The following is a 273635-nucleotide window of genomic DNA, read 5'->3' as shown; positions in this document are numbered from 1 at the left end:
TTCTATCTGGATGCTCCTGATGGAGAACAGGCTTGGCAAAGAACTAAACACACACACACACACACACAACTGAGTATATGCAAAACTGGTGAAATCTGAATAAACTCCATGGATTGTACCAGTGTCAATTTTCTGATTGCATTATTGTACTATAATTATGCAAGATGTTACTACTTTTGAGGGAAACTGGATGAAGAGTATACAGGATGTCTCTGTATTATTTCTTATAACTGTATATGAATCAACAATTATCTCAAAATAAATTTATTTTGAAAGCATAAACATTTCTCACTAAAATCCTATATCCAATGAGTTTGGCTAAAGTAACTGTCAGCCTCCTTTCTCTGCATGTATGATTGGGGTACAGATGTTTAATTTAATAATGTCCAAAGATATAGCTAAAATTTTTTTGACTATTAGAGCACTTAGTTTCTAAGCACCTTATAGGTACTAACTCATTTAATCCTCACAACAAAACTAGCAAATAGATATCTCATTTTATGAGGAAACTATGGCACAAAGAGGGTCGGTAACTTGTTTAAATTTGCTTGGCCAGCAGTTGATGAAGTTGAAATTTGAACCCGGCTTCTGAGCCTATACCCTGCTCTGTACTTTCTCTCAATAAATATTGCTCTGATTCCAGTCTTTTGCATATTATCTGATGGGCAATCCATGTTGCATTTAGAGAGGCTATGGATTTTTATTTATGTGATCTGTAATTTCTAGTACTATTCCAGAAGAAAATGTCCAGTTGAATAGGATTAGGACCAGGTTATCCCTGTTCAATCTCAGGCTAATATTTGCTTTTCAGCCTGTCACAGATCTTGTATTTGTATTTTATTCACTGCCCCTTCTCACTTTATCCCAGCTGGGTCCTTGCAAGCTTAATAAGCAGCCCCTAAAACACTGATCAGCAAGCCACACCCCACACACCAAATCCTGCCCACTGCCTGTTTTGTCTTAGCTATGAACTAAGAGTGGTTATTACACCTTAAAAAATGGTTGAAAGAGTCAAAAGAGGAATATATTGGGACACCTGAAAATGGTATGGATTCAGATTTCACTGTCCATAAACAAAGCCATGCGCATTCATTCACATAGTGTTTATGGTTACTTGTATTCTACAAAAGCAGAATTGATTATTAGTTGCAGCAGAGACCAGATGGCCTACAATCATATGATATTTGCTATCTGATCCTTTACAGAAAAATTGGCAGCCCCTGTTGTATAGTACCCAGGAGAGGGGAAGGGGCAAAGGGCAGGCTTTTCTGAGAGCAAGAGTGGCATTTCTTCCATGATTTATAAGAGATAATAAGTTTATATGATGGTTTTTAGGAATGTGATGAAAGGTATTAGAGAAAGTGACACAAAAGAAGAACCATGAGTCCACATAGAAATACAATGTGGCAGTTTTTAACATGCTCATTCTCCTAACCAAGAAAAGCTGAGGTTGGTTCCCCTCTCCACTTCCTTCCCCAGACTATTTTCCCCTGTTCTTAGGACTTAATTCTCCCTTTCTTTTTTTTTTTTTTTTTTTGCTTTTTTAGCATCTTTATTGAAGTATAACTGACATACAATAAACTGCATGTATTTAAGATGTACAGTCTTAAGTTTTGACATATTATACCCTTGTGAAACTGTCACCACAATCAAGTCATGAACATACCCATCACCCCCCAAAATTTCTTCAGGCACTGACTGTTGAAAAGACAACCCTTTCTCCACTGAATTGCCTGCAAAGGCAATTTTTATCTTTATCTAAGGAATATCTATTCCTTTATCTAAGGAATATCTAAATAAATATATTCCGATAACCTTTAGATGAGGTTTTTAGTTTAAGGAAGCCCCTCAAACTTCTGTGAAAAAACATTTACTGACACTTCCTTTAGATCTGGAAAATGCAAGTAAATTGCTAACGTATCTGAAATTCAAACTGGCTGTCAAGTATTGGTTGTGATAAACAATTGGAAAGATGAAATAGAGATAAAAAAAATCACATTGTGCATTCAAGGGGTGGAGCAAGATGGCGGAGGAGTAGGAGACCTAGATTTCGTCTGGTCTCAGGAATTCAGCTGAATAGGGATCAAACCATCTGAACACCTACGAACTCAACAGGAGATCGAAGAGGAGAGTAGCAACAACTCTCTGAACAGAGAAGCGACCACTTACTGGAAGGTAGGACGTGCGGAGAAGTGAATCCGAGGCGATATTCGGGAGGATAGACGGCGGGGGAGTGGCCTCCGCCGGCCGCCTCTGGCAAGTGCTAGAGCGCCGAGCACAAAATCGGACCTTTTAGAAGTTGGCTCCGCTGAGGGACGTTGCTCCAGTGGCTAAGCGGGGGGTGGAATCCTCCCGGGACAGTGTGGTCTCAGGACCCTCGGGATCACAGAAGGACCGGGGGTGCCTGAGTGCGGCAGAGCTCCCAGGTATGGGAGCAGGGAAGCCGGCTGCAGAGATGGAGCCAAGGCGTGGGCTCTCAGCTCGGGGTGGCCATAAACTGTGATCCGCGGCCCGATCAGGCCACTGCTCCTCCAGCAGGGACCCAACAAGCAGCAGAGCCGGGGAGACTCCCCTTCCTCCCCTGGGAGGAGTGGCGCGGGAGCGCACCTCAGGGATCTGCTGGGTTTGGAGACTCCACACGGGGTCGGGTGCCAGAGATAGAAACGCTCGGTCACAGGCCGGGTGAGCACGGAGTGCGGCCAGAGACCAGGGAGATGGGAGTGACTGCTTTTCTCTGGGGGCGCACTGAGGAGCGGGGCCCCAAGTTCTCAGCTCCTCTGGGTGGAGATTGGAAGCCACCATTTTCGCCCTGGTCCTCCAAAGCTGTACCGAGAGCTTGCAGGGAACAAAAGCTCCTGAGATCAAACCCGAGCAGCTTGCTTAGCCCGGACCGACAAGGGCGGGGCAATTCAGCCTCGCAAAGACATTTGGAAACCACAGCAACAGGCCCCTCCCCCAGAAGATCAGCACGAACAGCCAGCAAGCCAAGACCAAGTTTACCGATCAAGGAGAACGGGAGAACTCCAGCGCTAGGGGAATACTACACATAGAATTCATGGCTTTTTTTTTTACCATGATTCATTAGTTCATCAAAGTTAATTTTTTTAACTTTTTTTTTATTTTTCTTTTTCCCTTTTTCAACCAACATCTTATCAATCCCTTTTTTTAAAAAAAACATTTTTTATTTTTCATTTTTAGAGTCATATTTTATCCCTTCATAGTAGTTACCCTTATTTTGGGCATATATATATAAGTTGTTCTCTCTGTAAAATTTTGAGAGACAGTTTCTTCTAACAGATCAAAATATACCCTAAATCACTAGTGTATGGCTTTGTTCTAGTCTCCTGCCTGATCACATTCTCTCCCTTTTTTCTTTTTTTTTAATCCTCTTTCTTTTTTCAAACAACTTATCTTATCAATTCCTTTTATAAAATCTTTTATAATTTTCATCTTTACAGTCATCTTCCATCCCCTTCATTGTATCAACCCTTATTTTGTACATATATGTCTTTCTTCCTTTAAAATTTTAGGAGGCACTTTTTTCTAACAGACCAAAATATGCCCAAAATCTAGTGTGTGGCACTGATCTATGCACTAGCCTGATCATATTTGATCATATTCTGCTTTTTTGGTATTGTTCTGTTTTTGTTTTTATCTTTTTTTTTCTTTTTTTTTCTCTTTCTTTTTTCTTTCCTTCCCTTTCTTTTCCCCTGGTTTCAGGTCTTTTCTGATTTGTATACATTATATTTGCTGGGGACGTTGTTAACCTGTTAGCATTTTGTTCTCTCATTCATCTGTTCTCCTCTGCACAAAAAGACGAAAAAAATCACCTCAGCAAAAAGAACAAGAGGTAGTACTGTCAGCCAGGGACCTACTCAATATGGACATTAGTACGATGTTGGACCTAGAGTTCAGAATCATGACTTTAAAGATACTAGCTGGGCTTGAAAAAAGCGTGGAAGTTATTAGAGAAACCCTTTCTGGAGAAATAAAAGAACTAAAATCTAACCAAGTCGAAATCAAAAAGGCTATTGATGAGGTACAATCAAAAATAGGGGCACTAACTGCTAGGATAAATGAGGCAGAAGAGAGAATCAGCAATATAGGAGGCCAAATGATGGAAAATAAAGAGGCTGAGAAAAAGAGAGATAAACAACTACAGGATCACGAGGGCAGAATTTGAGAGATAAGTGATACGATAAGACAAAACAACATTAGAATAATTGGGATCACAGAAGAAGAAGAAAGAGAGAGAGGGGCAGAAAGTATATTGGAGCAAATAATAACAGAGAACTTCCCTAATGTGAGGAAGGAAACAGGCATCAAAATCCAGGAGGCACAGAGAACCCCTCTCAAAATCAATAATAATAGGTCAACACCCCGACATCTAATAGTAAAACTTACGAGTCTCAGAGACAAAGAGAAAATCCTGAAAGCAGCTCAGGAGAAGAGATATGTAACCTACAATGGTAGAAATATTAGATTGGCAACAGACCTATCCACAGAGACCTGGCAGGCCAGAAAGGACTGGCAAGATATCTTCAGAGCACTAAACGAGAAAAATATGCAGCCAAGAATACTATATCCAGCTAGGCTGTCATTGAAAATAGAAGGAGAGATAAAAAGCTTCCAGGACAAACAAAAACTAAAGGAATTTGCAAACACGAAACCAGCCCTCCAAGAAATATTGAAAGGGGTCCTCTAAGCAAAGAGAGAGCCTAAAAGCAGCATAGATCAGAAAGAAACACAGACAATATACAGTGACAGTCACCTTACAGGCAATACAATGGCACTAAATTCATACCTTTCAATAGTTACCCTGAATGTAAATGGGCTAAATGCCCAAGTCAAAAGACACAGGCTATCAGATTGGATAAAAAAAAACAAGACCCATCAATATGCTGTCCGCAAGAGACTCATTTTAGACCCAAAGACATCCCCAGATTGAAAGTGAGGGGGTGGAAAACCATTTACCATGCTAATGGACACCAGAAGAAAGCTGGGGTGGCAATCCTTATATCAGACAAATTAGATTTTAAACCAAAGACTGTAATAAGAGATGAGGAAGGACACTCTATCCTACTTAAAGGGTCTATCCAACAAGAAGATCTAACAATTGTAAATATCTATGCCCCGAACATGGGAGCAGCCAATTATATAAGGCAATTAATAACAAAAGCGAAGAAACACATTGACAACAATACAATAATAGTGGGGGACTTTAACACCCCCCTGACTGAAATGGACAGATCATCTAAGCAAAAGATCAACAAGGAAATAAAGACTTTAAATGACACACTGGGCCAAATGGACTTCACAGACATATTCAGAACATTCCATCCCAAAGCAACAGAATACACATTCTTCTCGAGTGCCCATGGAACGTTCTCCAGAATTGATCACATCCTAGGTCACAAATCAGGTCTCAACTGGTACCAAAAGATTGGGATTATTCCCTGCATATTTTCAGACCACAGTGCTTTGAAACTAGAACTCAATCACAAGAGGAAAGTCGGAAAGAACTGAAATACACGGAGGCTAAAGAGCATCCTAATAAAGAATGAATGGGTCAACCAGGAAATTAAAGAAGAATGAAAAAAATTCATGGAAACCAATGAAAATGAAAACACAACTGTCCAAAATCTTTGGGATACAGCAAAGGCAGTCCTGAGAGGAAAGTACATAGCAATACAAGCCTTTCTCAAGAAACAAGAAAGGTCTCAAATACACAACCTAACCCTACACCTAAAGGAGCTGGAGAAAGAACAGCAAATAAAGCCTAAACCCAGCAGGAGAAGAGAAATAATAAAGATCAGAGCAGAAATCAATGAACTAGAAACCAAAAGAACAGTAGAACAGATCAATGAAACTAGGAGCTGGTTCTTTGAAAGAATTAACAAGATTGATGAACCCCTGGCCAGACTTATCAAAAAGAAAAGAGAAAGGACCCAAATCAACAAAATCATGAATGAAAGAGGAGAGATCACAACCAACACCAAAGAAATACAAACAATTATAAGAACATATTATGAGCAACTCTACGCCAGCAAATTAGATAAGCTGGAAGAAATGGGTGCATTCCTAGAGATGTATCAACTACCAAAATTGAACCAGGAAGACATAGAAAACCTGAACAGACCTATAGCCACTAAGGAAATTGAAGCAGTCATCAAAAATCTCCCAAGAAACAAAAGCCCAGGGCCAGATGGCTTCCCAGGGGAATTCTATCAGACGTTTAAAGAAGAATTAATACCTATTCTCCTGAAACTGTTCCAAAAAACAGAAATGGAAGGAAAACTTCCAAACTCATTTTATGAGGCCAGCATTACCTTGATCCCAAAACCAGACAAAGACCCCATCAAAAAGAATTACAGACCAATATCCTTGATGAACATGGATGCAAAAATTCTCACCAAAATACTAGCCAATAGGATCTAACAGTACATTAAAAGGATTATTCACCACGACCAAGTGGGATTTATCCCTGGGCTGCAAGGATGGTTCAACATCCGCAAATCAATCAACGTGATACAATACATTAACAAAAGAAAGAACAAGAATTATATGATCCTCTCAATAGATGCAGAAAAAGCATTTGACAAAGTACAGCATCCTTTCTTGATCAAAACTCTCCAGAGTATAGGGATAGAGGGTACATACCTCAATATCATAAAAGCCATCTATGAAAAACTGACAGCGAATATCATTCTCAATGGGGAAAAGCTGAGAGCTTTCCCCCTAAGGTCAGGAACACGGCAGGGATGTCCACTATCACCACTGCTATTCAACATAGTATTAGAAGTCCTAGCCACAGCAATCAGACAACAAAAAGAAATCAAAGGCATCCAAATCGGCAAAGAGGAAGTCAAACTCTCACTCTTTGCAGATGATATGATACTGTATGTGGAAAACCCAAAAGACTCCACCCCAAAACTGCTAGAACTCATACAGGAATTCAGTAAAGTAGCAGGATATAAAATCAATGCACAGAACTCAGTGGCATTCCTATACACCAACAACAAGACAGAAGAGAGACAAATCAAGGAGTCGATCCCATTTTACAATTGCACCCAAAACGATAAGATACCTAGGAATAAATTTAACCAAAGAGGCAAAGGATCTGTACTCAGAAAACTATAAAATACTCAGGAAAGAAATTGAAGAAGACACAAAGAAATGGAAAAATGTTCCATGCTCATGGATTGGGAGAACCAACATTGTGAAGATGTCAATGCTACCTTGAGCAATCTACACATTCAATGCAATCCCCATCAAAATACCATCCACTTTTTTCAAAGAAATGGAACAAATAATCCTAAAATTTGTATGGAACCAGAAGAGACCCCGAATAGCCAGAGGAATGTTGAAAAAGAAAAGCAAAGCTGGCGGCATCACAATTCCAGACTTCCAGCTCTATTACAAAGCTGTCATCATCAAGACAGTATGGTACTGGCACAAAAACAGACACATAGATCAATGGAGCAGAATAGAGAGCCCAGAAATGGACCCTCAACTCTATGGTCAACTTATCTTTGACAAAGCAGGAAAGAATGTCCAATGGCAAAAAGACAGTCTCTTCCACAAATGATGTTGGGAAAATTGGACAGCCACATGCAGAAGAATGAAACTGGACCATTTCCTTACACCACACACAAAAATAGACTCCAAATGGTTGAAAGACCTAAACGTGAGACAGGAGTCCATCCAAATCCTAAAGGAGAACACAGGTAGCAACCTCTTCGACCTCAGCCCGCAGCAACTTCTTCCTAGAAACATCGCCAAAGGCAAGGGAAGCAAGGGCAAAAATGAACTATTGGGATTTCATCAAGATAAAAAGCTTTTGCACAGCAAAAGAAACAGTCCACAAAACCAAAAGACAACCGACAGAATGTGAGAAAATATTTGCAAATGACATATCAGATAAAGGGCTAGTATCCAAAATCTATAAAGAACTTATCAAACTCAACACCCAAAGAACAAATGATCCAATCAAGAAATGGGCAGAAGACATGAACAGACATTTTTCCAAAGAAGACATCCAAATGGCCAACAGACACATGAAAAAGTGCTCAACATCGCTCGGCATCAGGGAAATCCAAATCAAAATCTCAATGAGATACCACCTCACACCCGTCAGAATGGCTAAAATTAACAAGTCAGGAAACGACAGATGTTGGCGGGGATGCGGAGAAAGGGGAACCCTCCTACACTGTTGGTGGGAATGCAAGCTGGTGCAACCCCTCTGGAAAACAGTATGGAGGTTCCTCAAACAGTTGAAAATAGAGCTACCATACGATCCAGGAATTGCACTCCTGGGTATTTACCCCAAAGATACAAATGTAGGGATCCGAAGGGGTACGTGCACCCCAATGTTTATAGCAGCAATGTCCACAATAGCCAAACTGTGGAAAGAGCCAAGATGTCCATCGACAGATGAATGGATAAAGAAGATGTGGTAGATATACACAATGGAATATTATGCAGCCATCAAAAGGAATGAGATCTTGCCATTTGCAACGACGTGGATGGAACTGGAGGGTGTTATGCTGAATGAAATAAGTCAATCAGAGAAAGACATGTATCATATGACCTCACTGATATGAGGAATTCTTAATCTCAGGAAACAAACTGAGTGTTGCTGGAATGGTGGGGGGTGGGAGGGATGGGGTGGCTGGGTGATAGACATTGGGGAGGGTATGTGCTATGGTGAGCGCTGTGAATTGTGCAAGACTGTTGAATCACAGATCTGTACTTCTGAAACAAATAATGCAACATATGTTAAGAAAAAAGAAAAAGAAGAAGATAGCAGGAAGGGAAGAATGAAGGGGAGTAAGTCGGAGGGGGAGACGAACCATGAGATACGATGGACTCTGAAAAACAAACTGAGGGTTCTAGAGGGGAGGGGGTGGGGGGATGGGTTAGCCTGGTGATGGGTATTAAAGAGGGCACATTCTGCATGGAGCACTGGGTGTTATGCACAGACAATGAATCATGGAACACTACATCAAAAACTAATGATGTAATATATGGTGATTAACATAACAATAAAAAAATTTTAAAAATCACATTGTGTCTAGATCTCAAATACATTTGTTCATTGGACTTCTCTACTGTGAACCTCATCAGGTCTGTTCATTTTTCAGGGAAAACTTTTTTATGGATTCTTTTATTATAATGCTGTTCAGCAATGCAAAGTGTAACTAACCACTTATGGAGTTTTAATATCTAATCAAATAGAAAATATGCTAATCAAAAAATACTTATACTTACTGTTATTTTATTAGAGTTTAGAGTATCAGTAATGGTAACACCAAATACTGAAATAAAGAGAGTCCAATAATGTTACTTGGGGTCCAGAGCTTTTATTAATTTTGTTTCCATTAGAAGAATGCTTTATTTGCCATTTTTGTTCATGTTTTTTGTTTGTTTGTTCTTTGTTTTATATAGTATTCAAAAATATTCTTTCAAACAAGATTTAGGTATTACAGACAGTCAGTAACTGGTAATTAATAAATATAGTCCTGTGTATGCCTGTACATAAGCAGTGGTTAATGGCTTGGAAGTCATGCAGTGTATTCAAGTTAAATGTATGGCCCTCTAGTTCATTAACAATATCCAGCATCCCAGAACAATTTATCAGAGTGAATACAATCTGACTTGCTCAATCCCCTGGTCCTCTTTGGAAGCTATTTTAACTCTCTCAGACAGTGGGATGATTTGGCAGTAAAGCCACCATTTGAAGGAACATGCTAGCAGGCTTAAGTAAGTACTCTGAGAGAATGTGGCTTATGATTTATCTCTGGACATTCCCACCATTTCAAGTAAACAAATGGTCAATAGTCAAGAAAAACGTGGGTTGTTTTTAATTCCAAGATGTGAGTTAGCTCAGAGGTTGGATTTATTTTCTTTTTATTTCCAGGCCACTGGCGACTTTTCCGATGAACTTAGACCCACTCCTATGCAAGTGCATGCTTATCAAACCTTCAATCAACTCTTTCTTCTTTAGGAAAGGTGTTCTTAGTTGCTGAGAATATGTACCTGGAGGTAGAGAAAAAGAACTCATTATTAGAGCACCAAATTATTCTCAGGTTAATTAAATATCAATACATTGGGTTTAAAAGAAAGTTTGTTGGGGCACCTGGGTGGCTAGGTCATTTGAGCATCTGACTCTTGGTTTTGGCTCAGGTCATGATCTCATGGGTCATGGGATCAAGCCCCACCTCAGGCTCCGTGCTCAGAGCCCTATTAAAGCAACTTCAATAGGGCGCCTAGGGTGGCTCAGTCGTTGAGCGTCTGCCTTTGGCTCAGGTCATGATCCCAGGGTCCTGGGATCGAGTCCCACATAGGGCTCCTTCCTTGGGGGGAGGCCTTCTTCTCCCTCTCCCACTCCCCCTGCTTGTGTTCCTGCTCTCGCTGTCTCTGTCTCTGTCAAATAAATAAAATCTTAAAAAAAGTTAAAAAAATAAAATAACTTCAATAAGTAAAATATTCCCTCCTGCTACATAGCCACTCTGGCTAAAGTTTGCAGAGGGAAGTCTGCTCGAAGATTCTCTCCCTCTGCCCCTCCCCCCATTCTCTCCCTCTCTCTCTCTCTCCCCCTCTCTCTCTCCAATAAATCTTTAAAAATAAAAAATAAAGTTTGTTGTTTCTGTCACTATCAAAGTCTCTATAAACTTATTGCAGGAGCGTATATGTAAATCTGTTTATGTGTCCTTTGCAGTTTAGTTAAAATAAATTATAATAAATACATTTCCTTGTTAATTAATATATGTATTAAGATGTTTTTTCTGATTAAAAAGGTGAAAATGATCATTATATAATTTTTTATATTAAAGTTTTATGCATACACACTTTATGCCATAATTTAGTCAACCATTACATTTAAACAATTTCCAAGTTTTCTGCTATTATAAGCAGTATTGCAGTGAAACTTTGTACTACATTGTTGGCCACATCTCTGAATGTTTCCTTAGGATAGATTTCTAGATGAGTAATTTCTGAAGATGTTCCTAGGAAATTCTTGGAATAAGTAAGGTAAAAAATCAAGCATTTGTGAAACTAATTATATATATATTCTTGAAGCATTGTTTTCTCTAATGCTTGGTGTTGAAAAAATAAATACTAACATTTGCCAGCTAGTTAGACACCAACTGCAAATGTCATCAAATTATAAATCTAAGTTTTAATTTTCTCATCATGAAGGAATGCAAAGACTCACAATTTTTCTAGAATATTAAACTGCCAGTCTCAGGCAGGCAGGCTTTTCTGTTTCTCTCACTGGCAGAGCAAGGTTAGTTGAAAGAAAAGGCCGTTATTTTTTGACGAAAACAAGGATATACTTCAAAATCCCTTATCAGCATATTCTTTTCCTAAATCAATTAATAACTCTCTCTTTCTCTCTGCCTTGACATAATGCATCATAATTTAGTGGTTAAGCTGGGTTACACCCTCTTCACACCTTCTGGATATTTCAGCATTCAGTTATTGACTCATATCTTTCTAGACTAAATAACAATGATCTTTTGAGTCTTTCCCCAAGTGATGATATCTCTAGCCCTCGGAATTTTTGGAATTCTCATTTCTGGATGCCCTCTGTTCCTGCCGAGTATTGTTATAAACAACTAAAGTATCCAGGTCATCACCCAGCTCAATAAGCTGTCTTTGGGGTCAAGCTCTTCCAGACTCTATCCCTAGTTAAATACATGCCTTTCATAAATTCCTTTTTTATAGAATTGCAGAGCATTAGAATGGAGAATGTAAAGAGACTTTATGGGCCTTCTAATTCTTTCCACACCCCTCTTTTTCAGATGAAGAAACTGAGGGTTAAATAAGTTAATGAAGTTGACTGAAGTTACATAGCTATTTAATATCTCTTGTTTTCGTTTTTGTTGGCCCAGTATATATTAACCTACAAAATTATATAGGAGTTTTATGTTTAACAAAGCATGATTCATAGCAACATTTCTCAAGTGTGTTTAAACTATTTAAGTTTGAGGGGCGCCTGGGTGGCTCAGTGGGTTGGACGTCTGCCTTTGGCTCAGGTCATGATCGCAGGGTCCTGGAATCGAGTCCCAAACAGGGCTCCCTGCTCAGCGGGAAGTCTGCTTCTCCCTCTCCCACTTCTGCTCCCCCTGCTTGTATTCTCTCTCTCTCTGTCAAATAAATAAATAAAATCTTAAAAAAATAAACTATTTAAATTTGAGGACATCAAAATAACAAAAACCTTTTCGCATATTATGTAAACACATTAGTTCTTTCCTTCTGCTCTGGTGATTTGATTTCCCCAAGAACTATAGAGACAAACACCTCTTCACCCTCACCCCCATCCCAACCTGGTAATCCCCCAAGGACAATAGAAAAAATTAGTGGAGAATCTGTGCAGGTACATCCAGAGCCCAGTTGAGCCACTAGAGATTTAATCAAACCTCTTGAGATGAAATCTCAATGTTCCAGCAACTATTTAACTTTTAGCCATGGTGTCTCCTTGACCCAGGACCCTCTTTGACTGTGATTATACAATCCAAATGGAAAGTCTTGTTTCCTGATCTACAAACAATTGTTTATGTCAAACATTAAAGCAACTTCAATAGGGCGCCTAGGGTGGCTCAGTCGTTGAGCGTCTGCCTTTGGCTCAGGTCATGATCCCAGGGTCCTGGGATCGAGTCCCACATAGGGCTCCTTCCTTGGGGGGAGGCCTTCTTCTCCCTCTCCCACTCCCCCTGCTTGTGTTCCTGCTCTCGCTGTCTCTGTCTCTGTCAAATAAATAAAATCTTAAAAAAAGTTAAAAAAATAAAATAACTTCAATAAGTAAAATATTCCCTCCTGCTACATAGCCACTCTGGCTAAAGTTTGCAGACCAGCTGGGTCAACAGCAACTCTGTAGCAAGAGAAAAGAAGTGGTTCCCAAAGCTGAAGATAAATTTACTACTTTTGAAAAAAAAAAAGAAGAAGAAGATAGAAATGCTATGTTGAAATATGCTCAAAAAATTACATGTAGCTTCAGACTGTTCTGATAGCAACATTGCAAGCAAGTAAACTGAAAGCTATTTTAGAGAAAGACCTTGTGTGCGTATATAATTATTTTCATGTTCGCCTGAACACAAATATTATTTTCATTTATTCTATAGTTACTTTAGTAATTTAAAGTGAGTGTAAAATACAAAAAAAAAAAACCAATAAATATTGGTGGTAATGAGTATGACAACTAAATATGATAAGAATGGAAAAAGGAGTCCTAGGCTACAAATGAAGAAAATACCCAATTCTATGGATGTTGATGTCTGAACAGCCTCTGTTTAAAATGGTTTTTAAATATTGATAACCAACATTGAAAGACATTTTTTTATTTCTTTAGTGGCTAAGCTGTGGTAAAAGAATATTTCCTCTAAAAATGGAAATTGGTTTAAGTTACAATAACGCTTGCCAAAATAATAAATTTATCTATAAAGTACAGCAGTGGATTATCTGGTTTAATGGATCAGCAAATCATGAGGATTTTAGTTAGTGAGGTTAAAACAAACTAGATATATAAAGGCTCTACAATATCTTGGGAAAGGATTAATATAGAACTATTACTGTTAAGTGCTATTCTAAGAGAGAAATTATAGGGATATATAACAATTCTTGCAATAAAATATACAAATGTAAAAATTAGTTATGCCTCAGTTTTGCACTAGTGGATAAGTAATTCTAAGAGTTACTACCACCCAAACAGATTTTGCTGCAAGGATTGGAAGCTCATTGGTTGAAACAACATTAAAAAAAAGAACAAAAACAATATGAATAGGGCTAAGTTATCTATTTCTCAGCTTACTCACAGGGGCTCATTTGCTCTAATCCTAATTCTATAAAGGATATTTCTTTTAGTGCCCCCAGAGAAGACTGTTTTTGAATATAATATTTGCACCAGTGAGAATCTCTAAATTTGCCGGAAATTCCAAATTACTAAAAATTAATCACTCTGCTTGCTGGAAGTTAATTACATATTTGAGATTTGTTCAAAAAGCAACAAGGAGTGAATTTGCAAGCCAGCCAGATTTCCCGCCCTTCACTTCACCAACTAAGTACATTGCAAGGAGCCCCTCCATTTACATGGAAGCCATTTTTTTTCTATTTACAAGGGGTGAGAGCTTGTGTGTTGTGAATATTCCCCAGACTTACATTCAAATCTTCCCAAATCCATAGCATGTAAAGACAGGTTATGACTGCTAATATTCAGGCTAATCACTTTATACTTTTGTGTTGTATTTTGGGAATCATGCTTCTCCTTCCTTGTCTTTTTACTCTTCCTTGCTGTTGTTCACATGAAGTATGAGAATGAGGACAATATGTTGATATAAACAGCTCCCATGAAATACAAAAGGAAGTGCTATCTTCCTATCACTTGTGTGCTTTTGTGTGCTCTTGGGTTCACTCCTCAGAGTGCAATGAATCCCCCTAAAGCCATTTCCCCCTTCCTCACAATTGAGCACATTCATACTTGATTGACCCTTTTGAAAGACATGGGACCTAGAGTTGACCACCTTGTTTTCTCCCTGTGTGCTGTGGATGCACTGCCGAAATTTTCTCTTCCTTCCCAGTCAATTGCCTCCTTCCTAAGCCATGGTTCCTGGAGAGGACACAGTCCACATAGATGTCCCAGAAGAGTTGGGCCAGATCCCAAAACAGTGCCCCATGCTTCAAGTTCTCAGATGACTTCAGGTAGATCATAAAATCCCAGAAACCTGAAACAGTGTTAGAAATTCGAGGCTTCTGCATTTCCAGGAGGAGCACTGAAGAAGATTCCCAGCACTGAGGATCAGCTTGGTTAAGAGCCAGCAGGTCTGTCTGGCTATGGCAGAAGAAAGGAGACACACAGCACATTCCCACAATGAGCAGGGAGCAGATAAGGGTCAGGGGGCAGTAGATCCCTCTTCTGTTCCCAGGATCGGCCATGGCACTGAAACTGCATAGAATGGAAATATCTTACAAATCCTTGCTTGAACTCCACTCAGTAATGAAAATAATTATGCCTTTAAAAACCTTGGTTCCAGCAAAGAAAATACACCATTGTCCTTAGGAAAAGTCTTATCATTCCTCCCATAAGTCCCATTCTATCTAAAATGACTCATTGCCAAGCCAGGTAGTATAAAACCAAGATATTTAGATTAGGAAGTGTTTATTCCTAAGACATGTTCCTTTATGAGATGAATAAGTGAACTTGTTTTTCCCTAGGACAGAGGAACATAATTTAAAAAACTATTAAGTAAAAATTTAAAATCTTGCTGCATGGCTTTAATTGTTCTATAATATCATAGTTTAGCCTACCTATTCTAATCCAGGACTCCCATGCAATTAAGAATTCTAATATATTTTATCCTTAGGTGTTTTCCTATTTGGGGTGACTTTCAATTTTTAAAAAGCGTTAAGAATTGTAAAATGTTCTAAATAAAAATGAACATAAGGTAGTGTGCTAAAAGTATGGGAACGAAGGGGTATATATTCAATCCACTAGAGTAGAATCAATTGACATTTTATCAACACCTAAAAATGCTCTACGATTCTGATATAACTTTCATAATGTTTTATCATTTTTTTCTTTTTGCTATGAATCTCAAGAATTTTAATGAAAGCATTTGCCTCTCATTCAACTTTTCTGGCTCTCAAAGCCTGCTGCAATAAAATTAAACTATATAGGGGCCCCTGGGTGGCTCAGTCGGTTGGTTGGGCCTAGGACTCTTTGTTTCGGCTCAGGTCATGATCTCATGAGTGGTGGGGTCAAGCCCTGCCCTTCACCCCCATCCCCTCCACACTTAGTAGAGAATCTGCTTGAAGATTCTCTCCCTCTGCCCCATCCTCCCCACTCTCTTTCTAATAAATAAATAAATCTTTAAAAAATTAAAGTATATAGCACTTTGAAATTATTGTTACACTTCAGACTTCAGACAAGTGTAATGAGATATAATGTCCCTAAAATAAGGGACAAATAATCTTATCTGACTCTTTAAGACTACCCAAAATGTGTATCACACTTAAACAACTCTAACATAAAGGAAAAACAGGAAGACATATACAGCTCACTTTCAGTTTTATCTTATATTTCCCAAACCTTTTAGATGTGTCAAGAAGGCAAGCAAGGCACAGCTCATGGGAATACGTCTATACTGGAACATTTAAGTATAACACCATAAGAATGAATCTTTCTCTTCTACACAGCAGCAGAACATACTGAGGCACCCTTAAATCAGTATTTCGGGAATGCCTTTGAACATGCACATTCGTATTTGGAAGAGGCATGTTGAGATACAAGGTTATTCAAAAATATTTCAGATCACTTACACAGGATCTCTCCCTGAACAAAATTATATTCAATATGTCCTCTTCTGAACTAAAATATCAAAGTCGAGTTGCCCCAAAGGCTATTTATTCTTAGGGAATATGTCCAAGTGTCAGTGCTAAATTACTGGAAGACCGAGGGCGGGACGCTGTCCAGTGTGCTGAAGTTAGTGTAGTCCGGGACTCCCTGTCTGCTCCCACCACAGCACTCATATCGGCTCCTTTAGGTTCCCTTCTCAGGACAGTCTTCCCCGAGGCTGGAAGTTCCTCAGCCCCGGGGTCCTTCGTGCGCCCCGCTACAAGCCCCGCGCTGGGCTCGCTGCGTCCCGATCCCACACTTGGTTCAATGGCCTCACCCTCTTTAGGGCGGAGCTGCCAAGGACCCACTGTGTCCTTTGTGCCCCATTATTTTCTTTACACGGAGGCTCAACTCCCAGGTCGCAGGAGGGCACCCCTTCGCACTTACCGGCTCAACCCTCCCTGGATTCCCTGGAGTGTGTGAAGAGGAAAAGCTCAGGCTGCTTCCCGAGAGAGTGACGGTCCCCAGCCCCGGCGTCCTGAAGGCTACTGTGCCTCTTAAGCAGTGGGAGTGTTCGGCGCCTCTCCAAGTCTACGTCAAAGCGCCGGGAACTGCTGCCACCTCTCGCCCCCAAGTCCATCTCCGGAACCCTCTTCCTCCCTCCCTCCCCTGGAGATCTCACTTCAGGTAACAAGCAGGCTTAGCCGCACACACCCTCACTGACCCTGACGCACACCTACCCTCCACCCAGTGAAACTGAGTCTTTATGCGGTTTGGCTTCCCAGTCTTACCTCGGAAGGCGCGACGCTCCTGGCAGGAACTGGAAAGTTGGGACCCAGCTCCACCACAGATTAGGAGCGAGTGGGGCTCCCCAGATTCCCAGCCTTCAGGGGAGCCTTGTTTGAGAATAAAGAGATGCGGGACTCTTCGGGTCGGAGAAGGCACGTGGGCACTGGGACAGCGGTGGGAAAGAGCTCAGAGGAAATGGGGCACCTCTTAAAGACATCTGGGTGTGAATTTCTCCTGCCTGCCTGCAGTCCTTGGCGGGGAGGAGAAAAACGCACCTGGGGCAAAGTCGGAGGGAGGGAGGGACATGGCGTCGCTGGCAGCTCCCCGCTGTCTGGGGACAAGGAGACCCCTTTTGCCTCCAGTTCTGTGGCCTGGATCCCCTCAGGAGCCCGGGTTGTTGCTGGCAACAAGTGTGTCAGCCCACCGCTCCAGATTCACAGCCCCGGCCCTGCTTTCCGCCTGGGACTCCTTTTTGGTGCTCCACTCACAGCTAGTTAATATCTTAGTGTGGGGCTAAGCCCTGTCAAGTGTCCAGGGCTCTGCTGAGCATTAGTGTCCACCTCAACTGAAACACACCCAGCCTGGAGGCCTGAGGCAAAAGTCCTACCTTTGCAAGTGTTTCCAGGGTTTGCCCCTCACCTCAAAACCCTCTAAGTGTCCTAAAATCCACTTGTAGTCTCCATTAACTGAAGGCTTTTGTGCCCCCTCAATAGTATCCATGGTTACTTTCCAGAGGGGCACAGGGAGGAACCCAGGCTTGTAGCAAGGTTTACTAAAGACAAGAACTGACCAGCTACCCAAGGGATAGAAATAGAACTCCAAAAAGGATTCCTAAGGGGTTCTGGGCTTTTTCTTCAGCTCTGAAACTGGATGGAGTGTACTTCAGTTTCTCAATCTGTGACCCGAGCATGCTAATGTCTGCTTCTAATTACACCCTAAAGATGGAGGGGAGGAGATAATGGGTGAGGTCTTGAACTTGCTTCCTGTACTTCAAGATGCTCTCAGCCTTTTGGAGAAGGTCACGAGAGAAACACAAGTGTGTGAGCACAGGGAGAACCCTGTGGAAAGGAAAGGGAAGAGCAGGTATCTTTGAGGAAGTGATGGATGAACTTCTTGAAGAAGGAGTTATATAGGTGTCCTGGGGCCAAAAGGAGAAGGGATAGTCTCCTCCAGGCAATGAAATCAGAATGAGCGAAGACATGGAGGGAGCAATCAGGAGTTCTGTGTTTCTAGGGAGAAAAGGAAAGGAAAGGAGTATAGAGAGAGAAGGGAGAACAGAAGTAGGGTTGTGAGGATTTAATTCTGGTTTGGAGCATGTTGACATTACCTTTGAAAACATTGGTATATAAATACGTAATGCTTACTTTATTTTTCAGTGCCTATGTGCCAGGTACTATTCTAGATGCTATGTATGTATCAAAACCCAGCACAGAGCCCAATGGCCAAGTCCGAGCTTGATCTCAAGACCGTGAGATTATGACCTGAGCAGAAACCAAGAGTCTGGCGCTTAACCAACTGAGCCACCCAGGGGACCCTAACACCTGACTCTTGATTTCAGCTCAGCTCTGGTCTCAGGTTCTCAGGTTGAGCCCCATTTAGGGCTTCATGTTCAGTGGGGAGTCTGCTTCTCTCTCTCTTTCTCCCTTCCTCTCCCTCTGCCCCTCCCTGCCCCGCTTGTGCTTCTCTCTCTTTCTAAAATAAGTGGATGAATCTTTTAAAAAATTACATATATTTATAATGATTTGTGTTTCCAGTTCCTGTGTTGAACATTGAGTTTACAGCTATATATCAAAAACACATAACTAGCTAATTAAATAAACAAATAGTGCCACGTATGAGTCAATAATGAGAGTCTATCATTCTGAAGCCCCCCCAAAATATATGTGTAATGTGTCAGATATGATAAGAAAAAGCAAAAGATCATCACGAAAAAGTAAAGCAGGATTGAAAAAAAGATGTGGAGAAGAGCTATTCTATATGGAATACTGAGAAGCTCTTCCTGGTGAGGAAATACTGAGTAAATTCTATTAAGGTGAAAGAGTGAGTCATATGTAAACACAGGAACGAATGCTCCAAGTAGGGTACAAGGGAAGCATGGACCAAGTGCATTGTGAGAAGTGTTTTCTGGGTATAGCGGTAGGAAGTGAGGCCCAAGGGGTGGTCAGAAACCCATCCTGGCTGCTCAATAAAGAACTGACTGGACAGGGCAGGGCAGAGGCAGGGAATACAGTTGGGAGCTGCTACAAAAATTCAGATCAGATATGGAGAGTTCAATAAAGGTGTAGCAGTGGAGTAGCTGAGAGTAAGTGGATTCTGAATATGTTTTGAGGATAGAAAAAATGGGACTTATTGATGACATGAAAGCGGACTGCAAGAAAAAGAGAGAAATTGAAGATGACTTCAAGTTTTGGGAGCTAAACAACTGGAAGTTTGGAATTACCAGCAGCCAAGAGAGGAAGTGTTTTGAGGAACAAGTTTGAGAAAGAAACATCAAGAATTTGGTTTTCAAGATGTCAAGTTTGAGACGACTGTCATCCAAATGGAGATGCTGAATAGGCAAGGCAAAGTTGCGGACTAATGATAAACACTTGAGATACAGCATTCAAGAAAGAAGTCTAGACTTGGGATTTACGTTTACCCGTAGGCAATAGTTAAAACACTCACAGAAAAGTATGTAAAGTGGGTAAAATAGTAGCCAGAGGATAGAAACTAGGATGTGGCCAACATTTAAGTGATTAAGAAACCGAGTTAAAAGGAACCAGAAATGTGTGGTGCCTTAGAAGCCAATGAGATAGAGATTTTTCACAAAGAAGGAAGAAATCAACCATATCACACCGATTCAGAAAGGGGGTCAATAAAATGAAGACAAAGAATTTTCCATTGAGTCTGAAAAATAGAAGGCTGCCAAGTTGCTCATTAAGAGAAAATTTCAACTGAGTGTTCGGGGAGGAGTGGTGGGCTGAGGAGAAACGGAAAGTGAAGAAACTTGGACAGCCCCCATGAAGCACTTTCTATGAAGTTTAGAAAAGAAGAGGAGGAAGGATTGGAACAGAAGATTAGGGGTTAGATCTTTATTATAGTCACAGGCTGAGGGACAGAAACCACTAGAGAGAGAGAAGTTGAAGTTCAGAAGAGAAGGACGACTAACAATCTCAGAGGAAACAAGAAGCAAGGGGAATACGAATTAAGAACAAACAAACAAACGCAGTGGTTAACAGAAGGGGGCATAGCTTGCTCTATGAACAAGGAAGAAGGGGGGCTATCTCTGGATGTGGATATGTCTGTAGGTAGTACGGTGGGAAGGGGTGCAAGAGTTGAGAGAGATGGTGAGAGATGGTCTCAATTATCTTAAGGAGTTAAGATGCATAGTCATCCACAAGAAATGAATGAGGGGAGATGTTAAGGAGTGAATTGAAGAGTGAAAAGACTTTGGGATAATTATTGAAGAGAAGAGAGGAGATAAGAGAGACTAAAGAAAGTACTAAAAGCTCAGGCAAAGTTTGAGAGCATAAATTTGTAACAAACCATTTTGCATGCCTCCCTGGTTTTTATGAGGCAAAATAACTTAACAATGAAGACTTTTATGCTCTGTATCCAAACTGCCTGGGTTTACACCACATCTTTCTCACTTGCCATATTTCATTGATTCTTAGAGGCATTTTTTTTTCCACATTTAAAAGCACTGAAATCAGAATGTCTCTATCAGCTGATGGTACCTTGCAATTAGAATTGCAACATTCTTTTGCTTCTTCAAAATAATGGGATGTCTACAGTTGATTGCATCTTTGATTTGATGTAATGTTTTGGGCAGATTGGCCTCTGTGAAACAGTTTTCCTGCCTGTAAATGGGCAAAAATTTCTCTTATGGCTAGTGAAAGTAAAATTAGATCATACACGGAAAATACTTAAAATGGGGCTGCATGTAGCAAGTACTTGAAAAATGCAGGTTCTTACTTTTCTCCTGCAGTGTCCATCCAACTTAACATAGGAGAAAAAGAATGGTCATTATTACATTGACCTAGTGTTAGAGTTTGGTTGAGTAGATACTGATGAAGAAGGATGCAAAGGACTGAAGGTCATAAAACCAAATTAGACAAAGAGATGAGGCTGGGGTGGAGGAGGAAAGAAGGAAGTAGAGGAAACTGGAGGTCTCGGTGAGGGAGGGAAAAGGGCAGCTGTGAGAGGAATAAAGAAAGAAGGTTCTAGTCAGGGAGAGGGACATTTATGTTTCACACTTTAGTGGTGGAACAGCTCTGAATTCTGAGCATGACCACTGAAATGAGTGACTGAGATGGAGTGAAGGTAGAGACCACTGTAGATGAGCTCCTCCTTCCCTGTAGTCTGAAGATAATGAACTGAAATGGTTGCCCCTATTCATAGAAGCTGAGGCTGTGTGACACTGCTGTCCCAACGAGATGGCCTACAACATCTCCGGCCAATGGGAGTAAAGGCTTTAAACATATATTTTTTAGAAGTCTAGCTCGTGCTTATTCATATACTTTTTTTTTTTTTCAATAATTACTTGGGACTGGAAGTTTTGACCTTTGGTAAAACTTCTACAGTACCACCCTGGAAAATAATGCCCTGATGAAACATTTCTCATAAACACAACTTACCACCTTCACTTGAAAATTAAATAGTCATCTTATTGCTTATTTTTATTTAGAAAGGAATTCTAATGACTATATACTCTGTTGTAATGTATATTTAGTACTCCGTGGTTAACAGAGAAATCTGGAGAGATTCTTGGGAAGAAATATATGTCTTTCGTCTGAACTTTATAATAATTGCAGGAGAAAAATAGCAGACTAGTTCTTGAATTTAGATAAAACGAAAGCTGCCACCAAATGATTTGAATGAAACACATAATACTCTGTTTAACATATAAAAATGTTTGGTTTGATATCTTACTCTTGTGGCTTCCTTTACATAAACTAAACTCCCTAACAATGCCGACTTCTAGTCAGCAGTATTTTACAAAACATCGTTTTCATATACTTGGTTTCATGTGACCCTAAGGAAAACATGTTTTATCCCCCTCTTTCCCCGTTTGCTGTTAAGGTAAGCGATTTCCCTTGGGTGACATAGCTGATAAGAGTTAGAACATGGTCTGTTCCAAAACTTAGCTTTATTCATTGTCATTTATTTGTCCTAAATAGTGTACTTGTACAAACACACGTACTATCTGCCAGTGTCTGTTCTCTTCACTGTACATTCTGTCTTCATTCCCCTACTCGCTCCCCAGTACCAAGCTCGGTAGTGTATGGCAGGTCCAACTTAGAGAATAATTTTAATAAGCTTACATCTGGAACCAATCCATCACATCATCATTCTAACTTGTTAAAAATATGCAGGAAATGAATGGGTCATGTAAAATTACATGATGCCGCAAAAGCTGGTTTAACTGGCATCTGTCATCCAAAGAGTTGTTTCAGTTCGATGCAGTTGCAGCCTAGGGCAAAAGAATGACTAGTTGAGAAGTAAATCGCAATTAGCTGAATGTGCCCCATGCGTAGATTTCCTGATTTTTGCCACTTGAAGCAATTCTCAAAGACATTAAAAGGGACTTCCGATTAATTTTAATGAAATTTGAGCGCAGTTATATAGATAGTTTGCATCTTCAGCAGTACACTAATTTGCAAATGATGGGGACGGCCTTTAAGAATTGGGTGCTTCTTTAACATTTAGGACCAGAGAGTAAAAATAATTACTTTCTCTCATTCTTTTATGCTTTTCCATAATTTGAAGATGGCAATAAACAAGGACAATTTCCTGGAATGCCCATTGGGGTAAGTGGATGAGTCATTCTTTAAGTGTTATCAAATTCATAAGGACACATTGCAGTGAAGTAGTCAGATGATACTGGACATTGATTCTAAAATGTGCAGAAAAGGAAAGTTACTCGGGGATACAGGAATAGTTCATTCATGTTTTTCGTACTTGTACAAGTAAAGATACTGTAGTTGTGATCATAGGCATAGTGGTGGTTTTTTGCAAAGATACTTCTCAAAACGCATCTATCCTTTGCCCATTCTTTCCAGCAGGTTGCAAAACCCATAGGGACTCTTATGGCTTTGTCAAGAGTAGAGTTTTCTCTTGCAATAATCCCAGTCATTCAAAAGTGACCCTAGTAAGTCCTGTCTTTTGGACTCTCATTTCCAAAGGAGGCTACGATACCAGTGATTTGTTTTCAATTTGGTTTATCTACCAAAGCAGTAATAACAAAGGTCTAAGGTTTTAGTGATAGTAAGTTTCTTTTTCTAAGGCTTCAATTATGATAGAGTAGCAAAAAACAACATAAAAGCTCTACTTCAACACATGTAGGAGGAGTACAGGGGTTCACAGCCAGAAAGTCAGGGGTCCAGGAACAATCATGGATTTTTGCCAAGAAGAAAACATCTGTGAGAAGGTCAGATAAGGACACAGGCCCGTATGTTGAAGGCATAGAACTTCTCACTCTCACAGTATGAGCAGGGCTCCTGGGATGAGGAACTTTTCCTTGACTCATGTGCCTCTAAGGGAGTTAGTTTTTCTCTGCATCAGATTTTGTTCATACTTTGTTCTGCCACAATTTTTTTCATACTTTCATTATGCACTTACTGTATTTTAATTGACATACATGCTTATCTGTTTCTCCTCACCTTCCTACTCGTACCCCAACCATTCCTTCAGAATGGGAATCATGTCTGACTACTCTCAGCTTCAGAGCCGAACACACACATAATAACTTCTTAATCAATGTGGGTTGAATTTATTTATGAAAACAGTCTCATTTTGAACCTGAGACTGGAGTAGTGAGTGTCATTAATCAACTTTGTATTGGTCAAATTTCTTATGGCTGGAGAAAGAAATTAAAATGTCAGTCAGCATTTAGTTCTTTTTTTCTTTATCCAGGGCCCCAAGTTTCTTATCATGCTTTTGCTGAATGGAGTTATTACTTTGATATGATTATGAATATAGCCTCTGAAATGAAGCTTTTGCTTGAAAGACTATAATCGAAAAGTAGATGCTAAGGATGAAAGTATAAAATCATTTTCCCTGAGGAAAAAAACATGTCCCATTCAATGATAAGATTTTAATTTTCAGTCATTGGAAAATGAGAAACATTCTAAATCTAGTTTGAGATCATTTTTGTAACATGTTGTATTAGCTAGAAATGCGTTTAACTACAAGTAACAGAAAGCCCGACTACAGTAACTTTAATAAAAAGGGATTTATTTTTCTTACCCAATAAGAAGTCTAGAGACGAGTAGGTGCTGATATTAGTTCAGTGGCCAAAAATATCAGGCCCTACATTTCTTATTCCCTTAACCTTCCTTCCCTTGGACTCTCAGGTTAGCTGCCACAGCTCCGGGCATCAAATCTACATTCAAGGCAGGAAGTTGATAGAAGGATTGTTCCAGCCTAGCCACTTCTATTATTTTTTAATCATGAAAATGAAAACATTTCTAAAGCCCTTATCAATGGCCTTAGACTTAAATTCATGGGCTACACGTAGGTCACATGGTCACTTAGGGAGGCAGGTAAGTTTGGGAGAAAGAGCGCCAATGGAAGAGGGTAAAGTGCTTTGTCCAGGGAGCTGGGAATGGCTTTCGGGGAAGCAATCAGCAGAGTCAGCCCCAGAAGGCAACACGAGCTGATGGAAAACCATGCAAACTTAACCCTAAAGTGGGATAACTCTTTGGCTGCTTATCTTTTATTTTCTTAGGTCTGAACTTCTTTATCTTAAAAATGGAAGTCTTAATATTATTCACTAACATTATGTATTTGAGAAATAGAAGATGCTAGTAAGAAGGCAGTGATGGCTGCATAAACTACTTGGGGATGTATCTGAAAGCCCTTTGTTTCTAGGACTTTGAGCTAAGCATTTCAACTTTCCTATGCATCAATGTTTTCTGTTAATTATATAAGTCCAATTAGATAATCCCAAAATTCTTTCCTGCTTTATCAATCTATTACCTATGATTTGTGGCAATAATCCACTGATTAAATAAATATCTAGAAATCCTGGAGTTTAGAAAATTATTGAAATTAAGAATTAGAAGTGGTATAATCATTGTAGAAAGGAGTTAAACATTGCTATACCCCAGGAGTAAGTATCTACTTCTCAATGTAAACACCAGAGAAATGCTTGCACTTGTACACTAATAAATATGTATAAGAATGTTCACAGAGATACTCTTCATGTACCAAGTGCCCAGAAACAACTCAAATGTCCAAAGAGTAGGGAATAAATAAATTGTAGTACTACTTCAATTACTACTTCACAGTAGTTAAAACGAATGAAGTACATCTAGTTGGAACACCATGGATGGTTTTATAAATATAATATTGAGGATGAAAACATAAGTCCCAAAAGATTATATACAAAATATCAATACCATATTTATAAAGTTAAGACAACTAAAACCAAACTACACATTTATTAGGAATATGTAAAAGAATATGACTATGTGCTTCAAATGGCAATGAAATTATTATTATAGGAATCAAGGTGGTAATTACAATTAGGAGAGAGGAGTTCAATGGACAAGATGGAGGAGTTTCACACAAACAATGTTAATTAATTATCACATTGAATAGTAGATTCATGGATATTTATTATAGGATTTTAGATAGATAAGTAGGTAAGTAAATAAATACATACATGCATATGAAAGTCCAGTGGACTAATGATAGAGTATATCAAGAATTGATTCTGATTATCTATATTTCAAATAAAAAAAATTTTTAAGTCCCTATCACCTATGGGAGGTCTTTAAGATAAAGACCTTATTAAGCTATGTTCTTCCTTCCTCGTATAAAACAAATGATGTAGAATTTCATTCACCAAAACTGGAATTTCTTGGTTATTTAGAATATTTTCTATTAGAGCACCTACTCATTTAACTAGTGCTAATAAAACAAGGTGGGAAATGAGAAACATATCATAACAACCTGCCCTGAACTCTAGTCTCTCTTAGGATGACCGCATTCTATTTTCTTTGACCACCAGTCCCATCCCTGTGCTTCTTCAAGAGGGGAAGTCAAGGCAGTGAAATGTGAGGGTCTATCCACAGCATCTTCCTGAGCAGAAAGCAGATTGTTGAGATGACCAAATATTTGTTGTTTCAAAACATGTCCTCTACTGGGTGCAATGAGAGGTCATCAAGATATGCTTTAAACCACTCATAAATCCACAAGCTAATGGGGAATACAGTAGATGAGGCAAAGGACAAGGTATTGAAATATACTAACACATATACCCAAACCAAAGCAATTCATTGTTCAATATTACACACACACACACACACACACACACACACACACACACACTGCCATTCACTGTTATGGACATGGGAGATATATATATCAATGAACAGGATAAGCAGAATCTTTGCTTTTGTGGAAATTCCATTCTACTGGAAAACACTAACAATATTTAAGTAAACACATAAACAAGATAATTTAAGAACAAGAGTGAAATGAAGGAAATGAAATCACGTTTTATAATAGAGACTGAGAAGAAAAACATGGCTTTAATGCACAATTGACTTCAGTCCTCTAACTTTTTTAGGTCTTCAATCCATGGAAGCTTTGAGATTGCATTAGTACTCATTACAACAAAATCACAGCCCCTTATGCTTGTAAAATTGACTAGTATCAACCAAATTCAAGTGTCATTAGGCATACACATGTGAAACTACTTAAACCTACCAAGATATGTGGAGAGCACATGCCTCTATCAGTCAGCCACTCTGCAATCAGGCTTCTGTTTAACCCTTCCCCTACCTCATCCTTGAAAACCTTCCACATGATAGGAGAACTACCCCTTCCGTAATGACCGGCAGTTCCTGAAGAAAAGTAAATTTCTTTTAACAGGCCCCATGCTTCTGACATATCTAAGGGTTATATTCTAAGGGAATTTAAATTTGTGCATAATTTATATAGGCACAGATTTGGAAAAGCATGTTACATATTCAAATAGATATATGTATATATAGGTGTTTGTTTATATGTGTGTATATGTATACATACACCCACCCCATCTTGGGATTCCCTATTCAGATGAATACCTGACACCTTGGGACACCCATTAATACATGGTTTTGAATTAGTACCCTTGCAGAAAACTTCTAGACTCTAACAAAGGTGTGACATCAGCCAAGGCATCAATTAAATCTTAGTGAGAAGTTTACCAATTCTTGCGCATATGTTTGTGATTGTTTTCAACTTGTAAACCTGATCCAGAGTTGCTATCAGAAAACTGACCACCTCTGCTATCAAACATGACATCTACTTTTGATATCTAACATAACTTGTCATCCCCAGCTGAAAATTCTGATATTGGAACAAATTTCTCGAGCTTTTAATTCAACACCTCTTGCTCACAAGGTAACAAGAGTGAAAAAATTTTCCAGAAGATCTATTATACAACCATTGCATTGATCCATGTCAAGACCAGAAAGATGTCAGGCAACAACCCACATACCAGAAGCATTTGTATCAAACATTTCATCAAATGCCTGGCAGTTTTTGAAACACTCTGGTGAGCTGCTGGTCGTAAAGACTATTGAACCAGGGTGCCTGGGTGGCTCAGTTAGTTAAGCAGCTGCCTCTTGATTTTGGCTCAGGTCATGATCTCAGGGTTGTGAGATTGAGCCCCACATTGGGGTATGTGCTGGGTGTGGAGCCAGATTCTCTCTCTCCTTCTCCCTCTGCCCCTCCCCTCTCTTAAAAAACAAAAACAAACACAACCCATTGAACCATTTCTTTACCTACCTCAGATGTAAATGTTTCAGACATAAAAAACAGCAAAATAGAGGGGAAATCAAAACAACAAACAAAATAAAGTTAAAGCCATGCTCATCTGCTAATAGACTCATGCCCTGTCTCTCTGGCCATTTTTGAAAAGTCTTACTTACAAATATGGCCCACCTCATTTCTAAATCACCATAGTTCAACCATACTCTGTCCAGAACCATGATCCCAACAGAGTGCTGACACTACACGTCTCCCTTTTTCTAAAATGGTTCCCAGGACAAGGGTTAACCCCATAACACATCCTATATAATAGCCTCTCTCACACTGAATAGGGAGGTGGAGACATTCTCAGGCTCTCATAAAATCTAGACGGGGGAGAAGAGTAGTAGGAGGGGTTGGGACTTTCTGTTAGGGGTGCTTCCAGACTTTAATTTTTCTGTGATGGGAAAAAAAATATCTCGTTTCAAAAGCAAGATGTCGACATTATTTTTAGCTGTCAATCACATTTTTGTGCAAGGAACTCAATTTTAGATATCGATCACTTTTTGTGCAAGGAATTCAAAATTTATCTTCCTCTTGTAAATATACACAAAGTGTTCCAACCAAACTAATAACAGAGCTATTTAACTAACCTTCAAAATAAGGTTTTGCCAAACAAAGAGATGATCTATGTTAGAGCCAAACAAAGGGAAAGTCAGCCAAACAAAGAGATGATCTATGTTATAAAATATTTGTAATAGTCCATCAATATAAGTGATATGTGAAATGTGGATATATGAATTGTTTGCCTTTCCGGGCAACTAACTGGAAATTGTACAAACTTTGATAGTCAAAGGACTTCTTCCAGGGACATTCTTCTGTAATTCATTCATCTGTAAAAAGCAAAAGGCTTTTTATTTTATATGGACAGCTACCTACTCGGTATCTATATCCTGAGAACAAAGCCAAAATGGACTGAATTGACTACATTTTCCTTCTTTCATCTGAGTGTTTGGTCTCATATAAGTATTTGAGTACAAGGCCTTCTCAGAGTTTTTTAACTTTAATAAAGAAAAATTTATTTCTTCATTTCTAACCATAGCTAATGAAATGTGGCTCTGGGCAATACATCACCAGGAAAAGAGAGGTTATACAACTTTCTGAGAACTCGATGAAATACAGAGCCATTTTGATTACCTGTAACCACGACTTCCTCTTTGGATCAGCTTCTTTTATTTCTTTTGTTCAAATCGCATTTCTCAAAATGCCTGGTGAAATGTCTTAAGCATCTTACCTCTCCTTTGTGCGGTACTGAGAATGTAATTTGAAGACTCAAGAACAATTACCACCTTTGTTGTGTTCTACCTTATACCACTCATCTGCACTTAAATCATTGTGGCCCAGGAGTAATACTTTTCTATGGAAAGCCATCATGGTATTATTAATAAACAACTACTCTGCTGATAAATCAATATATGGCTTCTAATAAGTAGGGGAGTGTCATTCTCATCTCTTGTTCCTGAAATACCAAATGTTCATAATTTCCACTTGGACTAAAGAAAGTATAAATACGGTTACAGTAATGGAAGTAAAAGGATTTTTTTAAAATCCATTCTTTTGCTACACGGTGGTATTGTCAAAAGTTCCTTCAAGTTTGGACATCCCAGTTTAAATATATCCTAGTGAGGGATTTTAAATATATTGAAATATAACCTAGTGAAGCTCCCAGGATTTGAGGAAGTTGAATGTTGCCCTTTATGGGAAGCCATTATTGATTTCATATCAGTTGGAATCATGGCCACAGCAGGAAGACTGGATTCACCCTTGCTTGCTAAGTTCTGTCTTGGGACCAACCGAATTCAGTTCTGCTGCCAGTAGAATCTTTGAGCACATAGTGCCAATCTCATGGAAGTAATATTCTTCCTCTGCTACATTTATTCCCTATTTTCGCCCAGTCTCATCAGCTCTCTGTCCCCCCCATTCTCTCCCTTTCCCTTTCTGTGGTACCACTTCGAGAATTTGCCTCTCATTATATGGCTTAAATTATTACGTCCAAAGATGGTTCTCAAGTAAATATTTCCATCCTAACCCTTCCAAGGTGTTCTATATCTATATCTTCAGTAACATGCTGGACATCTTCACCTGATTTCTATCAAGCCCCTCAAATCCAACAGATCTAAAATGGAATACATCTTTGCCCCCTAAATCAGGATCTCCTCCACACTGTCCCCATCGTCCCAACTACTAGGTATCAAACCTGGCCTTCATCTTTTACCCTTCCCTCTCTCTTGCTTCCCACAACCAGCTGCACACTTCTATTGACCCCACCTGTGTGATCTGTTCCTTCTACTCCTTTTTGCCTTGCAAGAGCCCTATTTCAATTCCTCCTTATCCCGGATCTGTGGTATATGGGCCTGGCATCCTAACTGGTTTGGATACTACCTCCTGGCTCTCCGCCCCACACTCCATCTTATATCCTACTGCCAGATAGCTTCCATTACTCTGATCCTCAGAAACCTGCTTCCTGCAGTTGCCTAAGAATCAAGTCCACACACCACAGTTTGTAATTGACAACTTTACCCAAAGCTATAGGTCATTCCTCACTTCCTTCCCTTCTTCTTTATACCCTGTGCTCTAATAAAACCAAGCTGCGTGGCCAGCGTCACAGATGGGGTTCCCTGGGATGCAGACTCTGAGGCAGAGAGTAGGGAGAAGCTATTTACTAGAGAGGGAAGGAAGTAGGATTGGGCAGAAGGAGACGAGTTTCCTCACAGGCCCAGTGGAGGAAGGAGGAGGTTTTGGAGCTGGTCTGGCCCTGAGAGCTGTCCTGGGTCAGGGCCAGAGGCCTGGGCCTTGATAAGCCCACACTGATCCACCACTGGATGGGGCCCACCTCAGCAAGGGCAGTTTTCTTCAGTCAAGGCAAACCCCAAAATGGCCAACAGCTGATGCCCATCTTCTTGTGGCACTGCCAGAAGATAAAGGAATAAATCCTTTCTACTCCCTTTATTCCTCAAAGTGGATCTGAGCAGCACATCACGCACCCACCCAGGGGTCCTCATCCATCCTCACGATTCCCCACGGTCACTTTCCTATAAGCTCCGCGGCAAACTGCTAGCTGTCTCTCAATGTTCCCCTCTAACCTGTTTCTTTAGTAATAATCTGCCCCACCCATTACATTCGCCAGTCTCCTTTGTAACGAGGTCTGGCTATGTGACTAAGTTCTAAGCAGTGCCTGTGATGAAAAGCAATACACGCAACTGCCGAGTTGGAATCCAGAGGAACTGGTAGTCCCTCCATGTTTCCTTCTTCCTTCCTGCTCCTGGAAGGCAGACAGGGTGGTGGACACCGGCACCGAGCACTTGTTCCATGGGACGGAAGCTATGTACGAAGGATGGCTCGGCAGGAAGATGGCGGGTGTGTGGAGTCACCATTACCAGCTCTGGACTGCTCATGGAAGAAAAAAAAAAACAAAAACAACAACTCCCATCTTGTTTAAGCCACTGGTATTTTTGGTCTTTGTTATTTTCGCTGAACTTGTACATCCTATCTAGTTCAAGCTGTAACACTTTCCTCCCCATTTCCCTATGTCCATAGTGCACCAATTTTTCGATACCAGTTCAAGTGCTACCTTACCCCGAGAAGTTCGTGGATCTCCTTCCTTCACCTCTGTAGCAGGAAGTAGCATTTTCCTCTGCTGATCTTCCATAGTTTAGCTGTATTTCCTTTACCTAGTGTGACACTTTCCATCATAAATCGTCATTCTTTCCCTAGTTCTCAGCTCCTCTACTAAACTCTGCTATCCTGCAGAGCAACATCTGGGCATCAGAATTCCCAATCCACCAAAATTAGCCAAAGGTCTTTCATTAGTAGATGTTCACAGTACTCATTGACTCAGCGGAGTTCTTTTTCATATGGAATTGAACATGGCATTCCTGTAATCTTTCACTCACCAGTTTTGTAACAGGAAACTCTTTCACTTGTCAGAGGTAACAACAACAAAAATCCCATTTCTTTTTTCACTCAACGCCCTACACATTCTTCGAGCTGGTTTACATGTTCCCTCTTAGGTGGAGTGCCACAGGAATCCGTTTTCAGGCTCTTCCTTCAGTCCCGCTATCCCTCTCTCTAGTTCTAGCAAGAGACTAACATTTACATTTAGAAAGGGAAGACTTTACCACACAGGTTCTCTGAGCTGGGACACTCCCTGTCTCCCAGCGCTGGCAGCAAGTAGTGGTTCCAGGAGCTGTCCTGGTTGACTCAGCCCACGGAGGTAGGCAGCAAGTGATTCTCTCTGGGGACCTACTGTTAACACCCTCCTGCTCCTTTTCTTGGGTTACAGGTGCTATATTCCATGCTCTCCTGAGTTCAAGAAAAGATCCAGAATTGGACGGCCTGTGTCCTGAGTCTGGCCTTGCCACTTATTGAAATGATGATCTTAAGGAAGGTGTTTAACTTCTTCAACATTGAAAGGGTTTTTTTTTTTAACTGAAAAATGGCGATAAAAGAGGGGCAATAAAATGACTAGTGGCTAGACCGTGGACTCCGAAGTGTAAAGTACCTGGAGTTTCATTCCAGCTCCACCACTAACTGGAGCCCCCATCTCTGTGCATACCTAGAAAGCAGTGGAAGGACCAGGAAAGACTTCATGAAGAAGGTAACATTTGAGGCGACACATGGGGATGCATAGGAATTTGACTGGGGCTGCAGGAGAGGAAGGAGAAGTCTTCTCAGCAGAAGAAACAGCCTGAGCCAAGGCTAAGAGATTAGAAGTATTACTTTGCCCTAATGATCTGACTGTCTCATCTGTTTCTGGAGCCAGTAGAACACAGAACATGGTACTAGCAGGTGCGCGCATGTGCGTGCGTGCGCACACGCGCACACACGCACGCATGCACACGAGCGGGAGAACGAAAACACATATCCTCAGAGAGACCCACTTGCTGCCCATCTTTGTGGGCTGATTCTGTAGCGGTGAGAGAAAACAAAAGGAAGAGTCAAGAAATTAACAGAATATTTGATGGAGGTTTTATCTTGCTGATTAGATTAAGACTATTTTTCTCTAAATTTTTGTTTGTTTCTCAGTTTTTCTGCACTAGACATGTAGATTTTCATAATTAATCAGAAAAAAATTTAAGTTGTTCCTTCCTGCTGAATTTTTCAGCTTCTGCATTTCTTTGCTCAAAAATCTTTTTCTTGGGACACCTCAGTGGTTCAGTTAGGCGTCTGCCTTCGGCTCAGGTCATGATGCCAGGGTCCTGGGATAGGCCTCGAATAGGGCTCCCTGCTCAGCAGAGAGTCTGCTTCTCCCTCTCCCTCTGCTCCTCCCCTCTGCTAGGGCTCTCTCCCTCTCTCCCTCCCTCCTTCCATCTCTCTTTCTCTCTTTCAAATAAATAAAAATCTTTTTAAAAATCCTCTTAAAAATCATTTTCTTATTTTTCCCTGGATCCAGAAAATTACATAGGACCTCTGAATTAGCTCAATTGGCTGATTCACCCCTATATCCAATTGGTTTCGAGAGTCAAAAACTGAAAGAAACACTGTCTTAAGATTTGTATGGATCTAGCCGGCTACTTCTGGTTGCCAGGTAGCAGACATTCATAATCAACCACATCGCTCTAACAGATGGCAGACATGGCTTAGGATCCAGGCAGCCACTGAGCTGCCTTAGTGATCATTGAGACAAAGCCTATTTGCCAGTGCATTATTAGTTCATCGCTCACCAACGAGCACATCTGAATAAGCTTAGCACGCAAAACACCATCCAAAGGAAGTACCTCTGGGCAGGCTGCTTTCTGTGGCTTGCCTCATCCACACAAAACAACAGTTACGTCAACATTGTAAGTGGCAACTCATGTGAACACCTGCCTGATTCTCCACTTGACAACCTGCAGCCCTGATTGGGAGCAAGGCCATGTCTGGGTACTCACTGGAGCGATCAGAAGATTTCAGGAGGCCACATGTGAGAATGTCTCACTAATGTAGGGAGAAAGTACATACTAGGGGCTAACAGGCTCAATCCTACACGAAGACAGGTTCTGTCTGCACCACCTTGATCCACTCAGTGTTTTTAAAATATGAATTGGCTGCACCATGTAAAAAATAGGCAATTTTGTTTACAAATCTGGATTTCTTGCTCCTCTGGAAAAATAAATGGAAAGGGCAATAAGGAACCAATTTTCCACCTGGTGACAACTGGCTGGAGTTGAGGAGAGACAGGGCCTGTGCTCTCCAGTCCAGCTCACTTTCCCCACCCACTCTGGTCTCCTAGACTGCACCGTTCTGCTCATTTGGGTAATTTGCCACCCTTGTTTTATGGCCCTTTCACCTCCATAGGAAAACCTACTGCATACAGTCCATTTGCTATCTCTGTGGGATTTGCAATGGCCCCATAATGCCATGTCTGCTGTTGCAGACTAGAGGCGTCTCTGATGTTATTTACAATCCAAGTTACCTTCTTGTGTCTTCACCTTGAGGCCTGGGCCTGAAGAAGCTGGGAGCTCTGCTGCAAGCTCATTTACCCCCTGAAGACTGGAAGCTATTTCAAGCTCCAAAGAGATCTGAAGAACCCTTGACATACTCCTGATCGTTCAGGACGAAGATTTTTGTTCTGTTTTGTTTTATTTTGCCTTGCTTTGTTTTGCCTTGTTTTTGTAGGACCGATCGATTGACTCAGCTAATTTGGCTTTCAATGAGCATCACAGTCAGATAAATGTTTTCATAAGGGTAGACTCTGTGGGGTCACAAGTGCAGTCTTTGCAGCCACACCAGGGCCAGTGTGTATGTATGCACGCAATCAGCCGGCAAAGGAGCATCAGCAGATCCCAGCAGGACAATTATTTTCAGTTAATGAGGGATCATGGCATTTGCTTTCTCTCCAGAAGTCACGACTGTGGCCAAGAACTTGTTTTGTCAAGGAGCCAGACCTGCTGACAGGTTTCAGAAAAGCTCAAGGAATGGTAACCTTCTCTCCAAGGCAGAAAAAACAGATAAACATCAACTTTAGTGGACTGGAAGTGCAATTGCAGGTGGAAAATGATTTTGACCCTTCATTAATCAAAGGACCCACTAAATGATGCTTTAAAAGCATTTGTGGTTTTTATTCACCCCCTCACTCCAGACTGAAATTAAGCCAGGGATCTTTATGCAAAGAAAATATTAGAAGTTTACAGGTCAGGTCAAAAAGCCCTCGTTGTCATTACTGACAGCCCCAAACGTTTAAGACTGAACCATGATGAGCACATCCACGGGAAAATATTTAATGAATACAAGGTTCTGGCGGAGAATCTGATAATAATCATCTCCACACAATCTAGAAGAACTCAGATATCTGAAAGTTAGACTCGACGTTACAGGCTGTTCTTCTTCAAGGTATTTATGAGCGGACTTCCACCAACCAAAATAAGTCCTGGTTAACCTTACAATGAGTTATCACGGCAATTAGGTCCAGTGGCACAGATTTTTTTTTCTCAAATGCCACCTCCCCTGTGAAGCCCTTTTTGATCTCAAGGGCAGCAATAGTCACCCTCCTCTCTTCTTCTGAAATACCTAATACTTATGTCCACTAGGATACTTATGATGCATCTTATTTCCAAGATTTGAGAGCTCATCCTTGCATCCCTGTGACCTGGCACAACACTGCAGGATTTTTATAGATCGTTTGTGAAAGGTAGGAGGAAAAGAAGGAAGGGAAGAGGGAGGGAGAAGGAATGGGAGGAAACATGGACACTTAGCATTCCTTAACCGAGGGTCTGAGCCGCTCTTCCTGGGTCTTGGCACATTGCTTCCTGTGCCTTGAGTGTGCTTCCCACTTTCTTAGACTAGTGCACTCTTGTCATCTCTCCAGATAGTTCAAAACTCACTTCTTTCAGGAAGCCTTCGTGCGTCCCTCCCCCACCTGCCCCACATGAGTTCTCATCTCTCCCATTCATGATGTTGTCTGTCATGGTGATCATGTATCTCCCTGCTAAATTGTGGGCAACTTTAGACCAAGGATTTCCTTCCGTTCCTTCAATTTCCACTAGGAGTTCCTGGCATAGGGGCTTAATAAATATTTGTTAAATGAGTAAATTGATAAATGGAAGTCCCTAACCCTTGCACATTAACCAAAAGGGTGCCTATCTTAAATTCCAAAAGTGACTTAAGAATTCCATTGTGAGGGGCACCTGGGTGGCTCAGTCGGTTAAGCGTCTGCCTTCCGCTCAGGTGATGACCCCGGGGTCCTGGGATCCAGCCCCAGGTGGGGGGGTCCCTGCTCAGTGGAGAATCTGCCCCTGCGCCTCCCTCTCCCACTCCCCTCCCTCAGCCCCTCCCCCTGCTCGTGTGCTCTCAAATAAATAAAATCTTTAAAAAAAAAAGAATTCCATTGTGAGCATATGGATTATCTACTTAATTATTCACATCCAAGTTTTAACTGTAGGGCTGCTGTTCTGTGTCTAGGGAGTTTCTGGTTTCAGACCACCTTTCTCAGTCAGTATCCAAGGGAGCATGGGGGAGAAATCAGTTCAATGTCAACCTCAAAAACAGAATGACTTAAAGGAAAACGCATCAAAAAAATCAGATAATTCTTTTAAAGTCAAACTTAAATGATACTCTTACGTGCTTTCTGGTTTAAAGTATGATATTTCTGCTATTTTAAAGTGTTTCTGTATTTCTTTTTTTACAAGAAATGACATAGAAACAAATGAATTATGGTGAATGGACATAAAATTTCCGTAAGATTATTCAGCTTGGATAGAAGAGGCTCTTGGAGGGGAATCTTAAGGGGACTGAGAAGATAAGCTGATGATGGCTGGAAAAATAAGCAAGGGTGACACTATGAAAGGCAGGGAGAAGTTTCAGCCACACTATTAAGTTTGAACTTCATCCTAGAGGAGATGAAGAGCCCCTGTGAACTTCCAGCAGAAGAACGATGTGTTCAGATCAACCTCTTTGCATGTCAGCGTGCCAGATGTACGTGAGTTACCTGTGTCTGCTGAGGCCAAACCAAGGATGGAGGAGACAGACCGAAAGACATTTGTAAAGAAGGAGTATCATTTGGTGACCAATCCCATATGAGGTGTGAGGAAACTCCTTCCTTCGAATGTTTTTGATAAAACGATTTGTATAACCAAATACTTCTATTTTCTTTATAGCTTGATTGTAAATTTGGTACCAGGTCAAAAGTGTGGATCTTATTACTAGCCATCCCCTTTAGATGCAGAAGAGAGACACTAAAGAAAAAAAAACTGATAATGGTATGATCCTAAGGTGGGTTTTTTCCCCCCTGATTTATAAGAGGCAGAGCATTTCCAATAAATCTAATGAAACTGAATTCTAATCAGGAATAGGTTTCTCATGAATCAGAGATTTTATTTTGCTCCATTGACTGCTTAAATTTTCCGTGAGCCTTTGATTGAGAAGCCAGTGCTAAAACTCTTGACATCGGGCACATGGCCATTGATTCAACACAAGATAACACAAAAAAGGGGGCCAAAGAAAATTGATCAAAGTGTAAAGCTACAACAGTCTACATTAAGAAAGATTTTAATACACACTTGACCAAAAGATGCATACAATGACTACTGAATCTCCATTCATAGGCAGCCAACGAAATTATGAATGAATTTATTAACTTCAAACAAAACTTCAGGTTGTACACTTAAAAAATTACAAACCATTTAAAAATGAAAATTAACAATGGAAGCAACAATGACTATAAAATATGATGGGGTGACTTGAAAGAAAGGTTCAAGTATTGTTTGTAAAGTTCTTCAGACACTGGAGTCTTTGAGAAGTTTGTGCATTTCCCATCTTTGCATAGTAAAAACAAAAACGAAAACAAAAAACATACTACTTGGTAAAACTCCACAGCTCTATGTGATTCATGTTTCATAACATGCACCTATGTGTACTGCTCATTTATCTAATAGGAGTAGCACTAATTCAGTGGGCTCATGCAGTATCCCAGGTGAGCAATGAAGTTAGCGCACACCTCCTCATCCAGGTGTCGTTAATTAATGCAGCAAAGAAGAGCAGATGAAATGGGAACTTGTCACCACTTAACACTAACTCTTGTTGGGTAACAGTGAGACGGCAATACGCTTATGCTTTGAGCTCAAATTAATAAAAAGGACTACTCTCACCACAAAAATCAGCAAACGAACGGCATGTGCAAGAGAAAAGACAGCAAAGAGTTCAGAAAGACATAACCGAGTACCACCAAAAATAATTATAATCCATTGTTTACGGTTGGTATGGGTGCATTATCTTTCATCTTCATACACAGGCAGCTTAAAGCTTGTGTATTTTACATATACACACAGATAATTTAACATTGGAACATAGGTTCAGTTACCTAGGAGACTGCCAGTGTAACAAACAGTTACACCGACATTTGCCATTATGTACATAATATTTGGGGACCACTGTGGTCTGATTTAAAACGTAACATCGCACACTTACAATGTTGTCTGTGAAATGCTCGAAAGTTAATAATGGAGATTTAAGTTGTTTTGTAACCACCATGGTTTTGGTTCTGTGAAGTCACCCGTGGTGCCTCCGGAAGAGCAGGGAAATGTGTGTGGTGCACTCAGGAACAGGTGGAGCAGGATCTAGCAACAAAGACAATACAGTGACAGGAAGAGATGCCAAGTAATCTGAGTTTCCTCTAGGCTGAAAGGGCCGTTGCCACTAGGTGGAGGGGTACAGCCTGTGTCTCATGAAGCCAAGAATAAGGCTGATAAACCTTGTAGATAGCCCTGTTGTTACAATATAAATATACAGCTAGTTCTAGAGAAAGACTGCGGACCTGGGTAGCACCTAGTACTCAGAGAGCAGTAACAGGATTAAGATGTTAGGTGAGTTCAGCATACTGAAATTAAGGTTTCTGCTCTATGACTGTGATACTGCCGCAATTAAATATACCCGGGGGGAGAAAAAAACCCACAGTTTTAAGCAGTACACTTTTAGCACATTATCGCAAAAACTGTGAGACTGGTGTCATGAATCTTGCTGGAAAGGGACTGAAAGCCAAATCTAGCAACTCATTTGGTTGTCATGAAGTGAACAGTAGGATGGCGTGTCCCGTTCCTGAAAAGGGGACGTTAGAGAAGTGCAGGTTCTCAGGGTGGGGGCTTCAGGAAAGCTCATCTCTAAGTGGGTGCTGACTGAAGGACTCACGTACAAGTTTCTACATTCAAAACCAAGTCAGGACCAGATTTCTTTATTCATGTATATACTGAACACTTGAACGGAAGCTATCTTGATCCTAAATGGAAGAAGAAAGCGGTGCCGGTGAAGGAAACTCGGAGGGACGTGGGAACCCAGATTACATCTGCACATCTGCCTGGAGGCAAAATTAGATCACGAATTTGTGAGTAGTAGAATCCCATCACACTCCAGAACATCCCACAGACCAGTCACACACTACGGGCCCCCAACAAGATTTGTGGAAAATGCAACACACAGATGTAAAGCCCACGAGAGCCACGCTCACGGGAAAGCAGCCACGGCTTCTGCGTCCATTAGCAGCTTGCCGCTGGGGCTCCACCACCTGTATCTCGAGGCGGGAAGATGAGGCATGAATGAGATATTGACAATAATCGATGTGAATAAAATGAAAAGCCTAACTTCCCCCCCACACCCAGTTTTTTAACATTGAAAAGTTATTTTTTAATTTAAGGCTTTAAGTTTATCCTCCTTTCACATTAAAGACAGGGAAAGAAAACTGTCAAAAACCAAAAACGCAAATCATGAGCTTGGCACTTTTGTGATTCATACGAGAGGGTGTCTACTTTCTTACATTATATACATACATTTATAATGACATCAAAAAATGTTAGACTTGTCAGTACATATATCTGCATTTACATAATTTTTGTGTTTTTAATATGGGTTATTTAGTTGTTTGTGTCCCCCCTGCCCCGCTTTTGCATATTTTTGGTTTCAAGCATTTCATTTCGTTCAAGCATTTCCTTGTTAACTTGCACCTGTTTTGTGCCCAAACTCCCTGCATCTGTGGCTACATCTGTCTTTTTGAAGCAAGCCTCCAAATCACTGAACAACGCATTATCAGAGAAGAGAGAGAGAAAACAGTGAAAAGAACCCAAAAGATGGGGAGCAAACAATAAACTCAAATCTACAGAGAACCTTTACAAGAAAAATATTCCGGTACAGACAAGTGAAAATGATGTGTCAAAATCTCTTATTTCCATATTTACATTTATAAAAGAACTATACAATAGCATCATTGTTCAAATTCCAGCTCCCATTTCCAAAGGATGCTTGGTCCAGGCAAACACACGAGGGGAAAGGGACTCAACAAGAGCAGGGGTCCGTGGAGTCTCTCGTGGCCCGGTATAGATGAGGGGGTGAGGGCCAGGCAACCTCCGCGTGTTCCTGGGCCATCTTCACCTTGGGAATTCAGCTGCAGGTTTTGCTGTGGATTGGCTTGCTAGCTGCTTGTTGCAGATATGCCATGCGGATTTTACCCTTTTGAAAATTAGATCTTCATGCCACTGGAGTGTGTCATTGGTAGGAAAAGAAAAAAAAATCATGCCAAATCATTTAGAAGATATTATGTGCCAGCAGGCTGAGGAAAGGAAAAAAATCATTTGCTATTTTTTAATGGTTCTTTTATTGCACTTAATTTTTTGTTGTTCCTTCTTCCTTTAGTTAGAAAAAAAAAAAGGTTCTGAAATAGTTCTTTTTATAACATTGTCTTTTATCCCCTTTTCTTGACAGGTGGTGAGAGGGGTTCTTTGAAATTATTTCCCCAAAGCACAGTTTCCTTTTACCCCATCCCTGTCCCCCAACTTCAGTCCTGTGGTCATTAACCACCCGGCGGTCTTGCTTACAGACTTAACAGTTCCAGCAAGGGTGCAGCGGGTAAGTCTCACCCAGAATCCAACAGTGTGAGGCACCGCTCACCCGCTGCCACGGCCTCAGATGGGGCCTTGCTGAGTGGGATCGAACCTCCTCTTCTTGACATTTCTTCCAGAGATGCAGGCAGAGAGGGAAAAATCCACACTATTAATCAGATCATGATGAGAGGAGGGTGATGATAATGACAACAACACTAGTTCCAGAGCAAAGTAATCAACTCACACGGGGGCAGACTTCCCAAAATAACTGGAGGTACAGAACAGCTCACACGTTTGAATGTCTTTACAACATCTCCACTAGAGTACAGCCATTTGTAAAGACCAAAAGAAGCTTCGAGTTGTGCATTTTAAATCCCTGAAAGCCTCCGCAGTCCAACTGGTCTCTTATTTCGGAAGTAAAGGACATGGGCTAATTTTAACCAGACGAACATGACAGGAAGGGTTCTTCCGACATTCCAGGGGGCTACTAGGGGAGCTCCGCAAAACTCTGAAGGGCTCCTAGCTGCCTCCTTCCACCACTTGAGAGTTCTTTATCAGTGGATCGGCCTTCGCCATGAGGGCAAAGAGCTATGTTCTACCCAGTTATCTTGCTGCCTTGATGTGTGAGCTCTTACTCCACCATGGAACAAGCATTTTTCATATCTAACAAGTTGAAAACCAGAGTGCACGGTAAGACGGTACACTCCAAGGAGAATGGACACAGGCTCGGGTTAGTTAAGCAAATGCAGCAGTTAAGCTTAGTGGAAATAAGCAAGTTAAAATGCCTTGCTCACAGTGTCCAGTCTCCTAAAAAGTGGTTCCTATGTTGAGAAAGAGAAAAAGAAAAGAACCAGCAAGACATTACAAGGCAACAACAGAAGTTGGTTGCAACCTCCCCATGGTCTGGCTTCATGTGGGGCATCAAGCAAGGGGGCTCATGCATTTAGTCTGCGCACTGGGCGGGTGCAACGCTGCCACCAGGCATCATGCAAGACTGGAGCCCGAGGAGTCCCCGAGATCCCTCTCTCCCCTGCCCACTCAGGGCCGGCTGGACACCCTTTCAGCCCTAAGTGCCAAAAAATTATAGTGTGTTCCTCCCCTCCACCATGTAATTCAAAATAAAAACAATACCAAAGCTCAAAATATGTATAAAGGCATCCCGCAAAAGTTCTCATTTCTCCCAAGATGACCACATTGATACTTCTCTTTTGAAAGAACAAAAATTGAAAAAAAAAATAAATCTTTAAAGAAAATCTCTTTTCTTTTAAAAGGTTTCATTAAAAATGGCTTCATTAATGGCCTAAGCCTGTGGTTTGTTGGCCTAGCAGATAATCCATTGATGCAAACACTATTTGCAACAGGGCTACTTCCTTTTTTCCCCAGCCCCTGTCACCTCCAACCACCCTCTTTTGAAAGCAGGCATTATGGCTGCTTTGGGATCCAAAGGGGACATCTCCCATAATGCATCTGGCACAGAGTTCGTTTGCTTCAGAGCACAGCACCTGTGCCTACTACCCACACTCACAGCCCTTAAGGGTAAGTGTGTAAGAAACAACTCTCCTCGTGAGTCAGATGGCGAAAAACAAGGACTGCCTGACCTTGCCAAATGACCCTGAAGGACCAGGGACTCCAACCAATTTAGCTATCTATTGCTGGAACTGGAGAGAAATGCAAAACTAATGTCCCCTCAATTAAAAACGAATATAGAGGAAAGATCGAGCCAGCTAGGGCTGTGCATGTAAACGACTATATTGCTCACATCTAAATTCCCTTATTCAAATTCAGGGAATGGCAGATAAATAGCCATGTCCGAGGTCTTAACTGCAATCCAGTCCATTTTTAAATGGAGATAGGACTTTCCATTTCAGCCTGGAATACAGTCAACCTCCAGTGTCCAAAAGCTTGTGCTCCAAAGTCAGTGTTGGAAGTTTAGATTGCGTTATTTTAAAGAAAATCTATTTTACAGGGTGAATGCATTCCCAGGCCAGACCAGGAGGCCATGCCACCCTGTAGAACCCTGTATTTCTGCGGGAAAGTGGACTCTGAATAACAACAGGGCACTACATTTCCTCCACAGACATCCCAGCAGAAGGAAGGCAGGGCCCTGTGATAAGGACAGAGAGGGACCCTCCCGTGGCAGGCTGACTGGGAGGGCTCCTCACGTATCAACTGCAAAACTACCACAGTGACTTGCGAGAACTCACCATATACTGAGAACTGCCTGCCCTGAATTTTCTACAGGAAAAAAAATCTTTTCTTTCCATTTTAATGTGAAAGCGCAACTATCACAGGTAGATGTTCGCTGCCTCCCTTCCACAAGTGTTTCATGTGAATTCCCTCCGCTCACTAGAATTGGGAAGGCAACGATCTTTCTCATCATAACCCGTGAGGTATTTCTGGATCATTATACAATATTAGCATAACCCATAAGCTTTGCATTGACCCAGTTTTCATAAATCTTTATGTCTGAAAAACCTATACTTTTGTGTACAATATATGTTATATGTATATACATCTATACAAAATTAAAACAAAGCTCTTCAGGTAACAACAGGCATCTCCGGTTTATAAGGCCTTTAGTTCTTTCAAGGGTATATATTTACTCACTGCTATCACCTTCTTCTCTTTCCACAGTGAGTCGTCACTCACCCTCCCTCAACCCCTCCTAGGCCACCTTTGACAGCGTTCACTTCCCTAGAGGGCTGAGTCAGGGAGCTGACCTTGGGTCTTCCTGGCCAGCCTGCTAGGTCTGAGTGAGAAAGTGCCTAACCCAGGAGCTACAGGACTTAAGGGAATTAGGCTCCTGTTTCCCACTGGGATATGGTCATGGAATTCAGATAAGCAGCAGCTTGGTTTTCCTCATAGAAACACTAGCTACAGTTGATTCCACTTCCTAATTCTACAAAAATCAGAAACAAAAGACATTTACTCTTTTGAGAAAACATAATTAGCAATATTAAATTCCTTCCAAATTTCATCCAACTTGACATTCAAAATTGCAACTTTCCTTGTGATAAACCCAGATATGATCCTTTACATATCATTTATGTGAGTACCTTTTCTTTAGCATGTCCTCTGAAATGGAACACAGCAGGCCAAACAGAATTGCTTATGGTCAAAATCAGGCTCAGTAAGAACTTGTAACCCAAGTTAACTTCTCATAGAGAGGAAATCATGGTTACTATGCAGACTTATTAAAGTAACGCTTTTAATGTCAAGAGCAGCTCTGCCATGCGTATGACCACTGCTGCCACTGAATTACGTTGAGAACAAGTGGTGGGAAGTGGGACATGGTGATAGAACTCCATAGTCTGAGGCATGGAAACATGGCTGGAAGAGCTCAAGACTCATCCCCCAATCCAGTCAACAAACTATGTCACTGTTACCTTCAAGTTCTTTAACTATTATCACCTAGAATTTCTCTTTCTGACCACCAACGTTTATGGTGTTCACATACTTCATAGTCATGTAAAATAACTGCATTGCTCCCATCTCATTCCTATATTCACATTTAGGGAATGTCCAATAAAAAAAAAAAAAAAACCACGTCCAGGGTGGGACCCGCAATTCTGTTCATTTTCAAATGGAAACATGAAATCTTCTTTTCATGTATTTGTTACCTTTCCTAAGATTTAGAGATGATGCTACTAAAATGATCCTCCATCTACTTGATTTTGCTAATGTCTAGTAAAGCAACAGCCCTAAAAATCAAATCAAGCAGCATTACTGTTCAAAACTGAACAGAGGCTGTGAGTCTTCATGAGTCAACCAGGACCAAGGCTTGCAATACTCTGCAGCACACTCCCTAGCTTTACTCTGTGTGTGCAGGTGATGGAGAGGGCTTGTAAATGGATGCAGATTTGGGGGGAAAAGTTGGACAAATCAGTGTGCCAAGAACCTGTCTTCATTTTTCACAGGATTTCTCAGAGTACTAATGCTCCAAAGACTGGGAATCCATAAACTAACCACTTCTGGAGTATGGGATTAACTGGTTACCACACATTACCCCATGTATCAGACTATGTTCAGTGAAATAACCTACCAAATAAAGCATTTCTTTTTCTTCTCGGGAGTTCTACAACATTGCTTATGGAAGTCTTGTTTGCATTAAGCAAAGCTTGCAGACTCTGTTATTCTGCTAGAAAGATGTCATCTAGACTTATATTGTTTTTTATCACAATTATCTTGACCAAACTTCATTATCACTTATTCACAAGGTGCACACAGTCACACACACGCATGCACACTCACAAAAACTCATGCTTTTTACCACCTATTTCAGAGGAAATATGGCTTAAGAAAAAAATCTATGGAGAATGGCAGACACTGTCAGGGGTCAGAGCATAGCTGTTTGCTCATTTATACTTGAACGGGTCATGTATGGTATGACACTTCTTCCACACTTAAATAACTCGCAGTGTTCCACCCCAAGAAATGTGACTTTAGGAAAAAGCAATACTTCCCATGAGCAGTTAGTAAGTTTTTCTTTAACCTAAAAGGTTATGGACCCTCCAAATCCTCAGGCGACTTTGCTACTTGCTTTGCTTTTCTCTTCTAGTAAAACACAGTTCCAGGAAGGATTTCCAATGACAGTATTTAGAGCAATCTCTTTTACAAACTATTTTCTACTTCTGATCCTAAATGACTCTCTTTTGTATTTACATTGAACTCAATGAAAAACTCAGAGACTTTCAGTTCAATTAGCAAATAACTTCTAGACCAATAGTCTCCAAAACCGCCCAAGTGGGGGGGAACCTAACCTGCATCATTGGGCACCCAAAGCCTTTTTTTGCAAAGTAGAAGTAGTTATTTGACGTTTAATATAAACCACATGGCTACTCTTAAAATCTAAAGCAAATTCAGATCCTCAGAGAGCAACCAATAGTCATCACGAAGAGCAGTGGATCCTCCAAGTTTAAACTCCTAACATTCAAGAATTATTCTGTGCTTTAGGCCATAAGTATACTTCACATTATTATGTGCTTCCCTACAACATCTTCCTCTGCCGTAACCGTTAGGGTCACAGGGCATGGGAAGGGGCATTGGCTTAGCACAGCAGTACGCATGTCTACACAGTAGTCCCCACTCAGCAGTCACCAGAGGCTGTTTCTCACCTCACTAGGTGTCCATCTCCCCTTCCTCTTCTCTGTTCTTCTGATGATTAGACATGTCTCTCAGATATAAATAATCTGCACAGGGCCTAATCCACTTACATACACAGGGATAAAAGTTTTTCCATTTTTCCCCAAAGAAACATGCAATTCAAGCTGTGCGCTAGGCCAGGCCACTGTTTTGAGGTCCTGCTACAGAACAGTGCTCTTGTCTCCAAAGGCCAAGATGGTCACAATTTGGCATTGTGTGTGGCTGGATAGCAGAAGATGCACAGGACTGTTTTCCAGGCCTTGAAACGGAGGCTTCCTGATGCCAAGAAGGCTTAAGCTTGTGCACAAGCCAAATTTATTTTTCTTGAAGCATATTGATGAAAAAGTTCAAGGGAGCATTATGAAATAATAACAGATCATGGAACTACCATAATGCGCAATGACTTTTTTACAGTAATATGGCATTAAGAAAAATTTTTGCTTGAATTAGGCCAGCCGAAACCAAACAACAACAACAACAATATATATGTCTTTTGTTGTTGTTGTTGTTGTTAGGTACCCTGAGTGACTCATTATCCGGGCAATGGTTTGTTAAAACCACAGTCAGAAATTCAAATTTGAGTTGCCCATTTTGTGTGTGTTTTTGAAAACATAATGATGCCAAAACTACTGTTTCAGCAAACAAGTTCAAGGTTACAAATATCTCTGTAGAAAGGAAGTACCGTCTGATAACAACTTTCCAAGTTGAAGCCACTCAACAATATGTAGGCTTACTCATTAAATCTTAATATGGTAACAAAATTAGCAGAAAATGTTGAATGTATTTAAATCATCGTGTGGTTTGTTTTTCCTTCATAATCAGTTTCTAATAACATTTTATCTGGTTTCAATATTTTGAATTCGGGATTCAAAATGTAAAATAGCATAAAGTTCATAATGAATGCAATTATTCAGATAATCCAAGTAAAAAACTTCCTCTATTGAGTAACCAGATGGAGGCAAAGTGGGCTTTGAATTTAGGTAATGGTCTTATTTCCCACTTAAATTTGTTTCTATAGATCTGGTTGGAACTTAATTTATCACAGGGAGTATTTGTCAAAGGAAGTCTTATCTACAAATCATAATAATCAAGCCACCACAGTATGAAAAGATATAAAAATTAATTATCCAATGAATCTGAGCTATGAAAACACCTAAACCTGATAAGTTAGCTTTACAAATTTTGATCATAATTAAGGTTGATTTGTGAATATCTGCCATGTGTATTTGAACAAACTTAGTTCAGTGATCAATGCAAGGTCCAAACTAAAATGTCACTATGGAAACATACCAGTTAATTTGCAGTTAATTAGAAAATATTTAAGTATCACAAAGCCACAGATCTCAAATTCCAATGTGAAACCAATTCAACTAGTTAGGGAATTAATAAAATTTTTTAAATCTATTTTTTATAAAATAATGAAGCTTTTCAAATCACAAAGCTACGTATAATGTGTTATGTGTGAAAAATAATGAACAAATAGTTACTTAGGTTGTGCAAACCTCAACATGTCAGTGGAACATAAACCAATTTTAAACAGATACAAAGGATTTATAGCCACTTATTTCCAACTATCTCTTTTCCCAATTATCCTGTATAAAAAACATTATCTCAGGATGTTTGCTCCTAAAAGCTGGAGTGTCTTCTCCTGAAGAACCTCTACTTTGTTCTCCTGAAGCTCGGGCACGTGAAAGACTTCTACATTTCCTGTTCTCCCACTAGCCTGAAGATGACATTTGAGGTTCCAGGTTTCTTCTTTCCTAACCCATTTCTCAATAAAAATAGTTACTTGTAGCAGTTCACCGTTAAACCTTGCAATCTTGTAGCAGGAACTCAAAACTTGGTTATGTAAGCAGAAAAGAGAAGTGCCAGAGCCACTGAGAAGCAGACATGCGCCGTTGCTTACTTAAATCCCCATCCTGTGCCCCCAAGGACAATAGCTGCTACCAGGATGGCACCAGCGATGGAGCCTATTATGAGATTGGTGGCACTAGGACCTGTGACAAAGGATCATGGGAAGAAAGTCATATGAGCCAACGACTGTCGTTACCACAAGGGAAAGGCAGTTAAGCGGTTTTAGGAAGTAAATACCCTGCATTAAAAAAAAAATTGCTAAACACTTCAATCGCCTTTATTGACTTAGCTTAATTGCACTTCTGATGCTACTGCTTGGAGAGGAATTGCCTCTACGTCTAAAGCTTCTGCACCACTGACAATTAAGTTCCTTTAAATTCAACTTCCACAGAGTTCGAAGTGAATGCGCCCCAACGGCCGGCACTGCCCATCTTTCTTCTCCTCCTCCTTCCCAATATCATGAATCAAACAAGCAAAAGAGCACATCAAGAACACAGACGCATTAGAATTAGCTCTACCTGACTGGCCAATGAGGGCAGGAAAAGAGGGGGAAATATTCTAATCAAGTGCTCTTTCAAGCCCCACACCAAGTGTTTTTGTTTTTTTTTTTTTTTAATCTCCCACGTGGAAACAGTACACATTTAAAAGTCAGAAGGAGGTTACTAATAAAGATCTGCTCTTGAAGCTTCGCTCTCAGAGATGCATTTCTTCACTGTACGGATCCATACAGTGTTGAAACAATGGCAGGCAGTTTCCAAAGGCAAGAGAGGGAGGAAGCATAAAATTCATCTGGGGAATTCTGTGGGAAATGGAAAAAAGATTCTGCAGGTTCAATTGAGACTATCTTTCAAGTTCCCATTTGCAAGTTGAGGCTTAGAGATAGATTTTAAAAAGGGAGCAGAAAGGACAGCAAGACAGAAAACACAAGGTGGAGTTTCCATCTATTGTTTGAGTCACAGGTGATACACACAGGACAGCACATCCTCTTCACTCACACGGGAAAATGCCTTAGCTCTCGAGTTTTCAGTGTAAGCAACATTGACTTTAGTACAAGAATTATTTTAAATATCACATCCCTCAGGATGCTAATACATAGGTACAGGGCTCCTAACAGCAAAATACTTCCAGTCCTAACTGAATGTCCTGTTCCGGAAGTCAAAAAGCCACTTTTGGTATTTTCCCTAAACCCCTCGACTTTGTGAATATATTCATTTCTCTGTAAAAAATTCTCTTTTCTGCTCACATTGGTCCCCTGAACTGTGTACATAAATGGATGCCACTTTGAGCCCCTCTAAAATTGTGTGTATCACATGTTTTTAACTCGGAGACCACCCAGTGCTTGTGAGGGTGAGTAGAAAGGTGGGGGACAGCTGCAGTGGGAGTTGGGGAAGTGGTCTCTTCAGGCTTGTGGGCTCGTGACACGTTCTTAAGACTAACCACTGAGGTCCTACGGAACACACATCTCAGTGGCCTTCAAAAATGCACAAATAATAACAACTAGTAATGAGAGCAAGAAAAGCAGGCTGGCTACTCTGCATTGAGCACTTACTATGTGCCAGGTGTGGTTTGAAGCACGTGACAAATATTAGCTCACTGGATCCTCACAAAAACCATACGAGGTAGGAATTATGACTATCTCTGTTTAAGAGAAGAAACAGTGGCTTCTAGAATGTAGTGACAGAGGCAAGGTTTGAAGACTGATTTGTCTTTGAAGCTTATGCTATAAATCAAGGGTCAAGAAGCTATAGCCCACTGGCCAAATCTGGCCCCACTTCCTGTTTTTGCGAAGAAATTTGATTGGAAGACAGCCACACTCGTCAGTGTGCATGTTGTTTACAAGTTGCTTTTGTGCTAAGACAGCAGAGTCACAAGGTTGTGGCAAACATCCTGTGACCTGCAAAGTCAAAACTATTTACCTACTGGCCCCTTACAGAAAGTTTGCAAACCCCTGCTCCTAATGAAACATTCCATTTATATGTATTTCCTTTCCACACTTTAATAAGGAAACACATTTTGAAACAAACACTGAGAAAATATTTATATTTCCGTGTACATTATGCTTTAGGCATGATTTGCACTTTACTAGCTCAGAAAACAGGCTGGGATTAGAATCAATACATAATTCATGAGAAATGATTCCTGATTTACCATTATAAACTAAGGAGTAGAAATAAAAGCCCCCACTCCCACCCCCCCAAAAATCCCAAACACACAAAAAAACCCAAACCTTCTGTTCATGGAATCCTTAGTGACTAGATGAACATGACACTATCAGCTAAGCTAGGAAGTATTAAAACCATTTGTATTGTGCTATTGTGGATTTTTAAAAAATTATATTTATGATTTAGCAATTATGGCAAAATTTAGAAATCGAAGGAAAACAATCAGCTAATAAACAAAAATAGTGCATCAAGCAAGGATAATAAATAACAAATCCATTTTTAGGAAAAAAATACACTTATAGGGACTTACCTGTCACAACCAGAAATAGGCACAAACCAAGGGAAGGGAGGGTGAGAACAAAGCCTGGTACCAAGGACCATGCTTTACAACGAATGCCTTGGGGTTTGCCTATGTCTAAGGCTCAAAGGGAAAATTATTAAAATTCATCCCTTAGTTGGTACACTGCAGCACATCACAATTATGGTCAATAAATAATCTAAAAAACACCATTGGAATGATTTTTTTTTTTTTTTTTTTTTAGAAAACTACCTTTCTTCAAGGAGGACTTTCATATAAATGTATATGTAAAATTTCCCCTGGAAAAGGAATGTTACTTCTATATATAATCCAGTCAGCAGATCCAAGGTGAGATTTTACAAGACAGAGTTTGTTTTTTCTAAAGATGTTACCTCTACCATACTATTTTTTTTTCTAACAAGTAAAGAAAAACAGAATAGCTTTTCCAGTGTTTCTAGCTGCCCTGAGTTAACTAGCTTCACAGTCCCTACCAGTGGGATGTTGAGTGAGCAGATGCAAGTCTAGTCAAAGTCCTCCAAACCAAGGGAGAGAAGGTTCAGGTAATCTTCAACACAGAGCAGGACCTTCAGGCCTGCATCCCTCTTAACTGCTGTTTTAGTGCCTGGGTCTCCCAGGCCCCGAATGGAAGAGCATCCATGGGCTGTAATTACTGGGACTAAGGAGGAATGTGTGTAATAGGATCAACATGCCCATAGTTTGGACCAGTTGAGTAGAGGGTATTCGGTGATGCTAGTACTCCATCCCTGGGCCACTGGGAAGTGTTACCACCACCCCCGTGAACACAAAGATAGCACATGAAGGGTATTTCTGTCGTCTATAAATGTTCTCTGGAATTAGAGAGAGAGGGGAAAATCGCAATACTCTTTTGGTCTACAGATTTGCAACCTCATGAAAGCAATATCCTGTGGAGAACTGACAGCTATTCTGAGGATGTGAATCAAGGATAGAGCAACCTAAATAGAGGTGCAAGAAGAGTTTATATTTCTGTGAAGGATCAACAGGCAAGAGATGCAGAATTTACTTATTAATGCACTGGCTATTTTTAAGACAAACCACCAGACAATTTGCCACTATTCACTGAAGGTTTTGCAGGTTTGGATAAATATCGCTTTCTTCTTCATACTGTTAGGTCCCAAATATTTATGTAAACTTCTAATTTGAATTATCTATTTTATGTGAAAAAAAAAAGGCAATATCCTACATATCTTCTTTAAAAAAATTAAGCCAAAGCTTCCCCTATCACTTTGAGTGGAAAAGATATTAGTGACTATCATTCAGATTATCTTAAAAAAAAGCTACAACTGTTGATAATTCCTAGTTGGATATGCGGATCTATTTGGTGAAGATCATATTCATTAAAGGAATCCTAAAGAAACACTCATATAAAAGCTTTTTTTTGCCAATAAAAAATAATGAAAATAAAAGGTCTGTATCTTAAAATGACTTTTACAAGCAGAGGAGCAATGGAAGCTTTTGGACCATCGTCTTAATTGTGAAGATATCATAAGCACCCCAGTATTATTTTATGCCCCACATTGTTCCAGACAGGAGAAGGTTCTTCACTGCACGAGAAAAACCACACGACACAAACACATCCAAATCACACCACAAGTTGCACTAGCATGGAAAATACATCAACAAGACAACACATGGTAGGGGCCAGGTACCAAGGGTCAGCTCACACACCAGGAACCAAACAGAAACACTCTGAAACTCACAAAGATGCTTACTCTATTCCCCACCCTGTGCCTCCAAAAATCACCCCCAGGGCCAGAATGGTGCCTGCCACAGCACCTATTAGCCTGCTTGTGGCCATGTTCACTGTGTGGAGGGAAAACGGAGATTTTTTTTAACATAGGATATCAATTACACACTGATTTTGCTAACACACAAAATAATCTATGTAGGAAATGCTTTGAGAGTCAGTTAAATACTGACATATTTCCTTTAAGATTTGAAATGAAGGTCTACATATATGCTAAGGATATTATACCTGAGGATAATTTTGATAATTTTGAGGATAATTAAACTTCAAACTCCACAAACCCTTCTTAAAAACATCATCTCTTATCAATACTCTTCAACACATAAATAATCTAATTGGAGTTAGAGTTCCTACAAGGAAGGAGTTGGAATTAAAATGTCACTTAAATTGCATAACAGCAAGTCTGGATTTTAATTACAAAGTAACAAACCATTAGTATACTTTATAAACTTCTCAAACTGCAAAATATGCCTCAGACGCTACGTGTTTTTAAAATTCCGAACTTTTTATCCAATTTTGTGAAAATTCTTAAAATTTAAAACATAGTATCTTTAAAATTAAGTGTATTTTCACCTGGAAGAGTGTATTTCACATAACTCTGCAATGTTTGGGCTTCTGTCCTGGTAGTTGGGCATTTAGGTGTTTTTTGTTTACAGTTTCCAGGGCATAAACTATTCACTGAGAGAGAGTTAGGGTCGCCCGGAAACTCTGGACCGCCCAGTGGTAGATTACTGAGTGGAGACACTCCATCCCCGCACCTCACCCCTTTCATGCAGAGCTTTCGGATACTGCAAAAAGGGCCTGCAGTGAGCAGAGGTCCCCAAGCTGCTCTCCACACAGGCAAGATGAAGTGTAGTGTTGAAGCAGGAAGGCAGATTATTTAAGATTGAGTGTGTGTGTGTTGGGGGGGGTGCAAGCGTGGGGACCTATACACACTTTACCTCATCTCCATGCAAACCAAAAGTTCTGGTTTCAGATCACTTTACTAATGAAAAGAGTCACTTTGATAAGGCTGCATCACACAGACTGTGTGCTATGAGACAGTGAAGCAAAACGAAGAACCACAATTTGAACTCACAATTTTTTAAGGCTTAATACTGGGTTCATTGACCTTTTTGTCTAACTACTCTCCCACAGAAGAGAGAGAACCTTGGATCTCCAATCCTGGTGAGCAGCTGTACTGCATTTTATCATAGTGCAAACAATATGAGTGAGAGATTCTAGTTTTATCATTAGGTAGGCACAACCTGAGTTGTTCTTAAAAAGAAAAACAAAAGGATGGGAAACACAACAGAAAACAGAGAAAGTCTACTGAAGGCATTGAGGGGAATGGAAAGAAGACCAACATATAAGGTGGTGGTGATGTTTTCCAAATATGACAATACATTATAATCCAAAATAACTTAAACTATATCTCAGATTTCCAAATTGTGGAGGCTAATACTGGAATGAAAGGTATTATAGATATAAATACTCATTTTTTTAAGATCTTAGAAAATCACTGCCTTCAGAATACTAAATTAACAAGGATATATTATTTTGTGTTTTTTTTTTCTTAAGATTTGGGCTTTGGGGGGCAGCTGAGTGGCTCAGTCGTTAAGCATCTGCCTTTGGCTCAGGTCATGATCACGGTCCTGGGATCGAGCCTCACATCGGGCTCCCTGCTCAGCGGGAAGCCTGCTTCTCCCTCTCTCTCGCTCCCCCTGCTTGTGTTCCCTCTCTCGCTGTGTCCCTCTCTCTCAAATAAATAAATAAGATCTTTAAAAAAAAAAAAGATTTGGGCATTGGCCCTCAGAGCCAAAATGCATGAAAATCCTACTACCTCTTCAATTTTTTATATAAGCTACAATAGTTTCTAATGCTAAATTGTAGGGAACACACACACACCGGTAAAATGTGGTGCTGAATGAGTATTTGTTAACTTTTAAAAACTGTAACTGCATGAATGATGAATAAAATAGCAATTTAAAGAGGATTTCGTGTTTGCTACGGACATAATTTTTCACTGTAGAATCAAGAAAATTAGGCAATTTGTCATGTGGGTTTTAGAAACCAACCAGAGGAGCAAAGCATTGCTACATTGCTTCAAATACACATTCCAGATAAACAGATACAGTCTATCATCTCTGCTGAGCAAGAATAATAATGTCCAAATTCTTAACTGATAACCACTCTTAACAGCAAAGCAAGATAAAATAAGTGGGCAAAGAGCTTTTTCAAAAGTACCCCCCCCCCCCGTTTGCCCACCTTTCCTCCCGCTACCTTTAATTCTGGTACACTGAAAATGTATGTAAAGTACACTTGACTCTTTATCACTGATACTTAACAGGGCTATCTCTTCCAGTGGATCATGACTCAACCTGCTTTTAAACTGACATGAATTAATCAAGTGGCTCGCAAGTGGGTGGATTTTTATAGGGGACAAATTCGAAAACCGAGAGTTCAGCTGCTCCTCACAGCTACAAAGGATTTATCTTCTTGTTAAAAAAAAAACAAAAAACAAAAAAACCCAAACCAACCCTTGGACCTTTGGGGGCCTGTGCTGTCGTTTTCCTTCTGTACTAATTTATTAATGACGTCATGTCATTGTTCATTCATTCACTCGTTCATTTGTTATCTACTAACTGTCTTTTTTTGTTCCAGGAACTATGCCAGGCACATGATGACACACCTTAGTTTTCTTCACATCCCACCAAACCTGGAGATGGAACTTGTAAAGACTCTAGTTCCCTAACTCTTTAACGTACTTACCTTCCCATTATAACTTGTTTGTGGAAATTCTTTAATACCTAGCAGTATGTCTTCATTTTTGTTTTCTCATTAATTTCTTTTGTTTGTTGGTTTATTGTTATCATTGTTTTTTGTTTGGGTTCCCTGCTATCTAGGATCACACATGCTAAAAAGGCAGAACTTTTTAATAAGCATGCAATATTAAGATACAAACTATAACTTTCCTCCTTTTCGTAAGACTTTCTACTTTACATGTAGAATTCTTCCACAGACAAGTCATGCTTCAGATAGCGTGAAATTGTGCTTTTGAAACTGAGTAGTTGGGTTTTTTTTTTCAAACTTTTAGAGAGTTTCTGAAACAAAATGGTGCATTATTTCATCCATGTGATTCTAATGAGCCAAAGGGACTATAATCCTGCATCTCTTAATACTTCAAAGGCAGGAAGCATCAAAGCCATCGTTTGTACTCTATAAGCCAAAGTTCTTTCTGCAGGGATTTATGATTTTGCTAAAATTTAAGATTAGAAATAAATACTAAATATACTCTTTAGAGTATAATACTGGCACAGCTCCATATTTCAATGTTAGACACACAATCAGATCTCCTTACTCTTTTCCATGAAATTAAAAAATAAATTCAAGTTCATTTTCAGATACATTGGGACAAATGTCTAAAAAAGATGAGAAACAAGTTATTTCATATAAGAATACTATTTCAGTCAGTTTACACTGTCAATGAAAATATCATGGAGTTTTTCTGAACTCAAACAAAATAAACTCAGTTACTAAAAAAATTTTAAACCTGGTAAGTCCTTAAGTTATTAATGAGGCCATTATTAAAAGGAGAAAAATATGTAGGTGATACATAATTATACATGAGCATAAACATATATGGTAATCATAATATCTAATCATCTGAACTACAAAATCAAAGATTTGTGCATTCACAAAGGAAGTTATCAACAAGATAAACTACATGGAAACACTAAATAATATCCCTCAAGGTACTAAGGCTTAGAAATTATTGTTTTCAAAATATTAAGTGCTAATAATATAATACTCCCTTGGCAAGTAATGGGTCAGCTAACCAGCTTAATCATTACCTGATTACTGTTTCACCCTTGGTTTCACTGAGAACCAGCAGAATTACTGAATACTCAGCTTTAAATGAGGCAGTGCACAATAACAGAAAAAGCATTCGGCTCAAGATCAGGTGATCCGTTTGATTCTTGGCTCTGTCCCTATCTAGCAGTTAACCTGGATAATTAAGTTCGTTTTCTCATTTGCAGAGCAATGGGTCTGGACTGAATGGCCACTAAGGCCCTTCTATCTCTGATTTGATGACGATGGACATAATGAGAGGGGCTGACCAAAACTCCCAGAATAGTCTCTGCCCTTCCTTATCAATGTAAACATGTGATATGTTCCAGTTTCTTCTCTTCCCTCCTGTAATGGTGATGCACACCATCCAATGAGAGACGTTCCATTGTGTTGCATAATAAGCATGGTGCAAAGATGCCCACAAATTGTCAAAAATTACCAGAATTTCTACTGGCTCTTCCTGTAGCAGGTGGGAGTTCCAGGCCTTTTAAAGGGCGCAAACTTATTCTACCCCATGAGGATAAACCAAAGTAATTTCTCCCCATGAATTCAGTGGACACATGTTGGGAGAAGAGGGACCAGAAGAGTCTTCATATGTGAAATAAATGGCAACGTGGAGAACATGAGTGAAGTAATATGTAATAGAAAATCTTTTTTAAAAAAATCCCTGCTCACATGGCTTTTGCTTTGAAATATTATTTCCTGTCTTTTAATAATTTTGGTTTGAGAGGTTGGAGCAAATAAACCAATGTGCTTTAAAACTGTGGGTCAACAAGTGCACAGTGACTCCAATGGCAATATTTTTATGTGTGCTTTTTTTTTTTTTGTCCCTACCCAGATGGAGAGGTTGAATTTTTATTCTTCCAGAAACTTACTGTTAAATTAAAATTTCCAAACCACACTGGCTCATTTCTGATGCCCCCAAATCAACTGAACCAAAGTCACAGAGTTCTCCTTGATTCTTACTAATTAGGCTTTGAGCCAGAGGCCTGCAGTTGGATACAATTTATCTTTTATGCCCACGTTTGGAATAAAAAAAAAGGCAATATTTTCCGTTTTCTTTTTGAGTTTTTTTTCTCCCTAACAAGAAAGCACACTGAAATTAAATAAAACTAAGTATTTTTTAATATGCTGTCACTGTATCTACACAGAAAACATTCCTCTATGGATAGGACAGGCCAGATCATTTGGGTGTTGCCCATTATATATGGCAAGCAACTGAGAAGCACCCACTGTGATCGGTAAGGCCAGGGTCAACCAAACTAATTCGTTCAAGAGAAAGAATATATGGCAGTTAGAGGAAACCCGAGGCACCTCACAAGCAGCTGAACTTACAGTCAAGAAAGTACAGACTGTTTCAATGTCTGGAGTTCACGACCTGCTCCTCTTCAACAAGGCAATACAACAAATGATTACTGATAAACAAAATCAGCACTAACATGCACCATTTTATTTCCTTCACATGTTCCCAATGGGAAAGGATGTAACATTTATTAAGTGCCTACAGTATGCCAAGGATATGAGGTCATTTGATTGTAGACAGTCAATAAATATTTGCTATCTGGATAAAATTAGACATAAAGTCCAGAGTTTCGAGATAAAGTCCAGAGTTTCTCTCTTACCATTTTCTTTTAAGCAGAGTGTCAAAAATAAAATCACGAAACTCACTACAAGGCGTTAAACTTTGATTTCTGTTGTTTTCTCATTTTACTAGTGTATTAACAGAGTTTTCTATAGAGGCTGGAAAGATATTAATAACCATTATAGACAGAGCTATTATTTAGTCATACTAAAATTACTTGCCTTTTCTGGAAATCTAATAATTTACAATAATGACTGCTCTTCATTTGTAGTAATTAATGGCTTTTTCCAATTTAATCAAGATTACTGGAGTCACGAGGATTTTAACAATTTTAGAACCAGTGGGTACCTTTACTTTAGTGACTCCATTGTCTTTGTCAAAAATGAAAAAAGAAAACATGCAACAGAAAAGAAACATACCAGGATGTGTATATGGATTACCTCTGAGTTGTGGAATTAAGCATGATTTTTATTTCCTTTTTAATCTTTTCTGTATTTTCAAAATTCTCTACAATAACATGTATTACTTGAATGGTCATAAAAGTTATTTTTAAAAGATAATATAGAATAGCACCACGGGAACAAGGAAAATAAGACGGACGGCAGCCGCGAATCTCCTCTTCTCCAGAATGCAGCTGCTTATGCCTCCAACTAAGCTTTCTAGGCATGGGTGGGCGAGGGGATGGGGAACAGACAGAAGCAGACACCTGATAATCCCCCCCACCCCACCTAATGAAAAAGGACAGAGGCTAAGCCAAATTGAGCTCTGCTCATCTCTTCAGGCATCTTTATACATCACTTGAAGAGACAGCATGTAGATCTTTAGGAGAATGAAGAGAAACTAACATGCCATGGAGAGAAAATCTGGAAAGCGTGAATGTCTGCTTCCCTTGTAAGAGCTTTAAATCTGCTCTAAATCTAACTTCTGAAGGTGGATCCAAGAATTTTTTGTTCCAGTTTTAAGGTAACTAAAGACTAAATGTAAAAGTGGAACTGGTTCCTTTTTACAAATAGGAGAAGGAGAACAGAAATAGACTGTGAGGGCGTGACTATGATTCTTACAGAATTTAATTTCATGGCCATATTCCGCAAGTGTTAAACACACCCACCATTACTGAACATTACACAGGCACCCGGACCAGCTAATTCTCTTCAGGAATTGAGGACCATGGAGCTTCATACATTTTTGAAGTCGTATTTTCCCATATGGACAATGCTGGTTCAGAGATTTTAAATGAGCTTTCATGCAAAACAAAGCAGATCAAAATGATACTATTTCTGTATGTATTTTTCCTACCTGCAGGGAAAAAAAAACCATGGTAATTATTTATAAAATACCATTAGTGGTACCATGAAAAGGAAGAAGCTGATGTATGATGTCAGTGGGATCCACCCTTTGTTCTAGTAACTCCGGTTTCTCAGGTACAACGCTATATATAGATGCTATAGGAAGTCTATTGCAACTGATGCCTTTTTTAGATCTTTGAAAATTGTATGAGGGCTTGGGAATGGGGGGAATAATGAGAAAGTGATTACCGTGTTCATGATGCCAAAGACTACATTATAACCCAATGTAATGGAAGACAATGGGCCTGAGACTTGGCACTTGGGTCCTGGTCCCAGCCCTGTATCTGGTTACCTGGGTTACTAGAGGATGTCACCTGATTTCAAGGCCTGGGTGTTCTCATCTGCAAAACGAGGGTGGTTCTAGATGGCCATTGAGACTCCTTCTAATTCTAAAATTCTAGGGGTGCCTGGGTGGCTCAGTTGGCTGAGCATCTGACTCTTGATTCCAGCTCAGGTCATGATCTCAAGGTCATGGGATTGAGCCCTGAGTCGGGCTTCATGCTCAGCACAAAGTCTGCTTGAGAGTCTCTCTCCCCCTCTGCCCCTCCCTCTGCTCACTCTCCCTAAATTAAAAAAAAAAATACATAAATAAATACATAAATAAATAAAATCTTTTTTAAAAATAAAAAAATAAAATAAAATTCTAATTTCTCTCCATCTGATGGCTGATTAAAACAAAGTCCAGATCGTTCATGTTCTCTCTGAAGAATTAAAGTTCTGTGAAGATTTTCAACTTCTTCCTAATCAAAAGTGTGTTTAAACAGAGCATAGAAGACTGCCATCCCCCTCTGGCAGGACTCAAATATTGAGGAACGACTAGAGTCTCATGTCAGCCAAAAAGATTGTCTATTAGAAAACTGGCATAGCGTAGACAAACTATAAAATGATTAACATATGTGATTATGGAAAAAGAAAGTTTAAAGAAAAGAAAGGAAACTGGAAGGAAGGAAACTGGTGTATTTACTTCTTCCTAACCTCAGTTCCAAACTAAGGGGAAATTCAAACATTTTTCTTTCAATACGTCATTCTAGAATCCTTAATTCTGCAGTAACATGAATTATATATTTGAATGACAAAAAAAGATATTCTGATGTGTCTCCTTTCAAACCTATTAAGTTCTTATATTGGCAGCACTGAAAGAGTACCAACAAATTCAGTATGTAATGAATTGAAACTGAAATCACACAAACCCTTGGGTCCTTCATCCTTAGGGGGGTGAAGGTTCCTAACTGGATCCCGGATGCTGCAATCTGTCCCTGCCCAGGTGAAATCACAGATGCAGGTGGCTTCATTACTACACACCTGTGAAGAACAAAGAACAGAGATGGCACATTTTCACTGTGCTTTTCTGAATAATGGAGATAAATGTAAAAGAGACACGGGGCAGGGCGGAAACTTTTAAAAACCTCTTTGAATTTTTTAGGTCTCCCATGGTTGACAAGGAAAGACAATGATACATTAAATTGTTGGTGTTTTCTTGTTAATTAGAGAGAGAGATCCATTAAAAAAAGAAAATGTTTAATTAAATGTTCTTTATGTTGAAAAAATTACTTAAGTGCACAAATGTCTGACGATGTAGTTTTTTCAGAAGTAGTTGTTTCTAAGGAACATACTTTAGAAACATGCTTAATTTAAGAAATTAATAGATACTGGGCTCCAGTGGCAAGGCCAATGATTAAAGACCAGAAGACATAAATCACCAATGCACTCTTTTACCTCACCATGTCCAATATCACTTTTGTTTGGTAGCATTGTCCCAGACCAAAGAGCACCCCGCCCACCTCCCCTTCTCTTAGTTAGCCAGGCTAAAGACCCCCTAGCATGATGTTTCTCTCCTTTTGCTTGTCCTGGAGACCAAGCAGCATGATGGAAAGGGCTTGTAGTTTATATGAAATAAACCACCATCTGCAAACCAGAGACAGAGGTGTTTAAACTCTTATCTGCCTGTGAGATACATTCAGAGACCGATCATTAGAGATGATAAATTGAATACAAACTTATTGCTGCAAGAAGCTTTTTAATCTGAAATGTTATAATATCACGATTACGATTAACGACACTAAATTTGACCTTTTATTTAACAGGATGAAAAAGTGGGAGGGGTAGTAGGAATGAAGGTCCTTTGTAGGCGTTAAGTTTTATGATGTTTTCAGAGCAATAACTGAAAGGTCTGTCCGGTGTTTTTATTTTAACATAGTGATTATCGCACATTGACTGTGCTGAGTGCTTTATGTAAAGCATCTAACTTAATCCTCACACTAGCAGCCTGGTGGCTGAGAGAGGGTAAGTGACTTACCCAAAGTCACCAGGAGAGCAAGAAGCAGAGCCAGGACTCAAACCCATGGCTCTTTCTAGCCTCCAAATCCATGCTCTAAATCACTAAGCTATACTGGCTCCGCCTATAAGCCTAGGATTCAACCAAACCCAAAACTCTAAATAGTCACTGGGCATGTCTTTCTTACGCCTCTCTACCTTGTTCTACTCCACATCATCTGCTCGCTATATTCTGAATTAGGTTTACCTTCACTCCAGCATCCTCCTTTTACATTATCACTCTCAATTTCCCCATGTCTCTTTTTTTCCGTTTCTAAAGTCTGTATAAATTTTTGAAATATCTTTCCTTTAATAAGCCAATTTAAATAATTATTAAAATTTGTTTCTAGATATTAAGCCTAGGTTTGCCAGGAAGCGTCTGCCCAACCACTTCATAGAATTACAAATGTAATTCACTCAACTAGAAATGTAGTTCATAGAATTACAAATACATGCAGGTGTGAGTAGAGAAAGCAACTTCTCTTTAGCTGGCAATGGTTTGAGCATAACCATACGACTTGAAACATGTGAATTCTATCAGTGATCCAACCCCTAGTCTATGTGATCTGGCACATACGGATGCTCAGTATACATGCTGAGTAGCTAAAAGGGAATTACCGAGAGGACTAAAGTTATTTTGAATGGTACAAAGTAATGCACGGGGGGTTCTATAACTCTTTTAGGAACCATATCAATTTTCTTCCAACTCTTTAGATGTCAAGCTACAGACAACATGGTGGATACAATAGCCAGTGATAAAAGAAACAACAAAATAAAACCATACCAATACATATGGGTATTATCCTTAGCAGATAAGGATACTAAGGAAATCATCATAGTCAGGGCATAAATACTGGCAACACTCACAAAAGGAAAGGCTGGCATGAAAGTCTGACCACTGTGAACTTTGAGGATGCCAAACAATAAAGGTTTGAACCGGAACACAGATGCTTACTTACCCCATGGCCTGAACAGACTTTACCCTTGGAATCAAGTGGGCAGCTACTCATATTTAGGGCCTGAATCTGTAGGCACTTCCGATCTAAACACATCATGGATGGGCCACATGGCGTTCCATCTTCTACATAGCCCACATCTGTATCATCATCTAAAATCACATGAGCACCACTAAAAGGAGAAAGATATTCATACAACCATTAGCACCATAGTTAGAAAGAAAAGTCAACATGAATGAGGCTTGCTCTTCATGAAACTAAGAGGATGTCAGCGGACATGGATGGCTCGTAGCATTTCTCCACTTCTCCGTTCCTTTCCCTTTTCCCCACTTTCCCAAAATAAAAGAGCACATTGACAGGAAACACCTTTCATTGTCATTATTACATTGCATGCCATCAAGAAAAAAATGTCATTTATTCCAGGAAGGGTCTTCTTGTCTAAGACCAGTTAGAATTGTCTTCAGAACAATTTAAAAGAAAAACACAGGGGATCCTGGGTGGCTCAGTTGGTTAAGTGTCTGACTCTTGGTTTCAGCTCAGCTCATGATCTCATGGGTTGTGAGACTGAGCCTGGCATCAACTGGCTCCGTGCTCAGCGGGGAATCTGCTTGAAGATTCTCTCCCTCTGCCCCTCCCCCAATGTGCGTGCTCTCTATCTTTCAAATGAATAAATAAGTCTTTTTAAAAAAAATAAAAGAAAAATACAGCAATCATTTGACCAAGAGAACATTATTCAACTTGTTTACTCAATAAATTTCCTAAATTTTGTTCAAAAAATTTTTGCATGTTTCCAAATCTCATATTCACTCACATAAGATGAAGGTCTGCTACTCTAAGGATACTACAGATAAAAGTTTGCAGATGCTAATGGCAATTCTGTAAAAGAATCCCAGAAGTGTTTCGGGCAACAACAGTACCATTTGAATGAAAGCACAGCATCTTAGAATTATGACTACTTTGAAAGGAACAATACTTATTTGGAATATAACATGACTCCCTAGTTTAAAAAATAAGCCTCATAGTCTCTGTGCCTCGTACTCACAGATAATTGGACGCCAAATGCTTGCCTACAGTATAAATAATATTTTAATAAATACGTTCTGTATGTGATTGACTATTAAATCATCTTCTAAGCCAGAAATATGTGATAAAACGTAAAGCTTAAACTCTTTTTTTTTGGTCATAAAAAATAAAACACACAGTGTTCAAAGAGTAACCTATTCCAATGCTCATAGCTTTAATCATGGGTCAGAATGGATACTGTAAGCCTACTCAATGATCATCATTACAAAGAGTGTCCATTACAAATAAGTGGTCTGATTTTTGAGCAAATGTAATTTGCAAATCAATATACAATTTTTTTGTGTGTGTGTTTTTTCTTGTTTGTTTTGACAGAGAGAGACACAGCGAGAGAGGGAACACAAGCAGGGGGAGTGGGAGAGGGAGAAGCAGGCTTCCCGCTGAGCAGGGAGCCCGATGCGGGGCTCGATCCCAGGACCCTGGGATCATGACCTGAGCCGAAGGCAGACGCTTAACGACTGAGCCACCCAGGCGCCCCACAACTTTGTTTTTTTAAAATAACTCTAAACATGAAAGGAGATCATAAAATCAAAGTCAACATTCCTCTTGTGAGAAACAGAAAAATTTCGCTTGATTTTTCTGAATTTGTAGTTCTTGTGATTCATTAGATTTTCAAACATTTAATATATTACCTGCAGTCAATCACTCGGCCTTGATGATAGAAGGAAGTTGGGATGATCTCACCCTGGAGTTGACCAATACGTGGAGCTCGAGTAAGATTGGTACAGAGTAAAAACCCACAGAACACATCACTGAGCATGTTAAATAAAAACAGAAACAGAACAGGACAGGAGGAATCAAGCTCAGAATAGTCAAAACTATTCAGCCCACATATATTCAAAAATTGAAAATATTTTCTCTCCTTCTAAGTAAAAATGTGTGTTCAGATATTGTTGGTTGGCTATGACCCCCATCCTTCCTTGCTAACAGGATCACAGTTTTGTCTGGGTAGACCTAGCCCCGAGGGATTGATGATGACTGGTCGAAGCCAGTCATGGCACCCCCGGACCCCTATACCCACTTTCCTAGCCATCCCACTGTCCAGCCCTACTAGAGCTAAAAGTGGCCCCTGGATGTTGAGATGTGAGGAAAAGCCAGCTAGGAAGTTGCTGAGGAGAATGTGGCTTTCTGGACAAGAGGTTAGAGCCTGATGGGGAGAAAACCTTTTGTTCCAACTCCCACACTGCCTGCCTTTGAATGTGCGGCCTTGGCATCCACCTTGCCATAGTGAGCTCACCAGCAGAAGGATACACACTCATCATGCTAAGCATTCCAGAGCAGAGGGGAGAAATCATCTGGTCCTTAGTGACACTGTTAAATGACTCAGCCCCCATGAAAGCAGCTATCTCCAGCCTCTCTGTTAAGTAAACAACGAGCTCCCCCTTAAAAAAAAGGTCAAGGAATTGAAATGGCACAACAAAAAAAAGAGAGAGAGAGAGAGAAATCCATGTCCAATAAATGCATGAAAATGTTACTAAATTCCACTGGTAATCAGGGAAATGCAAATTAAAACCACAATAATATAGCAGTTTATACCCACCAGAATGGAGAGAAGTAAAAAGTCTGATAATACCAAGTGCTGGTTCAGTATGTGATTCCACAAAATTCCCATATGCATATTATTGATGGTTGGGTTTGCTAGCACACCCATTTTAGAAAATCGTGACATCATCTGGTGGCACTGAAAATACACATACCCTCTGACCTAGCAATTTTTCTTCTAGGTATAGGTCTTAGGAGAATGTCTACGAATGTGCACTAAGTTACATGTACAAGAATACCCACGGCAGCGTCGTTCCTAACAAGCCAACACACAGAAACAACCTAAATGAGGATTAACACGGAGTGGAGAGCTACATCATGGTATGTGAGCGTGAATACAAATGATAGTAAAACCAATGAACAATAAATATGAAGAGTGACACACACCATGTGAGATGCTTCAAATGCTGAACTTAAGAGGCAAAATATAAAATAATACATGAAGTATGATTCCCAAATGCTATACCGAACTTTTAGGCAAAATATATTGTTTAGGGAGGAAAACCAAGGCAGCCAAACTCTAAAAGGCAAGCAAGTAATTGTCACAAAAGTCAGGATGGTAGTACCTCCAGGAGCAAGATGAGAGCACCTTGTGGGGAAGGATACATTTTTCTGGGATGCTGCGAGTTCTGTTTCTTGATCCAGGTAGGGGGTGACATGGGAGCTCATGTAATAATTATTTGGCAAACTGTATATTTGTGTATTATTCACGTTTCTGCTTATATGTTGCACCTCCCAACTTTTGAACATTTCAGAAAACACGCATTAATTTTCTTTAACTCAGTGGTGGTTGAATATTCTGTTACTAGATAGTCAAAAGCTACCTTTTATACAATGATCCAATCTAATGCCTCCCAAACTTTTTGAAGGGACAAAGACAGAGAGAAATGATCAGGTTTGTCTAGGACATTAAGCTAATTAATGAAGCTAATGAAATCCAGGTGTCCGACCACATGGATTTTTAATACTTTAGGCCCCACTTCCTCCTGGTCTCTGTTACCTCAGACAGAGGATCAGTATTTTGGAACATCTGTGCCTCACTCGTGAGACATGAGGTGGGAAGATCTGTTCTATTATTTTGGTTTAATTTTAAAGAAACTATGGTCAAAGATTTGTTGCCTCGTCAGCCTCATCCACCATCAAAGGCTGCATGGAATAGCAAAGTTTCAGGAAACACAAGAAAAATGAAACTTCTTTAAATCCTTGCTCTGCTTCAGAATTGTGAGAATCCTCATTGTTATGGAAGGATAATGAAGGAAATTTGGCCCATAACTTGATGGGCCTATAGATCCATGTCATTGAGTTAACCTTAATAAACTATTAAATCACAATTTTAATGTTCCTTGACTAATCCAGGGAAAATATTACCAACGTACTCTGAAAATATCTCATTTCCTGAGTAAAGATGCCTCCAGAATGCACTTACCAGATGCTTTATAGAAAGGGAAAAAAATCTGATATGGACATGAGATGTTTAATTAAATCAAATGGTATTGCACTCACAGAAAAATCAAAAATATGTATTACTTCATTTTAATTGTCCCCCAAATATATAGTCTACATATTTTCCTTGTAGAGCTCTGTGTATACTAGGACATTCATAGGCCATATGTTCCAGCAAAAGTAGAAAATTAAGACCTAAGAGCATTTTATAATACCTTAGCAAAGTGTCTTTTCAAAACAAGCATCAAGTAAAATACAACATACGAGAAATGTTCTGAAGTTTACGAAATGGTGTGAGTCTATGCCACAGTTAACAGCTTGGTCCACAGCAATTTGCTTCTAGATATACTAACGTATTTTTTGAAATACATACTGTAAAATTTTAAATAGTTGAGTATTTATTAAAAATCAGTAACATTTATTTCGTGGTCAATTTACATTTGAATCAGGGCTTCCAAATCACTCATCGTGCCCCCAAAGCTGACCACTCACTGTTTGCTGCACTGGATCCATCGGTCTCCGTCCCTCCCGCAGTTTCCCTTCTCAGTGCCTTCTGTGTTCAGCTTCTCGTAACAGAACTTATCAGACCCGGAAGCCTCTTTTGGAGCAGAGCACAAGAAGACAATGTGTTTTAGTTGTCTTTGTTATGCACAACCAGCAGCACCAATGGTAAATGTTTAACAACTGGTTCTCCAGAAAAAGAAAAAAAAAAAAAAAAAATCCCTCTTAGCATTTGCCAATTTCCATGGTGTAAATACCATAGTGTCAATTTCCGCGGTGTAACACATGGCTAATTTCAAGCTATCAATGTGATGGCAACAGGCTTCTGAAGTTCCTCAAAACCTCACACTTGGCTCTTGCAAGCTACTCCAAGACAGCTCCCACGCGCTGCTGTTTTTAACTTGAGAAACAAACTGATTTCAATTCTTGTTGGTGGGTTTGAGGGAGGGAGGGAGGAAGGGGTCATCAGCAGGAATTAGGGAAGTGGCACTTAGAAAACGAAGAAAGATTCTTAGGCCTGTTTTACACGAGTATTAAAAGATATTATAAAGTCTTAGGCAATTAAGATTTTATGCCGACACTTGGATTTTGGTATTTAAACCTTTTAAAAGACAAATATGCCTCTATTATCTTTCCTCTTTCAAAACTGAAGCACTGAAAGTAAATCTTTCAGTTACATGATATTTGCCAAACACTGAAATCACTCCTGCAGGGGCTCTGTTATCTCGTGTGCTTTCTTTTCCTTTGGGGGTGACCCAGTCTCAGCCAGCAAGACAGACATTTCTGTCTGCTGTGGTCTGGCCCCCATGAACCGACGTTTACAGGACAGGCACTGTAAATGTCAGGAAGAGAATAAGTGCATTGGGGCGCCTGGGTGGCTCAGTCAGTTAAGCATCTGCCTTCAGCTCAGGTCATGATCCCGGGGTCCTGGGATAGAGCCCCTGGTCATCAAGGCTCCCTGCTCAGCAGGGAGTCTGCTTCTCCCTTCCCCCCCACCCCTGCTCATGCTCGCTTGCTCTCTCTCTCTCTCTCTCTCTCAAATAATTTTTTTTTTTTTAAATCTTAAAATCTTAAAAAAAAAAACATTTAGGGACTGTACCGAGAGCCAGGACCATGTACCCAAATCTCTGGGTCTGCACCTCAGGAAGGACCTGCATTTCTTCCTTTCAAATTGAGATGATAAAACTACAGAATTTTAAAAGTAAGTCTGGTACTTCCCTGAGGTAAAGGAACAAAAGGCTAACCTGAGGGATAGTGGTTAAACCCAAGGTACAGAGTGATTCACACAAGTGGCTGGATAATAATGTGACCGCCACACTGAACCCAATCTTTGCAGGTGCATGTGACATCCCCTCTCTGACAGCCCCATCACTGTGTGACACGGCTTGGTTCTGATGACAAGTCCCCAGCTTCAACAGCTGTTTGCTGTGGTTTTTGTGACTGAGATTCACAGCTCTCTTTAGTCTCACCCTTTTCTGGATTTTTTTAAAAAAACCATCACTCCAGGGGCGCCTGGGTGATGCAGTCGGTTAAAGCATCCAACTCTTGGTTTCGGCTCAAGTCGCAGTCTCGGGGTCGTGGGATCGAGTCCTGCATGGGGCTCCCTGCTCAGCATGGAGTCTGCTTGAGACCCTCTCTCCCTCTCTCTCTGCCCCTCCCCCTTTCTCTCTCTCTAAAATAAATAAATCTTTAAAAAAATACAATAAAATAAAAACATCACTCCAAGGGGTCCTTGTCTTCAGCAAGACTGGCAGAGCAGGATAAAACCCAGAAAAACCGTGTGCAATCACCAAGCAGGAAAACGCGACTTACTTGTCCCCCACACGTGCTGACATTGGTTGTCCCGGGTCTTGCACTCTCCATTGTAACAGCGGCCCTGGGGACAGGGACACACGTTAGGAGGCCCACGCAGCCAGCTCCCTTGCCCGCAGATTTGCACTGCAAGGTCTCCTTTTGTTGTTATTTGGATAAGTTGATTTGTTTTTTCACTCCATACCCAAATATTTTCACAGTGAAAATAAAAATCACAAACATCTTAAGGGAAGCACAACAGACAGTTAAATTCTAAAACTCAGAACAGACCTCAGAGTACAGCTCTTTAAGTCAACACTAATCCTCTGAAATTTTAAATTTTACGGAAAACAAACGTTGATACACTTCCTCGGGCGATTCCAAAATGATTTTTAGCTTCTTTGGGGTATGAATGTTACATCATAACACGGCTTCAGAAAAGACAAAACCCACATCATCACACACGATAGCACATTATAACAGTCATATTTTCCCATAAGAGGCTGATGTTATTGAAAGATGGTCACAACACAATAAATTAGATTCCTAATTCCTTAGTCATTATATTTTTTCTTTGCCCTCAATCTGGACAATTTGTCACCAGAGTTAAATATCATACTAGATTTAGTATTTAATATGCCACGAAGCAACACGGAATTAGAAGTCCATTGCAATAATGCATGGTTCTTTGAGTTGCGATTTCCCTTTGAAGATATATTCATCAGAAAGGAAAAAAAAAAACTCACAAACTAGTCCTTTTAAAATTACACTGAAAACTTATAGCCCAGCATACCTGATTTTGATTGCATGCATATCCATCTTGTTTATGAAGGTTTGGTGGGCACTGAAAAATACAATGTTTTTCATTAACGTTCAACATAAGTACCTTCGCCTTATGCGTACAACATATAAATATGAAAAAAAAAGCAAGCATGGTGAATATGTAATTGGGAATGTCTAGAAAAACATGAGTAACCCCTTAAGTAGTTATCCAAACTACTTCTTCTATTACTGGTAAAAATAATAAATTCATCCATGCAGTGAGTACTTTTTACTTCTCTGATTTCCATGAGGTAGACTAAAATAGGAACTTACATTCACTTGCGTACAGAGTCAAAAGTAGAAGGAATTAAAACGGACAACGAAGGGCATGAATCAGCTTGTTATGTAGGAGTGGACACATTTTGGGAACTAACTCACAGGACCTTTCTCAGCCCTGGGAAGTGTCAAATATGCATTCGACACCCCTGACACTCACCTCTAGGCCACATTATTGAAAAAGAAAAAAATAGTCTCTCAACTCAAGGTGAGTGCTGCATCTCCATTATGTCTCTGACCTCTCCAACTACAGACGTGCTACTAGAACAATTGTGATGGGATGGTCATTTCTTTTTCCAGGTCTGTTTATCAAGTCATTGTTTAAAGGTACACTTCATTTCCCCAAAAAGTTACTCTGAATGAACTAAAACTTTTACTCTCTATGCATTTTATTTGCCACATTTGAGAGAGTTGAAGACAGTTCAAGTCAAAGGCTCTAGTACAGTGTTCAAAGCAAATATGCAAAGAAGAATATATATACAAAATATATATACATAAAATATATATACAATATACAGGGAAAGCAAGTGAGTAAGAAACGGTCTTCGCCTTCTCAGTAAAGGACTGTTCCGCTTTTCCCATTGGTCAGGTCCCAAACCATGAAGTCATCCTCTGTCTCTGCTATTCTCACACCCTCCTTCCAGTCCGTCAACCAATCCTACCAGGCCTACCTTCAAACTAGAATCACAATCTGACCACTTTAGTCCATCTCCCCTGCCAACCCCCACTCCAATCCGCCATCATCCCTCACCTGAATTATGCAGCAGCCTCCAACTGATTGCCCTGCTTCCATCCCTGTTCAGCTACTGGAGTGTCCTTCTAAACACATAAATCACATCATGTTGCTCCTCTGCTTCCCAACGTCAGAGTTCAACATGGTCCTCACTTTGCCGTCCCCCCAACTCCATCCTCTCTCTGACCTCATCCCTGCTCTGCCATGCCTGAGCTGACTCTCTGCCAGCGTGCCAGGCACACTTCCCGCCCCATGGCTTTGCCCTTGCCCTTCCTTCGAGCTTCCCCCAGGTTTCTGCACGGTTTGCTCTCAAAAACTGTAAGCCCTCCGATGTTGGCGTTCTCCGTTCCCCATTTCCTGGTGTTTTCCTTCTCCATAGAACCTATCACCTTATACTCATATACGTTACTTATTCGTTTGTCTATTGTCCCCATTCCACACAGGCAGGGGTTGTATGCGTGGTTCCCTGCTGCCTCCCTCGCAGCTGGAACAAAACCGGGCTCAATTATTATTGAGTAAGTGCTCAATTACTATTGGTTAACTGGATAAATAAATGAATGACCCATGCAGACACAATTAAGTTACTCTGTTCTGGGGCGCCTGGGTGGCTCAGTTGGTTAAGCGTCTGCTTTCGGCTCAGGTCATGATCTCAGGTCCTGGGATGGAGCCCCCGCATTGGGCTCCCTGCTCAGCAGGGAGTCTGCTTCTCCTTCTCCCTGACCCTCCCCCGCCCCACTCGTGCTCTCTCTCAAATAAATAAAATCTTTTTAAAAAAAGTTACTCTGGTCTGCACATATCAAGCTGTTTATCAAGTTCACTACAGAAAGGTAATAGAACTAATTTAGAATTCGCAATTGCTAAGAAGCACTAATAAAAGGAACACATTGAGATAAAATGCTTTGGTTCTACATCTTTCTAAAGAATAACTGACTTTCATATAAGCCTTCATTCACTACAGCTTTTCAATCAATCTGATGGTGACTACTCAAAGGACATACATTATCAGCACCAAAACCTGGCCTACTTGGGCCAAGAGCATAGAAAGAGATCCTCGTGGGCTCCTTCATCCATCCACATCCACTCCAGATGCAATCGGTATCTTATTAATCAACTAACAGTAATTATTCACTTACTCCGAGATGAATACAATCACATCGAACAAAAATGCAAAAGAAATGTTGCTACTAGAACAGGTATATCAGGGTCTAAAATTAATTTATCACAGTTGACTTTTGTGATGTTTCAATAAAAAAATTTTCTGTATAAGTCTTTACTAATTAAAAAAAAAAAGCCCTGATTATAAACTGTTACAGCTACATGCAAGATTTCTAATCAATTTATTTTTAGTTTAGGCTAATAAAAGCAAGTTGCTTATCACTGAAATGTTTAACATGGGGAATTATGGAATGTCTTACATTCTCTGGGGACATTTAAAACAGAAGAACCATAAATCTGCGTGCTTTGTTCTACCTGTGAGTAGAGCTCTAGATTCGGTCTCTAAATGCCCTCCCAGCCCCCAGTTTCAGGCTGTGCAGGAAAGTTCACAGGAGGCAGCCTTCAACAGTGCGGTAGCATTTAAATGTGCTTATTTTTAATTGTGTTATGCCACCCATATAGACGGCATCTTTTATAGCGCTAACAAGATACATTTCCCACATCTTTCAAAAATACCTTTATTATATCATCCAGTATCGTTTGCCAAGGATTTCTCTCAGTGGCACAAGTATTATTTATTCCGTGATAAACTGTGATTTTAAAAAGTAGCTCAGAGGCATCAGTAAAGGCTAAGATCAAAATTAAACAAAGACATGAGATACGAGGCATAAAGTCATAATGTTGCCAATGAGGCTAATTCTCAGAGACGCAGAGATTCTCTGAGATCCCCTTTTTCCTAATCATAATTAGTATCAGTTAAATTCAAGGCTCACTGCCTGTTACAAAGCAAAAGAATTCTGGGGGATCCTAACTCCCTCTACTCCAATTATCTATTTAAGGCACATTCCGGTCATATAAGGAAATTATTGCTAAAAGAACATGCTATTCTAATATGCCACTTAGAAATTAATTTAACAGTGCAATCTTCCCCTTACATATATACATGAGGCAAAAGGAACATTTTAGGGCACCTGGGTGGTTCAGTCAGTTAAGCGTCTGACTCTTGATTTTGGCTCAGGTCATGGTCTCAGGACCCTGAGATCGAGCCCCGCATTGGGCTCCATGCTCAGTGCAGAGTCTGCTTGTCCCTTTCCCTCGCCCCCGCCCCCCTGCTTGCTCTTGCTCACTCGCACTCCCTCTCTCTCAAATAAATAAATAAAATTGTAAAAAAAGAATGTTTTAAAAACTTAGACACTAGAATATTAAGTTGAACATAGAGCCCTCATTATAAAAGCCTTACTTCCAGTAAATTCTATGGCAATTCAGGAATTAAAGGCTGAAATGAAAAAACTGTACTTCGAAAAGAGCTGAAACACAGAACCAAAACTATATATGATGGCTATAAGAATAGTAGTATTCTATAAAACTAAAAATATAACTCAGTGAAACAGCATACCAGGATTGTCACAAAACATAAAACTTGGCATAAAACACAAAACCCACAATTCTAACACTCTTTTACTGTATTCTAGGAAAATTGCAAAGAAACCCATTTACGTATATAAATAGAAGAAACAGATATGCATAAAAATCAATAAAGAATAGCCTGAACATATTTCACTGTATCATATCCTTAAAAGGGTCCCTTTGAATTGCATCTCAGATAAATCATACATCAAGAACTTCCAAAAAGGTTAGTTAGAAACCTTTGTCTCCCTCTCGTTTTTTCCCAATGAAGGGAACTCAGGGTCCCTCCAGCTATTCCGCTCCTACACTCCATGCCCCCTGAGGCAGGTAGAGTGACCGAATGACTGACAAACCTGGGAAGAATGACTGGCCCTTTGGCTCGGTTCTGCCATTCTTCTCTTGCCTACTCACATAAATCATACTACTCTCACTGCTCCTCCGAGACATACAAGACAACGGCCCATCTCTGCAAGGAGAAGTCGCTCCAGACCCACTTTTGTCAATAACCTGTTCCTACAGCCTGAATCTAGGACCTATAAAGAGGCTCATTTAGTTCTCACACTAAGTTATGGCTTTCAGCTTGGCCATATTCAATATGAAAAATAGTATTTTGACCTCCAACTGTACTCTATTTATGGGGAGTCCCTTAGAAACCTGGCAACAGATAACTCCATTATTTCTGGGCAATTTATCCTAAGGAGCGAATCCTGAACAAGAAATACTCTTGAAGATGCATAAAGAAAAGATGTTCACTGCCATATTAATTACAATAATGAAAAACCGCCAGCAACCTAAATATCCACCACTGGATAACAAATCACAAGTCAACTGATGAACCCACATGACTCTCGTGCAATTGTAAAAAGGGTATTTATAAAAACTGAGTAATAGTACAGGAACATGTTTTTGAAGTCATGTCAGAGAAAAAATAAAAGTAGAATGAAATCCAAAATTCTTACCTATTCCCTAACTGCCTTGATTCCTGACTTCCTCTTGATTTTTTCCCACTACTCTCCAGTAATCCCTGCTTTCATTCCATTTCTTGAAGAAGCCAAGCTTCCTTACTTACTGTTTTCTGACTAGCTCCTTCTGTGCCTTTCTACTTAAATGCCAACTCCTCCAGGAAAATATACCTGAGCACCCCACCTAAAGCCCCCCACACCCCATATCCCACATCACCTTACATTACACTTAGCACTTAGCACCACCGGATGTTTTTGTTGACTTATTTCTCCACCCGCAGAATGTAAGTTGCCTAAGTGCAAGGACTTGCCTATCTCGTTCCCTACCATATCCCAATATTTATAGCAGTGCTTGGCACACAGCAGGTGCTCAGTAAATGCCCATTTGAATGAAAAATGAAGACTTAAAATAATGTGATATAAATTTTTAAAACATAAAAATTATATAAAAAAGGAATCCTAGTAGATGGCATTAATTATGTTATAGTAATTTTTAACGTGAAGAAGACCACACCAAAGCATATGCGGCATGATGCTAGGACAATGTAAGTGGAGGAGAGTTGGAGACAGAACTGAGAGAGGTGGACACCTGCTCCCGATCCCTCTTCAATCAGAGCAATGTTCCTTGTTCTCTGCTATGGTGGGCATCCCACAAATTTTTTCTTAGAAGAAAGGGCTTGGTGGCTTAAAAATGTTTGAAAAACAGTACATTAATTCTTCATCAGTGTAAATATACTATTTTAGATGTGGGGACAGAAAGAAAAATCAATTTGTTGGGTAGAAACCATATAAAGGGAACTAATTAGGAAGGGGAAATTTGGAAGAAAAAAGAGATCTAGGTCCAGGAAACACAATAAATGTTCCTAAAAGAAAGGCATAGTGGAGATCTAGAAATTACTGGAAAACAAAGTAAAACAAAACCGAAAACAAAGAAACCAAATCATATTCATACATGTAACCCAATTGAAAGCTTTCCAATGTGTACAATATTTGCAAGTAAAATGTATTATTTAAAAACTCAGTTTGTCATACCTGGCCAGAGTCTCCAGTACAATATTCAGTAATATCACACCCATTCACAGCATCCCGACATTCATACCCTCGTGGCTGAAACTGCAAATCAAAATTCAATATTAGGAGCTCGTGTTAATTAGTATTTCACATAGCTAGCATTGTTATATTCACCAATAATTCAGACACTCTCTCATAACCATTACCAAACTCTTTTTATGAATTAGCAAGATAGTTGCAGAATAGAGACAAGGCCCAGATACCACTCTCTGTAGTAAATATGAATCATTAACCAAGGCATTAAATGTTCAGATTTCAAAACCCACGGTTTCAGAGTATTACTTTTGGAAAACAAGGTAATGGCAATTATGTAAAGAAGATAGAGTAGTATGGTTTAAAACAAAAGAGCAAATCACTAAAATATAAACATTTAAGATCTCTCTGAAGATTGATATACACACCCAACCTTCACTAAGTGTACCTATTAGCTTGGATCTTAATCTCGCTTTAGCTAAATATATACAATCAAATTTCAGTGAATTCATATGAACTCCTTTCAGTGACACCAATCACACTGAGGGGGTGGGTAAAAGATGAAGGAAAAAGACCACTGATGTCAAGCAATTTATAGTCTGGTGGGGAACATAAGGCAACTAAGCTAGAATTTCTTTAAAATACCATAATGCTTAATACTTCTTTGTACTGAATAAAATAATAAAATCATGTAACCCTATGGTTATAAGGAATATTAGAGGTTTAGTAAATGAGAAAAAGGAAGATTTAAAAAATGACTTTTCAAAAATTGACTGGAGATTCTACGGAGGGAAATGAACTGTGTCCATACACACATAAGATGTATATATACACATATAAATATACACACATAGATTACTTCTTTATCCAGCTTTCTTGCCTTTATAGGGGGATTTTAAACCCAAGCATAAAAAATGTGAGCACTAGGTTTTAGGTTCGTGGTCCAAAATAAATGTACATATACATAGTAATAAACTTAAAGAAAAATATTATAAGTAGGTCATATTATTAAATAGACCACAGAAATTGTCCCTCTTCTATTCAACCATTTAAAGTGGTTTTCATCTGCATTAGCAGGACAACTCTCAATGTCTATTTTGGAAGGAGTATATGTATATTTTCTTAAGGAGGCATTGAAAGATAGGATAGTTGATAGTGCATCATAGTAAAGGTAAATGCTTTGACCCACAGAATTTAGGTGGCTTTGTTGATTCTACAAAATTACAAGGCACATGGTCAATCAACAAATGTGTGGCAAGGTCTACAAATACTCTGTACGCATTGAGAGATGTAGCTAACATGTCGATGAAAAGGAAGGCGAAAGTGTCAGTTGACTCACGAGACATGAGGTATTGTTACAGCATGGCCCATCGCTGCAGTGGGCCCCGTTGGAGAGAGAGCATTTCTTACAGCACAATCCGTAGCATTCCTAGAGGAAACACTTCACGTGAGTAAGTGAGAAAGCTTACAGGCTAGTCATTCAGCCCTCTCTCCACATGTGACTTATAATCCACATGAGGAGACTTATACAATAACAAGCAAATATTTCAGGGAGTAATCACTTTAAACAATGATAAAATTCCTTCCTGCCATATTTTCCAGCAAAGTGTGATCTTCTGTGAGAGGGCTTCTCTACTAAAAAGTAAGCTTATTTCTTAGCAAGCACCTCACCTTCGGTTAGCTCCAATACCTTCTTAAGACTCTATCTAGTTTTGGATTTTTAAAAATATTTTATTTTTAAGATCTCTACACCCAACATGGGGCTTGAACTCACAATCCCAAGATTAAGAGTCCCGTGCTCTACTGACTGAGCCAGGCAGGGGCCCCAAGACTATCTAGTTTTATAAAGACAAAAATAATACACACCATGGAAAGACTATTTCATGATTTGGTAAAATTTGAATGGGCTGAATATGAGCTATGAATTTTTAAGAGGTAGGAGATTTGCTTAGAAGAACCCATTAGGTTTTTTTCAAACAAGGCCATAAGAACATGATTAATTCTAACATGTCTGAGCTGGGATTAAGCACTGATGAGAGAGACGAGAAAGAAAGGCAGTAAGACCACAGAGAAGGACTCCTGTAGGCTTCTCGCTATTCTTGTTTGCTCTGGGGAGGAGCTGTGTTGAAGGTAGGAAAGATCTCTTATACCTACCACGTGTAAACCACAGTCACATTCCTCTCCAGCCTCCACATATCCATTTCCACATTCTGTGGGCTCAAATAGCTAAAAGAGATTAGGAAGAGAAAGGAAAAATGTTTTAATTTATCACAGAAAATCAACACACCAATAGGGCCACATACATGGTCCTATAATCTGCTATCATGTGAAATTCTTCTGTGATCTGTTGTTAACGGCATCGTACAAATGATGTCTGTGTGGGTAACACTGTTCACTTATTAATAACACTTCTAAAAACCGTATTCCAAAGGGGGTACTATTTCTTGGAGGATTCTCTGGAGGTGGGCTCCAGAGATGACCTCTACCATTAGAATTACTTATTAATGGAAATAAACTGTCAAAAGGAATAGATCGTTTATCATATTTGCTAATGGAGCTAAGATGCAATGCTAAGACTCACAGATATCTAATTTACTGACTCATCTCCAGGCAGCTGAGAAAACACAAAAACTGTCAAAAAGATAAAAATGTTTCAGTCACAGCCAAATGTAACAAATACAATCAAGGAAATGCAAATAAGCGTAGAAAAGGTGCTGCTGGAAATCCATGCCCATCATTCGCATTGAAAATAAATCTGCACTGTTTAAGGCATATTAAATAAACGTGCAGACATATCCACGGATGTATAGAAATCTCTCAATCATTCCTGGAGCAATGGAAGAGTCAGATTTCTAGAATAATCCACTCTACTAGTGCTATGAACTTGCTTGCCAGACAAACTATATTGCAACCAACTGTGCCGGCAGTTGAGTGTTTATGAGAAATATTCCTATTTTCCCTCAGCTGGGGCAAGATCTCCCTTTGCATGCCCATCATTCTTGGGTGAAGACTGGAACAGCACATTCCAACCCAAATGCTCAAAGACAGGAATATGAGAGGGTAAGAGAGACTCCTCCTCCAGGGATCCCAAGGAAGGGTTGCCTTCCACCGAGTCCATCTGAGAAAGACCCGATTCTCCTTCCACTTCCAGTAAGGCAAAGCTCTTATTCAAAGCAAGAAAGTTTTCCAGCATATTGGGGTGAGACTCCTCCACAGGAAAGTCCAATAAGTGAAATCAACAGTCCTGATCTCTGTGGTATTTTGTCAGCAGGCCGGAGAAAGTGGAAATGGGAAGCTCAGACTGGAACATGGCTAGCACGCTCCTGTCAGGCCTCGCATGGAACCAGCTGCTAGATCTCACTCTTAGGAGCCTTCTTCCATCCAGCAACAGGTGGAAAACATAGCAGGTGGGAAGGGTCCCACAGCGCAGAAAAGAGGCATGCGGATAATGTGGAACATAACATGTAAACCACGTATGCATACATTCATTGACTAAAAGCACTTGGAAAAAAAAAAAGTCAGTTCTTTGATACATACATACAAACTATTCCACTAGAATCCATAGAGGCTTTTAAAGAAAAATCATTCTGCCATGTAGATTAAAAAAAGCCATATTTACTAACTTTTAAAATTGAAGATGTATCGTTATTTTCATTTAGTTTCCAAGTTATCAGAATAATTTTCTTTCTACTCACTGGCAATTTCAGAAATCTAATGATGGATCCTCCACACACACTAGAAACCTTAGGACTCAGTGTTGTGCTCTCAGGCACAATGCTTCTAATTGGCTGGTGAGACGCAAGGCAGGTGAAATTAGTCATGTATACTCCCATTCATAAATGTCAGCAGCTCACGTCAATCATTACTACTCAATTCCCCCACTTCGAACACTTTGAAGTTTTCAGCTTTCTGTTGCACTGAGATCAATGTCATGAAAGGCAGGCAGCTGAATTTAATGGTGCAAGGTCACTTTAAAATTCCCGTTTCTTTTTCTGCAGACTCACTGAGATTTTATACAGATGTCAGGCATCCAACTACCATCCCCTGACTACAGGGCTATCACTTAATTATGAGGCTAAGAGTAAATTATTCTGTCAGTTATCCACATTAGTCACTGATTTTTTTTCTGAAGGTTAACATGATTTCACTGCTCTCTCAATTCATAGAGCATTAAACATTTTGTATAGCAAATGGACTATATTTGACTTATGAAGTAGTATTTTCCAAAAGAAATATGAGATATGCAATGTTAGAGTTTCTATACCATCTGCTAATTAGCAGCAATCCTGTCTTTTTGTCTGTTGAGCGATTCATTTCTAAATACGCTATTAGAGGTCCACAGTCCCTTACGCAAAAGCTTTGTAGCCAGTGAGTTTGAAAATTCTGGCTTTGCTACATTTTAAAAAAATATGATACATTTACAGTGTTCCATGTAATAGCCCTAAGGGGCCTGGTGCACACCCTATAATCAAAAACATTTCTATTTCTGCAGTAATACTTATGAATATTTACACTACCAGGGGTAATAAAGGTTTTCAGTCCAAGACAAGTTTTACTGCCTGACGTGTTTTCTGCAAACTCATAAAAAAGACTTCAAATTTTCAGAGCTTTTTGAGTTAAGGAATTATGGATAAGGATTGTGATAATGTATATATGAATCTTGATGAAACGCCAGTCGACACCACGGACCTGCCCACATAAAGAGACTATATAATAAATAATAAATACAAAAATTTATGAGATCCATAAATACTTTGGGCTACTTTTGGCTAGCTGATATTAGTAATCCTTCCTGTCTAGGAGAATAGACCACTTAAAAAGAAAAAAAAAAGCCAGGAAACTAATTATACTCTTAGAATATCAATGGAAAATGGAATTTTTCTCAGAGAAACAGGTTAAAGCAATGTATCTTAATCTAACCCACAGTCTCTAAGCAGCAGGATGAAAACCCTAACATGTAAATTTCAAATATATTTTGACTGAAGCATGTTTGTTTCTTTGTTTGGAGAACAAAGTGGGAGGGGTACACATAGCACTGAAAAATCAGATTCAAAGCAGCAAAACTATAGTTTTATCATGCATTTAAGCAGGACCAGGGTTCAACATGATAATGGCTTTTATGACTAAATATTCATCTGATTGACAAATCCCCTCCTCCCCAAAAAGACCTGTTTTCCAAGACAAGTATCTGACATTTGGCAGTGTTCCGTTGTAAAAAGATATGTCTTTTTGCATCTCATTTTATTAAGTCACGGAGCTACTTTTCAACATTTCACAGAGTGAAATGCAAGAATGGCTTTTAAGTCTTTTCCCATAAGAGATTTGTGACTGGATTCTGAGCAGATCTGAGCTGTATATGATTTCAAACGCTATTGCTTTCATAAGTGTTATGTACATTAAACAAATGTCTTAGAAGCAAAAAAAAAATTAAAGAAATAATTACACTTTCTGAGTTACTAACCTTTGTCGGCCTGTTGAAAAGACAGGCTCCACCCCCTCTCTGTAAAAAGTCTCTATATTCCAAAATGCTGCACTTTGAGAACTTTCGGGAATGGGACACCCTGAGAAAATAAAGAATCAATTATGTAAATAATTTACCAAAAGCAGGCATCAGAGAAGAAAATTAAAACCCTTGAATTAGAACAACATGTTCACTCTGGATCTAGATGATTCCACACAGGTTATGACAAGGCATTTATGTTCAAATTGCCGAATAAGTATGTGTGGTAGAATCTGTAAAAATAGATAGTCAAAGAAAACCACAGATTGGGAGCCAGGTTATAACCTCCTCAGCAACCAAGCCCTTCTGTGCCTGGGCTTGGAAGAGTTTTGGAAAGCTTATCACAAAACTTCTCCACCTAAGCTATATTTTAAAGTGTGGTCATTTTTGTTTGCTCTGTCTCAGTAAAGGCAAGCATTTTTTGCCTCTGTCCTGAATAAAAGATGCAAAGGAACCTACTAGATTTTACTTTGGAGGAAGGAATTGTGAGGGTCAATCTATTAAAGATTATATAATGCAGACTTCAGCAACACCAATGAGGCAAACAAGGAAATCAAGGGAAGAGAAGTATTATACTACACTATATATGCATAGACACAAACATGTATATACATGACTATATATACATATATATGTATATATGTTTTTAGCACATATACACTCGGTAAAAACAGAATTAGAATTAGATAATAGCTTTTTAGGCTCAACCTCAAATATATTCATGACTTAGGAATATGATATGAGCCTCTTTGTGATTTAATTAATCCAATTACTATCTCTATGTCAGTACCTGGGGAGATATTATACACACGGTCAAAGTTAAACTGAATCACACACACTGATTCCTTGGGCATATTTGTTATAGTACTTGATTTGAGAGCGACAGGCCACGGATTCTAGGACGTAATCCTCAAGTTTCTTGTACCCTGATGCATGGGGGTAGTATATGGAAGTAGGAAAAGTTTTTGCCATTGTTGATAGTGATCTCTTAAAGGAACTATGTAGAAATGTATACTTGAGAAAATATATATATTAGCTTGAAATAGTTTTATTCTATCCTCTGGGTGGCCAGTCCAAAAATCCATTTAGAAATTGGGAGTTTTGGGGCACCTGGGTGGCTCAGGAGTTAAGCGTCTGCCTTCAGCTCAGGTCATGATCTCAGGGTCCTGGGATCAAGCCCCGCATCGGGCTCCCTGCTGTGCGGGAAGCCTGCTTCTCCCTCTCCCACTCCCCCTGCTTGTGTTCGCTCTCTCGCTGTGTCACTCTCTGTCAAATAAATAAATAAAATCTTTTTAAAAAAAAAAAGAAATTGGGAGTTTAGAAGACAGAAGGTGCCTCCCTATAGAAGCAATATTATAAATGGTGTTACCTTCCTATAGTAGTCCGCAAAAATGCTGTTTAAGCCGTAATGTTACTAAACTGTGGTAGAACAGTAACGGGAACATGAAGGTCTACAGTTTCAGGTTTAAACTACATTTCTAGAAACATGTTCTAAAGCAGCAGGTAGAATGGTTGACTCTCTCTGCAATCCCTCATGATCACACTCCTCTTTTCCGCCAGGAGCAGGACTCCTGGTGGGAGCGTAAAGAAGGGACTGTACAAGTAGGTCAGAGCCTCTGGCCACTGGGGCTCCTCAGGAGAGGCAGAGGACCAGAAACAGGCAATGTATTGAGCAGATCTCTGGCATGTGCAGAAGAAACAGGAGAGACGCTGAGTGAGACAGCCTCTTACGTCTAGTAGGAGTGGGCTCTAGCTTAGGGAGCCTTGGGTCAATGGCCCCCACAGGGGCAGGGGCTGGGGGGGTGGGGGGTGGGGCAATGTTTCCAGGCCTTGGTTCACAGACGCCAATAGCAGCTCCGGGGCAGTGACTCTAGTTCTCCAAGTATCCTCACAAGAAGAGAGGAGATAGTTGAGAAAATGTTCAAATGTCTACCAAGAGATGATACCTAATTTAGACACAATAAATCTGTCTTAATAAAAAAAAAAGCTGTATGGATCATATAAGCAGTGTAGTACAATTTTTACTAGAGCAAACATATCTATTTGTGAGTTCCTTAAAATATAAATTGATGACAAAATTGACTTTCACTGACTGCTTCAGGCAGACAACCAGCTCTTAGTCTAAGTGCACTAAAAAATTAATGTATCTACTAAACTTAGAAGCATTTAATAATGGGCTTCTTTTAAAGGTTAATAGAAATAGAAGTTGTTACTATATTTTACTCTTACCAACAACTTTATAAAAAATTAAAATATAAGGTGAATCAGTCCTTTCATTTTTAAAATATCAGATAATTAATGATTGAATTTATACTGAGGGCTGAGCCTAAAAGATCAGTACCTGAGAGACAGTGTATCTAATTATATGCAGCAATGTCAGTGAAAAGCATATATCAAAGGCACAAATAATGAAAATTTACCCTGTTTCCTCCATGATACAGCCACCCCAGGATTCTGTGCAGTCACATTCTAGTCCAATGAAATAATAAGAAGCAACAGAAGAAGAGAAAAACAACAAAAGTCACATCTTTAATTTGCACTGCAACTCTTGAGATAATTCCTTATTCCCAATTCCATGTCATGTAGATACAGAATGTGAAGTCTCACCAAACAAAATCTATTTCCATTCAATCAGTATTTCTTTATATCCTTTTGGAAGTACAGGTTGTTTCCTAAGACAACAGCTGGTGAGAAATAAAACTGTCACTCTCTTCATTTTTGTAACTCAGAAAACTCAATTGAGCTCCCAGTTCCAATGTTTAATGAAAAGTAGCCTGGTCTGGAAGTGAAAAGCCTGAGTTCTAGGCCAAGTTCTACCAGACAGGCAAGTCCTGCCGGCAAGTGACTTAGTATTTTTTGGGTCTCAGTGTTTCCACCTTGAAAATGGAGAACAGCCTCTCTGCCTGTCTCCCAGAGTGGTTCGGGGGCTCACACAAGATGAGCGCCAGCGTGCGCTCTGTGAGCAGTGATGCTCTTATCGCATACATGTCATGAGGCATCACTGAAGCCTCCCCAGCAGAGCACACTGGAATTTATAGGAGAGAATTCCATTTGCTAGATTCAAAGTGAGGTTCGGCCAGAGACTTGAAGAACACTACGCTCAAAGGTTTAGGAAAAGAGAGCATTCCAAAACAAAAGTGTAAGTCACTGAAACTAAACAACAATCACAAACTCAACCTAGATGCCAGAGACTGACATACTGATATTACGATGGGCTGTTCTTTTCATTTATTTTTTCCTCTTCTCTTTTCTATCACAGGCAGAGATATTTTTAAAGAAAGGCTTCCAAATGGATTTTTTAAAAGCCAAAGTTCAGAACTAAGGAACTATCTTCCTAAACAAACAATTCACAAAGGAATAAAACATTTTAGGAAGGAACCACTCCGGGCATCAGTCCTGAACCCCTACTTCTCACCCCACCCCCTCACCCAACTCCGTAACATCTCTCAGCTGACCCCAGCGCTGGCCTCTTCCAGGCCCCAGGGTTCTCAAACAAGGTCATAAACCTGGCCCTACTCCTTTCTGATACTAAGGCCATCTATCCCAGATGATGAGACCCAAAACACCTCCTTTAATGTGTACTATGCGTTTCCTTGGGAAAGCAAATACTCTGAGCAAGATATTAATAAACGAAAGTTTGTAGATATTTGCCAAATGCCACCAGACTTAATATACCCATCAACTGATAACTTAATACACCCATAAAGGGAATTGAGAAGCCCCTGGATACGTATTTTGTTTCAAGTTTCCATAACACTATGCATTAATGACAATTATTTGATAGTCGTCAAAAAGGTAGAAAATGTAGGATAATGTTACAGTAGATTTTTGTCCTTTTCTTCCTTGGGGAGCTGAGGTGGGCAGGGAGACCTTTACTTTTGGCGTCTGGTATTTTCACAGAGGGGAGCAGACTTCCACTTAAGAGAACAATTTGAGGGAATACCTCGGTCTTTCTTTCCACAGGATCGCATTATGACTTTTGTGGGTCCTCGGCACTTTTGCCTGATGCCACAAGAAATGTATTAGAAATTGCATTTTACTACTTTGTTGGTCTAAAGAGGAATATAATCCAGGTTGGACTTTATCCTGATTTTTAAAGAAACTGAACTTTTTCATGGACTCCTAAAACCACCGTGGGCTTTGCATACTTTGCCCCTGGAAGCTCAGCCCTGTGCTTCCAACTTCCCCCCCTCTGAGTAACGAAGAGAGTGACGCCAGCAGTCACTGGCTGCATTTTTCCCACTGAGTGGGGTCTGTGGTCCTGTTTGGGCTCCCTCTTGGCACTGCTGGCCCACGAGAGGGTTACCCTCTACCACCCGTCCCCAGGCTTAAAGGGCCCTTAGGGCAGGGCTACCTGTCGGGGAGGCTTCTTCTTGAGCCTTTCTGATGGGACCCTGTGGGTGAGTTCAGTTAGAGGTAGGTAGGTGGGGAAGTTTAATTAGAGTGGGAGCTCCTTTTTGACACTAGATCTAAGCTAGTTCCTGGTCCAGTTGTACTATTATTGACCCCCAGTGGAACTTTATTGACACCTAAGTGTCTACACTCCACTGCTTAGAACCCAGAGAGTGAATATTCACCCCCTCCCTTGAACCCCAACACTCTTGAGATGTGAGAAAGAGCTGCTCCTGTTTTGAGAAAGTGAGTGCGATTTTTATGAATTTTGAAGGGGAACTATCTACAACCCGAACAGATTAAGAATTACCTTAAGTTGCTCGTTTGATCATCTTTTTTAAGAGGAAGGAGGTATACTACAATTCAACTATCATGACTTAGGAATGAAAAATATTCATTTATTATTGACTGGACATGCATTATACAGACAGAATGGCACATGAAAGCGAGTAAGAAGGTCAGTGTACATACTTGGCTTTCTGCTAGAAGGTTCCCATTGGATTCCAAGGTTTTGAGCCAGGCTCTGCGATAATACTTGTGCCACTGCCATTGGAAGACCATACTGTTTTTCAGAGTTGAAAGTGTGTGGGAGACATTTGAGAGAGTGCACAAAGCTAGTTATTATTTCTTAATCATCACCACATATCATCTCAGTTCCCTAAGTAGAGCCTCACAGCATCAAAAGATGGCATATGCTCCTTCTCACTTCTTCCTTGCAACTGGGCCCAAGAAGCAGAAAGCCTCTCTTCCTATGTGGCATCTCTCAGAACTTGATGCTCTCACATGGAAACATAAAATACAAGCCATAAAAGGCTATGCCCTGATTCAACTCATACCAAACCAAGAATAAATTCAACTTACTACAAATATGCCAAGAGCAGTCTCGACTGAATGACGGCTATTGGGATAAGCTGGTATAATATATTCTGGCATCGATCAGGGTTTAGATATAGTTGGTTCGGCTTTTTGGGTGCTGTTGCCAACAGGCGTAAGGATTTCCTTGATATAAATGAAGGTACTGGAATCCAAACAATGAGACTAAGGAAATATTTGTTTCAATGAATTCTACAGAGATACAGGTAGAAGGCATAAAGATGAAAAATTTGCATAGGGAGAAAACAAAGATACTGCTTAAATATAATCATAAACTCTTTGATTTAAATGAGTTAAACCTAACATGCATAGGAGAGCATGATGGCTTAAAGTTATTGGGAAAGGAATAAGTTTATAAAAACTTATCCACAGAGGTGGAAAAAAAATCTCTGGACCAATCTTTGGCATGCATTTGCCTGACAAACATGAAAACCCATCATTATGAAATGAAGCAATACTTCTTTTCTGACACCAAAGACCACTTTGGGTTCCACTTACTAATATAAATCACTCATACCTTATTCTTATGTCATTGTCATTTTAAACAAGCCTGAGAGGGATGGAAGCTAGGCCACAGGGAAGAAAGAGGTCAAATGCAAAGATAAAACTCTACTTTAGGAAAATTGATCAAATTTACCTCATTCACACCAACGCCCCTTGTGCGAGAACAGACGCCTCCGAAGTAACTCAGACTGCTTCTCTTATAGTGGAATGTCATACGCCTAAAGAAAAAGGAAGCGCTATCAAGAAACCAACATAGTGACTATCATATATACTCTCCCAAGACACACCTAATCCCTCTTCTACAGTGAACTCCCCAAACTCATTCTTCCTCAAGAAATCAAAAACTACATTTTAAATACCTTTAGACTTAAAAAAAAAGAATACCTTCAGACTTATGTTGTCATAAATACCTTTAAATTTATGTTGTGTGAAACAATCTCAGTTGAACAAACATTAATCGCGCACCTACTAAGCACTGACCGATTATTATAAATTATTATACATTGCCGACTATAGACTGAGAGAAAAGGAAGTAAAGAGCTAAGGTGAGAGGCAAGGAAAGAGGAATCTGGTGGGTCTGATTCCAGGACAGAACCTTGGAGGACTGTCTGAAAACAGCTCTGCCATGAATGGAGAAGGAAACCACCTATTATATTGAAAGACCGTATGGTCATCCTCTTCCTCAACGATAAAATCTCAATTTTATTCAATGGTTCACCTCTAAAGACTATATTTCCTGGCCTCTCTTGCAACCCTCTCTATGGGTGGCATGTGATTAAGAGCCAGGAAATGATTTGTTGGTAAAATGGATATGTGAAAGCTTTCAGGAAATCTGCTTTAAACGAGCTAACTCAGCTGGAAGGAGGGCTCTTTTGAACTCCTCCGTGACTATATTCCTGGTGCCTGTAATAAAGGCTGGTGCACCAGCAGCCACCTTGAATCATGAGTTGACCCGGAGGATGGAAAGTGTGAAAGTAAGAACGTGCTCTGAAGGTAAGTCTTATGACCACGGAACCACCATCCCAGCACCAGACAACCTACCTCCCTGCTACTTACATAACCAGAGAGAAGAATCAATTCAAGATCAGTACACTTGACATATAACTTAATGGATACAATAAGGGGATAAAGATCAAAGACTGCAGGTACATACGAGATGAGGTGCACAGCATCGGCATGCTGTTTGATACGCTGCCGGTATTTGGAGAACTCATGGAGCATCTGCACAGGGTTGGTGGTGATGTCAATATGATCCTTCTCAGTCCAGGTCTCTACAGCCACCAGGACAACCCTGGTGTTGAGCTGCTCCTTGTAAATCTGAGGGTATACAACAGGACAGGTGCAGGAGGAAAACACTGGGTCAAACATGCACAATCAGTGATTCAGAGTCAGTGGAAGGACAGGAGGGGAGGTGAGAGGGGAACATGAGTTCACAATTAGCTCATTATAAAGAATCTTCTTTTCTTTCTCATTTCCAAGAACAAAAATAAAGAAAGGAAGAACAATCACACAATTCAGCCTCTCCTACAAGACTCTTTCAATCCCAAATCAGCACATTTATTGGCCAGGCATCTCACTAGGGGATGGACAGTAGGTATGTCAAGATTCTAAAGTCTGGACATAAATTCAAAACAGGGTTCAGTAAAATCACTCCCCCAAAGAGTGGCTGGAGCCTGACCTACTGGCTCGTAGTGCAGTACGACCAGTCAGCCCTGCAGGATTGAAACAGGTCACTAAGTCCTTGGACCAGCGCCCAACAACATGACTAACTTGTCCTTGGAGGCCCAGCGCCATGACACGTAAAAGAACACTGGGAGGGAATCCTAGATCTGGGCCAAAAGAAGGAAAAACAGATTCATATACTCACTTGCCCCTCACCATAGGGTGGCCTCACTCCCAGTACTTAAACTGTATCTTTCTCGACTTTTGTCCCAGATGCTAAACAATGCACACAATTAAGCAATTTCAAAGACGGCTGTCATTTTGTCCTATTTTCAGGCTAATTAAGAAAATAATGGGTGATCTTTGAACACACTGAAGAAAAGGAATATCAGCATGCCTAAATCAACCCGAAGCTATAATGATTTTACAACAAGCGAGTTAAATGTAATGTCTTTTAAAAATTAGTTAGCCAGCTTCAGAACCCAATTCCACTTTGCAAGATGTGGTTCTATTCAATCATGGTGGAATGACCAACACAGAGATGCTACCAAGTCAACAGCTTTGGCAACTTCTCTTTTCCATATTCACTTATAGTCTTCTTCTGAGAAGACTGGTGACAAGAGCTAAAATTACAGAAGATTAATAAACCAGGTGTAAACTGGCTTTCAGAATTTCAGTCCTAACTCTATATGGCATACTCTGCCCATCCACCTGTATTATACCATTACTCAGCTGTGCCTACAGGTATTATATATTGTGAGTATTTACGTGATGAAAGGTTTGGGGACTGTTTCGAAGGCAGTTCTTTGGAGGAAATAAGTATCATTTAGACAGTTGGCAATTCATAAAAAGTTTTTTTTCCCAGTTAAGAGGGAACATACCATAAATATCAGATAAAAATAGATTTAACTGAACAAAATAGCACTTGACATTAGAAAACAAAGTAGTATGCTATATTTAATCTATGACTAGCCAAACTGAACTATGTATTGGAACATAACAAATAATATTCACATCTATGTAATTCTACCTAAATCCGGAAAAAGGAAGAAAATCTTAACCATTATTCTCTGTAACTTACAAAATGAGAGGGAAAAAAATATCAATATGAACGATTTATAGAGCTAGAAGTCTTTGTAAGGAGATATATATCTTACTGTTTCAAATTAATTTTATTTGGGGGACTGCACTTAATTCTGTCATCTAGAAATAAAATCTGAAGCATTCACTACTTAGGAAATAAATGTGAGATCTTAAAAAAAAAAAAACATACTCCACCTCAATCAATTAGCTCTCTTGCAATATATTTAAGACAATAAGCTCAACTGGTCATCATTAACAAAGTCTCATTTGCCAAGTGTAATTTACACTCTTTTTAGCAGTTAATTTTCCCTAGTGTTTTTGTCCTTCTAGGCTGGGTGACAAAGAGGTCTAGACATCACTTAGCAGCAACACTAATGCATCTTTGGGATACCGAGAATGACCCAACTGCCCCCCAAACTCTGATAACACTACTTTTCATGGAAACAGACCATATATGTTTATCAGGCAAATATATGGAAATTTCTTAGCCAGATGAGCTTAAGGATGGTGTTTTTTATTAAACCATCCCGTCTTGGGAAAATAGGTTCAAGAAAACTGGGATACTCACAGAATCCACAAGGTTGACCACGGACTTTGCAAAGTTATTGGTGTGTGCATGAGAAGAGCGATATTTCTTATACTGAGGGGAGGGAAAAGGATAAACCAGTCACTGCCAAATCATCATTTAATGGCAAATTTCAAACTTCAGTAAAAGCAGACATTTCACAGTAACTGTACAAATAGGGTTTAAAATAGACAATTCCGCTTGCACCATGTTGGATACAGTGGTGTTTTTTGATTTCTCTATCAGGCAGCAAAGCTCCATCTAAAACACCTGTACCAGTTCCAAGTACGGACAGAACCTGTAGAAATCTGTGTGAGAAGCTTTACACCCGATAAGTGAGTAGTTCATTCAGTCTTAATGTCTACAAATGCAATCTTCTTGTGTTCACCGAAACAACCATTACAGTTTACGAAGGGCTTAGCCAAGAAATTTAGTCCCAACCGGACACCCTTCTCCCTTTAAACTCAAGACCAGACACTGGTCAAGAAAATTTCTCAGGCAGCACTCTAGATACTGGCCATGATATAGAACGCATTTTTTGTACATTTTAGTATATTCTTTCAGAAGAATGCCTCCTCGAAACGAAGCTTGGCTTTTGACTGTTCCAATTCAGAACAAAGGAGGGACAAAAAGTAAAAATGAAGTGCGTGGATAGTTTAAGATTGTTTATGGTTATTTATGATTATTTAAGAAAATAAGTAAAAATAAATTAATAGAATAATTCCATTACAACATCTGGAGGGCTACAGTTTTAGCAAAGAACACTGCACAGTATGTCTTTGAGAGGACATTTGAAAACTGGAGTCTACCACAGGGGGATCACGCCCTCTACTGAGGAAAAAGGAAAACATACTCAACACTACTGAATCAGATTTGCACCATAAATCTTTAAAATCTGTCTTTAATCATAACATATCTTTCATAAAGATTAAAAATGGTTCTACTCTGGAAATCCATGAAATTCTTTTTTTTTCCTCCTCTGCCCACTTTCATACTATAAATTTGTCAGGCTTTCTTCATTTCATTCTCTCTCTACCCTGGTATGATTTTCTTTTTAAGATTTTTTATTTATTTATTTGTCAGAGATAGAGAGCACAAGGAGGGGGAGTGGCAGGCAGAGGGAGAGGGAAAAGCAGGCTTCCTGCTGAGCGGTGAACCCGATGTGGGACTCGATCCCAGGACCCGGGGATCATGACCTGAGCCGAAGGCAATCGCTTAACCGACTGAGCCACCCAGGCGCCCCCTGGTATTACTTTTTTTTTAAACAAAGAATATATGTCTTCATCCTTACATACCTGATATTTATTTTTTATGATACTTTATACAACCCATGACAACCCATGACAAATGTACAATAAATCAGTACTGTGCTATTGGTAGCATTCACTAATTTATTACCATTTTGCATTTATAACACTTAACTATGATGTGAATGTTTATATCCCCCCAAATTCATATGTTGAAATCCTAACTCCCAAAATGATGGTATTAGGAGGTGGGGCCTTTGGGAGATGCTTTGGTCATGAGGCAGAACGCTAATGAATGGGATTAGTGCCTCGAAGGAAGCTCCAGAGAGCTCCCTTGCCCCTTGCCCCTTGCACCAGAGGAAGTGCGGACAGAGCGAGGTGCTGCCTATGAATTGGGAAGCAGGTCCTCACCACCTGCTGGCACCATGATCTTGGGCTTCTCAGCCCCTAGAATGGTGAGAAATAAATTTCTGTTATTCATAAGCCACCCAGTCTCTGGTGTTTTGTTAGATCAGCCCGAATGGACTTGGACTCGGAATGGACTCAGGCTTGATGTTACTGCTGCCACCATGCGTCATAACCTGACCCAAACTGTCTCCATGTGTTCTTTAAGAGTAAACATCAATCTGTGCATGTAACTGGGCCAAAAACATCATATTGATCTAAGAATCTTAAGGCACTTTAACAGGGTTTTCAAACCTGGCATAAAGAAGTTGCTGTAAATAGCTAAGCATTTTAAGTTGTCCAGCAAATTCCACGCGCTAAAAAATTTCAAAGATATTTTTTAAAGTAAAAGCAAAAGCCTCATTAAGTTCCTCTGGGGTGATGAAAATATTAGAAGTCTTGACATTAAGAAGCACATATTACAAAAAGAAATGAAAAATATTAACTGACACCTATTCTAAGGCAGTGGTGTTATATACCTACGACACTTAACTTTATTTTGCTTCTGAACATTAATTTGTCCATTTTGGAGACTTCTTTTTGTAGTATAATGATCATGGGAAAATATGACATGCAAGTTAAAAAATTAATGAGGTCTTTTTTGATGTTGCGATGTTTTTCACTTATTTCCTATTTTTAATCTCCAAGTCTCTGATTTCCTTTATAGAAAGCTCTCTCTGCTGTGGGGTAAGTGAATTAGAAAGGGTCAAGCATGGGAGCAAGAGTCCAGGTAAAAGATAATGAAGGCTGGACATCTGCAGAGAGAAGTGGGTGGACACACTATGAAGGTAGGCTTCCCAGGACTTACTGAAGTATAGGATGTGGAAAGTGAGGATAGAGAAGAATAAAGGATGACTCCCAGGTCTTGAATTGGAATAGCTGGGGGAATAGAGGTGACATTTAAAATAATGAGAAAGACTAGGTGAAGAGAAGCTTAGGACTCAGGGATCAAGAGTGCTGATTTAGAAATTTAAGAGATGCCTATTCAATACTGAAGCTGGCATGCAAGTAGACAGTTGATACATAAGTATGGACTCAGGAGGCTAGAGGCATAAAGTAGAGAGTGATGAATTTAAAGTCATGATATATATTTTTTAAGACTTTATTTATTTATTTTGAGGGGGGAGGGGCAGAGGCCGAGGGAAAGAGAAAATCTCCATCAGACTCCCTGCGGAGCTCGGAGCCCAATGTGGGGCTTGATCTCACGACCCTGAGATCATGACCTGGGCTGAAACCAAGAGTTGGATGCTCAACTGACTGAGCCACCCAGGCGCCCCTAAAGTCATGATATTAATTAAAGACTGAGACTGGAAGTGTTCACATTGGAAGAGTTATAGAGAGAAAAGAGAGCCCCAAACCAAGCTATGAGCACTCCCATAATCCCAGAGGCCAGATGCAAAAGACTAAGAAGGAAGGGCCAGTAAATTGGGAGAGCTGTTGTGTCAACAGAACCCGAAAGATGAAGAAAATGTTTCACAGAGGAGAGCATAATCAACCGTGTCCACTGCGGCTGCGAGCACGAAAGAGAACCGCTAGGGTGCCCACGCGATTTGTTCACTGGAAGTCCCACTTAATTGAGCAGCTAGGGTTTACCAGGATCTATAAGTGTTTCTCAACAAGTATTTGCTCCTCACAACTCTATGAGGTGGGTTTTATTAGACCATTTTAGAAATGTGGACAGTGAGGTTCAGAGAGGACAAAGAACTTATCCAAGGTCACACAGCTGGAATTCAATGTCTACTCTGGGTTGAGATAGGAGATAAACTTGTTCAGTGAACAATTATGATAAAATAGGTTAATGTATATTCCCAAGAAATCACAGTTCTTGATGAGAACTCGTAATTTGTTAATGTGCCCATAAAGTGTAGTGGTTTTCAAATAGGGTTCAAATTGAGGTTTAAATTGAGAAATATTTGAGCTATAACACACTTGCACTCGGACTTATACGTATGGATACAGCAAAAATGTAAGCAAAACATTTTTCGTGCACTTTAAAATATTTCAACCAATTTTCTATTAGAATAAGGCTTTTCATATTTATATTTAGCTCAAGTGGCTCAAAGAAATGTTTGTAGACCCTTATCAAGGCTATAATTGGCTTACAAATTAGGTTCCACCAGCTAGCTACCAAGATGCTTTCTACAAAATTGAGGGATTTTCCTTTCCTAATTGAAAGCCACCGATAACATGATGCTTGTTCAAAATAAGGTGTCTGCCTTTTTTCAGGAAGCCAATATTAGGTTACTCTGAATTAAAGAGATTAGCTTGAATGTGAATGTAGGCAAAATGTTTCTATTTCCTGCATGAATGAGAAATAATTTTGCATACAAAGAAAAATATGCAATCTCCATTTATGATAAAACTGACTTTCACATTTTGTGATCACTGAAAATAATTTACATTTCAAGTGCCAAATTTATTTTTCCTTCCTGAACAATTACAACCCTTAAAGAAATTTGCTTTTTGAAAAAAATTAAAATTAGAGCTTGATTTTCAATCTGAGGGTGACAGTTATCAAAACAACCGTGTTGCCTCATCTGGCACAAAGATCGTATGATGATGAGTCATTTCAAGGATGATCATTCTAAAAGCCAACAGTAAAGCTCCAGGTATTAAAAAAACAGATGTTAATTATTCTAGTTCAGTTTTACCTTCAAAAATGTGAATTTCAGGACTCTGACCCATGTTCTGACTTACTACTTCTTCGTGGCAATCAAATTCAAAAACAATCTTCATTTTCTTCATTTCATATAAAGCACACCTTAAAAAAACTTTTTTTCTCACCTCTCAAAAGAAAAAAAATCCTTATAAAATGACACACTTCTGTGGGCCTAGGATGTAACCTGGTCTCAAAGCAAAAGGAATATTCTGTCCCATTAAAGGCCAGATGTAAGGTTTATTCAAATAGTAGAAATCACTCAGGTAATTTCTTTCTACTTTAGGTATTATTACTACTCAGAAATAAAGCTTTCTTTTTATTTAATTTCTTACTATGTATTCCTTGCAAGATTATCAGTGAAAATTACAATTCTTTTAGTCTAGTTTCAAAGATAGATGAACATATCATGACTAGTTCTCTCTCAATTTTAATAACAATAATAATAAAATAATTACCAAGGTTTACCATTAACAAATTTGGTAGCATAAAGAAGGTAACTTTATCACAGAATATATGGTATAAAGTGCAGAAAATTTCCATATATGAAAATGATATTTTAAATGGGAGGGTGCTGTTTTATATTCATAAGACAGAGACAAGATTATTTGAATGCTTCCAGTTAAAAGGATTAAAATATAAATTCAAAGTAGACAATATTTTTTAAAAATTATTGTTTCCTATTTATACAGTTGCCGATACATACTCTGATTGATGATAGTTTTAGATTATGGTGGAACAGGAGATGTGGAGATAAGAGTCTTGGGTTGGAGAAGGGTTCTATGCATTCCCAGCTCTCTGTGAATGTACTTTGTGAATTTAGAGGCATTGCACGCATCACAATTATTCCTTCCACTACTTCAAAAGTATTTGCATAATGGATATTAGAAAAAGCGGAAATGTCTAACGCCATAGTTTCATGCCACAACGCTAAGGACTGAGAAGTACCTACAAAAACTTTCAATGTCCCAGTCAACAAAAATAGTTCAGATGAAAAATTATCTTGGGGTTTCAAGCAAATTAATGTCCTTCTGAAACGCTTAGTTTAGCCTTCATTATCTAAAATGGCTGTCTACACATTTGGTTTTCCTTCCGACCAGAGAGGATCTCGCCTCTGCTTCTTCTAACATATATCAAGCAATATATTTAAAAGCTACTGGTAAATAAAATAAATCTGCATATATAATTAACAGGTATTCCACTGAATAATACTCAACATAACTGAACCAGTACTTGGCAATTAGTAAAAAATGTCTGCTAATGTAGAGAGTCAAATAAAAGTTTAAAAAATAAGTCACCATATTTTTAAATTTATGGTTTCAAGGCTTTTTCTCAAGTAGGGTCTACTAACAGAATTTCACACTATCATTTTACCCTATCGTCTACTAATCTAATTTGGCCTCCTTAAAGTAAAACAAGGACTTAATGATAAATGCAAAGCAATCTGAATTTTTGTTGCAATCTTTTACAAGTTTGTCACCCATACCTGACTTTTGAGTATTTCTTGATATATTCTCATCTTTCCAGAAATATAACTCAGTTTTCATAAAAACAACTACTCTTTGTCTTAGTTTATACAATTTCTTAAATTAAATTATATAGTTACAACAAGAAGTACAACGAGCCTACACAGTCTGGGAGGTGCAGCAAAGGGGTGCTGGAGCCAGCTCCCAACAGTTCACAAGAGCGAACTGGATGCAACTTTTCCCAGCTCCTCATTTAGTGAGCTCACTCCAGTAGCTTGAAATCAGCCATGATGGGAGTATTTACATCACAGGTATCAGTAACCATTATAAATCAAGGCTTTTTTTCCCAGAGAGCTAGGTGTTAAACATTTAAGCATACCCCAAGTGTTGGTTATACTAGTTATACTAGCAAACACCCTACTGGACAAGACTCTTTAGAAAGCTCTAGGCTTCCGCCAACCTGTTTTACAAGGGACACGATTAAGTAAAACATGGTTAAGAAAGGTTTCTACTTGGGGTGCCTGGGTGGCTCAGTCGCTTAACCATCTGCCTTCAGCTCTGGTCATGATCCCCGGGGCCAGCCTTTAGCAGGGCTCCCTGCTAAGCGGGGAGCCTGCTTCTCCTTCTCCTTCTGCCCCTCTCCCTGGCTCATGCTTGCTTTCTCTCTCTCAAATAAATAAATGAAACCTTTAAAAAAAGAAAGTTTCCACTCTATTTTCAAGAACAGCCAGTGGAGGCAAAAATTATTTTCCATGTCTTTTAAGTGTTATTGAGATGACACACTAAATCACACTGTACTTTGACATAAGTAGCACAATATTATTCATCTTTCCAAAATTTAAAGAAGATAAATCATCAAAGAGTGTCTCTCTGGATATGCCTTTATTATACATCTTCACTTCCTATAATTACATTTGCCACAAGTCATAATAATTAGTAAGAAAAAAATGTTCTCAGAACAAAGACATGGAATAAAATTAGAAAGTAGTGGCCAAATACATAGAAGAAGAAAAGTAGAGAATAAGAATTTTAAATGAAGGTATGTAAAAGATGTCAAACAAATAGGTAAATCCATTCATCATAACCACTAAATATTCATCTATTTATTAGAGGTGTGAAAATTCTATAAAGCCCAGTGTTTCCGAACACCATGAAATAAATCAAGTCATTCAATAGTTCCAAAGAAATAAAGCATCTAAATACATTGGCCCTAATAAGTAAGAAATAATGATTCAATATAAAGTGAAATGTATTCTTTCTTAAGCAAGCTGCCAGGCCTAAAACTCACTGATTCTTTATATTCTTACCGTTTTGTGATCATTAACAATCATAAGTTCCAAGTATTTCATTTCTTCAAACACACCGCGAGATGGCTGTGGAAAATAAAAATATAGTCAGAATGGTGGTGGATATATCTCTGATGCTGACTATTAACTTGTAGATTGACTTTGAATTTCAAAAAGAACGCTTTGCTGCCTACTTTATAAAAAAACACCCTGGAACAAACTTGGTAAGCAAAATCGAAGACAGCGACTGTAAAGTCTGGATAAACATTCAAGTATTCAGAAAAGAACTGTATTTAATTATCATTAAAATAAGGGCACCTGGTGGCTCAGTTGTTAAGCGTCTGCCTGCAGCTCAGGTCATGATCCCAAGGTCCTGGGATGGAGCCCCGTTGGGCTCCCTGTTCAGCAGGAAGTCTGCTTCCCCCTCTCCCATTCCCACTGCTTGTGTTCCCTCTCTCACTGTCTCTCTCTCTCTGTCAAATAAATAAATAAAATCTTTAAAAAAAAAATACTCATCAAGATAGAGAAAACCCTGTGGTTTTTTTTTTAAGATTTTTTTAAAGTAATCTCTACTCCCAATATGGGGCTCGAACTCATGACTCCAAGATCAAGAGTCTCATGCTCCACCAACTGAGTCAGCCAGGCACCCCCAGCCCATGTTATTTTTATATGATTTTCATATGGAAAAATATCCTAGAGAAAAGTATACAGTATAATTCTGCTAAAATAAATAAATCTCAATTTCTTTGGCATTAAAATGTGGTTAAAAAAGATTCTTATCTACTTAAAACTTCAAAGGAAATCTACTTAAAGCTCATTTAACAAGAACAGCACAGTGTATGTGGAAAACAGTTATCAATATAGTCAAAAGAAACATTAAGTCACTGGAGTGAAATTTTAATAATAATGTACTAAATCTTAACCACACAACTTCTCAAAGGAACAAACATTGATAATTACTATTTTCTAAATGCTTCTAAATTTTTATTATTCCTAGATAATTTTAAGAGCAAGTACTAAGCATTTGAATTATCATTTGAGCTTTCTTTTTTCGTAGTTGAAAACCAATAATGGTAACTCTTTTTTTCTTTACGTACAAGGTCATTGATCAGTTTATATTTGATAGGGGTGGACTGTAGTGAAATGTCAGTAGCCTATATAAAACTTATTATTACCAACCACATCTTCAAGAGTAAGAAAAAAACTCTAAGCAAAAAAACAAAATTTGTATCTATAATCACCATAACATGAAGACAGGCTCATAAAGGAGAGGATGATTTAACCTGTAACTAAGTTTCTGATGACTGGTGGTCTAATTTTTTCACAAAAAAATACATTCAGCAAAACATTATCTAAAATGTGCAATTTTCAGTATAATTACTCATTAAGTTATCTAGTAAATTACCATGTAATCTATATGCTGTGGAATTAATTCTCAGTTACATAGTATTCACCATGTAATTACAAAACAGTCCCCATCATTACAAGCTTTCTAATCTATTATGAAAAAGACTAGGAACATAATTTCAGTTACAAAGCTCCTATACACTTATCAATACATGGGAGCTATCCTACAGTTGTTGATTATATAATTACATGATTCGTACTTGGTAACTGTCATGACACCAATGGTCAAAAAGATCCTCAAGAAAACATATCCAGCTTCAAATTTTGGTACAACAGAGCTTTCAATTTGAAAGAGCTACAAATAGGCATCATTAGCCAACATTTCAAAACCTAATACTACCCCTTACTTTTTTGGTGAACAAAAATGCTTCATAATGTTATATAAGCCATATAAAAAAAAGTCTGCTGTACTTTTAATAGAAAAAAATGCACTGTACTTTTCATAAGAAAATGCTTTGAAAATGAAGCTAAAATAATACATTTCTTATATGCCATCAGGGTTCATAGGACACTGTAACCAGTGTACATCAAATAGAAAAAGCTGAATAAAAAGCAATATGCCTATAAGACGCAAACCATAGGAGGAGTTTGGTTTGTTGTTTTGGTTTGTGAGAGGATATTGCCCAAATCTCAACTGCTTCAGATACACTCAGATACTATGTGATTTCAGGCACACAATTTAGCTGAGTGAAGTGGCCCCACCTATGGTTCAATGCCACACTCACATTCACTGCTCTCTTCCTTCTCCTTTTCAACCATTGTAATTCAGACAGAAAGGGCCACTGGTCACTGCTTTCCATACCTGTGTAAAAGAAAAAGGAATACAAAAGTTTATACTTGACTGCAGTTCAATAGGAGTATGTTTTTAAAATATGTGAAAGTACCAAAACTAAAGCAGGAAGAAATAGAAAATTTGAACAGACCAATTACCAGCATTGAAATTTAATCAGAAATCAAAAAACTCGCCCAAAATAAAAGTCCAGGACCAGATGGCTTCTCAGCCGAATTCTACCAAACATTTAAAGAAGAGGAAATACCTATTCTTCTCAAACTATTTAAAAAAAAAAAAAAAGAATCGGAAGGAAAACTTCCAAATTCATTCTATGAGGCCAGTATCACCCTGATTCTAAAAGCAAATAAAGACACCACAACAAGAGAACTACAGACCAATATTCCTGATGAACATAGATGCAAAAATCCCCAACTAAAATATTAGCAAACTGAATCCAATGATACATAAAAAAAAAAAGCATACACCACAATCAAGTGGGATTTCTTTCCAGGACACCAGTGTGGTTCGTTCAATATTCACAAAACAATCAACATGATATACCACGTCAATAAGAGAAAAGATAAAAACCATATGATCACTTCAACAGATGCAGAAAAAGCATTAGACAAAGTACAACATCCACTCATGAGAAAAGTCCTCTGCAAAGTACGGCTAAAGGGAACATACTTCAACATAATAAAAGCCTTATATGAAAAACCCACAGCCAACATCATACTCAAGAGGGAAACACTGAGAACTTCTCCCCTAAGGTCAGGAACAAGACAAGCATGTCCACTCTCACGACTTTTATTCAATATAGTACAGCAAGTCCTAGCCACAGCCATCAGACAACAAAAAGAAATAAAAGGCATCCATCTTGGTAGGGAAGTAGGAAAACTCTCACTATCTGCAGATGACATGATACTGTATATAGAAAACCTGAAAGACTCCACCAAAAAACTACTAGAACTGACAAATGAATTCAGTAAAGTCGCAGGATACACAATCAATGTACAGGAATCTGTTGCATTTCTATACACTAATAATGAAGCAGCAGAAAGTGAAATTAAGAAAATAATCCCATTTACAATTGCACCAAAAACAATAAAATATCTAGGAATAAACTTAACCAAAGAGGTGAGAGACCTGTACTCTGAAAACTATAAAACACTGATGAAAGAAATTGAAGATAACACAAAGAAACAGAAAGACAATCCACGCTCGTGGACTGGAAGGACATGTATTGTTAAAATGTCTACACTACCCAAAGTAATCTACAGACTTACTGCAATCCCTATCAAAATACCAAAGCATTTTCCACAGAACTAGAAACAACCAATCCTAAAATTTGTATTGGAGCCACAAAAGACCTCAAATACCCAAAGCAATCCTGAAAAAGAAAAACAAAACTCAAGGTATCACAATTCCAGACTTCAAGTTATATTACAAAGCGGTAGTGATTAAAACAGTATGTTCTGGCACAAAAACAGACACACAGATCAACGGAATTGAATAGAAAACCCAGAAATAAACCCACAATTATATGGTGAATTAATCTTCAACAAAAGAGGAATGAATATAAAATGGAAAAAGACAATCTCTTCAACAACAGCTTTGTGCAAAAGAATGAAACTGGACCACTTTCTTTGCACCACACACAAAAATAAACTTAAAATGGATTAAAGACCTAAACGTGAGGCCTAAAACCATAAAAATCCTTGAAGAGAGCACAGGCAGTAATTTCTCTGACATCAGCCATAGCAACATTTTTCTGGATATGTCTCCTGAGGCAAGGGAAACAAAAGCAAAAATAAACTATGGGGACTATCTCAAAATAAAATGTTTTTGCACAGCAAAGGAAACAATCACCAAAACTAAAAGGCAACCTACTGAATGGGGGAAAATATTTACAAATGACATATCCGATAAAGGGCTAGTATCCAAAATGTATAAAAAATGGTTACAACTCAATACCCAAAAACCAAATAATCCAATTAAAAAATGGACAGAAGAGGGACGCCTGGGTGGCTCAGTCAGTTAGGCATCCAGCTCTTGATTTTGGCTCAGCTCATGATCTCGGGGTTGTGGGACTGAGCCCTCATTGGGCTGCATGCTGGGCGTGGAGCCGGCTTGGGATTCTCTCTCCCTCTCCCACTGCCCCTCCTCTGCTGTACATGCAGAAAAAAAAAAAAAAAGATTATAAAAAAGGACAAAAGATATGAACACACATTTCTCCAAAGAAGATATCCAGATGCCCAAGAGACACATGAAAAGATGATCAATATCACTCATCATCAGGGAAATGCAAATCAAAACTATCACCTCACACCTGTCAGAATGGACAAAATCAAAAACACAAGAAACCACAAGTGTTGGTGAGACTGTGGAGAAAAAGGAGCCCTCCTACACTATTGATGGGAATGCAAACTGGTGCAGCCCCTCTGGAAAACAGTATAGAGGTTCCTCAAAAAGTTAAAAATAGAACTACCCTACAATCCAGCAATTGTACTACTAGGTATTTACCAAAAAAATACAAAAATGCTAATTCAAAGGGATACATACACCGCTGTGTTTATTGCAGCATTATTTACAATAGCCAAACTATGGAAGCAGCCCAAATGTCCATCAATAGATGAAAGGTTAAAGAAGATGTGGTACACACACACACACACACACACACACACACACACACACACACACACACACACACAGAGGAATATTACTCAGCCATAAAAAAGAATGAAATCTTGTGATTTGCAACAACAGAGATGGAGTTAGAGAGTATAATGCTAAGCGAAATAAGTCAGTCAGAGAAAAACAAAAACCATGTGATATCACTCCTAAATGGAATTTAAGAAACAAAACAAATGAGTAAAGGAAGAAAAAAAAAGAGACAAACCAGGAAAACTCTTAACTATAGTGAACAAACTGATGTCTACCATAACGGGGGGCGGGGGGAGAGGGGGATGGGGAAGACAGGTGATGGGAATTAAAGAGTATACTCAACCTGATGCAAAAAATAAAATAAAATAAAAGTATTATGTGAAGAAACAGCAACATTGATAGCATACATCATCTCAAAATCAAAATAAACTACGGTGGAAAAGGCATGCCGATCACTAAACATTTCACAGTCTCATGGTCACAAATCTAATTCTATTTGTAATGCACAAATTATAATTTATTATTCAAATATTATTTTCTTCCAAACATCATCAAAAATGTAATGAGATATTCAAGATTCATTAGAATATGCATATTTGACCTACAACCACCTGACCCTCAATATCTGAAAATTTAAGAGAATTTCACTGTGCTTAATTCATTTTAGATTTAAAAATAATGTATGGCATAAGACTTTGCATAAATTATTGAAGACTTTTGGCATTAATATACAGACGCAATATCACATATCCCAATAATCCAAAAGAAGCTTTTGTCAACATCAGTGTCCTTAGGATACCTCGGGACCAGAACATAAGAGTGAGACAATACAAATTGTCTAAAAAGCAGTAAACTGTCAGAGAAATTTAAGGATGAGCCTCATTGCAAATCACCATTAAATTTAGCCACACTGTCTGGTTCTAACAGAGGTTTACTCCTGGGCTGCTTCTTTCAGTATTTCCATCGGCAACGACTCTCCAGGCCTCATTCCACACCAGCCACAGTTCATGCCGCTGCCCACCCACACGGCTCACTGCAGAGCAATTTTACCTCCTGCATGTGCACTGAGTTCCCCCAAGGCACGGCTCCTATTACATAAAATAAAATGGCCATCTTAATTAGAACTTACTGAGATTCTTCATGTGCTTAGAATATTGTCCTGCCAAGGTTTTCTGGATTATATGTGGTCGACCTGTGCTTTTCTGAAACAAAAACAATTGCGGACCATTAAAAAGCAAGATGTGATCAAGCTTCCACGGAAGAGTGTTAGAACTTTCTCCAATATCCTTCTTAAAATGGGAACATTTATATGCTAATGTTTCAGCTATCAAAATGAAAAGTATGTCTTACTGAAACTTTAATTTTTTAAAAAATAGAGCACCATTCAATTGCTCCAGTGTAGATAAAAGCATAGTTTTATTAGCTACTCTGAAACCTTAGCTTTCTTCAAAGCCATGAATAGGAAATTTACAAGAAAGAAACATAAATGGTCAATGAACATATAAAAAAATGATGAATGCTTTAATACTCCTTCAAAGTGCAAATTAAAAAAAAAGATATACCAATTTTCCCCATCCAGTTGGCAAAGGTTTTAAAATTATGATAACCACAGTTAATTATGGTTTCAAGGTAAAAAGCACTCTCATACTCTGCTGATAGGAATAAATTGGGAGCATAGTTCAAAGAGAAATTTAGCAATGTCTATCAATGACCTTGAAAATATTTATATCCTTTGCCCTAGAAACTACACTTCTAGAAACATCTTATTTCCATTCCTATTATTTACTATCAGCTTCCATTACTGAGCACATACTATGTGCCAGACACTGTTAATGTACACATTACCTGATTTAATCCTCACAAGAACTCTATATAATGCATATTTTATCTTTATTTTACAAATAAAAATACTGCAACTCAGAGAGATCCATCATTGAGCTAAAATTCTATTACAGAATAATGATTCAATTTATTTTAAAAATATATAAGACCATATCATTGAAAAACTGGAAGAATGTATACTGAAAGGTGAAGAGAAGTTCTCTCTCCAGGATGGGATCACGGAAAATTACAATGTAGTTAAGTATTTGCTTATTTTGCTTTTCCAAATTTCCTATGATGTATTAGTTTCATAAGCAGAAAACTAGTTATTAAAAAAGTGTTCTTAATAGGTTACATATGAGACTCACAATAATTAAGAGTTTTGCTATTCACTGCTTGAGAGATAACATGAATTCTTATTAGAAATATCCCATCCACATTACTTGACTTACTGTAAAGTATACTAAAACCAGTAATAATAAGCTAAACATCAACAAATCTAAATTCAAGTTCAGTAAATTCTTAATTCTGGTAACAGGTGAAATGATACTCAGAGCAATGAAACTCACAACTGGATTAGAAACACAATTTTAAAAGCCCACTAAAGTTTCAAGCACTGTTCCTTTCCCTCTCCCCATGGTGAAGATGAAGACAGATTGTTACATGAACAAAAGGTAGGCAGTAAGGAAGAAAGCAAAAGAGAAAAGGGAGTAGGCATGGAACAGTCAGCCCCTGAAGAACTTGATTATGGGTATAACAATGTAAAACCAATGCTTTAAATACTATGACGATAACAGTTTGTACTTATAAATTTCTTCAACAGTTTTATTAAACATAGTCACATACATTTCTTAATTCATCAAACCTGCAAAACTGCCCTATTGGGGATGCACTGAAAAAAAACCACCTTATTTTACATATTTGAAAACTATGAGGCTTAGGGAGTCGTTATTTGGGGTTTTTGTTTGGTTCTTTGGGGTTTTTTTTTAGAGTAACAGGGCCATTAATCAGCACAAGAAATCAAAGTCAATTGTTTGTGTACCAAGTCAAATAATCTTGCTGTATACAAGTTATTTACCTACCAACAGAGTAGGGGAAAAACATTTTACTTAATCAAAATGACTTTACCTAAGGGTGGTTGTCTTCATTTCAACTTACTAGTTGAAAAATGATACAGGTTTAAGCAAACATTAAACATTTAAAGTTAAATGACCCTTCTGTCTCAAATTTGAAACTTATGCCATATTTATATATACATTGCCACAGCAAAAAATGTTTGTTCAACTGTGATGATCAATAGCCTAAATGGCTAGTACCTGGGTCAAAACTTATTTTATCTACAGGTGAAATCTCTGAAGATAAAAAAAAAGTTTTCTGCGCCCCATCAAATGATTGCAATATTCTGACTTGATCACTCTCAAAATACTATTTTCCCCTTTAGCAGTTCCTCTCACTGGTCTGATTTCCCTATTGCCACTTCTCAGAGCCTTCATCTCCTACCACTCTCCCCTTTGTCCACTCCTGTCCAACCTAGCTGGGCCCCTCAAAGTTCCTACAACACACACTCCTGCCTCAGGGCCTTTGCATTTGCTCTTCTCCTGGAATGCTCTTCCAGCTCCCTAATTTCTTGAAAGTCCTCCTTCAAAAGTACCATCTCATTTTGCTCTTCCTTATAATTCTACCTCCTTGGCTTCATTTTTTTTTTCTCCTTAGCACGCTAACAAACAGTATGTAATTACTTACTCAACCCATTTATCCCTGTCTGCCCCTGTAGACTATAAGCTCCATAAAGCTCAAGCTCTATGTTTGTCTTATTCACCACTTTATCCCCAGCACCTAAATTAGTACCCAGTATGTAGTAAGCCCTCATTACAATACCTAATGAATACAGATCAAATTTCAGATTTGTTTTCATTCTATTAGTGAGCAACACTAGTAGAGTACATGATTCCTTTTTTAGTCCAATTTTATTGGGATATAATAATATGTAACATTGTATAAGTTTAAGGTGTACAGTATAATGATCTATGTATATATTGCAAAATATATAAGTGTAGTTAATATCCATCACATCACAATTACAATTTTTCCTTGTGATGAGGACTTTTAAGATCTACTGTCTTAGCAACTTCCAAATATACAAAGATACTATAGTCACCAAGTTGTACATTACATCCCAGAATTTATCTATCTTATACCTGGAAGTTTGTACCTTTTGACCTCCTTCACGCATTTTCCCCACTGGCTTCTGGTAACCACTAATCTGTTCTCTGCTTCTGAGTTCAGTACTTTTAGATTCCACATATAAGCAAGATCATACAGTTTTTGTGTTCCTCTGTCTGACTTATCTCACTTAGCATCATGTCCTTACGGTTTCTCATCTAGGTTGCTGGCCTGTGCATGACTCTAAACATTATTTTCTTCCCTATCTCTAAAGAAAACTAAATGCTATCTAATATAATCATAGTTCAACTACAAATTTTCCCACTGAAGATTCTTAATAAAAGTTAAGTATATGCTTATAGGCATACAATTATCTAAAGAAGAAGTGAAAATAAAAGCTAGTTTAAAGGAAAAGAAGTGGGTCAGTACAAAACAAAATGTCCACTCTGCTCAATAGACTGAAAAGAACTGCCATCATTTCCAAAAACCTAGATTTGTTGCTTCTTATCATTCCTTACTGGTATGCGGCCTGGTGTGATGAGAAAAACAACTTGTATTTTTCTGAGTTGTTGCCTAGGCATTTTACAGCATGATAACCCTGCTCACACCCAGCATCTGGACATTTCGATGAGAACTTGAGTTTAGGGCAAAAATTAAGAAAACAGGAAACAACAAATGTTGGTGAGGATGTGGAGAAAGGGGAACCCTCTTACACTGCTGGTGGGACTACAAGTTGGTACAGCCACTCTGGAAAACAGTATGGAGGTTCCTCAGGATGTTAAGAATAGAGCTACCCTACGACCCAGCAATTGCACTACTAGGTATTTGCCCCAAAGATACAGATGGAGTGAAAAGAAGGGGCATGTGCACCCCAATGTTCATAGCAGCAATGTCCACAATAGCCAAACTGTGGAAGGAGCCGAGATGCCCTTCAACAGATGAATGGATAAAGAAGATGTGGTCCATATACACAATGGAATATTACTCAGCCATCAGAAACGATGAATACCCACCATGTGCACTGACATGGATGGAACTGGAGGGGATTATGTTAAGTGAAGTAAGTCAAACAGAGAAAGACAATTATATGGTTTCACTCATATGTGGAACATAAACAATATCACGGAGGACCATAGGGGAAGGGAGGGAAATCCAAAGGGGGAGAAATCAGAGAGGGAGATGAACCATGAGAGACTATGGACCCCAAGAAACAATCTGGGGGTTTCACAGGGGAGGCGGGTGGGGGGAGGGGGTAACAGGTGATGGGTATTGAGGAGGGCACGTGCTGTGATGAGCACTGGGTGTTATACTTGACTAATGAATTGTTGAACACTGCATCGAGGACTAATTATGTACTATAGAGTGGCCAACTGAACATAATAAAAAAAAAGAAATTGTAAAAAATCAGAAAAAAAATATTTGAAATAAAAAAAAAAAGAACTTGAGTTTAAGATTCCCACTCTAAGTTCCCGCTTTGCTTTTCCCGGGACATCTTTTAAAATAACCACTTAGAATTAAGCCCACTAAATGTAGTGATCCGAAGGGATATGTGCACCCCAATGTTTACAGCAGCAATGTCCACAACAGCCAAACCATGGGAATAGCCAAGATGTCCATCAACAGATGAATGGATAAAGAAGATGTGGTATATATATCACACACAGTGGAATATTATGCAGCCATCAGAGAAATGAAATCTTGCCATTTGCAATGATGTGGATGGAACTAGAGGGTATTATGCTGAGCGAAATGAGTCAATCAGAGAAAGACAAGTATCATATAATCTCACTGATATGAGGAATTTGAGAAACAAGATGGAAGATCATAGGGGAAGGGAGGAAAAAATGAAACAAGACAAAACCAGAGAGGGAGATAAACCATAAGAGACTCAGGAAACAAACTGAGAGTTGCTGGAGCAGTGGTGGGGGGTGGGAGGGATGGGGTGGCTGGGTGATGGACACTGGGGAGGGTATGTGCTATGGTGAGCGCTGTGAATTGTGCAAGACTGACGAATCAGAGACCTGTACCTCTGAAACAAATAATACATTATATGTTAAAAAGAAGAAAAAGAAGAAGAAGATAGTAGAAAGGGAAAAATGAAGGGGGCGAAATCGGAGGGGGAGATGAACCATGAGAGACTATGGACTCTGAGAAACAAACTGAGGGTTTTAGAGGGGAGGAGGGTGGGAGATGGGTTAGCCCTGTGATGGGTATTAAAGAGGGCACGTACTGCATGGAGCACTGGGTGTTATATGCAAACAATGAATCATGGAACACTACATCAAAAACTAATGATGTAATGTATGGTGACTAACATAACATAATAAAAAATAAAAGAATTAAGCCCACTAAAAGTTAGGGAACTCCACTCCAACCACCTTTCAAGTAACAGGTGCTTGCTACCCTGTTCTCTATCTCCTGCTCACTAGTGACCTGGGAAGGAGGACTGCCTTCCTCTGGCTTACTGCTCCCCACCCGAGATTCCGGAATCTGTAGGTAATAAATCCTGTGACTTTACTTCCCCTGTGGGTGTGTACTGAAACTGCACCTTCAATCAAAAGAACCATGGGTTTCACTTCCCCAACGTGGGAGCTTGGATGCTGACAGAGCCACCTGCCGAGCCCGTGTAGCTGGCTTATGTTCCCCAATGCAGCAGGTCATAACCTGCATATTTCTAAATTCAATACACCAGTACTACATATAAATGTACACTGACATCCACATTATGTTCTTTATGGCTCAAAGGCAAAGATGCTAAAAGAACAAAACACCATAAGGAAACTGAGGTCACAGACTTACCTCATCGTGAATCAGCTCCAGTGGTTCTATCATATATACAAAGGTATTATCTTCAAACATACCACTATGAGACAAGAAATCGCATGAGGAGGAAATTAACAAATACAGCAAACAGGAAGAACCAGCAAATGAGCTTCACATTGCATCTTTAAAAATGAACAGTGTATCTAAACAAATATCTTTATACTGCCCTAAACCTAATTCATATATCTGTATGGAATCCCACTGTGGTCTCAGCACTGTATTAGACAGAGATAAGCTACAAAAGGTGTTAAAGTGTATACCACGAGCATATAAATTATAAATGTTATAATTAATTTTTGAAACAAAATGGAAACATTAGAAGATGAATCTGGAACAGGACTATTCATACAGTTCCAGTATGTCACATTATAATTCCAAGACAATGTCCAACTAGTACAAATTTCTTCTTACACAAATCCAGTATCACCCATAAGAAAATAGGTATTTTGCTCGTTAGAATAATCTAAAACCATCTGATTCTGAAGAGGCAAACAGAAGCATATTTATGACTGCCAATTGTGAATTTCCATTAAGCAGTATGACTCTGTGTTGCATATAATTTTGAGAGATATAGGAAGATAAGATTTTCAATATCCTTTCTCATCACATGGCCACAACCAGATCTTTACATGGAGGGTTACTATTTGGGTCTAAAAGGTGCTTAGAGAGGTTTTTCTAGAGCCTGCCTTGAAGCCAATGTATGAGCTCCTCTCTTTGCACCCCCGACCCTGCCATCCTCCCGTGGCCAATACCACCTGACTGCTATGTCCTCTGGCATATACCTTTGGGAAACCTTTCTAGACTAGGTTTGGTCACCCTGTAAGTCCCTGATCCATCCCTTCACAGTTTCTACCAAAATCACAATTCAATATTAATCTCTGTAATCACTTGTTAAATCTCTGAATCTCCTGCAGACTCTAAATGTTAAGACGGCGGAGAATACGCCCTCCTTGTTTATGACTCCATATCCAGTCCCTAACGTGCAACTGGCACAGCAGAGTCCCTACAACAAACATTTGGGAAAGAAAAGATGGAAACCGCACGGCTGAAAGCAAGTTCACTCTCCCACATGAGACTCGCACATACTGAAGTCCATTGCAGGTCGACAGAGCTGCCCTGGAGTCCTTGACACCTCGGATGCTGCCGTGGTAGTAACAGTGCTCTCCACCCTACAACACAGAGGAAGGTTTCATTGATGAACGATGCTTTCTGGGTCATCATTCACTCTTACAGATGCTCCTATAAGCCAGAAAGAATTGCAAAGATGGTCCTACAAACTCCTCCTGGTTGATATGAAATCTCAAAGGGCACGAGGCCATTTTTCTGCTTTTCTATGAAGATGCTGTGTTGTTAAATTTAATAAAGGAGAAAAAGCTATTAACAGGAATAAGACACCAACGTAACTGGTACAACTTACATACCTTTCTTAAACATGTAAGGGAGTAGCTACTTACCAGATATTGCTATGGAATAAGGTCTTCTACCGAACTGAGGAGACCCCAGAGCTGTTGTTGTTAATAACTGTGTTTGATAGGGGCGCCTGGGTGGCACAGTCGGTTAAGCATCTGCTTTTGGCTCAGGTCATGATCCCAGTGTCCTGGATCCAGCCGTGGTTTGGGCTCCCTACAGAGCAGGGAGCCTGCTTCTCCCTCTCTTCCCCCCACTCATGCTCTCTCTTGTTCTCTCTCTCACATTAATAAAATCTTTAAAAAAAAATAATTGTGTTTGATAGAAAACCACATAAAATCTTATTATTTGCTTCCCTACCTTTTAAAATTTGTTTTAAAAATTTCTTAGAAGTATTATATGAACTTAGTTTTCAAAGTCAAGAAGTAACTATAAGGCCTATTTTAAAAACACAGGGGTGCCCGTGTGGCTCGGTCTGCGAAGCGTTCTCCTCTTATTTTCTGCTCAAGTCATGATCTCAGGGCTGTGAGATCCCCATGATGGGCTCCGCACTCAGCCGGGAGTCTGCTCAAGGATTCTCTCCCTCTCCTTTGCCCCTCTCCCTGCTCACGCACCAGTGAACATGCTCTCTCTCTCTCTCTCTCCTCACCTCCATGACAATCATTTTTAACTCTTTTATCTGTTTCCTTTGTTGTTTACCTATGTATTTCTGAATGGGATATTTCTACTGCTGCATCCTGGCTACACATACCAGGTCATTTGTCCCATGTATTTTATTCTGGGAGATAGCCCTCTTGTCCCCCTTTGACCTCCCACTGGGCCTGACACAGAGCCACCAGCCAGGAGTTCTGTCTGGGGTCATCCTGGGAACTCTTCTGCCTCCCTTCTACACAGAATCCTGGACCCCATATCTTCTCCATTCATGATCTCATCCTCCCCTTTTTTGAAGGTACACATCTTCTGGTACTTTCTTGAAAAAGTGACCATGGAAGATGAATTTGGTGAGAACTTGCATATATAAAAACTTATTTTTCTATCTTCACACTAGATCAACCATTTGGGTGGGTAAAGAATTCTAGATTAGAATTATTTTCTCTCGGCATTTCAGCACTACCGTGCACAGCTTCTAATGTTGCTGCTGAGAAACGGCTGCTATTCCGATGTTAGATATTTTCTATAAAATATAATTTTTCTCTTTCAAGAAGACTTTAGGGAATTTTATTCATCCCCATTTTCATGAAATCTCAAGACATGCCTTGGTGTGGGTCTTGGCTTATTCACTGTGCTGGGCACTTGGTCAAAACTTTTAATTAAGAAAATGCACACACATCAGTTCTAGGAAACTTTTATTATTTCTCTGATAATTCCCTCCTTTCCATTTTTCTCTATAAATGGAGCTCTTCTACCAGAGTAGAGAAGGGATGGCTGCCTGGCTATATGGGTTATGAAGTGCATCAGGGATGTAAGAGCCCTCCACGTAGACTTTGAACAACCTCTCTGTTTTCATGTACCCTCACTTCCTGGATCTTCAATCGGCTTGCTTCTTGGATTTCCCCAATGGAACTTAGCAGAACAGGAAAAGCTCAAACCTGACAGTTACCCCCCATCCGTTTGCTTTCTATCTCCTAAAATTTTATGAATACCTCTCACCTTATATCCTTTTTTATTCTTTGACTAGTATTTGACTAGGTTAGGTTATTGGGAGGGAAGAGAGATAAATATAAGCACTGAATCCACACTGTTTAACCAGAAGCTTCCTATTTGTTTTCTTAAATAGAATATACTGAACATACTTTGACTTTTCATTGATGATTTACAGTCATTTTGATCGCTGCTCATTATACTATATTACAATAGCCTCAGAGGTTATTTACAGTGATAAGGGTGTCTACCCATATATCAAAGACCACTCCCCAACCAATTCAGTTTGTTTCCTCTTAGGAACTATAATACACATTTCCAGTGCTGGTTGTCTAAGTTTGGTATTATAACCTTGTTAATATTTTGTAAAAGGTTGCTTTTGTATGGGGTTTGGCTCTCAAAAGGCAATTTTTTACAAAAATATTGACTTGTATGCAACATGAGAAGCTTTATTTGTATATTCAACCCTGGAACTTATAAGGACAAATGGTATCATACATCTCAGCAATTCGTGAATCCAGGTCAATATTCTGCAATTAAATTTCAGACTCTTCACATGGTTCTAAAAACAACCACAGGTAACTGTAAATTCCATCAAATTGGTTATTTAGTACTTTGTATCACACCAAGAAGTTCTCTTAAGTCAGGTGATTATTATTAGTGCATAGCAAACATGGTCATATTTACTTGACCTTTCTAAAAAAAGCTATATTTTCCAGATTTTCCTAAAAATATTTTTTCCCAGAAAATACTTCCAAGTCCTTTCTTAGATTTCAATTCCCATTAGAAACTGAAGATTGATGCTCTCTCAGTATAAAGGTCATTGTTAGTTGTTTTAATTAAGGTAGGATATTATCTGAAGGAACTGTTTCAATTTTCTGTATATTTGAAGGTAAATCACCATATTTTCTGAACCTGAAATAAGACTTGAGGTAACATGCAATCCCTGACATCTATTATCATAACAAAGCTTGAATATCTAGATTATGTGGTCATATTAAGCACTATGAGGAATTCAGCAGGCTCTAATTTAGTATTAGTATCTGGTAGTATTAGAGGATTTTCTGAGTTTCTTATTACTAAATTTATAACAAGTTTTTAAGAAAGCATTACCATAAAAATACTATTTGGCAACGCTCCAGGTGTATGCAGCATTTTATAAATACCACTGCAAAGTAAGCTCTTGAAGTATTTCATATTCAAAAAATCCTAGTTGAAAAGAGGCATTCCCTCTTGGGTAACAGGGATAACAGGAGTGAACCAGTGCAGAGAGGCCCCTCCCAGAGGGCGTAGTGAGCAGTGACACTGGAGAGTCAGCTCTGGGTGTACCTTCCACCCAAGGATCTAACCATCTTGAACACTCACTCGCTGTCTCATAGTAACTACTACACCTCCTTGTACAGAGAGGGAAACAATGACAAGGTGTGAAAAGGCTCTGCGAACGATAGCAGGAAGCCAAACTGAAATGACGCGTTTTCAGGCTCTCCAGTTAGTGTTTCTTTCTCCAGGGGGTAAGGTCTCAGACAGTTTGAGAGCCCTGGCCAGCCACTTCACGATCAGTACTGAGGAGCGCATCACAGATCTGTGACTAGGCAATAGGCAGGCAGGACAACAAAAGGGGCTCAATGAGCACATGACAGTAGTCTATGTGTGTCCACACAGGTGTCAGCATTTTTGGATTCGAAATTGTCAGTGAGTTATTTAAATGCAACAAAATAGAGCATACGATAAGTGGAAGTTTTTGGCTAGGCAAAGGAACTTAAAAATCCTAGTAAGTATGCTCCCCAACCTACCACTTCCCCACATCCAAACACTCCACAAGCTAGATGATGCTCAAATAATGGCAACTCTGCTCCACAAGGTTGCGGAGCTCAGAACCCCGCTGGAAACCACCAGGCCACTTCTGCAAATAATGGGACCCTGACTGAATGTGCATCTTTGAAAACACTTCCTAATCAGAAGGGGCTTGGTATAACAGCTCTGTGAGCTAATGACCTAAAGAGGAAAACAGATTTGGTTCCCTGGTATTACCGACTGAATGACAGAAACAGTTTGATTCTTTCTACTCACTTTAAATACAACCTTTTGGAAAACAGAACCTACTGTTTCAATTTGATTTATTTTACAACTGCCCCACCTTTGTGTTTGTTTAATTATCTCGTCTTCTCTTCAGTGAAGTTCGACCAGCCAGTTCTTACCTTCTTCATCATTTAAGAAACCCCCATAAACTCTTGGGGAGCTGGGTGGCGCAGTCGGTTAAGCATCCGACTCTTGATTTCCACTCAGGTCTTGATCTCAGAGTTGTGAGATCAAGTGCTGCATTGGGCTCCATGTGCAGCACGGAGTCTGCTTAAGACTCTCTCTCTCTCTCCCCTCAACACCCCAAGAACAAATAATCCAATCAAAAAATGCGCAGAAGACATGAACAGACATTTCTGCAAAGAAAACATCCAAATGGCCAACAGACACATGAAAAAGTACTCAACATCGCTCGGCATCAGGGAAATCCAAATCAAAACCTCAATGAGATACCACCTCACACCAGTCAGAAGGGCTAAAATTAACAAGTCAGGAAACGACAGATGTTGGCGAGGATGCGGAGAAAGGGGAACCCTCCTACACTGTTGGTGGGAATGCAAGCTGGTGCAGCCACTCTGGAAAACAGCATGGAGGTTCCTCAAAAAGTTGAAAATAGAGCTACCAGACGACCCAGCAATTGCACTACTGGGTATTTACCCCAAAGATACAAATGTGGTAATCCGAAGGGGCACATGCACCCCAATGTTTATAGCAGCAATGTCCACAATAGCCAAACTATGGAAAGAGCCTAGATGTCCATCAACAGATGAATGGATAAAGAAGATGGGGTATATATATACACAATGGAATATTATGTGGTCATCAAAAAAAAAAAAATCCCATGAAATCTTGCCATTTGCAACGACATGGACGGAACTAGAGGATATTATGCTAAGTGAAATAAGTCAATCAGAGAAAGACAAGTATCATATGATCTCACTGATATGAGGAATTTGAGAAACAAGACAAAGGATCACAGGGGAAGGGAGGGAAAAATGAAACAAGATGAAACCAGAGAGGGAGACATACCATAAGAGACTCCTAATCTCAGGAAACAAATGGAGGGTTGCTGGAGTGGAGGGGGGGTGGGAGGGATGGGGTGGCTGGGTGATGAACATTGGGAAGGGTATGCGCTATGGTGAGCGCTGTGAACTGTGTAAGACTGATGAATCACAGACCTGTACCCCTGAAACAAATAATACATTATATGTTAATTTAAAAAAAGACTATCTCCCTCTACCCTTTCCCCCCCTCTAGCCCTCTCTCTAATAAACAGATAAATCTTAAAAAAAAAAAAGTCTCATAAACTCCTGAACATCTGGATAAACATTTGAAACTACGCAGGCCTTAGCTCACAAATGTGTATGTATATTTTGATATTCCAGCTCCTGAATATAATAATAAAATAGGACACTATATTCAAATGATTATTCTCCATGCATATCTTTAAATTCAAACTTTTCAATCATCAGGGTCTATTAATCTATTTAATACATCAGTGGGCTGATAGCAAAAGAGAAGAAGATCTCTTTAACTGGACACATATACCTGAATTTGAATACTGCAGCATAAAGAAATGAAAAAATATATCAGAGAATCAGGGAACTTGAGACCCCAACACCAATTTAATTATTTACCTTCATTAAACTCAATAGGAAAAAAATGTTCAAGTATTAGAACAGTTTAGCTGTACCAATGCTATATAAATTTTTAATAGTTCTTACAAAATTATCCTATTCAAACTTAAAATAGCTTTGTGAGGAGCCAGTGTTGTCTGCTCTCTTGATTTTTTTTTTTTTTTTAAATTTCCCAGCCAGGAGCCATGCCCACAGAGGCCCATTTCCTCCAACAGCAATCCCTGCCAAGAACAGTTCACGGAAGGAGTGAGCTTGAACTGAGCCATGGTGATGATTCGACTTAAAAAAAAAAGTATGAAAACTTCTAGGAGAGTGATGTGATTACAGTGATAAAGCAAAGAACAAAGACAGGGATTTTTATCTGCTTGGTTCACTGATGTACACCCAGTACCTAGAACAGGGACTGGATCATAGTAAGCTGAATCAGTTATCTGTTTAATGAATACGAATGACTTATTCATGTGCCTGAGTGACAAGACCAATCCGAAAGGAGCAAAGGATTCATGTTTGTTGAGAAGGTGGGTAAATAAACCCACCTGAGGGTTTATTTTTCCTTTAAGATATAAGTGACAAGCCATAAAATTCACCCTTGTCAAGAGTGTAATGCAGTGGTTTTTAGTCTACTCACAGGGGTGGTGCTACCATCACCACTAATTCCAGAATGCTTTCATCACCTCAAAAGGAAACCCTGCACCCGTGAGCAGTCATTTCCCACTCTTCCTCACCCCCAGCCCCTGGCAACCAAACCGTATTCTGGACATTTTCAACAAATGGAATCATACAATATATGGACTTTTGTGACTGGCTTCTTTGACTTAGCATAATGTTTACAAGATTTATCCATGTTGTACCATGCATTAGTACTTCCTTACTTGTTATGCCTGAATAATATTCCCTTGTGTGGATATATCACATCTTATTTATTCATCAATTGATGGCCTTTTGGGTTGTTTCCACTTCTTTGATAATTATGAATAATGCTACTGTGAATGTCTATGTACCAGTTTTTGCTTAAACATATGTTGGATATCTACCCAGGAGTAGAACACCTGGGTCATAAGGTAACTGTACGCTTAACTTTTTGAGGAACTGCCAAAGTGTTTTCTAAAGCAGCTCCGCCATTTTACATTCCTGCCAGAAGTCTGTGAGGGTTTTACTTCTCCACATCCTCATCAGCACTTACTATTGTCCATCGTTCAGATCATAGGCATCCTTGAGCGTGTGAGGTGCTAGCCACACAAGTTTAAAACCAAATGAGAGAGTGACCCAGGACTGAAACAGATCAAAGTGTCACCTTCATTTTTGCTAGTGCTATACCGGAGGAGAGGATCAGCTGAGAATCCAGTAGGCCTGCTAATGCCACACCCTGAGTTGGCTAGACTTACCCACCTGGGGATAGACAACATGGAACAAGAAACCCCCACCAACAACACACACACACTAGGCTGTCACTGTGCAACTTAGAGTGTGGAAAAGTACAGAGAACGTGCTCTTCCTGTAGGAGGTGGATCCCATAAAAGAAGGGGAATAAGAACAACACAGACATACCCAACTCCTTCCCATCAGTTAAGTGGCTCTTCCTTCCCGGAGCAGGAGTGAGGAAGGGGACAGGAAGAAGTAAACAGAGCTAGGAAAGGGCATTTTCCCTGCCCAATAATGATAAAGAGTAATAAAGTAGAGGGAAGTGGGAATGGGAGCATAGCATCTATCTGTTCAGTTTTCCATTGCTGGCCAGCTGATACTTCTTTTCCTAAGCACAATTGAAACCAAAACATTAGTAAGCACTCAAAGTTATTGGTTCGCCTAAAAGGAACTTAATAGAAATACGTTAAAGTTGAAAAGGACTTTTACACTGTCGTATTGATACCTAGTTCACTTATGCAAGAACTAAAACACCAAAAATTAACTCGTTTTTAATAGTTTCATCAACAAAGTCAATCAACAAGTCACCAAAGTTGTTTTATCATATACTGTGTAGGAACTCTAACAAAAGCTATTGCTCTGTCAAATGCAGAACAAAAGTGCTTCCATACTCATTCACTGATACCTGACACCTATTCTTAGGTTGTTTACTTAACTCGTTGACCTCTCCAGTTCCTATCTTTGCTTCACAAGGAAAAGAAGTCCCTTTAACCCACTTTCATCCAATAAAAATAAAAGCCTAAGACACTGGCCTCTCTTGGCAAGAAGTGGGAACTAGGTAGGGGCTTGGTGGTGGTGAAGTGGAAAAACTTTGACAAGCTTCTTCAAAGTGTGGATTCATCATTCTGTTTGAAACTAATTCTTGGCATATTTTAAATGTCTCCACTTAAAGTTAAAGCCAAATAGGCTTGGCGTAATTCTTTTCATCTCTAGTGAATAACAGAGTGTGTGTGCATGTATTTTTGTCTAAACAGTGTGTAATCTTTGCAAGAAAGGTTGCACGCTGGGTTGAAACAGGTTTAATTAACCTAACCATCCTTACATGTTAATTTCCTTCGCTGGTACTCTGTACAAAGATTTTCTTAACATGGAAGGCAATCTGAAGTTTAAAAAAAAAAGTTTTAAAAAATATGTATGTAATGGTAGGAAGAGTGTGGATCTAAATAAACCTTCAGAAAGAAAAACTATCAGTATGTACCAAAAGACTTTAAAGAAAGGGACCAATGCTTTGACCCAGCAAATCCCATTCTCAGAATTAATCCTTAAGCAATTATTAAAGATGGGTTCAAAATGCATCAGGAGGGGCGCCCAGGTGGCTCAGGTGGTTGGGTATCTCACTTTTGACTTCAGCTCAGGCCATGATCTCGGGGTCATGAGATCGAGCCCCGCATCAGCTCTGTGGAGTTTGCTTCAGATTCCCTCTTTCTTCTCCCTCTGCCCCTCCCCATTCTCTCTCTCTCTCTCTCTCTCTCTCAAATAAATAAAATCTTTTAAAAAATGTATCAGGAAGGACTTTCCTTACAAATTATTTGTATAGTAAAAGATTGGAAGCAATCTAATGTCTATTGCTATGGGATTTTTAAATAAATTATGGCAAATGAATAGGAAAGAATATTACACATTTTTAGAAATAAAAGTTTAGAAGATTATTTAATACATGTTAAAATGTTCATAATATTGGGCGCCTGGGTGGCTCAGTCGTTAAGCGTCTGCCTTCGGCTCAGGTCATGATCTCAAGGTCCTGGGATCGAGTCCCACATCGGGCTCCCTGCTCAGCGGGAAGGCTGCTTCTCCCTCTCCCACTCCCCCTGCTTGTGTTCCTGCTCTCACTGTGTCTCTCTGTCAAATAAATAAATAAAATCTTAAAAAAAAATGTTCATAATATTATTAGGTTAAAAAAAATTCTGCTTCAACATACTGTGCACCATGTCATCTTGGTTTTGGGGGTTATATATATAAATACAGACACATAAAAAACAGACTGTTACCATTAACTCATTATATAGGAAGCAATAAGTTTGGGTATACGATCTGTTTGAAGAAAATAAGGCATCAAGAGAAAAGCAATGACCACAAAAACAAAGTGCAATAAACACTTCCTTTGCCACAGCTGAACTACCCTTTGTCTTAAATTCTAGTTGTAACTGATATGAGTTTTGATGTGCCTTATTAGTAAGGCCTCCATCTGGGACCTCAAATGACCTCTGGAGGCCAATTAGCTATTCTGCTTCTAAAAACAAACAAACAAACAAAAAAACTGACTGAACTTGTTAGTGAGATGTTCGACTCAGGTTACTGTGGCCTGCAAATGTGGCTCCTTTGCTAAGTCTATAAAGTTCTCGTGCAATTTTCTCTACTCCAAACTCATGATTCAGCATCCGCAGTGCTCAGGGCCCTGGCTCAGCTGACGGAAGCTTTGGTTTGTACAAATGCCAGAAAGCACCGTTCAAGTGCTTGATTTAGCATTTCTGCTCACTTTCCACAGCATCCACTTTTCGGGAGCTTCAACAACCCCCAAGATGCAGCCTGAGGCAAAAACTGACAGAACAATAAGAATAATAACTGGAAGTTCTTAATATGTGGCATAAAATTCAAAGGCTTAAAACACGCATCAAATTACAAATGTGCCCACTGTTAATTGGACAGTTATAAATCCTGAGAAATTCCAGAACCCCCTGGGCAGTATTTACAATGAAGGCCACCCATAAATATTTGGTGAGAAGCTATCACACTGAAAAAACCTAGTTCTCTGCGCTACACAACCCCGCAAGCCCACACATGAAAGGCCCACTTCTGTGCCAATACTCGTTAGCAACGTAGAAAAAAAAAAACAAAGTTTCCCATTGTATTTTGTTTCCCTGTTTCCTCTCCTGTGCCTGTGGTATCTGCTCCATGGACACAGCTTAGGTTCAGTGGTACTCTGTGGACTTCCTACAAATCAGTCTCTGAATGTAGCCATCCCCAGGATTTTCATCCTGACTGGTAGAGATCACTGTCTCCCTTATCTAAACCCACCTGCTCCTTATTGACACTCCATTAAAAGAATAGTTAATCTCCACTGAAGGTGGGCGCCTGGGTTGCTCAGTTGGTTGAGCGACTGCCTTCGGCTCGGGTCATGATCCTGGAGTCCCGGGATCGAGTCCCGCATCGGGCTCCCTGCTCGGCAGGGAGTCTGCTTCTCCCTCTGATCCTCTTCCCTCTCGTGCTCTCATTCTCTCTCTCTCAAATAAATACATTAAAAAAAAAAAATCTTAATCTCCACTGAAGGAAATCAAGTACCCAATTAGCTTTCAATGACAATCCATGGTGGCCTTGGGTAAGTTTATCTGCCCCCTCTTTGCCTCAATTTCTTCCTTCCTTTGCACAACAGAAATAATAATATCCATCTCCCAGAACTCTTGTGAAGATTAAGGACAGTGTTCCCTGAATCTCCCTTCCCCCACCTGTCCTCTGCCCTTCTCAGGCACCAAAGTCTCTTGGACTAAACAGCCATTCTAGTCTCATCATTCAGACTCTATGACCATGAGCTGGTGATCTACTACTTGAAGGTATTGCTATGGAGCTGTATAGCTCTTTATACCATTCATTTGCAGAAGATACTGTATGTATAACCAAAACAATAAACATTTCTTTATTGACCTGAATATACAGAATCGCTAATGCTATCTCGAACATTTATAAGTTTTAAATAAGTCTCTCCTAAACTTATTTTAAATTTGAAAATAGCACTGTTGCACAAGAGGACAGCTCATTTTATTGAGAGAGACATCAAAACAATGCAGTGTGCAATGAACAATTCTATGGGCAAGCATGTTTATGCTGCAGGATTTCCATATGTTCTTAACTATACCTTAGAGTGCTGTGGCTTCCCATTTTCGTAGTGGATCTCCACGTAATCAGAAGACAGCAAACCACTACAAGGGAAAGAAAATAGAGTGATTTCTGCATCCAAGACACTTAGAGGTTTAAAAATAATCAGCTCAGTAGATGGCTACGAGGGGCGTGTAGACCACAAAGAGCCACCCGCCACGGCAAGCACGAACAAGTTTTCATCAAAAGCCTCGAACGTTCTCCAGTAACAAATCTTTCCTCACTCTGTTCAAAAAAAAAAGACAAAATATAGGCTGAACTCTGTTTATACACACTATGCATCATTTGACTGATAGGTTAATTAATATGGAACAAACAGAAAAGGCAGGTAACAGGAGACAGACCTTATAAAAATCCCAAAATTATGTTCTAAATAACTGGAATCTCAAAAACATAATCACTGAGGAAAAGTATAGAATAAGGGCCAGATAGTAAATATTTTAGGCTTTTCGGGCCACATGGACTCTGCCACGACTACTCAATTCTAGACACAGACACAGGCGATGTAAACAAATGAGCGTAGCCATGTTCCAGTAAGACTTCATTTATGGACACTGAAATCTCAATTTCACCTAATCATCCTGTGTCATGACATTTTTTCTTCTTCAATTTCTTCAACCATTTAAAAAATGTAAAAAATATTCTTAGCCTGAGGACTATGCAAAACCAGGTATGCTCGGTTTGGCCTGTGGGCCATAGTTTGCCAACCCCTGGAATAAAATAACAGTTAAAAATAAAGACTTTGAAGTCAGACAAAGTTGGATTTAAAGCCTGGCGCAGCCCCTTATTTGTGCTGTGACCACAGGCCAGTTACCCAACTCTGCCTTTACTTGAGTCAAACGAAGGCGATAGAGAGTATGAATCTTATGGGATGTTGGAGGTTATGTGAAAGCACACACCATGCGTAGCCCAGAACTCAACCCCAAGTCCATGCTCAGCAATGAGAATGAGGCTGCCACTGCTTTTATTTTAATTCAATTTCTCCAAACACACTTCTCCCTATACAATGTGGGGAATGCAAACTATGTGCCTCGGAAAACAGCAGGCAACTATTAGGGCATCTGGGTTCCTCTTTGGGTTCTGCCACTAGAAATAATGATGACAAATGGTAAGTTCCATGTGCTGAACACTCACTAGGTCCTAGGCGCTGTGCTAGGGACTAGAAAGAGGTTAACTCATTTCACCCTAACGATAAGAAGAGGACAAAAGTAGGTCTTACTATGTATGAGCCAGATGTGGGCCCTTCCTACTCTGACATTTTACTTTCTCTAGCTCTGCCTAAGTGTAGGTTTTCCTGTTAGGAAATCTTGACATTACTGCTTTAACAGAAGTATGGAAGCACTGCAACAGATGCAGCTCTAACATGCCCCAATGAGGAAGACTGGAGGTGCCTTGGAGCCAGTCAACAGAGGGGGAGACCCAGGCGTGCACCAGCATGGTCTCCCGCATGAGCTGAAGGTCAACCTTTACAACACAGAAATGAGGCAGATTCTGGCACCTTGGACAACTTTTTCTATTGAAATTACTAATCAAGCGCGCCTGGGTGGCTCAGTTGTTAAGTGTCTGCCTTCGGCTCAGGTCATGATCCCAGGGTCCTGGGATCGAGCCCCACATCGGGCTCCCTGTTCAGCGGGGAGTCTGCTTCTCCCTCTCCCACTCCCCCTGCTTGAGTTCTCTCTCTCCCTGTCTCTCTCTCTCTGGCAAATAAATAAATAAATAAATAAATAAATAAATAAATAAATAAAATCTTAAAAAAAAAGAAATTACTAATCAAATGTGTATCTACTGATGTTTCTACATTTGAAACTAAATAATGGTACATCTACTCGTTCCCTTTTAAAAATCAAAGTTAATAGTCAAAGTAACAACAGTTCTTAACTCTATGTACTTGAAAATACCTGACAGGGTGCAGAAACTTCTTTCATATCTAGTTCATTAAGTCAGCGACTAGCATTGTGAATATACATAAACAGGGCTGTTGATGGTAACACTTCTCTGAGGAACGTTTCCATAACACCAAGGCAGAGAGAGGTTTCACTACCTTCTACTTACCTCTTTCTACAGGTAATTCATTATTTTCAAAATTCTCAACCACACAATCACTGGAGCATGTCTAAGAGTTGAAAACAAATTTATTTGCTTGTGATGACAAGGGCATATAATAGCATTCTAATCATTAATCACCAAATCTGATAAAGGTCACTGTAGGATGGAATTTCAAAGCAAGGTGGAAGAGACAGTAAGAACTGGAGTAAGGAAATTCTCTTGAACACCCTCACTCTGCACCTTCATGGTGAATCTGTACCACTGAGGAAGTGAAAAGAACATGAATTATCTAGAGTCAGACTGAATGTGATTTTACTCAAATATGAAGAACAAGGGTAAACACCTTGAAGATGCTGAACTCTGAGAGCAGGAGAATGGTAAGACTATTAAAACATGGCAAGTGAGCCAAGAATCAAACCAATGAAGGGAGCTGTGGCAGAAATGATGCTATGCGGCCACCATATCCCATTTCACTTTCCCCTTCCTAGCACAGTGAGGCCACATTTCAAACCTTCTCTAGCAGTGAGGTTAAGGCTGAGAGATTGAATTATGGCTCATAAGATATGGTGGGAAGTGATGTCTACCCCTCTAGTGTGGTTATTATACTCCATGCATGATTATCCAAGCTCTCTCTTCCATGGCAACTCTGGAAGCCCCGTGCCCCAGATGGCATGGATACAAGATGGGTGCAGCCTAAGTTCTTACATCATGATCTGGAGAAGAGCTTCCCAGGAAAACCACTCAACTTGTATTGGACCATAAGGTGGGTAAGAGATAAAACTCTATAGTGTTAAAGCTCAGATTTCATCTTTATTTCAGAAACATGGTTTCAACTATCCTAATTCCAAGATTTATCACAAAGAAAAATTTAGAAATGTAATGTTCAAAGAATTTCAGAATCATCAGTAAATGTACAAAGAAAGCTGCTACAAGATCTAAGCATTGGAAATTGACACAAAGAGAGAAATATGCCTTGGGGAGATTTTTCCTATATAAATATATATATATTTGTTGGAGTCCTCAAGTTTGAGATTTCTGTGTCTAACGAAAGTAGGCCCATGAATAGCCAAGTGATCAAAACTCCCAAAGGTTTATATCTTCCACTTAGGCTCATTATGGAGAAGCCAAGCACCCTAGGAACTGGGAAAAGTTACTTACTAGGAATCCCTTCTGCCCAAAAATCTTATTAACCAAAAAGGGTGGATGACTCCTAGGGTTTTGTTTTGTTTTGTTTTTAAAGATTTTATTTATTTATTTGACAGAGAGAGACACAGCGAGAGAGGGAACACAAGCAGGGGGAGTGGGAGAGGGAGAAGCAGGCTTCCTGCTGAGCAGGGAGCCCGATGTGGGACTCGATCCCAGGACCCTGGGACCATGACCTGAGCCGAAGGCAGACGCTTAACGACTGAGCCACCCAGGCGCCCCCGTTTTGTTTTTTTTAAATAACTTGAATCCCTTACTTTAAAGAAAGAAATTCCTTGCTAGGAAAGACAAATGCTGGAGCACAAGAAAACCATCTGGTCTACATGAGTTCAAAGTCATTTACTTCCTTATAAAAAACAGTCAAACTATCAGTCTCTAGAAGCCCAGGTCTGAAATCTACATTCACTGAAACTGAACAACACTGAAATGTGTCGAATCCTCACAGTTTATACCCCTGATTAAAAAATTGTGTGGGTTGCTAGGAGCAGAATGAACTCTTCAAAAAGAACCTAGAGGCCAACAGGGCATTCCTTCATCAGTAGATCTAGGGAAAAGTCGAGAAGAATAGTAGCAAGCACCAAGGCTTACCAACTGGATGGTCATCTAATTTATCATCCAAATCAGGACATTTTGGGGAGTGCAAAGAGGCACATTAATAATTATGCCAGGACAACAGATGTAAACCAAGAAGGTCTGGGACATATGATTACCCTACCTCAAAGTCAAATTTTAGGTACGTACATCAAGTTCTATGTGGAAAGTCACGCTAGTCTGTGAAATGAAAAGTATCCTAAAGCTGAGATGCTACTAAGCAAGCAGTCTGTGAGTATGTCTCCTTTTCCAGTTGCTTTTGGCCTCTGTGATTATGTTTATATGGCCACCATTTTAGGACAACCTTGGGCAGTGTCCTTGGGTTCTCTCTCTGAGTGCCTAACATCAGGAGGTAGATAGTGGGAGACAAGTCAGCAGTCAGAGATGTGGAAGCCAGGAAGCTATAAACCCACATTCACTGCAGTACACTGGACTTGTCAGGTCTCGACCAGCCATGCTTCTTGTCACGCGAGGTCCTCCTTCTTAAGTGAACAGTAGCACAAATATTTTAATTCAGTCCTCAGTAGTAAAACAGTAAAACCCTTAAGTTACTTCCATATGTGTTCAAAACTGGGATTAGAACAGAAGTCAACATTTATGTGAACAAAGAGTAAAAAATTGTGTGTAGAAAAACAAGACTGCCACTAATGTCTACTTTCATAATGTATATTCACTCATCTGATTATTTTCTGTTTGACAGGGCTTAGCTTCTCAATATTGCAAGCCCTGATCATGCCCAGTGGCCCCTGACAGATTTACCCAAGAAGTCTCCTGCTGCCCTCTCCACCAGGTCTCATTCATTCATTTAATAACAAACACTGGTCACTATGGAGATGAGCAACTTCATGGGGCTTTGAGCATAATAGCATTGTACAATGAAGCACCATGCCTGTTCCCTTTTTACACTCGAAGGTTCTCTTTTCTCCTTTTATACACATACATATTTTAATTCATCAAATAATTACTATAACTTGTAATGAAGAGAGACATAGAATTTAAACTCAGTACATTCCTACAAGCATAAGTTTGTAACCTTATAATTATCCTCTGTCCTTATGTTGCTTTCCTTTTTTGAAAACAATAGGCTTAAAAGTCAAATGATTTTTCAATAGCCACTTTTCTCAGGGTTGAGGAAAAAAATTAATCATCCCACCTAAAATAATTTTTATATCCAAAGTGTTTCAGCTAGAAAATATATAATCCTTTGAATGTAAACAATACAGTAAGACTTTTAAGCTGTGCTAAAGGATTGTAGGCATGAAGAGGTTGGAATTTCAAAGAGTAGAAATGATATGTTAAGTGGGTAAAAGTAATTACAGATTGAATAGAAGCTTTGTGTTAAGTCAAACAAAGACAGCCTGCTAGGCGAGGGCTGGGAATGTGGGCATATTTCATAGGAGGAGAGCTGCAGGTGGAGAACACTCCTAGCAGAAGCAGGATGTAGGGTGTAAACCTCTTTGAGTGTCACAACAGGAATTTAATGAGTTCCTAAATCACTTAAGAGGTTGCGGCCAAAATTTTAAGGTGGAGGAGCTCTTGCATCTCATAGGTGATGGCCCTATGCACCATAATAGTAACACCCTAGTCTAATATAACAGGGAACACAGGCAGGGCTGCAAGTTAATAGACAGGGAAGTAGACAAAGGAGGAGCTAGAAGAGAAAGGAGGAATGAACTTGAGATGTAAAAGCTGATGACCACCACCCAACCTGGCTTCATCAGCCAATGAGGGTAGTCAATTAAGAGTTCCCTTCTGAGGAGGTGGTATCAACAGAGATCTTTAACTAAATAAAAATGAAAGATGTTCAATTTTTCCTCCTTGGCTTGAAGTCATACCGTATGAAGTGGCTGCCAATATTTCTGCAAGTATACACCAGTAATTCTGAGATTCCTCCGTAACAGAGTCCCAGGTAGTCTCACATATGTGGTTTACCCACATACATCGTCAAACAAAAAAGATTTTTAAACACAGGGAAAATGGAATCCAAATAAAAACACCATACCTTTTGAACACAATTACACATACCTGAAATGCTTTGATGCACAAATTTAAGCTAGTAATGAATATTGTAATGTGTTGAATATTGCCAATGCGGGTTCTCTTCCGACATTCCCAACATTTCTTTTTTACAGCTATTAAACACACAGCAAAATCGTAGAGAATGGATATGGACCTGTGATCCACCTTGCCTTCCTATAACCTTGTCCAGGACAGACAGCTCTCCTCCAAGTCCAATTCTTGCCATGTCCTAGGATAAGAACTCCCTGCTTCTTCCATTTTTCAGTTTATCAGAAAAACTGCACATATGTTTACAAAGTGTTCCATTCTTTCCAAGTATGCATGAAATGGTCAAAAGAATAAAAAAGAAACTAATGGAAAATCTAACAGAAATAATAAGCATTAAATAAGGTAGCTGGTTACAAGATAAATATGCAAAAAAAAGACCAAAACAAAACATTTTTATGTGCACCAGCAAAAACCACCTAGAAATAGTTTAGGGGAGAAGTTTCTACCAATAATGACAAAAACAGAAAGGAATTTCATATATATACATATGCATAGATGTACATATACCCTATAACTTTAATATTAATTCCAAGCAAGATCCAGCAAATTTTTATTAATTGACAAAATTATTCCAAAGTTCATCTTAAAGAACAAATGCTTATGTCTACCCAAACATTTTTCTTAAAAAAGGAGTTGCAATAGGATATTGCTATTAATTTATATTACTATTATAGTTATAATAACCAAGATACAGAGCACAACCTGATTAGACAAATGGCCCAAAGGGGAGAACAGAAAAGAAAAGACACGAAAAGAACAGAAAAGAAATTCACGTTCATATCAAAAACTTTATGAAAATAATGGCATTTTAAATTGGTAAGAAAGAGAATAAAGAATAAATATGTACAGGACAAGTGACTTAACATTTTGGGAAGTTTAGATCCCTAATCATATCTTACACCAAACTAAAAACATATACATTAAAGATTTATATTTTTTAAAACAAAGCTATAAAAATACAGCCGAATGTTAGGAACAAGATGCCTTTTTAAGCACGATATTAAGCCCAGAAATTATAAAAAACAAGAGATACGACTATAAAAAAATTTTAAACTTCCACGAGTTAAAAAATATGATACACAAAATTTCAAGAGAAACTAAGAAAAAACATTTGCAAAATATATGAAAAACAAAGGGTTGCCATCCTTAACATAAGGAGCCAAAATTAAAACCAAGTAAAAACAGATAAACAATTCCATAGAAAATGGGCAAAGGATGTGGGCAGGCAATTAGCAAAACAGAACGCGCAAAATGCAGTTCACGGAAAAAGAAAACAAGAAATACTAATGGTCTTCAATTATATACAAATGCACAACTGCACTAGTATAAAAGACCTGTAAATTAAAACAACCATGAGAGACCAATTTTTCCCATCGGTTTAGCAAGTAAAAATGAGTAATAACAGCCAGAGCTGGCAAAAGTCAGAAAAACGAGCACTCCACACATTACTGCTGGGAATGTGTATTAGTGCGTCTTGCTGAGGACAATTTGGCAACAGCTATCATATTCACCCTTTAAATCCACAAGTTTTTATAATCTCCTAAACGCTACTCATAAAGGTCTCCTGAGGAAATAACCAGGCAAGAGCGCGCGCGCACACACACACACGCATGCACACATAGGCGCGCGCGCGCGCACACATACACACAGGATGAGTTCCTGAAGATGATGGAGGTATGAGTTGGGTTTTTTTGGTTTCTTTTGTTTTTTGTTTTTTTTAAAGATTTTGTTTATTTGACAGAAAGAGACACAGGGAGAGAGGGAACACAAGCAGGGGGAGTGGCAGGCAGAGGGAGAAGCAGGATCCCCGCGGAGCGGGGAGCCCGATGCGGGGCTGGATCCCAAGACTCTGGGATCATGACCTGAGCCGAAGGCAGACGCCTAACAACTGAGCCCCTCAGGCGCCCCGGTTTTTTTTTTTTAATACGTGGTTTTACAGACAATTGGAAAGATGTTTACAACATTGTTCAGTGAAAAAAGCAAATGAGAGAATATTATGTTTGGTAACTTTTTAAAAGTATGTTTACATTACTGAAAGAAAAAAAAATCTGCAAAGATAGACACTCAAATATAACAGCGAGCTAATGTTTTCTGTGGAACTTTCAACGGTTTTTATTTTCTTTCTTTGGCCACCCCTGAATTCCTAAAGTTCTTACGATGACTATATACTACCTTTTAAGATAAGAAGCCACAATACAAGCTGTATTTTTTTTTTTAAAAGAGGAGGAACACAGTGCCTTTAGGAAGAAATTAATGAAGGGCTAATTTTAGACCCGTGACAGGAAAGGAATTGCTGCTCCTGGCAAGGCCACCAGCAATCATGCGAGATCAGTGGCCAGGCTATCTGCCTCTGTCCCCCACAACTCGCCGCTGCTCCCGCCGTTCCCTGAACACCCGGAGGTTGTTTGGCTAGATGGAGTGCGTGAGGACTCAAGGAGAATCAAACCTAGTTCATATCCTCGAGGTGCCTCTCATCTCATACCTAAAATAAGACAAGGCCTCATGTTGCCTAGGATGAATAACAAAGCATCAAGCTGCCCCCCAAAAGGAAATTCATCTCAACAAGGATGATCAGGAACTTTTCAATAAGAAAGCAAGACCATTTGCAACGACGTGGATGGAACTGGAGGGTATTATGCTGAGCGAAATAAGTCAATCAGAGAAAGACATGTATCATATGACCTCACTGATAGGAAGAATTCTTAATCTCAGGAAACAAACTGAGGGTTGCTGGAGCGGTGGGGGGTGGGAGGGAGGGGGTGGCTGGGTGATGGACATTGGGGAGGGTATGTGCTATGGTGAGCGCTGTGAATTGTGTAAGACTGTTGAATCACAGACCTGTACCTCTGAAACAAATAATACATTATGTGTTAAAAAAAAAAAAAGAAGAAGGTAGCAGGAAGGGGAAAATGAAGGGGTGGAAATCGGAGGGGGAGACGAACCATGAGAGACTATGGACTCTGAGAAACAACTGAGGGTTCTAGAGGGGAGGGGGTGGGGGGATGGGTTAAACCAGTGATGGGTATTAAAGAGGGCACATACTGAATGGAGCACTGGGTGTTATACGCAAACAATGAATCATGGAACACCACATCAGAAACTAATGGTGTAATGTATGGTGATTAACATAACATAATTAAAAAAAAAAAAAAGAAAGCAAGGCCAAGGCAGCTTCGTGACCAAACACGGTCAGGGAAACAGAGGCGGGGAAAGAGCAGGTCATACAGAAAGAGGGACCAGGCGGTGCAAGCAGGGAGGTATATTCCGCTAAAAGTCCAGCAGGGCCAGGGCATCAGGCATGGTGGTGGTGCTGTTACAAAGGCAGATTTGGGCCCAGGTAGGACACAGGGTGCAGCAAAGAGCTATAAAGAAGGGTGCGCTAGAATCAGGAACTCAGAACCTGGGAGGCCAAACTCGGTTTTCTGTCAGAGCAGAAAGCATGCAGTACATCCTGTGTCCTCAGAAGCTGCAGAGACTGTAAGGCCTGGGAAGGGCTGAACACAGATAAGGTTCTTTTATTGGGTCAATTAGAGCCATCTGCAAAGTAATTAATGTTAGCAGCAGGAGAGAACAGCAAGAGCCCAGCAGAAACACTAAGAAAAGGCCTTCCACAGATGAAAACCTGTAGCCTTAACTTTCCTTCACTCATTCAATTAACTGGCTGGAGAGGGAGAAAAAAACAGTGGAGGGACAAATGATTAACAAAGTCTATGTAATTTTTACCTAAATGTTTTCATTTCTTTAAATGGTTTTACTGTAAATTATAGATATTTGTCCTAACATCTGCTATGCAAATGCTACTGTGAACTCTGCAATTTTATGTTCTTTTAATAGTTCAAGGAGAGTAAGATTTTTGTAGAAGAACCACAGTGATCTTTTGTACGGTTTCTTCTTCTCTTTCTGCTCTACCTGGGAGGAGTCTAACCCTTTGTCTGGCTGGTGCTCCCCCAACCTGAGGCTGGAGGGTGTCTGCTGGCTAAACTGAGCCCCAAGGCCACAGAGCAGGTCTCATGGGACAGAATGACCACAGGGCTGCGCAGCCATATGAAGGAAAAGGCATTTGAAACTGTCATCCTAGATTTCTCTGTACTAAACAGGAAACAACATTCTATGCAATGGATCCTTCATACATAAAACAGGGGAGGATGTTTAGCGATCATAACCACAGTCCTTCCTAAATAGTACAGGCTTTTAAGACACTATCACAAGGGCACCCCCCCCGTGGGTCCCCTCCCTCCTTGGGATCTTTGTACCATCACTTTGCTATTGCTCAATAAACCTTGCTTTTGCTGCCCCCCCCAAAAAGAAGAAAGAAATTATCACAATGTAGCACCTACGAACATACTTCTGCCATGACATCAAACCAAGATGGCAGACAAGAACACAGAATAGCAACAAGAAGAGGAGGAAAATGAGAACTTTTTAAGGATTTCTTCAAGTACAAAATTACTATTATACAAAATAGCACCCATTTTTTAAATTACCACTTATAAAAATGATCTTCAAATTCATCGCATACTTCATGGCATCAAAAAATGATCCACTGGGCCTTTGTTAAAAAAAAAAAAAAAAAAAAAAAAACATGAATTCCTGAAGCCCAACTAATTGCTCTAGCCAGAGAATTTTTCATACTTCCAAATTATGTACCATTTCAACATAATAGCAAGATAACGGGCCTCTGAAGAGTACAGAATTTATCGGAAAAACTATTTGTAGCTCCTGTGGAAAGGGGATTCCTTCCAACTGGTGTGGACTTTCAGATTCAGTGTAGGTCACTGTAGTGCTACCCTGGCCTTTTTTACTTTGCACACGGTTATATCCTCAGTTATGAAAGAATGCCTGAACTAAACAAGTGCCCAGATGTATTTGTTGTAGAACGAATTAATGTCAATGAATGAACAAATGGGCAAACAGGAACCCAGAGATCCAATTCCTGGCCTGACTGACACTGATTGTCTCTGAGACCTTGGAGAAGTCCCTAATATTGTGGAATGGTAATATTGCAGAACAGTATTAGGTAAGTTTTCTTACAAAAAACATGAATGTTGGGTTATAGGATCTCTAAGGATACTTCCAAATTTAAAATAGTGAGTGTGAGTATGACTACCATCATCCCCTACCCTAAAAATATACCTGTGCTAAGCTGGGAGTTGGGGATCATTAACACACCCATCTCATCTAGTCAGTACACGCTTGGTGAAATAAACAACGGCCATGTACTGGGATGACTTCAGCTAACATTTTCAAGAATGGTGCTAAAAGAAAAGTTCCATCCATATTCCATACATACTGTAGAAAGCCTCTTTACAGTTTTTTTCTAATTCTACATGTTTCTATGTACCTCATCCAAAAAAGAACAAACACCTCAATTTCCATGATGTAAAGTGATAAACTTCTCTACAGATTAGATTAATAATAAACAAAAAACTTTTACATAGAAACTAATCTAAGAGCTAATATTTAAGAACTGCTGAAGCGATATCTGTGTTAACACCAACCTATTTAAGTGGTATGCTAAAAATCAGATAACAATTACAAAACCATTACTTGATTGTAACTAAAAATAATTCAAAAACTTAAAGTCATACTAACATGCTTTATCGTAAAGATACTGAAAACCAAAGATAACAGGGAAAAATAAGTATCCTGCTTGAGTAGCTTTTGATAAGCAAATTTGATGGCATTTCATGTCACTTTGAAGGATATGTATAAAATAATGGTCACAGGTGAATAATCTATTCCAGTCTAACTATACAGTCTGGACATTTTGCATAAAGCTAAAACTGAATTTTTATCTCTTAAAAGCTATTAAATCATCAACTCTTGACACTTGATTCTCTAAATTTATGTCTTAAAAGTCACTTTAAATAATTTATAGGCAGACATATTCTTTCTATCTTAATGTATATAATGTGTCAGTGCCAAAATCAAATCAGTGGTACAAAAAAGCAAAACAACAGATATCTGAAACAACAGAGTTTTAAAACAATTTCTATAAATGGGCTTTTCCTCTAGCCAGACAACTTTCATTAAATTGTCTTAAAATGTTAAGTCCATGTAGACGACCTTACTTTCACAATTAAAGTACCTCTCAGTGTTTGGATCAAAAGCAAAACTTTTGTTAAGATTCTAGAAGCAGCCAAATCCCGGAGAGACTGACACAGAAAAAAGGAGAAACTATGCTATTTAGGTCCTTTCAGAGAAGCTATATTTAGTTTAATCTTAAAACCAGACATTTTTAGAACCTTGTGAAAATTCAAACAATTAACGGTAATCCATAGTGGCAAATTCACTACGTATCAATAGTAAGTTCTAGAATCATGAGTTGGAAATGATAGGGAAGGAGAAAGATCCTAAATGAACTGATTCACACCCAGGTTGGGTAACTCACAATAGGGGTAGAAAATGGAGTGGACTACATTCAGAGAAAAATCCAGAAGCTACTACTCTGGGAGAGTCAAACTCTGTGCCAACAGAATATTCAGGAGTTGAAATGCATAGAGTCCAGAGATCACACCAGCATGTGAACACCAGATAAGCAAAGGAAACTCTCCAAACTACCATCCCAGAGAAATGACAGGTGCCATGTTGTATCCACAGTTTTTTTTATATTATCGCTTACACAGAAGAGGTATCCTAACAAAGTTCTGTCAATGGTGAGTCCACAAGCCAGGAACTCTGGAAGAAATAAAAGACAAGACAAGATGGTACATCACACTCCAGTCTGAAGAACCCACAGGAACTGAGGGTCCTACAAGCAGACCTCAGCCCCAGGTAAGGAAGGTGAGGCCTGAGACAATACATGGCAGCAAGAAAACTGAGAGTCAGGCTACTTTCTGTCTCTATCTTTAGGTAAGTATCCATGAAGTCAAAAGCCAATCCCAGGCAGTCTGCCCATGAAGAGTGGGAATGTATGGCTGAAAGAAGAAAGGGGGTGCCTGGGTGGCTCAGTCGATTAGACGTCGGGACTCTTGATTTCGTTTCAGGTCATGATCTCAGGGTCGTGAGATGGAGCCCCCAGTCAGGCTCCATACTGGGTATGGAGTCTGCTTAAGATCCTCCCTCTGCCCTTCCCCAATGCCACCCCCCAAACTGCTGCTCGCATTCTCTGCCTCTCAGAGAGGAAGGGAGGGAGGGAGGGAGGGAGGGAGGGAGAAAAGAATGAAGGAAGGAAGATGAGAAGAGATGTGATAGTAAGATTACCCTAAAAGCACACCTCTTTACTATTTCAACTGCTACCTGGAGCTTTATGAAAGGCGTGTGTGTGTGTGTGTGTGTGTGTGTGTGTGTGTGTTTGTGTATGCATAATTTCTTGATGGGCTCTCTATGACAAATTGTAAGACATGGAAATGCTACTAGTATGTATCCTCAAGGACCAGGAGTCAATGAGGTAAAGAGAAGTCGTGTGTTCTCTAGTTGAGGGACCAATATAGGAAATTTCTAATCATTACTTAGACCATCAGACAAAGGTATGGGGGGTGTCAGTCCACTGAATATTTTCATTGTATATGTTTGAAATCTTCATTTTACTCTATTTCTAATTTCAGTAAGTCAGCATGAACAGCTGAACCCTTTCCATACTATTCCTACTTACCATCTTACACAGCTTTCTTTTTTTTATGGAATACAAGGAATAAACCTGCATCCGCATTTTCTTCTGAAAATTCTATTGTCATTACTTATTGCTAATTTTTTGGGTTTGTCTTTGGTCTTGTTTTCTGGTAAACAAACAAACAAAAAACAACTCCCAAATCTCCTACACAAGCTTAGACACTAGGAATGTTCTGTTTTTCAACCTGCATGCTGAGTATGTATGAATGTCCATTTCATTATTATTCCTTGAACTGTAAAAACATGTTTCCACTCTTTTATGTATGATATTTCATAATTTTAATAAATTAGAGGAAAAGGAATCCAAAATATCTGTCAATAGAAATAGAAGAGCCCAGTCCAATTCTGACATTAAAAATTTTGAATATGAGACAAATGGAGCCAGAAATAACCAAGGAAAAGGCATCTGGAATTAGAAAGCTCTCACTACCAAGACCAGAGGGGAAAAAAGTCTAAAGAACATGTGGGAAGTGAAAAGCACAGAGAGAACAAAAGGCAACTTTCTCCTCCCCTAAAAATAGCAGGCTTATTAGGCCATTTTTAGACTCCAGTGTTTGTGTAGGAGTCCATTTCTATTAAGAGTAAAACTTAGAAAGGGGAAAAAAATGTTCTTGGAGAACCCCAAAGTACGGAAAAGAAAAGTTCAGAAATATAATAAACCATAATAGAGCAGACAGGATTTGAACTATCTATGACTTTATTACCAAAATATTTAACCTTTGAACTAGACAGCTAATGGAACAGAAGATTAAAGGCATGAGACAAACAAAACCCTCCCATGCACTGATTTTCTGTGGAGCTACATAAGGACAGAGAAGGATGTGTGTGGCACAAGGTTGAGTAGACCCCACAGGGAGCTGCCATGGCCGGTAACTGGTTTCAAAGAACATGGTAAGTGATACCATCCCATGCCCTTCACTGGAATAATCTACAAATTTAAATCTGATTTAAAAAAAAACAAACAAACAAATACTGGCTTTCAATCACCAAAACTACCATGGCTGGGAAAAAAATCAATCTCAGTTGTTTTGATAGTTATTTTAAAACATATTTCTCAATTCACAATGAATTTCTGAATTCTGAATTAATAATGCCAACAAACATCTTCCCTTTCTCACTCCCACCTTCTCCTACAGTTCAAGAAATTTATTTGCACACAGGAAGGTGGAATTCATGAGCAATAACACCAACAGTGGATCTAAGGAAAAGCAAGATCAGTGTCACACTGTACCAAAGTACACTCATATTATAAAGCCACTTGTAGACATTTTTTTGCTCAACAAGATAAAATCTTTTTCAGAGTTCTTATTTTTTCATCAAAGAAAATACATTACAGTGCTAGAATATTCAGAACATCTAATAATCCTGAAATAGGTTATTCTGCATGCTCAGAGGGTCAGATCATTATTATAAATTGCTCAATTTTTATGCACAATTTTAAAAATTCTGAGGCCATGTAATGGCATTTAGCCTTTCAGATGACTAATAATATCTAAAACCAGAGGATATTTTTGAGATGACTAATAATTTGAATACACACACTACACTACAATCCAAAATCAGAAAGGATGAGTGAAGTAATAGTACAATGAGGCTTTTTCCTTTTTTCTGTGCCTTACACCTGGTCAGCCTATAATTCTTAACTAAAAAATAATTTTAGTTTGCTTATTCTTTAAGAAGATATTAAAGAGACCGTTTTAAAAATGAAAGATAATTCTAATTTTTTAATCCCATAACCTCAGATAACAAGCACATGGATATCAGTTCTCTTTCGCTCTTTATCTGCATTCTAGGCATTGGATTATTTTTTAGAATTGCCCAAATTTTACCACAGGTGTCACTGAAGCAGTGATCCAAACAGTCCAACCCCAGTCATCTCTACCTAGCATTGGATAACTCAGTGAAGGTTCCTAGTTAATAGATCCTCGTTGTTACTGACTCATCCATTCTACAAATCCAAGGCCATGATAACAATACCTAAGAGAAATGCATACTGGTCAAAATACTTCCAAGAACTGAAAATGTTTCCCTCCCTCTCATTTTCTATCTTAAGCCTGTCATTGTTTTTTTTCCATGTCCTGTTCCTTACCCAGATTATAAACCCCTCATACACAGCAACAGAAGAATAAAGAAATAGGGAACAAAAAACTACCCCACGTTCCCTACAATGAGAAATGGTCTTAATTTCAAGTTACCAAAAACCATGAAGCTAAATACTGAAAACTCTGAGCCAACACATATCTCCCCAGAATCTGAACTGGTAAAAGGACCATTCAGATGTGAAGTAAAGGAGGCAAAGGAAGGTAACAGGGCAAACTTCTGTTCAACACATAGAGCTCCCAGGAGCTCTGCAATGAGCTCCACTGACCCTCTCATGCCCCCAGTAAGATGGCCTCTCCCCAGGAGAGGAACAGACTGTGAAGAGTGAACAGGGCAACAAACCTAAACAAACTGTGGGGTCCTGGGCTCACTGCTCCCTCCCTGTTGCCACTCCCTCACCTCCTACACAATGCTTCAGCAAATAGCTGGTCCCAGGCATGGAGTCATCATAACCAAAAAGAAAAGAACAGGGGACTAGAGTGTAGAAATGAAAGAAGAAAAGAAAGAAGGAAAGTACCAAAGCCAGGGGAGATGAAGGACATACATCACAAGGAAACAGAGGAAACGCTCAGATAAATACTTCCCTATGACCTCAAAGAAATTATAGACATGACCTCTTTTTTAAAAGCTCAAAGAAACATCATAAAAGAATATGAATAAGATAAGAAAAATAGAATAAGATAAAAAGGAAGCTGGCAAACTCAGGAGGAAAAAAATGAAATAAAAAGTAAGTGTTCTAAAGATGCAAATCAAGTTGGAAACAGAAAAAGAAAAAACACAGGAATCAATAATAAAAGTTTATAGAGATGACAGATATAGATCACCTATACACATTGTTATTATTCCTGAAGAAGAAAATAAATAACATGGAAGAGAAAAAAATAGACAGAAATGGAACATAAATTTCCTAAAATCAAAGAAAGCCTTGAATTTGGAGCTCAAACAAATCATGTTCCTGGAAAACTTTATAAAGCACCATTAATACTGAATAGTGTAATTAATCTTGGGGAAGCTACTGATATGGAAAAATCATATAATCATGTTAAGCCAGAAGAAGCAATCTCTCTAAAGAGAGAAAACGAGATTGCCTCTGACTCATCCACAGCAATTCTCAATGTCCAGGGACAGTGGGGCCATCCCCATACAGTCCTAGGGGAAGTATGCTCCAAAAATTTTATATCTAGCCAAGTTATTCTTTAAGTATAAATATGGCAATAAATAAACATTTTTGTACATTCAAGAATTCATGAGCTACAACACTTAAAAATCTATCTTGAACAACAGACAATTCCAGTCAAGCAAAATACAAATAATTCAGGAAGAATGGAGAAGCCATGGTAAAAAAAAAAAAGGACTCAAGTTGGACACCGAACCCCTTAAGTTTAAGTTATGGGAATTGTAAGGATTGAACAAAACACAAATGTTACAAACCTTGACAATGTAAAAAGAATATTATAACTAACAGGTAAGGAAGAAAGTGGAAGAAGGATAAATATGTTAATTTCTTCTTCATTCTAATATACAATCTAGTTGAAACGTTCTTTTCTTCAATCACTCTAAACAATGTTCTTCCTTGTTCAGCAAGTAACATTTCATCATGAAGAAATATTCATCTGACCTTCATCAATTTCTTTCATTTCGATTCTTTTTCTTTCATTAAATTTAATATTTATTAAATTCCAAGTTTGTTAAATTTAATCACTTATGTTTAAAATATCATTATAGAATAACCTCTCTTCTGTAAATGATCTACCAAACCCTCCCATCTGTATGCATAGAGTTCTCTGAATTAAGTTTACAAATGTTAATAATGGCGAGTTCTGAATGGTAATTTTCAACTTTTTCTTCTGTACTTTCTTGTACTGACTTTGAATTTTATAATAAGCAGTATTGTTTTTACAAAAACAATAAAATATTTCCTTCGGAAAATTACTTTCGATGTAACAGTTACTCTTCTATGCCTCAGAAATATAAAAATTTCTGACAATTAAAAGGAAACTAATCTAAACATCCTCCATTAGCTGCTTTTTATATGACAGTTCAGTAACAACAGGTCTGTAAATTCAGTATTGCGGATGAAGAAGTAACTTGGGATATCCATTACTTTGTCATGGCAAGCTGCCATTCTAATGAACATCAGCTTTTGGATGGAAATCAGTAAGACTGAACTTTGCCAGTGATCTCAGAGAGGAAAGTTGAGAGAATGATCCATTGAGCTACTAAGGTGCTTTGTTACAAGTCATGCTGTTGCTGACTTCTCAGAAATAAGAAAAGATCTTTATTCCTCAAATATGCTTGAAACTTGGTAGGTGCTCAATGCATGCTAACATCTACTTTAAGAAGTAATACCTGAAAAGTAGAGGACTTTATTGAGCCCTTTACTTTTCTAAATACTATTGGGAAAATAATTTAAAACGAACTAGGCAATGAAAAAAAAAAGAGGAAAGCTACCTTTTTTATCTCTTCTTCCCCATTCTCTTCATACCCTTATCTCGATTGGAAAACAGATCTAGAAGTGAAGGAATTCCAAGCAGGCTGCACAGTGATCACTGCCCTATAGACCTGTGCTCTATGATCACCATCTCCTCCCAGCTTAGATATTAAGGGCTTGAATAAAGTCTAGCATGAAATAAAGGACACTCGTGCAAAGTTTAAAGACAACTACAAACTGAAAAGCATGTTTGCATTTTTATATCAGTGAGACCAAACACAAACATAAAATTATGACTTGAAAATACACAACACTGGACATTCAGACAAAATCCCCCTAAGAAAGCACACTTTTGAATGATGCTTCTGGTAAAACTCCATAAAGTAAATCCCATCAGCAAGGATCTGACCACCATTTGTCACCTAGAATGTCATGACTTTATCAACTGTCAAAGCTTTCAATATGCTTTCTTCTTGTTAAAAAAAAAATAGACCTGCATTTATTTCTAACTATATCAATGTTGAAAAGCAAAAAGTCCTTAAATAGGTGTGAATCTCCTTTTATTGCAAGATAATGTACAGTCCCACAATGTTTCTCAGATCCTCTGAACACTCTTACATTTTTTAAAATTATTTCAACCAACCAACCCTCTTTTGTTTATACTTCCAGGTTTAGTGAATCATTAAGTTAGGCAAATGCCTACTGTTCAGTGTCAAAATACAAGATGGCTAACTGGAAAAGATTTTTCTCATTCCACAAAGACAAAGCTAAGAGTCGTAATTATGCACCTGTTAAGAAATTAACTTTCTTGTCAGCAACAGAAAAATTAAAATTGTTTCCAGTTGATTAGGAAGCATAGAGGCTTTATCCTTCCAACGGCAAACACCCATAAAAATAAAAAGATTGAATCTGCAACAGTAGAAGGTAAAATTCAAATGAAGGTAGCCTGTTTACCTGGACATGCAAATATGGATGTCAAGCTGTAACTGAGGAAAAGTCTGACAGAGTGAAGACCAGAGAGTGGGAACATAGGAATATTAAGGTGCATGATGGCTTATATTGTAAGCGGGTGGAAGAGCCCTGGGGAAAGACTGCCAAACTGAGGTTCTCCGCTACCTACCAAAAAACACCAACCACTTGCTGCACCTCAGGAACAGAGGCTTAAGACCACCACATCTTACTTTTCAGCTGAAGTTGCTACTGCTCGCATCCCCAGCCTGTTCCCTCTTTATTCCCCCATCATCCTGCCTTCCCCAGAGTCAGCACGTGGTAACTCATTCCTCCCCAGAAGCCCTTTCCTCTGCAAAACTCGCTCAAATATGACAACGAATAACTAGGAACATAAAGATTGCCTTTTTTCTTTGTAGAGACTGTAGTGATGGAAAATAACGCATGGCTTATCTAGAGCCTTGATAAGAAATTCCAAGGAGCCTGGTGGCCTCTGAGAGGCATATGTTAACTTGGGGGAAAGAAACAATGCAGTCTTGTGAGAGAACTCAAAACTTTTAAGTCTAACCCTTCTTAATGTGATGATCCACTTTATGTCAACACCCAACTAGGCTAGCCCCTCCTAGGAATCAATGTGAGTCTGTGTTGCCCCTAGAGATTCCAAACTCTCTCCCAAGGAGAGGACAAACTGCGTGAAAACCTGGATTTCCTTGCACCTAGATGGGGCTGCCTCTTTAAAGAGACCATGCAACTCTAGAGCTAATATATTGATTAAATCCCAGGCTACCACTAACTAGATGTGTGATCTTAACATGAAAGATCTAATTCTCTTTGCCTCGGTTTCATCATCTGGGTTCATCATCTCCTGGGTTGTAGTGAGGATTAAATGAATCAGTTCACATAAAGCACTTTGAACACACTGGAAGTTCTCAGTAAGTCAATTATTATTCATTTTTGCCTGAATCCCAAGTCTTGCTAACTTCATCCATCCGAGTTAAAATTTTTATCCTTTGGCTGATAGTTCTGGAGATGAAAACCATTGTTCTAATCTAAACCATTGTTGCTAGAAGCCTAGGGTTGCAAATATACCCACCTGCAAATTTAAGAGCTGGTAGGTTTGATAGCCCTTCTTGCTCTGCAAGCCACCTCGCTCTACCAAGTCAGGAGAGGAAACCTTATGGGAATCAAGTCTGGTATTTAATACATTGAAATCTACATTCTTAGTCCCAGAGTCCTCATCAAATTTCTGAACACCCACTTTTCCTTCTATTTAATCTTTACTATTTAAATAACTTAAAAGATTTATTACAGGGACACCTGGGTGGCTCAGTTACTTAAGCCTCCGCCTTTTGATTTCAGCTCAGGTCATGATCTCGGGGTTGTGAGATGGACCTGCATTGGGCTCTGTGCTCAGTGCAGAGCCTGCTTGAGGTTCTCTCTCTCCCTCTCCCTCTGCCCCTCCCCTGATTTGTGCACACACACTCTCTCTAAATAAATAAAATCTTTTAAAATAAATAAAATAAAAGATTGATTATGCAGTGTACAGTTTTATAATTCCAAACACATAATCTATAGTCACATACATAAGAGCCCTCTAGGAAATACACTCCATCCTGGGAAAGGAAAACGACAAGAGCTACGACCTGGAAATTCTAGGTTCCAGGACTCAACACATAGCAGAGTCACCCTGGGCAAAAGAGTCTATTACTGAATTTCAGGGTCTTCATCTGTAAGTGGTAAAATTTGGTGCAAACTCTATAAATTACAGAGTATGTATCAGACTGATAGGTATGTCTCTAAAGTTATTCTGTTATAAAGTAGAATAACACCCCTTATTTTCCAGACCTCCGATTCCTGATCCTCTTAACCACCTGGAAAGTGGCCAGCATTCAGGACACAAGGCAAAAGACTCACTGAGTCTGAAATCATTATTTTAAAGGTGGTCCATCTCTTACACTTGGCTAGAGAAGACTTCAAGTCTTTATTCAAGGTTATTAATTCTTGATTTACCTAAAATGCTAATAATTTTGGTTATTTCTTATTCTGGCTATAACATATTAAAAAGCAAAAGAGCTGGGTTGACATAGCAGTTTCACTGGGAGGCGAAATTAGAGCCCACAGCACAAAAAGACCCACGATGCCTATTACACTGCTGGTCCAGCAAGCAAACAACCTTGTATGTTAAAACCAAAAAGTGAAAATACATCTAATATATATTCTACCAAAGAAACAGAAAAATACCCATTTGGGGAGGATTCTTTCAAAAATAACTCATTTTTTTAAGTTTAGCATTTCAAGGAAGAAACTATAGTTATCTTCAAAACCCCCTTACAGTGAAACAATCCATGCCCCAGCAACCTTATATTTTTTAAGTTTCACAATATTAGACCTTTAAAAACAGCCCTTTGTAGGCTTTAGGTGATGGAAAAAGATAGGTCAAAATTTACATTGTTTCAGCATACACAATTTTGTAAGTGAAGCCGTGATAAATTTGAGCGGTTTTTAAATAGAACCTTACTACAGTTTTCAATCAAGTGCTTCCATGAATAGAAAGATACACAAGAGACTGTTTAGAAATGCTTACACCAGGCAAGTCCAGAATCAATTTATGACAGAATATTGGGCGAGAGATCATGAAGCATCAAGAAGTAGAAAGTGCACTTTGTTGGAGGAACCGAACACCTATTACGGGTCTGTTCCACATGCTGGTCTCCCCCACACTGCCACTCGGCTGGTTCTCCGTGTACCATTTGATAAGCCAAGGCTCAGATAGTGCCATTATTTCTCCAAGTGGCAGAATTAGAATGCAAATTGAAACATTTAGCTATAACCTGAAGCATACTTTCCACCTCACCACACTATTTTCTCGCTCCTTACACAAATCCTGACTGACTGCCCCTCTACCTTGTGTCCAGCAATGTTCTAGTTGCTGATGGGTCATGTATTCCTTCATCCCTCCTAGTATTCTCACCTCTTACCATACAAACTTTTCTTCTTATTCCACAGTTAGAAAAGGCTCTCTTGGCATATGGTATGACACTTAACTTTAAATTAGTATGAATCCAGGGACTCTTGGGTGGCTCAGTCGGTTGAGTGACCGACTCTTGATTTCAGCTCAGGTCATGATCCCAGGGCGGTAAGACTGAGCCCAAAGTGGGCTCCGTGCTCAGCCGGGAGTCTGCTCCAGGATTCTCTCTCTCCCTCTCCCTTTGCCCCCACCACTCACTCACACGTGTGCGCGCTCTAGCTCTCTCTAAAGTAAATAAATAAATCTTCCAAATAAATAAATATGAATCCAATTCTTTAAAGTGAATATGCTTCTCCTTTGTAATTATGCAAACTTTTCAAATTAATACCGTGACAACGTCGAAAGACACAGTGCACTAGAAGAGTAAAATTTCCATTACCCGAAGGCTCAGGGTGGCCTGACTAAATTAATGCAATCCCAAGGGAACCAATTTATACTGAAGGAGATGCTGCTTCACCTTATATGGTTTAATCTTATATTTCTGAAATCATTAACCAATAAAAATAAGCAATAGCTCCCCAACATACAGAAAATAACTATGCTTAGAGGAAAAAAACACTTGCCCCATCCTACAAATGAATGGGATTTAAACACTACTGAGCATTATGCTTTGCTCAAGAGGACTGTTGCAGACTTTCTATAGAGCAATCCTGCAGTACTACATCAAATTACGTATATATCTGTCCTATGACCCAGCAATCCTGCTCCCGGGTATATGCCCCTGAGAAATTCTTACACAGGCAAAGGGTTCATAGGTCCATTACAATATGGCTTGTGGCTGTAGAAACCCGAAGGAAATCTAGATTTCTTCCCATGGGGAAATGGAAGAGTGTTAGATACCCTCCAGGGGATACTCTCTAACAGTTAGCTAGGTTGAGAGAGATATACACAGTTACAAGCATAGGTTTTTAAACATTGTGTTGAGTAGAGATCTGTGGTATAACACTATTTATAAAATAAAATTAAATGCCCACAAAACTATAATATCTATGTTTATAAGAACACGTACAAATTGGGACGCCTGGGCGGCTCAGTCGGCTAAAGCGTCTGCCTTCGGCTCAGGTCATGATCCCAGGGTCCTGGGATCCAGTCCCGCATCAGGCTTCCTGCTCAGCAGGGAGTCTGTTTCTCCCTCTGCCCCTCCCCCCACTCATGCTCTCTCTCTCTCTCTCTCTCTCTCTCTCTCTCTCTCTCAAATAAATAATTTTTTGAAATTATTAAAAAAAGAACACATACAAATAAAAGACCATATAAAACACCTGAGGATGATTGCCTCATTAGGATAGGAGTGGGGAGAATAAGAAGACTGGAGATAGACAAGAATGAAAACATCCTACAGTACTGGGCCTCATCCTGGCCAATGACGTAGTGTGCCATGAATGCGAAACATGATTAATGACCCAAATGTTTGTGTACACCAACCCTCTGCACCTGAAGTTATGTGAAAATTAAAGGGATATCAGTCATAATCACCAAAGCACGCTCTTTATGAGTGCTTGACTTCTACTATTCTTCAACTCAATGCAAAATACTGATTTTTACCACTAATATTTGTTGTACATAGTAAAGATTCAATGTTATTGAAAAGAACACGCATTCAAAAAATATTTATTTCATAAACTCGGAGGAAATGTTTTTGCTGGCTCACAGTAACACCGGAGAAAATCACTAGTTATTTATGAAAAGTTTTTACATGAATTCTTCAGAAGTTGACCTGTTTTGAACAAAGATAAATGGTTAAAAACTTGGCCAATTTAAAGGGCACACCCTTCAACACAAGGTGCCTGCTGTGTGCATGTTAAAAGAAAATATTCAATCAGATTTGGATGCTAGGTCTGTTAAGAATAATAAATATAGGGGCGCTTAGGTGGCTCAGTCGTTTAAGCCTCCGAGTCTTGATCTCAGCTCAGGTCTTAATCTCAGAGTCATGAGTTCAAGCCCTGCATTGCGCTCCATGCTGGACATGGAGCCTACTTTAAAAAGTAATAATAGTAAATATAAAAAATAATAAATACAAAGTATGTTCTTTATATATTTTGGATATTAACCCCTTCTCGGATATATTATTCACAAATATCTTCTCCCATTTGGTGGGCTATCTTTTTGCTATGTTGGTGGTTTCCTTCAGTGTGCAAAAGCTTTTTATTTTGGTGTAGTCCCCAGCAGTTGAATTTTGCTTTGGTTTAGAGTACATTTATCATGATGAGCACTGAGTAATGTATAGAATTATTGCATCATTATATTGTACAACTGAAACTAATATAATACTGTATGTTAATTACACTATAATTAAAAATATAAATTTAGAGGCATCTGGGTGGCTCAGTCAATTAAGCATCTGACTCTTGATCTCAGCTCAGGTCTTGATCTCAGGGTCATGGGTTTGAGCCCTGCACTGGGCTCCACGCTGGGTGTGGAGCCAACTTAAAAACATATATATATATACACACACACACACACACACACACACACACACACACACACATATATACACATATATACATATATATGTAAGTCAGCGTGTTTTTTATATTATTCTCCCCAATACAATCAAATAAGTAACCGATTATCAAGTTTGATTTTTGAAATAGCCTAATATTGTCTCCGAAGAAGACATTAAAAATATTTTTAGGTTACTGCATTTCAATTTTAACCAGAATACTAAAATATTTTAACATACTTGTATGCAATTTTAAAAAAAAACTAAATTATACTTAACACATTGGGTCTTATGTCTACTAATGGGTAGTCAGTTATTAACTGTTCTCTTAATAGACTGTATTGAGTTCAATTCATCTGTAAAACACATTGAGACAAAAAATCTGGCAGAATTCATCCTGAGATTGCTTTCACCTTGTAGAAAGTTCTTCCAGACTTCAAAATACCATTTTTAAGCTGCAAAAGGCTCCTGCTGTTTAATAGTACTAAGCACTGACAGGGACAAACTATAAATAACTTATTACATGCTTAAAAAAATACTTTTCAATTATTAGAAAAATTCTTTTTATAACTTTCCAATCTTTTCTTCTTGAAAAATGATCTGTATTCTTATTTCATCTTCTAGGGGAACACCTACAAGCAGAATCTTGGCTATTTTGAAGTAACAATAGCAATCTCATGACCAATTTCTAGAAATTGCTGATAATTGAAGTAGACTAATATTCAGTCTCTATGAGTGAGAGGTTTTAAGTGCAAAAAGTGAAAGTGAGAGGTAAAAAATGACAGAGAGATAGAAGAAAAGGGCTTCATAAGGCAGCCACAGTCTAAGAATCAGCCACCTCAGGCTTGGAGGTGTTCTGGAACACACTAGGAGACCACTCAGTGGGGTAAGAAGGATGTGAAAATCAGCTAGGGAATTGGACTGCATGATTCTCAATGCATGTAAGCCCCATCTGTCATGATTCAAAGGAAGTTCAAGAAGAAGCTGTAAGTTGTTCTTGAAAACAGGAACCAAATATACAAAACACCTGTAATCATTTTCACTCAAGAGTCACAATTACAGACTTTGTAAATCCCTCCAATTTCAAAGTGGAGACTGAAAAGTAGAACACTTCAGCCAAGTCAGCAAAGGCAGAAAACTTGCCTAACTCTGTCTCCTTTACTACAAGAAACAAGACCTTTCAAAAGGGCATTTATTTTATTTTTGTGTTTGTTTCCAGTGTTTATTTAAATTCTAGTTAGTCAACATATAGTGTAGTATTAGTTTCAGGAGTAGAATTTAGTGATTCATCACTTACATATAACACCCAGTGCTCATCACAAGTGCCCTCCCTAATACCCATCACCCACTTAACTCGTCTCCCCACCCACCTCCCTTCATCAGCCCTCAGTCTGTTTCTCTATAGTTAAGAGTCTGTTTTATCGTTTGCCTCTCTCTGTCTCCCCTACTCCCTCCATCGACTGATAAATGGATGAAGAAGTTGTGGCATATATATATGTATATATATACATATATATATGATATTACTCAGGCATGAAAAAGAATGAAATCTTGTCATTTGCAATGATCTGGACTGAGCTAGAGTATTATGCTAAGCTAAATAAATCAGTCAGAGAAAGGCAAATACCATATGATTCATTCATATGTGGAATTCAAGAATTAAAAGGACATTTATATCTTGACTTTAGACTCTGAAGAACACCAGAATAGAAAATATTCTGTAATTAAATCCAAGTCTCAAAAGATAATTTGGACTATGCTTTCTTCAAATATTAAGAAAACATCTTCTATTTAAAATAAATAAATAAAAGCATGAGGCTGCTATATTCAAAGCCCTAACTGAGAAGTGGAAGATGACAGAGGGATCAATGGATGGAAAAGCATGGCAGGAAAGTATCCCGCAGCTACCCAGACTCCTCTCCCAGGTGAAGGCAGATGACAGTGGATTCAGCTCAAAGACACACGTGCTTACATTCTTGGACTTCGCTTAATGCCAAGAACGCAGCAAAGACTGACCCTCTGGATTTCACACAAAGGAAGGAGATGGGCTTCAATGCTACTCTAGAGAAAACATTGCTACAGTGCTGTTGGTCAAATTATACGGAGGAAAACATTTGGATTCCAGGGTCTGTATCATCCACTGCTGTGGCAGAGATAAGTCTTAGCACCAATTTTCATGAATGTAGTAATATCATCCATTAGCATAGTTAACTACCCACATACCTGTGCGACACACCTGCTCAGTAACACTTTAAGGATCTGTGGATTTTTTTACTTTAAGAGCCATGTAATTTAATTATTACCCACCAGGAAGTGGATTTCAAAGAAAGAGCCAAAAATATTGGTTCTCTTTTGGCTTTCTATATAGCTTTGCTATAGGACAGTGGGTACAACGTTATGAGATACTCTACACTGACATTAGTATCTCCTAATCAGTATAACTAGGCATTAAGCAAGCCTTCTATACTGGGCCTTACAGGAAGAAAAACAGAATTTTCTGCATATAAAACACACAAAAAATAACTCTTTAAACAAGTTACACAATTTTTAATCATAAAGAGTTCTTCCACACCGCAGATCTTGAGGAGAGGTATCAAGTCAAAACAAGGAAAATGTTGTATGGGCATTGTGGTGATGGTGCCGGCTGCAGGAACACTTGCCCCCTTTAATCCACAGACCTGAAAACCCTGCCTCAAACTGCTTTCATCAAAAAAAAAAAATCTAATAATTTTTGCAGTTTATTCATTATTTATAGTTCACCAAATTGCAAGGACACAAAGAGCCCAGGTGTTCAAAAGCTGGATGAAAAGACAGATATAGTATTTACTTCTCAAAGCAGTGCTGTCACTAAATGTTTCTATCCAGTCATGAGTACATTAGTGATCGTATAGGAACAGAATTAACTAAACCTCCCAAGGGAAACAGGCACATCTGCATTGTTAACCTCGGTAAAATATCAGTACTTCATTTTTACAGCTCAAAAAACTACTCCTGGCTGGAAAGCTGGTTCAGGTAGAGAGATACTAGTGAGAAAACGATGCAAAATAACTCCCTGTATCATCAGCCCATCACTCGTATGTATCCAGTAAAGACCATCCCTTATCAAACATTGACTCACCAGCAAGAAAAAAATGAGTGCTCAAAAGAGTTACTGCCCCACACCCCAACCGAAAGTATTATCTACTCATCCTTGAATTATTCCTCCTTCAAAATTCAGCTCAACCAACTCTTCCTCTTTGTAGCTTTCCCTAATCCCACCCTAAATTATGGGCTCCTTAAAGAAGTTACATCTTCTTCTTCTTTGTTTCCCCATAATGTAGCATAGCGCAGCAGGATGAGCGAGGGCGGGTGAGCGCTAATAGTCACATAAAGAAACCCTTCACCATCATCTGAATAGCTTTAAAGAGCAAAGCATCTCCTTAGGGTCAAGTACCAGGTCAGTCAGTGCTTAATGAATAAATACTGAGTAATGAGGAAGAGCCTCAGACGCAATTAAGTCTCTAAGAAATTCTAGGGATTTATAAGAGACATAGTCTTGTCCTTATGCTGTGAGATCCTGCCTGTCACATAGTTTAGTCTGATTTATTGCATGTGTGAAGTCATTTGGGCAAAAAATAAAAGAGGAAGACATGAAATGTGCACTCTACAATGTGTTAGAGATTTTCTGCCTCTCATTTGAAAAAAATATTCCTGTAAGAAAGATAAATATATTTTTCATTTAGAAATTATCTTAATTGAAATGAGGACTTGAAACTACTGCAGAAATTGTCTTATGGAAAAACCTATATAGATTGGTTTGTTTTTAAACATAACCAAAATATAAAGCACATAGATATCATCATGGTAGATGAATTAGGCTGATTGTTTAAAGAGCTCACTTTTATAAACAAATCATAATAAACAATAGTTAGGATTCTAATACTGGGGATTCTAATATTACAAGTAATTTTAAAGGATAAGGGAAAATGACTCTAAATGATGATTCTAGCCTATGAATCATCAAAAACAATGGTTCTAGAAATAACACACTCCTTATTGGTAGCAGATGATGGCCAAGAATCTTAATGAGCCTTTTATCTGATGTTAAGCTCTTACTTCATATAAATCTTTACAGTAGTAAGAGGAAATGTTTTTTAATTTATCTTTATTATGTTATGTTAGTCACCATACATTACATCATTAGTTTTTGATGTAGTGATCCATGATTCATTGTTTTCGTATAACACCCAGTGCTCCATTCAGTACGTGCCCTCTTTAATACCCATCACCAGGCTAACCCATCCCCCACCCCCTCCCCTCTAGAACCCTCAGTTTGTTTCTCAGAGTCCATAGTCTCTCATGGTTCGTCTTCCCCTCTGATTCCCTCCCTTCATGTTTCCCTTCCTTCTCCTAATGTCCTCCACGCTATTCCTTATGTTCCACAAATAAGTGCAACCATACGATAATTGACTTTCTCTGCTTGACTTATTTCACTTAGCATAATCTCCACCAGTCCCATCCATGTTGATGTAAAAGTTGGGTATTCATCCTTTCTGATGGCTGAGTAGTATTCCATTGTATATATGGACCACATCTTCTTTTTTTTAATAATTTTTATTGTTATGTTAATCACCATACATTACATCATTAGTTTTTGATGTAGTGATCCATGATTCATTGTTTGTGCATAACACCCAGTGCTCCATGCAGAACGTGCCCTCTTTAATACCCATCACCAGGCTAACCCATCCCCCCACCCCCCTCCCCTCTAGAACCCTCAGTTTGTTTTTCAGAGTCCATCGTCTCTAATTGGACCACATCTTCTTTATCCATTCGTCTGTTGAAGGGCATCTTGGCTCTTCCCAGTTTGGCTATTGCAGACATTGCTGCTATGAACATTGGGGTGCATATGGCCCTACTTTTCACTACATTTGTGTCTTTAGGGTAAATACCTTGTAGTGCAATTGCTGGGTGATAGGGTATTTTTAATTTTTTGAGGAACCACCACACTGTTTTCCAAAGTGGCTGTACCAACTTGCATTCCCACCGACAGTGCAAGAGCGTTCCCCTTTCTCCACAACCTCTCCAACATTTGTTGTTTCTTGCCTTGTCAATTTTTGCCGTTCTAACTGGTGTAAGGTGGTATCTCAATGTGGTTTTGATTTGAATTTCCCTGATGGCTAATGATGATGAACATTTTTTCATGTGTCTGTTAGCTATTTGTATATCTCTTTTTGAGAAGTGTCTGTTCATGTCTTCTGCCCATTTTTTGACTTGATTATTTGTTTTTTGGGTGTCAAGTTTGAGAAGTTCTTTATAGATCTTGGATATCAGCCCTTTGTCTGTAGTGTCATTTGCAAATATCTTCTCCCATTCTGTGGGTTGCCTCTTTGTTTTGTTGACTGTTTCCTTCGCTGCGCAGAAGCTTTTTATCTTGATGAAGTCCCAAAAGTTCATTTTTGCTCTTGTGTCACTTGCCTTTGGAGATGTATCTTGAAAGAAGTTGCTGTGGCCGATGTCAAAGAGGTTACTGTCTATGTTCTCCTCTAGGATTTTCATGGATTCCTGTCTCACATTGAGGTCTTTCATCCATTTTGAATTTATCTTTGTGTATGGTGTTAGAGAATGGTCAAGTTTCATTCTTCTGTATATAGCTGTCCAATTTTCCCAGCACCATTTATTGAAGAAGATTGTCTTTTTTCCATAGCATATTTTTTCCTGCTTTGTCGAAGATTATTTGACCATAGAGTTGAGGGTCCATATCTGGGCTCTCAATTCTGTTCCATTGGTCTATATGTCTGTTTTTGTGCCAGTACCATGCTGTCTTGGTGATCACTGCTTTGTAATATAGTTTGAAATTGGGCAACATGATGCCCCCAGCTTTGTTTTTCTTTTTCAACATTTCCTTGGTGATTTGGGGTTTTTTCTGATTCCATACAAATTTTAGGATTGTTTGTTCCAGCACTTTGAGAAATGTCATTGGAATTTTGATTGGGATGGCATTGAAGGTATAGGTTGCTCTGGGTAGCACAGACATTTTAACAATGTTTATTCTTCCAATCCATGAGCATGGAATGTTTTTCCATCTTTTTGTGTCTTCTTCAATTTCTTTCATGAGTGTTCTGTAGTTCCTAGAGTATAGATCTTTTACCTCTTTGGTTAGGTTTATTCCGAGATATCTTACGGGTTTCGGTGCTATTGTAAATGGAATAGTTTCTCTAATTTCTCTTTCTACAGTTGCGTTGTTAGTGTATAAGACAGCAACTGATTTCTGTGCATTGATTTTGTATCCTGCCACATTACTGAATTGCTGTATGAGTTCTAGTATTTTGGGGGTGGAGTCTTTTGGATTTTCCACATAAAGTATCATGTCATCTGCGAAGAGAGAGAGTTTGACTTCTTTGCCAATTTGAATAGTAAATTTGCAAATCTTAGAACCAAGAAGACCATCTTAAGGGCAGTTGGGGGAAGAGATTCCTTAAGTAAGAGGAAATTTTAATAAATTATTGTTTAAGGCTAGATTTATATAAGGTATAACAGTACTGAAAATAAAGCAAGATATAAAAGACAAGTGATACAAAATTTATTTATCTGAGGTTCACTTTTGTAGAGCTTTTCAAACATAACTTCAGTGGGATTCCTTCATCACTGAAAAGCGTCTCAACTCTAAAAGGCTGTGATAGTGGGCACTCCTGTGTTCTGATTCCAACTCTGTCACTCATTAGCTGTGCGATTTTGTTAATTTCTCCAAGCCTGCCTTTTCTCTCACTCCATGCCTCACCTCTCTTGCTTACCTTCAGACTCTCACACTCTGACCCTCAAAACTTTGTCTGGCTAACTCTTAAGTCTTAGAACTGAGCTTAGACATTTAGCTTCCCATCCATTCCCATCCCAACTACACGTGATAAAAGCATCCTTTCTAGCCCCAACCCTGCCGTCCCCCGCCATGGCACAACTCAGACTGTCATTTAAACAGCTATGGACTTCTTTCTCCTCCATTGTTCTGTAAGCTTCATGAGGAAAGGACTTCTCACTGGTGGCTTCAACAGTGTCTGGCACTTAGCAGGTACTAAATACACCTTTCTGAAATAAGAAGTGCTCAGAATGGTTTATAAAAGGTTTCAATCCATGGAAATCTATTGATCAATCTACTGAGGCTAGAAAGAACTTCACGCACTTGGCTAATACAGAGTGTCAATATGAAATGTCCATTTAAGTGTAACATTTCTGGTCATTCACAAAACCATGGTTGCAGACACTAACCATTATGCTACCTAACATCCTGGCAACATCAGAACCAAAGGGATGTTCCTCTACGACAGGAAAACGTTTATATCTCCAAACAGACAGATAAACTTCTTCTATCACATAATGGTAATTACACGCCCCAGAATGTGGCTTTTCTCACCTGTCAGAAAAGTAAGATCTAAATTCAGTAACTACCATAATTAACTCATCTCAGATGCCTAGTATCATCTAATCCTCTCTGCCTTCCAATTTTTTGTCAAGATTAACTCCTGCTGCAATTTTTATAAATTTGTCTGTCTTCAAAAGACCAAGCAGTGGAGGTACCTGCCTGGCTCAGGCAGGAGAGCATGCAACTCCCGACCTCAGGGTCGTGAATTCAAGCCCTATGCTGGGTGTAGAGCTTACTTAAAAAAATAAAAAATAAAAAAGACCAAGAAGTAGTCCAAAGAATGAATCAGGTCCAAGTTTTACTTGCCCACATTGTGCCTTAGGGTGGATACCTGCAAAGGGTCTTTTTTAATCATCAGTGAAGACACAGTCTCTTAATTTGCTAGACATGTCTTCTATTTCCTCGATTAAATAGTGCAATATGATCCCACTGACAATTAGATCCCTTTGATTTTGCTAGAAATTCTTAGATGACTTTTTTCCCTCTGTGGTGTTAGAGGCTATTGCCACAGATGGCTCCTTTCTAGACAATCACAGTCTTATCTCTGGGATCTTAAGAGTCTAAATCTAGCTCCTATGACCCTCCTGATTTTCTCAGCCTGGTGTTTAATTTCCCTGGGTTCCATCACCCATAACAATTATTGTCAACAGGCAAGAGGGTATGGGGTAAGGAAGTCTCATAATTACCACAGGCAGAGGGCAAACATCCACTGTCCTTAACCACCCAGGAGTTATACTAAATCTCATCTACCTGTGGAAATAAAGAATCAGTACATAAATACCAATGGTTTAATTGGGATTTTATTTTTAATGTTTCTGCTATTATTATGTTTAATCGTGAAAGTCATTTCTCAAACTATTTTGAAATTAGGTCGGATACATTTCCTAAAAAATGGAACTAGAACCTATTAATATGTGGCAATACTTTATTATATATTTTTCAAGAGTTTCTGGACCTGATCTACCAGCATAAAGATGGATCATCAAAAGCAAATGATAGTGATAACATCCAAAGCATCTAAAGCAATATAGGGTTAACTCTCCAACCCTAATGCCAAAGGAGACCTTATAGGTACTCACCTCATTAGAGAAAATATGGCAAAAAGAAGAGCTACCCAGCACTACAGAATCAAAATGTTTAGACCTAAACAGGAAAAGATGCCTTCGGGAAAGAAAGCCCACAGCAGCTCATCCCTGACAGCAATGAGAACCTTAGAATACTCTAGGGCCTCTAGGACAAATGAAAATCAATATTCATCCACATCATATTGCACGTGACACAGTGGCAATCAATACTTATGGCAACTTTGGGGACCTCTACATCTTAAGATTCCTTATCATCACAGAAATGTTTTCAAAGCCGCCAAAATAGTTTGGCCTTCCTAAAGCACATAAATGCAAAAGAGACCATAATCTCTCAAAACAGCACTTGGAAATTACAGTAGGAATATTAGCTAGGAAAGATCTACCAATTAACAAGCAACAGCTTACTGCTGAATGTCTCACTGCAATAAGTAAACAATAAATGAATTGGGATGTGTATTCATTTGCTAGAGCCACCATAACAAAGTACCACAGCCTGGTGACTAAAACAACAGAAACTTATTTCCTCCTAGTCCTGGAGGTTGGAAGTCCAAGATCAAGGTGTGCTCAGCGTTGGTTTCCTCTGAGGTCTCTCTCCTTGACTTGCAGATGGCCACCTTCTCACTGTGTCCTCACATGGTCTTTCCTCTGTGTCCAAATTTCTTCTTATAAGAACATTGGTCATATTGGGTTAGGACCCACCCTAAAGACTTCATTTTAACTTAATTACCTCTTTAAAAGAAAGTCCTTTTCTCCAGGAGCACCTGGGCGGCTCAGTCAATTAAGCATCTGATTTCGGCTCAAGTCATGATCTCAGGGTCCTGGGATCAAGTCCCATGCATCTGGCTCCCCACCCAGCGAGGAGTCTGCTTGTCTCTCTGCCTCTCCACCAGCTCATGCACATGCTCTCTCTCTCTCAAATAAATAAAATCTTAAAAAATAATAATAAAATCCTTTTCTCCAAATATGGTTACATTCTGAGGTACTAAGGGTTAGGACTCCAACATATGAATTTTGGAGGGATACAGTTCAGCCCCACAGCAGATGGTCTGCTCAACAAACAGGATTATTTTAAATCCTATTGGGGACTTCGGGGTTTTCTTTATATTGTTAAAAATTGACTAAAATAGTTCAATTCTTTTTTCCTACTTAATGTGAGCAGATGAGCAATCATTAGCATTATGCCCGGCTCACTTGTAATTTAACAGTCCAGTGCTGTTATCGAAGCAGACACAGAATAAGGCTCCAGACTGACAGGCCACGCTGAATCCCAACACGTGACTAAATCTCCCCAGGCCTCAAGCTGCTCGGCTGTAAAATGGGTATTATTACATCTTCCTCATGGGGTTCTAAAGGTATTTAAGTAGGAGAAAATGGGTAAAGGGCTTAGCAGAGGGTCCATCACCATTATTGCTACTGTAGCAGAAAGCTTTCCTTCTGCAGACCTCAGAAGTCAGGAAATAGAGCATTTAGCCTCTGAGTTAGGACCAATGGGCAGAAAGTAGGGAGGGGTCAGCACTGGCACGCTTGGCCAGCCAATCTTGGTTCAGAAGTCCCACAGATTCACAAGCTGACATGGAAGACAGAACAGCTCAGTGTCAGGCTAGCATACAAGCCATCTGCCTCATATTCTTTTCCAGCCACAGCCCCTAACTCCTGGTCCTGTTCACTCATGAAAGGAAAATGGGGCAGGAGGCCTGTCTCGTCTCTACATGTTCCTTCTTACAAACCAAATTTAAATTCAAATCTCCCAATCTGCAGAGCTGAAAGAGACTAAATTTCCCACTTAGAATCCAATGAATCCAAATAGGCAGTTCTCCTTCCATCTGCTCCTTGATAGTGTCTTCACCAGTCCTCACTCCCAACAGGAATCTGATGCTCTCCTGCTCCCACACCTTTGCTCCTGCACTTCCCTTGGGTGCAACACGCTTTTCCCCCTCCCATGTCTCCCCAAGTGGAAAGCATGCAGACATAGCAAACTCTGCCCTGCCCCACCTCTGGGCCCTCAGCAGCCACCTCAACACACTGCAGGCAGCTGACTGGGAAGACCCAGACTCCTGGTCTCAGGGCATGTTCTCTATCCAAGAGGAGGCACCGGAAGTACTCAAGAATTATTGCCCCCAGAAACAGCCCTCAACCAACAACAGACTGGCAGTTAGTGGACAAAACTCCAGCTTCCTCGCCTCTCAGGTGAGTCAGTCAGTTGGATGACATTCTGGGGAAGAATCCCCCAACTGCCAGGGTGCCCCCAGCAGAAATGAGCCGCAGTGGGAAATCAGGTTTTTTTGGCTCCCTTCTCTTCCACATCTCATATCCCCACTCCCTGAAGGTATTTCCTGGAGTGTTTGCCTCAGGGTCCGCTACCCGGGCACCCAAAGCCAAGACAGCACCCTTTAAGATGAACATCAAATCCCACCTTCCCCAGAAAACCTCCCCTCAGCGCCAAGGCCTCACTTCCTACCATATTTTAATACTATTTGTATATGTTTTCATCTCATTTTTCCTACTGTGGGTTCCTGGAGAGAATTCTTTTACACAGCTCTGAATTCCCTGGCCCGCTCAGCACAGTATCTTATGCAAACAAGATACTCTCAGTAAATGTTGACTGAATAAAGAATAAATTAACCATAATAATCAGCACAAAAGTCAGGTCCTTTATTTAACCTAACCGAAACTATATCAGTGTAGCTGTTTTCTTCTTTCAAAAGCATTGCATGAACTACTTTTAATGAGCAAATTACTATGTGCATATATTTCTTTAAATCGGCATTTTCTAGATATTCATCTCAAATCAAACACCCCTGATGCTCAGAAAAAATCAGAACAGAAACCTTTTCCTAAATCCAGAACTACCTTACTGAATGCATTACTTTGACGTTTACATTGTGCCTTTACACTTACTACTTCTTTGAGTGCATCCCTTTCCATACGGTGACAGTAAAGCCAGTTCAGTCATCTGCATCCTTGCACAACCCCACCGTTCTGCACACATTCATCAGTACACACCTCAAACCCCATCCCTGGGTGAAGAGAAACTTCACTGTGAGCCAATGCAATGAGCTCCACATAGAAGAGCATTGTAGTTGAGGTCTGTGTACTTCTCTCAGCTGGGCATGCTATACTGATTTTCCTCTTCTGAGATTCCTGGTGGCCCAATGTCAAATATCACCACCACCTATGTATGTATCCCAAGGCCAAATCTCAATATGATCCAGTCTAGCGGTGTCTTCCTGTAGGGTTTGTTGGAGGGTACAGAAAGCTTAACCTTTATTGGGGGGCCAGTTACCACTCCATGTTCTAGCCAACGGAGTATGTACATGAAAGAATGGGGCCGTATAGGACAAGCTTTGACTCCCAGATACAATTTTCCTAATAAGTGACATTGGAGAAAGTGGCTGGAGCCTTGGACTAAGGGATTTTCCCATGAGCCCGCAGAAGTAGACTGACTCAGCCCAGCTACCCAGTTCCAAGCAGAAGAGCTACCATAACAAGTTTCTGAATATTTGTTCTGATTGCTAAGTGGAATCTAGAGGCACCAAGGGATTCCCCACCTTGCCCAGAAACAGATAGGTTAGTGTAAGAAGCTCTCAAAACCTAGTTCCATCATTTTAGATAAAGCAACCCTATCTATTAATACCCCGATTATGGCCCAGGGGATGTCAGGTTCTGCCCAACCGTGCTCATTACCTTCAGTGCGTACCAACCACAGGCCCACCTGTTCCTAATTTTTTTCTTCAGTCCCCTTTCAGCAGGGAAAAGATCATACAGTACACCACCCTCCTCTCATCTACAAAGTCAGAAAAAATACTGACTGAAACAGAAGTGGACTTGTGCCATTCTCATCAGGTCAGAAGCTCAATGAGATCAATGACTCTCTTCTTCAATGCTGAATCCCCCAACACACACAGACAGAAGAGAGGGAGGGCTTTCTGATGACTCTTCTTATAAGAACACTAACCCTATCAGATCAGGGATCCACCCTATAACTTAATTTAACCTAATTACCTCCTTATAGACTCTATTTCCAAATACAGTCATGTTGGGGGTTAAGACTTCAATATAGGAATTTTAGAGAGACACAATTCAGTCCACAGCATTGAACCCACCCTTTCCAATAAGCAGACATGTATAAGTACCACACACCATCTCATTTAATCCTTACAACAACCTGCAGCTTAAGAAGAAAACTAAAGCTTAAGAAGTTAAGAATATATCCACACAATGGCATATTATTTATTTCTAGGAACGTCCTTCTCCTTTTTAAAATTTATTTATTTATTTATTTATTTATTTATTTATTTATTTATTTGAGAGAGAGAGAGAGAGAGAGCGTGCATGTGCGCAAGGGAGGGTGGGGTAGAGGGAGAGAGAGAATTTAAGCAGGCTCCACACCCAGTGCGGAGCCAATGCTGGTCTCGATCCCACAACTCTGAGATCGTGACCCAAGCTAAAATGTAGAGTCAGACACTGAACCGACTGAGCCACCCAGGTGCCCCACAATGGCATATTATTTAATACAACATAGATGAACCTTGAAAACATGCTAAGTAAAAGAGGCCAGTCACAAAAGGCTACAAGTTGTATGAATCCATTTATATGAAATGTCCAGAATAGGCAAATCCACAGAGACAAAAAGTAGATGAATGGTTGCCAAGAGTTTGGGGAAGAGGGGAAAAGGAAATGTACAGGGTTTCTTTGTGGAGCAACAAAAATGTTCTGGAATTAGATAGTGATGTAATTGCACAAGTCTGTGAATATAACAAAAAACACTGAATGGTACACATTAAAGGAGTGAATTTTATGGCATGTGAGTTATTCAAGCTGTTATTAAAAAGAAGAAACTTGCCCAAGGTCACAAGGCTAGTAAATGGCAGCCCCCAGATTCAAACCCAGGTCTGTTTGATTCCAGAACCTGTGCTCTCAACCATTATGTAGCTCTGATTACTGTTACTCCCTAAAACATTTGCTGAGGACACCAGCAAATTTAATGGTAGGTGATATGGGCTTTGGCATAATTCCAATCACAAGTATGAAGGAGACAAACATTGGACTCCCCAGGACTTCCAAGGATCGATACACATTAAGCATTGTTAATCTAGTAAACCTTTTTAAACATTCTGAACTTGGAAAAACAGTTATTCTAGAAGAAAAACAAAAGAAAATTGAAAAGGGGAGTATCCTAAAAGGAAAATGACAAAAGTCCTATGAGGCCACGGCAAGGATTTTTTGGGCTAAGTAAAATGTAAATCCAATGGTATGACGTCCATGCTTACTGCCCTCCAATGGCTTCCCACCAAACACATCTCCACGGATGATGGCCCTTCATGATCTAGCTACATGGCTTCCTCTCTGACCTCATCTCAGCCTACCTCCACTGCACTTACTGTCCCCACTGTCCTCAGCTTTCCAGCTTTGGTGGTGGCTCATCTTTGACAATCAGTTTCAGCTCAATGTCCCTCCTCTGACAGACCTTCTGGCTTCTGTGACATCCAAATCATGTTAGACACCCCCACGTGCTGTCCCTCTGATCACATATGATCTGTCTTTATTTAGTGAACAAAACTCCATGGTGGGAGGTGGGGACCCCACTGCGGTCCCAGGCATACAACAGATGCTTGCTCAACATTTGGTGAACAAACCAATAAAACACACATCTCTGCCATGAGATGCCTCAGCAAGCCAGGGCCTCACTTTTCCAAACTATAAAAGCACAGAATCAAAAAGACTCCCCTCTCAGGAACCCACCTCAGGGTAGTCTTCACAAGCTGGTAGTCCAGGCCTGGTGAGCTCATTAACCATTTAGATTCTATGGCCACTGCTTCGATTAGTTTATGTTGATAACCGTATGCTTTCTTCCTTCACCCAGATTACATACTTACCATATACTTTTTTCCTTTTCCATTCTCCAACAATTTTAAATTGTTTAAGTAGTGTGGCCACTCCATGATGGATATGAGATCCCTCTTTCCTCAAAAGCTCTTTCAGTTCCTCTGTGACTGATTTAAAAATTCTCCTTATTCTAACCCCAGCCATTGAAAGTCATTTAAACTAGAGATGTACCCTGGTCCACACACATCATACTCATACAATTCCCCCATCTCTAGGGCATAAGAGAATCGCACACTCATGCTGAGCTCAGAAGGTGCGAGACTCTGCACAAGGAGATACCACAGGAGTACAGACAGCTCTCATGCCTCCCTCCCACTGCATTTACTTTTCCCTACAGAGACCTCCATTTTCTCCCAGTTCAGTCCCTAAGCCTCCACCTGATCTCGTCTACCTTCTTGCCCAACCCAGATCTTGATACTTAACTACCCAAGTTATTCACCAGTATTCAAAGAGCTGTGTCTCCACTCTTCTTCCCCTGTGCTACCAGCAGAAAATCTGAGCCTTGATCCACAGTCTGCCTCCTTTCCTTCCCTCACATGCTGCAGTGATGGAGTGACCCAGATTAAGGAAAAAAAGAAAAAAAAAACACCATCAGGAAGAATGACTCAAAGACCGACACATAACATTTCTGACAACGGTTGCTCATACATTCTTCAACATGACCTTGGTAAGCTTCTTCACACATCCCTCCCAGCAATTGGCCTAAATTTTCATCATTTTCCTCAAGCCTCAACCCACCCTCCCTGTCCATCACAACCCCTATGGCAAATAATGCTGTCCTCAAGAAGGAAATCTCAAGAAGCATTTCCTGAATGCCATCCCTTCACCTGCAAACCCATCTCTACCTGCACACACCCCCAGTCTGGGAATGAACTGTCCCTCCTGGTTCAAAACTCCATTCTGCCCTTGTGCTGTTGATCTCACCTCAGTCTCTGTCGCTTCACGGGCTCCTCGTCCTCTCCTCAACTCTTAACCATCCTCCCAGTTATGTTCTTGTGCTACCTACCCTCCCTGGGAAATCTCAGTCCCAACCATGCTGGTCATTAACATTATATGGAAATAACTCTCTACAGTCCCCAGCCCCCATCTCTTCCCTGAGCTTCAGATTGTTACGTCCACCTACCTCTTAGACATGGCCTCATGTATGTCCCAAACCCCTCAGTCAATTCTGATTTCACCTCCTTTTCTCTTCACCATTTAGCCAGTTATTCCTTGTGCTGCCCATCTCAGCTGGATACAACATTCTACCTAGCTATCCGATCAAGCCTCCTGTCAACTTTAACTCTTCTTTCTGCCTTGTCATCCACATCAAAGCAATCCTGTTGATTTTTATCAACTGAAGATTTCTTTTTATTTTATTTTATTATGTTAATCACCATACATTACACCATTAGTTTTTGATGTAGTGTTCCATGATTCATTGTTTGCGTATAACACCCAGTGCTCCACGCAGTATGTGCCCTCCTTAATACCCATCACCAGGCTAACCCATCCCCCCACCCCTCTCCCCTCTAGAACCCTCCATTTGTTTCTCAGAGTCCATAGTCTCTCATGGCTCGTCTCTCCCTCCTATTTCCCCCTTCATTTTTCCCTTCCTATCTTTTTTTTTAACATATAATGTATTATTTGTTTCAGAGGTACAGGTCTGTGATTCAGCAGTCTTACACAATTCACAGCACTCACCATAGCACATACCCTCCCCAATGTCTATCACCCAGCCACCCCATCCCTCCCACCCCCCACCACTCCAGCAACCCTCAGTTTGTTTCCTGAGATTAAGAATTCCTCTTATCAGTGAGATCATACGATATGTCTTTCTCTGATTGACTTATTTCGCTCAGCATAACACCCTCCAGTTCCATCCATGTCATGAGGTACCACATCAACTGAAGATTTCTTGAGCGCATTCCCTCTCCATGCCTCTTAGCACTTTCTGAGAACAGAACTTCTGTTTATTACCCTTACTTCATTTTTCAGACTCCAGGAGATAATGGTGAAGCTCTTAAGCATGACATACAAGATCTTCCATGACTTGAGCTGTCCCTGGGCCTACCTATCCTGACTATGTCCCTCTGCCTCAACCTTGTAATTTACCATGAAGGTCAATGAAAATCTCATGCTTCCTTAACATGCCACACAGCAACCTGTGCCTGCCTCCTTAGTATACACTCTTTCCTCTATCTAGACACAGCTCTCCATTTCCTCCCCCTTTCCACCCATCCCCAACAATTCTCCTCATGAACTCCTGCCCTCCAAGATTTAGCTCAACCATCACCATTTCCAGGATGACTTTTCACACTACTCCTGCCTGCAGAGCTGCCTCTTTAGTGCTCCCATAGCATCCCATGTTTATCTCTAGCACAACAAATCTCACACAAATCTCTTCTAAAATTCTATATTTATCTATCAATGTTTCCCGACTAGACTATAAGCTCCTCAGGGCAAGGGCCACTCAGAGTAGGTGCTCAACTTGATTCCTCTGCATGTTAAATACTAGTGGTAAATAATGTTCTGAGGTGTCTTCAGACCTCTACGTCCAATGGACATCCCATGTAAGCCTTCCTCAGTTATGTGACTGGGGAGCTCTGTTGTGGCCGTGTTGTCTTCATGTTCAAAACACATGGCGATGTTGGTTGCTATCACCACCCTTTAGTCTGGAATGAGTCTCCATTGCAGTAAGAGTTAAAGGAATAGAGGGCCTTAAACAAACTAAAATTAGCCATTCCTTGCTACTCAACACTGTCTAAGGTTTGGCAAGACAAATCTCTTGGGCAGGTACAGTGCTGACACAGCAGAGTGAAAAGACACTCAACCAATGCTCAGCAGACTCAAAGAGGAAAACCTGCAACACCTTTACCACAGGAAACTCTGAGTTCTGCTGACTCATTCTGACTTAAAGCGCAATAACACTTGAGTAAGGAGCACCCAGGCTGACTCTGCATTTTTTTTCTGCAGAGCTCACAGAATTTGGCATACAAGAAATTTAATAGTTGTTCTTTATATTCCTTTGTAATTTCTCAGATATTGACTGTGGTCATCTACATTATAGTGTCTGATAGTACTACATGGTATTTTTCTGGCAAAGATGCAGTCCTAGTCAAAATACTGCTAAGAATTTAAAATACTAACTGGAGCTCCCTCAGCTACAGAAAACCATACAGGAAATCTCTTTCACCAAAGAAAGGCTCATTTAGAGGCTAAAAAGTCCTGCTTAAGTAAATAGCTCTCGTTCATGCTTTGTACAAAGATATCTGTACAACTGGTTCCAACTTAGGAAACAGCATTTAAATATCAACATAAACACATGCTCAGAGAAAAACTGGGTAAATTTTTATCAGGACCAAATCTCTAAGAAACTGTATTAAAGAAAATTATGAAGCAAAGAACCTTCTCAACATCGGGTATTGCAAGTTATCCTTTTCTTTGTTCTTTGTACGGAAGCTATGTGAATTGCATAATGAAAAGTAAAATGGAAGAAATTTCTAGACTGAAGTCTAATTATACTTGAGTCAGTAATTTGTCATGCTTCCTATATATAGTAATGATTATAGTTAACATTTAATTAACTAGCATTACTTCAAATATTTATTCCATTTAAAATCATAATATCTAAGTACTATATTTGAGATATTTAAACAAGTTAAATGTTAAATGCCTTTTCTTTCAGGAAAAGAAAAAAAAGACAGAATTAACTTCAGACTTTTATATTTTTCTTTAAGTGCATATGACATAATCTGCTAGGAAATATCAATTGCTTCAACAAAGACACTATTTTGACTAATCATCATGAAGTAAAGTTTCACTGCACTTGCTTCTTAGCAGCATTATAACTAAATACTTACTTGTTCAGTGTGAGGTCAAGAATGAATTTGGAGCCAAAGGCTTCAATCTGGAAGCTTGCCTGGGCCAGATGGACAGCCTATGGATTCAAAGAGACAGAAAGAACCTTAGCTTACTTTCCTGTCTTTAAAGCTGATTATATTGATATCAATGATATTAAATAAGAAAAACATTTTTATGGATTGACGCACTTCTTTTGGGATTCTTATGTAACAATCCATTTCTTTAAAAGGCTACTTGGTGCATTGTCGTGGCTTCACTTGGAAGACGTAAATATCTGTGTAGCAAGGAACTAATAAAAGACAATAAATGAACACATTGTGATAAAAATCAAGAGCATATTCAGCTGGACTTTCAAAGTGACTATGATGAATTATGCAAAAGTCTGACTAATTAAGGCTTGATTTCAGCCTATTTTGTGCACAAAGCTAACCAATTCTTTCTGCACACCTAAGTGAAAAATCATGTCAGCACTCTGCTCTTCATCAGAAATTGGAACTTTCTCTAAATGGTGTATCAGCAGAATGTGGCAGTAAAATGCAAAAGCACAACCTTTTACCTTCGGAAAGCACTTAGAACCTTGCCCTTTGTGAATACTCAGAGTTTCTGTCCCCCTTTAAAAGTCACACATTTACAAATACTGTCGTTATTGTGCCTTAACTCAAAATACAAAGATAATCTCATCCAAACATGAGTCATATGTACTAGGTGTTAAAGATTCGTTTAGTTCACGGAAGTATCTCGAAAAATGTAAATTAACAAATCAATGTAGTTTTGTTAAAGTACCACCAAAGATAAAATTCTCCTTTATCCCCCATCAGAAAAAAACAAACAAACAAACAAACAAACAAAGAAGGATAAACGCAACACCTACACTCCCTCCCTCTCCCTGCTCACAAATATCCTTCCTGCAGACTTCATTCCTAAGGTACAGTGATGTCACAAATCATCTAAGAAGTGGTCCCCAGTCAAGCACAACTACTGATGGGATAATCACTATCATAACCAAGACACAAAATAAAAAGGAAATTTACAAGTATTAAATTTTAAATACAAAGCAGTGAGAAAGAAGGAGCCCAAATCCCTGACACCTCGGCATACCACGCCAAACCACAATCATGGAGAACAGGGTCATCCTACTTGATCTGGGCTTCCTGCATCCAGACAACTACATGACAGAGAAAGAAATTTCTCTCTTGTTAAATGAGGTCTCCATCATCTGCAGCAGAACCTCTATCTTCTGACACAAATATCATATACTCTTTAACCTAATTCATTGTGTCTTGAAGCCTTAAATTTTGCATGGGAAGATTCTGATGAATAATTTGTACAAGGGGAAAATTTTTTTCATTTTTCATTTCTGTGTCCCGAAAGTGTAAAAAAAAAAGCAAAAACTTACTTCCTGAGGAATAAGATAGGCCCTTAGGCATATTCTCTATTAAGAATATTAAACAGCAAAGAAGAGTTCATTAATGCCACCCTGGCCTTAAAAAGGTGATAAATGTACCTCCTTGAGCAAGTTTATAAACACTAAAAAGAACCTGACAGTAACCACTAAAAGGCTGTTCTAACACCAAATAAGCAATGAGACAAATACAAACCCCAACAAAAGCCTGTTGTAAAATAAAGTAGCCGACAGGAACCACTTACCCCATGTTCTAGACACAATTTGATCGTCATTAAATAAGTTTATAGTGAGTCAATGTGACAAGATTCAGTCTAATAGAATTTAATGAAGGACCTAGCAAATAACATTAATACTGGGATTTTCCTTTTTTTTTTTTTTATCCATTCACTCCCCACACAGGTGGTAAGTCCCACTGTGTGCATAAAGGGGGCCGGGACACAGCCCCTGCCTTCAAGGGAGCTGCTGTCTCCAGGGAAGCAGGGAGAGCTGAGAGCCTCAGTGGGCCTCAGGGGCCACAGGAACCAAGACTTCACTGACAAGGTGCAGTTTGAAGAAAATTCCAAAAGATGACTAAGAATCCACCTTCCAGGAGAAGAGAAGACGTTCAGGGCATGGGGAAAAACATTTGCAAAAATAGATTTAAAAATGAATATGGGAAAAAAGCCTTTTTTAATTTTTTAAAAATTAGTATGGCCTATAAAGAAAACAGCTTTTGGAGGAAATGTCAAACACTGAATCTGAAAAGGTGGACTTTGTGTGATGTGCTCATGACCTGTCTGGTAACACAGACAGACATGTGGCCAAGATAGCAAGCTTGCCTCTAAATGTGCCCCCCGCTTACTCTTCATGGTGTCTGGCACATGACCTAGCATCACCACCATCACTAGTACCAGCACCAACACCACCATCACCATCATCACTAGTACCACAACCACCAGCACCAGCACTAGCACCGTTACCACCATCACCACCATCACCACCACCACCAGCACCATTACCACCATCCATCCGCACCAGCACCATTACCAGCACCAGCACCAGCACCAGCACCACCACCATCAGCACCACCACCATCACCACCACCATCACCACCACCACTACCAGCACCAGCACCATTACCACCACCACCACCACCACCACCACCAACATCAGGACCATCACCACCAGCACCAGCACCATTACCACCAGCACCATCACCACCAGCATCAGCACCACCACCAGCATCAGGACCACCACCATCAGCACCAGCACCATCTCCACCAGCACCAGCATCATCACCATCAATAACGACATTATGAGGCAAACGTATTGACAGATTATTCTCTACAATAACTGAAACAATCACAATGCCATCAACAACATCCCTGTTTCTCCATGGGGAAAGAAAAAATCTAACTGTAGTACCTTAATCAGTAAGAAGGTTTTAACATTTTAACTTATTGTAATAAAAAGAGGCAGCACATTTTCCTATAAAATGAAGATTTCCTCAAGCATTCATCTTCCTTGAACATACCTCAAAGAGAACTGGTATATTCATCTGATATCTTTGTATCCATGTTAAGAAATTTCAAAACAATGGTATATGTTATTTTTCTTATGTTCTGTTTTCTCTTTCCACTGCTATACATACATACAATCTAAACAGAGTATAGATTCTTCTCTATATCGAAATAAATACCCGACAAATGCTACTTTTCTCTATCATTCTGTTATTTCTGCTCTGTCTTAGACATGATTGAAGTAGCTTTTAACTTCTGGAATCTCTGCCATTCCATATCAATTGATCATGTTTTATTTAACAAAATACTATGCAGTTTTGATAACTGTCAAATTTAAATATGTTTTCAAATCAGGTAAAATGAGTCCTTATCACTATTGTTTTACAAATTACATTTTTGGATATTCTTTGTTTTTACTTCATATTAACCTACTTCTTCCAAATGACTGAAAAAATTTGAAGAATGGCCAAGATGAGTAGAAAGCTTTATAATACGCAGCCACATCACTTAGTTTATTAAATATTTTAGAGATGACTAAGTGACCAGGACCACTGAAACCCCTGAAAATACAAAGACTACTTCAAGTATTGCTCTTCTTTTACAAAGAAGGAACCGTCCATTGAGGTTTAGAAATGTGTTCAATAATACATAATTGGATCCTAGGAATACTTCAGAGAAAAGTTCATGAACCACACATAAGATCATAATGGGTTATTTTCCCCTTTGGGATATCTTTTAAAAGGACTTGATGACTAACACTTGATTTTACAAGGACAGTCACTGTAATAGCACTGGGGAAAGAACGCTGCGTTTTACAGTCAAAGAGCATCATTTCACGACAAGAATAAGCACAGCCCTGGGCTCAGAATTACCACCCTGAAGGGTTGAGAACAGCTGTGCCTAAGCACCTTGATATTTTTCTTTTGACTCAGAATCTGGCACAGGGAAATTACAGGAGCTATATAAACAAAAACAACTAAACTCAATTATATACACAAACCTCCTTCACTGAAGAGCAATTTCCACATTTAACAATGTGCTTTTGCTTTTCTAGTTTTGTTTTGTTTTTTTCCCTTTTAGGAGATGGCACCTAATGGTATCATATTAAATAACTTTAGAAGACTGTCAGGTTCCCTAGTGAAGACTAGCTTTGCAGCTTATCATCAAGCAATGTTATAATATTGAGCAATCGTGTACATTACATAAGCTGAAGACACACTGTTACATTTTCTTGGGACTTATATTCTAGAACAGTTGACATTAATATAGACACGAAGACAAGAGAAAAAGATGACTCTCTCTACTTATAGAAATAGAAATCAGGCATTTCCAGAGTACATATGTTTTCATGCAAAAATGCCTCACACATAATGAGTGTTCAATCAGTATTCTTTACTACTTGGCAAGGTTCTTGTGTTCTACACAGTGCACACATAACCAAAACTAAATATAGGGAGTGGAAAGTTGACACTTTCCCAGAATTCAGAAAATATTATAAGACTGAATGTCATAATTCAGTTAGAAAGTGAGCAACTTGAATTAAGGTATCGAAGCGATCAATCACAACATCCTCTGAACAAGTGATGTACTTTAGTATGGTCTATAAGGTACATGGTTTGGGAAACAGAAGAAAATTTGGAAGAAGTTTTCCTGCTCTTAAGATAGATTCAGTTTATTTAGGGAGACACTCATTTAAGTAATGGAGAAAACTTAGCTGGAGTAGCATATCAATAAAACAAACAATGTTTTACAAATGGACTGCAGAAGCCCTGAAGAGAATGAAGCAGGTCTAAGCAGACATCAGTAGGATCATTCCAGCACTGCTTTCGAAAGAAGAAGGTTGAGGGCTTCTAGGAAAGAAGGTGCTAGAAAGATCACAATGTTGTAATTAGAGTTAGAACCCAAGATTAATAAACTGTTTTTCCAACTGGAAAGAATCATGGAAAAAGTAAAACAGCTAAATAGCTGATTATTAATGAGACTACAGGTAATTTTTTTCTTATTTTTCTTCCTTCACATCTATAATATTGTTCATTCTATGTTCATTAAAATATTTTATTTATAGTGAGTGTGTGTCTGCATCTGTGTGTATAAACCATAACTTTTTCAGGAACTGTTTTCCTCTTCCTTTATCTTTCTGCTTAGGATATTTTCCCCAACTCTTGATTTTTCAATAGACCCTCCAAGAGTTTCTACTCCTTTCTCTTCAAATATACTGGGGAAAGTTCACAGAATCTCAAATACCACTTTCTTTTGAGTTTCAGGACATTTTATGGTGTTTCAGAGAAGGTGGATTTGGGAATTCACTGACTAAGAAGGAAGAGAACAGCTAATCATATCCTAGAAGGAGCCCGCTTTGTTGTAATGGGTTGAGTTGTTGAAGGAAGAAGCTCCACTATGGAGCCTTGCATCAGCTTGGTTACATAGAGTGGTTTTCTCCTCTTTCTGCATTATAGGAAACCCAGAATCCAGTGACTTGAATAATTAAATTCCAATAAGAAATAATCAAGTTTAAACCGGAATAAATTTGAGGAAAACACATCCCTTTCTTTAGATAATACAGGCTTTTCTGTGAATAACTAATCTGGGTCTATCCCACACACAGCTAAAGAAACACAGAAATCTAGCTTGGGGATCTTTTTCCTGTACAATGTAAAAACTCAAATATGTAAATATATCTTAGGAGTTTGAAAGTCCAAAAGGAAACATCAATTGACCATTTTTAATTACACCTGATTCCAATTCTAAGTTTGCACATTGGTGATCACCAATATGATTGAGACTTTCATATATAATAAAAATAAGAATGTCCTAGGGGCACCTGGGTGGCTCAGTCAGTTGAGCGTCCAACTCTTGATTTTGGCTCTGTTCATGATCTCAGGATTGTGAGATCAAGCCCCACGTCCGGCTCTGTGCTGAGCATGGAGCCTGCTTGGGATTCTCTCTCTGTAGCCCTCTGCCCCTCCCCCTGCTTGCACACGCTCTCTCTCTCTCAATCACTAAAAAAATAATGCCCTATATTTCTTGTGTTTTAATTATCTCAACCAATCAGAATAACATGGCACCCTGTGCAGTTAAGTTAGTAGACAGATGTTCTGATTGTCCTTTTATAGAAGAAAAACATTTTTAGAAGGCACACAGAAGTTAAATGATTTTTTTGTTCAAGGTCACACATCAAAGGAAGAACGATGAAGCGTCTGCTTTAGTTCAGTGAGAAAAAGTGCCAAGTTCATGCTAGAGGTCCTTATCCCCCCAAACCTCAATGTTTTCTGTCATTAAAATATAAATAATAATAGTTTACCAACAGGATGAGGATGAAGATTAAATTATATAATAATGTAACAGAAAGTTCCTAGAAAAGTTTGGCCACATGGAAAGAGTTCAATAATTTAGGAAGAAGGGGGCAAGGTAGGAGGAGAAAGGGCAAAAAAGAAGAAGAAAACTATGTTAATGTTTTGGAAAGGTTATCAGTCCCTTCCACCTTAAAAGTTCCCTCTCAGTAGAGCTGGCCACCTTCTAGAAAACCCAATGAGCATCTATACTCTGCAAAATTTGCAAATTTTATGTTTTTTATTGCTAATTACCATTAGGCATTATGCTTTGACTTTGTTCAAGTTGTCATGTCTTTAAAATAATATGAATCATTTTCCTGAGATGTGGAACAGCTGCAAATGTTACATGAAGGCAATTTTGCAAATTAAGGTAATTTGCTGAAAATTCTTCCCAAGATGCATTTAAATAGGTAGCTTGTGGGAGAGAATATCATCATGTTTCCTTCTAGCATGTTCCAATTCACAGGATTACTGGTTAACCCATTAACAAATTTGCACTGAAACCCAACCTTGTGTGAGATAATGGGGCCGATGTAAAGATAGAGAAGAATTAGTATTTATATCAAAGTTTATAATGTAGTAAGGAGAAGGAGATGAGAAACCACAAAGAGTAAGAAATATAATACTTCAATTAAATAATAATAATAATGAATATTATTTGTAAAGATGCCACATACAACTTAAGCATGATTAATTGCCCCATCTAATATTAACCGGTGTATGGTATGGGTAACAAGCGCATTAAATTTAAGGGGCCAGAACCCTAAAGGCTGCAGACAGCTGAGAAAAGCTTCCCGGAGGGGCATCTGGGTGGCTCAGTCATTAAGCGCCTGCCTTCGGCTCAGGTCCCACATCGAGCCCCGCATCAGGCTCCCTGCTCATCAGGAAGCCTGCTTCTCCTTCTCTCCTCCCTCTGCTTGTGTTCCCTCTCTCGCTGTGTCTCTCTCTGTCAAATAAATAAATAAATAATCTTTAAAAAAATATAAATAAAAAAATAAAATTCCTCCTGGCCAGCCAAAGAAGAGAAGCTAATAATAGTTGGGACCTGGCTCTTTTTAGCCCCAAAGAGCCACACCAAGATCTTCCTTAGTGATCATTTAGTAACCCAGAAGAACTCTGGAAAAATATATCTTCAGTGACAAAGCATCTTTGGACATTTCTATGAATTGTCTCCCATACTTTTATCCCTAATGATTAATGTTTGCTGGATTTTAAGCTGACAGTGCCAACTTGAGAGAGATGAAATCATAAGCCTCTAGAGCTCTTGCTATTTGAAATGGGCAAATCATTAAAAGTATCACTACAGCTATATTATTTAGCTTTCATATATTTTCTGAAAGACGAGTAAAATACAACTATGACAACAGTTACCATGGAAACCGTTTCTTGCTGCTGCCTTCCTGAATAGTAACATTTAATTTGATGCATTAATCTAGTAGCTGAGGTGTGATTCACCTTTTTTTCTCATCAATTCCTACATCACCAAACCGCACAACTCCAAGGAGTGATTCTCTCTCTGCTAACACTCTTTGTCATAAAGTGAGAACATATTTTGTCCTTCTAGCCATAATTATTGAACACCCACTAAATAATTTAAATAAAAGAATAGAAATAGAGTATAAGTTTTAAAAAACAAACAACACCAAGCTCCATGCTGAATGTCTGTGACTCATTACATGACAGATTTTTAAATTTGCTTATATAACATTAATACTACCCCGAAAGAAAAAAAGCTCCTTGTAAGGCAGCACTCCATGAAGAGCCCTATTTTCCTTGTCTGTCCACTCTGGTCCTTGGAATGCTAGCTACAAGAGCCTAGTGGGCTCAAATATCCATCCAGAGCAAAAGAAAATTCTTTAACTTGGATCTTTATGATGACCACGTAAGGATTAGTTAATAATGAATGAGTCTGAAATACAAAAAGAAAATTATGATAGAATAATTACACAGTTCACTTGAGCATTTATACCCAGCAAATCACAAATGATATAAATTCAAATATTAACTTCTAGTTTTCCTCACTAAGAAACTACTAAAAATGTATAACCAAGGGAAGCTAAACAGACCTGTCCAGACCAGATCTCTGGTCTCTTGAGATATTTTGATTCTCTTGATCCTCATTGGTGTGTCTCCCACTATTCTTGCTCAGAGCTGATTGTGTTGGGCTCTCTCTACCAACACCATTTATTTCTATTTGAAGAAATTTCTCAGGCTACACTTATGAGTTCATCAGAAATACACAGCTGTGTGACGATGGTATTCCTAAGAGGTCTTTGTTTTCCTTAACTACTCTCTGCAAGATATGTGTCACAAGTTGTACGTTACTGAGTTGATCCTCCTTTTGTATTCAGGGACCCAGCTCCATCTACATTTATGGATTAGAGAGAGTTCTGTGTTTTCTGGTTCTTAGTTGTGTCTGGTTCTGTCCTTTGCTCTGAATTCTGACCTTAGTTATGGCCATGGATGCAGTGCATTCTGCCCTTTTGGATGGTAAGAGTAACTTTCAAATGAGAGGCCAACCCAAAAATGGATTTTCCCATTTTACAAACATGCAGGTGCCATGAGACTTCCTAAGTAACACTATTAAGACCTATTCCTGGACATAGAGCCTCACAATTATCATGCAACACAATTTTACTCAAAACAGGCATAAGTGTGCTACACATACTTTACTCAAAGCTAGAGATGGAAAAATTAATATTTATGTGACCTCATTTTCTCTAACATTCATCTTTCACAGAATTCTGCAAAATGCCAACCATTCAGCATATAGTCATGTAATTTTTAAAGCTATAACATTTAGAATATTGACAGTAACACAGAATATCATGCCCATTTTGGTAAGCAAATGATAGATCTCACCATGTCTACAGAATGTTTCAGGTTCATTAAAACTCCATTTTAACTTCCAAATAAGAACCCAGAATTACACGGAATCTTGAAGACATACAAAAATAAAAGTAGTACTTTGGAATATATCTATTGCCTCAGATCACATGCTACCTCATTAGCATCTACATATATGAAATAATTTACTAATTCAACAAATAATTATTGTGTCTACCATGTTTCAAGCAGAAACCCTGGTTTTTTGGAGTTTGCATTTTAGTGTGTGTTGGGGGGCAGTAGGGAGTAATACAATCAATAAATTAGATGATGATAAATTAGTGATAAATTCTACAGATAAAAAGAGAGAAATTGACAGTAATACAACAATAGTAAGGGACTTTAACATCCCACTTACAACAATAGATAGATCACCCAGACTGAAGAGATCAACAAGGAAACAATGGCTTGAACAACACATTAGACCAGATGGACTTAACAAATATATACAGAACATTCCATCCAAAAACAGCAGAATACATATTCTTTTCAAGTGCACATGGAACATTCTCCAGTATAGATCACATGTTAGGCTACAAAACAAATCTCAATTAAGTTTAAGAACTGAAACCATATCAAGCATCTTTTCCAATCACAACAGTCTGAAACTCGAAATCAATTATAAGAAAAAAACTAGAAAAACACAAACACATGGAAGTTAAACAAGATGCTACTAAAAAACAACGGGTCAATGAAGAAATCAAATAAAAAATTTAAAAAATACGTGGAGACAAATGAAAATGAAAACACAACAGTCCAATCTTTGGGACACAACAAAAGCAGTTCTAAGAGAGAAATTTATAGTGATTCAGGTCTACCTTAAGAAACAAGAAAAATCTCAAATAAACAATCTAACCTTACACCTAAAGGAACTAGAAAAAGAACACACAAAGCCTAAAGTTAGTAGAATAAAGGAAATAACAAAGATTAGAGCAGAGGAGTACCTGTCTCAGTCAGTAGAGTATGTGACTCTCAATATCAGGGTTGTGAGTTCAAGCCCCACATTAGGCACAGAGCCTACTTAAAAAAAAAAAAGATTAGAGCAGAAATAAATAAGATAGAGACTAAAAAAAAATGGAAAAGATTAATGAAACTCAGAGCAGCTTTGTTTAAAAGATAAACAAAATTGATAAACCTTCAGCTAGACTCATCAAGAAAACATGAGAGGTCTCAAATAAAATCAGAAATGAAGGAAGAGAAGTTAACAACTGACATCTAATAATACAAAGAATTATAAGAGAATACTATAAAAAATTATACGCCAACCAATTGGACAAACTAGAAGAAATGGGTAAATTCCCAGAAATATACAATCTTCCAAAACTGAATCAGAAAGAAATAGAAAATTTGAACGGAGTGATTACTAGTAATAAAATTTGAATCGGTAATCAAAAAATTCCCAACAAACAAAAGTCCAGGACCAGATGGATTCACATGTGAACTCTACCAAACATTTAAAGAAGAGTTAATGCCTTTTCTTCTCAAACTATTCCAAAAAATAAGAGGAGGGAAAACTTTCAAATTCCAAATTCCAAACCAGACTTACCCTGAGGCCAAAACCAGACAAAAATACGACCAAAAAAGAGAACTACAGGTCAATATCCCTGATGAACACAGATGCAAAAATCCTCAACAAAATATTAGCAAGCTGAATTAAACAATACATTAAAAGGATCACTCACCACAATCACGGGGGATTTAATCCAGAGATGCCAAGGATGGTTCAATATTCCACAAATCAATCAATGTGATACATCATCACATTAACAAGAGGAAGGATAAAAACCATATGATCACCTCAACAGATGCAGAAAAAGCATTCGACAAGATTGATCATCCATTCATGATAAAAACTCTTAACAAAGTAGGTCTAGAGGGAACATACTTCAACATAATAAAGACCATATATGAAAAACCCACATCTAACATCATACTCAGTTGTGAAAAATGGGAAAGCTTTTCCTCTAAGATCAAGAGCAAGACAAAGATGTTTACTTTCACCACTTTTATTCAATATAGTACTGGAAGTCCTACCCATAGCAATCAAACAAGAAAAAGAAATAAAAGGCATCCAAATTGGTAAGGAAGAAGTAAAACTGCCACTACTTACAGATGACATGATACTCTATATAGGAAACCCTAAAGATTCTGTTAAAACACACACACACACACACACACACACACACACACACACACACACACACAAAACACACAAAAAAACTATCAGTAGTAATAAATGAATTCAATAAAGTTTCAGAACACAAAATTAATATACAGAAATCTCCTGCATTTCTACATAGTAATAAAAAAGTAGCAGAAAAAGAAATTAAGAGAATAATTCCATTTACAATTTCACCAAAAAGAATAAAATATCTAGGAATAAATTTAACCAAGTAGGCAAAAAGAATAAAGTAGGTAAGAGGTGCAAAAATTTAGGAGCTGTATATTATGGAGAGGTGACAATATTAAGTGGGGGGGGACAAAGGAGGATTCTGAAAAGGTGACATCTGAGAAAGTTTGGGAGGTGAAGGAACAAGCCCCACATGGATAGCTGGGGAAGAGAACTCCAGGCAGAGGGAACAGCTAGTTGCAAAAGCCCTGAGGCAGGAGCATATCTAGTATGTTGAAGAATAGGCCAATTCAGGTCAAGTGGAGTAACTTAAGGAGAGTATCATAGGCAATGAATAAGAGAAGCAATAAGGTGTCAATCGTGTAGGGCCTTATGGGCCACTGTTATGAACTTTGCCTTTTACTCTTAACGAAATAGGAAGTCACTGAGGATTTTAAGCTAAGGAGTGACATGATCTCCTTTCCATTTTTCAAAGTCCAAAGTTGACTATTGTCAACACAATAGTCTGAGGGTTGGCTGATGGTTGGAGGGGCAAAGGAAAAAGCAGAGGGTCTAGTTAAGAGACTGTTGCAATAATCCAGGTAGGAGGTGATGACAGACTGGACTTGGGAGTAACACTGGAATTGACAGGAAGTAGTCAGATTCTGGGTATGCAGTGAAAGCAAAGTCAACAGGAGTTGCTTACAGATTGGATATGGTTAGAGGAGATAAGAAATAGAGGAGAGAAGGAAAACCTCAGAATTTTCGGCCTGAATAACCAGAAGACGCAAGCAATGTATCAATATGGGGAGCACTGCAGAAGGAGTAGGTGGGAGTGAGAATTCAAGACTTCCATTGGGGACCACTAAGTTTGATATGCACCTATACACACGTGGAGATGCGGAGTAGGCAGGTAGATACAAGACACAAAGATAGATCTTTCAATTAATGTTTATTGAGTGATTAAGTGAATTAAGAAGTAATAAATGAGTAAGTGAATGATTAAGCATTGAATGAATGAGTGAAAAAATGAATGAATATTGGGGATACAAAAATATTCCAGTAAAAAAAAACTAGTGAGGAGTGTATAATTCAGCAGACAACTTACTGTCTGAAATAGCAAGGGCTTAAATGAGAAAACTAAGATAACAGCGGGGGCAAGGGGGCACTGTAGAAATCAGTACAAAGCAACCCACTCACTGGGTTTTAAAATAACATTTAACATTTTCAATCAAAACCTCAATGAGAGGGGCGCCTGGGTGGCTCAGTCATTAAGCATCTGCCTTCGGCTCAGGTAATGATCCCAGGATCCTGGGATCGAGCCCTGCATCAGGCTCCCTGCCCGGTGGGAAGCCTGCTTCTCCCTCTCCCACTCGCCCTGTTTGTGTTCCCTCCCTCGCTATGTCTCTTTCTGTCAAATAAATAAATAAAATCTTTAAAAAAAAAAACACTTCAATGAGATACCATCTCACACCAGTCAGAATGGCTAAAATTAACATGTCAGGAAACGACAGATGTTGGAGGGGATGTGGAGAAAGGGGAACCTTCCTACACTGTTGGTGGGAATGCAAGCTGGTGCAACCACTCTGGAAAACAGTATGGAGGTTCCTCAAACAGTTGAAAATAGAGCTACCAGACGACCCAGCAATTGCACTACTGGGTATTTACCCCAAAGATACAAATGTAGGTACCCGAAGGGGTACGTGCACCCCGATGTTTATAGCGGCAATGTCCACAATAGCCAAACTGTGGAAAGAGCCAAGATGTCCATCAACAGATGAATGGATAAAGATGTGGTATATATATACACAATGGAATATTATGCAGCCATCAAAAGGAATGAAATCTTGCCATTGGCAACAACGTGGATGGAACTGGAGGGTGTTACGCTGAGCAAAATAAGTCAATCAGAGAAAGACATGTATCATACGATCTCACTGATATGAGGAATTCTTAATCTCAGGAAACAAACTGAGGGTTGCTGGAGTGGTGGGGGGTGGGAGGGATGGGGTGGCTGGGTGATAGACATTGGGGAGGGTATGTGCTATGGTGAGCGCTGTGAATTGTGTAAGACTGTTGAATCACAGACCTGTACCTCTGAAACAAATAATACATTATATGTTAAAGAAGAAGAAGAAGAAGATAGCAGAAAGGGAAAAATGAAGGGGGGGAATCGGAGGGGGAGATGAACCATGAGAGACCATGGACTCTAAGAAACAAACTGAGGGTTCTAGAGGGGAGGGGGGTGGGGGGATGGGTCAGTCTGGTGATGGGTATTAAAGAGGGCACATACTGCGTGGAGCACTGGGTGTTATACGCAAACAATGAATCGTGGAACACTACATCAAAAACTAATGATGTAATGTATGGTGATTAACATAACATAATAAAAAAAAAAAGATTCAAAAGGGCAAACCCAAGTGAAGGTAGAGAATTTGTACCACAATGCTAAGACGGGAAAGAAAATAGAAGAAAAAACAAAACAAAACAGTGTCACTTTGGAACCCAAGAGGTATATTATGCACCACAAACTCCCTCAAAAGAATTCAAGTCCAAGAGCATCATTTTTATATGTCTTGAACATATGTGCTAAAATTATAAACAAATGATCAGCAAATGAAGAGGGTAGTTCCCTAACAAACGACACGGATTGCATGCATGGATGTATGTAAATACATATTAAGTATTCTTAAGAAACAACACAATGCTGATCTTTGATTTCCCACAAAATGATTTTCATATTCTGGAAGTCATTCTATCTTAACTGCTCTTAATATCTTAAATGTGTCACTGCTTTTAGGTATACATTGTTATTACACCTCATTTTAGAAATGTTTAAAGGTATACATTTACTGATTTTAATTTGCTAACTGTATCTACCATCTTAGGGGCCAGATCTTAAGTCACAGAAATTAAGGTGTATCCCACGCCCTACTAAATAATGTACGTTTCTCAAAGCCTCTCACCAATTTGTTATTAAAGTCTATATTGCAAAATTTAGAAATGAGAAGACTCAGGAGCATTGTATAAATCTCTTCATTCCTACATCTGTTCCTTGGGCTGCTACTTACATTAGCAAATGACAGGAAGGAAATTTTTCTTCAATATTTTTTTTAAATCACAATGTTTTTATTTCAATAGTTCCAACGAATGAGAAAGAGATAAAGCAATTTTTAAAATTTCATTTTATTTCAATCATAGTTATTTTAGGTATTTTTTTTTACCTAAAATAAGCAAATAACTCTATCAGGGCAGTATCTAATTCGTCATGACTAGAGAGGGCATGATGTTAGGAATACTTGATAAATAGTCCAAAATAAAAACTTCGTATAGAATATGAAAATCTTTCCATAAGTATGACTATAACATTTAACACTGTTTTATCTTAGCCAAGAAAGAAAAGAGGCATTTAAATTAAGACTTCAAGCAAGCTCTTTTCTTTTAGCTCTCCATGCCAGTTAACATTAAATTAGCTAGTTTCTCATAGAATAGAAACTATAGAGTCTACAAGAACGTTGTAGTACCTATGTCAGGGCAGCAAAAGATAAAGTCTCAGTGCACAACTAGATTTATGTAGGAAGCAGTTCTTATGTTAAAGGACAGAAAGAACATTGCTCCCATTTTCCTAATCTATAGGTTTAACGAAAGTTCTAGAACATGGTTTCTCAACCTCAGCACTATTGACATTTGAGGCTGCATGCATCTGTGCACTGCCAGACGTTTATCAGCATCCCTGGCCTCTATCCACTAGATGCTAGCAGGATCCCACCCCCAGTATGACAACGAAAACTATCTCCAGACATTGCCAAATGTCCCCTGAGGAGAGCAAAACTGCCCCTGGTTGAGAACCCTTGATCTGTCTCTTCAGGAAATACATGAATTTATGTAGATTCCCCCAGATGTGTTGCCTTTATACAAAATTTAACCTTGATTTCAAGGTTCATTTTCAGCTGTCACCAAAGCCCTTGAAACAAAACAGCAGGAAGCAGCTGATACCAACAGAAAAGGGGAGTTTGGTTCTTTCAAAAGTTAAATGTTATGTAACCAAGAAGCAAAGTCTTAAAATTTATACCATGGAAATCCCCCCAAATTAAACTATAGGTTTAAATCTGTTAAATGAGCTCACTGGTATTCTTCCAAAAATAATGAAGAAATACTGCAACTATCTACACCGTCCAGAAACTTGATCTTCTAGAAGGATGCTTAATGTTGCTTTTTTTTTTTCCTCTCAAAGTGGCAGCTTCTTATTATCTTTTGAAATGTCATTTGGTGACTCAAAAGAAAACAACTGTAATTTAAACAGCAAGAAATGAGGGGGGAATAAGTCAGTATGTGGCTCCCATTTAGAAGTTACTAAACTGTCTTGCCATGATTAATGTAATATGCTTTCTCCGTGGGCATAAAACCCCAAGTCTCTAAATCCCATTTAGATACTGGCTGCCCCCATATTTCCATCTCATCCGGACCTGTCCCTGAGACCATGGCCAATTTGCTCATCAACATATCCACATAGATGACCAACAGGCTGCCAGAAGGGAGCACTTTCAGTTTTCTCTTAGCATCATTTTCAAGTTCCCTCCTCAGGCCTTTTCCCTCTTGGGAAATAGTAACATTTCTCCCCAGGAAAAAGCCTTACAGTCATTCTTGATTTCTGCATTAATTTCCTATTACTGCCATAACAAATTTCCATAATTTTGTGACTTAAAACAATACAAATTATTATCTTACACTTCTGGAGGTCCAAAGTCCAAAATCAAAGTCTAGAGTCTAAAGTTAAGGTGGCAGCAGAGCTGGTTACTTTTGGAGGCTCAAGGGGAGAATCTGTTTCCTTACCTTGTGCAGCTTCTAGAGGTTGCCTGTTTTCCTTGGCTCCTGGGTCCTTCCTCACATGGCTCCAACTTCTGCTTCCCTCATGACATCTCCTTCTCTGACTCTGACTCTGACTCTTAGGACCCTTGGGAATACATGGGACCCACCCAGATATTCAGCCTCCAGTTTCAAGATCCTTAACTTAATCACACCTACAAAGTCTCTTTCCCCACATACAATATCGTGACTTAGAAGAAATATATATATTTAGTCATTTAAATGACCAAAAGATATTTCTCATACATTTGGTCGTCATCCACTGTTCCTGGCTCACAGCACCAAAAACCCTTGGAACTTCCTGAGATAAAAGCAACAGGAACATAATTTGTCATACTATTTGGTCTCTTGTCCTCAGTCCCTGAAATCACTTCAGAGCTATAAAGGTGCAATGATGTCTTGTTATTCATGACAGGCTCCTTTCTACCACAAGGGGTTTATGTTAATGAGGTGACTTTTGGAAAGCACCTAAGGATGGGGGCTGGTTGCCAGGGGAACCAACCATGAAGAGAGGGTTGGAAATTTCGGTCCCACCCCTTGACCTCTCAGGAGGACAGAGAGGTTGGAGGTTGAATCAGTCACTGATAGCTAATGATTTCATCAATCATACCTATGTAATGAAGCCTCAATAAAAACCCAAAAGGAGAGAGTTCAGAGAGCTTCCAGGTTGGTGAACACATGAAGATTTGGAGAGAGTGGCCCACTCCAAGAGGACAGGAAGCTCCAAGCTCTTTCCCCATACCTTGCCCTAGACATCACTTCCATCTGGCTGTTACTAAGTTATATCCTTTTATAATACATCCATAATCTAGTAAGTAAAATGTTTTTACAAGTTCTACGAGCCACTCTAGCAAATTAATCAAACCCAAAGAGGGAGCTGTGGGAACATCTTTTTTATAATTGGAAGCACAGGTGGTAACCTGGGGTTGCAACAGACGTCTGAAGTGGGGGATCAGGAGCAGTCTTGTAGGACAGACCCTTTACCCTGTGTTATCTCCAGGTAAATAGTATCAGAATTGCTGGTGTCCTGAGAATTACTTGTTGGTGTGGGGAACCCCTCCACACATTGGAATTTGGTGATCAGAGCCACTTTTGACCATGTGAGGTAACACATTCACTGGTTCTGGGGATCAGGATGTGGGCATCTTTGGGGGGGGCATTATTCTGTCTACCACAATTCTTCCCTTTTTCTAGTCCACCCACCTTCAAATCATCAACAACCTGGAAGCTCTACTTCTAATATACATCCCAAACCAACTATTTCCCTGTAATTCCTCTGTGACCACCCTAGTGCTGGCCACAGAAACTCTATCCTGGACAACGGCGAGCATCTCCTAACTGGTCTCCTTGCTGCCACTCTCGCCCCTCTGCGGCCCATTGTCTATGACGCAGCCAGAATAATCTTTTAAAATACAAATCAGATAATGTTATTTCTTTGTTTAAAATTCATCAGCAGCTTCCCATTATAACCAGCACAAAATCCTAATTGGCCCTTCATCCTCCAGACCCTTCTTATCTTTAAAAAATAATGGAGGAGGAAATACATAATTTGTTCCTCCACAAAATTTCTCTCCCTCCCTCCCCATCAACCTCCCAAGGCTGAGCAAGAGCTCCCAGCAACTCATTGAAGGAGGACACATGTGCTTCCACTGACCTTCCTGGGTCTCTCCAGAGGCAGAAGACAGCAACTTACCACTAATTCTAACCCTAAGCCCTCCCTCTCAAAGTCCATCTTCACCATAAAATTCCTGATAAAACTACCAGAAAATTAAAAATATGTAAGAAATAAAAATTAAGAGGTAAGGGAAAGAAAGGAAGGAACATAACATAGTGTGATATATTCTTCACATTTCATAGCAAGCAGAGAAAAGATAATATCTTAGGTTGATGGGTCTAAAAATAGGGCAGAGATAAATTATTCAATGTTAAAAGAACTAAAAATAAAAATTTAGCAGCCTTTGGGGAGTGTTGGGAGAGAGAAAACTCTCCCATTTTATTCTTTTATGAACTCTGAATTCTTAAACTATGTAAATAGAGTAGAGTAACTACTAATTTTTCACAGATATTTACACTAATTTTACAAGTGAGGGTGTGGATGTTTATATATGCAAATTTGTCATCTGTTTTTTCGCCTACTGTAATATTCCTTTCCCTCTGATTCCTAAGACTGCTCTTCAGAATTTCCCCACTGTGAAACTCCCACCAAGGACCTCTTGGTGATAAATCAGAGGGCACTACGATCCCAGGAGCAGCATTTCTCTGGAACATTATTCTTTAGGTCCTTCCCTGACTCTATTTTTCAAAAACTCTTTTCTCCTGGAATTACCTCACACCAGCTATTTCTGGAGCCAGCTACTCTTCTCACTTTCAGATAATAAGAGTCCACATTGAATAATTCTTACTCATCTTCCAACATGCCAGAATCTCAGAATTCTGAGAAACCCTAGTGATGTCATACACACACACACATGCACGTGCACACACACACACACACACACACACACACACAACTATTAAAACTAATAAATGAATTCAGCAAAGTTGCAGGATACAAAATCAACACACATAAATTAGCTTCATTTTTATACACTAGCAATGCAAAATCCTACAAGGATATTAAGAAAAGAGTTCCATTTACAATCGCATCAAAAAGAATACTTAGGAATAAACTTAACCAAGGAGGTGAAAAACTTGGACACTGAAAACTACAAAGCACCTATGAAAGAAATAAAATAAAACACAAATAAATGGAAAAACACCCTGGGTCCATGGATTGGAAGACTCAACATAATTAAGATGTCAATATGACCCAAAGCAATCTTAGATTCAGTGCAATCTCTATCAAAATCTCAATGATGTTTTTTGGCAGAAATTGAAAAATCCATCTTAAAATTCATATGGAATCTCAGGGGACCCTGAATAGCGAAAACAATCTTGAAAAAAAAATCAGGAGGTCTCACACCTCCTGATTTCATCAAGCTACAGTCATCAAAATAGAGTGGTACTGACATAAAGATAGACATATAGACCAATGCACTAAAGAGCCCAGAAATAAATCCACACACATATGATCAAATGGTTTTCAACAAGGGTGCCAAGACCATTCAATGGGGAAAAGAGAGTCTTTCCAGCAAATGGTGATGGTAAAACTAGATATCCACATGTAAAAAATGAAGTTAGACACTTAACTTACTCCACATGCAAAAATTAACTAAAAACGAATCAAAGGCCTAAATGTAAGAGCTAAAACTATAAAACTCTGAGAAGAAAATATAGGGGAAAAGCTTAATGACATTGGATTTTGCAATAATTTCTTGGATATAACACAGAAAGCAGAGGCAACAACAATAACAATAATTTGAACTTCATCAAAATTAAAAAATTTTGTGCATTCAAGTACACTATCAATAGAAAGCTCAACTCATGGAACAAGAGAAAATATATCCAATAAGAAATTGATATCCAGAATATATAAAGAACTCCTGCAACTCATCAACAAGAAAACAAACAACCCAATTAAGAAATGGGCAAAGGACACTCTGGAAAACAGTATGGAGGTTCCTCAAACAGTTGAAAATAGAGCTACCAGACGACCCAGCAATTGCACTACTGGGTATTTACCACAAAGATACAAATATAGGGATCCGAAGGGGTACGTGCACCCCAATGTTTATAGCAGCAATGTCCACAATAGCCAAACTGTGGAAAGAGCCAAGATGTCCATCGACAGATGAATGGATAAAGAAGATGTGGTATATATACACAATGGAATATTATGCAGCCATCAAAAGGAATGAGATCTTGCCATTTGCAACGACATGGATGGAACTGGAGGGTGTTATGCTGAGTGAAATAAGTCAGTCAGAGAAAGACATGTATCATATGACCTCGATGATATGAGGAATTCTTAATCTCAGGAAACAAACTGAGGGTTGCTGGAGTGGTGGGGGGTGGGAGGGATGGGGTGGCTGGGTGATAGACATTGGGGAGGGTATGTGCTATGGTGAGTGCTGTGAATTGTGCAAGACTGTTGAATCACAGATCTGTACTTCTGAAACAAATAATGCAACATATGTTAAGAAAAAAGAAAAAGAAGAAGATAGCAGGAGGGGAAGAATGAAGGGGAGTAAGTCGGAGGGGGAGACGAACCATGAGAGACGATGGACTCTGAAAAACAAACCGAGGGTTCTAGAGGGGAAGAGGGTGGGGGGATGGGTTAGTCTGGTGATGGGTATTAAAGAGGGCACATTCTGTGTGGAGCACTGGGTGTTATGCACAAACAATGAATCATGGAACACTACATCAAGAACTAATGATGTAATGTATGGTGATTAACATAACAATAAAAAATTTTTTTAAAAAAAGAAATGGGCAAAGGACAGAACAGACATTTCTCCAAAGAAGATATACAAATAGCCAATAAGCCAATGAAAAAGTGCTCCCCATCATTAATCATCAGAAAAATGCAAATAAAAACCACTATGAGATATCCCTTTACACCCATTAGGATTAAGATGGCTGATGTCAAAAAGAAAATAAACAGGAAACAAGTGTTGACACAGATGTGAAAAAGTTGGAACCTGGTGCATTGCTGGTAGGAGTGTAAAACAATGCAGCTGCTGTGCAACATGTTGTGGTGATTCCTCAAAAAATTAAAAAAAGAATTACCATAAAATCCAGCAATTCCACTTCTGGGTGTAAACCCAAAAGAACTGAAAGCAGAGACAAAAAGGTATTTGTACATCCACGTTCATAGCAGCATCATTCACAATAGCCAAAAGGTGGAACATTCGAAGTATCCATCAACAGATGAAGGGATAAACAAAATGTGGTAAAGACATACAAAGGAATATTATTCAGCCTTAAAACAGAAGGAAATTTTGATATATGGTACACATCATGGATGAACCTTGAAGACATTATGTTGCGTGAAATAAGCCAAAAAAGGACAATTACTGTGTGATTTTACTTCTATGAGGTACCTGGGATAGTCAAATTCACAGAGAGGAAAAGTAGAACGGGAGTTGCCAGGGGCTGGGGAAAGGAGAGAGTGGGGAATTAGTATTTAATGGGGACAGAGTTACAGCTGAAGAAGATGAAAACATTCTGGAGATGGATGGTGGTGTTGGTGCGCAATAATGTGAACTTGCTTAATGCCACAGAAATATACACCTAAAATGGTTAAAATGGTTGACTGTTTTTAGCCATAATTTGCAAGAGAAAGGGAATCAGTATGTGAACTCTTCTTGGTTAAAGGCAGCTAAGATGCAAAGTCCAAAATGCTACTTCCTGGTCATAGCATGTTTAGTAATATCCCAGCATCAGAAAGAACAAGAACCAGAATTGTATTTATGATATTTTCACCATGTTAAATGTTTCTGGTTGGGAGGTCTATATACTATTCCATTTGAGATGGTTTTATAATTATTACATTTCTTTCCAAAGCCAGAAAACAATCAATCACAGATTAAAGTATTTCTTGGGTTCTGTTTTGTTTGGGAACTTGGGGAGTGAGGAGAAGGAGGAGAAGTATGTAGATATTTATCTAATTGGGACATTCCTTAGGGAAATTATCATACAAATCCATGCTATTTATAGTATTTGGCGCCACACCATACCCACCTTGGTAATTAGCTCCACAAGGAAAACAGTTCACCTTACAACAAAATGCCTGATTGTAAGCCTGCCCTGGAGAGCCCTGATTGTTGGCAGAGGTTTAGGGAAGGCTCCTCTATCCCCTGGAATACAAACACCATGCTGACATACTACCGCCTCAACCTGGCATAGAAGATCGTAGCCCTAAGACACCACACCACATCTTTGAGTATTTACTCCTGCCTAAGTACACCACTCTCATTGGAGGTGACTCAGTAAAGGTCAGCTGCAGCCATAAAACCAGGGAGACACAGAGCGTCACCCCGCCCCACAAATGTCCTCACAATTACTTCTAAGCCCACCTTCTTTTTTAATAAAACAATCCTTTATTCATAAAAGAGCAGTTCATAGCTTGGACTCCCTAGGCCTGTACTTAGTAATTAATGGGTAACATTTACCGAGTCCTACCTATATGCCAGGTACTGTCCCAACCACTTTACATGGGCAACCCATTTCAGTCAGGCACAACCTCTGGGGTGAGTGCTATCATTATGTCCATGTTATTGATAAGAAAACTGGAGTTTCAGAGTAGCTGGTATTAGCAGATGTGACCCTTAACTCCCCAACCATTCTTCCCCCCATGTTGCAAACAAGTTAGTAAAGAAAGTCAATATCTGACATTCTAAACAGCCTAGCACAAATCATATTTACCAATTTCCCTGCCTTGCACTGAAATAACATCATGTCTGTGTAGGAACACTGGTTATCACATGCTGACAAAAAGTTTAAATTGGGTGTTAATAAAAAATAGAGGGTAAATGAACCAGTTCTTATTAAATTCAACTTGTTTCAAAGTTTCTTCAGGCTGCAGACTCCTATGTTGGAGAATGTTTTTCCAAAAAAGAAAAGCTTTTCTAGAATGGTCAAATGTCTAACTTATAATTTGGGAACACCAAACATGAACACCCTTGGTTCAGTTAACAAGGAGGAAGGAAATCTAAGAGAGGAAAAAAAGAAAGTCAAGGAAGTGTAACAAGAAAAGGTAAGCAGATAAGCAACATACTGTAAAAATGTCAGGATTTTAAATAAGATTATTTGTTTGAAGTTCTCATTTAGGAGGGAACAGAAAGACAAAAAAACACAACTGGTTACAGAAGAGGGCCAGGGTATGTGTGATTGTGTACCATGGTGTAATTAGTTTATAGATCCTTTTCTTAGAGAAGAAAGTTGTCTAAAAGGGACAGAAACTTCCCTATTCAACCCACAAATATGGTGTGATAAAAGAAGAGACTGGAAGTTCAGGCCTTTTTGGTCATGCCAACAATTCCCAAGACCCGGAGCAACTGACCTGACCTCTCTGGACTTGGTTTTCTCATCTAGAACACAGAAATAATAATCACTAATAATATAACCTGTTTTGTTGCTGTGAGGACCGTGTGAGACAATAGATATGAAAATACCTTGATAAAACTGTTTGGATTCGCTACAAAGGTAATATATTATCTTTGCTATTACCAGTGTATTGCAGAATGAGTTGCAATTTGATTTAATGCATTCTACTTAGCTGAAACAGTAAAGAGCAAGAAGACACATAGAAGATGAGGGACTCCCCTAAGTGTTGATTGATTTATATTATTAATGGAGCCCATCTGCAAGACTCAAAAATCAATTTATTCATGGCCCTGGAATATTTTTTTATGAAATGCCTCCAGGTGCACTTAGATTTGACTTCTAAAATTAATCTTTAGCCCCACTGAGGGCAAAAGGAAGTGATCCAGGAGCATGTGATTATGCTGTTCTCACTACCTACCAAGGGTTAAAAATGGGCTCAGATGACTCCCTCAGGTGGACACACCATGTAGATAAAAAAGAAGGGAATGTCCTCAACTACATAATAATAGATCAAAATTAAAGAGCAATAGAGGGCATCTGGGTAGCTCAGTTGGTCAAGCATATCTGACCATCGATTTTGGCTCAGGTCATGATCACAGGGTTGTGAGATTGAGCCTCATGTGGGGCTCCACACTGGCCGTGGAGCCTGCTTTCTTAAGCTTGATTCTCTCTCTCCCTCTCCCTCTGCCCCTCTCCTCCCACCGTGTGCATGTGCTCTCTCCCTCCCTCTCTCCCTCTCTCTAAAAAAATAAATAAAAATTTTAAAAGAACAATATAGTCATTAGTTATAGGGTCCTATTTATACTTCTGTTCATTGGTTTCTTTGAACTTAACTCTCTATAATTAGTGTCTATCAGTAGAGGAGACTTATTTGAATTTCCATCCTTTTCATTTTTAAATAGAGAACATTTAGTGTTGTTAGATCTTGTTAACAAATAAATATCTTCCACAACAGAATCGAAAGTAGACCTTGAATTCATTAATTTGTAATGTTCCAGATGGGGAAAGTAACCTCTGTCTACTCTTTAGCCAGAGGAAGCACCTATTAAAACAAAACAAAACAAAACAAAAAACACCTTATTTGGTGCATCAAGCCAATTCACAGGTTTGGCTCTGTACCAGAATGGGTGTCCCGTGATGGAGAATGCACCTTTCGTGTTACTCTATAAAAAGCAAAACTACCCTAATTTGCTATGAGTGAACATGATTGTTCTTAACTTCTCATTATTTTGAGTAAACCATGGTAACTGGATCTATCCTTTTTATAATAGAATCCCTAGCATTAGCTTTGATTAAAATTGTACCGAATTCATATAAATTCTAAACACAAAGTCTCCTTTGTAAAACTACAAAATTCAGATGCTGAATGGATTTTGAATGAATGAATTATGTGAATGAATGAGTCTTTCATAAGGTTAAAGGGTATCCACGTCACTTGTGAATTGAATACTTTATGTGAATAAAGCCTTATGACTATGTACATTTTGGAGAGGAATAAAATATTTTTATTCAGAAAAACACACTCTAGGAACAATTCATTACTCAGATCTTAAAGATGGAGAAGACAGGATCTTCTAAAGCAGGAATTTAACAGTATTTGAATCTAAAACAAACGCCTGAGAAACATTACTGACAGATTCAGTTGTTGCCACTGATCACAAGGATTTTCCCTAACTAGTCCTGGAATTTGGACAGATATAAGCAGAACCATCCAGAAAAAACTACCTCCTGCCATGGGCTGACTTTTATGTAAACAGGCCTGGAAAAATGCCAAAGGATTGCAGAACAGCAAAGTGTATAGAGTATACAGAAGAGGAGCTCCTTTCCAGAATGCTTCACATTCTCTCCTTCGCTGCCCAAGTAAAATTCACTGAGCTAAAATCATGCTTGTTGCATGTGGATAAAGGGAGTCACAGGATGAAGTCAGTGTTCCAAGATTCATCTGTCAGCAGTGGGACTGATGGACTGACAGAGAGAGACAAGAGGTAATGACAAGAACAAAATAGAGAGAGAGGAGGAGGAATGTATTCAAGAGAGAAACGTCAAGACTTAATAAGTGACTATTTATAGACAGAAGATGGAGAGAAAAGAGTCAAAGATGACTCCCCAGGTTCACTGTCAGATGGCTAGAAAAACAGCCGTACCATGGAGGAACATAAGGAAGGCACACGGACAGCCCTCTTCCGGCCTGACTGGACTCTCAGATTGGGTGATGCCACCACGCCTGGGCAACTGCATCGGGCAATTACGTGGTTCTGGATTATTTTTTGCCTGGCTCCAGAGAGAAGGACAGTGGCCCAATCTGTTACCAAAACCTGAGAATGAGTGAAGACAGGATGACACTAGTAGTTACATAGTTGGCAGGAATGAGTCAAACCCTGCGCAGAAAGAGCAGGAAACCTCCCCAGAAACACGCACTAAAGCAAGACTTGGGACATACAGCTCAGTTCAGACTGGGAAGAGCCAGTGGCCATCACATCAGTCCAGGGTGAAGTGACCAAATACAGTCTGGACTTCATGGGACAGAAGAGTCAAAGAAACACCTCTAGGGGCCAGGCAAGGAGCAGAAACAAAGAAGGCTGAGTGTGCCGTAAAGGAGGGGCAGGGGACTGAAGTCAACAGTGGAGGAGTGACGGGAGATGGGTTACTCCCACCCAAGACAATGGGCCCAATCTTCCCACTCTTCAAGGGAATCAGCACACTCACTGTCTTCTAACAGATACGTTATTTCATCCTCAAGCACTTGTCAGTGCCTGACATCTTTGTGTCATTGTCGCTGGTGTTGTTCTTGCTGTGTTTACGGTCCGTCTCCTCCCACAAGGGAAGAGAAGTTAAGTTCCCTGAGGAGCCACAGAACTGACACTTAGTCAACATTCAACCAATAATGTGCTCACCTCCTGACTTCTTGGGACTTCACCATCTGATGCAGAATATCCAAACCCCTTAGCTCTTCACACTCTTCACAGCCTTGCACACTCACCACCACCACTCCCATGGACCTTATTCTCTCTCCCAAGTGGGCTTTGCAAAGGATAAGACCTGGGTTTAAATCCTGGCTCTGTCCGCCACTGACCAGCTGTTTGTCCTCTTTGAAGACATGAACTATAAATTTCAACTGCTACATCTATAAACATGTACATTACTGGGTTTCTAGAGGACTTAGTTTATTTATTTTTTTAATTTTCTGAGAGTGCGGGGGCGGGAGGGACAGGGCAGAGGGAGAGAGAGACTTTAAGGAGGCTCCAGGCTCAGTGCAGAGTCCAATGTGGTGCTCAATCTCACAACCCTGAGATCCTGACCTGGGCCAAAATCAAGAGTCAGATGCTTAACTGACTGAGCCACCCAGGCGCCCCTAGTTTTTTTTTTTTTTAATTGACTACAAATGTAACACTAATGCCCAATTCTTTTAAATTTCCCATCCTTGGCTTTCCCCTTCTCACACTGACCACACCAAACTCCCTACTGCCTCTCAGCAGGCCGGAGGCTTTGCCTGCTGACTCTGTAGGTCTCCTTCCCCTCCTTCACCCTCCACTCTCTCTCCACCTCCCGATAACTTACCTTCTAACTGCTCCTTAGGGCCAGTTCAATTGTTTCTTCCTCCATCACGTTTTCTTTGACTTTCTTGGGTGCCCACAGATTTTTGTTCTTACAACCACCACCTGCACTGACATGAACCACACACCACCAATTGCCTTGTTTCTGACGCCCTTTCAATTATGAGCAAGGGTAGGGACTCCGTAATACTCTTCACCACTTTTCCCAGAGTTTAGCACAGCGCCAGATTCAAAAGGCATTCAATAAATGTTTAGTGAACCAAGCAGAACTAACGTCCAACAGATGTAAATCTGATTTATCAGAAACTATATGGGTGGATTCAACTCTTGTTTCACCACTGAGAATTAACCCATGGCAATAAAAAAAAAAAAAAAAAAAAAAAAAAACCTCACATAGTCAGCTCCTGATTATCCACATTAATGGTTAATAGTGGTTGACAGTGATAGGGATGATCTAAAATCTGTCAATACAGATATTTTCACTATTTTAGGTAATGTAAACATACAGTGTGATTTATGCAGCATTGAAAACTCAAGATCAAAATTACCTCTCGTAGTGATCTGTCACTGTGCCAAAAACTCTCAACAGTAACTTGAGGCTCTTTTGAATTGTCAATTTGATTATAACACAAAATTTCACAGAAAGCACTGTACTCTTTCTATCCTATGAGTGTTCAATCATCAATTCATTCAACAGCTATTTACTGACAGCCTACCATATACCAGGCATTACAAGCAAAACCATTACAAGCCTGAATTCTATACACGACAATTCTGTAATAACTGCTTCGGAACACCTGGAAAACCTGGAAAGAAAGTTGAGGCCAATATAAAAGTTTGTATTATCATATAACCATATAATCACCACTCTATCAATTCTGAGAAAGGACGCTATAACTCTTTCGGCTGGCCTACGCCAAGAACAAGGAAGCAGCTGGATGGTCAGGAAATGTGGAACCAGCCTTCTTCTAATGTAGAGTAGGATGCAGTAATAATCATCATGATCTAAATTCATTTAAACATCTCTCTTCTCTCCTTTCAATCTGGGGTGGTAGAGAGTAGATCTGATGAAGAAAACAACTTCTGTTTTTCTGAATTGCTGCCAGGCATTTACAGTGTGATAACCCTGCTCACACCCAGAGTCTGGACATTAGGTAAGGACTTGAGTGTAGGATTTCCAATTGGCGATGAGGATGGGATTGTGGGCAATTTGTGCGCTCCCCCCCCCCAAAAAAAAACCAATGCCACTGAGCTGCAAATGGCTGGCTAATTCCCTCTCCCAGACTGCTCAATCTCTCTGGGAAGGAAGCACTCCTTGCTAGTGGTCTGTGCTGTTGCTTTGTGCTGCTGTGTATTGCTCCTGCTGGGTATTGCCTTGAATATCTGACCTAAGTTGTCAGTTCTATGAAAGGTCAGACACCCCTGCCAGGACCAACAAGCAGGATTCAGTCTGAGGTGGGTGGGACCAACAAGCAGGACTCAGTCTGAGGTGGGCGAGTTGCCCAATAGTCTCTAAACAAGACCTGCAGGTTATTGGGTCTGGAGATGATTGGCTATAATTACATGTGAAAAGTTCCAGCATGGAGCCAAGGTGAGATAACTAAGGATGGTAGGGCTCTGTCTCTTTCCCTCAGGCAGGAACCAGGGGCTCCAGCCATCAGGTCTTGGAAACCAAGGAGAGATTCCTTAGGTCAGTGCCTGAAGGGGAGGCCAGCTGCTGGGCCCCAGTGCATCAGTGTTCAGGACAAGGTGCTGAGCTTGGAAGCCCTATCCTGTGACAACTCTACCAGGGAGAGGCATCATGGCACCCACCTGGGTGGGCAACACTGCTGAGGCAAGCTTCTTCATGTTGCTGCATTTCTTGCTGCCCTCACAGATTGTCCCCCAACTCCATGGGATACCAGAAATCCCACCCCTGCCATGGTGTGGCAAAACAAATTCTTAATAAAAGCAGGGCCCCCAAGCACCTGGCACCAGCTCTTCCTAAGTTCCCAGAGGAGGTCTAAAAACTATCAGATACTTGTAAGACCCCTGCTTGAATGGCTTAGGCTTTACTTAGCACAGTGGCATACCTACATGTGCTACGTTCTTGGGGCTTGGGGGCTTTCCCAAATATGCTGGCTAGTATTACACTAGTGGAGGAGAACCCCAGCCCCTTGGAAGTTGACTGGGACACCCTAGAAAAGGAGGCAGCAGCCCATGAGCAAGGGAAGAGACAATCTCCGCCCCAGGTGTCCCCTGTGACTACCCTTCATACCAAAACATCCAATGACAACCAGCATGAACAAAAAACAGAGACACCTAACTATACCATGATACAAGGGCAACATTTTCTAGAAAAATATGTCCAAAGGGAGGGGAAGAAGGGCACTGATTGGCTCTCATGAGTCCAGAACTGGCTTCAGCTTTTGCTTACAGCAGTTGAGATGTACAAGCTGGCTAGACTGCTCAAAGACCCCAAAATCAATAATTTGTTTCAAAATCCCATGGTATTAAGGGCCCATTTTATTAGAGACACTTTAAAGGAGCCCCCAGATTTGTCACCACAACAAGGGCACTCCCAAATATATTTGCCATCAGGAAAGGAGACGCAAAAGAAATACAAAAGGGCATGGACTCTGAAGAAAAGACCACCTCACACCTCTAGAGCCCACAGGGATAAGGAGGATGACACTCTGCCTCTCCTGACTTCAACGTTTATGGCTTGGCACGAGGCCCATCAGTCTGTCGCATTATTACTGAGTGAGTTTGGGCTCACTGTGAGTGGACAACTCTAGATAAAGTGTACCTCCTCTTACGTAAAATTGGGATGGTTCAATGGGTATATCATTTTGCTGAGTATCATGCTCCCACAAAAACCCCTGACCATTTCCAACCCAGAGGAGATGCCCTTGGAGCCTGAATCTAAGTTCTTCTTAAAGGGCACTCCCCTTAATTATAAGGCCATGCTGTTACAACTCATAAAAATGTTAGACACAGGACAACAGGCATTAGACTGCATCAGTGTTGTAGCTAGGCATGAAAACAAGTGCTCCTGAAGCCCAAATCTTGTTTTCTGGTAAAGGCAAATGGAACCCACTGCCCCCTCAGCCAGGAACCCAGTGGAGGGGCCCTAGGGAATTTGGGAATTTCTAGGCCCCTCTTCAGTCCCTACTGACAGGTGGTGCCTTGACCCAGCTCCCTCCATCTCAAGACCACCAAGAAATCTCACTGTATTGGCAACTCTGGAGATCTGGGGTCCCTAATGATTTAATCTCTGGACAGCCCAAAAACAAGTTAGAAGCCTTTACTCGGGCAATGAGGGCACCTCAAGGGACGCCAGCTGCCCCCCACAAACCCCACCAAGGACAGATGCCATCACCTCTCGGAGCACTCCAGCCCTAGGAGTAGGATCCGGAATCCCATATCCTCATCTCTGAGACGGACTGCCAATGCCCCTGCCCTAGGCACCCAGCAGTTCCCTGAACTTATCCCTCCTCTGATAACTTTTCTAATTATCCATTGTGACACACATAACAGACATTTTACTACTCTCACTGACACTGGATCCCAAATTACAGTGCTGCCCAAGAACCCCTCCAAACATAAGCCAGGGGCATTCTTTAAATTACAAGGCATAACAGGAGAGTAGAAGGCATTCAATTTCCATTGGATGTCACTATTGGAACAATCTTTATGAAATATCTTTTAGCACTGAAGGCCCCTTTGGCCCTACCCTTTCCTGTTACAGGTATGGTTGCCTTGACATGGCATTGTGCCATCTGGAACAAACCCAAATTCCTGACCTTTCTAGTGGGAGCTGTACACTGGGAGCCCATATGACTGCCAGCTTCCAATTAAGATGGTAAATACCATCCCTTGTGACAAAGGACTGAGGGACTGCAGTCTATAATGCAAAATGTATTAAAGGAACTCATTAAAGACACCATTTCTCCTTTCAATTCTCCCATTTGGCTGATATTAAAGCCCACTACTAATGAGTAGCACCCTACAGTTGACTACCGAAATTTAAATGCTCAGGTACCCTCTATTATGGGAGCTCAGGCTCCCATTCCCAAAATTTTCCAGTTAAGCAAGGACATTCAGAGGGCTCCAAGAGACTGCTTTGCCATGATGGATCTAGCTAATATGTTCTATTCAGTATCAGTCACCGAGGAATCCCAATGGCAGTTCACCTTCACTTTTGAAGGGACCCAATATACCTTCACCTGGCTGCCTATGGGCTTTCATAACAGCCGGCTATTGTCCACAGTCTTTGCCAGAAAGACCTGGATACCCTTACAGTGGTCTACTTGCACCATGTGGTGCTGGGCTGATGACCTCCTGATGTAGGGCCCCTCAGAGGATGGAGTGTGAGAGGCCCCAACACAGCTGGTGATCCACCGACAACATAGGGTGGGCTACTGCTCCACATAAGATTCAAGAGCCAGCCACAACTGTTTAATTTCGGAGTACTAATTGGTCCTCTAAAGGCTGGAAAATTCCACTTATGGTTAAACATCCCAGTTGGTAACTATTCAGCCCCCCACCACACTATGACAAGCTCATAGAGACAACACATACCATACTTACCCATCATTCTTAAACCCATTTATGTAATCACATGCAAATCCCCCACATTTCTTGGGGAGAAGTTCAACAACAGCCTTACAAATGACGCAAAGATCAATTCATCAGTTGACCCCCAGATCCCCACAGCTCCTCCTTCTGGGTTGAGGCACTGGCCACCATGCACTATGCATCTTGGAGTCTAACTATGGACTAAACATGGCTCCTCCTGGCTGCCTTACAGGCTTCTGCGCCATACAGCTGCTCTCCAGAGCCACCCAATACACCCCCTTAGAACATCAATTCTGTTTGCTTATTGCCTTTGTTAGAAACAGAGGCCTTTGTGGTAATGGAGCCCATTCTCTTGAGTACCCACCTTACCATTACTCCATGGACAAGGGACGCCTCCCAGTGGTGGCTCACACAGCTACAAATGCCTCTCTGCGAAAATGGTAATGGTGCCTTCACGAACAGGCTAAACCTGATGTGATGGGTCTTTCCAAACTGCAGGAGGATATGGCTTCCCCGCTCCTCAGTCCCCTGCCCAGAGACCTTGAAGAACTGATGGACAGTGTCTTCAGTGCTTGAATCTCTGGTAGCCCCTGGAAGAGCTGATGGAATGAGAAGGGGGACTGTGTATTTCCCAATGGCAGCACCATCACCATACCCAGTGGAGCCTATTGGAGAGCAGCAGCACACTATCCTGCCAGTGGCACCATGCTTATTAAAGATGGCCAGTCGGGTCAGCTCAGCTCACTGAGCTTATAGCAATACAAATGGCTGTGCAGAGCACCACTGCCCATGACAAGCCTCTTGTCCATATTTTTACTGATTCGTGGGAGGTTGCTAACAGGATAAAGTATTGGTCAAGCCAATGGCAGCAGAACAATTTTCCCATTCAAGGCCATCCCATTTGGGCTGCCCCAATTTGAAGAGACACTGGCCAGGCACTAGTCACAGTTAAGGTTACCCACCTTTCAGCACATTCAAAGGCTACCACTCCAGAGACTGTCTTTAACCGGAAGTGACAGCCCTGGCGCATATCCAGGTCACCACCAGTTGGGGCTCTCGGCCACCAATTCTTGACCAAACCCTCCGCCACTCCACCCACCACCACCAGCAAACCACAACCCTCCTCCAGCCCCCTGCATACATGCATCAGTCAATCCTTGGCTCCACCATTCTGACCTTTCTTAGTCACCACTTCCATGCTCCTTATTCCCTGGCCCAACTGTCCCATATTTCTTCAAGTCATGGGGGAGCTGCTGCCACAGTGACCTGGACCCATCACAGGGCATTCCTCTTGTTCTAAACTGCAAATTATGCTCCCAAACACTGCACACTGTCCTGTCATGCTTCGGTTCTATGACGGGACCGCCCTTTTAGCCTCTGACAGGTGGATTTCATAGGGCCACTTCCTCTGTCAGTGGGCACTATCCACTTCACAATTGCATGTGTGGATCCCTTTAGTGGCCTATTGCTTGCTACACCCACCAGGAACACCTCTACAGAGCAGATAATCTCTTTCTTTTCTAAGTACATCCTGTCCCCATTCTGGCCCAGCAGACATCATTGACTCAGATCAAGGATCTCATTTTACTACCCATGTAACAGCGCTGGGCTAGCACTGGGCTCTCCTACAGGGCATCCAGTGGTACTCTCATCTCTCAAGTTGCTCCTTAAGTTACAGAGCAGTAATTGGACTCCTTTTAAATGGACTTTCCAGCTGCCAGGGGCACTTACCACTTTAGACTCTAGGCCACATGGCCAGCATGATCCTCACACCAACTGGGCTCCCCGGGCCATGCTGCCTGTGATTGTGATCATGGGGGAATCTGATGCCTTCATCTTACAGGACAATATTATCTACATATTCCCCAACTGTTTTGAGTCCCTTTACAGATTTAAAATGTTGATCATCTCACTTTCCAATACTCATTGGTGACCAAATCAGGGACACGTGGTTAGCTATGACCCCCTAGTCATAGTTAGTCCTGGCCCATTAGAAAAACACAGACCCACTGTGCTACTTCTGGAGCACACTTACCAGCTTGATATGCAAATTCCACCTGAAAGTCCAATGTAATAGTGGCTTTAGTGGATGGCTCATTTCTCCTAACCATAGCTCCCCAAAGGAGGTGGAAATAATTGCGCTGGGACCCACAGAAGGGATGGTGTAGAGCTCTAAAAGGGGAAGAGGCACTCAACATCAGAAGATGACAGCATGGCAATACAATTACACTTGGTCCTACCCCACTTTGGAGGAAGCTACCCGTGAACTGTTGACCCACAATAAATCTTCACTATGGGGCAGTCAGTGGGCAGATGCACAACGATAAAATACAGATACTCACTGCTGCTGGCCTTACTCTGTGCCTTGTGTGCCATCTGGGTCATGGGGCTTCTCTTCCACCCAGAGAAGCAATGCTAGAAAGTTGCTGGACCATACAGCACTCACCCACAATTGCACCCCAGTGTGGGGGGACAGCAAGAGTTGGAAGTCAGCCCTTAGAGGGGCTGTGCCCAAAAGTCTCCAGGTATGGATGCTAGCTTAAAGGCCACCATGTTCATCCTGACCTCTGGGCACTGATCATTACATGGACCTGATTTCAAACCTAATTGGATGATCAGCTTATGTAGTTCAGACCCATCTCTGGTAACATAGAGCCAAACGTTAAATTGTCAGGAGCATATGACTAAATTTTCTTTAAACCAAGCTACACAGGTGTCTCCAACCCTTACTATATTTTTAAAAGATTGATTGATTGATTGATTGATTGATTGATTTAGAGAGACAGAGAGAGGGCACGCATGAGCAGGAGGGGTAGAGGAAGAAGGAGAGAGAGAGAGAAAAGCAGACTCCACGCTGAGCGCAGAGCCCAGCGTGGGGCTTGATCTCACACACTTAGATCACAACCTGAGCCAAAACCAAGAGTCAGACACTTAATTGACTGCACCACCCAGGCGCCCCTTCAACCCTTACTATTTGTGAATGGAGACCTCTTTGGAGAATAGTACTGCCTAATTATTTACAAGATGCATCCCAAGGACCCCCAAAATTTACTGAAAATGCTCCCAACAGTTCAAGCAGACCTTAATCTGGGCACCCCAAATCTATGCAACCTTATTAGGTCCCTTGACCCCTTCAGTTCCCCTCCTGGGTAACCACCTGGTAGAGCCACCCCTCTTTGGGATGGCTCCCTCCACCCGTGACATGAATACGGATGGACATGAATACCCAAGCCTACAACCTCATCCCAAACACTGCCTCTGCAACCTTCCAGTATAGCAAAGACAACACCCAGGAAGACACAGCAGCTGATGAGGGCGAGCACTCCCCAGGACTTGGTTGCTGAACCGGATGCCTGTTTATCTGAATTCCCTGCTGATGACCCCCTTGAGTGACGTTTTGCACTTAACTATGTGTTTATCCCAGAGGCCCCTGCTGGTCGCTGTGCTTGCTTCTCAGGTGTGAGGTGGTACTCTGGCTGTCAAGTTGCTCTCCGCTGTGCCTGTGAGCTTTGGAAGGCCAAGGTATAAGACCATTTCACAACCTTCCAGGGACCCCTTTAAACCCTTCACTCAGATGCGTGCCCTCACCACACCCATTAGATTGACCCACACTATCCATCCTCCTGGGAGTCCATGAATTTAATTTCCATTGAGAGGACCCCTTCCTGGCTGAAGATCCTGCCACCACCACAGCAGCCCCCTCTACACCTTCTAGAAGGACCACAGTTACAGGGTACCTCTCTACAGGGGACCTTCCCCACGGCCACCACTCAGAGCTCCCGTTCAAGGCTTCCAATAGTCTTAATATTTTTATACAATGGACAGAAATCAAAGCTCACTTTTGGGGGCTGCTGTAACTGCTTGGCATGTCGCTGGACTCCACCAAGGCTATTTCCCATTAGTGGTCTACCCAGCTGATTTATTGACTCGGCCCTCATCTGGCCAACAGAAGGCACTTTACCAGTCCCTGCAGCTTGTCCGGCACCTCTCTGTGGTGCTCAACTGCTCCCACGCAGGATACTTTGCAAGACAGTATGTAGCACCTGTCAGGAGCCCACACACACCCTTTCCAATCCTCCCTATCTCCCCAGGAACCAACACCACTTGGATGAATACGAACTAGACTGTGTCCCCAGGAGCACAATCCCCATGGTCTTGGGCCTCAAGGCCCAGACATTCAGGGGAAACCTCAACTTATTTCAGGTACCTTGATCAAGCACTTGATATCCACTGTGGGTCCAGTGCCCTGAGGCATCTCACACATACGTGGTTCTCCATGTGTGCACATCTCCTTCCCTCAACCTCCAACGCATTTGCGTCCCTGCTGGCCCTGGGAAATCCCCTCTGTATCAGTGCACTTTAGTCTCCCTGGGACTACCCTTTCAAACCACTGGATGGAAGCTTCAATCTGTACTTCTGCCTCCCTGACATCAAGAGTGTGCAGCGTTCACCCCCATTATGTTGGGCGCAGGCCTGGTACTATGCCTCACAGGGACTGGGCAAGGCGCTGCCACATTAGGCACCTAAAAGTAAATGATTAAGGCCAACACCAGCCTGTCAGCCACCTTGGCTGAATACATTGGGCTGCCACACCAAAGCCTAATCTTAATGCAATGACAACATGATTCTGAGCAGAGATGGTTTAGATAACCATTTAGCTTCAGATTACTTACTGGCCGAGGAAGGTGTATGCACTATAAAAGGCACCAACTGCTGCACATGTATTAATAATTCTGGACAAATTCAGAGAAACTTATGAAAGGCGGCCCAACAGGTACAAGTGTTTCAGAACCTCACCCAAGTTTGTAACCAAACAACTACATTAACCTTACCCAAGGGCTTTATTTTCTTGGCCAGATCTCAACAAAAGAAGGCAATGGTTATGGACAGGATTTCAAACTTTCATTTGTCTACTGATACTGCTGATTGGCATTTTTGCTTTGCTCAGATGTTTCATGTGCTGGGTGACCAAAACTCTGACAGTGGATTTACTATCCACCATCTTGACAGTGCCTAGAATTTTCCCTAAAGATTAATATCTAAGCATCACGGGGTCAATTGTGATGAGAAAAACAACTTTTTTTGTTGTTTCTGAGTTGCTGCTTAGGCATTTTACAACATGATAAGCCCACTCACACCCAGAGTCTGAACATTAGATAAGACCTTGAGTTTAGGATTCCCATGCTAAGTTCTTGCTTTGCTTTTCCCAGAGCACCTTTTAAAATAACCACTTAGTAGGTGCCTGGCTGGCTCAGTCGGTGGAGCATATGACTTTTGATCTTGGGGTTATGAGTTCGAGCCCCACGCTGGGTGTAGAGATTACTTAAAAATAAAAATCATTAGGGGCGCCTCAGTGGCTCAGTCAGTTGGGCATCTAACTCTTGGTTTCGGCTCAGGTCATGATCTCAGGGTCATAAGATCGAGCTCCATGTCGGCTCCATGCTCAACAGGGAGTCTGCTTGAGATTCTCTCTCCCTCTCCCTCTGCCCCCCACGCTCACTCGCTTTGTCTCTCTAAAATAAATAAATATCTTTATATAAATAAATAAATATCTTTAAAATAGCCACTTAGGAGGTAAGTCCTCAAAAAGTTAGTAACCTTGACCTCAACCACTTCATAAGTAGTAGGTGCTTGCTACTTTGCTCTCTATCTCCTGCTCAACCATGACCTGGGATAGAGAATCACTCAGGTGCTACGGGAGCTACTTGCCAATCCCTATGGGGATGGCTTGTGCCCTCCCATTCCGTAGGTCATAATCTGCATATTCACACACCAGCTCTAGCTCCCCACCACAGTAGGGTAGGTCTGTGTGCAGGCCAACCAAAGTCAAAGGAGATGACTTTCGTCTTTCCTAGACCCTGTGCTATGCATAGTGTATCTCTTCCAACCCTTCCCAATAGGAAGAGAAAAGAATCCTAAGGGCGTAGGATGCAAAGCAAGTAATCTTTGACTAAAGGAAAGTTTCAGGAAAAGGTTTGAGGGGGAGAGAATATACCATCCTAAAATATGCTTCTTTGGCATAGGGATTATTTTAGGCTGATTATTTCTAAGAAACAGCAGACACAGGAGAAGTTCTGAAAATGGGAGTAGAAGTCCTTCTGTAAGACTCATTTACATTTTATAGGCAATCTCCACTTCTAAGGGTCTCTCTCTCTCTCTCTCTCTCTCTGTGTGTGTCAAGAAGACAATGATTCTAAATCTCTAAGAACTCTCATCAATGGAGAAGGCAGACTTACTTTACCATTGTTTACTGTGCTTTTCCTGACAGTCTCCCACAACTGTGTCCCCACCTCTCACCCCAACATCTTCTTTTGTCTTTAGCTGGAGATGTTATCTAAAATAGTGACTTGGGCCATTCTGGAGAGATACTCAGTTTTCCTGGGTCTTTCCCACATACACAGGAGATATACACGTTATAAAACTTCTGTTTGTTTTCCTCCTGTTAATCTGTCTTTTATTTGTTTTTATTTTGTTATGTTAATCACCATACATTACATCATTAGTTTTTGATGTAGTGTTCCATGATTCATTGTTTGCGTATAACACCCAGTGGTCCATTCAGTATGTGCTTAATCCGTCTTTTATTGCACGGTGTGGTTCAGCCAAGAATTTAGAAGGGTAGAGGGAAAATTATTTTTCCTCCCCTACAGGTTCATTAACTTTCTTAGAAACAGACCTCATAGGATTATCTCAGAATGGATGAATGAATGAGTGCATGAATAAATGAATAAATCTAAATTGTTTCTCCCTCTTTTTAAATGTATGGCCCATTTCATTAATATATTGCATTAGTGGTTCAAAAATGCTTATGCTCAGTAATCATAAATTTCCCTTTTTGCTTGTAAAAATCTCTACACATATAAAAGACAAGTCTTGGTAACAAAGCAAAACTAAATTTTTCCATTTCATGTCCTGATACATCTACAAGGTAGTAAACTGACTTCCTAGCAAGTAAGAAAAAATTTACAATAATTCATCAGAAAATAAAACTATCTATGAAGAAACTTGAATTGGGGTAAGCACCAAAACTCAAGGAACATAACCATTTAGATCTGAGGTGACCACATGTCCCATCTGCTCTGGACCAGAATCTTGGTTTATGCCTATTATCCTAGCATGATTATTAAGCATGCTCACTGTCACTCTCAAAAATGGCAGTTTGGACAGTAAGTTATACATCACCCTAATTGGAGACAAAAAGGTTTCTAGACAATCTTTGACAAAGAGAACTTTCCGGTTTTCAGAAACACTGGTATTACAGAGGTGCTCTGCACAATTGGTTTTTAAGCTCACAAATTTTGAAAGAGTTAATAACATTTTCACTTCCACAGTTGTAAAGTAATAAGGACTGATCAACACTGACTATTTATGAAATAAATACAAAGCCCTGCCTGGCAACCTATATCTGGGAACTCCCCTCTCCACCTCTACCCCCAATCTAAGGATCCATGGGAATGGCACAGTGATTCAGCATTTCTAAGGCATTCATTAAAATGTACTTGAGTGCAATGAAATCAGGAGAGGAAAAAAGGTACCTAATACACAGATATTAAAATCAAAACTTCTTTTATAAAAGCAAAAATGATGAAATTCTATAGATTCTCTCTTACTGAAACATTTGTAAAGCAGCTAAACTGACAAGTATCTCTCATCACTATTATTAGGCAAGTCATCCTAAGATACAGCAGAAAACATATGGCATACCTTTTGTCAACTAGTTCAAGAGAGGCTTAAAAACAGAAATAAAAGGGAAATCACAGAACACAAAGGGAAATTTCAGGGCATCCACAATACAAGCCACTGTTTATACTTGTGTGGGGGCACCTTTTAGAATCTTGCTTATCTCATTTTTGTGTCTCCTGGAGGACAGACCATGTCTTCTTCATCCTTGTACCCCTTATCTCTTATCTCTGAATCTTTAGCCTACTCCTTTGCACAAGAGAAATGTGCAACAATTGTTGGTTCAATTAAACTTATTAGAAAAGGAGAAAAATGCTCTCAAATATAATTTCTGTGTAAGCATTTTTTTCTAAGATAAAAGAAGAGCTTCCCCCCCCCCACCCCCCAGCCCATGGAAGGTGGAAATGGAGAAGAATCATTTCAACTGCAAGTATGTGTTCCATAGTGAGAAATCTATATGAGTGGCAGGAGAAAGTTTAGCAAACCTTAGTATCATAAAAATTAAGATATAGAGTAGTCAAACCATGTCGCCCCCCAACAAAACCCAACATAACATTCGGCCAGAAGACAGGCATCAGCCATTGCCTCCAAAACTTGAGTTATAAAAATACTCCACTGAGATTTTTTTTTTTTTAAGTCTCAGCTCAGGAGGGCTTGAGCATTCTTTGAAATGGGCTTTAAGGCAGTTTTTGGTTTGGTTTCGTTTGGTTTTTTTTCCTCCAGCACCCTATGCAAAGGCACTGGAGTTTGAGAACCTGCCATTCAACCATAGAAGATCTCTTTAATTAAGAAAGCCATAAAATGGGCCCCAATTCATTTATCAAGAGGGTCTTGGAGTCTTCTTCCTTAAAATCACCACCCACTCCTCCTATCAACAAGTCAAATGGGCAGACAGGATCCCGGAGTCAACCCATGAAGTTACATTGGAGCAGATGTCATAGACAGGTACAGCCACTTCATAATACTGCTCCAATAATAGTCAATACAAAGGAAGCATTTTCTCAGAAACCTGACTTGTAAAAAAATAATAAAAATGAAATGCTCAGGCTTCTTGAAGTTCATATTAGCTGTTTTACAATCTTGGGAAAGACACCCAAAAGCCTTAAATTTCTAACTCCCCGTTTGTAAAATGGGAGTAAATACCATTACAACCTACCTATATTTTAGAAAACTAATAAAAACAATGATATAAATCACAGATATTTTTCTTAAATTCTAGATGTTAGACAGTTACTACTTTTCTCCATTGGACAGGTATAGTCCAGAGTAAAATACTTGACATACAGACTCTATTCTCCGCTCCTGATAGAGAACAGAGGCACTGATGACTAACCCATTGTGTAAATCTGCTTGGTGTCCAAAATATTACTAACTCAAATAAAGAACAGTAAGCAAGAAAAAAAGATCCTTCAAACTCTTTGAACATTAAGCCCCTTCATCTTCTGTTGAATGCCTTGTTAAAAATCAGTGGCACTTTGTGAACCAACTTGAAAGTAAAGCAACCACTCACAATGAATACAGATAAAGTCTTGAGAGACTATGCTGGCCCAAACTGGTCTCTACATTATAGAAACTGTTTATATTTGCCATAATCTTTTAAAATGTCAAATTGTTTGCCTATTGAAAACACATCAGGAAAAAAAGTATTATCTCCTAGTGATCAATTAAAGAAATTTAAAATTAAATTTAAACACTCAATTTCTTTCTTTTTTTTTTTAAAGATTTTATTTATTTGACAGAGAGAGACACAGCGAGAGAGGCAACACAAGCAGGGGGAGTGGGAGAGGGAGAAGCAGGCTTCCCGCAGAGCAGGGAGCCCGATGCGGGGCTCGATCCCAGGACCCTGGGATCATGACCTGAGCCGAAGGCAAACGCTTAACGACAGAGCCACCCAGGCGCCCCTAAACACTCAATTTCTAAGTAAAGAACTGATAGGCAAACTGCAGACAAATAGGCTGTTACAGCTATCTTGTGTGTGCAGCCTGGAAGCAGTTTTCATCATGGGAGGTAGAACACTGCACCCTTATATAAAGCCTCACAGATATAAGTCAGGACTATAAACATACTCAACGCCTGTTCAGTGCCCAATGCGCCTGAAAGATACCTGGACCACATTCCAGCTACGAGTTTAAAAAGCCATAAGAAAATTCAAGTTCCACATTAGAGTCAGAGAGAAAAAAAACGCACAGCAATCCAATCTCAGGAGATCCCAGGTTTACTTCCTCCAGTTTCTCCCCTATCATAATATTAATTGATTTACTAATAAACTGCTGCAGTAAAATTTGTGACATCAGATTCTAGCAGAAAATCAAATCAAAGGAAAACTCTTCATGGCAGCTACTTTTGCATGCCCAGACCCATGCCTACCTTGTTATGTTTTTGCTGGTGTCTTGCCTTTGTGTCAAGAACATGATAAGGGCTTTCTGAGTCCTGGTTGATGTAATATATGAGTCTTGAAGGCAGCGTGAGTTCTTTCTGCATTGCATTGCTGTAACTGATTTTACTGCTGCTATTCCGTTGCAATGTGTTGTCTTCATTTGCCAGGACTCCCGAATTTTTTTCTGCAGTTTCATTCCAGTGCGGAGCTGGGGGGGAGAGGGAGTGCACAAAGATACACAAATACACACATATACCCTATAAACACATAAGTACTACGATGTGTTTTTCCATTAATTGCAAAAACAAAGTTTTCTATGTCTAAGCAGGTAAGAAGTAGAAACATAACATAATAATAAAAAAATATGTAAAATGTTATCCTTTGTTAAACACTGCCCATTTAGGTACCATCATATGCCCTAAGTAATAAAAATAATAATGATAAATAAAAATAAAAAAAAGAAGAAGTAGAGACACAGCAAAGCAAGTTAACAAAACAGTGAAATGGCCTGGACAGTTTAACAGCCAATGAGCCTCATACAACAATGTACTATTTCTTCCTATTTGTGTTTTATATGTACATTTCTAACCAATCTCAAATCTATACTCCTGAGTATGGGGAGCGGGGATGGGACGCGGCATGGACTTGAAGGAAGACATTAAATGAACATGCTCAGAGGTTCTGTTCTGACCCTCACGTCCACCCCTGCTCTGGAGTCTACAGGAGCTCCATGGGACTCTGACTAGAAGTATCCCATCCGAGAGCTAAGAAGGCTCGCTCCTAAGATAACTTGAGTGCTGAATTCATGGATTCGGGTTGTTAATTGAATCATTAAACAAAATAGGCAATTCCTTTTGCTTTAAACTTTGAGATGAGCAAAACTCCTTTGCCATAGTGGGAAGCAGATGCTAGCTAGCCGCTCTCCAATTGCTTTCATTTTTCTGCCAAGGCCAGCTTTCTGCTTCCACTGATTTCCAATCACCCATGTATTGACTATCATATTATCTTAATTGTTCATTATGATGACGAGCATTTTGAGAATTACAAACCAAAGGTTTATACCTCCAAAGTTTCCCTCCCCCATCTTAATTCCAACAGCAGTGAATAAACCCAGTAGGCGATTTGAGGAAACAGCACATTACCCCTAATTATTATTACATCCTCCCGCATTCGCATTCAGGCTCTCCACCCAAGAAGCAACTTGCTCCCTCGCTGCATTTACCGGCCACTGGTTTCCCCTCCGCCAAGTTGCAGAGATCGCTGAGGGACCCCGCATCCACTAATTACCTTCCAGTGGAACGGACAGTAATTGGAATGGGTTTTTAGTGAATGCAACAGAAATGGACTTCAAAAAGTGAACTGGAATGAACGGGGGCTTGGGAAAGAGAGGTAGAGAGGCAGGCAGGGTGGCTGGGAAAGGCCGAGCCCGGGACGTGTCCGGAGCGCACGGACCCGCGTGCCCTTCGCTTTCCTCTGCAGGGCCCCGCGGGCAAGGCAATGCAAAGGGCACCGGGGCCATACCCACCGCTGGGTGCAGCAGCCCCCCAGGCGCGGGGCCAGGACGAGGTGGCGAGAGGAGGCAGCAGGAGAAGGACGAGGAGCAGGCGGCAGGGCGGCGCGCGGGCCAGGGCGCGGGCAGGTGCCGGGCCGGCGGGGCGGCCGTGGGGGCCGCCGGAGGCTCGGGGAAGGCTGTAGCCCGCGAGGGGCGGCCGCCGGGAGCTGCTGCCGGGCGGCTTCATGGCTCATAGCTCCCGGGCGCCGCTCGGTGTGGCCCGCGAGAACGCCGGGCTAGGCTGCGGGGAGGCTGCGGGCGGAGCCGATCACGCCGGCTCGGCGCGCATGGTGCGGCCGCGGGCAGGGGGTCCGGGCTCGCGGCTCGGGACTAGAGACTGGGCGGCGCCCCCTCCCCTGCTCGCCTCTCAGCCCCTCCCCGGCGGCCGCTGAAGAGTCCGGGGGTCCTAGTCGCTCCGCCAACTTGGAGCCTCCCCAGATGCTCCTCCCTCCCTGCGGCGGGCGCGGCCGCTCCAGCAACTGCGGGGGCTGCTGCTGGGGCTGAGGATGCTGAGACGGCGCGTGAGAGCGAGCGGCGCGGGGGCGCGCGGCGCGGGGGTGCGCCCCGCCCTCGAGAGCGCGCCCGAGCGCGCCTTCGGGCCCTGAGGCTGATGCTGATGCTGATACTGATGCTGTTGCTATTGCCTGGCACAGGACGCACTGCGCATGCTTTATCGTGGAGGAAAGGGGGGGGAAGCAGCAGAGTGATGCAGCATCCCAGGCAGCATCAGAGGTGACGGTGGCATCTTCAGAGGTGGGGGCAGGAGAGGGGGAAGGCTGGCAATCAGAGATTAGCCAGAGGGGAAGAAAGAAGCGTGAGGGGGTTTCCTGGCCAGAGACAAAGATGATCTGGAGGAAACACTCAAACCAGAGAAATCTACCTGCCTCTTCCACCACCCCAAATCTTACATACTACCCCCCCATTCCAACCCCCTCCTTCTCCGGGAGAAAGTAAGGCCAAGCATTTCCTTCCTAATCCTTTATTTCCTTTCTTCAAATAAATATAAAGGATTGCGGCCAGGGTGGTAAAAATAGCGCCGCTCCTCAGTCAGCTCACTCCTAGCTGGTGAAGCGAGGGCTGCGAGGCACGTTTGCTGGTTGCAGGCTGGCGGGGGCTGGAGGGCGCGCTGAGCTGGGCGGCCTCGCGGAGAGTCAGACCTCCTGCGCAGGAATCCCCAGAGCTGGAGCGCTCCACCCCGGCCTCTGTCCCCTGTGCCTATGCCTAGGGGCTTTGCGGAAAGAAGAAACCGGAAGATGTTTACTCAAAAGTTCAGAAAACGTGACTGGGTGTATTTGGGAAGACTTAGAAATTCTGGAAGCAAGAAATACAGAGATTAGAAACTAAGTGTATGGCAGCTATTTGGGCAAATCCATCATTTGACAACCATGTGGGTGGGCATGCACTGGAGAGGACACATTTCAAATTTTGAGATCTAGTCCTGACTTCCGCAGAGAAAGGGGGAGCTTTTACTCTTGTTGCTGTAAAAAAAAAAAAAAAAAAAAAAAAGTAAATTGAGAGTCCCTGAGTTAGGTAGGTTAGCAGCCACTAACTCCTATGGTTGGTTTCAAATCAGGGCCTGTGGCATATTTCTGCCCCCAAATTCCCACAATGCAAGCATTCGTGTATTCATCCAACCAGTAACAGTGAGTAATAACAAAGTTGTCTTACTCCATTATTTGTATATAAAATGGAGATTATAACATCTACTATGCGGGATCCAGAATTCTACGAGTAAAAGAAAAAATACGAGTATAAAGCACCATAGTGATGACAGGGCTTAGTGTTATTAGCCATATTCTCCACTCCAAAAGGGTCAGAACAAGTCTTCCCAAAATGTGCCACTTTGACATGTGGACTATTTTGGAAACCCTGTGGGCTCAAGAGAAAATTTTGCCCCTTCCTTAGCTACCTAGAAGAATTTAAATTGGGGGTCTTTCCCGGAATAAGATTTATTACCAGGGATAACTTTTTCTGAGTGACCCCCTGTACAGCAGGGCAAACATCTAATTACCAAATAACTGCTTTTATTTTTATTGCCTTGTGAATTGCCCTCCTCCCCTCTGAAGCCCCCAGCACCCATCCCATTCCTTAGCCCAGGAGAGCAGATATATCTCATTTTACCTTTCTGTCTTTAGAACTCTCATGTATGTGGAGTTCCTGTATGTATGAAATTTAATTTATTTTTCTCCTTTAATCTGTCTCATGTCAATTTAACTCTTATACCGGCCATAGGAACCTTTGAAGTACATGGGAAAATTTTTCCACCCCAACAACCCCCACTTAACAGAGAAGGAAGAGGGAGGGAGGTGGGACAGAGATAGCAGAAGGGAGGGAGAAAGGCAGACACGTATACAGAGATCAAAGGTCACAAAGTTGTTAGGGGATTAAACACTAATATTAGTTCTTCCTCTCTATGTCAGAGCTAGGATATTAACTATCACCCAATCAATGTAAACTTGTAATTGATGCTACTTCCCCCAAATGAAGGCAACAATAATGTTCCCTTTGGCTCAGTATCGTGTCCCTAGCACCTAGCATAGTGTTTGTGGCACATAGAAGGCTCTCAGAAAATACATCATGAATGAATAAACAAAAAGTATGTGGTGCACTATGGCAGGAGTCACACTGGTGCAGGCTGGTGAACACTCCCACCTCCCTGTAGTTCCTCCTTGTAGGTCAGTGTTCTTGGGGGTGTCTCAAGACAAGCATGTCCTGGCTAGGTTCTCCCAACTTATATTTGATATAATGATATAATCTTGAAAAACGGCTTGGGAGAAAGGAGGTGTACCAGCAATGAGAAGAAAGAAGGAAATGAAAGCGGAAAGATGCTGAGATGTAGTTTTTTGAAAGGACTCTCTTGCAATTGAGTGCATCTCAAAACCTATTCCAATAAATAAAGCTATGTGTCAATGAGAACCAACTGAACACCCACCAGTTTAAGCCCCATTCCATGCACTTGGGGAACAGCATGAGGACTCATTTCAGTTTCAAATAAGGAGCGGGAGTTTTTACAAAGCAGGATGTTGTCTTTTGCACTATCATCAAAAGACTGCATTTATTTGTAGAAATTTAATGTTTACAGACATGGCTGGAGGCAAGATAATGTATCAGCAAATGAGACTGTGAGTTAGAGAAGGAGTAAATCCCTCAGAAAAATTTACCAGAAGTTTGATCCTTAAACCATATATTTAAGGGAAGGTTAAAAACAGAATCAAATATTCGTTAAGTGGATAATGTGTTAGATTTAGTAATAGTCTCATTAGGTAGTTTGGAATATTTATGGTTATACAGTTTAGTTCCAAATATTTTCTATGCTGTCATGATATTAATAACTTTGTTAATCGCTACCTGCTGCTTTGCTCTATATTCATGTTTGTGCATACCACCTTTCCACTGAACTGGGCTGCATCTTGGTCATCCCTGGTCCCCAGAGCCTATGATATAGTACCCAGAATGGAGTCCAAATTTGACCAATGTGTGTCGAGTAGAGGGCCAGTCACAGGCAGGAGAGAGAAGGATTCAGCAAGCTGGACTAGAATGTAGAAAGGAATGTACCAGGAGTTTGAGTGCTGTGATAGCTCTGGTTAGATATGTGTGCTGGATCCCACGGGCATCCGGGACCATTGGAGTGGCCTGGTCAACACGGCAGACATGATAAACTGTCGCAGTCACAGGTGAAGGCAAGAGGCCAGAAGGTCCATGGGAAGGAAATTACACCAGGGAATGTGGACCCCAAGTGAACACAAATAAGAGTGTGCGCGACCAGTGCCCAGAAAGAGTAGCCATACTGCTCACAAACATGGTTGCGCTGGTCTGGTTCTGAAAGATACCAGAAGTCCTCTCTTGGCTACAGTCTGTTGCAGGGGCAGAACTGGACCCACTTTGTAACCAGTGAGAAAACTGGGCTTGGTCAGAAGCACGCAAAAGGTAGGGGTAGGGGGCACCTGAGTAGCTCAGTCGGTTAAGCATCTGCCTCCAGCTCAGTTCATGATCTCAGGGTCCTGATCAGCAGGGAGCCTGTTTCTCCCTCTCCCCCCTGCTCATGCTCTCTCTCGCTCTTGCTCTCTCTCAAATAGATAATAAAATATTTTTTTAAATAAAAGGAAGGGGTAGAAAGATTTGGAAGGCATCTGACTCTAAGGGGCTGAGACTGGGGGAGAAGGCAGATAAACGGATCGCAGAAAGAGGGCCTTAGAAGGCGAAAGCTGGAAAAAAAAAAAAAAAAAAAACAGGAGGGCAATGCAACAGAGCAGATTCACAAGAGCAAGTAGAATGGAATAATCATGTGGCCAAAAAGCCAAGGTCGAAGAAGGCACGCAGCAAACTGGTGGATGGCGCTGAGGCCGAGGGGCCGTCTGCCGAGTGAAGCAAGAGCACAAACACTGGCAGGGGTGGCACGGCTCCCATTTGGCAGAGCTGGCTGAGGGCAGATCCTGGGACAGATTCCGCTCTGGAAGGTTTCTCCTTCTCTTTTTAGAATGGCTGTGAACACTGACTTTACAAGTGGAAATGAATATCACCAAGGACAGAAGACAATGTGCTTCTCAGGGAAAGTGAAAAAAGAGTGAGATCTATTATTGGTGCTTTCCACATGGTTCAAGGGTCAGCAAACATTTTCTATAAAGTGCCAGATAGTAAATATTTTAGGTCTTGTGTGCCATATGGTCTCTGACGCATATTCTTTTTTTTTTTACAACCCTTTTAAAAATGTAAAAAGCATGCAGCCTGTAGGCCCTCATTTGTCAACCTACCATTTTTAACTACATGTGTGTATAAATATCTATCTTAAGCTTAACATTTTTCATCAACTGCATTATCTCGTCTGCTTGTGAGCAGAAAAGCATGTGCAATAATAGACATGGTTCTAACTCCCAAAAAGCCACCTCTTTGCTGAAATTTAGCTATTCATCTCATTAACAATGCCTTTGTTTAATTCTTAATACACACGCATCCCTTCAAGGGATTCCTAAGGAGAGAAGCATTCCTCTATTTAGAGATAATTCCCAGACTTAGACAATGGAGGGGAATACCAGAAATCATCCCGTGCCCCCCCCCCGGCCAAAAAAAATACAGATACCGAAAGATCCCAAACTGTTCTCTTGTTTTGCCAAGATATATTTTCCAGTGAGCAAGGAAATGCTGAATATATGCTACAGTCATGACAGGTCAAGGGACAGAGTCACACGCGCAGTGGCAGCCCTTCCTGGAGCCTGCCACCATACGCGATCTGCTTGTATTCCTCAAAACTCCGTCCCGAGGAGGCTCTGAGGCAGCAAGTACGTTCTCCAGACACGGGGCCACGCCCGACGTCTCGGGCAACCTTCAAGTGCATGAAAAATAAGTCTGCAAGTCTATGTTAAATATACCTCTGCTCATTCTGAAGGACTGACCACAGTGAGACAATTTCGGAAGTGAAGAGGTAACTTTATCCCCTTTATTCCTGGGGCGGGGAGGAAAGAATGCATTACCAAAACTGCAATGGCCACAGGCATTTCTAGTGGAAGAGTTGAACAGACAAAAATGTATCAGACTGTCAAAGCATGAACATATCTAAAGAAAGGTAACCACTGTTAAAAACCTAAAATTAAGTTCTGCCCGGATTTGATGTTAAATGAAGGATAATTAGGACTTCCTGACAGAACAGGATACATTTGAAAAACAATTTAATTTTTTTCACACCATGCAAACACTAGGCTAGTTTATCCCACAGTTTAGAGCATTTACAAGCTGTAGCACAAAGGGATAAACAAGCATGTCCTGATGATTTGTGGTGATGACATATGTTATTCAAAACTTGGAAGAATTGTGTTTATTAAGAATAATCTGAGTCAACATGTAATCATTAAGCCCTCACTGTGTCACAGAGCAACACTAGAAGGAAATTGCCACATACTAATTGGGTAGGTGGGCGGAAACCTCAACTACTTTTAGAGACAGCAAGTGAATTTTATCTGAAAAGGTTAGAACTCCAGCAGCAGAATTAATATACCAATGATAATCCCTAACATTTGCATAATAACAATAGTTAAGCCCTTTAATAATGTCTGCTTTAATAATTACTGTGCATTTACACATCACAAAGTGCTTTTATCTGTTTTATTTTATTTGATCCTCAATTCTGTGACACAGCGAGGGCAATTACTACTATTTTTTTAGAAGCTCCATCTTAGATGTGAGGACACTAAGGCTCATTGGTTTTTCAGTGATTCTCCATCCTGGCTGCACATCCAAATTACCTAGAGAGCTTCACCAACTTTTCGATGCCTGACTATTTAGAATCTTCAAGAGTGGAATCCAACATCAGTGTTTTTAAAATCCTCCTGGATTAATTGAATACGCAGCCAGGGTTAAAATGCACTGGGTCAAGGGATTTTCCAAGATCACTTCAGAACTGGAATTAGAACCCTGATTTCAAGTCCTGTTCTGTTCCCAAGGTCTTTTCCCTATGTATGCTCTTTTCACAAGAGAGATACAAAAAAAAAAAAAAAAATAGTTTAGTACAACTGTCACAGGACCTAAGAAAATATAGAATTAGGAAACATTTGAACCAGAAGTTACCTTTGAGATTATCTAGGAATCCAAAGTTATTATTGTACAATTGTAGAAGCAAAGGAGCAGAGTCTCAGCTTGTTGCCCAAGGCCACATCAATCTGTGGCAGAGCTGGGACTGGATTCAGGTTTCCTTTCTCCAGGCTTTCCAGTACTTTCCATCATGCTTTGTATGTGGTTTGTTTAAAAAAAAAAAATTTGGCAAAATTCCTGGTCACTCTACAATGTAATCCATTTCCTATCTCCCATAGGACCTTGCTTTGTAAAGACAAAGAAGGTTGTAGCTATGAGGTCTGGTCCCAATATGATCAGTCCCTCTACGCCCAGTTCCATAGTTCGGCCACATAGAAGAACCTCACGCTATAGCCCGGAAGTAGCCCAATATGAATGAAAAGTACTGCGGGGGGGTGGTCTCACACATCCCTGGAGGTAAGCCATCCAAATAAAATAGCTATCCCTACACATGCATAGCCACCTCCAATATGACATCCCCTTCCAGAGGTACATTTGTTACAAGTGATGAACCTACACTACTTCTCTTGCCTTTCATGTCTCAAATATTTCCAAGGGGTAATTTTCTCATCTAGTGAATTTCTTGTACTACTTTCAGTATATCTTCAGAATTCAACAACTGCAGCTTCTTAAATCCTGTTTTAGATAGTCCCAAATTTGGTGAGAAACAGGAAAGAACACAGGAAAGAATAAAAACAAAATAATAACAAAATAACAAGGAGAAGGAGGAGGAAGAAGAGGAATTATTTATACAGCACCTACCATGTGCCGGATACTGAGTTAAGCACTTTTCTGGATGATCTCATTTAATTTCATGCAATTCTATGAAGGAGCTACTATTGTAACCCCCATTTTGACTGATGAGGGAACTGAGACTCACTTGTCTGCAGTCATGTGACTACTAGGAAGAAGAGCTGGGTCAGAAGCCATGTTTGCCTGACTCCAAAGCAGAAACTGCCACCCACACCAGAATGGCTCACCAACACTATCAATCTATCAAGTGTGATAAAAAAATTTACCAAAAATATTACTAAAATTTAATCCTCTAGGGCGCCTGGGTGGCTCAGCTGGTTAAGCGTCTGCCTTCACCTCAGGTCATGATCCCGGGGTCCTGGGATCGAGTCCCGCATCGAGCTCTCTGCTCCTTGGGAGCCTGCTTCTCCCTCTGCCTCTCTCTCTGTGTCTCTCATGAATAAATAAATAAAAATATTAAATAAATAAATAAAATAAAATTCAATCCTCTACCTATTCCACATTTAATTAACAATTCATTTGTTTAAAACCAGGGCTGAGAAACGCATTACTACATAATCTATTTGACCACTGCCCCAAAACAAAAAAAAAAAAACTAAAATAGTCTCTTGGAAGGATCTATAATATTTTTAAATCATGGCATTTGGCTACAAATAAAATTTTAGATTTTATTTTGTCTGTTTAAAACCACTGACATAAGGGCACCGGGGTGGCTCAGTTCTTTAAGTGTCTGCCTTCAGCTCAGGTCATGATCCCGGGGTCCTCCCTTCAGCAGGGAGTCTGCTTCTCCCTCCGCCCCTCCTCCCGCTCGTTCTCTCTCTCTCTCTCTCTCTCTCAAATAAATAGTCTTTAAAAAAAAAAACCTACTGACATATTGATCCCTACACGGAACTGTTCTGAATTATGTCCCTCACTCCACATAAGAGATTTCTGAATATAGACATTCTATACAATTATTTGCATAATTCCAAAACAAAACCTAATTATGGACCAGATATTGGTTTCTTCCACTGAAGCACCACTCCACAAGAGAGGGCCAAGATCCTCACTTACCAGAGAATTTAATTTTTTCTAAATTTTAAATTAACCACATAGCAACCCATTAGATTTAGCTTAATCTGATCAATATTATAATTAGCAACATTTATTAATCCACCCTATGAAACAATATTAGATTTTGCCAATATATTAACATGTTGAAATTTCTAAAGACATAACTATGAAAGCTTAAACCTTGATCAGTGGCCATTATATATTTGTATTCTGTTATTCTAAGGCAAAAAGAACAGCGAAGATTTATAGAGCACCTTAGATCACATAACATGCTTTTGCTCACCTTTTGTGGTTCACTATACTGCAGCATGTAAATTAAAACCAAGCTTCCTGGATTATCCCTGTTAGCTTGCCATGGGATTAGATATTCATGTCATGGATACAGACGTGGTTAGAGATAGAGAATAAATGATAGACACGATCACTTCTCCAAAAGGAAAAGAGAAAACTCGAGGATTCTCCAGAGACAAGTTTTAAGACTTTTTATTTGCTATTCTGTTAAATTATCTGAGGGGTAGATTGCATGCCAAAATGCCCTATCCTGCAGAAAACATTAAGTTCTTCCATGTAAGAAAATGTTTGAGCAAACTGAGATAAACTATAAACAAATTTCCTGAGGCTGTGTGACATGGCCAAAAAAAGAACTAATAAAAGAATGTTATTATCAACAAGTTTTGGAATAAGTAATCTAAACTATTTACATATCTAAATAGCTATGCATCCCACCTTCAAACATCCCTGCACACATGGAAGATTATCCAAGTTATAGCTGGCAATAACACTTACACGCATGCACACGCACACACACGCATACACAAACTCCTTCAATTCCAATGTGGGAAACAGACTGTGGAGTTGACTGTCCCCTGAATAAAACAACTTCATCTAAAAATGACAACAAAACAATATTGATAATCAAATAGAAAATATGATCAAAATTACACCAAATTATGATGTACAAACCCTATAAAGGAATTAAACATGATCCAGGGAAAAGCATTTTAAATGACCAAGCTGCTGCCAGATGAAAACACCTAAAAAAGTAAGAACCATACCATCTGGCATGATAAAGAATGAGAGAGGATATTTTCAAAGATTTTAACGTCATGATCAGTGTAGATAAGGTGAGAATAACCATCCAAATCCTAAAATATTTTCATGAAGGGTAGCATCTGAAATTTGAGAAATAAATTTTGTGCAAATAACAAGTAGCACCCCTCGTAGTGTTAAATTAATTTTTAGTGGACCTCTCTTTGGAAATGTTCCCTGCTCAGAGATCTCCCCACTTATGAAAGTTTTCTAAGAAACCCATTCCCATGATTATGTCTACACTTCATGGTCTTGCTCCCCAAGTTCCTCTCCAAATCCAGCCATAGCTTGTTCATTTAGAATTAATTAGGTACTTGGGGCACCTGGGTGGCTCAGTTGGTTAAGCGACTGCCTTCGGCTCAGGTCATGATCCTGGAGTCCCGGGATTGAGTCCCACATCAGGCTTCCTGCTCAGCGGGGAGTCTGCTTCTCCCTCTAACCCTCTCCCCTCTCATGCTCTCTCTCTATCTCATTCTCTCTCTCAAATAAATAAATAAAATCTTTAAAAAAAAAAAAAAAGAATCAGGTACTTGACCTAAGTAAGATGGACCACTCACAGTGTTTCATCTTCCAGGCACACTTGATTGGTTCATTATGGCCCATCAAGTCCTCACTTGAAACTTTTTTTTATTAAGACTTTTTTAGAGCAGCTTAAGGTTTGCAGCAAAATTGAGGGAAAGGTACAGAAATTTCCCATATACTCCCTGTCCCCACACATGCATAGCCTCCTTCAATATGACATACCCTCCCAGAGGTACATTTATTACAATTGATGAACCTACACTGACACATAATCACCAAAGATCCATAACTATCACTCTTGGTTGTTGTACATTCTATGGATATAGACAAATGTATGACATATATCCATCATTATGGTATCATACAGAGTATTTTCACTGCCCTAAAAATCCTCAGTGCTTTCCCTATTCACCCCTTCTTGCCCCAACTCTGGACAACTACTGAACTTTTTACTATCTCCATACTTTTGCCTTTTCCAGAATGACATATAGTTGGAATCCTACATTATGTATCCTTTTCATATTGGCTTCTTTCACTTGTTAGTATGCATTTTACAGTTCCTTCATGTTTTTTCATAGCTTGATAGCTCATTTATTTGTAGTGTTGTATAATATTCCAATGTCTGAAAGCACCACAGTTTATTTATCCATGTGCCTACTGAAGTATATCTTGGTTGCTTCCAAGTTCTGGCAATTATGAATAAAGCTGCTATAAACATCTGTGTGCAGGTTTTTGTCTGAACATAAGTTTTCAATTCCTTTGGGTAAATACCAAGAAGCACGTTTGCTGGATCTTATGGTAAAAATATGTTGAATTTTTAAGAAACCACCAAACTGGGTCACCTGGGTGGCTCAGTTGTTAAGCATCTGCCTTCAGCTCAGGTCATGATCCCGGGGTCCTGGGATCGAGTCCCACATCGGGCTCCCTGCTGGGTGGGAAGCCTGCTTCTCCCTCTCCCTGTGCCCCTGCTTGTGTTCTCTCTCTTGCTGTGTCTCTCTCTGTCAAATAAATAAATAAAATCTTTAAAAAACAAAAATAAAGTATCTTACTTTAAAAAAAAAAAAGAAGAAACCACCAAACTGTCTTCCATAGTGAATGTTCCATTTTGCTTTCCCACCAGCAATGAATGAGAGCTTCTGTTGCTCCATCTCCTCACCACCATTGGTGCCATCAGTGTTGTAGATTTGGGCCATTCTAATAGGTGTATAGTGGTATCTCATTGTTGCTTTAATTTGCATTTCCCTGATGGTATATGACATGGAGCATCTTTTCATACACTTATTTCCATCTATATATCTTCTTTGTTGAGATGTTTGTTCAGGTCTTTGGCCCATTATTGTTGAATTTTAAGCATTCTTTGTATATTTGGGGATAATAGTCCTTTATCAAATATGTCTTTCAAAAATATTTTCTTTCCTCTGTGGCTTGTCTTTTTCTTCTCTTGACATTGATTGTTTTCTGCAGAGCATAAGTTTTTAATTTTAATGAAGTCCAGCTTATCAATTATTTCTTTCATGGGCTGTACCTTTGTCAATACCCACAAAATAAGCTGATGAAATTTTGATTGGGATTATACTGAATCTGTAGATCTAGTTGGGAAGAATTAACATCTTGACAATATTAAGTCTTTCTACCATAAATACGAACTATCTCTCCTTTGTTTCTATTCATCAGGATTTTGTAGTTTCCCTCATATAGATCGTATATATTTGGTTAGATATGTATGTAAGTATTTTACTTTTGGAGGTGCTAATATAAATAGTATTGTGTTTTTAATTTCAAATTCCACTTATTCATTGCAGTATATAGGAAATCAGTTGACTTTTGTATATTAACCTTGTGTCCTGCAACTTTGCTATACTTGCTTATTAGTGCCAGGATTTTTTTGTTGTTGTTGATGCTTTTGTATTTTCTATATAGATGATCATATCATTTGTGAACAAACATTGTCTTACTTTTCCTTCCTATCTGTATACCTTTTATTTCCTTTTCTTGTGTTATTGCATTAGCTAGAATTTCCAGTATAATGTTGTAAAGGAGTGAGGAGAGGAAACTTCCTTGTCTTGTAGGAACTTTTCTTACACTGAAACTAGAAAAAGAGAGTGGGTCCCTCTATGGGGATATAAAGCTCAGCATTTTTGTTCCCCATTGTAAAGAAGTTGGGGATTAGTGCCCATTTGCAGTGAGAAGCACTAAAAGGATCCTAATAAGGAGAAGAGAAAATTTATTTTCCAAACTGAGAAACTTTTGAGAGTGAAACAGGTGCTATTAATACTTAAAGCCAAGAGAGGAGGCATAAACCAGAAATGTCTCAGAAAAAGCCAGGTGCATGGTCCCCCTAGTCCTTACTAATAAACAGACAACAATGAAAGAAATGAACAATGCCCAATCTTACATGACTTTTGTATGCAGAATTTGAATATTGCAGAGGCTGGTTTTGAAAAAAATAATTTTCACTTTAATTGTAGTACTAAAGTTAACTAAATGATATTCTATTATTTCTGGTTGCTATAAAGAAACATTAAAAAAATAGGGGCACCTGTTTGGCTCAGTTGGTAGAGCATGCAACTCTTGATCTCAGGGTCATGCGTTCAGGCCCCTTGTTGAGCATAGAACTTACTTTAAAAAAACAAAAATAGCGAAAAGATAGTATAATTGACATGAAGCTGAGATGCCCAGAATTCCCCTTAATAAGGGCTTGTTGCTCTAGCTGCTGGGAGTGGTGTCAGCAGACACCCTCAGATGTCAGTCCATTTAGGGATTGCTTCAGTGGCAGAGAGTATTATCACTCCCAGTGGTGCCCAAGATCACACTATTCCATGGGTGATCCACATTCAACTGGTTGAGGGATGGATATAAATGCCTGGCCATTTTGAAAAAAAGAGGAAGGACTCAAATAAACAAAATAATTAATGAAAGAGGAGGAATAACAACCAACATCACAGAAATACAAACAATTGTAAGAGAATATTATGAAAAATTAACTTAGAAGAAATGGATACATTCCTAGAAACGTATAACCTACCAAAAGTGAAACAGGAAGAAATATAAAATTTGAACAGACCAATTACTAGCAATGAAATTAAATCAGTAATCAAAAACTCCCAACAAACAAAAGTGCAGGGCCTGACGGCTTTACAGGCAAATTCCACCAAACATTTAAAGAAGAGTTAGTACTTACTCTTCTCAAACTCCAAAAAATAGAAGAGGAAGGAAAACTTCCAAATTCATTTTATGAGACTAGCATTACCCTGATATCAAAACCAGATAAAGACACCACAAAAATGAGAACTACAGGCCAATATCCCTGATGAACATAGATGCAAAAAGTCTCAACAAAATACTAGCAAACCCAAATGCAACAATACATTAAAAAAAAAATCATTCACCACAATCAAGTGGGATTTATTTCCAGGATGGAAGCATGGTTCAATATTCATAAATTAATCAGTATGATACATCACATCAATAAGAGAAAGGATAAAAACCATATGATCATTTCAATAGATACAGAAAAAGTATTAGACAAAGTACAACATCCACTCATGAGAAAAGCCCTCAACAAAGTAGGGTTAGAGAGAACATACCTCAACATAATAAAAGCCTTATATGAAAAGTCCACAGCCAATATCATACTCAAGAGGGAAACACTGAGAACTTCTCCCCTAAGGTCAGGAACAAGACAAGGATGTACACTCTTACCACTTTTATTCACTATAGTACAGCAAGTCCTAGCCACAGCCATCAGAGAACAAAAAGAAATAAAAGGCATAGGAATTGGTAAGGAAGAAGTAAAACTTTCACTATTTGCAGATAATATGATATTATATATAGAAAACCCTAAAGACTCCACCAAAAAACTACTAGAACTGGTACACAAATTCAGTAAAGTTACAGGATACAAAATCAATGTACAGAAATCTGTTGCAATTCTATACACTAATAATGAAGCAACAGAAAGAGAAATTAAGAAAATAATCCCAGGGGCACCTGGGTGGCTCAGTCGTTAAGTGTCTGCCTTCAGCTCAGGTCATGATCCCAGGGTCCTGGGATTGAGCCCCACATCGGGCTCCCTGCTCTGCAGGAAATCTGTTTCTCCCTCTCCCACTCCCCCTGCTTGTGTTCCCTCTCTCCCTGTGTCTCTCTCTGTCAAACAAATAAATAAATAAAATCTTAAAAAAAAAATCCCATCTATAACTGCACCAAAAATAATGAAATATGTAGGAATAAACTTAACCAAAGAGGTGAAAGATCTGTACTCTGAAGACTAGAAAACACTGATGAAAGAAATTGAAGACAACACAAAGAAATGGAAAAACATTCCATTCTCGTGGATTGGAAGAACAAATATTGTTAAAATGTCTATACTACCCAAAGCAATCTATACATTCAATACAAGTCCTATCAAAATACCAATATCATTTTTCACAGAACTAAATAGAACAAACAATCCTAAAATTTGTATGGAACCACTAAAGACCCCAAATAGAGCAATCATGAAAAAGAAAAACAAAACTCGAGGTATCACAATTCCAGACTTCAGGTTATATTATAAAACGATAGTAAGCAAAACAGTATGGTACTGGCACAAAAAATAGACACAGGGATCAATAGAACAGAATAGAAAACCCAGAAACAAACCCACAATTATATGGTCAATTAATCTTGAACAAGGAGGCAAGAATATCCAATGGGAAAATGACAGTCTCTTCAACAAATGGTGTTGGGAAAACTGAACAACTACATGCAAAAGAATGAAACTGAACCACTTCCTTATGCCATACATAAAAATAAACTCAAAATGTATTAAGGACCTAAATGTGAGACCTGAAACAATAAAAATCCTAGAAGAGAGCACAGGCAGAGATTTCTCTGACATCAGCCATAGAAACTTCTTTCTGGTTATGTCTCCTGAGGCAAGGATAATAAAAGCAAAAATAAACTATCCTTCTGCACAGTGAAAAAAAACAATCAACAAAACTAAAAAGCAACCTACTGAATTGGAGAAGATATTTGCAAATGACATATCTCATAAAGGGCTAGTATCAAAAATATATAAAGAACTGATACAACCCAACACCCAAAAAACAAATAATCCAATTAAAAAATGGGTGGAAGACATGAACAGACATTTCTCCAAAGAAGACATATAGATGGCCAACAGACACATAAAAAGATGCTCAACACCACTCATCATCAGGGAAATGCAAATCAAAAACACAATGAGATATCACTTCACACTTGTCAGAAGGGCTAAAATCAAAAACACAGAAACATTAAGTGTTGGTGAGGATGTGGAGAGAAAGACTTGTAAGCTTTAACATACTGCAAACTTGTCAATTGTCATAGTTTGGAATTTACACTTACTTAAATGTTTTCTGATTGATATAAATTATTATACCAAAGTAATAGGTTTGGTTTATGCCTCTGATATTTAATATTTATGTCATGGAAGAAAATGATGCTTTATTGTAGCATGAGCCTTGGGAAAAATCACAAGTTGTAGTTTGGTGATACCCAAGAACATGTATTCTATTTCATTTTCTGGGACTATTCCCAAAAATGGGGCAATTTTGTGAGTGAACAGCCACCCTACGGGGTAAAACACTGCAATACTTGTTATAATATAGTGGTTTTATTATTATAAATATACATATTCCTCAGTATCTAGGGTTTCTTTTCCCTTTATCACCATATCAAGTGTTCACCTATTTTATTGACTCTCTATCAATCACTATAAAGAAATAAGATACAAGCCATGTGCAGTCAACCAGGTGAGGCAAACACAAAAGGAACCCACCTCCAGTCTAGGACCAATGATACCTAAAGGTAATGCAGTAATTATAATCTCTACTTGACAAAGTTCATCCTACCCCCACTTTGCCATGTACCCACACTTTGCTCTGTCCCTGCCCTGCCACTGCCCCCTTTGCCATCTTGCTTCTCATTGCTTCTAACCCCTCACTATCCTTTTCCTCTCTCCTTAGCTTCTCTAGAATCATTTCCTCATTTATCTACTCCCTTGGGATCAGTACTCCTTAGGCTGACTATGGAACATATAATCTTTCTGTCTTGGCTTTGAAATAACTTCTCAGAAATTAAACCATGCTAAGTAGTCCAACAGGCCAACCAAAACCATGCAGGGTGCTGTGGGGCTTTGTTAAGCAATGACTAGTGAGGGCAAGCTGAAAGAATGCATCCAGAACAAGGGGGCCTCCATTCTCAGTGAGGTAGTGCTGGGAAGAGGGAGAAGCAATGCCTCTAACAAATTTGGCCATGTGCCCATTTTGCCTGGGATCAAGCCTCTCTGCAGATTCTGTTGGCTGTTTTTTGCTTATTGCAGATGAAAAGCTCACATGGTTGCTCCAAAGCAAGAAGAAATATTACTGGAATCATGAAAATAGCACATCACAGAAGGAAGCTGGCCATACTTAAAATGAAATAAAGTTAGACAAAAATGGCCCCAAATCATGAATTCAGAGAAGCTATGGGTCAAAAGTCATTAAATTCATCCTCCTTCCCAGAGCTGAGATTCCCTGTAAAACAAGGATAGAAAAGTCAAATGCTTATAGAGACCAGGCAGGCAATGGAAAAAGTGAAGGTACTGTGCCATTAGAAGTGGTGTGGACCATGGCAAAAAGGGGGACAACATGCCTTATCTACATGGGGCAGCCCCTACACAGCTCTGTCCAAATGTGGGCTTCAGGTAAATGGGCCCATTGTTGCTAGATCTTCCAATTTTTTGAGAGGAATGGGAAATCCAAATTTTCAGTGACTTTTAAAAGTGATTCAATATTAACTACTTACTCAAATGTTTTTAAATACCTCCTGAAGTCAAAGACAATATAAAAGTGGATGAGATTCGGCTGACAAGAATGATTCTTGCTCTGTGAAAAACCTTACTGATGTCCTGACACACATTTCAACAGCTCTAATCCTGAACTCTTTCTTACACTCAACCAAGGACCGTCTTGGCATAACTTCCATGCTAGATGATATTAATTCTCTCCTCTGGATCAAGACAGAACAACCCTGCTCCTTGTATCTCCTTTCTGTTCTTGAAATATGATCTTCAAAACCAAAATGCCTACGTCTTTATAACCTTTCTTTTTCTTATCCATCCAATCCCTTTTTGCTCTCCAAATTATCTTTTTTTTTTTAAATTTGTCACTGGGTTATGCTTTTCTTTAAATTTTGTTTTGTTGTCATCTTGCTCCTTCTCAAGTACCTGCAGAGACTCCCTATTGCCTTTGGTTTCAAGTCCCTCTGTGATCTGACACATGGTTACCTATTTTAATCTCCCAGTTTGTACCTTCTGCTCTAACATACCGTTAGTGAGAAATTATTCTTCCATTCTTGATGCTTCTTTCTAAGGGAGTGGAAGTCTATTGCATGCTACTCCTGGCTTCTCTCTGTCCTTTTACTGCCTCCACCCCTGGGGTACAGAAGAGATCTATCTGATGAGAAAATTTGAAAAGAATAAACTGGGCATGCTCAGATTAACTTGCCTTTCTTCTACTGGGACTGAGCTACCCACGGAGAATAGAAGTCCTCCATCAGTAATAGAGTGATGTTTCACCCTCCAACCTTCTTTCAATTTGTACAGAATCTGTTTAGAGAAATGGGAGCTATTTATTGGGCCCTCTGAAAAATATGATCCACCACATGCTCAGAAGATTCTAAAATGCCACAGATCACTGTAACAGAAAGGTACCTTGGAGAATATTAGTTCATTATCATCATGTATTAGAGATAGGAAAAGTGAGTCCCAGAAAATTTAAGTAACCTGCCCCAAACTAGCCAGTTGGTAGTAGACACTAAACAAAATATTTAAAACAGGATTTGGGGGGCACCTGGGTGGTTTAGTCAGTTAAGCGTCCAACTCTTGATTTTGGCTCAGGTCATGATCTCAGAGTCATGAGAGTGAGCCCCATGTTGGACTCCATGCTGGGCATGGAGTCTGCTTAAGATTCTCTATCTCTCCTTCTGCCCCGCCCCCTTCCAAAAAATTTAGAGTAACCATTAAAAAAATGTTTATTGATGTATGGCAAAATTCAAAGGTATCATCTTGGTTAATAATTATAAATTCCAATTAAATAATTTTGCTGTAATATTTATATGCTCTATTAATTTTATGAGTACATTAAAGAATCTAAACTCTAGCTAGTCTTATGGCTTGGAACTCTGGTAATTCATATTACTCAAAGAAGCACTGTATTAGAGAAAAATATATCCAATATGATATATTCATATTGAACCAATAGGAGACATACACACATACATAAATATATACTTACACACACATACACACACACATATGTAAAGGGATTTATTATAAGGAATTGGCTCACCCAATTATGGAGACTGAGAAGCCTCAAGACCTTAGTCAGCAAGGTAGAAACCCATAAAGGTCTATATATAGGGGAGGAGTCCAAGATGGAGGAGGAGTAGGAGACCTTAGTTTCAACTCATCCCAGGAATTCAGCTAGATAGCTATCAAATCATTTTGAACACCTGCAAACTCAACAGAAATCTAAGAAAAGAATTGCTGCTATCCTACAAATAGAAAAGTGACCACTTTCTGCAAGGTAGAAGGTGTGGAGAAGTGAATCTGAGGCGATATATGGGAAGGTAAACTATGGGGGGAGGGAGCCTCCATCAGCTGGCTATGGGAAAGTGATATATAGCAGTGGAGCACAGAATCAGAACTTTTAGAAGTCTGCTCCAGTGAGGGACGTCCCTGCCCAAAAGGCCCTTAGGTGGCAAAGTGGGGTGAAATTGTAGGTGGGATACTGTGGTCCCAGGATCTCCAGGGTCACAGAAAGAATGGGGGTGCTGGAGTGCAGCAGAGCTCCCAGGTATCAGAGAGGGGAAGCCAGCTGCAAACAGTGAGCCCAGGAGTGGGCTCTCAGCTCGGGGTTGCCATAAACCATGAACCGAGGCCTGCTCGGGCCATTGCTCTTCAAGCAGGGGCCCAACAAGCAGCAGAACCTGGGGGAGTCCCTCCTCCTTCCTCTGGGAGGAGCTGTGTGGGTGCATGCAGGATCCAGCAACTGCTCCTGGAGCGGGGCCCTAGGAAGTGGCAGTATCCCAGCAAGACCCCCTCCCGGGAAGGAGGGTCATGGGGGCCCACCGCAGGAGTCTGCAGGGTGTGGAGACTCGAAGCAGGCACATATCTGAGATAGAAATGCTCAGACACAGGCTGAGCGAGCATGGAGTGCAGATGGAGACCAGGGAGACAGGAGTGATCGGCTGCTTTTCCCTGAGTGTGCACTGAAGAGTCGGGGGTGGGAGCTCGTGGCTCCGGGGCTGGAGATTGGGAGGCCACCATTTTCATTCTCATCCTCTAAAGCTGCGAGGAAAGCCTTCACGGAACAAAAGCCACATAGAGCAATCCCAGAGCAGATTACTTAGCCTGGCCCCCTGGCAAGGGTGGTGCAATCCAACAGGGGCAAAGACACCTGAGAATCAGCACACCAGGCCCCTCCCCCAGAAGATCAGCAAGAACATCCAACTAAAACCAAGTTTACTGATCACACAGAACTGCGAAACTCCAGGGCTAGGGGAAAATAGTATATAGAATTCACTGTTGTTGTTTTTTTCCATGAAACCTTAGTCTTTCAATTTTAATTTTTTTCTCTTTCCTTTTCAACCAATTTTTTATTTTATCAACTCTTTTAAGTCTTTTTTAATTTTCATTTTTACAGTTACATTCTATCCTTTCATCATATTTAATTTTATTTTTGTGCATATATGTTTTTCTTCCTTTACAATTTTGGGATCTAGTTTTCTATCAAACAGCCCAAAATACACACAGGATCCAGTGTATTCCTGCTCTGTTCTGTTCACCTGTCTGATTATATTCTCTCTCTCTCTCTCTTTTTTTTTTTTAATTTTTATTTGTTTTTCGGTTTCGGATCTATTCTGATTTATCTAAAGTATATTTCTCTGGGGTCATTGTTGCCATTTTAGTATTTTGTTCTTTTGTTCATCTATTCTTCTCTGGGCAGAATGACAAGACAGAAAAACTCACTTCAAAAAAGAGAACAAGAGTCAGTACTGACTACCAGAGACCTAATCAATATGGATATAAGTAAGATCTCAGAACCAGAGTTCAGAATAACAATTATAAAGATAGTAGATGGGCTTGAAAAAAGCATAGAAGACACTAGAGAATCCCTTTCTGGAGAAATAAAAAGAACTAAAATCTAATCAAAATCAAAATCGAAATCAAAAAGGCTATGAATGAGATGCAATAAAAAATGGAGGTTCTAACTGAGAATAAATGAGGCAGAGGAGAGAACTAGAAAACAAAATGATGGAGAATAAAGAAGCTGAGGAAAAGAGAAATAAACAACTACTGGATCACAAGGAGAAAATTGGAGAGATAAGTGATACCATAAAGTAGAACAATTTTAAAATAGAAGAAGAGGAAGGCGAAGGGGCGGGGGGCGGGGGGCAGAAGATATAATGGAGCAAATTATAGCAGAGAACTTCCCTAATCTGGGGAAGGAAACAGGCATTCAAGTCCTGGGCTGCAAGGGTGGCTTAACATCCTCAAATCAATCAATGTGATATACTACATTAATAAAAGAAAGGACAAGAACCCTATGATTCTCGCAATACATGCAGAAAAAGCATTAGATAAAGCACAGCATCCTTTCTTGATTAAAACTCTTCACAGTGTAGGGATATAGGGAACATACCTCAATTATCATAAAAGTCATATACAGAAAGTCCATAGCAAATATCATTCTTAATGGGGAAAAACTGAGAGTTTTTCCTCTAAGGTCAGGAACATGACAGGGATGTCCACTATCACTAGTACTAGAAGTCCTAGTCTCAGAAATCAGGCAACAAAAGAAATAAAAGGCATCCAAATCAGCAAAGAATAAGTCAAACTCTCACTCTTTGCGGATGACATGATACTCTGTGGAAAACCCAAAAGACTCCACCCCAAAATTGCTTGAACTCATACAGGAATTCAGCAATGTGGCAGGATATAAAATCAGTGCACAGAAATCAGTGGCATTTCTATACACTAACAATGAGACAGAAGAAAGAGAAATTAAGGAGTCAATCCCATTTACAATTGCACCCCAAACCATAAGATACATAGGAATAAACCTAACGAGAGGCAAAGGATCTGTACTCAGAAAACTAGAGAACATTCATGAAAGAAATTGAGGAAGACACAAAGAAATGGAAAAACATTTCATGCTCATGGATTGGAAGAACAAATATTGTTTAAATGTCTATGCTACCTAGAGCAATCTACACATTCAGTGCAATCCCTATCAAAATACCATCAACTTTTTTCACAGAGCTGGAACAAATAATCCTAAAATTTGTATGGAACCAAAAAGGACCCCGAATAGTCAAAGGAATGTTGAAAAAGAAAACCAAAGCTGGTGGCATCACAATTCCGGACTTCAAATTCTATTATAAAGCTGTAATCATCAAGACAATATGGTACTGGCACAAAAACATACACATAGATCAATGGAACAGAATAGAGAACCCAGAAATGGACCCTCAACCCAATGGTCACCTAATCTTCAACAAAGCAAGAAAAAATATCCAATGGAAGAAAGACAGTCTCTTCAACAAATGGTGTTGGGAAAATTGGACAGCCACATGCAGAGGAATGAAACCGGACCATTTCCTTACACCACACACAAAAATAGACTCAAAATGGATGAAAGACCTAAATGTGAGACAGGAACCCATCAAAATCCTTGAAGAGAACACAGGCAACAACCTCTGTAACCTCGGCCACAGCAACTTCTTGCTAGACACGTCTGTAAAGACAAGTGAAACAAAGGCAAAAATGAACTATTGGGACTTCAACAAGATAAGAAGCTTTTGCACAGCCAAGGAAACAATCAGCAAAACCAAAAGACAACCGACAGAATGGAAGAAGATACTTGCAAATGACATATCAAATAAAGGGCTGGTATCCAAAATCTATAAAGAATTTATCAAACTCAACACCCAAAGAACAAATAATCCAATCAAGATATGGGCAGAAGACATGAACAGACATTTCTGCAAAGAAGACATCCAAATGGCCAACAAACACATGACAAAATGCTGAACATCACTTGGCATCAGGGAAATACAATCAAAACCACGATGAGATACCACCTCACACCAGTCAGAATGGCTAAAATTAACAAATCAGGAAACGACAGATGTTGGAAAGAATGTGGAGAAAGGGGAACCCTCCTACATTGTTGGTGGTAATGCAAGCTGGTGCAGCCACTCTGGAAAACAGTATGGAGTTTCCTCAAAAAATTGGAAATAGAGCTACCCTATGACCCAGCAATTGCACTACTGGGTATTTACCCCAAAGATACAAATATAGTGATCCGAAGGGGTACGTGCACCCCAGTGTTTATAACAGCAATGTCCACAATACCCAAACTATGGAAAGAGCCAAGACGTCCATCAACAGATGAATGAATAAAGAATATTATGCAGCCATCAAAAAAAAAAACAACGAAATCTTTCCATTTGCAATGACGTGGATGGAACTAGAGGGTATTACGCTAAGTGAAATAAGTCAATCAGAGAAAGACAAGTATCATATAATCTCACTGATATGAGGAATTCTTAATCTCAGGAAACAAACAGGGTTGCTGGAGTGGTAGGAAGTAGGAGGGATGGGGTGGCTGGGTGATGGACATTGGGGAGGGTATATGCTATGGTGAGTGCTGTGAATTGTGTAAGACTGATGAATCACAGACCTGTAACTCTGAAACAAATAATACATTATATGTAAAAAAAAAAAAAAAGATAGTAGGAAGGAAAAAATGAAGAGAGGGAAATAGGAGAGGGAGGGGAACCATGAGAGACCATGGACTCTGAGAAACAAACTGAGGGTTCTAGAGGAGAGGGGGTGGGGGGATGGGTTAGCCTGGTGATGGGTATTAAGGAGGGCACGTATTGAATGGAGCACTGGGTGTTATACATAAACAATGAATCATGGAACACTACACCAAAAACTAACGATGTAATGTATGGTGACTAACATAATTAAATTAAATTTAAAAAAAAAAGAACATTCACTTTGTTCTGGTGCCTCACGGCAATCCAGCACTCTTCTTGTAGAACTGAAACTCTGAACTTATTAAACCATAACTTCCCATTCTCCCACCCCCAGCCCCTGGCAACCACAATTTTACTTTCTGTAAAATGTCTATGAATTTGATTACTCTGGGTATCTCATATAAATAGAATCATAATGGTATTTGTCCCTTTGTGACCAGCTTATTTCACTCAGAAAGATGTCCTCAAAGTTCATCCATACTGCAGCATGTGTTATATCTCTTGTCTTTGAAAATGAGAACCCGGAAAGCTGAGTCAAAAGGCAGCAGTAGAAACAGCAAAGATATGATTCAATATAAACATTATAACTGCCAAAAAGCTCAAAAATCGATGGTACCAGAAAACCGTTAGAGTGAAAAAGAAAGAAAGATATGGAATATAGGAAGTGGGGGATGCAACAAAGGAGAAAAGGTATGAGAATGCTCAGAATGAGGGTAAAGAGAGATGCCTGAGTGACAATGGTTCTCAGATAGAGAGGAGCGACTGGTCTAGATCAGAGAAGGTCGGGGGACTCCAGGAGAGATTTTTGTCAAGAAGATGAATTGATAAAGGACCTAATACATCTGAATACACTAAAAAGATACTTAGACAACTGGAGGAACTTGGCCTTGAATTAGTGATACATACATAGAAAAATAAGCAAACATAAAATGCAAGATAAATATTAAGTCCAAGGAAAGCAAATTTGGGTAGGAAAGGAAAAGTCATCATATGACATCAGCTATCAATAACATTTTATAACAATATAATAATATAAATAATACAAACTCCAAATATTCACCTAACCAAAATTACAATATGACTATGTTGGAAAGTCAGATATAGGGGTATGTTCTCTTGTCTGCTATAGTGTCTTCCATAGCAGGAAAACAATAGATTATGTATAATCCCCTTTTTAAAAGTAGTAATATAAGCATGTTATTTAGATTATGAAGGTAAATACCAAAAAACTCAGATAAAATAGTTGAACATATTTTTAACATATGATTCAACATGGCATTTCTTATTTTAAGTTGTTATGTATGGTCATTCAAGAACATGGGCACATGGCATGCTTAATTATAAAATTAGCAGGTTCAAGACAACTAAATACAATATGCAATCCTGAATTAATTGTGGACCAAAAGAAAGATCTATTTATTTGTCGGTCCATCTATCACATTATTGGAAAAATTGCCAAAATGAGAATAAGGTCTGTAGATTAGACAATATTTTATCAATGTTATTTCTTGATTTTGATAACTGTACAATGGTTATGTAAGAGAATTTCCATCTTCTTTAGAAATACAGACTGAATAATTTAGGGATAAAGGAACATCAGGTCCACAGTTTATTCTCAAATAGTTCAGGAAAAAAAATTTACATCTATATCTATCTTTCAATATAGAAAGAACGATAAAGCAATTAGTGAAAAGTGTGTATTGGAGTTCTTTGTACTAACTTGACAACATTTCTGTAAGCTTGAATTATTTCAAAATAAAAATAATGAGCAAGCCAATAGGCAAGAGTAGTATGTGGCTAGGTAGATGGCCCTAAGACACTCACACTCAGTTTAACCCTCTAATGATGAAATGCTACTCCCGTTCTGAAAAACCCGTTTCTGAACTCACAACTCCAAGATCCTAGTGGTTTGAACATTTAAACAACTCACTTAAATCAATCTAGTTTTCATCAGGGTTCGGTGTTTACACTGACACATCCATTCAAAAACTCTTCTAGCAATAGTTATGAGGGAAGTGTTTCCTATGCTCTTTTCTGTGAGCATGTATTCTTATCTAGTGCAGATGAGTTAATATGTGCTTTTTTTTATTCCAGCCTAGAATTCTTCTAGCCATTTTACTCTTTCAAAATACAGATTAAAGGAACCAACTATTCTATTTCCACTCTCTATTAGTGAGAACTACATATGGCTAACAGTACATTGATAAAAACGTACTTTTCTGACTTAACAAAATGTCAAATAGGAGGGTAGTGCTAGCATTTACCTAGCATTATGTCACGGCTAGTATTTCTGTGATTCTCTTGGTCTTTCCCTCATGGTCATAAGATAGTTGCCCCATTCTCAAACATCAAGTTCAAGGCAGGAGGAAAGAGGTAAGAGCAGCACTAATTATATCTCTCCTCTTCCTAGTAGACTTAAGGGTGGTCACATGGCCACCCGTAAGGAGGGTTAGGGGAGGCAGGGAAAGCAGAGAACAAGGCTGACACAACTGGCTTCTTAGACCATGGATCTCACCTGGGGTTCCTTCTTGCTTAAGGCTGAGCACATTGCCACCCTGAACAAAATCGTGATTCTGTTAGAAAATAAGGAGGAATTTTAGGGAGATTGGGAAAGCAACCAGAAGCATCTCCGAAACATTCCCACTTCCAGTCCTCAGACTATTGGTTACAGCCTAACAGTTCTAAGAACTGCCATTCATTCCATTTGATATAAAACTCCACTTGCTAACCAGATTCCTTTTTCTTAAGTCCAAGCACATACATGGTCCCATAAATAGCTAAAGACCTGTTCTACTGGCACTTGAATTTGCTTTCTGGATTGTTCAGCAAATTTAACCCTTTGAAGTTGGGTCTACCTCCTTAATTGAACTCTGAAAATGAAGAGTCTTCAAAGTAGATGCATGTAAAGACCTTCCTGTCAGTTAAGACCTAAGTCTTATAGACAATTTTCAAAATTCAAAAATCGATTTTATGAAGGGAACATATTGGTAAAGAGAAGGTAAGCTTGTCAGAATAATTCTATAAGCATAACTTATATGTCATATGAATACATGGAGCCTCTACCACTTATTCATCATAATGCCTGTTGCAGAAAGGCGGGGGAGACATTAGAAGCCAATTTGTGGCAAGTGTAACATTTCTATTGGCTAAATAACAGCTTTACTATTCTAGCAAACTATTCAATAATAAAAGCTATAGTGGTCCGTGTATCATCTGCTGTGTCTGCAGTTACACATAATTGTACAATTATTCTTGCGACTAATATTTTCATGTCTACCGGCTGTAGGAGAAAATTGAAGACATAGGAGAAAACAAGTTGTGTAGAAAAAAAAAAACACATAGAATGAGAAAGCTAAGAAACAGGGGTCAGTCTAACAAGGGCTTTCATGGACAAGACTATCAGAGGAAAAGGGAAAAATGTAGTATTATTTGGAATATTACTCAGTTCCAGCCCACTAAAGTGCTCTTCTACTGTGTCCAAAATAGTGTTTATTAAGTTTTTTGCTTCATTAATTTATTTTCACTCTCACAATTTTTTTAAAGATTTTATTTATTTATTTGACAGAGAGAGACACAGCGAGAGAGGGAACACAAGCCGGGGGAGTGGGAGAGGGAGAAACAGGCTTCCCGCGGAGCAGGGAGCCCGATGCGGGGCTCGATCCCAGGACCCTGGGATCATGACCTGAGCCGAAGGCAGACACTTAACGACTGAGCCACCCAGGTGCCCCTCTCACAATTTTTTTTAAGTAAGCTCTATACCCAATATGGGGCTTGAAGACATGACTCCAAGATCAGGAATTGCGTACTCTACCGAATGAGCCAGCCAGGCGCCCCTTGCTCTCACAATTTTAATTGTTTTTTGTGTATAGTCCATCAGTTCTTTACTCAGATCTGCCTACTTCTATTTCGTAACTTCTTGTTCTTTATCTCTTTGAAGATTTGGAACATAATTTTTTAAATCCTTTGATATGTTTCTATTATATTGTATTTCATTAGGAGTGAGTCTGATTGATTATATTGTTGACTATCTTTTGTAGCAGTAGCTTCTTGAAAGTGAATTTATATTTGGGGTTGGTAGGCTAATCGTGGCTGGGGTTGGTCTTGTTTTGTTGTTTTGTTTTCTCTTTCTGTGACCACTCCTCTCTTAAGTTTTACGGTTGCCTTCACTCAGCCCCCAGGGAGACCTACCACCCGAGTCCAGAACCAGATCTTACGCTAACAACTCCAAACACAGAATGACAGGGTTATTTTCGATCAAGTCACTAAGCCAAACGAGTCCCGCTGCTGGGTTTGTTCTACTTCCTCCTGTCCCCTGCAGGGACTCAGCTTTAATAAAGCCACAGCTTCAAGCAGTGATCAGAGCTGTCTCAACCCCTTTCCATGGTCAAGGAAGGCCCCCCCAGCCTCCGCTTTTAAACAGTGATGCTTGCCCTGGTGCCCCACTACATGTGGGTCACTTTGGTTTTTTTTTGCCCTGCAGGAAAGACACTCCTAACACTGCCTATTTTGAGACCTATAGCCCAGCAGGCTGATGCGGCAATCCCAGCTTACTGTGGAGTGTTTCCATTTCTGGCCCATGAAAAGGTTTAATTATTGTTTGGTTTGGGTGTGGTTTTTTTTTTTCATTTTTAGTTTTGGATTGTTTTTCCCCATAGTTATGTCTTCTAAGTTTGGAGCAGAGGTGGAAATTTGTAAGGATACACTCAGAGCACCACTTGATGGGGAAGTCTGGAAAGAAAATAAAGACAGATGTAGCTTATATTCCCCATAGTCTCAATTTCTTGCTCATCTCTATTTCTTTTTCCCCCACCAGATGTCATGTGTTTCTTTGGTTAGTCAGCTGGCTAGTTGTTTGAAGCTGGGGTATCATCTATGCTAAAGACATGACTGGTTTAGATATGGAGTTTTGAGTCTTAACCGCTCTACATCCTGGGTTAGATTCCCTTCTGCCTCCATATATGTACCAGCAGGAGAATCTTCCATAAATGTATTCTTGAGCTGGAGTTACCATGGGTGACGTTTCTCAAGCTTTTAGGGGTGCAGAAAATAGCTACGTGTCTCCTCTGATGTGTTTTCTAGCTTTCTTTCAGGCCAGCACAAATACTGCTTTCTCTGCCACTTTTTCTGTGGTGGTGCAACCTAATTCCTTACTCTTGTGCTCTGTTTCCATTTCCCCCCAGAAATCCATATTTCTTCAGGTAGAATCAGATGTTTCTTTCCAAACTTGCACTGTTCCCAGGTTGGTCCCATTCCTCCTCTACAACACATGGGCTCACACTGTCCCACCGATGGCATGCTTCCTGTTATGTTCTCTTTCCACTTGGTCTCAAGACAAAAATGTATTTTTAAAGCTAGTGCTGTTCGTTTCCACACTCCAGACTTGTTCCTTCCAAAGCCCAAGAAATCCTTTACTGATTCTATATTGGATTTTGAGTCCTTCTCCCTCTTGGTCTGCAGTGTTTCCTCTGACTCTGAGCAAATATGCTATCTAGAGGCAAAGTATTCTGCCACCATAGGCCAAGAAGATGACATAGCCCTGTAGAGAAAGAGTCTACTGGGGGTTAGAAAAATATATATAGCTACAGATACAAATATACGGATATCCTTACAAACCTACGGCAAAGAGACTTTCCTAAATAAGATGCTAAAAGTAAAATGATTAAAAAAAAACATGAAAATGACTGGTCAACTTGGTTACAACCAAATTTAGGTCTGAATGACCCAAAGGTACATGAACAAGGCTGAAAAATAAGGAAAACTGATTAGGAAAAAGTATTTCCACACCACATACTTAACAAAAGATAATTTTACAAGGTCATCTGGGTGGCTCAGTCAGTTGAGCATCCAACCCTCAGTTTCAGTTCAGGTCATGATCTCATGGGTTGTGAGATCGAGCCCCATGTAGGGCTCCATGCTCAGTGGGGAATCTGCTTGAAGTTTCCCTCTGCCCTTCCTCCGACTTGTGCTCTCTCTCTCTCTCTCTCTCAAAATGAATAAATAAAATATTTTTAAAAAATGAAAATAAATTTTTAAAAGATTATTTTATGGAGTAATAAGAAAAAGACTAACAACATGACAGAAACGCAAATAAGGTTATGAACAGAAGATTTACAGAAGATACAAATGGCCAACACACATATGAAAAGAGGCTCAGTCTCACCAGAAACCACGGAAATACAAATGAAAACAATAATATGTCATTAATAAAATTATACATTTAAATAAATATTATTTCTCTCCATTAGATTGGCAAAAGCATTTGATTTTATTAATGAGCTTTTGCAAGGTTTTGAGGAAGTGAGTACTCTCAAATCCTGCTAGAGGGAGTGTAAATTAATTCTATCCTACACCCCAGCAGTTCCAGATATAGATTTCTAGCTGGTAGAAACTCTGGCACATATGCCCAATACGGCACAGATGTTTATGTGAAGGTTCCATGCAGCACTATTTGTCAGAGATAAAAATTATTAACATTTTAACTGTCCATCAAGGAGAAAATAGCTAAAGAAATTATAGATACATAATAGTACATTGTATAGCAGTTAAAAGGAACATACTAGAAATAATATAACACTGTATGTTAACTAATTGGAACCAATATAAAAACTTAAAAATAAATTAAATTTTAGAAAAGGAATACACTAGATCTATTTGTGTCAACATGGATAGATCACCAAACATCATTGCTAATTGAAAAAGGCAAGCTGCAAAATGCTATATATAATATGATATCATTTTGTCACACAAACACACAAATGATACTAAAACGATATTCTGAAAGTTCGTAATAGTGGTTATCACTGGAAATTGGGGAGAAGTATATATGCCTCAAGTTGGAAGTGGTATAACAGCAGCAAACATTTATTAAGCTTACAAAGTGTGATATGGTATTTAAGTGTTTTACATATATTATTACATTTAATCCTTAAAACTACCCTATGGAGTAGATATTAATTACATTTTCATTTTCCACCCAAGGAAACTTAGGCACAAACAGGCTAAATAACTTGCCTACAGGTGCACAGTCAGTTAATTGGTGGAGTTATATTTGAGCCTGGGCAATCTGGCGCCAGCCTCCCTTTAGTTACTCTGCAACCATGCCTGCAAGACAGCACGGGGGCGGGGGTGGGGGGGGGAGTCGTGCTGCAAGGGGCCTTCTCAGCAGCCTTAACTGTAGGTTCTCGGGTTTTTGGAAGGAGAATATAGTGTTCAGGAATGATTTATATAGTTAAAAGTTAATTTTAAATAGGAAAAGCAATTATTGATATGATGGAACCACCTCCAAAAGAAAAGGAAGGTTGAATGAACAGAAGGAAGGAAGGAAGGAAAGAAGGAAGGAAGGGAGGGAGGGAGGGAGGGAGGGAGGGAGGGAGGGAGGGAGGAGAGGGGAAGGGGGAAGGGAGGGAGGAGGAAGAGTGGGAAGAAGGGAGGAAGGGAGGGAGGAGGGAGAGTGGGGAAGAAGGGGGGAGGGAGGGAGGAGGTAACAGAGAGAAGGACTTTGACCCCTCGTCATCTGTTTAGTGATGACTTTCAGAGCTCTGGTTTCTCAGACACTTCTAGTGCTCCAAACTCCATGCCATTATCAAGATTTATCTGAGACCAAGTTAAGAATAAGGAGATAAAAAGAAAAACAAAACATTTGGATTGTGAATCCCCTCTCCTGTCCACAAATGCCGACAGCATCCGTCCAAGGTTCTCTACGGAGAAGCTCTGTTGTGAAGAGCGCTTCTTTGCCCTTGAAACGAATTCCTAACCTGCTGCCCATTACCCAGAGGACGTTGCTTGGGCGGCAGTCATCCTCATTGTCTGGCTCTGACCAAGAGAGAAAGACAATTCCAGTCAACCACGATTAAAGCAAGGGAGGAAAGAAAAGGTTTTCCTAGTTTCTAGAAACCACCCACTGTCCCCAGGCCCTCCGAGGGGCAGCAGGCACCTCCCCCTAAGCAGGGCCCCTCCTTATCACCACAGCTGTGTGGAGAAACCGGTTTTCATAAAAAGCCATTTGAAGAGACAAAACCCTACAAAATGAGGAGCCAAGAAGAAATTCTGCCACCAGGAACTGCACGTAACTTTTCCTTCAGCACGGAGAAACTTCCAAGCGCTAGCACGACGTCCTAAACTGTGTTCTTGGACTTGGCCAATACAATGTCTGTGGTCAACCTCTCTGGGGGTGGAGTAAGGGCTGAGGGAGGTGAGATGTGAGCTCCCCCACGTGGCTGAAGCTGTCCACTAACCTGGATGGGGTGAATGGGTTTTTGCAGAGGATTCCAGATTTCTCAGGTCTATGTGCAATCCATTTATCTTCTTCCGATGTGTTTTTATAGCGTTTTCAGAAATAACATCATTTTGTGATGAGTTCTTGTCCTGAAACATTGAATACTGCGGTGATTATGGCTGGGGTTAGCCCAGAATATTTTTCTCAATAATAAACAGTACAATATGCTTATTCCCATTTCTTTTTGCCAATCCACACGACACTTCTTACGTGAACTCATTTTTTGAGCAAGTTATTGTTTTCAGGGCTGTGCTACAATTAATTTAGTATCTGACTTACCAAATATTCTATGGTCAAGGAGAAAAATAACTCTAGTGTGTGTCATTTACTCTAATGTAGTCCTCACCTATGATTAAAAACAAAATATACCAGATGGGGCTTGATACATGCTCCTCACCCCAAAATACCTCAAGAACACAAAACACAGAGCCCCTTCGCCAAAGCTTGCAGTATTTCCTTCCTCCTCTGTCTTAGGAACTCCTTCCAGATATAGAACAAGCCCTGAATTTGGCAATTCTTCTTGCTGCTACAGCATATTTTCTCATTCCCAAGAAAATGTTCTTTCTCAAAGAGTAAAATGCCCAAAATTAAAAGGCAAGCTGGCAAACTAGGGAAATACTGCAATGACTATGATGAAGCACTTATATAAAACTATCAGAGAAAGGCTATTACCCTTATAGATAAAAAGCTATGAAAATTATTTCTAAGAGAGGAAACACTAGGGGGCTAGAAAATTGTATATACTTCACCCTCCAAAGAAATCAAATAAAATTTAAAACAAGATAACATTTTTGCCTATCATATTAACAAAGCTGTTTAAAATGTTAAAAATGGGTGCGCCTGGGTGGCTCAGTCGGTTAAGTGTCTGCCTTCAGCTCAGGTCATGATCTCAGGATTCTGGGATTGAGCCCCATGTCGGGCTCCCTGCTCCATGGGGAGTCTGCTTCTTTCTCTCCCTCTGCCCCTACCCCACCCCTAGCTTGTTCTCTCTTGTGTGCTCTCACTCAAATAAATAAAATCTTTAAAAATAACTTAAAAATTTTTACATGCGAAAAATGATACATGTACATATGGTAAAATAGACCCTGGGATATTTATTTTTTGAAAATGATTTGGGAAAATATCAAAAGGAGCCTTAAAAATATTCATACCCTATGACTTCTGGGATTGATGGGAAGAAAAAATACAAAGCTAGGGGAAAACCTTATATACAAAGATTCATACTGAACTATTGTGGATAGAAGTCACCTAAATAGTCAATTTTAAGGCACTGGTTACATAGTTTTCTTAGCCTAGTCGTTGTCAATTCCGGCTGCACATGAGAATCACTTGGGAAACTTTATTTTTACAGTAATGATGCTTAGGCCTCATATCAGAACAACTGATTCAAAATTTCTGGGGGGTGGGACCTGGGCATGTATATTTTTTAAAACCCTGTAAATGATTCTCACATGCGTCCAGGGTTGAGACCTATCAGGCTAAGGAAACTATAGTAGTGTTATTAAGTAGTATATTATGCAGCCAATAAAAATATGCTTTCAGAATTTTTGAAGAAATATTTTATTTCAAAACAGTTCTCGGGGCACCTGGGTGGCTCACTCAGTTAAGTGTCTGTCTTTGGCTCAGGTTGTGATCTCGGGGTCCTGGGATTGAACCCCATGTTGGGCTCTCTGCTCAGTGGGGCGTCTGTTTGTCCCTCTCCCTCTGTGCTCTCTCCCCCTCACTCTCTCTCTCTCTCAAATAAATAAATAAAATCTTTAAAAAAAAAACACAGTTCTACACTTAACAAAAAGTTGTAAGGTTGACACGAAGAACTCCTATTTACACATCACCCAAGGACCCCGTTCAGGTTTGGTCAGTTATTCCAGAAATACCCTTTTCAGTGAAGGATCCAGTCCAGGATCTCATATTGTTCCCAATGTCTTTCTTGACTTCTATCACTCTGACATTTTTTTTCCACTCTGACATTTTTTAAGATTATAGGACAATCATTTTATAGAATGTCTCTCAGTGTGGGTGAGAGACCCCCAAGATCACCCCTATTTTGATGATTTGCTAGGAGAAATCCCAGGGCACAGCATATCATCTTCCTTACAGCTATGATTTATTACAGCCAAAGGATACAAAGTAAAACCAGCGGAGGGAAAATGCACAATGGGCAAGGTCCGGAGAAAACCGGGTATGAGCTTCCAAGAATCCTTTCCCCGTGAAGGTACATAGGACATATTTAACTCCCCCGGTAATGACTTGTGATAACACATGTGAAATGTTATCTGCCAGGGAAGCTTATTAGGGACCCAGAGCCCCAAGTTTTGACCGGGGGCTGGTCACATTAGGCACCTCTGCCTAGCCAATTTCCAGACTCCCAGAAGGAAAGCACATATTCAGCATAAACCACATCCTTTGTACAAACAGTTTAGGCACAGTGAGCTACCCTTGTCAGTTAGTGTGCTGGCAACACTCCTGAAATCCAAGTTCCCAGATGCCCACCAAGGGCGAATCTTATAAGCAGGGCTTTCTAAGAAAAGGCCTTTTCTAAAGCCTGTTGTGTGAACTCTTTTCTACATAGATTTGTCTGATGTTTCTCATGATTAGACCCAGGTAACGTATTTTTGCTTGACTATCACAGACGTTGTATTCTTCTCATTGTACTTCCTGGGTGGAACATGGCATCTACTGAACTCAGAATGTGACTCCTGGGGCGCCTGGGTGGCTCAGTCTGTTAGGCATCCAACTCCTGATTTTTTTCAGCTCAGGTCATGATCTCAGGGTGCTGAGATTGAGCCCAGAGTCAGGCTCCGCATTCCTTGAGATTCTCTCCCTCTCCCTCTCCCCCTGCCAAATAAAATAAATGAAATCTAAAAAAAAAAAAAAAAGAATGTGATTCCATTTTAGGTATTTGACTGGTGATAGCTTTCAAGTTCTATCCCTCTCTCTCCTGCCCCGCAGCTGGGCAAGCTGATAGGAAAGCCCAGATGCTCCCTCTTTTGGTGCAGGTGAGAAATTCAAACCACACAATCCCTGGTCCGGGCCTAGGAACCCCATTCCTTAAACAAAATAAAAGTCAAAAACAGTCACTCTCCTTGCCCTCTCAAGACATTTTCAGACCTGCTTGGGGTGCTGCCCTGCTCTCCCCAAAAAGCCTCTATCATCTTGCAAAATGATGACCACCATAAAGTTAGTCAATACTTCCATCACTTCACATAATTACAATTTTGTGTGTGTGTGGTAAGAACATTTAAGGTCTACTCTCTCAGTGATTGATGATGAAATATGATGAATACATATTACAGTATTAACTATAGTTACCAGGCTGAATATTGGATCCCCAGAACTTATTCATCTTATAACGGGAAGTTTGTATACCTTGACCAACATCTCCCCATTTCTCCCAACCCCCAGACCCTGGCAACCACCATCTTATGTTTCTATGTTTCTCTGTTTCTATGAATTCAGCATTTTTAGATTCTCTTTTTTTTTTAAGATATTATTTATTTATCTGACACAGAGACACAGCAAGAGAGGGAACACAAGCAGGGGGAGTGGGAGAGGGAGAAGCAGGCTTCCCGTGGAGCAGGGAGCCCGAGGCAGGGCCCGATCCCAGGACCCCGGGACCACGACCTGACCCGAAAGCAGACACTTAATGACTGAGCCACCCAGGCGCCCCACATTTTTAGATTCTATGTATAAGCAAAATCATGCAGTATTTGTATTTCTATGACTTATTTCACTTAGCATAACGTCCTCAAGGTCCATCCATATTGTTATGAATGGCAGGATTTCCCTCTTTGTTATGGCTAAACAATATTCCATTGTGTATATGTGCCACATCTTTTTTTAAAGATTTTATTATTTATTTATTTATTTATTTATTTATTTATTTATTTATTTATTTATTTGAGAGAGAGAGAACACACACATACGAGCAGGGGGAGGAGCAGAGGGGGAGAGAGACAGACAAGCAAACTGTTTGCTGAGCGCGGAGCCCCACTTGGGACTCGATCCCATGACCCTGAGATCATGACCTGAGGGGAAACCAAGAGTCGGATGCTCAACCGACTGAACCATCCAGGTGCCGCTATGCCACATCTTCTTCATCCATTTATATGGCGATGGATACCTAGGTTGATCCTATGTTTTGGTTATTGTGAATAATGCTGCAGTGAACATGGCGGTGTAGATATCTCTCCAAGATAGTTTCATTTCCTTCAGATATATAACTAGAAATGGAACTGCTGAATCATGAGGTAAATTCAATTTTAATTTTCAGGAAATGTCATACTGTTTTCCATTGTGACTCTATCGATTCATATTCCCACCAACAATGTACAAGTCTTCCCATTTCTCCACATCATCATCAACACTTGTTATCTCTTGGGTGTTTTGTTTGTTTGTTTGTTTTGAGAATAGCCATTTTAATAGGTGTGAGGTGCTATCTCATTACAGTATAGATTTGCATTTCCCTGATGATCCTGTTGGCCTTTTGTATTTGGAAAAATGTCTATTCAGTTCCTCTACTCATTTTTTTAATTTTTTATTGTTATGTTAATCACCATATATTACATAATTTGTTTTGGTGTACTGTTCCATGATTCATTGTTTGTTCATAACACCCAGTGCTCCATGCAGAATGTGCCCTCCTCAATACCCATCACCAGGCTAACCCATCCCCCCACCCTCCTCCCCTCCAGAAACCTCAGTTTGTTTTTCAGAGTCCATCATCTCTCCTGGTTCGTCTCCCCCTCTGACTTACTCCCCTTCATTCTTCCTCTCCTGCTATCTTCTTCTTTTTCTTTTTTCTTAAAATATGTTGCGTTATTTGTTTCAGAAGTACAGATCTGTGATTCAACAGTCTTACACAATTCACAGCGCTCACCGTAGCACATACCCGCCCCAATGTCTATCACCCAGCCACCCCACCCCTCCCACCCCCGACCACTCCAGCAACCCTCAGTTTGTTCCTGAGATTAAGAATTCCTCATATCAGTGAGGTCATATGATACATGTCTTTCTCTGATTGACTTATTTCACTCAGCATAACACCCTCCAGTTCCATCCACGTCGTTGCAAATGGCAAGATCTCATTCCTTTTGATGGCTGCATAATATTCCATTGTGTATATCTACCACCTCTTCTTTATCCATTCATCTGTCGATGGACATCTTGGCTCTTTCCACAGTTTGGCTATTGTGGACATTGCTGCTATAAACATTGGGGTGCACGTACCCCTTCGGGTCCCTACATTTGTATCTTTGGGGTAAATACCCAGTAGTGCAATTGCTGGATTGAATGGTAGCTCTAATTTCAACTGTTTGAGGAAACTCCATACTGTTTTCCAGAGGGGTTGCACCAGCTTGCATTCCCACCAACAGTGTAGGAGGGTTCCCCTTTCTCCACATCCCCGCCAACATCTGTCGTTCCCTGACTTGTTAATTTTAGCCATTCTGACGGGTGTGAGGTGGTATCTCATTGAGGTTTTGATTTGGATTTCCCTGATGCTGAGCGATGTTGAGCACTTTTTCATGTGCCTGTTGGCCATTTGGATGTCTTCTTTGGAAAAATCTCTGTTCATGTCTTCTGCCCATTTCTTGATTGGATTATTTGTTCTTTGGGTGTTGAGTTTGATAAGTTCTTTATAGATTTTGGAGACTAGCCCTTTATCTGATATGTCATTTGCAAATATCTTCTCCCATTCTGTTGGTTGTCTTTTGGTTTTGTGGACTGTTTCTTTTGCTGTGCAAAAGCTTTTTATCTTGATGAAATCCCAATAGTTCATTTTTGCCCTGGCTTCCTGTGTCTTTGGTGATGTTTCTAGGAAGAAGTTGCTGTGGCTGAGGTCGAAGAGGTTGCTACCTGTGTTCTCCTTTAGGATTTGGATGGACTCCTGTCTCACATTTAGGTCTTTCAACCATTTGGAGTCTATTTTTGTGTGTGGTGTAAGGAAATGGTCCAGTTTCATTCTTCTGCATGTGGCTGTCCAATTTTCCCAACACCATTTGTTGAAGAGACTGTCTTTTTTCCACTGGACATTCTTTCCTGCTTTGTCAAAGATAAGTTGACCATAGAGTTGAGGGTCTATTTCTGGGCTCTCGATTCTGTTCCATTGATCTATGTGTCTGTTTTTGTGCCAGTACCATACTGTCTTGATGATGACAGCTTTGTAATAAGAGCTGGAAGTCCGGAATTGTGATGCCGCCAGCTTTGCTTTTCTTTTTCAACATTCCTCTGGCTATTCGGGGTCTCTTCTGGTTCCATACAAATTTTAGGATTATTTGTTCCATTTCTTTGAAAAAAGTGGATGGTATTTTGATGGGGATTGCATTGAATGTGTAGATTGCTCTAGGTAGCATTGACATCTTCACAATGTTGGTTCTTCCAATCCATGAGCATGGAACGTTTTTCCATTTCTTTGTGTCTTCTTCAATTTCTTTCCTGAGTATTTTATAGTTTTCTGAGTACAGATCCTTTGCCTTTTTGGTTAAATTTATTCCTAGGTATCTAATGGTTTTGGGTGCAGTTGTGAATGGGATCGACTCCTTGATTTGTCTCTCTTCTGTCTTGTTGTTGGTGTATAGGAATGCCACTGATTTCTGTGCATTGATTTTATAGCCTGCTACTTTACTGAATTCCTGTATGAGTTCTAGCAGTTTTGGGGTGGAGTCTTTTGGGTTTTCCACATATAGTATCATATCATCTGCAAAGAGTGAGAGTTTGACTTCCTCTTTGCCGATTTGGATGCCTTTGATTTCTTTTTGTTGTCTGATTGCTGTGGCTAGGACTTCTAATACTATGTTGAATAGCAGTGGTGAGAGTGGACATCCCTGCCGCATTCCTGACCTTAGGGGAAAAGCTCTCAGCTTTTCCCCATTGAGAATGATATTCGCTGTAGGTTTTTCGTAGATGGCTTTTATGATATTGAGGTATGTACCCTCTATCCCTATACTCTGAAGAGTTTTGATCAAGAAAGGATGCTGTACTTTGTCAAATGCTTTTTCTGCACCTATTGAGAGGATCATATGATTCTTGTTCTTTCTTTTGTTAATGTATTGTATCACGTTGATTGATTTGCGGTTGTTGAACCAGCCTTGCAGCCCAGGGATAAATCCCACTTGGTCGTGGTGAATAATCCTTTTAATGTACTGTTGGATCCTATTGGCTAGTATTTTGGTGAGAATTTTTGCATCCATGTTCATCAAGGATATTGGTCTGTAATTCTCCTTTTTGATGGGATCTTTGTCTGGTTTTGGGATCAAGGTAATGGTGGCCTCATAAATGAATTTGGAAGTTTTCCTTCCATTTCTATTTTTTGGAACAGTTTCAGGAGAATAGGTATTAATTCTTCTTTAAATGTCTGATAGAATTCCCCTGGGAAGCCATCTGGCCCTGGGCTTTTGTTTCTTGGGAGATTTTTGATGACTGCTTCAATTTCCTTAGTGGTTATAGGTCTGTTCAGGTTTTCTATTTCTTCCTGGTTCAGTTTTGGTAGTTGATACATCTCTAGGAATGCACCCATTTCTTCCAGGTTATCTAATTTGCTGGCATAGAGTTGCTCGTAATATGTTCTTATAATTGTTTGTATTTCTTTGGTGGTGGTTGTGATCTCTCCTCTTTCATTCATGATTTTGTTGATTTGGGTCATTTCTCTTTTCTTTTTGATCAGTCTGGCCAGGGGTTTATCAATCTTGTTAATTCTTTCAAAGAACCAGCTCCTAGTTTCGTTGATCTGTTCTACTGTTCTTTTGGTTTCTATTTCATTGATTTCTGCTCTGATCTTTATTATTTCTCTTCTCCTGCTGGGTTTAGGCTTTATTTGCTGTTCTTTCTCCAGCTCCTTTAGGTGTAGGGTTAGATTGTGTATTTGAGACCTTTCTTGTTTCTTGAGAAAGGCTTGTATTGCTATATACTTTCCTCTCAGGACTGCCTTTGCTGTATCCCAAAGATTTTGGACAGTTGTGTTTTCATTTTCATTGGTTTCCATGAATTTTTTTAATTCTTCTTTAATTTCCTGGTTGACCCATTCATTCTTTAGTAGGATGCTCCTTAGCCTCCATGTATTTGAGTTCTTTCCGACTTTCCTCTTGTGATTCAGTTCTAGTTTCAAAGCATTGTGGTCTGAAAATATGCAGGGAATGATCCCAATCTTTTGGTACCAGTTGAGACCTGATTTGTGACCTAGGATGTGATCAATTCTGGAGAATGTTCCATGGGCACTAGAGAAGAATGTGTATTCCGTTGCTTTGGGATGGAATGTTCTGAATATGTCTGTGAAGTCCATTTGGTCCAGTGTGTCATTTTAAGTCTTTATATCCTTGTTGATCTTTTGCTTAGATGATCTGTCCATTTCAGTCAGGGGGGTGTTAAAGTCCCCCACTATTATTGTATTGTTGTCAATGTGTTTCTTTGCTTTTGTTATTAATTGCCTTATATAATTGGCTGCTCCCATGTTCGGGGCATAGATATTTACAATTGTTAGATCTTCTTGTTGGATAGACCCTTTAAGTAGGATATAGTGTTCTTCCTCATCTCTTATTACAGTCTTTGTTTTAAAATCTAGTTTGTCTGATATAAGGATTGCCACCCCAGCTTTCTTTTGGTGTCCATTAGCATGGTAAATGGTTTTCCACCCCCTCACTTTCAATCTGGGGGTGTCTTTGGGTCTAAAATGAGTCTCTTGCAGACAGCATATGGATGGGTCTTGTTTCTTAATCCAATCTGATAGCCTGTGTCTTTTGATTGGGGCATTGAGCCCATTTACATTCAGGGTAACTATTGAAAGGTATGAATTTAGTGCCATTGTATTGCCTGTAAGGTGACTGTTACTGTATGTTGTCTGTGTTCCTTCCTGATCTTTGCTGCTTTTAGGCTCTCTCTTTGCTTAGAGGACCCCTTTCAATATTTCTTGGAGGGCTGGTTTCGTGTTTGCAAATTCCTTTAGTTTTTGTTTGTTCTGGAAGCTTTTTATCTCTCCTTCTATTTTCAATGACAGCCTAGCTGGATATAGTATTCTTGGCTGCATATTTTTCTCGTTTAGTGCTCTGAAGATATCTTGCCAGTCCTTTCTGGCCTGCCAGGTCTCTGTGGATAGGTCTGTTGCCAATCTAATATTTTTACCATTGTAGGTTACATAGCTCTTCTCCCGAGCTGCTTTCAGGATTTTCTCTTTGTCTCTGAGACTCGTAAGTTTTACTATTAGATGTCGGGGTGTTGACCTATTTTTATTGATTTTGAGAGGGGTTCTCTGTGCCTCCTGGATTTTGATGCCTGTTTCCTTCCTCACATTAGGGAAGGTCTCTGCTATTATTTGCTCCAATATACCTTCTGCCCCTCTCTCTCTTTCTTCTTCTTCTGGGATCCCAATTATTCTAATGTTGTTTCATCTTATCGAATCACTTATCTCTCGAATTCTGCCTTCGTGGTCCTGTAGTTGTTTCTCCCTCTTTTTCTCAGCCTCTTTACTTTCCATCATTTGGTCTTCTATATCACTGATTCTCTCTTCTGCCTCATTTATCCTAGCATTTAGTGCCCCCATTTTTGATTGCACCTCATCAATAGCCTTTTTGATTTCAACTTGGTTAGATTTTAGTTCTTTTATTTCTCCAGAAAGGGTTTCTCTAATAACTTCCACGCTTTTTTCAAGCCCAGCTAGTATCTTTAAAGTCATGATTCTGAACTCTAGGTCCAACATCGTACTAATGTCCGTATTGAGTAGGTCCCTGGCTGACGGTACTACCTCTTGTTCTTTTTGCTGAGGTGATTTTTTTCGTCTTGTCATTTTGTCCAGAGGAGAATAGATGAATGAGAGAACAAAATGCTAACAGGTTTACAACGTCCCCAGCAAATATACTGTATACAAATCAGAAAAGACCTGAAACCAGGGGAAAAGAAAGGGAAAGAAAGAAAAAAGAAAGAGAAAAAAAAAAGATAAAAACAAAAACAGAACAATACAAAAAAAAGCAGAATGTGATCAAATATGATCAGGCTAGTGCATAGATCAGTGCCACACACTAGATTTTGGGCGTATTTTGGTCTGTTAGAAAAAAGTGCCTCCTAAAATTTTAAAGGAAGAAAGACATATATGTACAAAATAAGGGTTGATACAATGAAGGGATAGAAGATGACTGTAAAGATGAAAATTATGAAAGATTTTATAAAAGGACTTGATAATATAAGAAGTTGTTTGAAAAAAGAAAGAAGATTTAAAAAAAAAAAAGAAAGAAAAAAGGGAGAGAATGTGATCAGGCAGGAGACTAGAACAGAACCATACACTAGTGGTTTAGGGTATATTTTTATCTGTTAGAAGAAACTGTATCTCAAAATTTTAAAGAGAGAACGACTTATATATATATGCCAAAAATAAGGGTAACTACTATGAAGGGATAAAATATGACTCTAAAAATGAAAAATAAAAAATGTTTTGTTTTTTTTTTAAAAAGAGATTGATAAGATGTTGGTTGAAAAAGGGAAAAAGAAAAAGAAAAAAAAACAGTTAACAAAAATTAACTTTGATGAACTAATGAATCATGGTAAAAAAAAAAGCCATGAATTCTATGTGCAGTATTCCCCTAGCGCTGGAGTTCTCCCGTTCTCCTTGATCGGTAAACTTGGTCTTGGCTTGCTGGCTGTTCGTGCTGATCTTCTGGGGGAGGGGCCTGTTGCTGTGGTTTCCAAATGTCTTTGCGAGGCTGAATTGCCCCGCCCTTGTCGGTCCGGGCTAAGCAAGCTGCTAGGGTTTGATCTCAGGAGCTTTTGTTCCCTGCAAGCTCTCCGTACAGCCTTGGAGGACCAGGGCAAAAATGGTGGCCTCCCAATCTCCACCCGGGGGAGCTGAGAACTCGGGGCCCCGCTCCTCAGTGCGCCCCCAGAGAAAAGCAGTCACTCCCTTGTCCCCGGTCTCCGGCCGCACTCCGTGCTCACCCGGCCTGTGACCGAGCGTTTGTATCTCTGGCACCCGACCCCGTGTGGAGTCTCCAAACCCAGCAGATCCCTGCGGTGCGTTCCCGCGCCGCTCCTCCCCGGGAAGGAAGGGGAGTCTCCCCGGATCTGCCGCCTGTTGGGTCCCTGCTGGAGGCACAGTGGTCCGACTGGGCCGCGGATCACAGTTTATGGCAACCCCGAGCTGAGAGCCCGCGCCTCGGCTCCATCTCTGCAGCCGGCTTCCCCGCTCCGATACCTGGGAGCTCTGGCGCACTCAGGCTCCCCCGGTCTTTCTGTGACCTCAAGGGTCCTGAGACCCCACTGTCCCACGAGGGTTCCACCCCCCGCTTAGCCACTGGAGCGACGTCCCTCAGCGGAGCCGACTTCTAAAAGGTCCGATTTTGTGCTCCGCGGCTCTAGCACTTGCCAGAAGCGGCCGACGGAGGCCCCCTCCCCCGCCGTCTATCCTCCCGAATATCGCCTCGGATTCACTTCTCCGCACGTCCTACCTTCCAGTAAGTGGTTGCTTCTCTGTTCAGAGAGTTGTTGCTACTCTCCTCTTTGATCTCCTGTTGAGTTCGTAGGTGTTCAGAATGGTTTGATCCCTATTCAGCTGAATTCCTGAGACCAGACGAAATCTAGGTCTCCTACTCCTCCGCCATCTTGCTCCGCCCCCCCTACTCATTTTTTATTTAATTATTTATTTTTGTTATTGATTTGTATGAGTTTTTATATATTTTGGATATTGACACCTTATCAAAGAGTTGGTTTACAAATATTTTCTCCCATCTGTAAGCAAACTTTTCACTTTATTAACTGTTTTTCTTGCTGTACAGAAGTTTTTTAGTTTGACATAGTCCCACTTGTTTATTTTTGCTTTTAGTTGCTTGTGATTTTGGTGTCATATCCAAAAGCTAGTTGCTAAAACCAATGTCAAGGAGTTTTTCCCCTGTTTTTTTCAAGGTGTTTTATGGTTTCAGATCCTGCTTTTAAGTCTTTAATCCACTTTGAGTTAATTTTTGTGTGGTCTAAGACAGGAGTTAAATTCATTCTTTTGCATGTGAATATCTGGTTTTTCCATCACTATTTGTTGAAGAGACTGTTCTTTCCCCATTGAGTTTTCCTGGCTCCATTATAAAATATTAGTTGACTGTAGATGTGTAGGCTTATTTCTGGGCTCTCTGTTCTGTTCCACTGTTCTATATGTCTATTTTTATGCCAGTACCATACTGTTTTAATTCATATAGCTTTTGTTTCTGTGGCAGCCCCTTGGTTGTGAGCCTGTCTGCTCAAAACAGCTCTCCTTGGTCTTGGACTGCACCGGAGTTTCATCATCTTCTACCTGTTACTCCGAGTTCTCATGAAAGCATTTTGCCCATGGATTTTTACTCTTTTTCCAATGTTATGCTGATACCACACTGCCTTGATTACAGTATCTTTATAATAAGTCTTAAAATCAAGCATTGGAAGCCCCCCAAAATTTCTTCTTTTTCACAGTTGTTTAGTTATTCCAGGCTCTCTTTGTATTTTCATATAAATTTGAAAATCAGATTTCCAATTGCTAAAAAACAAAAAACAAAAAATCCTGTTGGCTCATACTGGATTGCAATTTGGGGAGAATTTACTCCTTAACAGCACCTAATCTTTTAATTCATGAGCATGGCTAAGTCTCCATTTACTTAAGTCTCCTTTAATTGCATTGTTTCCTGGATGAAGTTTGTGGTTTTTTTCACATGTCTTCTTTTTATGATTTTTCTCTTTATCACTGGTTTTAAGCAATTTGATTATGAGGTAACTTGGTGTAGCTTTTTGCATGTTTCTTATGCTTGGAGTTCCTGGAGATTCTTGGATCTGTGGGTTTAGAGTTTTCATCAAATTTAGAAATTTTTTAGTATTTCTTTGAATGTTCTTTTCTGTCCCCACTCACCTCATTTGGGATCTCCCAATATATGTATATTAAGCTGAACTCGTCATAAGTTCACTAAAGCTGTGTTCAGTTTTCTTCAGTCTTTTTTTTCTGTATTTCATTTTAAGTAGTTTTTATTGCTGTTCTTTAAGTTCACTAATCTTTCTTTCTTTGGTGATTCATCCACTGTTAACTCCATCCAATACATTTTTTATTTCAGATGTTGTATTCTCAATCTTTAAAAATTTTGTTCTAAGTTTTTAAAAATATCTAAGTCTCTCCTTAATCTATGAGTCTTCATATTAAGATTAGAAATTCTATTTATTTAACTTCCCAAAATGTCACCACTCACCATCACCACTACCACTAAAAATGTAGTGGTGGATCCAAGGATCCAAGATACTTCTAATCCCAAGTAAGATGCTACACAATACTAAATAAAACTGCCTTCTCACTTACACTGACCTGAAGACTGATGATAGCCAGTGGCCAAAGGCTCTCTGGCATTTGATATGTATGCCAGAAATTTGGCTCCAGCTATCTAAACTCTTGGTTTAATGCTATGATGCCACAAGTAAGTTTTCAGCGTGGATGTTGAACTTTACAGTAACATTTAAACTCCATACACTTCAAAGAAAAAAGGAAAGAACAGCCAAAAGAACAAACAAATCTGTAGGGGTTACTGCACATAGAAATCTAACTCTCTTTGCTAGACTGATATGTAGCATGTCCTCCACCCCTCTTCCTCTGCAATCTTGCATTGATAAATTCAGTGTTTGTAGGATTTAAAGAAATTTTGTGTAAAGATAGTTTATCTAAATGAACATAAACAAAATAAAAATAGTCTTTCCCCCAAAAAACAAACATTTTGCCTCTTTGTTCACTAATTCCCTACTAAAATTCAGTGTTTCTTCTTCTATATAAACCTTGTATTTGCCATGGCTAACTCAGTTTTCTGCTATCCTGTTCATACATATTAAAGGGCTCAATGACATAATTGGCTTTGCTTTTCACTCAGTTGCTTAGGGCTTATAAAAATAAAACACAAATACCCACAGCTGTTCTAGGCAATCACTCAGCTCTTTGAGAAAAAAATACAGATATAGGGACAGGTGGCCTCACTCTCAGCACAATGTTCAGAATCAAGGGAACAGGGACTGCAGCTGTGTTTCCAGGAGAACACTAACAAACTCCCAGGCTTTCTAGGCTAACTAGAGTTACATATGGACACCCAAGATGAAAAGAGTTGTCTTTCCTGAGTCTTGTTTCTTCTGTAAGTTGACCAACTGATATCCAAGGTCTTCCTCTATGAGAATACCTTAGGATTCCTGATTACCCAGTGGAGGTAGTTCAGGAGTCCAGAAAATAGAAAGTCAGCGGCAAACCAACTGTGAGGTGGTAAGGTTAGTAACGAATACAAAAAGAGATGTACCTGCCCTTTCTACCTGCCTTTTCTAACCTGATTACAATAACTTGGTTTTCTAAGTACAATTGATCAAAGGCATAGAGACATAGCAAGGGAAGGTGTTAGCTTAGATGGTTTTGAAGGAGATTAAGTGAGTGATACTGTCTGATTCTACTCCTTTTTTTTTAAAGATTTACTTATTTATTTGAGGCAGAGAGAGAGGAAGAGAATCTCAAGCAGACTCCCCACTGAGCACAGAGCCTGATATGGGGCTAGATCTCACAACCCTGAGATCATTACTTGAGCCAAAACCAAGGGTTGGATATTCAACTGACTAAACCACCCAGGCGCCCGAGTCTACTCTTAATATACTCACAGCACCCATCCTAATCAAAGCTTCTGATTGCTACCCAGGAGATGTAAAATCACAGAAGTCATGATTCAGTTTCAAACACTGGCTCTCCTAGCAGCCTCCAGCTCTTTTCAGCTGTGGTTGTCCCCAGAGCTTGCCTAATGACCCACTGAATCTCAGAACTCGTACACAACTGTTTTCAGCTTTATTTACATCTTTGACTTCAGATTCACCACGGAATTGGATTGGGAGTTTCCACTCCATCTCTCAGCCCTATTGGCCACAGCCATGGCCCATCACCTTCTCCAAGTGGTAAGTGAATCAGATAGCAGCTTAAGTCTCTATACCATCTTTCTACCCTAAACCACCATAAAGCCTGTCCAAACCAATCCAGCCATTGAGCTATACTGACGCTTCTCAAGCATTTTCTATAACAGTGCATTTACTCCATCCATTCCTAATTTCCAGTGGAAGAAGAATTTGAGAATAGTCAAGATGATGATACGAGATAAAAAAATCTAACAAATGGAAAACATAATGGTGATTTTTCATATATGTTGGTATTTATTAAATGAATATAACAACAGAAAGCCATTACCAACTCAATCAACATGTATGCTGCACTCATAAAGATCAGCCCTCTCAAACTTTACAGAGAGTCCAATCATCTCCTTTTATGAATTACAAATTTTGGTAAACCTTAAGAGGACAGAGGATTCTGAGAAGATGGCAGAGTAGGAAGCACCAGGAATCAGTCTCCTTACCTAGATAATTGCACTGGCAGAATCTGACAAATGTAACATTTTTGGAACTCTGTAGTCTGAGGATTTGCAACTTCCAGGGCAAGGCTTGGACAGTAAGTTGTGGTTAATTTCAATTTTATCTCTTGGCACAGGAACAGCTACTCATCCCACACCTCACAGCATGCAAGCAATGGGAACCAGGATGGGTAAAAATGACCCTATACACCAACTACTGCGAATCTGTTCTCTGATAACTGATTGGTGCTTCTGATCACAGAAGTGAAGACAAAAAGGTAGCAGCATAGTTGTTTTACCTACCTCAACTGTTACAAGTCTCTCCCCTTGGGCTGAAATGATTCCTATGACATTTAAAAGGCCAGCACATTTTCCCCTTCCCCTTTTTTCTTTTGTTCTCCTTTTGGAAGCAAAATGTTGAAGACCAGGACATTAAAAAGCAACCACATATGCAGGGGGAATTAAAAAGTCTCCACACATGCCAGGGAAGTGTGCAGCTTCTGAAAAGAACTGAGAAGACTAAGTTTACATCTTAGGCTAATACTTGGTACAAAGACAGCCTACAGTAATCAAAAGCAAAAATAGGAAAACAAAACAAAAACAGCAAACCCTAAGGTAGGAGAAGAATGTGATTTCCAGAGTTATCATACAATTAGATTCAAATGTCCAGTTTTTAACCAAAAAAAATCAGAAGGCATTCAAAGAAACAGGAAGGTGTGGCCCATTCAAAGGGCAAGAATAAACTAATAGAAATTGTCTCTGAAAAAGACCTAATGACAGATCTATTAAACAAAAACAATTACTAATCTAAAAGCTAGCATTATTTTAAATTTGGTTTGTAACTCCACCTTGTTTTCTACATAATTTAAAAGACTAATGCATTTTTTTATGTTAGTTCATATTTCTGAACACACAACACATAAGGATGTAATTTTGTGACAACACCTGAAAGGGATTGGGACAGGCTGTAAAGGGACAGAGTTTTGTGTGTTACGAAAGTTAAACTATTATAAATTCTAATTAGAGTGTTATAACTTTAGGATGTTAAATGTCATAGCTATGGTAATTACACACACACACACACACACACACACACACAACTATAGAATATACACAGAAGAAAATGAGAACTTAAATGTTTCACAAAAAAATAAACTGAACACAAAAAGACAGTAATTCAGGAATAGATGACTACTACCTCAAGTAATAAAAGTCATGTATGAAAAACCCACAGCAAACATCATCCTCAATAGTGAAATACCAAAAGCTTTCCTCTAAGATGAGGAACAAGGGAAGGATGCTTACTTTCACCACTTCTAATTCAACAAAGTATTGAAAACTCTGGCCAGAGCAATTAGGCAAGAAAATAAAAGAGATCCAAATTAGGAAGGAAGAAGTAAAATTATCTCTGTTCACAGATGTTAGCAATCCTTAATACCAGCGCTGTCCAAGCCATATTAGAGCCTATGGCAAAAGGAAAACTCAGTTATACTTTCTTTCTTTAAAATTTTGATATTTTGTTCATCATCAATTTTTTACATTAATTTTTACTTTTTAAATGTAATTTCTCTTGACTACTGTGTTTTTTGGCGCTCCCTTAAGTTTTGTACCTGAGGTGAGTCCCTTACTTACCTCACCCTAGACTGGGCCTTGGTTAATATTCAGTAAGTTTCTAATAAGTAATCTTAATCATACCCGAAAATTATGTCACTTGCCTATAAGAATGGAGGGAAAATCTTATAACTGCAGATTATTTTCCAACCCATCTTGAGGTTCTTCACCATCAAGGCCTTTGAACTTGCTGTTCCTTATGCCTGGATCATCTCTCCATCTTCACATGGTTGGCTACCTCCCACCCTTCTCAGATTAAGTGTCTTATCAGAAAAACCTTCCCCAAACCACTCCTTCTATAATAGGTCTTTAAATAGGTCTCTTTATTATTTTGGACCACAAAGTCCTTTTTGTTTCTTTCACAACACTTAAAATATCACACTTATTGACTTGTTTGCTGGGTTCTTCACCATGTGTACCCCCCATCACTCTACAAGCTCCATGAGAAGAGGGACCCTGTCTGTTCACCATTGCTCACCATTACATCACCATCACCTAGAAGCAGGCCTAACACATAATAGGTACTCAATATATAATGACTGAATGGATTAAAAGCCTAAGAGGGACTTAGAAACACCCAGATAAGTTGGGGATCTTCATGGGCAAAAGACTTGTTCTGCTTCATGCTGAATGTCTGGAATACAATCACCTTATCTGCCAAGGACACAAGCTCCTCAAAGTGAATCAAGTGGTGAGCATGGTGTGGGAGATGTGGCCTAGATGGAATTCAGTTATAGTTGAAAGCCTGGAGAGGGAGTTTCAAGAAAAAGTGCTAGTTGGGCAGAAGATGAATGTACAGTGGGAGGGAAGAGAGTTATCGGGCCAGACCCAAATGGAAGTCATAACTAAGCCTCAAGGGGTTTCCACAAAACCCACCGGGACTAGGGCAAGACCCAGTTAGCCAGGAAACCACTGGGCCTGGACCAAACTAGAGAGTCCAGAATAGAAATTACACTAGGACATGGTCTCGGCCTTCAATGATTTCAGGTCTGGCAGTAACCGGGTAGATGATTATTACCACAAGGAAGCAGAAGACACTGAACACAAGGACTTCCTCCATTCAATACCATGGGATTATATAAGCAAACACACCAAGACACGATCTTGGAGTGAAGCAAGCAGGGAGAGGAAGGGTAAAAACTAAAAGGCCAAAGATCAAGAAGACTAATTAAATCATTGAATTGGGCTAAATGTGTTTATCCTTCTTTCTCCTACCTCGCAGGAATTTGTAAAGGAGATCACTTCAGTTTTGGAGAACTAGGGAATCTATATTTTCTTAATGCATTCAAGCGATAGTGTAAGGAAATTGAACGATTTTGCAGCAAATGAACAAAAGAACTCTGATGGGCTATGGTTTGGTAACATGAGTCTATACAGCTCATCTGAATATGACTTCTTATTGCCTTTTGTCTGGTCCTGGAATGATTGACTTACAGACCACCAGAGTTGGGAAATACTTTAGAGCTCGCGCGTTCCAACCTTCCTCATTTTATAAATAAGGAAAGAGATCTTATTATTTATTCATCCCAGTCTGGTCCCTTTAAGAACCATCCCACCTCAGTGAGGTATGCCAGAATTCATGTGAAAGAAACCACTAGGTTACTTGGGTCTCCCACCTTCACTTGCCCTCCACCCCAGTCCTTGCCTCAGGCTCTCAGTCTCTGTTAATGCTTCATCCAAGTGCTCCATCTGATGCATAACTTAGTGCAGTATCTCCCCCTTCCGTGATTCTGACTGCAGATCCAGCTCCATTTCTAAGGACTTGTTCTTGCTTTGCTTCTGTGATAAAACAATCTTATGAGCAGCTCTACAAATAATCTTCCTCCTGGCTTAATCTGGCCCTGAAGATCTCACACCAGTATAATGACCAAGAGGCAACATTCTCACATCCGTTATGACCTTGACAATGAGAATAACTGCCTCTTTCATTTTTCTACATCTCAATCTCTTCAATGAAATTATAAATTCCTTGAAACATGAATTATTCATCTTTATATTCTTTCCCACATTACCTAATACAGTTCCTGGCAAAAATATTGGCTAATTGATTTAAAATCACTCCTCAAATCACCAATACAACCCCCACACCATATTCTGAGTGAGCAGGGTAGGCAGCTGTTGGCTTGATATAAATTTAGAGTTTAGGAAAGCTCTCCCAGCCCAAGGACCGTTTCTCTCTGCCAGGATACCTAAAATAACCACATTACTCACTCCTTTGAGTCAAGGCCTTGAAAATTCTTGTTAAAATGCAAATGTCATCTGAGAGGGATAACATGAAGTTATCAATGCCTATTAATAACACAGAATATTATTAGCTTAGCAAAGAATAAGAAAGATCCAGAATATGGAAGGGCAGGCTTAAGTCAGCCCCAATATTTAGGACCTGGTGAAATCAGGAACATCTTGGCTATTGGTGGTTGCATAGTGGAAGGAATAAGGATCTCAGAAAACTCAAATGAAGTGATAATAAAAAAGCACCTGGTAAATGCAAAAAAAAAAATTAATCTTAATAATAATGGCCAATATTTTTAAGTACATACTCAGTGCCAAATAGTATTCAACATGCTTTACATATATTAGTTCACTTTTCAATTCCTCATCTGTAAGATAGATAAAATAATTATGCCACACTTTAGTGATTTGCTCAATGTTACAAAGCTAGTGAGGGGTAGAGCTGGAATTTGGAATAATTTGTCTGGTTGTAGGGTCTCTCTGTTGAACCTCCATGCCACAGCGTCACTGTGTTCCATTGTTGTTTCATTAATATGGTCATGATTTTAACCACAGAAGGGGGGCCATTCGTTCCTCTTGACCCTCCTCACCTACACTCTACAAGTCCCTCAACATGTCTATTCCTTCCCATCTCTCCCACATCCCAGTCCAAGTCCTCTTTATTTCTTCTCTATGCAACACCCTCTGCCTGCCAGTGCCTCAACTCATGTCAGCCTCAGCTAAAATACTAATAATTTCTACATGAAGAAACTAAGGCACAGAAAATTTCATCACCTCCCTCCCAACCCAAATCAAGTCGTTCTGTAAATATTAGTCCTGGGATTTGAACCCACAAAGGCTGGTTCCAGAGCCCTTACTCACATTTCCCGTGTAACCTCACTATCCTAAGGGTTTCCTAACTTGCCCCCCTCTTGCTGGTCTTTCCCAAACCCCAACCCCCCCCCCACACCACAGACCCTAAGGTCTCACCTTCCCACCCTAGCTCCTAACCTGGCATTCAAGCAAGTAGCTGCTGAGATTACCACCTTCCTCATGCTGCTCCAGACATAAGTATCTAGAGAAAAGTTACTGATTTGACAACATAAAAAAAAAAAAAAAAAAGTTAAACATTTCTGCATGGTCACAAACAAGTCAACAAACAAAAGACAACCTGGGAGGGGCACCTGTGTGGCTCAGTCAGTTAAGCGTCTGCCTTTAGCTCAGGTCATGATCCCAGGGTCCTTGCTCAGTGAGGAGTCTGCTTCTCCCTCTCCCTCTGCTGCTCCCCCTGCTCATGCTCCCTCTCTCTTGTGTTCTCTTTCTCTCCCAAATAAATAAATAAAATCTTTAAAAAAAAAAGACAACCTGGGAAAATATTTATAGCATACATGACAAAGGGTTAATTTTCTTAATTTATACATAGCTTTTAGAGATATGTCCCCAAAAAGAGGGGGGATAATATAGGATATAAACACACAATTCAGTGGCTTAAATCCAATTTAAAATGTTAGAACTGAATTATAATTTTTAAAATGCTATTTTAATATACCACAATATATTATTTCTCACCTATTATATTGGACAAAATTTTATTTTTTGTTCTTTCTTTTTTAAGTAGGCTCCACACCCAGCATGGAGTCCAATGTGGGGCTTGATTGAGATCAAGACCTGAGCTGAGGTCAAGGAGCAGACGCTTAACTGACTGAGCCCCCCAGGTGCCCCAAATTGGACAAAATTTTAAAGATTAATACCTAGTTTTATAGGTAGTGTGGGAAAGAGGCCCTTATAGACTATCATTTGGAATGTGAATCAATGTAGCTTTTTTGTAGGGCAATTTAAGAGCATCTACCAAAATGTAAAATGCATATGCCATTTGATTCAACATTACTCCTACAAAAAATTCACTTTACAGACACAGTCAAACAATTAAACAAGGATTTCTGTCCAAGAATGTTCACTGCAGGATTTTTTAATAAGAAAGCCCAATTGCTGGTAAGTAGATCATGGAAAATAAATCATGATATCACGGACACATTTCCAAAGGTATCTATGCTAAACTGCAGTGGTCTCCAAATTGAGTTATATCTACCAAGGGTACATAAAACAATCTAGTGTGAAATGGGAAGAAAATATTAGAACTAATATTGAATATATATTTATATATTTTAGCTCATCTTTCTTCAATCTATTTTCATGTATGTTTTTAAATGTACATAATACGGGGAGCCTGCCTGGCTCAGTCAGCACAGCATGCGACTCTTGATCTCAAGGTTGTGCGTTGGAGCTCCATGTTGGGTGAAGAGATTACTTAAAAATAAAAAATCTTTATAAAATAAATAAATGTACATAATGCATGAATGTAGTGGTTGAAGGGCTTCAGAGTATCACACCCCAAAATATGCCACTCTGGCATAAGGACTATTTTGAGCTGAAAACAACTGGGAAGAAATAGACACAAGAAAAATTCTCTGGGGCGCCTGGCTGGCTCAGCCGGAAGAGCATGTGCCTCTTAATCTCAGGGTTGTAAGTTTGAGCCCCACATTGGGTATAAAAAATACTTAAAAATGTAAAAAAGTCTTTAAAAAATAAACCTTTCTTGGGGCACCTGGGTGGCTCAGTCGTTAAGCGTCTGCCTTCGGCTCAGGTCTTGATCCCAGGGTCCTGGGATCGAGCCCCGCATCGGGCTCCCTGCTCCACCGGGAAGCCTGCTTCTCCCTCTCCCACTCCCCCTGCTTGTGTTCCCTCTCTCGCTATGTCTCTCTCTGTCAAATAAATAAATAAAATCTTTAAAAAAAATAAAAAATAAACCTCTCTGTCCTCCCCCTCTCTACCAGGAAGGGAAGTACCATTCTTAATCACTGGAGTCCACTCTATACTCTTTATCAGCCCAGAGATGGCACAAGAAAAACCTACATACCTTGCTAAAACATTCATGAAATAACCCTCATCTTCCATTAGTTTTCTCCATATATTCACCTTTCCACAATTTGCCACCCCCTAGAAGATTTCAAAGTCCTTTTCTTTTTTCTTAACACTTTTCCACAAATTTATGTTCTTTATTAAAATGCTATGTAAGTCCTGCTGGTACCTTGACCCTGGACTTCCCAGCCCCCAGAACTCTGAGAAGTTAATGTTTGCTATTTCCGCCACCTAGTCTTTGGTATTTTTTAAAATATTTTTTATTAAAGATTTATTTGTTTACTTATTTATTTGACAGAGAGAGACACAGTGAGAGAGGGAACACAAGCAGGGGGAGTGGGGAGAGGGAGAAGCAGGCTTCCCGCTGAGCAGGGAGCCCGATGTGGGACTCAGTGCCAGGACCCTGGAACCATGACCTGAGCCAAAGGCAGACCCTTAACGAGTAAGCCACCCAAGCGCCCCTAGTCTTTGGTATTTTTGTTACAGCAGTCATACAAAGGCCCTTAGCAGTGGGACTTCTTATTATTTTACTTCTCCCCACTCCTTCCTCATTCCTTTTCCTTGTCTCCAAGCCAATGCACCATATGGTCCAACAAACCAATTTACTCTCAGATTCTCACTCACATGTGTTGAGAGCTATTCCTCCATGGGTCTCTTGTGCTCCTAAATATCTTGCTGGGTGTCCCAAGAATGCAAAACCCTGACTGGTCTTTACCAGGACCATTTCTCAGAGTTGTGTCTGCAGCAAGCAACCTTTGGAAATGAGGCAATGTCTCCCTCTGGGACAAAGAGCAAGCTTGTTTACTGCTTGCTATAAAAGAACAGGCTCCCCAGCTCAGTGTTCTCTCCTGTAACAACCTGCTGTGCATGCAAACATCTATGTGGGCGCTCCATGTCACTGTCATGGGGCTTAGGAAACCAGGGAACTGACATAATCATGCTGATTGATGCTTATGCTACTTGCCAGGCTGTGAGTAATAAAGTCTTTTGTATCTTATCCAAGAATCTTGTGTCCTCTGCCAACATCCATGAAGACATAATAGACTTAGTTATTAGCATTTAAGTAGAGTAAAATCAAATTTCAGATCTGACAATAGAATATCTTCACTTCTGTTCCATTGCCCACACATTCTCTTTGTTTGAAACATTCTCTCCTCCTGTCTTTGCTTCTTTGCTTCTTTGTATTTCCCTTCTTTTATGGTTAGCACAGTTTTAAATTTTTTTTCCTGCTGATTTCGACACTATACTTTATAGTTTTATTCTCTTACTAGTTATCTTTAGGTCATGCTTATATGCCTCCAACAAAAGTTTAATCAGTATCTCCTCTCTTCTCTCAAACTCTATAAAGATTTCAGAATGGTTTAACACCAATCATACATCCTCTTTTTCCATGTTATGGTGGCCTTTTATTTTAATTTAACTTCCCCTCATTTTAATCACCCCCCTTTTATTTTGTTTCGTTTGCTGTAGACAATGATTCAGATTTACCATATGCTTACCAATTGTTCTGCTCACTATTGTCTCTTGCACCCCAATCCTTTCTTCTAGGTTTAATTCCTTTCTTACAGTGAAGTGTAGCCTTCTGTAGTTCTGCCAGCAATGGTTTGCGAGTGGTGATATCTTTCAGCCACTTTATCTGGAATACCCTTACTTCATCCTCACTCTCTGGAGACTGCAAATAGCAAATGTTTTTTAACACTGGTATACATAAGAGTAATCGGGAGGAATTTGCCAATTGCAGATTCATGGGTTCCTTATGAATTCTATTGTAGTAGTTTTGAAAGGGGAGGAAGAGAAATATACCTTTTCAATTAGCACTTAAAGTGATTCGATATAAATATGGCAAAGCCATCCTTTGAGAAGAAATGCGGCTATAAGCAGATGGATGCCATGGAAAAGATTTTTAGTTTGTTTTTTACTTTTTTTTCTTATAAAAGTAACACATACACATTAAAGGAATTTTAGAAAAATAGAGAAATGAAGAAGAAAATTTCACTTAATTCTGTCTATATATAATTGCTGTCAATATTAGTATATACAGTTGATCTTCATCATTAGCAGATTCCGTATTTGCATATTCACCTACTCCCTAAAATTTATTTGTAACTCCAAAATCAATACTTGTGGAAATGCACACGGCAATGGAAAATTCGAGTCTGAACAAAGCCACGCTCTGCTTGTTTCAGCTCTCATGCTGAGATGACCAGAGGATGGAGTCGGTAGGGGGCAGTATAGTGCAGTGCAAGAAGCTCTACCTCGGCTCGGCTGGACCGGGTTTGAATCTCAGCTCTGGCACCTGTTACTGGAATGGTCTCAGGCAAGTCACTTAACACCTTTGAACCTTGTTTTTTCTCTTTTGTAAAATAAAGAAAATAGAATCTACCAGGATCACTTGTTTTTAGGATTTAAGATCATAATCTATGTGAGTATATATAAGTACATATTTCCCCCAGGAGCAGCAATTCCATATTTGATAATTCAGTGTCCCCAGACTTTATAGACATAATTACCATTGTGACAACTGCCTGTATTTCCTTCCAGACTTTGTAATGTTCTCAAGTTTTTTGCAATGTTGCTCTTGAGATTGATAGGATATATTTATTACAAGGTCAGCCTCTCCCATTCCGGATCACCTTCTATGAGGTAGTGGTTTCAACCTGGCTACACATCAGAGTCACCTGCAGAGCTCTTACAAAACACTGATGCCCAGACCCCACCCCTAGAGATTTAGATTCAATTATTATGAGGTGGAGCCCAGGTAGCAGTGACTCGTAAAATTTCCCAGGTGGTTCCAGGGGACAGTGGAGGAACCTCTGTTTAATCTATTTGGAGGAGAAGCTAACGGTCTCAGTGCACTTGTGAGCCACCTATTTGGTAGCCCCCTGTCCCTATGGAGTACTACTTCACCATTCTCAGCTCTGCTCTGGCCATGGCCCATCCTCCGCCTGCCAGTGTCTGGAAGTCATACCTAGTGTCTTTCCCTCGACAACATTGCTATTTGTGCCACTGACCTCGTTAGAAGGGTGAGGTAGAAAGGGTCCCAGAGTGCCCTTAATCTCCCCTCAACAGTACCACACAAGGCTGGGAGAGAATACCAGGCTTTCCGGAAGATGAGAGGTAACGGAAGGGAATACAGAACAAAAGAAAAAATGCAAAGCACTCACCAGATGTGAGTGCTCCAGTAGTCCAAGGACAGGGATGAGTCTGCGTATAGAACCAAACCCCTGCCTTCCACCTCCTTCCTGCCTTAGGCAGTGCTTAGGGCTCTTCCCAAAGCCTGAGTTTCTCAGGCTAGAATAATAGTCCATAAAAGATAGAAAGGAGTCCTTCAACCATTGTGATGTAAAAATACGGGTCTTCTGCCTTCCTGATAGATTCAGCAGGTAACCAATGAGTCAAATGCACACACACACACACACACACACACACACACTCCCACAGAGACAAAGAAAAATTCTCAGATAGAGTACTGTCTCGGTTCACACCAAGGATTTAGAGAAACATTTCCTAACTGTGAATTAACATGGTCCCCACATGAAGATAATATTTTACCTTATTATGCAAAGCAATATCAACCTCCTCACCCAATTTCTCACCTCCCTGCTTACAGCCCCTTCCCAGAGGACTCCTGGTGCTTAACTGGAACACTTCTGCATGTTTTTCAGGCATCCCAGCCACTTGCTTCCTGATGGCCACATTCTGCTCCACAAAGCAATAGCAAAGCATTGAAATGCTGCTTTCTTTTCTATTATATCAAATCATTTTCTTAGCATGTTTCCAAGACTAGCTTCTGGCAGTGGTCAAAGGCAACATGAGGTTTATTACCCTCCTGGGGACACCACTTCTGAACCTGACCTCAGGGTGCCATGGTAGAAATGGGAGGAAGGAAGGGAAGCTTTCAACATTTTCTCTGCATTTTATGTTTTTGGATTTTCATGTGTTTGCTGAACGTTATTGCATGAGCACTTTCCCATGCTATAAAATAATGCAATTAAGTATTTTTAGTTGCTAAAATATATTTCCTTGACTGGGTATAGCACGGGCTATGTGTAAGTACATTGTTTGTTTCCAATTTTTTATTATCTTAAATAACACTGCATTAAACATTAAACATCTCTGCTTGCAAAGCACCTTGCCTAGGACTACTTGCTGACAATGGATGCTAAGAAACAGAACTGTTGAGTCAAAAGACAGATATAGTTTTAAAATTCTTAATAAATGTTGGCAAACCCTTTTCCAGAAGACATGTGCCAGTTTACCCCTTTACCAGGAGCATATGAGACTGGATGCTGCTGGTTTTTCAATGAGGAAATGACATGGTCTGATCTCCATCTTATAAAGGTAAATCTGGCTCAGGTCTAGACCTGGTTAGGTGGGCTTTTGGCAGCCCAGGTGTAAATGACAGGAGCCTGGTAAAAACTAGAGGAAGGCTTCATGAAGGAGACACAGCCAGCAGACCACCAGGGAAGAAGCAAGGTCCCTCTTGGCCTTAAAAACGCTACGAATACATCATGAGTTGAAGGGAAATTGGAGGGATAGTTCCCTCTGTGCCACAAATCGGGGCATCACACAGTGTCTGCTCTTGTTTGGTTGGAAATAACTGCAGTATCTGAAGCCCCTTGAGGCTGTCTTCTGTCCACATAAAGTCACATTACGCAGTAACGTCAAGTACATGACTATTAGAGTAGCCAGAAGCATGCAAATAGGTATTTTTGATAGTCTAGCCTTTCTCTTTTAAAAAAAAAAAAACAAACTTTCCTTATTTTGTTTCTGATTGCAAAAATCAGCCATGCTCCCTCTGTCTTCTAATTGTCGTGCTCATTCACCTGTTCCAGAGAGCTTTGATGCCTTTCTGACAGTCCACACAGCCTTGGAACAAATTTCCCTCAAGACCCTTTTAGAACCTAAAAATAGTAGCTGTAGCTCTAGAGTTCCCTTTCACTTGATACGAAACGTAATTTTTATTAATCTTTTTAAACTGTCACTTACAAATAATTAGAACCTAAATCTCTATTTTAAAGTCATGAAAATTTGCCTTTTAAATTCAAATGCACAAAGTATATTAACCTAAACCTTGAGTCTTGGATGTATTAACTCTAATTATCCACTACAGCAACAATTTCGACCAAAAAGAATAATCATCACCATCAAAACAATAGTGATCATCATCAAAAAAAAAAAAAAAAGAATGCTTATTTCATGTAGCTTTACCTAATTTGGCTTATTCTTCACATCCATAGTAATTTGCTCTATCTATCCATCTCTTATGCATCTGTCTAAATCGGTTATAGCATATGTGATGCTTTTCATAAAAATTGGAAATTATTTTTACAACTAGCTACCTTGTTCTTGCTCTGCCTTACTGCTACAGAATCTGCTCTACATCCTTAAATTTGTCAGTTTCATTTAAGGATATATCAGAACTAAGGAGTGTCAGACACCTTCAAGAAAACAATCAATTTTGGGGCACCTGAGTGGCTCAGTCAAGTTAAGCATCTGACTTTGGCTCAGGTCATGATTTCAGGGTCCTGGGGTTGAGCCCCGTGACTGATGGGTTCCCCACTCAGCAGGGAGTCTGCCTGTCCCTCTCCTTCTGCCCTCCCCCCCAACTCATGCTCGCGCACACTCTCTCTCCCTTTCTCTCTCTCTCTCTCTCAAAGAAATAAATAAAATCTTTTTAAAAAGCAATCAATTTCTTCAGTTAATTTTCCACAGAGTATAACTGGCTTTCCCCTAATGCCAAATTGAATTTTTATTACATTGACAAAAAAGGTTTTTTGACCATTATTTTGATTGTCAAATACCAGGGAGGCAATGACCTATACTGTGTCAAAATTGTGAAATACAAAAATTGCTTTTCTTGCCAAAGTATACTAAGGGTCACACTTAACCAAATAGCAATGGATAATTGCCCAGGAGCCTGTGGGGAAAATTTCACTTAAAAAAAAAAAAAGTTTTTTCTAAGGAATAAAAGCAGAAATAGTCAGCTACTATTGAAAACTCTACCTATAGCCCTAGAAGCATAATTTGTCTGCTTCCTTTTATGGACCTCATCTAACCCTGTTGCTCTTCTGGAAAACTACCAATGCATAAATCATGTATAGTACAAGCTTTAACTGCCCAGCACCGCTTTTTTATCCTACTTGCTCCCCACTGGGACCTAGAAATGCCATTCCAAATGAAAATTACTTTCTAATTTAGCATAAAGAGAGAAGAATTGAACAAAATAGTTTTTTTAGCAATTTTCAAAATTTAGCAGAAAGTATGGATTCAAAGGAAGAAAGACCTAATCCATAGGCTTGCTCTCCAACATGGGTCTCCACTCCCCACACAATCCTCAGTGCCCCCCCACCCCCAGGTCTTGAGAGACTGGCAGTGGTCAACAAGTGCCATTGGGGGGCTGAGAGGAAAGGGGAGTAGTAGCAGGGATGAGTTAACACATATGTGAAGCCCTTAGCCCAGTGCCCAGCAGAGCGCTTAGCAGTAAGCACAGCGTATTAGCTACTCTCGTCATCAGGATCATTATTGTTGGTCTTGTTATTATGAGGAAATGGTGGATAAGTCTTATTTCTTAATATTCTGGAACATTCTGGAAATTCTGGGCCAATGGAGGAGACCCCAGAGTTGCTTATCTCAAATAGACGTTCAGGGTTCTTATGGTTCCCTAATCTTCCCTGTCGGCAAGATGGAATCTGGTGACTTGGATTTTCTCATGGGAGGCTATTACAGCTCTTTTGTTTCTGTAGCGCCAGGACCACCAGCTCTCTGCTCTACCACGGGATAGTCATAACTAGCAGGTGCAGCTTCTACAACCACCACCTCTCATCCATTGCTACTGATATTGCCTTTGCCGTTCCTTTCACAATGGCTAAGGGGAATCTTATGAGGATTATGGCCCTTCTCTATGATTCATTCAAGTGTCATCTGACTCTTTGTTTATAGATTATTTTCTCAAAGAACCAAAAACATATGCCCTTAAGGTTGGATCAGAAGACTTTTATGTGACATCCTGTGTGCCTCCCTCCCCACCAACCTCCAATCTTAACAATTAATCCCAAAACCCCTAATGAATCTTTATGAGAATAGAAGTGTTGGTGGCTTGTTATAAGATGATAACATTTCTTCCATTATTATGCAGATTAGATTACTCCCATATTCTCAGGAATACTTCACTGCATTCCCAACCTGCTTATAATCAAATTGCCCAAGATGTCTGAGAAGGAAACTCAATGGTTGTCTTAAATTAGGAGCAGGGAAAAAGTGATACAGTGTGACAAATGAAAGCATACTTTTTGAAATAGGCAGCTGGCATTTTTAAGGATAACAGATTTGTGGAGATAAATGTAAAAGAAATGTAAAACAAAGAGAACAGATACATAATTTTTAAGAATCCGGGAACATTCTGAGAAGTCAATAATAGATCATTCTTGGGATAGAGCGGTACTCAATAAGAGTCTTATAATTATAACCCAACCTCTTTGATTATCACTCTCTACTAGACTATTCTTCATTTTCCCATTCCCATTGAAACATTTTGAACTTTCTGTGAGTATTCTGTGATGGAAAAGTGAGACTCTGACTAATTTTTTTTCAAACAATGGCACTTCTGGAGCCTTCGGAAACATGACAGAGGCAACTTGATGTGGATGTGAGGAGGGAATAGAACAATATTTTCATTTAAGGTTTGATAGTTCTGTATCTTAAAGCTCATTTAAATTATCTCATGAAGATCATAGTCTGACAATAGTGGCTATTTTATGAGAAAGTATACAATTTTTACCTCTCTGATCAGACATCAGAAGCTAGTGGGAGGATTCTTCTCAAAGCCTGTGAATCTCCGTTTTAAAATGCTAAGGATATACTAAATTATGAAAAGCACAGTTGAAAATTAGTCTGGTTATTGAATATAAAACACTATTGTAAGTGGAGTTACAGTTTCCACTTCTTAGCATCCTGAATAGAGTTCACTTAGGTCTCAAAAGTTCTGCTACTGACAAGCAAGTTTCCACATGAACTTTTTAATTGTTTGGGAATGTCAAGAGGACCATCATACACTGCAGCAAAAATGTTTCTCTGCTTTCTATTCTATGTGAACATATCAGTCACATTCACTCTGTTCATTTGTCAAGGAAACAGACATTTATATAATGCCAACAACCTTCCCAATACTGCCTTAGATACTGAGCGAATTTAAATGAATGAATGAATGACACAGTGCCTAAAATAATACAAAAAATATTAGAAAATAATACAAAATGGTATATTGTTTGAGTATGTGAAACAGAATGCTAAAAGTATTTAAATATGGAAGAGATCAAAGTGGGAAGACATAATCAGGGAAGGCAGCGTAGAATACTCAGTTGTTACTGAGCTACAATTGATGAGCGGGGTAAGAATTTGAAAGAATGGGCACAAATGGGAGGGGAAGTAGGAAGAGACCATAAAAGTAGGAAAGATTCCAAAAGCTGGTGGGATTGATTGAGGATGGGAAATGAGGGAAGGAAAAGTCAAAACTACCAACCAGTCTGAAATGAAGAATTTCTGCTAGAAAGTAAAAGGAGGATCATTCATTCATTCGAGTGTAACAAAAGACAATTAAGGGAAATGCTTGGGTCTGCTGTGAGGCCGAGTTCAAGCCAAGTTTGGTGAACAAAGAGGGACTCTTAAGAAAGCACAACATTAAAAAATCTTTAGAAACAAGGACAGATATGATGGTAGAGGTAACTCAGAAAAGACAAAAATATTCCCAGTTATAACCCTGCTCACTGTGTCCCATCCTCAACCCCACCACCAAAACTAAAATTTCAGAGGAGCTGATTTCAAAGTAACTGTGGGGAATACAAGACAGTGAGAGCTGAGGACAGGCCAACAGTGGAAGAACAAAGCATGTCTCTGAAGAGCAAGAAGGCAAGTATAAAGCTGAGAAAGAGGAAAAGATCAAGCACCAGGGGCGTATGGGGTGATCACAGGCCAGAAGGAACAGGACAGGAGCTCCCCATGAAGGAGGTGGAGCATATTTAAAAGACATGGACTTCAATTGGTTTTTGGTTTCCATGTGGCATCTGAAGACTTATGTGTATTATATGGTTTTCTTCTCATCAAGCACTATGTTTCCCAGACAGGTCATGTGAGAAGGAATACCAAAAAGACAGTACAGAGGGATGGGGCAGGGACAGCTAGTAACATTCTGAACAGCTATTCTTAGCTTCTTCTTTGGCAGAGACTCCAATCTTCAGCTAAGCACATAGCTGCCTGAAATAAAGACCACGTTCCCCAGCCTTCCGTGCCGATAGGATGACCATATAACTAAGTTCTAACCAATGAGATACAAGAAGTATCAAGTGGGCCCATTAGAAAAAATACCTCAAAAGAAGCTGAGTCGTAGAAGACTCCTTAAAATAAGCCCCTGATTGACTTTTTCACTTTGTTTCCTTCTTTGGCTTTGCAACTAAAATAGGGGGACTAGAGTTCTGGCAGCCACCTTGTCCACGAGGTGTCCTGAAAGATAGAAGCCATGCACTAGGATGATGAAGTAGACAGGTGGACGCAGCCTAGGACCCTGAAGGCTGAGACTTCCCCACACTAGCCCTAGCATGCCTACTCCAGACTTCTCCCACATGAGGGAAGAATAAAATTCCATGTATTTTTAAGCCACTGATATTTGGAGTTTATCAGTTATAGGCAGATGAATCCAATCCTAACTGATTCAGGGCATTTGTAGCTGACCACAGTCAATAAGTAGTTGCACAACGTGCAAGACAAGTTGTAAGATTGTGATGACTAAAACTATGAATGCAAGCACAGTTCCTTCCCACAGTCTTGAGCAGTGAGGAAGAAGAAACACATAACCAACAATAATTCATTACAATAAGAGCTCTAACATATTGCAAATATAACAGGGGAGAAACTTATTTATAATCATGCCTTGACTTCTAAGTACACTGCAATTGGGTAACTAAGAGTCTGTTGCTTGTTAATTGGAGCAAAGAGTGAGAATGTTTCTGAAAGTTTTAGAGCAGCTAAAACAAACTATTCTGCTCTGTATTCTAGAAGGAAATAAAGACCTAGAGAGTAGAGAGCAGGGCCATAGGAGACTAGATTTGGGAGAAGGATTAAAAGAAAGAGGAAGAGAGAAGAGGGCAGGGAGGACAGGAGAGAAAAGAAAGAACCAAGAGAGAACAGAAGGACACATTAGGTGGAGCCAAGAAGAGAGCCTTGTAAAGAGGTGCCTAATGGACAAGTAAATGTGAAATACAATTAAAATATGTAAATGTGTTCCTCAGTTTACCCCATGAAATCCTGAGTGAGATATCTTATCTGTATGGTACAGATATCCTTTGGGGAAATGTAAAGAATAACTAAATCCTATTTCAAGGTTGGTGGGGGCCATACCAGAGGCAGGAACAACCACCATCTAGTTAAATATACAATGTGTTATGGAGGTTCTGAAGAAGGAGATAGGAAAGTTTTGAAGGGGTAAACTGAGAGTAGCATCAGGAATAATGAGCAACTTTTTAGAAAGATTTTATTTATTTATTTATTTATTTATTTGAGAGACAGAGAGAGAATACAAGCTGGGGAGAGAGGCAGAGGGAGAGGGAGAAGCAGACTCCCTGCTGAGCAGGGAGACCTATGCAGGGCTTAATCTCACAATCCTGAGATCCTGACCTGAGTCGAAATCAAGAGTTGGACACCCAACCGACTGAGCCACCCAGACAACCCCCTGTTTTTTAAAAAAAAAATTTTATTTATTGGGGCATCTGAGTGGCTCAGTTGGTTAAGCATCTGCCTTTGGCTCAGGTCATGATCTCAGGGTCCTGGGATCGAGTTCCACGTCAGGCTCCCTGCTCAGTGGGGAGTCTGCTTCTCCCTCTCCCTCTGCCCCTTCCCCCAATTGTGCTCTTTCTCTCATTCACTCTCTTTCGAGTAAATAAACAAAAATCTTTTTTTGAATTAATGTATTTATTTATTTGAGAGTGAGAGAAGAAGAATGAGCAATTTTACTAGGGAGATAAAGGCAGTAGCTTCCAAGCAGAAGTACTAACACCTGCATATTCCCAGAGACTTTCCAGAAAATGACTTAGTGGAATGGAATGGTTATCACTGTGAAAATTTCAGGTACCATGCCAAACTGGAGTGGCAAAAATTGAGGGAGCAAGTAGACCTTTCAATATCTCTTAAATCACACCATCTATGCAGGTAATTGATAAATGAAAGGGGATAGATAAGGGAAACTCCTTTAGATCTGCCATACATTTAGCAAATACTAATGTATGAGGCATGTAAAGGTGAATAAACATAGGTTCCCCCTTTCAAGAATCTCATATTATATATCCATCATATTTGCATTGTGTTTTAGTAGCTGCTAAATAGCTACAAAAAAAGCTCTCCAATGTGACCACATTCCCATGCTCTAAAACAGGTTGGTTTCTTAACTAAATTATAACTGAGCTCCTTTGAGCTCCAAAGGCCTATGACCTGACCGTGATCTGAAAAGTTTATATGGCCAAAAGATGATTATGAGAATTGGGTTTGCTATAAGATAGCATAGTTTCCTGCAGAAACTATGTTATTTAATTTAGTTTATGTTAACTGAATCATTTTCCAGCCACTTTATATCTCTTCCAAAGTAGAAGAAATAACATCCTAACTCCAATTAGCTCAGCGATGAAGATACTGAATTAAGCCAGCATAGTGAACAAGACAGAAAAGACAGTTTCAAGGACCTCTCATTTAAGACGGAGATGAGATGCTGAACAGAGGACAAGGGGAAGAAAATTCATTCAAAAAACAATGTATGAGTTATGATAGCGCTAATGTGATACCATAATGACAGACTTCTAACCCATGATTAATTTAACCGGTCACATGAGTCAACCTGCCAATTATGTCAAAAGGAGTTGGCCTGTACAATGAATTCTGAAAATAGTTCCAGCAGATGTGGGAGCAAGTGGGAGAGGGAGGAGAGAGAAAAGGGAGGGGAGGAGAGATCAGTTCAGAGAAAGGAGGGCCCTGGATGTGAAGCAGAATTTTATTCACATGCCAGTTACTGGCTTTGCTTCAGGACAACGAACTCTTCAATATGAACTCAATTCAGTGTACTTCATAAGAAGCATTTGCTCAGTAAAACATTGCTTTTTCAAGTTTGGAACCAATCGTTCCATAAATTCAAACTAGCAGTCACCTACCCATATGGTGGGTGTGATTTAAGAGATAGTGGAAGTCCATCTGCCTCCAAATTTTCACACTTCCAGCTTGACCTGAAATCCTTACTATCACAACTCTGCCATTAAATTACAACAGATTCTGGAAATCTCTGGAAAAATGCAACTGTTAGTACTTATATCTGGCACATACAAGACCATCTTGTTACTTTCCTGCCTAGATATCCTTCCTTTGAGCATGGCTGAGGCCTTCCCAGCTGCCTGGGATAATTCTATAAATATGTAAGGTCTACAGATTCTAGCTGATTTACAAATTATGAAGCCAAGAGAGTATACATATCGTCAAACACGTGGCTCTTTAAGAGATATAAGTAAGATAAATTCCCAGTCCCTTTAAAAGTTAGCGGTAAAAACTGCTTGTGAATAACCCAAGTCTTACAGCAATGACAATGAAGTAACTATGACTACATGCAAAAACATGGGTAACTCCCACAAACAAATGTTGAGCAAAAGTAGTCAGACATAAAGAGTTCAGACATAAAGAGTACATATTGTGTAATTCCATTAATATAAAGTTCAAAACAGACAAAACTAAACTGTAGCATTAGAAGACAAGAAGATAGTCATTACTTTCAGAGAAGAAAAGAAATGGCAGTTGGGAGGGGACAAAAAGGAGGCTCCCGGTGTGCTGGCAATGTGCTGTTTCTTGAACCGAGTGATTGTTACCCAGGTATTTCCTTTGTGATAATTTCTTGATATTTGTGTTTCATGTACTTTTTTCCATGTAGTATACTTCCATTTTAAATAATTTTTATTTTTATTTATTGTTTTTAAGTAGGCTCCAAGCCTAACAAGGGGCTCGAACTCACCCCGAGGTCGAGTCGAATGCTCTACCAACGGAGCCAGCCAGGCACCCCCAATTTTAAATAATTTTTCAAAGAAAAAGTTTAAAAATCAACTACATGTGTGGAATTTCAAAGGGCCTCAAATAGCAAAACCAGTCTTGAAAAGAAAACAAAGTTGGAAGTCTTAAAAAACTTCCTGATTTCAAAACTTACTACAAAACTACAGTAATCAAAACGGCATGGTACTGGCATTAAAACATACATATAGACCAATGGGATAAAATAGAGCCCAGACATAAACCTTCACATATCTGATCAAAGGATTTTCAAAAAGGTGCTAAGACCATGCAGTGGGAAAGGACAGTCTTCTCGTTGATTTTGACAACCACCCACAGATGCTAGTACCACTTGTGGGAATCTAAGAGTCCAGCTGAGAAGTTCCAGCACACCACTGGAGCAAAAAGTCCAATAATAGATGCATTAAAAAGGGTAAGAAAAAAATAGTTTCACTTAACCCATGTCACCTCTCCCACTCAGCTCAGTGTCACGGGAGACCCCTTCAGTCTGCAATTTCTTCCAAAGGGGAAAGTGAGAGCACAGTGAGTGAGCACCCAGCTTCCCAGCCATGAAGCAAGCTACCCAAAGGCCCCCTCCTGTCTTGCTCCACCCAGAATACTGAGCTGATCAGCATAACCGAAAGGTTGAGAGAAGTTGGTTACACAACCCCCAGGGCTCAAAAGGTACATGGATTCTATAAACCACTTCATAGATTCCATCAAGAAGACTGCCTACGAGCCACTTGAGATGCTTTGCCTGTAGACCCCCTCAACTAGCCCGTGGAGATCCTCCAAGTTCCAAGTACCTCACCCACACCCTCTGCCGTGGTTGGCTCCTCATGTGCACCCCCAGGAACAGCAAGAATGAACATTTGTAGATGGCATGTGAACACATGCAGAAAACCAGCCAAACCTGCAGGATTGAGAGAAGGCAAACAAACTTCAGCAATAAAGGGCACTGCTCTAGGGAAAAGAAATGAGAAGCTCTCAGCACCCAGCCTGGATTTGTGGGAGTGAGAGAAGGTATACAATCTTAAGAATTCTCCCCAAAGAGGGAACAAGAAATATGGAGTGGATACATCCATAGTAAAGGTCTGAGAGAGCCTCAGACTCCCTAGCCAAGCTGACTGGTGAGGGTATTTCTCTCTCCCAAAACCAGTCAGTAATACTTCTTCAACTATGAAGACAGCAACACAAGATTTCAAGGAACATAAAATATCAAGGACACATGACACCAAAGAAATACAATAATTTTCCAGTCACTGACTCCAAAAAAATGGAAATCTACAAATCACCTGTCAAATATTTCAAAATAATTGTTTTAAGGAAGTTCAGTGAGCTACAAGAGAACACAGATAAAGAACCCAATAAAAACAGGAAGACAATCCATAAACAAAATGTAAAGTTCAACAGAGATAGAAATCATGAAAAAGTACCCAAGAGAAATTTGGGGGCTAAAGAATTCTATGAATTAAATGAAAAATGCAGTCATCAAGATGGTGACATAGGTTACTCCTGACTTCAGTCCCCTATTAAGAAGACAGACTAACAACTATCCATAGACAAGACAGCATTGTGAAAATCCCAGAAACCGGGGAGTGAGCTTGAAGCA

At 39.8% G+C, this 273635-nt stretch overlaps 2 protein-coding genes across 4 annotated transcripts; both read right to left on the bottom strand.

The window, feature by feature from the left end:
- Positions 1-9357: 9357 nt before the first annotated feature.
- Positions 9358-14934, bottom strand: FAM237A (family with sequence similarity 237 member A). Its single transcript, XM_027591126.1, has 2 exons — positions 14523-14934; positions 9358-10038 (listed from the first exon to the last, which is right to left on the bottom strand). The coding sequence occupies exons 1-2, from the start codon at positions 14932-14934 to the stop codon at positions 9899-9901; spliced, it is 552 nt and encodes a 183-aa protein (XP_027446927.1). The 3' UTR covers positions 9358-9898.
- Positions 14935-39577: 24643 nt separating this feature from the next.
- Positions 39578-206276, bottom strand: ADAM23 (ADAM metallopeptidase domain 23). 3 transcript variants are annotated; one of them, XM_027591124.2, is made up of 26 exons: positions 205772-206276; positions 204237-204454; positions 162771-162847; positions 120077-120140; positions 109127-109209; positions 108017-108080; positions 102363-102435; positions 98523-98599; positions 96412-96477; positions 89295-89366; positions 87135-87298; positions 86115-86199; positions 85076-85166; positions 82633-82681; positions 80174-80273; positions 76867-76938; positions 76052-76141; positions 74701-74781; positions 69107-69157; positions 68335-68398; positions 66514-66619; positions 63669-63788; positions 61960-62128; positions 59878-59989; positions 51894-51984; positions 39578-40816 (listed from the first exon to the last, which is right to left on the bottom strand). In XM_027591124.2, exons 1-26 carry the CDS (start codon positions 205983-205985, stop codon positions 40768-40770), a joined length of 2502 nt encoding a protein of 833 aa, XP_027446925.1. In that variant the 5' UTR covers positions 205986-206276; the 3' UTR covers positions 39578-40767. The 3 variants fall into 3 exon arrangements, with proteins under 3 accessions (XP_027446925.1, XP_027446924.1, XP_027446926.1); XM_027591123.2 differs by lacking the exon at positions 51894-51984 and adding an exon at positions 47735-47825; XM_027591125.2 differs by lacking the exon at positions 51894-51984 and having other exon boundaries at positions 39578-40852.
- Positions 206277-273635: the final 67359 nt, after the last annotated feature.

The sequence above is a fragment of the Zalophus californianus genome, chromosome 3 (genome assembly GCF_009762305.2).
Source record: "Zalophus californianus isolate mZalCal1 chromosome 3, mZalCal1.pri.v2, whole genome shotgun sequence".
NCBI lineage: Eukaryota > Metazoa > Chordata > Mammalia > Carnivora > Otariidae > Zalophus > Zalophus californianus.
Note: the sequence above shows the minus strand (reverse complement) of the source record. Positions and strands in the feature narration are given on the sequence as shown.

Coding starts and splice junctions, on each gene's coding strand:
- FAM237A (XM_027591126.1), bottom strand. CDS start 14,934: ATGGCCGATCCTGGGAACAGAAGAGGGATCTACTGCCCCCTGACCCTT. Junction 10,039..14,522: donor GCACACAGGGAGAAAACAAG/GTGGTCAACTCT, acceptor CTCTACCTCCAG/GTACATATTCTCAGCAACTA.
- ADAM23 (XM_027591124.2), bottom strand. CDS start 205,985: ATGAAGCCGCCCGGCAGCAGCTCCCGGCGGCCGCCCCTCGCGGGCTAC. Junction 76,142..76,866: donor GTGACTGTGGTTTACACGTG/GTAGGTATAAGA, acceptor TGTTTCCTCTAG/GAATGCTACGGATTGTGCTG. Junction 62,129..63,668: donor GGCCGAGTGATTGACTGCAG/GTAATATATTAA, acceptor TTCTCCTTTTAG/TGGTGCTCATGTGATTTTAG.